Raw genomic sequence first — 252571 nt, 5'->3', positions numbered from 1 at the left:
AGTGGAGTGAGAGGTAAAAAAATAAGTGTGTGAATATCACTATCCTACCCTAACAAGTGTTTGGCCTATTGTGTGCCTACCTCAATCATTCATTCCCCTTCAACAGAGCTACGTTTTTAGGTAAATTCTCATATATAACGGAACCAGCATGAAATTGTATGAAAGCAAAACACAAGAGAGTCAATCTAATCCATTTGCACAAATTTTACCCACAAGCTCTCGCTTTGATTCCAAACCATCAAATGAGCGAGTGAGGAACAAAACGAGTCCCCTCGTAGACTTTTTTCGCAAAAATACTTTGGTTGTGGACTTTTTAAGAAAGTAGGCTTTTAGGGATATGGACCTCTTTTGGTTGATACGGATGCCAAACACGAAAGTGATGTTCCTCTGAAATTTTGAGTGGGGATGTTTTGATAGCCTCACAAATTGTCACAAGAAGGACGGCAGCATTGATTCTTTGTTATTTTATCCACGCTCATTGTTCTTCCACTAGGATTTTGGTAACACGTTCATGTTAGTGGCTGAATTCTCAATTGCAAGATTCTAAGTTCTGTGTTGGAGAATAAAAATGGTTATTTTAGTATCAATAATGTCAATTATATTAATATTATGGTTATTACTGTCTTTAGAATAATGAAAACTTTTTAGGATGGTTTAAAAAAGTAAGGGAATTTTGTTCTTGATTGGAGGACGTTACATAGTTTTGAATGGTAGGGACCAATTTATAGGTTAATATTCGTTTTCCTTTACTACTAAAGTACAATGGTTATATTCTTTCTCAGCCTCAACCAAGGGACTCTATCCATTTGACTTGTAGTTTTGTAGCATAAAAAATCATGCTTATTTTTGGACCAAGAAATAGTGGTCAGTTTGCCATATATATATATTTTTTTTAACAAACGATATCATCGACACTAAGGGAGTAGGGGTCAAGTCTCACTATAGGTCAGCCATAATAATGTTGTTCAAATTCACCTTTGGCGAGAATCGAGCCTAAAACCTCTTATTTACAAGTGAAGATAAATACTACTAGATCGTAATATTAAGTGGCATGATTTGCCGTTTTAAGTTATAGGTGTCTATCTTATCGAGAGAATTCGTGTTTAACAAATGACATATATATATGTGTGTGTGTGTGCACGCGCGTGTGTGCGTGTGTGTTTATGTTTGTGGTCATAACGAGAGATTCTAACATAAAAGTGTAATATACGAGAGTACCACTAATACGGTGATCAACTTTTGTTGTACTAAAGAATGACCTATCTGGACTTTGGGTTACATGACCTAAAATGATACAGCTAATAACATGGCAAATATTCTCTCAAACTCCTTATGCACTTGGAATATGGGGGATTATAACATGCAATGTGAGGAATACTAATACGGTGATAAATTTTCGTTTGTATTCCAAAATTATTTTTACAATTTTTATCACGTGACATAAAAAGATATAGCTTATACACAATAAATTTTCTCACTTCTTCACGTAACATAATGAAATATACCCTATGACACGGTAGATTTTCTCTTTATCTCCTAATGTCATGTAATGACTAGCTATATTAACTTGTTGAACAGTATTGATCTAAAATTTAGTTAGGAGAAGAGTAAAAGTTAAATTTTTATTAAAAAATAAAGGAGTTGACTAAGTCTCATGATAAGTTTGCGATAATATGATTAAATTCGTATTTGACGATAATTGAACTAAAACCTCTTATTTATAAGCAAACAAAAATATTATTAGACTATAATAGTAAGCATCAAATATTCAATATTATTGGAAGTGATGCTAGCTAAAATAATATATATATATATATATATATATTATTTGTCTCATAAAAATGTCATATAGGGTGAAAAGACCGGTTTTTGAACCACATTTCAGACTTTTGAGTATTGCAATTGTCTCATAATATATATATATATATATATATATTATTTGTCTCATAAAAAAGTCCTATAGGGTGACCGGTTTTTGAACCACATTTCAGACTTTTGTTTTCTTTTAGTGCAAACAAAAACACACGCACATGCTTTTGGCTTTAGGAGTTGGGTCCAAACTCCAAAGAACCTTCATATTTCTCTCTCTCTCTCTCTCTCTTTTTGTTTTTTTTGTTTTTTTTTTTTTGGGCTTTTCCCATTCAAATCATTGAGAGTTAAAAGTAAATCTCCATTTATGCACACATTTGTTTATTCTTAATTATTTTTTGTTTCATTAATTTAAAAACACCACATGAACAAGTTCACAGTTATTTTGACGTTCAGGCTGCAAATATAAGTAAATGTGAAGAGAGCATACACAATTTTATACTAGAAACCGAAAACATTATAATAAGAGCAAACACGCTTCATATAAGTTTTAGATAAATATTACTGAGAAGAAAGTGTTTGTATTTTGGTAAGGCTAGCGCTATTCATACGCTCATTTTTACTTATTACACATGTTAATTTTTATCTACTAATTTTCTTTAATTTATTAGTTACCATGGTCAAAATTTGAAAAATTATATGGAAAGTAAAAAAATAAATGAATAGATAGAACCGGTGAAAAAGGATCCACGCCGGATCTTTTTTTCTGGAAATTCTAGGAATCTCGTGATCGTGACCGTTCATCGTATATTGTGCGGTCATTTTTCGTTAAGTACTATTTATATTTAATTTTAAAATAATTTCTAATCATACGATATACGATAAATATCATAATCACAAAATTTCTAGAATCCCAGGTAAGTATCCAGCGATAATCCTTTTTCCCCGGAGAAAGCATATGCCTATGCCTATTCTTGCCTGCTGAATCAAATAGATAGATGGATGGATGGAGGGACGGATGGATGGAATGGTTGATTTGGCGTGAAAGATCAAAACTTGAAAGGGAACAAACTTTTCAACGTTCAAGACAGCAAATGATGAAGATGATGACTTATTGTAACCAGTATCTTTCAGCGTGTTCGGCGTTCAATCTAATAGAGTGTAAACTCCGCAAATGGTCACATCAGATAAACACGGATCGAGAATATGGGTCTGAAATGGGGTCTTTTTCGACCCTGAATCCTAACCATAAGGGCCCGAGCAAGGCAAAGGAAGACAAGCCCAACTATTTCTATTGCCCAACCCAACAGGTTTACACCCGCTACGGGTGCAGCTTGGGTCCGTCAACCCGAATCTGCCTAATGCTAAATGTTTCATGTAAGAGGATTTCTAATCGTGCTCTTTATTTTAAAGTCAAAATTTAACTAAAAAGGTCTATAATCTCTACTAATTAATAAAACACTCATTGTCAATCAAAATTTTATGAAATTACCAATTTAACATTCTAATTAAAACATAACATGGATAAGAAATATGGGGCAGAAATGTAATTTCATACAACCAATTTTTTTTTCTTTTCAAAACCTCACATACAAGTAATCCTAACATATATCTAATTAAAAATAAAAAATAAAAATTTCTCACTCCCACATTTTCTATCACTCTCTTCCTCTCTACTTCTATTTCAAAAACAAAAATAAAAATTTTTCTCACACACTTTGTGTGTGCTCATATGCTAATATTATTTTAACAACTCCCTATAAGATTTCCACGGAGTCTTTAAAATATGATTCAAATATTAATAATTAATGTTATGAGCTCCTTTCATATTCTCTAGATTTAGGAGCTTCTAGAGATTCGCTATCTTAGGAACATGACATGAGTGATTGGAGATGAAAATTTTTAACTTCTCCCTATTTTTTTGGCTAGGAACTCATTTAGGGAGCTCACTGGAGATGTGCCTATGTATGGGTGGATATACAGGTGTTTGAACTCGTGGGTTAATACCGTATTACCCGGCTTGATGCAAAACCATTTCACTCTTACCTTCAATTCTCAAAACAATCCGAGTTGGATCCGACTCGTGTAAAACCGAGTATATATTTTTAATGTGTAGGTAACCCAACCCAGACCGTATAAGGGTTGTCGCAACACCTGTTATTTTATTATTAGTCGACAATGAAGCCCATAATTCCATATCTATCTGACACCAAGAAGTAAAACAACAATCCTACTATTTCCTTTAGAACATTTGTTGGTATTGACTTTATTAGACGTAATTCTTTTATAACAGAAACACATAGAAATTGTTTTATATTGTTGTTTTGTTTTACGACATGATTAAAAATGAATCCGTTCAACCCATAGGAATCGGGCCGTATTAAACAGATTCAAATGTGCCTGTTCCACTAATAAAATAATATTAACTTGTGACAATTTCGTCCCCAATTCTAGCAATGCGTTGTTGGTTAGCTCGTTTTGGAATATCGTTACGATGGCATATATCTTGAGTCTAGAAAAGTATTCCCAACAATGCATGAAAGTTAAAAGTATACCTAAGGATACATGAAAGTTATCCATAAGAGCGTTGTTAATTAGGAATATCGCGAGAGTTGCATATCGATGGTAGGCAGGTCCTCACTAAGAAAGCATGAAAGTTGGAGAGGAGGATTGATCTCAAGCAAGAAACATATTAGTCGATAGCAAATTCTGGATTTCGAGTTCAAGGGCATCACCTGAATTGTCTTGGTACGGTAAAATCAATAGCAAAAACAAGAGGGTGAAATCAAAAGGAGCAAATAACACGACGCGTGATCCGAAACGAATCGGAGTTTACAAAAAAAAATCTTAAACTTCAAAAGACAAACTGTCGACTCTAGCAAACGTATACCAATTGTACAATGAAACCTAGAAAAGCTTGGACAGTTATTCCCCATTTCTAGAGTCTTTTACTGCAATAACCTCAAGAAGATGTTCTCCATTGCAGCTCGAGTTGAAGGCGTCCATTCTTCGAGTCTATCAAATGGTATTTTTCATTGATTCTTCTGTTGCTAACAACATCCGCCAAGTTTATATCCACGTATCCAAGAGTTTCCTGATTGGAAGGAAAAACGCCACAGGGTTATTTCAAAAACACAAATCTAAATAAGTTGAACGTGTTTCAGTTGTGTTACCTTGGGATGCAACAGCCCCATCCTTGTGGAGTGGCTGACCACTTCAACATGAAGCCTATCATTTTTCGGTGGCTCTTCTAAAATAAACTGAAACTCCTCATCCCATCTTGGATCCCGATTTTTCTTGACAAGCTGTGTCAGTTCCCAATGAGATTGTAAGTAAACATACAAAACATTTATAGCAAAGTAGAACTTTGAAATTCCAAAATCAAACGAAATGATCGGCATTCAATTGTTTCTTATTGTATCAGCATCATGGAGGGAAACCCATGACACTTGTATAACAGTCCGGGAACAACTTCGTCTATTCATCACAAGTTCATTGTATCCAACACATGCATCAACACCAATAAAGTGATTTCTTTTATAAATACAGGTAACAGGATATTACCATTTCTTCTCATTTTCAACTAACTTAGACTGCAAGAGTCTTCGACTAAAAAAGAAAAAAGAATGCAAGAGTCAACCTGTTAGAAGTGGGTAACCCTACAAATCAAATTTTCACATACGAATGCGACATAATGCCTCCTTTCCTTGCTATGAGTCATAACATGGAGTAACTATGATTTATAAACAATAAGTGGAAAGACAGCAAAAGGACAGGGACAACAACAAGGGACTTATGTACCTTGGTTCTTTTCTCTTCCCCTCTGAAAAGTATGCGCACTTGTGGGTTAGTGTGGTGCTTTCCTTCCACATCTTCAGCTTCGTGGACGGTAATTACAAGCACACCACCAGTTGCAGGTGTTCCTTCAGGAGCCTTCTCTATAGCATTTGGATCTTCATCATCTTTAGGCATCTCATCCTGCGTAAAGGGTTTATAGATCAATTCCACAACAAGCTGCCCACGTGATTTCTCATTTTGAGTATCATTCAGGTCCATGTTCTTCAGCACGTCAAGAGTCATAACTTTAGGCTCTTCAGGCGTAAGTTCTTTCAGTGGAATGACATTTATACCCATCTTGTCATGTTTGCCAATCTAAGAAAAATTAAACCCACATTATTATACACATAAAGAAACAAAATCACGCCAAAAAAAAAAAAAAAAGCCTATCTACTTTCTCTCACAAGTCCAAACAAAGAATCATACCTTTTCCCAATCATAAACCATAAGTTCTAATGCTTGAGTCTCCAGGTCTCTGATAACAAAATTAAACTCTTCATTCCATTCAGGGTTCAAAGTGCCATGTTTCACAGTTGTTTTCTTTGAAGGAAGCTTGTCCTCAGTGAGCTTGATCTTCACATATGGATCTGCTCCTCCTAGTAAATCTTTCTTTTTAAGCTTCATTGCTTTAATAACTTTTATATGCAAAATCCCAACAGGCTTCCTCATGGCCCTGACAGAATTAAACAAAATTATTAGGTCACAACAACCAACTTACACAATTACTCGAAACCAAACACCATGACACATACATTGTGGGATCCATGATTTGTACTTCTAGGGCTTTGGGCCATAGGTACATGTTTGCCACTTGTTCTTTGATAAGCTCCTGATGAATCAAAACAGAATAACAAAAGTAAGCAAGATGGCATTGAGAAATTCAAGTTTCAAGTAGGATATTCCATAAATAAGCAATCAATGAATCTTGTTATAACATATATGATAATCGTCCTTATACACATATATGATGTAAACACCAATCAAATCACTCTTTAACCTATGCAAAAGGTAAGAGATACTACCTGGACAAACCTATACAGGCCAGGAATAGCCATAGCATCTGCTCCAAGCAGTTTTAATCCAAAGTCAACATGTGGCTGCAAATAAGTAATAAGATAGCTGAGAAGGGAAAATAGAAAGGAAATCGAAATGAAAGTAAGGAGACAAGGAGATGTGGCACATTATAGACACTACAACAGAATCATAATTCTGGAGGTTGTCTATTGGGGGGGACGATCATGGACATCATCTAATCCCAGTATACATCTCAAATAGTCATAATTACAAAAATTGAGCCTTATTCAATTAAATTGAGGTCATCTAGGATCAACATCTGAAAATGACATAAATATAACACATTTCCGACTCTGGATTGTCAGGTACCAGAATACCAAAACAAAGTAGTTAAATAAACATATCATGTCCCTGACTACCAACTAGTTTTCTGCTGTAAGACAATGATCAAGCATGTAAGCAATAAGAAAATGGAATCAGTACCATACCTTCTCCATAAGAGAGACAAAGATTTTTGAAAAACAAGGAAAGGCTGAAACCAAAGGCTTCAGGGTGATACGTGGACAAGCAAACACCTGCAAATCAACCACCTGAAACAATCCAAAGAATCAATGCACCATTCAAATCCAGTAATAAGTCTCTTGTCGTAATTTTTATTCCAAGTATTGATTCATGTGTGTGTCTGTGCATGGGATAGCAGACGACCACGTGGGGGAGAGTGTGTGCATACGTACCCAACTTTAAAAAATACTAGTTCCTTCATGAAACATACCTGAACCGTGGCTTTCAAACCAAATGCTTTAGCCGCAACAAGGATGTTAGGATTGCCTGCCCACTTCAGTTGTAGCTCCATTATCAATTCCTTCTCACCGGTAACATACACTTTAATTCCTGCCATATACAGAAAAACAAGAAATGAGGACTCCGCACAAGTATTGCATAGCAGGGGAAAGCAGAACAAAGGTTTAAAATAAGATAAGACGGAAATTTTAAGGCGGATATCATCTTGTTTGCAGTATACTATGTCAAGAAATTAACAAAAACAAGAAAAAATAAAAAGTGATAAGTAGCATATAACCGATGGGTGGGATCATGAAAACAGAATGCAGCTGCAAAATTGTGTGCGTGTAAGAGAGGGAAAGTAAGAGGATCAATTCAACCTTGAAAAGTTGGCGGTAGGGTGCCCAAGGAAAGAGCTTCAAACTCGACGGAGTCAATTTTGTATTTCGGAATTTGCTCAGCAATAATGGGTTTTGCTATGGTCCTCGCAGTTTTGCAAATTGCCTAAAAACAAATTCACCATCAAGACTCAGTACAAAAACGAGTAAGAGAGAGTCAACCAAGCAAAACACCCCCGGAAAATATATCCGAGTACTGTTATAATAGGTATGCATTACCTTGTCGAGGTAAGGCCACATGAGCTCGATAAATTTGTTAAGCCAGTCAACCTTCACATAAACAAAAATTATGATAAGCTTCTCTTGCGCCATTAGGTTATAACACCAAAACAACATAAACAATTTGCGAAAACTAAGATTTGGAAAATTGAACATACACGATCATAGTCTGGATTTTTCACCCACATGGGTATCTCCGGAAGCAGCCTCTGCAGAGTTTTCGAATCTTGCTCCACCAATGGACGAATTGCAGGATCCTGGGTTCATTACAAATCAACAAAAATTATAATTCAACCAAATTAAAAGCAAAATTAGCAATGAAAAAGGAAGAACACAAAAGGAACCTTGACATCAGTTGGCTGGAAGTAGATGAAGAGGTAATACCCGATCACAAGCCCAATTGAAGTTCCAACTCCAAAACCCACAAAACCCAAAATCGCACTCAGAATACCCATCTCAAATCCGCCCTGGAATCTCAGACCGCCCCAAAATGCCACACTATTACACAAGAACAACACAATCAAAACCGAGTACGATCCAAAAACACCTCTCGAATTTCACTCCTTCCTTTTCCTACACACCAATACTACTACAACACAAACCCAGCAAAAAAATTAAAAAAAAAACTGTAAAAATTGGAGTAGAAGTCGGGACGACGACAATGCTTATCTGAAAGAAGGAGAAGGGAGCATTAAATGAAACGGCTGGTGGGGTTTCTCATTTCTTTCGAGTGTCGGTAACGGCTAAGCGGTTTATTGGATCTCTCTCTGTCTCTCATCTGTCCAGATTTTTACAGCGTTACGGGATTGTAGGGAAAAAAAAAATCATAAATTTGCGGAATTAAAACGGAGATAATGATTGGTTTCTATTTTGGGCTTTTGTCTTTCTCCCTCATTATTATTTTTTGACTTTTTTTTATATTTCTTCTTTTAATATTACTGTTACGGTCATGATACTTGCTTTTCTTTTATTATATTTCGAGATATTTTGTGCTCAGGAATTTTAAAATGGCTTCATGTTTGAGGATCAAGCATACTGCTCATCGTGAGCATCAAATATCTGTGAAAAAATGACATTTTTTCAATCGGCGATGCTTTAGATTTAATACGAAAGCATTTGATAAACTATAATCTTAAAAGTGTTTTTAGCAATAAAAGAGACGAGGTTAAGATTGTTAATATAAAAAGTGTATTGGTTGGTATTGTTCACCAACCTCTTATAAAAAATACCATTTTTGCAAAGTATAGATAAAACTGCTTCTACTTTTTATAGTCGTTTATCTATGATTTTGAGTAAAAACACTTTTTTTTTCATTTACCACACAATTTAACTGCTTTGACAAAATTTAAAACCAGTTGATTTGGCTTAGATTAGTAATATATTGCTTGTAATAAAAAAAATATTAACATCCCAAAATATAAGAATAAATAACAAAAAGAAAAGTAGGTATGGATCAAGCATAGTGGTTTCCGCGATTATCCACTTTTATGAATTATTATTGGTTGTATTTCCAATATTATTTTGATGAAATAATCAAAACATGATTCACTTTAAAGAGTGTTAGGTAGGCTCACAAAAAACTAGTGTGTTGGGCCGTCAAATTTACTTTAGTTGTGTGATACATCTTAGACGGGCATAATTACTTTCTATCTTAGTTAATTACATCATAGTCCAGAATAATATTACTTATGTAAGAGTCGAAATTTCTCTCGTAATATCTTGTTGAGATGGATTAGTAAACTTACAGGGTGAAAGAAATGGTTTCCAACATCTTTCCTAAATTTATGTTGTAGCTATCTTTCTGTGGTAGCGCTTGAAGATAGAGGTGAATTGTCTGCCTTTTCATTTTCATACTTTCTCCATCTCCTTCTGTTTGTGTGATCACGATTAAACCACGTTAACATTTTATATTCCTATTACATTTTGTTTTATCTTCATGCTCTCCCTTGAAGATTATGGTTGAAATGTCAAAACTTGTACTTCCGACATGTGTCTCTTGATATTTTGATGTCAAAAACAAACTTCCGATTTGTGGTCACAATTATTGTGGTTTCCAATAACCCCATGGAAAACGACTTGTCGGCCGACTACAATCGTTTCAATTTAAATCATAATTAAAAGTTTTCATAAAAAAAAATAAAATAAACAACAAAAGTTGAAATAAAGTTCCAAACGTGAAAGACAGATTTTCTTGTTGTCCCTTTTATATAACCGACATATAAATAAAAACGAAATGTTAAAAAGTCTTTCTCCTTAATCTGTTTGGATATTTAGATATTTAAGGTCACTATTAATTTGTCCCAAATGCTATCAAACTCAGTACAATTAATTATTCATATATTTGTACAAGTCGAGCATAAAACCTCTTTTAGTCAAGCATGACTTAGATAACGCTCAAGACCAATTGAAAGTGGGGGTGGTACTATGTGACTTGACAGGAATTTTATGGTAGGTTTATCCAAGTTTTTTCCACATGTCCCTTCCCCCTTTTGTGTTGAAGCTTTAGATGTTAGGGAGCGCCTTGATTTGGTGTCTTCCAAGGATTTTCATAATATTGTTCTTGAGAGTGATTCATTCCAGATCACCCAAGCTATGTACGCTTCCTCGCTGGACCTTTCCCTTATTGGTCTTATTGTCGAGGATTCCAGAGAGAATTCTTCAGGAATCATTGGAGTTTGTTTTACCCATATTAGGCGGCAAGCAAACGAAGTTGCTCACTGACTTGCTTGCTATAGTCTCTCATCCAACAGCTCTGGTCTTTGGTTTGAAGAACTACCAGACTTTATTTTAAATGTTTTATTCAAATTGTTTGTCTGAGCTCTGACTGCTCCTTTTGTTGTAATCCTCTTTCCTCTCATCAACATATCTATCGCCAATGTCTGAAAAGAAAAAAAAAAAAAAACCAATTGAAACATCAAATTGCATATTTCAAACTGTTTGTCTGAGCTCTGACTGCTCCTTTTGTTGTAATCCTCTTTCCTCTCATCAACATATCTATTGCCAATGTTTGGAAAAAAAAAAGAAAAAAAGAAAAAACCAATTGAAACATCAAATTGCATATTTCAAACTGTTTGTCTGAGCTCTGACTGCTCCTTTTGTTGTAATCCTCTTTCCTCTCATCAACATATCTATCACCTGTGTCTGAAAAAAAAATAAAAAACCAATTGAAACATCAAATTGCATATTTGGAAGGATGTCACAACTTCGAGGAACAAAAGAGGCCATCTCCATAGTGGGAAACAGTCGCACATTTGGACCCCAATGACAAGTTGTGCAATGATAAGAGTTGAGAATGGTTGGGTTTTGGTGGGCCTTCAAATTCTGGGTTAGAGCATGGAAATTTACTCAATTGAAAAATAAAAAGTGGGCTCAATGATTGGACTGGGCTCATAATATATTACCTTACCCATAAGCCTAACCCTATAGAAATTATAGCCCAACAAATTTTTTTGTAAAAGGCATTCTCACAGTCTTAATATGTGCACGACGTTAACATGATGCATTGAAAAAAATCTCATTTTTCCTCGTTTGTATTGTGAAATCAACGACTCTTAGACTTTAAAGTTTTAGCCTTGAATTGATTAATCGCATAGATTTTAATGTTTAAGTATCAAATTCTAGATGGAACTTAAGTTCCAGATCACCCAAGCTCTTTACGCTTCCTTGCTGGACCTCTCCCTTAGTGGTCTTATTGTCAAGGATTCGAGAGAGATTTCTTCAGGGGTCATTGGAGTTTGTTTTACCCATATCAGGTGCCAAGCAAACGAAGTTGCTCACCGACTAGCCTGCTACAGTATCTCGTCCAATAGCTCTGATCTTTGGTTTGAAGAACCATTGGATTTTATTTTAAATGTTTTATTCGAAGACTGTTTGTTTGAGCTCTGACTGCTCCTTTTGTTGTAATCTTTTTTCCTCTCATCAACATATCTATCGCCTATGTCTGAAAAAAATAAAAATAAAAAATAAAAGAGAATTGTTATTGGCACTCAAAAAATCTCATTCTACACTCCAAACTTTCTATATTTGGAAAGAAAAATACACTTGTGAAGAGTGTAGAATAAGATTTTTGGAGTGCCAATAACACTTCCAAATAAAAAACCAATTGAAACATCAAATTTCATATGTGGAAGGATGTGACAACTTTGAGGAACAAAAGAGGCCATCTCCGTAGTGGGAAACAGTCGCACATTTGGAACCTAATGACAAGTTGTGCAATGATAAGAGTTGAGAATGGTTGGGTTTTGGTGGGCCTTAAAATTCTGGGTCAGAGCATGGAAATTTACTCCATTGAAAAATAAAAAGTGGGCTCAATTGTATTGTGAAATCATCGACTCTTAGACTTCAAAGTTTTAGCCTTGAATTGATTAATCTCATAGATTTTAATGTTTAAGTATCAAATTCTAGATGGAACTTAAAGCCTTTAGTAAAGCTCTAAACAACAATAATATATCCGAAAACTCAACTTTTGTAAATAAACATAATTAGAGTTGGGAACAAAAAAAAAACGAGTTGAAGCCAAATTTTATGGAGTTATTAAGTCTTTAAAATACCAAAAATCGTGAACACAGAGTCTCCGTATGTTTATATGCTCATATCTCATACGCTCGTGTTATGTTAATTGTGCATAGTATCTAAAACGAAATACTGTCATTACAATCTGGATCCAATTTTTGAATGGGGTTAAAAACATATTATTATTTATTTTTAAGTGAGAAGTTTGGAGTTGACCATTCTTTTAGGGCACCGACCTTTTGATTTGTTCGTGGTATTGTAGTTGATGATGATGATGATCCTTTATGTCATGAGTCAGCAACACATATTTTACTTTTTATTTGCCCCCACTTTTGTTTACATTAATTTGATACTATCCAGGCCAAAGAGCATGTGAGCCTTACCCCCAAAAAAAGAAAGAGCATGTGAACTTTGTTATCTTCAATCATACCGGATGACATTGTTGAAACTAATAATCTTAGGCCGCCAAACTTAGGCATATATATAAAAATCCGCCTAAACTTAGATATATATAAAAATCTGGTCTATAAGAATGAGATGATTTTTACGTTGGCCTCTGAGTTTATTCATTGTAAATTATGTTTTGATCATTTAGTAAAATTTTTGTTAATATGCCTATTAAATTGTCATCTGAATAACTGTTGATCATCTTTTAAGAAAATTATTGTTAAACCAACGCCTCCCCATAAAAGAAAATATTGACAAATTTTTTATCGAACAATCAAAATAATTAATAATTAACAAATTTATGTACCAGTTATGCCAATTTTTTATTTGAAAACTAAAATGAAAAAGCTATAACAATTGATATAAAAGAACAGAAGGATCGAGTGGGTCCATCTTGCAATGGTCGGTGCATGATAACAACTCACGTCACTGCCAATATAATATCGTTAGTTATATATTAATGCGTGAGAGCATGACACGTTTCATATAATTCAGAATTAGGTTTATGTGAATAGTCGTTAGTGGAATTGGATTCTTTCCGATGCAAATCTTTGGGATCCTCTTGATCCATTAATATAAATCGTTAGATTTTAATTCAACTGCTACAATTATTATAATTTTAAAAGATTTTTTATTTGTAACCATTGAATTAAAATTCAACAATTTATGTTAATAAATTAAAAAGATCCCGAGGATTTGCCTCATAGAGAATCCAATTCCGTAAGTTACCTTTCTTTTCCCTAACCCATTAGCTTCAGACCTCCGCATGCGATCATGTGATGGGTACGATGGGATAGGGTGGATGATCGAGAAAGCACCAAATTTGCTTTTTAAAGTTGGAGATCCCATATATTTTCGATCTTATTCAAAATTACTTAATTAATAAGTACTCTGCACCCGAAACGACTATATATAAATGCGTCCATACATGCAATAAATACTAAAATATGATGGCGGATTAAATCTAACAAACAAGTTGTGTTTATTTCGTTCGCGTTGTTTTCATGTCAACTTCGTTATTTTAACAAGTTATGTCGTTATTATCGTGACACAATAATATCTTGACAAGTTAAAAATATCTAAACCTCAACCAGTCCGTTAAAATTAACAGTTTACTTAACCCGATCCTTTTGCACCCATTAAGAACGCTTTGCACTTTAATTAATAATCATATAAAATATTTCCTACAAAATTACTAAATATTAACATCTGAGTTCGTAGGTTTCTTTTTATTCAACAGTAAAACCACAATAATTTCATTAAGCACAACAAATTTACATCTACCTACCACATAAGTATTACTTTCAACACATCGTATTACTACAAAATATCAAATGCCTTTAATTTAATGGTTCAAATGCTTTTAATTTAATGCTTTCAACACATCGTTATCCTGGTGTAGACCTGAATCAACCTAGTATTAATACATTGTTCTAAAAATTCCCGTTTAGGCGTTAGGCGGTTGACTTCCGCCCTGATTAATGTCTAGGCTTTTGAAAATTAAGAAAATGCGCCTAGACCTGTTGAAGTGCCGGCCTAGACCGTCTAACCCGTCCAGACTCGCCTAGGCACCCACCTAGGTTGCGACTCACTTAGACATAAAATATATAACTTTCATTTTGCATTTTATTTTTTTTTCAATAAATTGCAAGAGATTTGTTGAATACTTAAATAAGCACACATTATATGCTTGTTCCTCATGTTTTCATTATGTTCCAATACTTCATAATATATGTGTCATTCTATTTTGTAGTTTATGATAAAATTATATATATTTTATGTCACATCCCCGCCCGAGCCCCCACCATAACCGGGTCTCAACTCCACCGTAACACGATATTGTCCACTTTGGGCCTTGACCACGCCCTCATGGTTTTGTTTATGGGAACTCACACGAGAACTTCCCAGTGGGTCACCCATCATGGGATTGCTCTCGCACGAACTCGCTTAACTTCGGAGTTCCGATGGAACCTAAAGCCAGTGAGCTCCCAAAAAACCTTGTGCTAGGTAGAGATGGGAATATACATATAAGGCTTACAAGATCCACTCCCCTGGACGATGTGGGATGTTACAATCCACCCCCTTTAGGGGCCCAAAGTCCTTGTCGACACACTTCCGGCTAGGGATTGGCTCTGATACCAAATTGCCACATCCCTGCCTGAGCCCCCACCACAACCCGGGTTTGACTCCACTGTAGCACAATATTGTCCACTTTGGGTCTTGACCACGCCCTCACGGTTTTGTTTATGGGAACTCACACGATAACTTCCCAGTAGGTCACCTATTATAGGATTGCTCTCGCGCGAACTCGCTTAACTTCAGAGTTCTGATGGAACCTGAAGCCAGTAAGCTCCCAAAAGGCCTCGTCCTAGGTAGAGATGAGAATATACATATAAGGCTTACAAGATCTACTCCCTTGGGCGATGTGGGATGTTACATTTTAAGTACAAACATACACTTATTTACATGAAATATAATGGATTTAATTAAATCCTCCCAGTTTGCTTAGGTGCCCACCTAGACTTCACCCATGCGCCTATGCACTAGGCCTCAGCTCGCCACCCAACTAGCGCTTAGCATCTTTTAGAATCTTATTAAATAAGTGTTTAACGAGTTAATTGGATAAGACACCTAACAAGTTGTTTTCGTGTCGTTTTGGATAAGGCTAATAGGTAGTGAATGAAATTGTCAAATTTTGGCTGGTTAGCCTTTTATCTCATCTACTTAGACTTAATTATGTTATTTTTAGATGGTCCAAGAAATATTCATGCGAAGTAATATTTACTGTATTTTTCATCTTACATGCTTTTGTTCAATTTTTGTTTTTCAGATTAAATAAAATTAAAGAAGAATCAAAATAAGAGTGTACATAAATTATGTCATATGTTCATTTGCGAATGAAAGTGATTACAATAATGGGGAAGGTAGGGTAAACATGTATCATGACATAGCTTATGTCCCAGTTTAGGTCAATTATGTCGGAGGTAGATTGTCTGCCCTCCTGTTTGGGTGATTTTTTCATCCCCTCTTATTTGTGAGATCACGGTTAAACCACGTCAACATTTTATATTCCTATTATTTTTTGTCTTATTATCTCTATAAAAAAATCAATATAAAATGTTGACGTGACTTAATCGTGACCGCACAAAATAGGAGGGGATGAGAAGGGTATTCAAACAAGGGGCAAACAATCTGCCTCCATATTATATCTGCTATTTTATGACAAATTTGTACCGTTGGTGCTTGTGCTAGTGCCAGTACTACTTGTTCCGGCTATTTAAAAGATTACTGTTTATACTTGTGTGCAAATTATCTCCAGATTAATGAACTAGTTACTAAAATAGTGTATCTAATGTAACAACTCTTATAATTGTTTTTGTTTATTAATAAAAAGGAACTTTAATGAAAAGCTACCTGTGCTGTTCACTTTAACGAAAAATTATATTTTTACACTAAAAAATCAATCATAGTACTATTCATTTTACTATTTATTTTATCCTTATCGTTAAAACTCAAATTTTTCTAAATCTTTTGGTTAGTTTTCTTTAATAAAAATTCTATCGTCTCTCGTTAAAAAAACAAAACTAAGCTTAAAGTAAAGATGATTTGATGCATGGAGACCACACATTTTTCCTTCTGCAAGGACACACTCATTATTTATGCGAATCAAGGGGCCAACGTCGACAGTACTATTAGTTTTCACATCTATTTTTATTTCTTGTCTAACAGATATGTGTGTTTGTGTGTATTGTCCGACAAGGATTTGGAACCTTTCATGAGTAAATGAAGAGGATTTCTTTGATTAAACATTATGGATCGTTAAATTTTCATCTAACAACTATAATTATTATAATTTTAAAAGAATCCTCATGTTTGTAACCATTGAATTTTTATCCAACGACCTACAATGCTTGGTCAATCCTCTCCATTGGTGCAGGAGAGTATCCAAATCCGTCGAATAAAGCATTCATCTAGCTAGCCTAGCGATCTAACTACTTTCGTAATAGGCTAATACCTTGTCAACAATGTGGACGTTACAAATCATATCTTGGTTTGAAAGAAACGCCCATGGATAGGAGGGATTTTTCGGTGTACCCGGCACATCAAAAAAATTTGGTGTACCCTCACTCATAATGGTGAGGGTGCACCAAAAAAATTTGGTGCACCCTCACTTTTTGTACACCAAAAAAATTCTAATGAGTGAGGGTACACCAAAAAAATTTGGTGTACCCGGTACACCTAAAAATTTTCGCATGGATAGAGACTTCACTGCCATATAAAAACGCATTCATGATTAATGTTGGGACTCAATAATGCAATATCAGCCATGAACTGAACGTATGGTCGTGCATGGCGCTTAGTATGGAAATGTAATTAATAGACATAATTAACTTTAATGCTCACGATTGAATTTGGCTTCAAATTCGTATTTGAAGTGAATCGAACTTAAAATATTTCACTTACAAATGAAGAAGAATATCACTATATCGTAATACTAAATAGTTACTTCCTCTGCCTTTAACCCTAATAATGGGAAAGAGATATGTGCTATTGAAATTTGATCCAATAGTTATAAACATGGATCCATTTTAAAAGTTATAATAACTTTAACCGTTGAATCAAATTTCAATAGTACGAATCCACTAATTTAATGAATTATGAGAAAGAGATCCGTCGCTAATTGGTGGATTATGAGAAAGGAATATGTCTCTAATAATGTACCTAAAAAACCAACATGCATTTACCCCAAAATTAAAGAATTTAAAAAATACGACAATAATATTCATGCATGTAATGTGTGATCGAACGACAGTAATATACCTAAAACCAACATGCATTTACATTTACCTCCTTGGTCATTAGATAAGATATTTTATACGGTCAGCACAGCAATTGGCTGAAGTCAGGCCACGTGTTATAGTAGCATGACCATGCGATGGAGTGCAACCAAATTCATCAACGACCACGTACCAGGTCTTATATATTGTTACCAAATTTTATATTGCGGAGAGTCTATCAACTTTTTAGCTTTCTTTCTCATCTTGAACTATTATAAAATTATCAAAATTGTGTAGTATTTTAGATTTTTAGTTCATATTATCAAAATTAACAATCATAAACTAAATTTAAAAATCTAATTAATTCAAATGATATGTTGTCTACATCAAATATTATATAAAGTGATATGAAAATATAATACAAAAACATGATACGAATAACATTATTCTTTTCAATAAGCATCTCACTCATCAATAGAAGAAAGAAAGGAAAAAAAAAGACAAAAAAAAGAAGAGAGCTGCCATCACTCACTTCTTGCTTCCCTACCTGAACGTGAGGTCACAGAGATGATTTTTCTTAAAACAGTGGTGGGCACACCTAATTGGCAACGTGTGTGGCTAGGATTCGACGAGTCCCTATCGCCCATTCGAATTACGAGGAACCCGAGGACGATAGCAACGGCCACATTTCCCCAACGGCGGGATCCAACGGTGGGACACGAACTGGCGGTTGCCGCCTACAGTTAAATATTTTAATACGTAAAAAATGTAAAATTATTAAATAAAAAAATCAATAATGTAGCCGTTGGGTTGCATTCCCCTATAAAAAGGTGAAGGGGGTAGAAAGCTGATTCAAGATTCCTCAAGGTAATGCAAAGTGTACCGAAAAACCAATCAACTCAATCCTTTGAGATATCTAATTATAATTTATATGTTAAGATAATTCCTAGCTCTAACCGAATTCGAAGTTTTCTTCATCTTTATTAGACGTCTTAATTTCTTATATTTGATCTACTTATCTCAACTTGACATGATTTCACTTTGATATTTTTATCATCTAAACTTTTTCTTGATTCAAATTTCGTGTAAATTTTTGTCACCAAATCTCTACAGAAAATCTTGCATATTAATCAAAGATTTTCTAAGCGTAATTTTTTTATTTTGTTATATTTACGCATCAAAATTCAGAAAAACTGCAATTTTCGGCTATGAAAACTGTTGTTGTAGAGCAACCAATCTCTGCCTGCAAGCAGATGAAAATGGTGAGAAGAAGCTCTGAAAATCTTGCTCCCATAAATAACAACTTCCATGGAGGTCTCCTCCAAGCTCCTCCACCTTCTCTCTCTCTCTTCAACCACTACCGCTACCAACATCTTCAACAAGCGCAGAGGCAGCAGCATCAAAATCCACCTCTCCTTCCTCTACCGGTTCCCAACAGACCTCCTCATCACCACCGGTCTCTGCCGTCCCTTCCGTCGCGCACTCGCGGCGCCTCCCGCCCTCCCGCCGCCAGGAAGACCAACAACATGATCACCAGAAGCCAATCTCTCACCCCGAAAAAGCCGAAATCTAAGCCCTCCAAGAAAGAAGAAGCTAATAAGCAGGACTTCAAAGCCATATCTGAGTGTTTGATCATCGCTTCCACCAACCGTTTAGGTCCCGATCCGAATGATCTTCCCAAAGATGTTACTAGGGTTTTATCATCGTCCATTGGTAAGAGTCTCGGTGGCGGTGGCGGTGTGGGTGATATGGAGAAGTTTTCAGGTTCCATTTTCACTCTCTCACCACCTCCGAGTAGCCTGCCCCTGCCAAGGTTTTCTCTGCAGCCAAGGCTTGGTTGCAACGCCGAGGCTGCAGCAGGGATCGACGCCGGAGCAACCGACAACCTCTGCCGTCTGTTACGTCTCCGATGAATGGTTGGGGTGGTTGTCTTAGTGGTTGGGGTGGTTGTCTTAGTAGTTGGTGATCGTGGTTTGGTTTGTAGGTGTCAGTTGTGTAAATAAAGGCAAGTGAGTGGGTTAGTTCGTGATGAAAAATTAATCATGTAATCCCTCTCCTCCCTTCTCCTTGAGGAAATTTGTGATCGCCACCTGTGTTTTTGATTGGGGTGCACAAAAAAAATACCAAAGGATGTTTTTCTTTTCTTTTCAAATTTGTTTTTCCTTTTGTTGTTGGTCTCCAAATAATAATATTATGAATGTTTTACGACTTAAAATAGAATTCCCCAGGATGTTTAAAGTGTTTTAATTGGGGAATTGGTCAAAGTGTGTTTTTTAGATCCTAATTATTGAAATTTCCCGTCTTTAAATGTTATATCACCGATATTTGAGCAATATACCATCGATATTTAAAGTTTTGATCAGTTGAGATTTGATTCCGATTGTTATAGTCATGTTCCCAAGGAGAAATACAAAACTCTAGCAGCACGTATTTTATTTCGGCACAATCGTATTCCCCTTTAAAATCTTGTAGCTGACAAATCTGTGTTGGTGAAAAAACACGTTCGGTATGACTTCAAACTTCGATCTCATAGCTGATAAATCTTAGATATATACTCAATACAAGGCATAAATGTTTAGATTTGTTAGGAACATGTCAACTATCAAGGCATACATTGTGATCCGATAATCTCTTACAATCTCCGGTATATATATCAATTCTCAGTAAACTGGTGCTGGCAATTGGTGCACACATAGAAAGTAGTTGCCCCTTCATCTGCCGATCTCATCTAGACCCGTATCAAAGAAAGAACGCAAGGCAGCATAAAAGATAATTAGACGACTCGAAAAAGAACGAAGAAAAGATACTTAGATGATCGAGCGATTCTAGCATACCTGTCGGGAGTAATATGTATGCTCATTGTGGCCGCATTTTTCACATGTTTTAGCATCTGTCTGTTTACCAGAGAAAAATATCATCAGAAAAATTGAAATCACATTCCCAAACAAATACCACTGCTTTAAATGAAAACTGAAAAGCACAGCTACCTTTTGCAATTGCACCCTCTCTTCTGGAATTATTGATATGCCTAGATCTCTTCTAATATCCTGCAACAGGAGCACACAGAGTAATAACTTGTTGCTGTGATGCGGAAAGAGATGTAAAATTTGACGCTGTTTGTGTCAACTGACTGATTTCAATTTAACACAACAATCAGATCCAACATTTTGAGTGTATTATCTTTAACTAAACTCACTGCTTAGGTATATTTTCGAATATCGTGAAAGGGGCATGAGAAAATATGAAGGGAAAAAAATTGTCCAACAACATCATAGTAAATGTGCAAACCACGACAACTCAATTTAGTGCGCACACATAAGTACGCACAGACGATGGCTAGAATGATTATCCACACATAGATTTAGACTTGTATCAATAGTCTACAATCTATATATATCAGCAAGTTAGTTTCGGCATACCTCAGCAGTGACTTTGTAAGATATTTCTCTTCCGGATATCTCTGAAGACAATTAAAATCATATTAGGTACAAAACTAAGGAAGGAAAAATATTTAAGTTAAACCTACAGGGATTTATAAACCTACAAAAATATTACGTATTTATGCCACAGAAAAATATAAAGCCCGGGACATGCCATGATTTAAGTTGATAAATTCTATAGCAGTTAGAATATAAAACACTTCCAAAGGTAAACTCTTTTCGAAATTGAGTATATACAACTAAAATACAGTATGAATTCATCCACAAAACAATTTTGAAACTAGAAAACAGATTAAAGATGCAAAAGTTAACACAAATGGCCGAAAGCTTAAGTTTGCTCTACCTTTCACATTTCGCTGTAACTTGCAGAGAGGGCATTGAGCATACTTGTTTGAATTCAAATTTAGCAAACTCCCACACAAGTCGCAGAACAAGAAATTGCGGCCTTGAGAGTATGCCATGAAATGCTTCTCCGATGCACCGTTAGATATCGTTGTTGCACCTGCAGTTGGAGCTTTACGCATTACCAAAGTCAAACCCAAAACATGTCTTGAGCTCAGTTGAGCATTTCATCAAACAGCTACCATGCAAGCTAATAATTTTGTCGAAAATATCAAACCGGTATCTTAATTCATACTAATACAAACCCAACAGCGAATTCAAGAAACAAACTAGAAGCAGCTACTGAAAAGACCGAAGCATTATATAAACAAAATTACTCAGAGGAATAAGTTAAAGAAGAAATTGAAGTTCAAATTAAGAATTTACATACGAGCAATCGTCATGAGGAGAGTTGGCGACGGAAATTCCGCAGTGATAAAACCCTAATTCCCAAATCCCAGTGTCTGCTAAATCTTAAACCCTAATTCCCAAAGCTCTATTAATTTTATGGAAATTTGGACTGAGCTGGCTTAGTTTCTATGCTGTATGGGTCTCTAGTAACTCAGTTCTGGGCTTGGAAGTAGTGAATAAAGGCCCAACACTATATTTCCGGCCCTTTTAGCTTTTTAATTTTTGCTTTGACTTTTAGGAATTTCGTCGAATATTTTTACATGTATTATTATTAGTAGAGGGAGAGAATTCGAATATATTACAAAGATTTATGGAATAGAAGAGTTCGGATTGCAGCTCTCTAATAAAGAAAAAATGTGGGAGGTTTCTGGTTCGATACTCTGAGTTGGTGAGTCTTCTTGACTGTGGGCACTGGTAAGGTGAAATTCCCTATAGCCACTCTAGATAATCGTAACTTGTTATCAGTTATTCTCATTTTTTAAAGAAAGAAAAAACAAATAAAAAGAATTTGAATCCGGAAGGCATGGATTGAAATTTATTGTGCTGAAATTCATTTATAAGAATTTAGAATTGTTATTCTACGTAACACAACTACACATTATATTGTAGGTAGAAATTTTATTTTCGTTCCATATATTTTAATTTCAAAATTTGATACGTAAGTTCTAGCTAACTTTCAGTTCCAAGCTCCGTCACATTGTACAAATAAAAATAGAGAAGGCTTGAAAATATATAGGTGGAGTTGTGAATGTCATCGTTATGGTAAATGAGTACCACATGGTATTAATGTAGTCAGATGATGTGACTAAACTGTATACATATATACGTATTTGGAAATTTTGATCACATGCATGATGGTCCATAGGTTTGAAAAATGCAGAGATTTTTCCAGGGACGTAGCTAGAAATTTCTTCTAGTGGGAGCAATCTGAAAATCAACTAAGAAAATCTTATTATAGTATGGCTTATACCTAATATGATAATAGGGATGATTTCAAATGATGATGCGTCACAATTCCAATGTTACAAAAAATTTCAGTGTAGTAGTGGAAAGTGGCAAAGTGATAAGAAAAATATTAATACATGATTACACGGGAGAGGTTTTTCAGTTTGAATGACAAAACAAGAGCACTTTTGCTCATACAATAGTTAATATGGAGTATATGCAGTATGAAAGTATGTTGGATATTAGATATATATATTTTCTTCAAAGATAACGTATGTGTATTATATAATTGTAGTCTACAATTTAACAAACGAATAACTTGAGTGGGGGCATATGCCCCCAGTGAGCATTCATTGGCTCCGTCCATAGATTTTTCAGTGTACGCGAAACACAAACATATACACTACATGTCAATAATAAAAGGACCCTTAAAAGATAATAACATTGGTTCTGGTCATAGTAAAATATCTCTTTGAAAAATGATCCACGCTTGGGCCGCAAGTAACTAATTTTCTACTTGTTGAGTTAAAAGCTACAGAAACGGCAATTATGTTTTGGGTAAAGTACAGTCAGAGGGCGGAGTTGTTGGTTGAAATGCAACTACTCAGACAGCGTCTGCATTAATTGGCGGGAAATAAACACTTCTCTCCCTCCCTTCTGTAAGAAAACGAGTTTACTTTGTCTGTGGGCATTATGGAGGAAGTAGAGCTTGCCTCCGACAAGTTTTCGGACGGAAACCCGCTTCCGGAAATGGACAAACCAACGAACTCGACCAAGCACCGCAGCGTGTCGTTCCTCGGACTATTCGCTGCTGCTGACAAGGTGGACTGTGTGTTGATGTTTTTGGGAAGTGTTGGGGCTTGTATCCATGGTGGTGTGCTTCCTGTGTTCTTTGTTTTATTCGGTCGCATGATCGATTCGTTAGGACATCTGGCGATGAATCCACAACAACAGTCTGCCCGGATTTCCGAGGTAAGATCAAACGTTTCGGAATACCTTTTCGCGATCCTTTCGTGGGATGATGTTCTGTTTCGATATATGTATGTGAGTTTTCCCTTTTTCTTTTATTTGCAGTATGCTTTGTACTTGGTATATCTTGGACTCGTTCTTTTCGCATCAGCATGGATTGGTACGTTTTGTAAATTACACTCGTCAAATTAGTTATACGAGCATTAGTATCAGCAGACCTGAACGTAGCCAAGTTGGTTAAGTATAAGTATCCTTGCTGACGCTTTAATTTTCAGGTGTAGCATTCTGGACGCGAACCGGGGAGAGGCAGACAGCTCGTTTGCGGATGAAGTATCTCCAATCAGTTCTAAACAAGGACATTAATTTTTTCGACACTGAAGCCAGAGACACCAACATTATTTTCCACATTTCAAGTGATGCAATTCTAGTGCAAGATGCAATAGGTGACAAGGTAATTCGCAACCAAAACTGCTGTGAAATCTCTCGAAGAAGGTCCTTAGAGTAACATAATTAACATTGTTCCTTGTATCTTCTGAATGCAGACTGGCCATGCTTTGCGCTACCTTTCACAGTTCCTTACTGGATTTGCGATCGGTTTTACATCAGTATGGCAGCTTACGCTTCTGACCTTGGCTGTGGTTCCTTTCATAGCTATTGCAGGTGGAGCTTATACTATAACCATGTCTACCTTATCCGAAAAGGGTGAGGCTGCTTATGCAGAAGCCGGCAAGGTTGCTGAAGAGGTAAACTACTGTCCTAGGCATTTCTCGATATCTTACGCATCTTGCCGCATATGTAGCCCATTTTCATCACACATGTTGCATACACCAGGTTATTTCGCAGATTCGTACAGTGTACTCATTCGGGGGAGAGGACAGATCCATTGAAGCATACTCAACCTCACTGAACAAGGCCCTCAAGCTGGGAAAGAAGACCGGTGTTGCAAAAGGAGTTGGTGTAGGGTTTACATACGGGCTGTTGTTCTGCGCTTGGGCATTGCTTCTCTGGTATGCCAGCATACTTGTAAGGCATCATGACACGAACGGAGGGAAAGCATTCACAACAATCATCAATGTCATCTTCAGCGGATTGTAAGTCCACTCCAAATTATGTGTGCATTTACTATTTCCAGTTTCGTGATTAAAAGCAGACCTTTTTCTTATTTAGTGCTCTTGGCCAAGCTGCTCCAAACCTTGCTGCAATTGCAAAAGGGAGAGCTGCTGCTGGTAATATCACGACGATGATTGATTCGGATTCCAAATCCTGTAAGGTCTCGGACAACGGAATAGTGTTGCCGAAAGTGTCTGGGCAGATTGACTTCTGTGAGGTTGGTTTCAACTATCCATCACGATCAAATATGGTGTTCGATAACTTGAGCTTTTCGATTGGAGCTGGCCAGACTTTTGCAGTTGTTGGCCCTAGTGGTTCAGGAAAGAGCACCGTTATATCCATGATTCAGCGATTCTACCATCCCGTTTCAGGTATTCTGGTCCTGTCTAATAACCATTTCGTTTCTTGTTTTGAGGTTTAAATCATGAACAAATTTTTGCAAGGTAAAATACTGTTGGATGGACATGAACTTGGAACTCTCCAACTGAAATGGTTGCGAGAACAGATGGGATTGGTAAGTCAAGAACCGGCATTGTTCGCAACTACCATAGCCGGCAACATTTTGTTAGGTAAAGAAGACGCAGACATGGATCAGATCATGGAAGCTGCTAAAGCTGCAAATGCACATTCTTTCATTGAAGGATTGCCTGATGGCTACAACACTCAGGCAGGAGAGGGAGGAACTCAGCTTTCCGGAGGGCAAAAGCAGCGAATAGCCATTGCAAGAGCAGTGCTGCGAAACCCGAAAATACTACTCTTAGATGAGGCCACAAGCGCTCTTGACGCAGAATCAGAACTAGTTGTTCAGCAGGCACTAGAGAAAATCATGTCGCATCGAACTACAGTCATCGTTGCTCATCGATTGTCCACTATCCAAGATGTGGACACAATCGTTGTCTTGAAGAACGGTCAGCTTGCTGAGAGTGGCAACCATTCAGACCTGATGTCCAAGAAAGGGGAGTATGCAAATCTGGTGAGCATGCAGGTACTTGAACATGGTAAAGATTCTGGCTTAGTATCTGGACATTCTTCGAGAGAATCCAGCTTTCGTGGAACCACAAATAACTATCCGCAGGAGGACAAGGCAATCAGAACAAAACAGCAGAAGCCAAGCGATCAGACCAGCTCTGCTCCTGCACCAGTATGGGAATTAGTGAAACTAAATGCGCCCGAGTGGCCTTACGCAATACTTGGGTCAGTCGGTGCAGTTCTCGCTGGCATGGAAGCTCCTCTTTTCTCCCTCGGGATAACTCATATATTGACAGTGTTTTACCTTCCTGGCGGCTCTCAAATCAAACATGTTGTTGATAGGATAGCTCTCATATTTGTTGGCTTGGCTGCCGTCACTGTCCCAATATATCTCCTGCAGCACTACTTTTATACATTGATGGGGGAGCGGCTTACAACTCGCGTTCGTTTATTAATGTTCAAAGGTTCTTCTCGACCTCAAAGATTGAACCATATTTTTATTTCTCATGTAATGCACATTACGAAATCCATCAAAACTGAGAACGGGTTCTTGTTTTTTACTGCAGCCATCCTTTCGAACGAAGTTGGTTGGTTCGATTTGGAAGAGAATGACACCGGATCACTGACATCAACTTTAGCAGCAAATGCAACGTTGGTGCGAAGCGCTCTAGCTGACCGTCTGTCAACAATCGTGCAGAATCTCTCCCTCACGGTGACTGCTTTTGTTATTGCCTTCACGTTTAGTTGGCGTATGGCAGCTGTCGTGAGTGCCTCCCTCCCCCTACTTATCGGAGCTTCCATAACTGAGGTCAGAATAAAAAATACCACCGTTCTGTTAAAAGCCGCACATTGTTTATTTTTAATTGTTGTTATCTTCAATCCAACATATGTTCGGTTTTCTTGATTTGTATCCACAGCAACTGTTTCTGAAGGGATTCGGAGGGGACTACAACCGTGCCTACTCAAGAGCAACTTCCATTGCACGTGAAGCGATTGCCAACATAGGTACTGTAGCTGCTTTTGGTTGCGAAGAACGGATATCACTCCAGTTTTCCTTGGAACTAAACAAGCCAAACAAGCAAGCAGTTCTAAGAGGCCACATATCAGGCTTCTGCTACGGTTTATCGCAGTTTTTCGCATTCTGTTCTTATGCCCTTGGCCTTTGGTATGCATCAATACTAATCAAGGATAAAGACTTGAATTTTGGAGATATCATGAAGTCCTTTATGGTCTTAATAGTCACTTCACTGTGTATAGCAGAAACCCTAGCTCTCACACCAGAAATTATGAAGGGATCGCAAGCGCTCAGCCCAATTTTCAGTATCCTAAAGCGAGAAACAGCCATACATCGTGATGATCTCAGATCAAATGTTGTTGCCAATGTCAAAGGAGATATAGAGTTCAAGAATGTGAGTTTCTGGTACCCTGCAAGGCCGGATATCACCATTTTCGACTATTTGAATTTACGGGTTTCAGCAGGAAAGAGCCTTGCTGTAGTCGGGCCAAGTGGTTCGGGGAAGAGTACAGTGATTGCACTGGTAATGAGATTTTATGACCCCATTTCTGGTACGGTTCTAATTGATGGATACGATATCAAAAGCTTGAACTTGAAATCATTGAGGAAGAGAATCAGTCTAGTTCAGCAGGAGCCGGCATTGTTCTCCACAACAATTTATGAGAACATAAAGTATGGGTACGAGGAAGCATCGGAAGTAGAGGTAGTGACAGCAGCGAAAGCGGCGAATGCACACGGTTTCATAAGTCAAATGCCTGAAGGGTACAAAACTCAGGTGGGGGAGAAAGGAGTGCAGTTATCCGGAGGGCAGAAACAGAGGGTGGCAATTGCCAGAGCAATACTGAAAGATCCATCAATTCTTCTTCTGGACGAAGCAACAAGTGCATTGGACACAGAGTCTGAGAAGCTGGTCCAGGAGGCTCTTGACAAGCTAATGGAGGGTAGAACAACGATTATGGTAGCACACCGGTTGTCAACTATTCGTGATGCAAATCGGATCGCCCTGCTACAAAATGGTAGGGTGGTCGAAATGGGAAGCCACGAGCAGCTGATTGGAAGACCCGGTAGTCTCTACAAACAATTAGTTAGTCTACAGCAACAAAAGACAGACGCGATCGATTGATTCAAAGGCGTTATATGTAAAACTTCTTATGACATAAAGGGTAACGCGTAAGAATATTTTACGGTATACTTTTCAAGGGATGTATTAATAAAGACCGCTACTGTATACTTTTCACTTTTGCGACCAAACTGTGTTATACAGACATTATCCGGAAAGAGTTGATGCAATATATGAACATTATCCGGAAAGAGTTGATGCAATATATGTGAAAGACGGAGAAGTATGTGTTAGCAAAGCTAACTGTCACTTAAATACATGAACACAAGTCTTAAACAAACCATCTAAAGCTATCACATGAATCCCTAAAATGTCAGTACATACTATACATACACCACGGTTTGCTGCTTCAGCAAAGGACTTCGAGTACAAAGGAGGTAGCGGCAAAGAAAGGTCGGCAGTCAGCAAATCATCTCATAAATCTACTCGTTACTTCACAATATGTAGCAAGCCCTTTGTCCCTTTCTCTTCTTCTTCTTTTGCTTTGGTGGCTGGAGCACCACCTTAATGGCCGCATCAAAAACAGCTTTCACATTCTGCCATTAAAATTTTCAATGAATCATGTCAACAATGAGGGGTGAAGACATATGACAAATTTGGATAGAGGGCAAGACAGAAATATGCATACCTGTTGTGTTTTCGAGCTACACTCAATGTATGCAGGCGCTCCAATCAGTTTCTTCAATTCCTCTCCCTTTAGGCCAAAACGACAATCAAAGGTCAGTAGACCAACTTAGAAAGATAATATTTAGGTTGTGGGTGAAGCAATAGTCTTACCTGATCAGTAGTAATGGGAACTGCACCAGAATGGTCTATACAAAATTGTTTATCATCCCGAAGATCTGCAATGAAAATCATAAAATTGAGCACCTCGTTCACCAAAAGAGTAAGAAAATTCAGTAGTAACTAATAAGTGATGACAATAATGCTCCAGATAATGAAAGAAATGTTGGCTCAACAACAGGAATAAAAGTGATAAATTGCTAAATGACCAAGTAACCAAAAGATCAATCTTAAAACAGAGTGGTATTGAAGACAATATCGAAACTAAGTGCTAGTATTCAATGCAGACTCAAAGAAATTTAGAAATAACTGAACCATGACACTGGTCGCTACATGGAAGAAATGGGAAGTTATACGTCCATAGTCCCAAAAATTACAGGGACCCTAAAGCATTAGATCAGACACCAGCACAAACATAGGACAATTAGCATGCACCAGAACAATATACAAATACATTACAAAGGGGTTGAGAAAAAGATCTTACCAAGCTTTGTTCCAACCAGAATTATTGGAACGCCAGGTGCATAATGGCGCAGTTCGGGAATCCACTGAAACAGAAAACAAAATATGAAACAACTCCTCCACACACCAATGAAGACATTGTATACTGAAATTATTGCAAACAGAGATACTACGTAAAACAGAAAGTAAACAGGATTGTAAAGAAGATGTGGAACCTTTTTTGCAACGTTTTCGTAGCTGGCTTTGCTTATGAGAGAGAAAGCAAGGATAAAGACGTCCGCCCCTCGATAGCTCAAGGGCCTTAATCTATTGTAATCCTCCTGCCCTGTTAGAATATGGTTATTAAAACTCCCAAAATACAGGGAAAAACAAAGGCAAAATGAAACGAATTCGCATATGTAACAGGGGACTGAGTGAGTAGTAAAATCACCAGCCGTATCCCACAGAGCTAGGTTGACAGTGCTCCCATCCACAACAACATTTGCACTGAAATTGTCGAAAACAGTCGGTACGTAGTCCTGTTTTTCGATTACAACCACAAACTTAGTAAATTATATGAAAATCCAAGTTCAACTACACGAATTAGCACGATAGTAACTTCGAAAGAAACGAATCCTACGGCTAATGAAACACCAGACAGAAATGTGGAGCAGCAGAGAGTTAACAATAATTAAGAATACTCGATAAAACTAATGTCGTTCTTCAGTTAACTAAATCAAGGTTCAAGTTTGAGCCTTAGTGAAATATAATCAATGTTTGAAGTTTGTCTACGATTATGACTGCAGCTGGACAAATAAGACAAAATCCCCGAAATTTCCGGAGGAAGAAGCAAGAACTGAAGCATACAGCTGTACTGAACTGGGAAGAAGGAAGGCGGTAAAATTACGAAAATGGGACTGACCGTGGGAAAGGTGTTGCTGGTGTAGGAAATCAGCATGCAGGTTTTGCCGACGGCGCCGTCGCCGACCGTCACGCACTTTATGAACCTGGAGGCGCTCATTTCACTTTTCAATTCTCAATTTTTTCACCCTAGAGACTGAAGCAGCAGATTTCCACCCGAAAATATCTCCTTTTCCGATGCTTCTACTTCCTTCTGAGATCAGCAGGACGCCATCTTTGCTAGCAGAACCCCCAATTAGGTGAGAGAGAGAGAGAGAGAGAGAGAGAGAGAGTAGCAGTGCAGGGGAAGAAATTGAAATTTGAAAGAGGGAGGACGACTGGACGAGGAGAGTCAAAAAGTAAAAATTCTGGTCGGAGCGCTGACTGACCTAGCCATTAGCCAAGCTAAGCTTTTGCCAGCTGGCACACCTCCCTTATCTGCTTATCTTTTTCCTCTTTGCTTATTCCTTTTTGGTTCAAATTTTTTTTTTTTTTGAAAAAATTTCTTTTTGGGTTAAATCAAAATTTCAAATTTCAATTGCTTATCTTTCAGTAAAAACTTACTTTAGAAGACGTAGCTTGGGCGATTATCCATTATTTTGACGAAAAAGATGTTCATTTAATCATAACTAGCGAGTTTGAGTAGTTTCAGGATATTTAAGATAATGCTATTCACATTTATTTTTACTTTTTACACATCCTTGTTTAAAGCAGAATATTATTCGTATAAAAGAAAAGGACTAATTGACTTCGAATTTACCAATATCATTCCCAATAAAATTAACACTTAATTTTACCAAAAAAAAGAAAACTAAATAATAAATAACAAGCTTCCCAGGACAAACAATGGCAAACCTTCAGTCCAATGATACTACTCGGTTGCCCCAGAAAAAGAGAGAACCAACGGCAAACCCAAACTTGATGTAGAATTTTAGCACGCTAGAAGTTGTTTCTCCTATAAACAAAGCAACTGCCTTGAGGGAGAGAGGAAACGAATTCGAAACTGTACAAAGTTCCTAATGTAGGATCCAGGGGCATTTTCCATAGATTACGCTCGCTCGCCGCCTCTCCACATTGTTCTTCCTCTCAACCCCAAACTCTCTTGGCCTAAAATTTTAGAATCCATGCAGACGAGTCAGACCTTGATAGACGCATATTTCTCGCCCATCACCCCACCTTTCTGTTTTTGGAAGTGTATGTACCGCAATGTGCTGGCGAAGAATGCATCTGGGGCTGGATTCGGGTTTGCAGAGTCACTTTGCATCTCATTTTTAATTAAATCCACCAATCCCTGGATTGCAGCACTTGTAATCTGGGGGTTTCCTTTCTCAAAATAGTAGAGGTACCTGTTGCATAACTCACAAATCAGCCCTAAATTATACAACACAAGCAATTTAGAGGTGACCATCTTCAAATTTGCAGTCAAAGACTACCGACTTGTTCAGTATCTCAACAAAGAGTGTGACTGGCCCGCTGCTACCCCGCGTTGCGCTGGCCATCTGTTGAGCAGCATTTGCAATTCTCAATGCGCGTTTTAAACAAAGCAAGACCCTGTAACAAAAACCACTACTTGTCATGTAACTGAAGGTTTCTTTAATCACCATAAAGTTGCTTCCATGATAAAGATAAACCAACATGCAGGGGTATTTGTGCAGCTGCAAATGAAATGCATCGACATGCATAAATCCATGGGAATATTTAAGTCCAACACTGAGTTTGGATACGCTTACCTTTCTCCATCTTTAACACCATCCTGATCATCTACCCAAAAAAGATGTGAACATGCATACACCGCTCGGCACTGATCAGGTTTCTTCAAAAGCTTTGCTGAATACTGAGAAAGGAAAAACATACATTATGGGGTTTTACATAAACAGATTGAAAACACTAAGGATCTGACGATAGGAGAGAATTATTACTCCTGTAGCCTTGTGTGTTAAAGTATCCCGATTCTCAACGCCAAATACATTCATCCTCTGAAGAGTCCCAATAATGAGATGTATTGCAGTCACCTGGGCTTTGGAATCCTAAAATTGAGGTGTACATTATGTTGTTAAATTAAACGGCTAAATGTCACACTGCAGTCTTTTACAGAAATGCTAGAACAATTGAAGAAACTTCCTTCAAATCTATTTAATAAACCACAAGATACTCTCAACCGGAAAGAAAAAAACAAATGACAAGATACTGATAGATAAATTACCGCAACTTCTTCTTCATATAATATAAATGCCTGAGTGAAGAATTCATAAGCAACAGGTTCCAGATCACAGTCATTAGCAGCCTGATTATGCATAAATCAAAACAAAGAGGTTGGAACCAAAAGTAAGTCTGCAGCTACAACGTCAGAGATTTAAAACCCTATTCTTTCTCTGTGGTACAAAAACATGCAAGATATGTTGGATTAAAACAAGCCTGCAAACCATGCTTTGACCAACCGTCGAGTGGCGTACCTCAGCACATTCCAAGTACAATCTTAAGGCCAGTTCGGGAGACGGAACTGAGGAAAGAGATTCAATGATCTGAAATAAGATAGACAGCACCATTATTGATTATATGCAGCAAGATGAAGACGTGTACATAACGACCACATAACAAAAGGTCTTCCCCAAGGATTATTGCCTAACAAACTACGAAGCAACCAAGTGCATTCATCTAAATACCTGATTTAAAGTCTGAAAAATTTTCTTCGGTGTGGCAGGCATTTCTTCTCCCACAACCTCTCCATCCTGACCTTGCAGCCGCCTAACCAACTACAAGCCACAGCCAACGTTTTGAACAATTCTTCAAAATGAGGACATTTTAATACATTCCACTACTTCGTAGTGAAAGGTGCATAAATATACAAAATGAAACAACAAATATGTGATATATGACAAGGTGGCATAGCATAGGATACCTTGAGTGCAGATAATATAAGAGGAGGAACAGTAAAAGGTAGGCGCTTTGGTCCTCCACTCATTATATGCTTCTTGACCGTACATAAGATCTGAAGATCAGTAATCATAAAACTAAGTAAGATTTCTCTGAAAGTTGAATCACAATTCACAGCCAATGATTTTTGTAGATGGAAGCAAAAACTTCAAGTAACATTAGCATCACAAGAAACTACCAAACATACAACAGATCAACAACTTACCTTAAACATTTCTTCTGGATCATCATTATAAAGCATGTGTATAAGGCGAGCAACAGAATTTTGTTCATCCGCAAAATCCTCTTCATCAAGCTAAAAGTAGACAATAGCACCAAAAGAATAAACCAAGGGCGGCCAAAAAATAAACAAAAATAAAATCAGCAAGTGTTTCAAAAGAAACTAAGTTTACATTAAAATACAAAAAAACTCATGTGGATCTATTAAGTTAAATTTTGAATTGCACCTCATCTGCAGAAGTAGAATCCAAGTCCTTGATGAGCCCTTTAATTAATTCAAACAACACCTCCACCTACAAGAAGCAATATATCACATTCTTAAGAAGAAAATACTGATAAAATAGAAGAAACAGAAGATGCATTCATACCTTATCAGCTGTGGAGATACAAGAGTTGTTCTTCATAATGCTTTGGATAATGACCATTGCCATGACTTTATTTGTTCCATTATCAAGATATTCCATAACTCGAGGATAATTAGAAAGTGTGAGGGCTGTGACAATGTCATCGTATTTCTCCAAGGGAGAACTTAACAGTGCAACAACCTGTTTTGTTGCTCTACGGTCTTCAAGCTTGGTTTCTCCGGATAGCTTCTTAACACATGCTCCCTGAAAAAATGAATTAAGATTTTAATTATCACCAGTTACCTTTGTTGTTACAAAACATGGCCCACATAATCCATATCGAAACGAAATTCAAAAGAAGATTGCATCCATGTTGCATGGCTATGTTGACGGGCTGGTACCCCATCAAAAGGCATGTAGTTTGGGAAAATTTATAGTAACTAAACATATTTTTTTGAAGACCTTACCAGTACTTGATCCACATAATCAAGGCGATCAGGATGAACACGGAGGGTAAATGTAAGAAGAGAGACATACAAAGATATGGCTCCAACAATAGGCATGTCCATCTGTGCTTCTATCACCTGAAATTTAAATATAGGTGATACATTAAATTAGCACACACTTCTAGACATCAAATAAAGAGGCTGTTGGTTGGACAACAAATTAAGTACTAACCACAAAGATAAGTATGTTTCATGCTTAACACGAAACAACAAATGGATCCTATCTAATAAAGAGGCTGTTGGTTGGACAACAAATTAAGTAGTGTACAATTTTCAATAAATCAGAAGTCACCCCCAAAAACATCTCTCCATATTGTACTCTGCCTCCGTTACTACATCCTTTTAGCAAAAAATTATCGCTTTGTCCATTCATTGTTTTCCCTTGGCATACTACATCCTTTTAGAAATTCAAAACGCTTTGGACTTTTTCTGCAACAAAATTTTAAATAAATACTACAGAAAGTGCACTGAATTGCCAATTATTACTTGCTGGATCGAAGTGTAGTTGAGGGAGTAGCCATCAATGTAAACATTTACTTCAAAGAACAAAGGAACTTACCCTCCCAATGGCACTGCTTAATTTAGCGAAGGCTTCCACTTGAAGAAATTCAGGTAATACCTTGAACGAGAATCCACAATCATCAAAATTACAACACCCAGAAAGAGAGAAAGGCCATAATAAGAATGAAAAACTGAATAAAAAATTGTGGAAGCGTGACTCAAAAGATTACTTTTAGATAACTCACATCTGTACTTGACGCAGCATAGTTTGATAACCTCTCCATTAATTGAGATAACACAGTCTTGATATCAACTGTTGGCTGCATTTGAAAATATATAACGCAGAGGGAAAATGAGTTAAAAGGTTGCTTTATTGGGCGTAATATCTCGATATGAATAAACGACAATATAAGGCTACTATGACCCACAAGTAATCGAGGCAAATGGCCAATCTGGCCTCTGTGGTTTGAGCTGTTATTTCAACTATACATATGACCAAGCAACCATTGATTAACATATGCATTTATCATTACATATGTAATCAAATAAATAAATAACCATGCATAATCATGTGAAAGTAAAAAAAAAAAAGAGAGAAAAATGACACTGCTATGCACCTGAAGCTGGGGGAAGGCAGCCAACAATGTCTCCAGTGTCTGCAAGTGGTACTCATCTGGAAAGACCTGGATTATGCAATCCATCAAATAATATTGGGCCAACTCATCTTTACAGTTGATAACCTGCGCACACCAATTTGGATAAAAGTTTGAAATATTAGAAAAGGAACATTGAAAGTATTCAAGAGTTAACAAAAAGACAATATTATTAAGAAGCGAAGCAGATTAAAGAACCTGTTCTAATACTCTAGGAAGAACAGTGGCTTTGTACATTTCAAGTTCCACGCCCTCTATCTGACTGAGAACATGGAGATTTTTCCCAACCTACCAAGACAATTCAGAAAGGTGTAATTTCTCTATTATAATGTGTTATGCAATGATTCATCTGCTGATAGGTTCAGATTTTTGATATTACAAGATCACGAAGTTCGCTTCTTTCCTTTTCGCGCTTCTCTCTCACATGACCAGGTCCCTGCAGACGAGAAAGCCCAACAGAAGGCTTCAACTCAGGATCGCCAAAGAGTATGAATGATTCACAAGCACCATAAGACCTGCATGGCCAAAAATCATGCCCTCATGGTTCATTTTTACCTCTATGGCATGCAAGTACTCTGGTGCCATGCATATTCAGACATTAAAGCAGATAAATTTCATAGATGTCGAACAAACCTGATACTGCATTCGAACCCAAAGCTTATTCATTTCTGTAAAATTCTGTAGCACAAAATCTACAGCATCCATGACAGTGTCAGCATCCCTGCAATGCAAGGAGATTAAACTATGACTCAAATCAAGCAACATGATATCCATGGATTCCATAAAAAGCCAATGTTATTAAACTCAAAGCTTACTGCTAGCCAAAACCACCCAAATCGAAGAAAATTTTTGCATTTTCGACAATAGAATTTTGCTCCAGCATAAAACGGATTCTGATTTATTTCTGGTCATAAAATCGTTCTCCATTTTATCAATGTATGAAGTAACAAATCTAACCCCTGAAACAATCTTACCCTTCATACTCAGAACCAATATCAGGCAACTTGTCTCTGCTGACTTGAGAAAGATAGCTTCTTAAAAAGAGCCCTCGAATTGGATGCTGAACGCCGCGACACATTTCGACAAGATCTTTAAGTACGTCCTTGGCCGGCGCTTCCTTAGATTTAATGTACACGGATCCTACCGTACATAGCAGATACCTGTTAAATAAGCAACATGAAATTCACATACACTGACCGAGCTGAAACAACAAGAATAAAACACTCACTGCACTAAAAGCTATTTACTTTCGAGAAACGACAACATTTCCCAGCAAGAATTTGATGCTTTCAACAATGTATGACTTACAATCTTGGTAAAATGTTGCCGGCATGCTGAACAAGTTCGTAGAGATCGATGATCGAAACGCCGTGTCTGCTCTCATCCTTGAAGAACATCTCCAGCCTCCTCAGCTCATCGAAAGCTCGCATATCTATTAGAATCAAGAATCCAAATCAAAACTCGGATCAGGTCAAAGGTTAGGAATCGGGCGAAGAACGTGAGAGCTTACAGAGATCGTAGTATTTGTGAGGCGAAAGCCGAGAGGTTCTGAGCTCCGACAGCATCAGGGCCGAGAATTTGAGGGCGTCTCTGAGATTGTTGGCGTCCTGCGAAAATTGAAATGTGAAATCGGACAAGATGGCGGAGAATTAGGGTTTTGGGAGAGGAATGTGATTGGGTGAGAAATAATAGTACCAGAGCGCGATGCATGTAAAAGGCATGGTGTTGAATGCCGGCGATGCCTTCCGCCAGCCATTTCTCTTCGTCTCCGATTACGTCCGATCTCATTTTCTCCCTCCCTCCTTTTCTCGCCGAAACGCGGCAACCAATTCGTCGGAGTAACGCTGAATTTTTGTTCTTTTATTCCTTTTTGGTTATTTGGGAACGTTGAATGTTGGATTTCTTGGTTGTTAGCAGTTGAATGTTGGGTTGCTCATGCATAATTGGGATGGGACCCCACTTGATCTTGACAGTGACAGCGTAGGCAAATTGGATTGGAAATTTTGATTTCGATAACATTGAACTTTAAAAAACTCTTATCAAATCTGAAATTCGACATCCGGATCACTATTAGGTTTGATTAGAAATTGAGTTTGGCTTCAATATTACGTAATAGCCGTGTTATATTTGTCTTAGCCGTTAGATTTGACTTTTACCATCGTTAAACTTTATTGAATAGCCTATTAAAATTTTCTTTTTCCTCTAGCATTTTAATTTATGTGTTATAGATGAATCTAGAAGTATAAAAGGCTTCTTTTAATCAAAAACAAGTTTGGACAACATATCGTTGTCATATAAGTAAAACTTATCCCTAAACCCGTCTTTGTAACAAAATGTAATACGAGCTCATAAACCATCTTAAAGACATTATATTGATATGGTTATTCTCTCCAATTTGATATCTCGAAGCTGACAAGTTAACAATTTCCTATATTTCACCCCCAAACTAAGAATCTTGCCTTCTTCATTCACGACCTACCGAAGTCTTCTTATCAAACTCCGTATTGTTGTTTCCTTTTCTCCAAACTTGGGTTGTTCGCCCCTTTACTATAACTAACCCTTCTTTATCGTTACTGCTTATTGAGTACCTTGGTTTTGTGAGCTTTCTAAAAGTTCTAGTAGTTTTCATTAAATTATTGACTTTTCATTGAGATTGAGCCAATAGAATCCTCTTCTGATCTCTTTGGTGAAGATCCGTGAATTGTGTCTGTTCATCGTACATTGTGGGGTCAGTTTTTATCAGTTACTGTTTGTGTTTAATTTTAAATTAAAATATTTAAAAATTCACGAATTCTTGGGATTCTCACAAAGAGTGACACGCCCCGATCCCGGTGTCCAAGGGACATCGCGATGGCCACGTGATGGGCGACACCTAAAGGTGACGCAAGCCATTTAATGAATGCATATGCTGAGAACGTGCAAAACATGCGTATAAATTATAGCAAAATAATAAGATGTGACTATTTGTTTCTAGGAGAAGATAGTGATATAAATAATATTCAACTGACAACAATGAATACATAATGATAATACATGACATGTTCAGAGCATACATCTAGTTCAGAATACAAGCAGAAGGTGAAATTACAATGATGTCAAAGCAGAAGAGATGGCACGATATCACTGGTAAGGGAATGCCTCATAGCACGTGTCGTAAACCTCGTTCCTATGTCATGAGGGGGTGCAAGACAAACGTGAATGGACCCCTTCTAAAATGTATGATTTAATGGTAGAAATGCATACTTGAAAAACATGATTTAATGGTTACGTTTTATGAGTAAATTGGATTTACATTATATGATTATCATGCCTTGCTTAGAATATTTTGGAATACCATATTTTCTGTCGAACTAATGTTCTTTGTAGTATAGATGGTGGATGACTTTATACTACTTACGAGCATGCTTTTGCACACTTTTTTATAGTATATATGATGGATGACTTTATACTATAAAGATGTTTTGGGATACACACACACACACCTATATTTGGAAAGTCTATGTTCAACGGTTTTTGTGCATAACTAGTGGTCACATACTGACCTTCGAGTTGGGTAATGTAGGAGCCTTCGAGCGATGACACATATATTGACCTTCGGGTTGGGTGTTGTAGGAGCCTACGGGCGATTAATAATTGTGAAGGAAATTTCTAAAGAAAGAGTTTTATATGCCTTTGGACGATACTGATACCACTAGTTAGCATACTATATATGACATATGTTTTATGAAGGTTTTATGACATGCTAGATTTTTCTAAAAACCTATTACATATTATATTATTGAGTTTTCATAAAACTTTGAAAGTTAGTATGTTGATAACTGTTTTATTATATATATAGGACATTGAAATCAAGACGTGTCAAAAAAGATCCGACGAGTATCCGGATTCGGGATTGAGAACTTAAGAAGATCTTTTACAATATTACAACGAGATGGTGGCCTGCATAGAAAGTTGAAAGTATATGATAACTATGAGTTAAAAAATTTCGTTTAGTATGCGCTGGTGTACAGTTTGCAATAATTTTTTTTTATATTATTGAATCAATGTTTGTTAAATTCTTAATTTTGAATTTTATTATCGAATCACATATCATATACGGAAACATAGTAGACTTTTTGGGAATTTAGAATAATTGCATTTGGGTGGTGAAGTGGAGAGGCAGCACGCCTGGTCAAAATCGAATGGCAGCAGATCTGACTTACCAAAGGTCAGTCACTTTAGGTGTACCAATCCTTTATTGGGCTGCACGGTTTTCAGCGTATAAGAGATGATTATAATTTTTTATTTTAATTTTTATAATTTAAAATTAATAGAAATGATGTTTGAATTGTACGCTTTTAATCATTTAGTTCTTTAAAAAAAATAAAAAAAAAGCTCTGCAAACTTGAAAAAAACCACCAATTCAAATGAAGAGGTGAATTTGACAAAAATACTCTTAATTTAACGAAAAGTTTTCATGAAATGATCAAAATACTAACGGCAAATATTTCATGGACAAAGATAAAAAGTTATGCTAATATGAAAGAGCATTTAAAAAAAAAAAAAACCTTAAAAAATAGTTTTTTGATTAGGTGGGTAAGATTTTTGCACGAAGAAAACGACTTAGCCGTCAAATATTCAAAACAAAAAGATCCGGGTCAACTTTACCCGTCTTTCATTCCATCCTCTTGTGTTTTGTTCTTCATTAACATAATTGCAACTCATGAATTTATGAGCTCACCCTGTATTTTCCTTTGGATTTTGGTAAATATTTGTTTAATTAATTCATAAAATTGTCAAATTTTTAACATGTTAAACGTTAACTTCTCAGTTAGGTATGATAAATAATTCTGTATGTATATAATATTTTCAAGGGAGCATCAGCATACATTTAAAGGAGACCGGGACTTTGACGTTTGAAAGGTTGACTGATGATCAACGAGGGGCTAACTATTCATTTTATCATCTTCATTAATCTTCCGAAAACTCAAGTTTATCGATGCACGATTCATTAGGTTCCAATTACCGAGCCAGTTGTGATGAAGCGCTTTTGAGCTCCACTTGTCCATTCAAAACAGAGATGCCAGAACGAGCTCTTGGATGGCCTCTTCAGAGACTAACTGTTAGTCCTCTGAGGCTGAGCCGGGAAGCTCGCCGAAAATCGGATAGCTTTGACATGTTTTCCGAGAGAGAGGATGATGAATCACCCTTGTCGAGGCCGGGTTGGCCTCTATTGCGGATAGCTGCTGCCTCAGCGGAAACTATGAGTACTACTCCTATGAGAGAATTCAAATCCAGAGAAAACATGTCCGTGGTACAGTGGGTGATGATGGACCTGCCTAGCCGTCGATTTCTTTCGGTAAATTCGCAGCGGCGGGAAGGTGATGAAATTTGCTCGACAGTAGCACCAACACAGCTTTCTGATGAATTGGAGTTTCTCACTGCAGAAAACTCAGAAGGTTGCAAGGTTTTCAGCTATGCGGAACTTAGTAGCGCAACTTGTCACTTCTCGACAGGTAAATTAAGTGCTCGTTTGGGCCTGTTTTTGTAAAAGGAACTTTTGCTCATAAGTGCTTTTATTAAAAACAAGTTCTTGCTCGCTAGAATTTAAACAATTGGTTTGTGAACAGAAAATCTTATCGGCGAGGGAGGGTGTAGCAGCGTGTACAGAGGGTGCCTTGGAGGCGGAGAATCAGTGGCGGTCAAGGTTCTAAAATCGTACAAGGAAGCTTGGAATGACTTTTTCTTGGAAGTCAAGTTTGTGTCTTCAATTCAGCACAAACACATCACTTGTCCAATTGGTGTATGCGTGGAAGATGGCAACCTTATTTTGGTCTATGACCTCTTTCCCAGAGGGAGCTTGGAAGGAAACTTGCACGGTGAGAAATTAGAACGAATTCGTCATCGAACGAGACTAATAATTCGATTTTTAGTCTCTGAAATTTTTAATTCTATTTCGTTTCATCTTAGTGCAGGTTGCAGTGATGGACTTATACTTCCATGGGATGTGAGATTCAATGTGGCGGTCGCAGTTGCAGAGGCTCTAACTTACCTGCACAGTGACTGCCCTCAGCCGATCATTCACCGAGACGTTAAATCCTCAAACATTCTTCTCTCCGACGACCTTCAGCCGCAGGTATATACATATATGATCTGCCTGCAGTACCTTCATATTTCACTTTCCTGCCAAATTTTACATTTTTGGGTTCAATCTCGAGTTTAATTTTTGTTTGCAGTTATCTGATTTCGGGCTTGCTACATGGGGACCGATGGATTCTGGTTGCGTGATAAGTAGTGATGTGGTGGGAACTTTTGGATACATGGCTCCGGAATATTTCATGCATGGGGTGGTGAGTGACAAGATTGATGTTTATGCCTTTGGCGTGGTTCTCCTCGAACTATTATCTGGTCGAAAGCCGGTCAATGCCGAGGCTCTGAAAGGACAAGAGAGTTTGGTCAAGTGGGTAAGCATATTTATATATATCCCGAGCTTCTACATTTAGATTTTATGCATTTCCCGCATTGCTAAACAAAGTTCTTCGTTCAGGCAAGACATTTGTTAGATATTATGGATGTTAAGACATTGCTGGATCCAAAGTTAAATGGAGACTACGATTCGGCCCAAATGCGTAGAATGGTAATGGCAGCAGGGCTTTGCATAAACCAGTCACCTCGTCTTCGACCGGGCGCGAGACAAGTACTGAAGCTACTAACGGGAGAGACGGACGCAAACAAGTGCGTCGATCTTCATGCAGTGAACTCGTGCTATCAAGATGAAGATGACAACCAATTCCTGGAAATCGGGTGTCATTCGGTTTCCGCTTTGTCTGATACAAATGATGGAAGCATCAGCAGGTCAAGTTCAACTGATACTGCGTCTAGTGTAGAGAAACCACGCCGGTACAAGTTGAAGGACTACTTGCTTATCCCTGACCAGTATTCTTTGCGTGAAATTTCTCCGATAAACATGTAATAAGTACATACATATATATGCAGAGAAATCTGCTGAAATTTTGAGTTCAGCATTGAACAATTTAATTAGAGAAAAAGAACAAAAAGGAGACCTATGTTTTTCGTATGAATTAGTCTTAAAATTCAATTGATTAACAAATACATCAATGCTCATTACACTGTACAGTTAAAAGCCGCTAGTGCTTCTAGAAAAAAAGGAAGAAAAACTAGAACGGAACCGTGTAGGACAATGCATATATGCCGGCCTCAGGCAACAATTGTGCTTTCGGCCACTGCGTGCTGCCTGTACGACATGAGACCTCACTGTCAGCTTTAGATCTTTTAGACCGGCGTCTGTTTTGTGACGCTGTCCCAAAGAGCCATTCTTCGTCATCGGCATCATGGAGGGTAAATTGGAACGGAGGTGGAATCCAATTCTCCATCACATTTGCACACTCTGTATCTTCTCTCCCAATTCTCTTTTCACCGGTCATTTTGAACCCCTCTGTTGTTGGACAAGACAACTCTTGGTCACAATTGGATGCAACTCCAACAGTTGCCTCCGAACTATGAGGTTGATTGGGTGCAGGAACAACTTCTGACCTTTCTGGAGGGAGGAAATGTGTCATTCCAGAAGAAGAGGGCGCAAGTGAGGCATCTGGTTCACTGGGCTTTCGCAATTTAAAGCGAATGATCAAAGGCCTTTTCCTCTTATTGCCACCTTGGTTGCCATCAGACAAGTAGCAATTGTTTTCAGCACAGCTTGGCAGCTCATGCTCTTCGGTAATGTCACTTTTCTCCAGCTTATTACCTTCATCTTCTCCATTTTTAACAAACCATCCATTTGCTTCCGCTTTTCCCTTCTCTTGCTGGAAGCACTTCTTGTTAACACGGTTTTTCGAGCTGGGGACAGTAACATAATTGGGTACAACATTCTCCTTCGCCTTATGGCCTTGTCCCATTGTCCCCCTCTTGTCTTTGTTCCTATGATTCTTGGCCTTCTTCTCCGTCTTTCTCTGGGGCTTTTAAGGCACCGGAATAAATTTAATAAGATTGGTAGGGAAGACCAGCGTAACATGACTAAAACACAGATGTACAGAAACCGCCGATGGTAATCGGAATTAAATCTCATTTTTTTACAAGGGCTGGTAAGAAACGAAGGATCAAGAAACAACCAACACTATAAAACATTACAATGTTATAGCTTACGACAATTGTACTGTACCGTAGTGAGATACTTGAGACAATTAGTGGTTTCAGGCAAAAGTAGACATGGTTGCAGGAAGCAACTCAATATCATTAGCCTACATCCAATTTCCATACACAATTCTCTAAAACTTGACTTGCCTAATTCTATGCTCAAAGTTTTAACATCAAATTTATCAAGTTTCGAACACCCAACAACCACAAGCCCAAAGCAAACTTGTATAAGGCTTGAACCTCCCAAAATAATTGGGAGGGTTAGGATTCCAAACACTCCCAAACAACACTCGACTCGGAAAGCAGGTAACAACTATGGGTTCAGATCCAAATCCGTTTTCACGATTGATCTCAATTTACAAAGCGAAAAACTTAATTAAAATTTAATAACAAAAGGTCATGATTTAATTAATTTACCCAAGAAAACGCAAGATCTATCTTTATTACCCAATAAGAAAACTCACAATTTTATCGTAATTACCCAAAAAGTTTCAAGATTAATCTCAATTTTCAAGATATCAATCAAAATTTGTCAAATTTTCCAAGAACACTTATATTTTACCCAAATTAACCTAATTTTTCAAACAAAAGAAACCCCCAAGATCCATCAATTAGTTTCTACAGAAAACCTATTAAACCACCCATCCAATCAAATGCGACAGATACAATACAAGAACACAATCGCAGACATAATATCACAACGATTTACATGTCGAAGAGAGATTAGGGAGAGGCCCAGAAAAATCAGAACCAAATTGCTCAAAAACCAACCTTAACCGGTTCAAACAAGTCCCCCCTACCAACTGCCTTCCTCGAATAGTCCATGCCCACGTAGTTCAACCCCCAACTCATCATCTTTCTTTCAATTACACAAAAAATCGATTCTTTCTGCAAAACCCTAGCACTCAGAGAGTTTTTTTGACGGCTATAGTTTTATTTGCAGATGCAATAACTGGCTAATAGCGTTGGTTTATATAGACTTCAGATTAACCGCCTCTGAGTCGGCACAGGTTTAATACCGATAATGCCCTCAAACTTGACCTAGTTTTATTTTGGTTCCGTCCCTTTTTGGTTTTACTTGTTTTATTCGAACTCCTTAAATAAAGAAAATTAATAAAAATGATTTGAAAAGTGTAAGTTTTAACGAGATTAAAGTAAAAATAAATAATATTAAAATTGACTTTTTAAGTATAAAAATATAATATTTTTATAAAAATAAACAATATTCGTTAAGGTATCGTTTGGTATGCAGACGGGACGGGACGGAACGGGATGGGACGAGACGGTACGGGATAGGACGGAACGGAATGGAGCGGGAGCAAAGATGCCATCGGATGGAAATAAGGAGGAAGAAGAAGGAGACGGAGAGGTTATAATTTTGTGTTCCACGGATGTGGAACGAGTCGTTCCAGGGGAGTGAGGTGGAACGAAAATTCACCCAAAACTCGTTCTGTGGAACAGCTCGTTCCACCCGTTTTAGGCGCACCAAACGTGGGACGGAACGCCTTGTCCCACTCTATTCCGTCCCGTCCCATGTACCAAACGGTACCTAAAGTTTCTTTTTTTTAATAAGACGGGCTCCACCTTTGGGTTTACAAGTTTAATACCAATTATACCCTCAAACAAAAAACGATTTTTTCGGATTTGCATGTACTTGCCGACACCAAAACCCTGATTAAACCCAAACAGGGCTCTTCCATTTCAACGAAACCCAAAAGTTCGAGACTTGCGACTTCGCGAGGAACGAGAGAGCGACTACAGTGGTCCGAGATTCGTACACCATGAGAAGGGTTAACGGAATCGCTTTCCTCACCAGAGTAGCCATTTCTATGGGCGGCGCCACCACAACCACCTCCGCAACTCAACACCGCCTGGTTCACGCAGCGATGTTGAGCACGTGCTCGAATTCGAATCCGTTGTGGTTCACACAGAGGCTCGGCGATCGCTTCGGCCTATCGAAACCCTCCTCTGTGCCTCGCTGCGCGGGAGGGCACATGTGCTTCTCGGCAAACGCCGCCGCGTCTGCGGCTCAGGAGGTGCACCCCCACGTGAAGTCCCTCCCCCAAGACGTCGTGCTCTACCAATACGAAGCTTGCCCTTTCTGCAATAAGGTTAGAGGTAAACTATCTCGAATTCATATCTGAAGATGAAATTATCCAACTTTCCTTCCTAATTTGGTTACTCCCAGTCTTTATACAAGATTTCGATCCTAGGATTCTACTTTCGCTTTCGATTTTATGCTCTTTGATTGCTTTAGCCGATGAATTTCTTCTGTATCATAGCCTTCTTGGATTACTATAACATTCCGTACAAAGTTATGGAGGTTAACCCCATCAACAAGAAAGAGATTGAATGGTCTGATTACAAGATGGTGCCGACCTTGAAAGTCGACGGCGAACAGATGGTTGATTCTTCAGGTCTTTGGACATTTTGTCACTTCCCTATAGTGTGTCTTATTTCAAGTTGATTTTGTATTTTTTTTAATTCGTTATGTTTTGTATTCACAGATATAATTGATAAGCTACACCGAAGGATCAATCCTGAAAACACCTTGAATAGCGAAGAAGAAAAGAAATGGCGTCGGTAAGTTTTTGCTTCCACTATTTTGTAAACCTTTTTTTTTTTTGCATAGATACTACAAGAGATATCTCTTGCAGTGACTAGATTTCCTTTTTAATACTTGTATTTGTTAGGTGTTGTGATCACGGGACTTTTGGCACGATAATAACTGGTTAACTGTGATGTAGGTGGGTGGATAAACGTTTAGTACATGTTTTATCACTAAACTTATATCGAACTGTTTCGGAGGCTTTCGAGTCATTTGACTACATCACCAGTCGTGGAATGGTATTGCACTACATCGTTACTGAATTATCTCTCTTTATTAACGTCCCATATCGTCAATTATAGAGAATGCTCCAAATGTATGTGGAAGCTCAATTTCTTCTCATTGTGAGTAACTAGAGTTGTCTTAAACCTTCAGTAACAGATACTCCTAAACTATCACTAGGACATAGTTAAGTTCCAACCTTAAAAATCTGTTTCAGTTTGCATTGCCTTCATTCTCAAAACAATTTTGCACCTGTGCTCCCTTGCGGTTGCAGAGGCTTTGGATGTTCCTAATTAAACCCCGCTTACCATTCTAATTTTAGGAAATACAGGCTCCTTCCCCTAGAAGTGCTGGATTTATGCTAGCATTAGTTCTTTTAAAATCTCGGACATGCAGGAAATTTCAGTTTATATGAAAGGATGGTAGCAAAGTACGCTGGAGCTGCTGCTACGTATTTTGTGTCAAAGAAACTAAAGAAGAGACACAACATTACTGATGAACGTGCAGCCTTGTATGGAGCTGCAGAAACATGGGTGGATGCTCTTAAAGGCAGACAATTTCTTGGTAATGTTTCTTGTTAAATATTGTATACTATTAAGCAAGACTTATTTTATGATCGAAACTGTGAATTTACCGGATGATCTTGTCTTTGAACAGGTGGATCAAATCCTAATTTGGCCGATCTTGCTGTATTTGGTGTTTTGAGGCCTATTCGGCACCTTAAATCTGGCAAAGATATGGTGGAGAACACGCGGATCGGTGAATGGTATACTCGAATGGAAAGTGCTGTGGGAGAGCCTGCCAGAGTCGGAGTCTGAAGGTGGAACTTATTTGTTGCTTCAGATATCATGGATAAATGACATCCCTTGAACTTTACCTAGTATGTTACTGGTAATATGCATCATGAGATATTCAGACTTCGCATCAAGTTTTTTTTTTTTAATAATTATTTTAGGATATGAGTTGTTATGGTTGATCTTGTTATTAAAATATACAAATAAAAAGAAAATCTGTCAAATTATTTCTTTCGGTGTTGTCGACCATATAATAATTGTCGTCAATATCATTTTTGTCGGATTATATTTCACATGATGAAATGTTTCTACATCTTCATTTACTTTCCACCAAGAGCTCTATTGAAAAGCATTTTGACTCAACAATTATGTAATTGAAGTGTCAATAATATCAATATAAATATGACGTTGATGATAAATGATGTGTCAATATGTTTGTTGATATTGAGTTGTTGGATGTGATATACTTGTCGATCTTGAATAATCTTATAAAACATATGATCAAGCGGCCTGATCAAAGATTATCCTATCGTGAGAGTAGTTTGGCACTTGATGTAGGTTTATTATGCAAAACCGTGAGCAGCTTAAGCATGGTTCTCGCACGAAGATTGTAGTAGCTGCGTGGCAAGCCCTGCTCACCGCCATTCAACACATGTGTCTGCTTTTAGTGCATGCAGGACTATGTCCACGCATTAACACTATTCCTCGTTAATTTCTTCGTTTTTATAGATCATATGATGATGTTATCTACATTATTTTTTTAAACACATTATTAATTTTTGTTATTTGATTTTTTTCAATTCATTTAATCTGACAGTCGAAAATTGAAGAAATATGTAACAAATAAAATGAGTGTAAATAACGGCGCTCAAAAATAAATTATGACATGTTAGTAAATTATTATTTATATTTTACAAATTATAACAATAAACAAATATTAATGCAACATGTAAAAGAAGTGTGAATTGAATTGGCAGAAATTTATAAAAATAGGAAATAGGAAAAAGATAGAAATGCTATTCTTCAGCCTTTCCCAATGACCAAACTGACAATTTCTCCAATCTCTCTGATTCTCTCAATCTCCTCCCCCTCTCCCTCTCCCTCTCCCTCTTCATAACTTCTGACCCTTTCCCGTCTCTCAATTGAGAGTGAATCTCTCTCTCTCTCTCACTTTCTTTATGAAATCTCTGACCCGATCATTCTGCGACCCTTCTGTCACCAAATCTGGATGTGTACGTCGTAGTTTCCCGCCACCCCCACTTCTCTATGCCATTAAATGCTTCCATTGGTTTTCAAGCCTTTTGGGATTTTGGGCAACAGAGAAAAAGACTCCCAAAGCTCTTAACTTTCTTTATTATTAACCTTTTTTAGTTCCTTAATTAGCATTAATTAATCACATTAAGAAAGATTTGTCCGTTTCCTCTCTCTATATATAAACCACTCATTCAGATAGACCAGAAACTCAAAGCAACAAGGAAGGCAAAGGTTATGCCAATAGAGAGAGAGAGAGAGAGAGAGAGAGAAGGGGTCATGCATGTTTTCTGATGTAACAAGAACATTAAACCCTCCAGCTTTTCCAAACCTGCCCCATTTTGTTTCGTATTAAAAAGTCCCATGAAATATGTGAAGGCAAAAGATTAAGGTTGTGCAGAGGAAAAAATATGGCAGTTCAGGCACAAAGTTTGTACTTTTCTGAAGATTGGTCGGCGGCGGCGGCGGCGGCGCTGCCCCACCCTGTTTCCGGCCTCGATGACATTTTTTCCGGCATTCCGAGCCCTCAGCCCCCTGCCGTTCCCCCTCCTCATCATCACTTTCACCTCCGTCTTCCAGCGGCTCAGAATCAGAGTCAGACTTTAAATACGACGGGCTTTGATTTCTGCAACCAGTTAGGATCTTCGGTTTCGCCTTCCACTTTCAATAGCTTTCCCCCAACACAGTTCGCGGAAAACTTAGGGGCGCAGATGGACTTGCAAAGGCACGAGCTTGACTGCATTATTCAATTGCAGGTGATTATTATTGGTGTTAATTTTCTTTAAATTTCCTTCATAGGTTTCCTTTATTTTTCACGGTGACTGTTGGGTTAATTTTATTATTGCATCACTCTCAGAATTTCAAATAAAACAAGAACAAGGATTCAATTTTTTGTTCGTTTTTCTCAAATAATCACTTAATATCATTAGACTTGAAAAAGAAAAAAAAACGCTCTTTGTAATTTTTTTTTAGTGAAAACGTTTGTAAATAACGGATATTTTTTCCTCATTTATTTATTTCTTGAAAAACAGAGTGAAAAGCTGAAGTTTGCATTGCAAGAGCAGAGGAAGCAACAGCTAGCAGCTCTATTGAGCAACCTAGAATCCAGAACGTTAAATTTACTTAGGCAGAAAGAAGACCAGTTAAGACAGGCAACCAAGAAAACGATGGAGCTCCAGGACTGCCTGAGAAAAGCGGAGATGGAAAGCGACACTTGGCAGCGGGTGGCGAAAGCGAACGAAACAATGGTGATGGGCCTAAACAACGCGCTCGAGGAGGCCAGAGAGCGACTGGTTCTGGTCAGCAGCGAAGCGGACGACGCAGAGTCCTGCTGTGAAAACAGAGTAGCAATTATGGAGGAAGACCAATTGGAAGAAGCGAAATGGAGAAAGTTGGTTTGCAAAAGCTGCCACGCGCGGAGCTCGTGCGTGCTTTTTCTGCCGTGCAGGCATCTCTGTTCGTGCAGATTCTGTGAAGGATTTCTTGGATTTTGCCCCGTTTGTGATTCCGCCAAGGAGGCAAGCATGGAGGTCTTTTTTGTCTAGCATGGAAAAGTGCCAAGCAAAAAGTGCTTCCAAAATAGCATCAATATTTAGTTGTACTCTTGTGAATCATGATGCCTTTTGCTAATTCTCCATTTTGGCTGGTCCTTTCATCATACATCGGTGTATAGCAATTCTGGGAAAAGGTTGTGGAGATTCGAAGGATGTTGTAATTGTGTTTGTTCATTGTATGTCGTATCGTTAGAAATTATTAAAAATTAAAAATTAAATATAAATAGTATCTAACGAAAATTGATCGCACGATGTACGATGAACAAATTCGATTACAAGACCTTCTGAATTCCTAGGAAATGGATTCTCGCTTGATCATTTTTTGTAAATTTGCTTTTTAGGTTGAATTTTAGATTCATTTGTCAAATTTTATAATATTTTTCAACATGTATTTGATCGTTAATTTACGCTATTAATGTTTATATATTTATGATATTTATGCGACTAGTGTACAGTATGTTTGCGTTTTCAAGTATTGAATTTCATGATCACCTTTAGGATACATCCCTAAATAAAGTAATGTATATTATACGTTTTATGTGTGTTAGAATTTTCAATCTTTGGATATGCGGTCGATTTGTACTAAAAGGAGAGGAGTTGCCTATACATTCTTTTTTTAGGTAAAAGAGAGGAGTTGCCTATATATTCAATATGCCATCGTTATATTTTTAGACCAACTAAGCATGGTTTAGGGATGTCTCTCCCAAAAGAGAGAATCTTGGCTTTATAATTATTTACCTGATTTGGGTTGGAATCTCAGAGGATATGATGCTGGGAGGAGCGTGCATGCTTTTTTTTTATTGTGTCACAAGAAAGCCAGCTCTCTCTCTCTCTCTCTCTCTCTCTGTTTATATAGGCGTAAACAGAGAGCGTACGGCTCCAAACCTACAACTGACAAAAGGGAAATATGAAAATTTTGGCGTTTGTATTTAAAAGATTACACGGACTGCAACTGTCACCACCGCCACTTTTTGGTATCATAATCTTTTGTTTTTTTTCTCTGCTTTCAATGAAGCTTGACCATTCGGAAATGACACGAGAGTCGTCGTTGAAAGAAGCAAACTTCGCAAACGCAGCAGCTCAGCTTCAGATGCTGCAAACAAAACGATGCCTTATTGTTTTCTCACAATGTCTTTTGTATAAAAAGAACTCGCATGCAATGATCAACTGTCGTGTGAGAGAATTAATGGACTTTTTCGAGAAGGGAGATCTGCTTCTTCTGCTCCTGGTTCTTGTCGTGCATGGAAAATCTCAACGCTGATTTTTTGTACTTTTTTCTTTCCCTCAGTAAAATAATTAATCTCAAAGAGCAGAAGAGTCGACAGAAGAAGATGGGCACCACTCACCCGGTCAGACAGCGACTGATCTGGCCGAGAGTCTTCCTTCCTCATTTCAACTGGCTGAGAACCGTGTTCCATTCCTCCCTGCAACATGATTCCATGAAATCCCATTCCTACTAAGCTTTTCGTGTGTTCAACGTCGTGATCACGGAGCCTTTAGTTTTAGGGAACATTGAACAAGAAGGTCTGCATATTTACTTTATTGGTTCAGCTTTAAGAGCTTGCTTTCTACTTTTGGACAAAGTAACGAATTGTGGCGTAATGTTATTAATTTAATCGTTAATGAACGAAATATATAATATCAAATTATTTTTCATAACTAATTAATAGTGATGGGAATGAGACAATTCATTATAATCTAAGCAATATTTTTTAACTTAACCAAGTAACATGAACACGTGCCATTCAGTATTACGATTTGGTAATATTCTTCTTTGTTTAGAAATGAGAGGTCTTAGGTTCGAATATCGTTGATGGCGAATTCGATACCAAATTAAGTTGCCCATTGTGTGGTTTAGTCGAACTCCCACTCTATCTAGTGTAAAAATATAGATATACTAAAAAAAAAAAAAAACAAAAAAGTAACACGAAACACCTATGACTGTTTTATTTGATGCACAAGGAAATTTGCTTCGATGATACGAAGGAAACAAACATTCCACTCAAAACCAATTGGTTATGCAAAGTGACCCTACTCCTTTCTACATTAGGGAACACGCATACAAGGTCTAAGTTCACTAAGAACAAAAGTAATTAACCCATTGTGAAACTAAGCTCACCCCTATTTCTTAATGTATATAATATCGTTTGGTAAAAAAAAAAATCCTCTCTTAAGTGGGCTCACTTTAAATCTGCTCGTAAATGAAAATGTGAAATCGGGCCCATTAGACCTCAAAACTTGAAATACGAAAAAAGTGAGATCAGCCCATTTGTATTTTCTGATTGTTTCTGGATTACATCGAAACGTCCCCTTAAACTTATTCATAACCACACGCAAGACCGTTTGTTAGTTAAGGCCTTGTTGTCGCCAAACGCAGAGAAACGCCCAGCGCAACCGCATTTTTTTATTCCGCCTCCGCCTCCGCCTTCTCTTCCTCCTCTCTCTGAAACGACCTCGTCGCGATCTGCGATCAGCGATGCAAAACGGGGATTACTCGTCCGCTCCGTATTACCAGTACCCACCTCCACATCAAAACCCTAACCCTATCCCCAACCCCGCCGATCACCACCACAACCCCTACGCCTCCGCACCGCCCTTCACCTCCTCCGATTACTCACCTTATTCCCAATCTTACCCCCCGTATTCTCTGAATCCCGATCCTGCCCCTCCCACCGCTCCTTCCTACGCCCCTCCCCCTCCAATCTCCAATCCCAATTTGCAAACCTTCAATCCCACGCCACAGCCGCCTTCTTCTTTCCCTCCGTTCGAGACCCATTCCCCCTATCAACCGCCGCCACAGCAGCAACCTTATCAACCACCGTACGAATATAACCAATCGGCTCCCAGTTACGCCACTTTGCCGCCCTCGATTCCCGCCAACCCTAACCCTAATTCCAATCCCTCCTCTCCATTTTCGTCCGTTTACCAGAGCCCGTTTTCTCAGCCTCCACCTTCGGTGCTGCCTGTATATGAAAATTCTTACGAGAATTCTCTGAAATTTGATCACGGCGGTGGTTCCGGCGGCTCCTATTTAGATGATAGGTATGGGGGATACAACCGGACCCGAACCGATTTGGGATCGGATCCATATGGGAAGCGGTATGATGCAGGTCTCGATGCGGGGTACGGCGACGGTGTTTATGCTTACGGAGGTGACAAGGTGGAGCCGTATGGAGCTCGTGGCACTGCACCCAAGTCTTCAAGCTCGACTTTGTTTGATGATTACGGAAGGTCGATCAGTGTCCCATCTGGGAAAAATACGCCGGTGAGCTCGACCAAGATCGTCCGGGCAGTACCCAAGGTCGATACTCAAGAGGATGCAAAGAGTGGTGTGCAGAAGTTTCGGGTCAAGCTGTTGGCTGAAAGTGGAGGGCAGAGCACCATGGATGTCCTTTGCCAGGTATGTACAGGGAGATACTGCGTTCTATTTAAGTCCAAGCTTAAATTTTATAGAAGCATTAATTACTTAGTTATCCTTGTGTTTACTGTGATTGGATTTTCACACTGTTAATTTTCACTTGTGATTGTGTTGGAGCGGGAACGGATTAGTTTCGTTATGTCGTTCAATATACTATGGATTTCGATGATCATCTTTTGATTTTTTAAGTAAGATTTGCCGATTCTAAATTCTTATTCAGATTGGTTTAGATGGTATCCGCATGCTTGATCCTGCTACCAGTCGGACATTGAGAATATATCCCCTCGAGACCGTTACAAGATGTGATGTAAGTTCAATTTATTTTAGCATCAAGTTCGTTAGGGAACTGTTAATTTAGGAGCTGTTAAGTTATGGACTGAGGTATAAGTGATTTGTATGTTTATTTTCCTTCTCATGCAGAAAACCGACTCATCTACTTTTGCCTTTTGGTCAAAGAGCTCTGTGGATATTGAGCCAAGGCGTATTAGATTGCAGTCAAATAGTTACACTACCAACACCCTTTTGGATACGGTGACTGCTGCAACTGTACAGGTTGGAAACTAGGGAATTTTGCCTTTCCCCTTGCCCTAAAAGAATAATGGTTCCCCTTCTTTATTGACAACGTGTGATTAGGGCCTAGGTGATGCTTTCCTTGTTTCTGCACCTGTTATTTGACATGTTGTTATGTAGTAAGTATAAACATTGATACTTGTTTTAGATGCTTGTGATGCTTTGGATCTATGTAAAAGTTTCAGAAGGTGGGTGGGATTTTTCGTTTCGTGTTTCAGTTATATATGTGTTTGTCTTGAGTAGGGTGGTAAACTACATAGATTGACTTATGTGTCTGAACTTTTAGATTCATTTTGATCAAATAGGCATGAGCAGTCTACGTACATGAGGGGTATGGTTTCATTTTGAAGTAAAGCCAGCTGATTTGTCTGTGCATAAGTGCATTGATATCAAATGTGTTCCTTCGATGCCTAGTCTCTAATGATATCTACTGGACATATTTGCAATTCCATGTACTGGTTGGTTTCAAGCGTTCATAATTGGGAAAATGAAATCTCTATCATTTAGTTTGGAACTTAGTGAATTTTGTTATCAACATCTTTTTGGCCTTCTTATACTGAAAATGGAAATATGAACTTACCGTATGTATATGTTGATATTATGATTGGATGGTTACGTCTTTATAAAATTATATGCTTTTATTGAAGATCTGAATGGTGCATAATATGGTTCATATTATGTCCTCAAGACTATGGTTAACCTTATCTTAGAGATTTTGAATGTTGATTACATTTAGTGATGTATTGTTCTTACCTCTTGTAACTCAGCTTAAGGAAATGGGTGGAAGAATAAAGCCTACGGAATCCATAAGGTCAAGTGAACAGTCTACAGAGAGAAAGAAAGGATTAACCGATTGGATGAACATTATTAAACCGGGAAATGAGGAGAAAGATCATTGGGTAATATTAACCTGCCTCCCTTCCCCTTTTGTTTTCTTCGTAGAATGATATAAATGTGGTAGTGCCACCTTTCAACACAGCATTTCTTTTAGCAAGTAATAATATAATCTTGCTCTACTCTTATTTATTTCATTACTGCTGGTTCTTAGGTCCCCGATGAAGCAGTTACAAAATGCACGGCGTGTCGGACAGATTTTGGGGCTTTTAACCGCAGGGTATGTCTAAATTTAATGCGGCATTCTTCATTGTTTGTTCATGTTCTCTTCATTTGCACTTATGGATTTCTCCCCCATTTTAGCATCACTGTCGGAACTGTGGAGACATTTTCTGCGACAAGTGTACCCATGGCAGAATTGCCTTAACTGCTGAGGAGAATGCTCCGCAGGTTCGAGTTTGTGACCGTTGCATGGTACGTCTCTAAGCTGCTTTAGGGTTTATCACTGTCAGTTGATCATATTATTCGAAATACATGAGTAGTAAGTCAGTAGAAGGGTATGGAGAGGACTGAAGATTCTGTTTTATATTTTCAGTATTTCTAATGTCCTTGTCCTTATGTTGTGGACTAGACAATACAAAATGGTTTGGTTTCTTTTTTTCTTTTATCATGTTCGTGTGCCATATAATTCTGGTGGAATCAAGATTTCATTTGGTGTCATTATCCTTTGCAGGCTGAAGTGACCCAGAGGCTCAGTAATGCTAAGGAAGCATCTAGTAAACCTGCAGGACTTCATAGTCACGAGGATCTTGCCAAGAAGCTTCAGGTGATTTCGGTGTTCGTCTTTCGCTTCTACCAGACCAATCTGCTCTTAATTGACATTATGTTTTCCACGAAAGTGGAATTTATTTTGAATATAGAAGCTGAATTTCTTTTGAAGTCTCAGTACATGCATTTTTTTATACATGCCTGTTGTGCGTGTTCACCCTTCCCTTTTTTCGTCCTAAATTCATTTTATTTATTTTGAATAGGAGGAGTTGGAAAGGAATCGCAAGGAATCTTCAGGTAATTTCTTTGCATTTTAAGATTAGCTGTTGGAAATATGAGTAGACCCTCCATTGAAAGGAATTTTTTATGTCTTTTAAATTTTTTGGACAATCTTGTGCATGTTCAATGTCTGAGTTCAGTCAGTTGGGTTAGTTTTGTAACATTTAAATATTAGCTTAGGAGCCAATAAAAAAAAAATATTAGCTTTGGAGCTAGAAGCTATATGAACGTAAACCGTTTGCATGTCCATTCCTCAGGTTCAAAGTCTGATGGATCTGGAAGGAGAATGAGAGAAGTTGCCTGTCCTACATGTACGGTCCACTTGCAGGTAATATATTATATAGAAGTTCAACTGATTTTGAAGTGAAGATTAGACCTCACCCTTATGTAGCGTTTGTGGAGTAGTAGTAGTGTGCATGTTTATATTTTTTTGTGTATGCGGTGATGGAATTACTGGAATTGTTGCAGGTTCAAGTTCCCAGCACGGGGTCGGAGACCATTGAGTGTGGGGTTTGCCAGAATCCATTTCTTGTGAGTGCTCATTGATTCGAAAACAGATTCTCACGACGGCACTCAATTGTTATTTATGAAGTTTCTCGGTTCAATTTGTTTTATTGGATTGCTTATATTTCCTAATAATTTGGAAGAGCTTTTGCGGGTGTCGGTGTTTTTCTGGATTGTTGTGTGACCAGATTGGCTGCTGCTTTCTGCTGTTTTAGAGTGTATATTAAGATTTTTCCTTGTAAGCCCCATCAAACAGACTCTTGCCTTTTTTAGGGAAATTGATGTTCATATAATTACTTATATATCAAATACTTGATGCTCCACTTGTGTATGTGTAATGGTTCATCAGTGTTCACCTTTGTTTGCGAGTCTGTTGTGACCCTGTTTCATGAGAGAATGTGTCGCGTTTGCGGTCATTTGGTTCGTGATTACGATGTATTAACAAATGTATGAATTGAATGCCAATTTCCATTTGAACAACTTTTGTTAACAAAATGATTTTCTCGTGTTGCCGTAATCCGGCGGCCGTTGGATGTTTATGTCATGTATTTGAGATTTTGATGTGGTCATTACTTTGTCAAGCTGTTTATTTCTTAGTTACAAAATTAAGTCGGGTTAATTTAATAATTGTGTTGACTACAAAAATTACAAAACCTACGTGGCGCGCAGGCCGAGTAACTAATGAGCTAACTACGTCCTTCGGTTGAATGCGGGGCGTGCCAACTCGTCGGCCGAGCTCGGCCGAGGAGTAAAATGTGATGTTGTCGCGTTGGGCGCGCTATTGACTTCTGTATCTTGCGATTGCGCCGAGGAAGGAACACTCTCGGCCTCTGGGTTCTATAGCCTGAAGACAAGGCTACTAATTCTACGGAGTTCACAAGTCGTCGGACCCTGATTCGGTCACTGTGATTATATTCGTAAGAGTATAAGCACGCCGAATCGAGACCAAACTATATGGGCACAGGTACTCGAATGTGATGTATGTCTTGATGGTAAACGTAGTTCGGCCGTCTAAATGCCGAACCCTGAAACTCACTTGCGAGTATCCAATCATAAACTCACTCGGCGTCCAATACGCCGAGCAATGCGATCCGTAACACCCAACTATGCCGAAAAGGAAAAGGCTTAGTCAGATGATCTCCACCAACAAAGGTTCGAAAACCCTTCTCGGCCGAGACTTAGATAGATAATCGGTCGACCTCGACGCAGTGCTGTTTATCCAAACTGAAGATGTTTCTCGGTCGGCTGATTCTGCGGCAGCAGTGTTGTTTATCCAAACTGAAGGTGCTCACCGGTTGCTTCCACAGTGCTGTTTATCCAAACTGAAGGTGTGTCGGCAGGAAAAGAAAAGGAAAAATCTCAAGGTGTTTGAGAGGTTTTGCGCAGGGCAATTGTGTGCTGCTGTTCTAGGGTCCCCTCTATTGCGTGATTTCTTGTATTTATAGCACCTCGCTCCTTGAATCCCAATCTGATTTGGATTGGGAATCCTTGTCCCGTTTTACCTTTAACTCGAACAATCCTCGTCCTACTGGGATTCTGAATTCTCCCCCTTTTGAGGCTTTATCCCTTGCTGGTCGAGAATCCTGGTCGCACCAGGATTTCCTTGACCTTTCCTCATTTATCTGGACTACTTAAGATAGGATCTGGCCGACCCTACCAGCTGGTCTGGGTTCCATTATTTGGCCCATAGCATGTCATTACCTTGGGCCGAGCACATCTTGCTGCTCGGCCCAATCATAATATTTTGGGCCCAAACAAATTGGTAGAGACCATTACTCATGGAAGATACGCAGAGAAGGATGAAGAAATATCGAGGAGTCCACTTTAAACGAAAAGTTGGTGGTCGCGTCGTGAAATTCGAAATGTGACAGACGAAAATTAAGAATACCTTGAAAATAAAAATAGAGAAACGTTTAAGACTCTTAAAAATGACTTTTTATGGTTTCTTTACACGGCAAATGTTATACTGTGAGGTAATAAGGAGCCTATGAAGAGTTTTGATAAAATCTCCTTAACATTTCTCAAAAATATAATAAGAAAATTAATAAAAAGGGTTTGAAAATTTTGAGTTTTAACGATAAGTACAAAATAAAGAGTAAAGTGAATAGTACAAGGATTGACTTTTTAGTGTAAAAATATGATTTTTTGTTAAAGTGTATAGTATCGGGAGTGTTTCGTTAAAGTTCCCAAAAATAAAACTTGAAGAATATTGAGAAATTCTCCTTGGTATTTCCCAAAAAAATAATAACTTGAAGAATAATGTAGTTAGTGCTAAGTGTGGGATCATGATCCTCTCCTGAGCAAAGGGTGAGGATCCTCCTGACCAAGGCCATTGGGCCGTTGAATTTGTATCCAACGGCAACAAATAGGAGGCTCCTCTAAAATTTATAATAATTGTAATCATTGGATAAAATTTCAACGGCTTGATGGGTTTGGTCAAGAGGATCCTCATCCTTTGCTCAAGAAAGGATCCTGATCCCTAAGTGTGCCATCGCTTGCTACATGGTGGGCCTAATTAATATACTTTTTGAACAAAAAAGGGTATTGTTATTCATCATTTTTTTTACCTCTCACATACTTTTGCTAATTTTTATTCACTAATCTTCTTCAATTCATTTGCTCCGAATGCTAAAAATTAATAGAGATATGTGAGAAATAAAACTGTATGTGTTGATACTTGATAATACTATCCAAGGGCTCTGCTACCTGACTTGTCAACCAACGAGTAAACAACATTAACCCCCGGCATGGACAGAGGGAGGTAAGGCCCAGTGGGGGCACATGCCCCCTCTCATCAATTTTTTTTTTTCTTTTTACAAATTATTCAATTCATTATTGTCATTTTTTTGCTTTGCAGATTATTCAATTAATCATATTAAAATAGTGAAAATCCTCTTTTAGTTTTTAAATGCCCCTCCATCTTGTATATTTTTCTCACGCACTAATGTCTAAACCTTGTTGAGTTGCATGCATTTGGTTAATTAGTACAAATGAGGGTTAGATTGTCAACAATTAAAGACAAAATTAGACAATAGAGTAATAAAATTAGGCATTTTGTAATTAATTTTTTCAGCATTTGTAAAAGAACTAGCTTTATTTGTCCAAAAAATGAGCTCAAATTTTTTAAGGTGCCCCTCTTAATTAAATTTTTGGCTTCATCCCTGACCCCCGGTTAGGAGTTGGCATTAATACTTCGATGGTGACCATACAAATATGTCCATTACTTGCAAGTTAGATCAGACCATAATTTTGCTGAGGGTGATTTTCTAGTACGCTTAAGGCATCAGAAATTTTAATCGTTTCGTGATTAAGAATCTAATAACTAAGATTTAACGAGTAAAAACTTTGGTGTATAAGATACACATGAGTCTAAGAGAATTTTGGTAGGCTAACGATTGAATAAGACACTGGCTATTTTTCTTAAAAATTTAAGAGTTAAACATCACATTAACGAGTAAAACGTTTGTAACTCAAGTGATAAAGAGAACTTATTTAGAGATTCAGTGTTTAATAAATCCTCCTCCCTCAATGTCGGTCTATTAGAAAGAGAAAAACATGACAGCTTAATGAATAGGATTATGGTTAGTAGGTAAAATGTCAATTTCATAGTTTTTTAGTTGGTGCAATCCTACTGCTTTATAGATAAATTATTATACTCGAAACGATTTATGAATCGAACCAACAACTGCCGCTTGCAATTAATTTGGCGAGTAGTACGTGGACTGCACACCACCTAAAAATACAGGCTACAGCTGGGAGCCTGGGAGTTCTTTAATTTCCCTCCTTTTTTAGTTACAGAAAAACTGAAAAGGGAAATAATTAACTAATTGAATGGTTTTATTTTGCTTGCTTTCTTCGTCCTTTTAATTTTACAATTTTGTGAAAATTTAATTAATAAATAATTATGATGTTATATTCTTGCACCACCACCATGCATGGAATACGTAGACTGAAAACTCTTTCGGTTAATTCCCGAAGCGACGAACTGTACATATGTGGTTGATTCGAGGGATTTCCTTTTAAAGAAGGTAGCCAGCACCTGTCGTCATGAGAGAGGGCGGAAAGCCCGGGAGGTTTGTTTTTTATCGCTTTGACTGAGACGAAAATACCCTAATTTGGTGTAGTTTGATGACCAAACTCTTAAGGATCTTGGTTCTTTGCACCTGCTTTGTGTGGTGCGGGAAGAGAGTAAAGCGACGTCTTGATGTGAAATTTGCTTCATCTAATCCTTTAACCATCTTCCATTTTTCCGATCTTTGTACTTGCATTCTTCTCTTTTAATAAGATAATTCGCTTTAAAAAAAAAAAAAAAAAAAAGCTACGGCAGCCGCACAAATTAAACTTGTGCTCACTGCTTCTTCACCTAAGCTGCCTAAAATATATATCTTTAATTTAAAGGTCACGTTTATGACACTGATAAGATAGGTATACAACACATAATTTGATGAATCGATGAGTATATACGACTTTCCTTTTGCCAAGTAGGTATAAGCAAGTTTTAAATCTCATCCTGCCATCCAGCACATAAGTCATATGGTACATGATATGCGTGATATGACCTGCAACCAAGAGGCCATGTGGCTGATGATGAAATTATAAATAACATTTTAAAATGTTTTAGTTGAGAAATAATGACATTAATATGGCTAACGTGTAATTGGTCTTAATTAGTTACTTAAAGAGTAAAACCATTCACTTTCCAATGTATTTGACATGCATTATTTTAAAAGAAGTGTTATTGGCACTCCAAAAATCTCATTCTACACTCATTACAAGTGTATTTTTCTTTCTAAATATAAAAAGTTTGAAGTGTAAAATGAAATTTTTAGAGTGTCAATAACAACTCCCTATTTTAAATATGAAAGTTTGTAACACCTAATTAATGGTCGAAAACACATACGCCGTGCATGAAGAAAAAATGAGTGAAAAAAGCATTTTGAAGTATAATTGGGCAAGGTTGGGTTGTCTTTAATTTGTCGTTTCTCTTTCTTATAAGTAGACAAAAATATCTCTAAATTGCAACACTAGTGAACCTCTAATCTATCTATTAAATAACTTTCATTTCCCATTAGGTTTAGGCCCATTTTGGTATTGATTTTTTTTTTCTTCAAAAAAAACGGATTCATTATTTTTTAAAAGGGTTATTACATAAAATTATCTCAACTATTGGATTAGTCACAGTTTCATATTCCATCTTTAAAAAAATTTCAATGTCATACCTCATCTACGAATTTGTTATAATTTCATACATTCCGTCAGTTTGTCTGTCAATTTTTCTGTTATGGCTTGAAACGGAGCCCACTTTCTATTAAAAAATAATTAAATATTAAAAACTAAAAAAAATAAAATTATGATTATTATTATTTTTTCATGGGGACCCACCCCTTATCCCACTCACCCTTTCTTCCCCTCCCGTCTTCCCCAAAACCAAACACCCCAAACCCAGATCTCATCCCGCTCCCGTCTTCTCTGCACCGATCACTACCGCCACTCTCCTTTCGACCTCCCCCGCCGTTTCTCCGGCTTTGCTGACCACCTTCAGCTGTCCCTCACCCACTTGGTTAATTCATACAAAAGATAGAGAGATTACGATAGAAACCAATTATCTGCAAAAAGAAGGGATCTAAATCTCCAAATATTGAAATGGGTTCGGTTCCTTCAGAACTGAGCTTGGATTTTAAACCCACTTTTGTGCCCATAACGATCAATGATTTCCTCAAGGAGATTTCAATGATCGGAAATGTGTCCGAAAAGATGTCCAAGCTTGACGATTTTGTCAAGAGATTGGAGGACGAGATGAGGAAGATCGATGCCTTTAAGCACGAGCTTCCTCTCTGCATGTTCCTATTGAATGATGGTTCGTTTTTGTTCCCCCTGAAAATGAAAAAAAATAAAATAAAATTCAAGCTTTGATTTCAAGTACATATTTTCCTGGCTTTTCACAGCTTTTTGAATTTTTTCGGGATATGGGTTTTGGATTTTTGATGATTTCGATTGATGGGTATCCATAAATTATTTAATTTAATTTGATTTCAAAAATGGGTTCTTGGTTTCGGTTGGTTTTGGATGATGGGTTTTGAGTGGCGGTAGTGATCTGTGCAGAGAAGACGAGAGCGGTGGGGGAGGTCGAAGGGATAGTGGCGGTAGTGATCGGCACAGAGAATACGGGACCGGGGTGGGATCTGGGTTTGGGGAAGACGGGAGGGGGAAGAAAGGGTGAGGAGATAAGGGGTGGGTCCCTCATGCAAAATTTTTTTTTATTTTATTTTTTTAGTTTTTAATATTTATTATTTTTTAATAGAGAGTAAGCCCGTCTCAAGCTACGTCACTATTTAACAGAAGAATTGACACACAAACTGACGGAATGTATGAAATTATAACAAATTCGTAGATAAGGTATGACATTGAAATTTTTTAAAGATGGGGTATGAAACTGTGACTGACCCAATAATTAAGGTAGTTTTATGTAATTTATTCTTTTTGAAAATGACATTAATTATCTTCCAGACAAATTTTTTTCTCATGGAGAAAAAAGTGAACATTTACTGCTACAAATCCTAATCTCTTACACCACCATTGTTGCCACCATCACCACACCATAATCGCGCCACCACCACCACTATTACAACCACCATCACAACCATACCGGCCACCACTAGCACCACAACCACAACTACCATCATTGCCGCCACCATCGACACCATACCGGCCACCACTACCACCACAACCACAACTACCATCATTGCCGCCACCACCATTACCGCAACCATAAATACAATTGTCACCAATGCCACCACAACCATAACTGCCACCATCACCATTGCCGCACCCCTGCCACTACTATTAGCTTTGCAGCCCAACCACCACACCCCTTTATTGGCACCATTACCACAGTCACCATCACAATCATTGCCCTTGCCAACATTGTCATCGCCACTGCCCGCATTACCATGTCCATTTTTGTCATCATATACAATTATGTCACTTTTACACTGAAATTTACCAAATACTTTTACACTATTTTTCATACCACAACATTATTATAAATAAGTTTTATTAAGGGTTTAATTATTTTATTTTGCAATTGATTATTCTTAAAGCACCACTTAAAAAATAGTTTTAAGGGGAAAAAAAAAAAAACATGACAATCTCAAACTAGCCCTTAGTGGCGAAGAGAACGTCTTTTACATTATTTTCAACTATTTGTTTCTTTGTATATTAGAAATGATGGCATCTTGCACTGTAAATACGCAATAAGACTTACATATATATATTTGCAAATTGTACATCTGTGAATCCATTAGAGTGTAACAAATTCAACTGAAATGACTGCAGCAAAAAACAAATCTTGGTTATTTATTGTCATTTTTTTCTGTGGTAAATTGAAGAAAACCTTGGGTATATTTTCTGAAGTCTCCTGTTAGAGCAATCAATGACTTAAAAAAAGGGGATTTTAACGAAAAACTTATAGTATTGTTCACTTTAACGAAAATTCATATTTTTATACTAAAAAATCAAACATGGTACTATTCACTTTACCCTTTATTTTGTCCTTATCGTTAAAACTCAAAGTTTTCAAGCCATTTTCATTAGTTTCCTGAAGGGCAAAGTCAAGATATTTTCACATCTTGTCTTATATATTAAGGCACTAAAAAGCACCTGGAGGAGTATTAGGGTGAGACCAAACAGTCTTCCAAATTACTGGGATCAGGATTATATTCGTCATGGAGTTTTCTTCTTCTTGTTCTTCCCAGTTGCTGTTGTCCCGGTTGATATTATGCGTTTGTGTTGTAGTTTTTGGTGTTTTCCAGTACCCTACTGCCACAGAGGGACTGGTGAAGCTGCCATCAAACCAGACCTTTCCGGCGGTGATTGTGTTTGGCGATTCGATCATGGACACCGGCAACAACAACCATCTTAAGTCACTTGTTAAGTGCAATTTCTCTCCTTATGGACGAGATTTCCAGCAGCACAAGCCTACCGGCAGGTTTGGCAATGGCAAGGTGCCTTCTGACATCATAGGTATAACAAACCTCTCTCGCACACAAACATACATTTATCCATTTATCCATTTCATTTATCCTTTCCATTTCGTTATGTTTTCCCCTTCTGTTGAGTTGCTTTTCTTAACACTTGTATCTACATTTTCAAAATTTATTCGAAAAGAATTGGACAAAAATCCATGCTTGAGAATTGCAAATGAATAACAAAAATTCATATTTTATGTCTACATTATTTTTGGTTATGATCAGCGTCACAATTGGGAATCCAAGAGTATTTGCCGGCATATTTGGATCCAAACCTACGACCGCAAGATCTCCCCGCCGGAGTTGTCTTTGCTTCAGGTGGCACCGGATATGACCCAATGACACCCCAGATAGTGGTACGTTGTTATAACACGCGCGCACATACACATATGTATACATCAATGGAATAAATTGTTGTGCTCAATGATTATAATTTCTATAACCAATCCGTAATATTTTTCACAATGTTGATGATAAAATGCAGTCAGTTATATCAATGGATGATCAGTTGAAAATGTTCAAAGAGTATATCGTGAAGCTCAAAGGCGTTGTTGGAGAAGAGAGAACTCAGTTCATTCTATCCAACGCTCTAGTTCTGGTGGTTGCCGGCAGCGATGACATCGCCAACACTTATTTTACCATTCGCATAAGAAAAGCTCAATATAGTGTTCCTGCTTACACTGACCTCATGGTCAACTCTGCATCTAGTTTCGTCAAGGTAACATATGTAATAATTAATTAAAACTTGAGAAATTTGCACAAAATATTAACTGAATTTTTTTACTTGGAACTTTTTCAGTATATTCAAGTCTATTCATGTCATTTGATTCAACTAGGGTCCATATTGCTGATGAGTTTTAAAGAAAATCGAAGGAAAGTACAAAGAAAAATGTCGTACAACACCTATTTTGGCATATGATAGAATAATTAAACAATTTCAAGTACTCTAGCTAGTCGTGATCTATGGATTGAGAACCTCTCCAATACTCTAGAGCTCGTGACCGAGCAATTTAGAACTATCAATTTAAATTATGCGGTTCTTATTAGTTTATTTTAGAGTGCTACTAACTTCATCTCATTGTCCTATTTCCTACTCACCTTTTAATAAAATAATAATAACATGTTTAATTTTCTAGAAAAAGACTTTTCAACCCCTATTCTGTTTCTCTCTCCCCCTCTTGCTTCTCTCTTTGGTTTATCTCTTATCGCCTTCTATATCGACTGCTATGGCTTCTCCACCAACCGCCTACCGCCTCTCTCTCGTCCCATGTTTACCATTTTAGTACATAAGTTATCTCTCTTTGTCCCTAATAAACGCCATGCACATGATGGCACTTTTTAGGCATCATAGAATTGTTTTTTATGGCATTTGACCAACGCCGTAAATCTCTCTCTCTTTGAATTTAGCGTTCATCCCATCTCACTCTCTTCGAATCTGGAATTTTTCTTTGGATTCATTCGCACCTGCCCTCATAAATTCCTGCTATCTTCTGCAAAGGAACTGAAATGTAGATGAATTGAAATTTTGCACTCTCTAAATTGAAATTCCTTTATTCTATGAATTTGAAATCCTAACTATGGTGGCCATTTTTTCCCCAAAATCAATTCAAATAAGCTTGAATTTACCTGATTAGGGTTTGATTACTCTGCATATTATTCTATGCAAATGATATTGTCTAATATTGGAGTACAATCACGGTGATTGCAAATTTTGGATTTGTTTGATTAGATTAGGTCCCATCCAATTTTCAAGGCATCTCATTGTAGTGCATTCGGAATTTTTCAGAAATTTTTGGAATTTGGATATAGAAAATTTTTACAAAAATTTTGTTTTATTGGGTTAAGTTCCATCCAATCATCTATTTTGTCCTCTTGGTTGTGAAAACGGAACAATGGAACTGTAGTGAAGGTTATTTTAGGAATTATGGTGGGTGGAAAAATAGGATTTCAAAATTTTAAACTTTTATAGTGGGTGAGATTATAACGTGGGTGGGGAAATAAGACAATGGGATGGGTCTATCAACACTCTTATTTTATTGGCTTATCTCACACACAATCTCTCTTCAACATTCAATTTGAACGCTCCAAATTGCCTAATTCGTGGGCTCTGGAATGTGATGATATATGACGAGAATGTTCTTAAAAATAAGGCTGCCGTGTTAATTTCGGTGCCAAGTTGCAAGACAACAGGGAGTTTGGGTGATTAATTGTAAATTTTTCTATTTCAATTTTCCCTTGATAATAATTGACCCACTGGATTAACAAGTAAATAATCCCTTATTTACTAATGATATGGTAATTAATTGGTAGGAATTGTATAAACTTGGGGCGAGAAGGATTGGCGTGTTCAGTGCACCACCAATAGGATGTGTGCCTTCACAAAGAACTTTGGGTGGAGGAATTCTGAGAATGTGTGCAGAAGAATACAACGACGCGGCAAAGTTATTCAACATCAAACTGTCCAGCTCACTCAACACCTTGAGCTCCGCCCTGCCCCACAGTAAAATCGTCTATGTGGATATTTACAATCCACTGCTCGATATAATTCTCAACCCAGCCAAAAGTGGTAATTATTCTAACTAAATAATATGCATTAGTTGAGATTAGTTTAATATTTTGCATTGGTTAATGATTTTTGGGTTAATGAATCTTAGGGTTTAAAGTTGTGGAGAAAGGTTGCTGTGGAACGGGGAACATAGAGGTAGCAGTGTTGTGCAACAAGTTCGATTCTACGTGTGAAAATCCATCCGATTATGTGTTTTGGGACAGTTATCATCCTACGGAACGAACCTACAATATAATCGTTCCTTCACTTCTTCAGAGATACATGAAAGACTTCTTTTTTTAATTAATTAATATGCTTATTAAAATCAGCATATATATAATGATATGATATTATGAATTGATTGTTTATGCACGTGGCTAATCCTCAATTCTCAAGTCAGATCATGTAATCAGCTTTCATATTTTTGGAAAAAAAAGTAATAATAAACATTATATTAATTTACTTCCCCCAGCTTTTTGTCTCTCAGTTTTGGTGTCCGCTCAAGAAAGTACTCTCGCTCTATAAAGGTAATTAAATTCAAGTAGTATTTTTAAATATCCAGTTGATTCCAAGTTATCCTTAATTAAGGAATTAAGTATGGTTGTCTTTGATTTAGTGTTTAGCAAAAAAGTAGGTCATGGTTGAATTTAGAGTGCAAAATGGCTTCTGATGAAAATGGTACTACAACTCATTAGTATTAAAATCTTGTTGTATCATGCAAGAAATCCAATAATTTTGAATTGAATAGTTTAGCACGAATGATATTTCGTTATCACGAGCCCATGCTCGTTTTAAGAACAAATACAACACGTTGCATGAGAAAACGTACTATATACACGATCGATGCCAAGTTTTAGAGAGATTTTTTCATTGTAATCGGAACACAGAGTAGTACATCATATGTCATTATATAAATAGTGAGATATGTGTGTCAAAAAGTTAATAACTTAAAAAATAAAATTTTTCACCATTTATATAAAAACATGTAGTGTATCACCTGTGTTCCGATTACAATAAAAAATTTCTCCAAGTTTTAGATGACCACTTGGCAGGCAAGCTACCACGTATATAGATATGTATGTATATATTATAATTTTGTAATAAATTCCTGGGTTGAGAATTTACCCAGAGGGCCAGAGACGCAGTTGAGAGATTAGATGCATGCATTATTACGACGCAGTTAAGTACGATGTGACTTGGAGGACAATCAATTATTTCTTAACAATCAAGTGCCACAAAAAACAAATAGCTAGTAAAGATCGATGAATTACGAGTTCGCAAGTAGTCGCTCTTCACAACGAAGCTGGAGGAATGCATGCACCAGTAGATACTCTTATTCTTCTGATACGGCCCCAATTCTATTTTATGAATTCAAGGGATATCGGAAAACCAACACAAGTATGTAGAAGGAGATCTCACATCTCCCCAACTGCTTGCATTTATCCATAATTCTATATTCAAATTATTTCAACCAATTATTAGTTATTGCACAAGACTAGCTCTACCTATATAACGCAGACGAAGCTACATAAGGCCCAGGGGAGGTATCCGCCTCCACTCAGTTTTTTGGGTGAGAGTAAAAAAATGTAATATGACAATTAAAAGTTTGAGTTTGGTTCCAAACATTCCATGTTTCCTAATCTAAACCAAACTCAATTGAAAGAGAAAGGGGGGGGGGGGATGGTTTCATACGTACATGGAATTCAAATGATCAAGTATCATAAGATTCAACTGATCAAGTATCATAATGACACAACAATTTTACTCCGCAATGTATTTATATGAATTTACTGAGGGCATTACAATTTAGAATTTAGCTTTCTAATTTAGAGATTTTTTATTGTACCTTGTTCTCAACAAGCTCAAACCCATTATTTTACTTGGTTGTGCTAGGATGCCCTCATTTAAAAAAATCTCTAGCTCTGTCCCTGTTAATATATATCTTGCACCATGTAGTACATGTTGATGTGAAGGATTTGATGAAATTGTTTGTGAAATGAATCGTACTCTATGTTTAACTCTAATTCAAAATCTAGAATCCACCATGAGTTGAGAAAACGGTGGATCATGAGTCTTGCTCGTGACTCTAATTCGGCCAAAAATGCTCACATGTCAGCACACATCATTAAGTCTTGCTCATGACACTATTCTCTTTGAAACGGTGGATCATGATCTTAATTAATAGAGTCTAAATTTGCAATGTTAATCAAGTTGCTCTTTAGTTCTTTCAGCCACCTATTCTACGTCATGAACTTCTTATGGTTAGATTAGGCGCTTAAGTAGAACATTAAAAACCTCTAAATCTGACCCCTGATTTGATGTCATGAAAGTTTCTTGTAGTTTTGCACTACTAGTAACTGTGCTCTTTGAGCTAATTAGCCTCTCCTTTCGCCCTTCTCGTTTTATGTTATGGGCAGAGACTCCAAAAACAGTAAAAGATTAGTGAACAATAATATTTATTAGGGTTTTCACATTTGACCGGTGAGATCTCATTGATTCATTTAGCCCTCGTGTCTTAGATATTGATGTTTGGTAGATGAGAAAATTTATATGCCATGTGCGACCTGTCATCAAATAAAAAAGATTTAACAATTAATTGACAAATAGAGAAAAAGGGATTCTCGTTCTTGTTCTAATTCATTCTATGATTATATATGTTGTATTCCTAAAGTTTTACTAATGTTGCGATGCTGTCTCATTTTTCCGGGAAAATTATGTCTCATTTTTCCAGGAAAATTTATACCAAAAGTAAAATTTTAATCATTATTGTTATTAGCACTTCAAAAATCTCATTCTATAATACAAAGTTTCTATATTAGGAAAGAAAAATACACTTGTGAGGAGTATAAAATGAGATTTTTGAAGTGTCAATAACACTTACCTTTTAAAATTGTATTTAGTGATGAAATTGGGTTTTATGGTAATGTTGCGATGCTGTCTCATTTTTCCGGGAAGATTATGTCTCATTTTTCTAGGAAAATTTATACCAAAAGTAAAATTTTAATCATTATTATTATTAGCACTTCAAAAATCTTATTCTATACTCCAAAGTTTCTATATTAGGAAGGAAAAATACACTTGTAAGAGGTGTAGAATGAGATATTTATTGATGAAATTAGGATTCCACCATAAAACTAATTGACAATATGAGAAGTAGCCCAAGACGATATAAGCACATAGCAAACCTTGCAAGGGCGGATTTTCAAGCCTACATGTGGACAACAACTCATTTTTCCAGGAAAATTTATACCAAAAATAAAATTTTAATCATTATTGTTATTAGCACTCCAAAAATCTCATTCTACACTCCAAAGTTTCTATATTATGAAAGAAAAATACACTTGTGAGAAGTGTAGAATGAGATATTTAGTGATGAAATTGGGATTCCATCATAAAACCAATTGACAATATGGGGAGTAACCCAAGACCATATAAGCACATAGTAAACCTTGCAGGGGTGGATTTTCAAGCCTACACGTGGACAACAACTGGATGACGTGGAGCGCGTGTGGCCGTTTGAATTCACACGAGAACAACTCGCTCTGATACCATGATGAAATTGGAATTCCACCATAAAACCAATTAGTAATATATGGAGTAACTCAATACTATTTAAGCACATAACAAACATTGTCCCTCATCGACGTAGAACAACTCTCAACATTTAGTAGTTACGTACGCTACCACCTACTATATGCATTATTGCATTTGCATTAAACAAGGCATGTCCCGTGTCTGACGATCGATCTAAATGACAGTAACAAATATAAATGCACTCGCAACCAATCAGGGCCCATAAGTTGGCTCCCTCTCTTCATCCTTTTCCGTTGTCTGGTTTAGTTTAGTCAACTAGCTAGCCCAGCCACTTAGGGAAGAACCAAACAGAGAAATTTGCAGTCGTATTCAGTGATGACCACATTATTATTGAAATTTTTTCTGTTTGTTTGTTGTGGTCTGGTGATTTTGGGAAACCAAGCGGTTGGAGGTGATGTCGTTAAGCTGCCGTCCAATGCAACGATTCCCGCTGTGTTTATGTTTGGCGATTCCATCGTCGATACAGGGAACAATAACGTCAACCTGAAGACGCCAGCTCGGTGCAATTTCCCTCCGTACGGCAGGGAGTTCGAAGGAGGAATATCTACTGGGAGATATTCCAATGGAAAGGTTCCCTCTGACCTCATAGGTTGTGCTTCTGCTTGTGCTTTTGCTGTGTTTGACTCTCACTCTCTCACTCTCACGATACATGATACTAATTAATACTACAATTAGGTTTTCTTAGTGAATAAATTAAGCTTGATTTTTTTTTTCTTTTTTCGGAAAGCATAACACTTGATATGCAGTACTAGTGTTTGACTTATTTATTGCATATGTCGGTTAGTTCAACCAATCAAGAAAGCGTGTCCGCATTTAAATTCAATATTAATTAAAGTCGTTTCAATATTGTTTATAAAATATTTAAGTAAATGGAATTGCAAATCAATCAACATTGTCGTAGATATTATTTAGAATGAATTCCACGTCAGAAAATAAGAGACATTACTTGTGCTTATAAGGGTGTTTGAGTTATTTTTTATATTGTCAATTGTTTTATCGTGGAATCTTAACCTCCTTTATGGTATCAAAGTATGTTGTCCCACATGTGAAGCTAAACGGACACATACGCCCTCTGTCCTCTGATTTGTGTTGTCTTCGTGTTAGGCTTATAAATTTGTCACACGTGAGAAGTTGTGTTGAGAATGAATCACATTGAGCAAATAAGGGATCTTTGCATAGAGTCTTTGATTCTAGACAGCAGATTGCCTCGCCCTCCTAGTGTTTCTTTCTCTGACTAATTCAAAGTTTGTGATTGTTTATGGAATGGTTAAGAGTGTTTTTTATATTATTGACAAAAAAGAGTAAGACTGATAAAATTAAAAGTGATTATGGGTCATAAAAGCACTTGCTAGACGTTTCTTTATATGCAGCTTACAAGTGGCTTTATATACGCCCAATGAACGCCCTCATAAAACGCAGCCCTTGTCCATGTAACCTTAGAAGTTAGAACTCGTATGACCGTCCAAGTGCAAATTGCAAGTTGGTTAACTTAACGACAATGTGAAACCAATGATTTGAAATTTACAAAATGGGCCTTTAGTTTTGTGAGTGTTGTGACAACTGGCAGTACAGTTTCTTCAATCTTGATCGTAATGCAAGTTAATTAACTAAACCTTCATTTGATTTGGTTTTATGCGTTGTTTATTTCAGTGGAAAAGTTAGGTATTAAAGAGCTCCTGCCAGCCTACTTGGATCCAAACCTACAGCCCAATGATCTGCTTACAGGTGTCAGCTTTGCCGTTGGTGCCACCGGATATGATCCTATGACAGCTCAGATTGTGGTATCACGACGTGCATATTTCTTGATAATATTAAGGAGGTTAAATTTGTAAATAAAATTTGAAAAATAATACATATGAAAGTTGTTGATTGGTTTATTACTTAACTGTTGATAAACGTGTTCATTCCTATTGATGACACATTATTTAGTTTATAAATTTTGTCTTTAAATTTTGTCTCCCTAGCATTACTCATTTGTTTATCAATAAAATTTTATGTGTGTTCATAACATTTGTCAAGTGATATACTATTACCCTCGTTTAGTAACATACAAATATACGTGTTATAATTTTAATAGAATAATAATATATATGGCAGTAGTTTCTCATGCTTATCAAGCTTAACACCTAATTACGTTACTAATGATTCCTTGGTGAAATTTAAATAGGCAGTTACACCACTGTCCGATCAACTGCGGCAATTTGAAGAGTACATAGGAAAGCTCAAAGGAATTGTGGGAGAAGAGAGAGCAAACTTCATCTTAGCCAACAGTCTATGTTTTGTGGTAGCAAGCAGCAACGATATTGCCAATACATACTTTGTTGCCGGCGTTAGGAAGTTAGAGTACGATGTTCCTTCTTACACTGACCTCATGCTCAATCATGCTTCTGATTTCTTTAAGGTAACTTTTAATTCAGAAATAATTAGACATAAATCCGGTTTTATGAGCAATAGCTAGTTTGGTCAACCTGCATAATCAATATATTGTTATACGTAAACTGATTATATCACGTGTTTATATTTCAATAATTTTGTTTCATTTTGTTATATGTGATCAAGTTTGTAGAGTGCTGTTTTGTAATTTGTATTTTGGATGTGTGATACTTTGTTCGTATTGAAGGGATTGTATGCATTGGGGGCACGAAGAATTGGTGTTTTCAGTGCACCACCTATTGGGTGTCTGCCATCTCAGAGGACTTTAGGAGGAGGCGTGGAAAGAGATTGTGCAGATAAACCAAACCAAGCAGCCATGCTCTTTAACTCCAAGCTCTCTGCTGAGCTGGACGACCTCAAGAATAACCTACCTAACTCGATGCTGATTTACGTTGACATCTACAACCCACTTCTGGATATGATCATCAACCCTACTAATTACGGTAAAACCTCAACCCTATCTTTTAGGAAGCGCTTGGATTTGTATTCAGAATTTCAGTGCATTTGTAATGAAAGTATTTCTAACAGAAAAATTTATGAGGACACACGTTTTTTACGAAAGCAATCTCAAAGACGACCCTTGACGACATCTCAAAGACTAACGAATTTGTGTTGAATTTGCATTAGGGTTTGAAGTTTCGAACAAAGGGTGTTGCGGGAGTGGGAAGCTGGAGGTGTCCATTCTGTGCAATCGATTCGACCCAGAGACGTGTACGGATGACTCTCATTATCTATTTTGGGACAGCTACCATCCGACTGAGGGCGCCTACAAAATCATCGTCGACGAACTCATAACAAAATATCTCCCCCGCTTGGTTTAAATTTCACCTACAATGCAATGACTATAATCTTAGTTATACATATTTATATTTTGGATTTTAAGATTCAAGTTTTTGCATTGGGTGAGAAAATTTAGGTATGTGCATTAGAGATGATTGGACTCAAATAAATAATATTTTTCTTAGTTGAATAACATTTTTCCTTGTTGGCACAAGTTTCACCTTGAACTCAAATCTCATATCTATATTTGAATTTCACTTTAGCCAAAGACATGTATGTTGGTTATTTATTTTATTTTCTTGAAGATTCAAAACTTTATTTATTATTATTTTAAATAATAAATATGAAGAGTGATATCAATTAGAGAAGTCATGTCTTTTACCAAAGGTTATATAGAGTTTTATAAATGGGGAACTCCTAAAAAATTAATAAAAGATTCAAATGTCTTCCTTCTCTCCCTACTATAGTATTCATATATAATCCTTATTATCTTCCAACTCATCTTGATCATCAATGGACAATTGATCACTACTTGGCACCCCGTCTACCGTAATCGTGCTTATGGATTAGACACTCTGTGAGATTCAAGGGTTGTATCTTGGAGTTGTAGATAGCCATTATAATTGGCCCGTAGGGAGGCGTCTACGATTTTAGGATAGTGATAAGACGCCTCTCTTGATATCATAGGCTAGATCATTCTTTACTTTTTCTTGATATCATAGGCCAGATCATTTTTACTTTTTCCTTTTTACTACTTTATTTATTGATATATGTGTTTGATGTATTTGGGTATTATCTAATTGATTGAATTTACATGTCATGTGTATTATGATCATAATCATTTATATTATCCTACAACTAAAGTCATAAAACGTATGACAATATAATTGCAAATTTACAATCCATTTCACTGTTCCATTATAGGCGTCACTGCCATTTGAGTAATTTTATTCATATCTATTTTACAATCCAGAAATCTACGCAAGGCATAGGCGTATGACAATTACCTATCAAACCCAGCCGTATAGGGTAACCTGGGTTCTTTATTCATTAATGTAGTTGCAAAGAAACAATATATAGTTAATACTGTGTATATTGCATGTTTGAATCTCTACATCTTTTCTTTCTCCGTAAATGTCATCACTACGGTCACAATTTTTGAATGAATGCGTTGTTAATTGGCAGACGCGAATGGTTTACCTATATGCATATCTACAAACGCAGAAAACGTTCTAATGGCATGGATTTGTTTAGTGTGCATTTTATAAACACCTTACTTGTTTAATTTTCCAATTTGCATTTGTATGGCTTGAATTCTATGAGGAAATAATGTATATATCTGTATAGCACAAAATAACCAATTGATGTGATTGCTTCTTCTTTCGACGATCTCCTGAAAATAGGTTTTCAATTTTAATTCTTGTTACGATTATGGGTGCTTGCAGACACTGTATGTGCACTCTCATTATTCTTCGAATAAAAACCGAATATGCATGAGTCTGCATATATAATTTTATCTTGAAACAAATTAAATGTGCATGGTTGTTTTGGGTAAAAAAAAAAAAAAAAAAAAAAATTAGAATTAGATGCCTCATTTTAGACTTTTGTAGGCTAAACATTTATGCTTTTTGAGTTTTTGATTAAGCTTTTGAAACATTTGATTAAGATACTTAGACTTGAACTACTTCACATTAATTGAAATTAATTTATATTTAAATATCTTTTAAATAATTTCAACTATATTTAAGTCTAAAAATTTAAACTTTTCAAATCTAAATGTACAACCACGACAAATGGAAACGTACCAAAATTAAATGAAAACGTATCAACGTCAAACGAAAACGTACCAACCCCGAATTAAAACATACCCAATTATAAACTATATTAAAATGAATATTCATCTTTTTGGAATGTTTAAAAATATGTTTGATTCATACACAATATTCTAGATAGTCTTGTTTTTTGGTAGATAAGTCTCTAGAACAACTTTTAGTTGATCGGAGATAAATCTTTATTATTGTAGATAATGCTAAATAATAAGAATAAATCATATAATTTTGAATTAACAAAAAGGCTATTGTCTGTTGATAAATGACTCTTTCTATAAAAAAAAAAATTAATTAATTAAAGTAATTTAAACTTTTACATTGTTAACGACTCTTTCTATAAAAAAATATATAATTAATTAAAGCAATTCCTCGTTATTAGGACAAAAAGTAACTAAATGGACCAAAAATTCAAATGTACCATTATAATCAAACGTACCGATAAAACCAAACGTACCTAAAAACGGGTTTTGTTACATTCTATTTAATTTACTAAAATAAATATTTTAATAAAAAAAAATCTTAAATCATCATAATAAGAGATGCATAAAAATAGGAGGAAAAAAGGAATACTAACATGAATAGACTCCTAATGAAATAAAATAAAATTAAATTAAAGTACCAAAATTGTAGGAAAAATGTTTAATCAAATTTGTAAAAGGAATAGATGTTTAGTTTACGACATTAAAAAATGAGGCGTCTATATCAAAACGTGTGACAACCCGTCTCTAATTTTACGTTTTTATTAATTTTAAAAGCGTGAATTTACGAAAATGCCCTAGAGACAAGGAATTTGACTTCCGTTGACTATCGGTTTGAGAGATGTGGGACTTATTCTTTTAGCGTATCCTCGTAGTACTCGTTGGTACGAATGCATAGGCGAAAGCCGTTTGCGAGTTTGAATTATAACAGTATAGTTACAGACATTTGAAATTTATTATTTAAAGTTAGTTAAATAATTTGAGCTCCCATTTTGTAGGAAGGAAGCCAATCAGTTTTTAAGGGAAGAAAAGGGACCAATCAATTAAATGAAGGGCTGACCAATCAGAAAGGAGAAAAGAAGAAAAGAAAAAAAAAAAGTGGGGAAAGCCTAGCTTTCCCTTCCGTACACCCGTGCGCCACCCAAGCTAAATTCCAGCGATTTTTGCCATTTCTTTCGTCGAATCATCACCATACAACACCTGAAACCTCTTCCACAACCTTCCCTCTTCCATCTTCACCCAAATTCGTGGGTTTTTAAGTCCAAAATCACCAAGAACAGTGCTGGAGCACCGGAGGTGTTTGAAGTCGATTTCACTATTCCGATGAGTTTCATTACCCACTATCACCCTCAATCAACTCCCCTTGGACCCAGGAACAAGACCCAACCAGTTGTAGGGGTGTTGGAACACCGAGGAATGAGAATCGAAGCTCACCCATTATAGGGTTTCAAACGGATTTAGGGGAATTTGGGGTGTTTATCGGCCAAATTGACCTTGGCCACAGGTATGAAAGTTATTCCTCTCATTGAGATCTTCATTTTTGTGAAACTTGAGAATTTTTGGAGATAGTTGAATTTTCTGGCGAATCATGGCGGCCAGCCACCACGCGCGGCGGCGAGTGTGGCGGTGCGTAGGCCGAGACCCCACTTGACCATCTTAGGATAATTTTGACAACTCGATTCCATATTTTTCATTTGCTTAGTGAAATTTTAATGTTTTAATGAAAATTCGTAGTTGATCACCTAGTTGGCCATCACGAGGTCCTTGCATGAATTGAAGATTTGACCGTTGGATCGTCATCAAACTTTAATACATTATGGTATGCAATATTTGAGGATATTAGAAACTTATGGATTGGGAATCTGACTTACGGATCTTCCTGAATTAGATTTGTAAGTTCGTAAAATAAAACGTTGACCGTCACTTGAATTGGCAATTGGCGGAGATCCAACCGTTGGATCATAATGAAACTTTAGTATGATGTTTTAGAAGCACGTTGTGGATCTTTGGAAGTTATGGATCGGAAATCTGAGATGCGAATATTTCGGATTGAGTTACGTAGGGTTGTGAACCCTACCATTGATCTTTGACCGACGGTTGACTTTTGGTCAATGGATCTCAAATCATTCTAGAATGTCCTTGAGATATGTTTTACGTGACTGAATAATTGTTCTTGGTGAGGATCGCTCGCGACGTCTTGATATTCATGCTTGGGAGTTGTAGCGCGGACCTAAGGTGAGTGGGTCTTTTCCTTTCTATCGTGTGTGTGTATATATATATATATATATATATATATATATATATATATATATAAGATTGACATCTCCACAAACGTTTATAAATTGAATATTTCATATAATTATTGTGAATGCTTTGGAGGACTATAATGAACTACAAATGGCTTGATCCCTATTTAGGGTACGTAGGCAGTCTAACGAGACGGTAGATGCATCCATATAATAATTGAGACTAAATAATTGAGACAATAACCTTGTTTGGGGAATTGAGCAATGTGAGGGACATTGGTGGAAAATGTGAGACTTAACCTTATGATTTGGTGGTTAAATGTTGGTCATAAATCAATGTGTGAAGAATCAAGAAATTAAAGTAAGGAAACGTAAGTAATGATAGTTAATTAAACTAGTGTCTAGTTGGGCTTATCACTGATAATTATTCCCGAAAATAAATAGTTTGGAAGTGGGGCGTTATAGATTATGCATTTCATGCCATGTTGTGTGTGTGTATATATATATATATATATATATATATACACATTTGGAAACATTATGTTAGGTTGAGTATTAGATTGCATCATGGCATATGTATATTATCTGCACATAATTATTGTGAATGCTTTGAAGTGCAAAGGTGAACGCAGGACACATAGGTAAGTTCAGGTGAGTTTATAGTATTAGTTGAAATGATGGAGTTATGGTATGACTACATTTATGTTTTAGGCAACTTCGACCTTGTCGTACAGGTTGCCCATGAGTCGTACATGTTATATTAGATGCATTTAGAGCTTATAAACCTGCACCCCGATGTTAGTGCTCCCGTCCGTGGCTAGGGCACAGTCCTTCACGTGATGTTCAACTCCCGCACCTTACGCTCACCTTAGATCTAAGGTAGGTGCACATTTCTGTTGTACAGACCACAATAGGTGATTTCTACTCATAGGTGACCTGCGATTATTTGCACAGTCTTCATGTGATCGTAGCATTTGAGTGTATTTATTTACACCCAGTCCTGTTGTACAGACCACTTTAGGTGGTTCCGATTCGTGTGGAGGTATACTTATTGAGCTATTGGCTAGCATGTTATTGAGCTATTGACTAGCTTTGATTGATGAGATATAGATAAGTCGTACAGGTTACTATAGGTGACTGCCGACTTATATGCTAGCTTTGATTGATGAGATGTGTGGATAAGTCGCACAGGTCACTATAGGTGACTCCCGACTTATATGCTAGCTTTGATTGATGAGATGTGGATAAGTCGTACAGGCCACTATAAGTGACTCCTGACTTATATGCTAGCATTGATTGATGAGCTATTGATTCAGCCATACAGTTCACGTGAGGTAACTCCGGCTAGTATGTTGATGAGCTATTGGTTCAGCCGTACAGGCCATAATAGGTGGATCTGGCTGACATACCATTTCATATTGATTTATTTCACCTGGGTTACTTATTCTTGTTGAGATATTTGACACGGCATAATTGCGAGACGGTTATTTTGGTTAAACTTTAGAGTTATAGTCACGCCTGTTATTTTCTGAGAAATTATATAGGTGTTACGGCGAGGGGTTACTGCCTTTGGTAATTGAAATTGGGTTGAAAAGTTTTGTTTCACTCACTCACATTTTCTATTTTTGCACCCCTCCAGGTTCTAGCAGCAGAGTTCCATATCGATGAGGATTCGTGGCACTTTTCATACAGATGTCTTCTTATGATGGTATAATCATTATCTTACCTTACTGTACTATACCTATGCTCTGTATCAAGCGTGAAATGGGTCCAGACCTGCTCATCACGCACTCGTGTACTTAAGCACTTTTAGGTTTTAATTTATTCACATTTTGTACACTATCACACTTTATGGCTTCGTCACCTTCCAGATGTCGGCCAACATAGCTCGATTTGGGGTCTTAGTGGACATTCCGGGTCGGGATGTGTCAAAATGTCCCAAAAAAATATTGTTTCATGAATCATGTATATGCATAATTACTTTATGCATGTTGTCTCGACATTGTTGAGGCAAAGGGAACGAATTTCATTGTTAAGTAGTTGTCAAAATTTTAAATGAGATTGTCGGCATATGAGTTGTTATACATTTTGTGATTTAACTTATAATTCTAGATTATTGACTTTGTGTTTGCATAAGAATTTCTTACTGGAAAACTAATGAATTATTTGATTATTTAAGATCTAGGTGTATCGATAATTCTCTCTAGAAGCCAAGCGGAATTATTCGATTTGATCTTTTCTCTTAATCAAGAAATGGTTCCATTTCTAGACTACCACATTACATTACTTGCATTTGCATATTATTTGTTTCATGTGAGTACTTGAATTATTGTATTTTCACCACTTCATACTTTTGACTTCCATTAGTCCTGATCTAATATGCATTTTGTGCTATATATATATATATATATATATATATATAATAAGTAAAGGAAGAAGAAAATAAAAAAACAAGAAGAAAAGCGAAAAAAAAAAAAAGGCCGGGAACGTATATCATTTTTAAGTAACATGAGTTTTTTTTATTTTTTATTTTGGTTTCGTCTTAGAGATTACACATGTGAAATTATTGAGATTTTTAGCATGAGACAAAATGGCGAACATGTTAAACTTTTATGTAGGTACGTGTAGTTACTTTACGGTTGATGTTCATATTTATATATATGGCTGTGAGATTTATCGTGAGATTGAATCTGTTGTCAATTATAAAATAGTTATGTGTATATACTATTCTATACTTAATGTTGAAGCATACTATGGAAATATAGATTACTGTTTGATGCTCTATTGGTTATTTAACAATATTTTCTAATTCTTTTATGTCATTGCTCACTAGAACAAACAAATAATATTGAATTTTTTTCAATGTGCGTATAATTACTTTTACTTTTGATATCTTATATGTAATGAAATTGATTTGAGATTCTCATGAAATGAATTTTCTGATATGCACCATAATGTGGAAGTATGTTTCATTGCTTGTACCCATGTTTATTCTAGTGAAGCTATGAATGATTAATTATGTCATGCTCCGATCCCGACATACATCCAGGATCGACGCACGACGGTGAACTATAAAGGGATGCCAGGAAATACAAACTGGAATACTGCACTGAAAATAACAATAGTTTCAACTGTTTAAGGAAAAGTATAGGGGTAACCTAACACTCCACACTCTCTGAACTCTGTCTGCTACCCCAAAGCTCCTCGTATCTAATAATACCTGCACAATCGCCCCTACACCATGGGAATGGTGCATCGGGCAAACAACCCGAATAATTCTTTACTTTTCTTTTTTACTGCTTTATTTATTGATATATGTGTTTGATGCATTTGGTTATTATCTAATTGATTGAATTTACATGTATATTATGATCATAATTATTTATATTATCCTACGATATATGAACACAAATATAGAATTTGATCCCAAAGCTCTTCATTGGGTTAGAATAAAATCACCCTTCAAAAAACAAGAAAGATAAAAAGAGTTTGCTTCTCCATCATAGCTCCCCAACGTCTAATTTCGATAACATAACTTAAGCATTTTTCCACATTTCGCTTCATCTCGACCATTATAATACATTAATAATCTAACGATCCTCATTTAGTTATAAGTCAACTTCCAACTGCATCACATTCACATGCAGAGCCACACCACGAAATTTACAAGCAGATGCCCTGCATGCCCCGTAATTCGTGTGTCCTTAAAGTAGAGCTTATAATTAAGTGAGACGCGCAACATTGATTGATTTGATATTTATGAATTCTGAACTGTATACGTCAATTGTATATCAAGAGCGTACGATCCCCCGTCAAACAACTTCCACATCAAGCAATTAAGAGCCGTCGTGGTGGTGGTTAAGCATCGAGCTCCCTCTATAATTGATTAGATGACAATCAACACATAAAATAGCATTAGTTTAATCACATATGCATAAATCATGCTTTATTTGAGAATTGTAATATTATTTTGGGTAAATTACATAAAACTACCTCAACTATTGGGTCATTAATGACCCAATAGTTGAGGTAGTTTTATGTAATTTACCCGAGCTTATAATTAAGAGAGATGCGCAACATTGATTGATTTGATATTTATGAATTCTCAACTGTATATGTCAACTGTATATCAAGAGGGTATGATCCCCTGCCAAACAACTTCCACATCAAGCAATTAAGAACCGCCGTGGTGGTGGTTAAGCATTGAGCTCACTCTAAAATTGATTAGGCGCCCATCAACACGTAAAATAGCATTAGTTTAATCACATATGCATAAATCATGCTTTATTTGAGAATTGTAATATTATTTTGGATAAATTACATAAAACTACTTCAACTATTAGGTCATTAACAGTTTCATACCTCGTTTTTAAAAAGTTTCAATGTCATACCTTATCTTCGAATTTGTTGCAATGTCATACCTTTCGTCAATTGTCTATCAATTCCTCTGTTAAACGCTAACGTGGCATGAGGTAGGCCCACTTTCTATTAAAAAAATTAAAAAAATTAAAAAATTAATTAAATATTAACTAAATATTAAAAATTAAAAAAAAAAAAAAAACCCAGATCCCATCACCCCACCACCCCCCCCCCCCCCAATAACCCTCGAAACCCCATCCCCTTCATCATCTTCCCCATTTGTCGTCCCCCCTACCCCCCAAAACCTTCCTTCCAAATCCAGAACCCCACCCCTATCTCCCCTGCAAGCCCCTTTTCTCCTTCCCTCTCCTCCTAACCACCTCCCTCTGCTCCACTCTCTTCACCTCCCCTCCCATTCAAAACTTAAAAAAAAAAAAAAAAAAAAACCAGCTGAGGTGGTTCAAGGAAGGAAGGGTTGGGTGGGGTGCGACGATTTGGACAATTTGGGTTCAAATTCGTTTTTGATTTTTTTTTTTTTGTTTTTGTTTTTTGTTTTTTGGACTTTGAATGTGAGGGAAGGTGAAGAAAGTGGAGGAGAAGGAGGTGGGTGGGAGGAGAGGGAGGGAAAAAGGAGGGGTTGCGGGGGAGGTAGGGGGTGGGGTTCTGGGTTTGGAAGGAAGGTTTTTTTGGGGGGGGGGGGACGACGGATGGGGTTAGTTAATATTTAATTAATAATTTATTGATTTTTTTTAAATATTTTTAATAGAAAGTGGGCTCCACCTCATGCCACGTTAGCATTTAATAGAGGAATTGATAGACAACTGACGAAAGGTATGACATTGCAACAAATTTGAAGATAAGGTATGACATTGAAACTTTTTAAAGACGAGGTAAGAAACTGTTAATGACCCAATAGTTGAGGTAGTTTTATGTAATTTACCCAAGCTTATAATTAAGAGAGACACACAACATTGATTGATTTGATATTTATGAATTCTGAACGTATACGTCAACTGTATATCAAGAGGGTACGATCCCCCGCCAAACAACTTCCACATCAAGTAATTAAGAGCCGTCGTGGTGGTGGTTAAGCATCGAGCTCCCTCCATAATTGATTAGACGACCATCAACACATAAAATAACATTAGTTTAATCACATATGCATAAATCATGCTTTATTTGAGAATTGTAATATTATTTTGGGTAAATTACATAAAACTACCTCCATTATTGGGTCGTTAAACTGTTAATGACCCAATAGTTGAGGTAGTTTTATGTAATTTACCCAAGCTTATAATTAAGAGAGACACACAACATTGATTGATTTGATATTTATGAATTCTCAACTGTAAACGTCAATTGTATATCAAGAGGGTATGATACATTGCCAAACAACTTCCACATCAAGCAATTAAGAGCCGCCGTGGTGGTGGTTAAGCATCAAGCTCACTCTATAATTGATTAGGCGCCCATCAGCACGTAAAATAGCTTTAGTTTAATCACATATGCATAAATCATGCTTTATTTAGAATTGTAATATTATTTTGGGTAAATTACATATAACTACCTCAATTATTGGGTCATTAATAGTTTCATACCTCGTCTTTAAAAAGTTTCAATATCATACCTTATCTTCGAATTTGTTGCAATGTCATACCTTTCGTCAGTTATCTATCGATTCCTCTGTTAAATGTTGACGTGGCATTAGGTGGGTCCACTTTCTATTAAAAAATTAAAAAAATTAACTAAACATTAAACATTAAAAAAAAAAAAAAAAAACCAATACCTAGATCCCATCACCCCACCTCCCCCCCCCTCAACACTCGAAACCCCATCCCCTTCATCATCTTCCCCATCTGTCGTCCTCCTTACCCCCAAAACCTTCCTTCCAAACCCAAAACCCCACCCCCCATCTCCCCCGTAACCCCCCTTTCTCCCTCCCTCTCCTCCTAACCACCTCCCTCTCCTCCACTCTCTTCACCTCCTTTCTCATTCAAAACTTAAAAAAATAAAAAAAATAAAAATAAATAAATAAAAAGAAAAAGAAAAACCAGCTGAGGTGGTCCGAGGAAGGAAGGGTTGGGTGGGGTGCGACGATCTGGACAATTTGGGTTCAAATTTGTTTATGAATATATATATATTAGACTTTGAATGGGAGGGAAGGTGAAGAGAGTGGAGGAGAGGGAGGTGGGTGGGAGGAGAGGGAAGGAAAAAGGGGGGGGGGGTTGTGGGGGAGGTGAATGTGGGGTTCTGGATATGAAGGTTTTTTGGGGGGGGGGGAGGGGGGGAAGGGACGACATATGGGGTTAGTTAATATTTAATTAATATTTTATTGATTTTTTAAATATTTTTAATAAAAAGTGGGCTCCACCTCATGCCACGTCAGCATTTAACAGAGAAATTGACAGACAACTGACGGAAGGTATAACATTGCAACAACTTCGAAGATAAGGTATGACATTGAAACTTTTTAAAGACGAGGTATGAAACTGTTAATGACCCAATAGTTGAGGTATGAAACTGTTAATGACCCAATAGTTGAGGTAGTTTTATGTAATTTACCCGAGCTTATAATTAAGAGAGACGCGCAACATTGATTGATTTGATATTTATGAATTCTCAGCTATATACGTCAACTGTATATCAAGAGGGTACGATCCCCCACCAAGCAACTTCCACATCAAGCAATTAAGAGTCGTCGTGGTGGTGGTTAAGCATCGAGCTTCGTCTATAATTGATTAGATGGCCATCAACACATAAAATAACATTAGTTTAATCACATATGCATAAATCATGCTTTATTTGAGAATTGTAATATTATTTTGGATAAATTACATAAAACTACTTCAACTATTAGGTCATTAACAGTTTCATACCTCGTCTTTAAAAAGTTTCAATGTCATACCTTATCTTCGAATTTGTTGCAATGTCATACCTTTCGTCAATTGTCTATCAATTCCTCTGTTAAACGCTAACATGGCATGAGGTAGGCCCACTTTCTATTAAAAAAATTAATTAAATATTAACTAAATATTAAAAATTAAAAAAAAAAAAAAAACCCAGATCCCATCACCCCACCCCCCCCCCCCCCCCAATAACCCTCGAAACCTCATCCCCTTCATCATCTTCCCCATTTGTCGTCCCCCCTACCCCCCAAAACCTTCATTCCAAATCCAGAACCCCACCCCTATCTCCCCTGCAAGCCTCTTTTCTCCTTCCCTCTCCTCCTAACCACCTCCCTCTGCTCCACTCTCTTCACCTCCCCTCCCATTCAAAACTTAAAAAAAAAAAGAAAAAAACCAGCTGAGCTGGTCCAAGCAAGGAAGGGTTGGGTGGGGTGCGACGATTTGGACAATTTGGGTTCAAATTTGTTTTTGATATATATATATATATTTTTTTTTTTTTTTTTTTGTTTTTTGGACTTTGAATGTGAGGGAAGGTGAAGAAAGTGGAGGAGAAGGAGGTGGGTGGGAGGAGAGGTAGGGAAAAGGGGGGGTTGCAGGGGAGGTAGGGGGTGGGGTTCTGGGTTTGGAAGGAAGGTTTTTTTGGGGGGGGGGGGGACGACGGATAGGGTTAGTTAATATTTAATTAATAATTTATTGATTTTTTTAAATATTTTTAATAGAAAGTGGGCTCCACCTCATGCCACGTTAGCATTTAACAGAGGAATTGATAGACAACTGACGGAAGGTATGACATTGCAACAAATTTGAAGATAAGGTATGACATTGAAACTTTTTAAAGACGAGGTATGAAACTGTTAATGACCCAATAGTTAAGGTAGTTTTATGTAATTTACCCAAGCTTATAATTAAGAGAGACACACAACATTGATTGATCTGATATTTATGAATTCTGAACGTATACGTCAACTGTATATCAAGAGGGTACAATCCCCCGCCAAACAACTTCCACATCAAGTAATTAAGAGCCGTCGTGGTGGTGGTTAAGCATCGAGCTCCCTCCATAAATGATTAGACGACCATCAACACATAAAATAACATTAGTTTAATCACATATGCATAAATCATGCTTTATTTGAGAATTGTAATATTATTTTGGGTAAATTAAATAAAACTACCTCAACTATTGGGTCGTTAAACTGTTAATGACCCAATAGTTGAGGTAGTTTTATGTAATTTACCCGAGCTTATAATTAAGAGAGACACACAACATTGATTGATTTGATATTTATGAATTCTCAACTGTAAACGTCAATTGTATATCAAGAGGGTATGATACATTGCCAAACAACTTCCACATCAAGCAATTAAGAGCCGTCGTGATGGTGGTTAAGCATCAAGCTCACTCTATAATTGATTAGGCGCCCATCAGCACGTAAAATAGCTTTAGTTTAATCACATATGCATAAATCATGCTTTATTTAGAATTGTAATATTATTTTGGGTAAATTACATAAAACTACCTCAATTATTGGGTCATTAATAGTTTCATACCTCGTCTTTAAAAAGTTTCAATATCATACCTTATCTTCGAATTTGTTGCAATGTCATACCTTTCGTCAGTTATCTATCGGTTCCTCTGTTAAATGTTGACGTGGCATTAGGTGGGTCCACTTTCTAGTAAAAAATTTTAAAAATTAACTAAACATTAAACATTAAAAAAAAAAAAAACCAATACCTAGATCCCATCACCCCACCTCCCCCCCCCTCAACACTCGAAACCCCATCCCCTTCATCATCTTCCCCATCTGTCGTCCTCCTTACCCCCAAAACCTTCCTTCCAAACCCAGAACCCCACCCCCCATCTCCCCCGTAACCCCCCTTTCTCCCTCCCTCTCCTCCTAACCACCTCCCTCTCCTCCACTCTCTTCACCTCCTTTCTCATTCAAAACTTAAAAAAATAAAAAAAATAAAAAATAAATAAATAAAAAGAAAAAGAAAAACCAGCTGAGGTGGTCCGAGGAAGGAAGGGTTGGGTGGGGTGCGACGATCTGGACAATTTGGGTTCAAATTTGTTTATGAATATATATATATATATATATATATATATATATATATATATATATATATATTAGACTTTGAATGGGAGGGAAGGTGAAGAGAGTGGAGGAGAGGGAGGTGGGTGGGTGGGAGGAGAGGGAAGGAAAAAAGGGGGGGGGTTGTGGGGGAGGTGAATGTGGGGTTCTGGATATGAAGGTTTTTTGGGGGGGGAGGGGGGAAGGGACGACATATGGGGTTAGTTAATATTTAATTAATATTTTATTGATTTTTTAAATATTTTTAATAAAAAGTGGGCTCCACCTCATGCCACGTCAGCATTTAACAGAGGAATTGACAGACAACTGACGGAAGGTATAACATTGCAACAACTTCGAAGATAAGGTATGACATTGAAACTTTTTAAAGACGAGGTATGAAACTGTTAATGACTCAATAGTTGAGGTATGAAACTGTTAATAACCCAATAGTTGAGGTAGTTTTATGTAATTTACCCGAGCTTATAATTAAGAGAGACGCGCAACATTGATTGATTTGATATTTATGAATTCTCAGCTATATACGTCAACTGTATATCAAGAGGGTACGATCCCCCACCAAGCAACTTCCACATCAAGCAATTAAGAGTCGTCGTCGTGGTGGTTAAGCATCGAGCTCCGTCTATAATTGATTAGATGGCCATCAACACATAAAATAGCTTTAGTTTAATCACATATGCATAAATCATGCTTTATTTGAGAATTGTAATATTATTTTGGGTAAATTACATAAAACTACTTCAACTATTGGGTTATTAACCTTTTCATACCTTGTCTTTAAAAAGTTTCAATGTCATACCTATACCTTATCTTCGAATTTGTTGCAATGTCATACCTTCTGTCAGTTGTCTGTTAATTCCTCTGTTAAATGCTGACGTGGCATAAGGCGGGCCCACTTTGTCACATCCCGGCCCTGCTCGACCACCGTAGCACGATATTGTCCGTTATCTTCGAATTTGTTGCAATGTCATACCTTCTATCAGTTGTCTGTTAATTCCTCTGTTAAATGCTGACGTGGCATAAGGGGGGCCCATTTTGTCACATCTTGGGCCCGCTCCACCACCGTAGCACGATATTGTCCGCTTTGGGCCCTGACCATGCCTTCACGGTTTTGTTTGTGGAAACTCATACGAGAACTTCCCAGTGGGTCACCCATCATGGGAGTGCTCTCGTGCGCTACTCATTTAACTTCGGAGTTCCCATAGAACCCGAAGCCAGTGAGCTCCCAAAAAGCCTCGTGCTAGGTAGGGATGTGAATATACATATAAGGATCACTCCCCTAGGCGATGTGGGATGTCACAATCCACCCTCCTTAGGGGCCCGACGTCCTCGTCGGCACACACGCGGCCAGGGTTAGGCTCTGATACCAAATTGTCACAGTCCCGGTCTAGGGTCCACCATATCCCGGGCTTGCTCCACCACCGTAGCACGATATTGTCCGTTTTGGGCCCCGACCATGCCCTCACGGTTTTGTTTCTGGGAACTCACACAAGAACTTCCCAATGGGTCACCCATCATGGGAGTCCTCTCGCACTGCTACTCGCTTAACTTCGGAGTTTCCATGGAACCCAAAGCCAGTGAGCTCCCAAAAGGCCTCGTGCTAGGTAGGGATGGAAATATACATATAAGGATCACTCCCCTGGGCGATGTGGGATGTCACACACTTTCTATTAAAAAAATTAATAAAATATTAAAAGTGGGCTCCACCGGGGGAATGGGGTGTTCTTATTATCTTGTTAGTTATATATCAGCCTGGAGGGCTTAATTAAGCCACCTAAATATTTATTGCATGTTGAAAGTTAGAACAACCAAAGAAGAGTGACGTTACACACTTACACTTACCATCTCAAGTATTGGTAATGCACATTATTGTATATTGTTATTATTTATTTTTTGAACAAACGATAGTATGTTCATTAAGGGATGAAGAGTGAGCTTAGTCTTACAATGAATTTGCCATAATAATGTGATTCAATTTTACATTTAGCGAGAATTGAACCTAATGAGTTTAAATTTTGAAATTTCTGTTTTTCCAATACACAAATGTCAAAATTTAAACTCATTCAACATTGATAAATAAGATGGTGAACAAAAATATTCTTCATTTTTTATATCACATTTGTATCACTTCTTTAATTGAGGTAGAGCTCAACAACACATCTAAGTCCCATCATTATTAAAAAAGGTGGTACAAATATAGTGTAAAAAATGTGATAAGAGTAACATTAATTGTTGACAGCTAAATATTTATTTGGGTTGTTAATAAATGAATACCATCTGACTGCTTCGCTTCAGAAAAATCTATTTCTCGAACCTTTTTTTGGTCCAGACTCGATCTTAACTATATATTGTCCAGATGCATGCAGTTGCAGGAGGACTAGGGCTATTTAGTCCTAAACTGGGCAGGCTGCAGATGCTGTCATATGTAATTTTCGTGATTTTCTTCTGCAATATTATTAGTAAGAATAATGTCATTGAGGCAGCTGTCCCGGCTGTTATTGTATTCGGAGATTCGATTGTTGATACCGGCAACAACAACGAAAACTTCAGGACATTTGCACGCTGCAATTTCCTTCCCTACGGAAAAGACCTCAAGGGAGGAATGCCAACCGGCAGATATTCCAATGGAAAGGTTCCCCCAGACTTCATAGGTTGTCATCACCATCATCATCATCATCATCATCATCATCATCATTGAACACTAATAAAAGATTACTAACTGGTATTAATTATTATGATAATTGAGTTCGGAATAAACTTTGAACCCTAGCCCTTGCTTTTTGTGAAAAATCCGAGAATATAATTTTCATGTTTAATTTTGTCCCAGAAATTCTGAATAATTATTCACATATACAATAAAATGTTCAATTAACCCTACTCTATGTTACGATTTTTTTTTCATGTACAGTGGAAGCATTGGGAATCAAGGAGCTGTTGCCGGCATATTTGGATCCAACCCTGCAGCCTAATGACCTCCTTACCGGTGTTGTCATAGCTGCCGGTGGTGCAGGTTATGATCCGTTGACAGCAAAACTTGCTGTACGACCTATATATTTAAGCTCTAATCCTTTGTTCTTTTGTTAATTTTAATTTTTTTCCTCCTCCATTAATTCTGGAATTCGATTGTGTAGGCAGTTGCATCGCTATCTGACCAATTGAAACAGTTCAAGGAGTACATAGAAAAGCTGAAAGGAATTGTTGGAGAGGAGAAAACAAACTTCATCATACAAAACAGTCTGATTCTTGTGGTAGCCGGCAGCAACGATATTTCTAATACCTATTTTCTTAGCGGTGTTAGGGAATTGGAGTATGACGTTCCTTCTTACACCGACTTCATGCTCAAATATGCCTCTGATTTTATCAAGGTGTGTATTTTCTTGATTCAGATTGCTAAAAATGAAAAATGTACATTGCCTCACAATTTAATTGATGTAGCTAGTTAGCAAAGTTATGAATTTTGTAGGACTTGTATGGATTGGGGGCACGAAGAATAGGCGTACTAAGTGCACCACCTATCGGATGTGTGCCTTCTCAACGAACGGTAAAAGGAGGCATACAAAGAGATTGTGACGAAAAACAAAACCAAGCATCACAGCTGTTCAATTCCAAGCTCTCTATGGAGATGGACCACCTTAACAAAAACCTGCCAAACTCGAGAGTGGTCTACATTGACATCTATAATCCGCTACTCGATCTCATAAAAAACCCAGCTAAATACGGTAAGATGTTTCATTTACTTTGCCCAGCTAGCTTTATTACATTTCTTATAAATTAGTAAAGATTTATATGTTTGTGTCGATCCATGCCGGCAGGGTTTGAAGTTGCGAATAAAGGGTGTTGTGGTACTGGCACCATTGAAGTAACAAAACTGTGCAACCAGCTCCAACCTGCAGGAGTCTGCATAGATGACTCTAAGTATGTTTTTTGGGACAGCTACCATCCAACCAAAAGAGCGTACAAGATCATTGTGAAGCAGATTCTCGACAATTATACCAGCCTCATCATCTGAGACAACTCATTATATCTTTACAAATGAATAAAACCCTTCAAATTCCCTGCTTGGAATAACGATTTGTAAAATTGATTTGTTCTGGACTTAGGTTGATCAAAGAGTTATGTGTTGCTTTATGATTTAAGTCGACATGGTTTTGTTATATGTGTTGCTTTATGATTTAAGTCGACATGGTTATGTGTTTTGTTATATGAAACTGTTGACCCTCAAAATTACAAAGCCTACGTGGTGCGCAGGCCGAGTAACTAATGAGCTAACTACGTCATTCGGTTGAGGTGGGGCGTCCCAACTCGTCGGCCGAGGAGTAAAATTTGCTGATGTTGCATTGAGCGCGTTGTTGACTTCTTGATCTTGCGACTGCGGCCGAGGAAGGAACAAGTCTCGGCCTTTGGATTCTCGAGCCTGAAGACAAGGTTGCTAATTCTGCGAAGTTCACGAATCATCGTTGTCGGATTCGGTCACAATGATTATATTCGTGAGAGTATAAGCACGTCGAATCGACACCAGACTATATGGACACAAATACTCAAAGATGACGTATGTCTTGATGGTAAAGGTGGTTCGGCCGTCAGAATGCCGAACTCTGAAACTCACTTGTGAGTATCCAATCATAAAATTACTCGGCGTTCAATGTGCCAAATGTCGTAACTCGTAACACCTTACTTCGCCGAGAAGGCTAATAAGATGACCTTTGCCAATAAGGATTAGGAAACCCTTATCGACCGAGACTTGAATAGGTAACCAATCGACCTCGATGTAGTGCTGTTTATCCAAACTGAATGTGTTCCTTGGTCGATTGATTCCACGGCAACTAGTGCTGTTTATCCAAACTGAAGATGTTCGCCGGTTGCCTCCATAGTGTTGTTTATCCAAACTGAAGATGTGTTGGCGGAAAAAGAACATGAAAAATCTCAAGTTTGTTTGAGAGGTTTGTGCAGGGCAATTGTGTGTTGAATTGGAGAGACTTTAATTGCGCACTCTGTTCTCTATTTATAGCAGTAAGAACAAATCCTAACCATACTTGAACTAGGACTTCTTACCCCAATCCATCTTATCTCGGCCAATCCCCCTTCTATTAGGATTTTGAATTCAACCTCTTATTAGGCCACATTCATTTCCACTTTCCGGTATCTTTATCTGGCCGAGAATCCTTACTGCATCAGGACTTAACCTCTTCATTCATCTGCTTCGCAATAGGGCCCACCACTTCCTATTCATCTGGAATATTTTTTTCCCAAATAGGACTTGACCGACTTTAGTTAGGCGGCCCATGAACCGGCCGGTTTGTAGCAATCCTCGAGCAGCGCTTCTGGGCCGAGAGCAATTCCATACTCGGCCTAGCCCAATAATTTTAAGTCCAAACAGAAACAAAGAAATCAGACATATTAACAAGATAAACAAGAATTATATATAGCTTCTTGAAATCATTCACACGTATATATTCGGAACAAAAACATGTTTAGATGCATAAATCTGTTTATCGATATGAATTAGACCAATAGAGAATTTGACACGTGGAGACCACTGAGATACAGATGGCAGCATTAAGAAACCATAATTTTGAAGTATTTTTGAAGAATCCGCGAAGCAACGTTTCCTGCACCGGCAGCTCTTTATGTCGATCGGGTGAAGTGAATACAAACATTATATAGATAAATTAGTACATGTGAACGGACTGAATTGGCTTCACAATATACCTGTTTTTATTGCTCCATTACCACAACAGCCAAATTGTGTAAGAAGCACTTTAACTACTTTTTGAGATTTCGCTTGTATTTTTACTCATAATTGGTCTAAACAACATTTTTACCAAAAGTGTTTTTAGTCACTTTAATAGCACTTCTAAACAAGCGCTACAACTTTGTAAAGTAGGTTTTTTTCTCACTTGACCTAAATTTCATGGAACTTGAAAGTTAATCACATTTGGTTTGAGACGGACTCAACTGTAGTGATTCACTACGTAAACTCTCCTAGTTCTATTATTCCTTGGTATTTGCATGTTGATTGGAGTAATTGCTTGTGGCCAGTTAGGCATATGCATGTTTATGTTTCCCATATTTTTAGCGAGGGCAACTGTGTAGCCGATGCCTTAATTAACTTTTTGTGCAGATCATGATCCATATTACTGGTGGTCTAGTCCAACGTTCTTTCATGTGTAGCGTTTGCTTATATTCATGATCTTTCTGCTTCTACCAACTATTGTTTTAGATGATTTTTATCATATATTTTCTTTGTAAGTAGAGTTCTCTTATCGTGTTACTTGCTATATATGTTATTTCCATCAACGAAGTTTAGCTTTATATCTCCCTCATTTGTATTTCACTCAAAACATAGCCTAATTAAAGCCTGCTTTCTCTTAGTTATTTTAAAATCGTATATTTTAAAATAAAATAAAATGACATTATGCATGAACTGATGCGTGAGACATTTGTCGAAACTTTCATTAAAATTGTTCTCTAATGTAGAAAATCTAAAGGGAAGAAAATAAATTTTTTATCTTATTAGTTCTGTATCAGTATGGAGAGCCTATTAAGCCACCTAAATTAATTGTTGCATGTTGAAAAAAGTTAAAACAACTAATTATTTATTTGCTTTGTTAATAAATGGACGCCATCGACTGACAGCTTGCTTGAGAAAAATCTATGACTCGATCTATACGTATATATTGTGAGGATGTGAGGGTAAAATTTCACATTAGTATGAAATTAAATCATATAAGAGATTGAACTACTCCTCATATCGTCAATTAATTTAATGATGCAACAAAACCTAATGACGACACGAAGTGCGAGACCAAACATGCAAAGACTTATAAGAGGGATGTAGCCCAACTTTCTTTGTGTAGGCAACCTCAACTGTCTTTGTGTATAAAATGGTTTATAAGAGGGATGCGGGCAACCTCAACTTTTTTTGTGTATAAATTTACAACAAACACAACAGCCAATCATATAAAATTCACCAGAAACAATGGGAAACTAATATAAATTCACAACAAACACAATAAACAATCATATATAAATTGATTAAATTCACAAGAAACAATCGAAAACTAATATAAATTCACAATCGGAAATTAAAGACCCACAAGTTTATGCTCATTTCTTTTCGATCATTTGTTTTTGTGTACCTGCAACTTGGGGATTTAATTGTCCAGAATGCATGCAGATGCAGGAGGACTAGGTCTGTTTAGTCCTAAACTGGTCAGGCTGCAGATGCAGTCGTCATATGTAATTTTCGTGATTTTCTTGTGCAATATTATTAGTATGAGTAACGTTACTGAGGCAGCTGCGACAGTCAAGCTACCGGAGAATGTGACCTATCCCGGCTGTTATTGTATTCGGAGATTCGATTGTTGATACCGGCAACAACAACGAAAACTTCGGGACATTTGCACGCTGCAATTTCTTACCCTATGGAAAAGACCTCAAGGGAGGAATGCCAACCGGCAGATTTTCCAATGGAAAGGTTCCCTCAGACTTCATAGGTTGTCATCACCATCATTATCACAATCATCGTCGTCATCATCATCACCACCATTAAACACTAATAAAAGATTACTAACTGGTAGCCACTCTGGCTTTGCTTTTTGTAGAACTTCGTAAAACAGATCAAAAACTGTGCGCTAACTCCTAGTTTTTTGTGAAAAATCCGAGAATATAATACGTTTTATCTCTAATTTTGTCCCAGATATTCCGAATAAATATTCTCTTATAGACTTATACAATAAAATGTTCAATTAACCCTCCTCTATGTTACGATTTTTTTTTTCATGTCCAGTGAAAGCATTAGGAATCAAGGAGCTGTTGCCGGCATATTTGGATCCAACCCTGCAGCCTAATGACCTCCTTACCGGTGTTGTCATAGCTACCGGTGGTGCAGGTTATGATCCATTGACAGCAAAACTCGCGGTACGACCTATATATTTAAAGCTCTAATCCTTTATTCTTTTGTTAATTTTATTTTCCCCTCCTTCATTAATTCTGGAATTCGATTGTGTAGGTAGTTGCATCGCTATCCGACCAAATGAAACAGTTCAAGGAGTACATAGAAAAGCTGAAAGGAATTGTTGGAGAGAAGAAAACAAACTTCATCATAAAAAACAGTCTGATTTTTGTGGTAGCCGGCAGCAACGATATTTCTAATACGTATTTTCTTAGCGGTCTTAGGAGATTGGAGTATGACGTTCCTTCTTACACCGACTTCATCCTCAAACATGCCTCTGATTTCGTCAAGGTGCGTATTTTCGTGATACAAATTGCTAAAAATGAAAAATGTTCATCTTTTCACAATTTAATTGATATAGCAAAGTTATGAATTTTGTAGGACTTGTATGGATTGGGGGCACGAAGAATAGGCGTACTAAGTACACCACCCATCGGATGTGTACCATCTCAACGAACGTTAAATGGAGGCATACAAAGAGATTGTGACGAAAAGCAAAACCAAGCATGCCAACTGTTCAATTCCAAGCTCTCTGTGGAGATGGATCGTCTTAACAAAAACCTGCCAAACTCGAGAGTGGTCTACATTGACATCTATAATCCGCTACTCGATATCATAAAAAACCCCGCTAAATACGGTACGATGTTTCATTTACTCTGCCTAGCTAGCTCCATTACATTTCCTATAAATTAGTAAAGATTTATATGTTTGTGTCGATCCATGTCGGCAGGGTTTGAAGTTGCAAATATAGGGTGTTGTGGAACTGGCCTTATTGAAGTAACAAAACTGTGCAATCAGCTCCAACCTGCAGGGGTCTGCACACATGACTCTAAGTACGTTTTCTGGGACAGCTACCATCCAACCGAAAGAGCATACAAGATCATTGTGAAGCAGATTCTCGACAATTATTCCAGCCGCTTCTTCTAAGCAAGTATTGATGTGATTTTAAAAAAAAAAATTTGTATATGTTGTAATGTTAAAATAAGCAGTTGTAAAATAAAACAGTTTAAAAAAAACTGCTTCTACATGAGAGTAAATAATTGTAAAATAAAGTAGTTAAATGTGTGGTAAATTGTTTATAATAATTTATGTTCATATAATAATTTATCTCTACTAATTAATAAAACACTCATTGTTAACCAAAATCCTATGAAATTACAAGTTTAACCTTCTAATTAAACAGAACATGAATAAGAAATAATATGGGGCAGAAATGTAATTTCATATAACCAAATTTTAGTGTTTTTTTTAAGTCTCACCTACATGTAATCCTAATATATTTCTACTTAAAAAAAATAAAAATAAAAATAATTTCTCACTCCCACGTTCTCTATCACTCTCCTCCTCTTTTCTTCTATTTCAAAAACAAAAATAAAAAATTTTCTCACATGCCCATATGCTCGTATTTAATTAAAATAAGACGCTCCCCTTACCTCATCTTGTCCGCCTCATCGTCGCTCCCTTCCTCATGATTTAGCGGAGTTGGTGCAATTTCATGGCTTTTCTTTCCCACTTTAAGCTTTACCAAAGACAGTCTTTAACGAACCCATCTGCAATTTCATGGCTCTTTTCCCACTTTAGGCTTTATCAAAGACACAATCTTTAACGAATCCACTTTAATTTCTTTGGTTTTTTATCTGGGTTTGGCTTGTTTGGTGATTTGGGAGTCGTTTTCTCATCTGGGTAACTGCGAAATCCCACTTGCAGGGATCCCAACGGCGATGATTGTTGAAGCTAGGAATAATGAAAGACGTAGTGGCGGGAGAAAGACAGAGGGAAGATTCCCCGACAAGCTCAACCACCCACAGTTTCTCTTCTACTTCAACTGATTCTCGCCCGGATTCACCGCTCGAGGTCTGATTCGATCGTCGTGTCAAGGTTGAAGAGGTCCGAACCTGGCCTTCTTATGAAATTGTAAATTTAGTTAATTAACTTTAATCTAGAATTTGAGGATAAATTTGAAAAGTTCAAATCTGGAAGGAGAAGGGGACCCCAGTAAGACCCACTGCATGCTGCGGTCTGTAAGATTAGGCGCCGTGATAGGTGGTCTCAAGGGCGGCGCCTGAGTATTGGAACCGGCAACAACAACGAAAAGGTTGGCAAAGATCCATATAGACTAGCTTCGCGTCTGTAAAGTTAACATTGATGCAATCAAATTCAGATGATAACTTTGAATTGAACTCTCCAATCCAAACACTCCATCAGTAACCCTCCTCCGGTTCTGCCAAATGGTGTGCATCCTAATTCTGCATCACCGAAAACACCAATTCGCCTCGCCCCGAGGCAATATATAAATCTTCAAAGTCAGTAATTAGCACTATGCGAATCTCCAAACGCGAACACTCCTTGAAATTTAAATGTTCCATTTTCTGCAGCAGGCAGCTGCGCGCTCCTCGGTGGCCGCAGCTACATAAGTCGTGGTGCAGGAACAGAAACATAATTGCAGCTGAAGTACTAACAAAGCTAAATTCTTGTAAAAAGTTACAGAAAGCATATTCACACAAAGAAGTAGTAGCACTCCTTCATATCAATTTTATTTTTAAGGTTCACTTGTATATGATTAGGACTCAATTATCATGCAGGGGAAGAACGATGAATTTTGTAGGTGCATTTTAGAGTGTTTCAATTAATATGATCAGAAAGCACGCCTTTTGCATGCGCGGTAACAGATCCCTGCAAGCAATTGATCCCGAAGTCACGCAACTGACACTCACACATATGGTGAATTCTTCTTGCGTGTTTATAATTCCATACGTAATGCGAGTCATGAGAAAACTTCATTGTTTTCTCCTGCAGTATTAGCTGCAATGACCAGTTTATTTTTCTTTTTGCTTGGTTCTCTAGACCTGATATTCTCTACTGCCCAAGCAACTGTGAAGCTACCAAAAAATGTTACAATTCCTGCTGTTTTTATGTTCGGGGATTCAATCGTTGATACAGGCAACAACAACAACCTTGTAACAATTATTAAAAGCAATTTTCCCCCGTATGGAAGAGATTTTATGGGAGGAGTGGCTACCGGAAGATTTGGCAATGGCAAGGTGCCCTCAGACATCGTTGGTGTGTAATAATCTCTTAATCATATATTATTATACATAATACAAGTCCTAATCAAATTAATTACTAATGTTATCGGGTACTAATTAATTCTTTTTTCAGTGGAGGAACTGGGAATCAAAAAACTTTTGCCGGCGTATCTTGATCCGAATCTCCAAGAGAAGGACTTTGCCACCGGAGTAAACTTTGCTTCAGGCGCTTCAGGATTCGATCCATTAACATCTGAGATGATGGTACACACATAAATAATATCTACTCATTTTTTTCTTGATTTTAGTCATATTTTGCTGAATAGTATGATAAAAAAAAATGATCATCAGTCTGTTATACCGCTATCGGAACAATTGCTACTGCTGAAAGAATACAAAGAGAAGCTGAAAAATTATGTTGGAGGAAAGAGAGCAAAGAGCATTGTAAGCAAGAGCCTACACTTTGTGGTAACAGGCAGTGACGACCTAGTGAATACCTACTTTCATACACCCGCACGCTCCTTGCAATACAATATAGATGCCTACATTGATTTTATGGTGGCCGAGGCTTCAGCCTTCGTGCGGGTATATACTTCAACTTCTCTGGCTCCAAGTACGTGAACATGTTATAAAAGCAGTACTAATTAAATATAAACTAAACTAAGGAATTATATGCATTGGGAGCACGGAGGATTGTCATTTCTGGGCTACCACCGGTTGGATGTTTGCCATCAATGAGAACTGTAGACGGAGGTTCAGAAAGAAATTGTGTTGCGAGATACAATCAAGCAGCAGAGTTGTTCAACTCCAAGCTATCCGTGGAGGTGGACCGCCTTAACAAGCAGCTATTCCATGCCAAACTGGTCGTTTTGATGGATGTCTACGGTCCATTCATGGATATCATCCTCAAGCCACAAAAATATGGTACTAATTCAATTATATCTACATTTTGCTTCATTCATTCGAGCGATTTCTAATCCAATCGAAAACACACTTGGGTACAGATGTGACACATTGTCCTAGCCAAGTTAATTACGTGAAGTCTGATGAATTTATGCATGCAGGATTTAAAGTTGAAGACAAAGGTTGTTGTGGAACAGGAAGAATAGAGGTTGTCAGATTGTGCAATCGATTGTCTCCAAACACATGCAACAATACCAGAGAGTACGTTTTCTGGGACAGTTATCATCCAACTGAAAGAGTATACAAGTTATTTGTCCCAAAGTTACTCCAAAAGTGCATTAACGACTTATTCAGCCAAAGATAAAGGGGTTATATACCTTGCTGAAGAACTTACTAATTTAGTCAAAATTAATCAGTATTTATTTATGTACTAATCATGGTATGCTTCATACTTGATGTTGATGGAGAAATAAAACAAAAGGGTATTGAATTTGAGTCATCAAAACAATGATTATAAAGGGAATATTGAGAACTTCTTCTATAGCAATTTAGTATCAGAATCTCGACAATTATAAGTTTTATATAAATACATAGAGTTTGTGTTGTTTGAGAAAAATGACCCATCAGCTAACCACTTTTCACGTTCTAATTGATTCTTAGCGAGTGATATTTATTTTGTGCTGTTTCCTTGTTGATAAGTCAACATAGTATTTTTCTGTTATGCTTAAAATTATAAGAAATTCTCCGAAATTATATATTTGAAAATCTCAGCTGCTGAACTTATTAATTTTTACTATGCTGTCGATATCTGATTTTGACTAATTCAACCATTAAGATTTGAGTTACGGTCATTTTACCTAATTTTCTTAAAATTATTAAACATAAAAAGCTAACTTTTCAACTCGGACCAAAGGAAAACCAGCGTGGCATGGACCAGGACCAGTGTTTATATTTTAAGCAAAAAGAAAAAGAAGACGAACGAAGCAAAATGAGAAAAGAAGTAAGTTCAGTGGACCAAATACTTGCCGGCTTGCTGCTCTCGCGTTGAGTCTGGATTTTGAAATTCCAGCGGTTTATGTACGTAAAAAACCCTCGGAGTTTCCGAAAAATCGCTTCCAGTAATCCTTCGTTGTCTGGGTCAGTAGGTGTTGGTAAGGTTTCTAAAATGGAACCTGTAGCTTTTGTTCAGACAAGATACGAGGTTTCACGAAATCGACCCAGGAATTGTTCGACAGCCTCGTCCATGGCCGCCCTCAGCCTTCAGCTCGCCGACATCCGGTATTTCCGAAAATGCTCCTTCCTTTTTTGTCACATGTATTTTTATGTTTTAATTTGTTTTGCTGTTTGCTTAATCAGATTTAATTATTTAATAACCAACCTTAAGCGAAGCTGATAGTAATTTGATTTAAAATACTAGAGCACCCATGGTGAGAAATTTTGGGGAATGTTCTGCTACAAGTGCTCTTATTGGAAGAAATTCAAAATTCAAGTCTGGCAGCCTGGCAGGTGCTTCTCCGGAATGCACTTATAAGTGCCTCTATAACCCAGAAGCATTTTTAGTTTTTGCTGCTAAGCACTGCTAAAAGCAGTTTGATTATATGAATTGAAAGCACTTTTGGCAATTCCAGAAGCATTCCGAAACAAGCTTTTATTCAGATTATATAGATGACAAATAAAGCACTAAGCTATTAAACACTTACATGAGGATGAGGTTGATCTCTTGGGGGCATTCTTACTTGTGCTTAATAGTGAGGATGAGGTTGATCACAGCTCTGATGCTCTTACTCGAGCCGGAATGAGAACTGAGATTGATTCGAGGTTTGTTTTTGAAACTACTGTTAGGGAGAATGATACGCTTGTTGCAGAATTCGTGGCCGGCCAAAAGCACAAGAGTAGGCTTTCTGATCTTTCAGAATGCCCACTTTCTCTAGCAAAAGCTTCCTATATGTTAGCAACTGGTTGTCTGCAATTGCAATTCCAGTGGGAGCTCAGTGCAGGGATGTTGTGGTTCTTACTAGTCCTTCTCACCAGGTATTACACGCATTGATGTCAATGGTTTCCTAGATTGTTTCCAGTATTCCTTTTCCTTTTCTTTCTGATATATGTTTGCACCAGTGGAAATTGGAATGCTTTTCAGGTGCTTATTTGATAGTATTAAGGTCATGACTCACAAAGTAATATCTACCTAACGATTGTATCTGTTTGCTTACAGAACATTTAACGCTTATATAATTTGCATATGGCTTACTCGGTGTTTATCCTCGTCCGTGATCTTTTCGGTTCTTTAAGTTTACTTTGAGAATCAGCTAGGGTCACCATATCATTGGTAAGAGTGTTTATTTTGTGGCAATCATGCCTGTAAATTTTACATATTTTGGTGTTATATCGGTCTTGTTATGGATTTTAGTAAATCAGAGATGATTTTCTTTTCTCATGACAGGGGAAGGGCCTTACTGATCGTTCATCATTTGGGCCACCTCTTCTAAATCAACACAATGGCAGTGCAATTGGCTTAATGGTGAAAAAAATCAAATGTTGTCGCTTCCTTGGCTCAGTTTGTTTCCGTACTAGCAACGCAACCGAGTTCAGGTAGAGTTGGGCGCTGCTTAAGCACCTTTGGGCAAATTGTCTATCAACTTCCTAGAGAAACAAAGCTGTCGCTTCTGGGTCTGCACCAAATACCTAAGTTATCAAGTGAATGTGGGGAGCATAGAATTGGAGCTATTACAATTCCTTTTAGCAGTTTGGTGCCTCGCAAATCCCCCGAGACAATGATTGAAGCCCTTGTTCCACCCCTAGGAACAAACTCGCAGGACAATCGGTCAACTGGATCTGTTGCTCTAATGTTGGAATCAGAACTTGATGAGTTCACAAAGCTTGGGGGTTGGATTGAGATGAAGCAGTCGAATCCCAAACATATAGAATGGGCTCTGACCGTTGCTGATGATTCGGAAGATTCAGTTGGATGGGCAATAGGTTTAAATGGGATATTTGACTTCATCTTCCGGAAATTTTACCATCCGAACATTTTGATTTGTTGAACCTTCAATTAAACATTCAATTTGTGCTAAAAACTCCCATGACAAGAACTCTATTACATGTTACGTTTAAAAATAACGCCTTCAATTAAATGTTCAATTTGTGCTAAAAACTCACATGACAAGAACTCTATTACACGTTATGTTTAAAATTAACGCCACATACGTGTTATGTATTATAGAGCTGACAACATTTTCAAATAGTCAATAATGCACATCATTTGATTTGGTTTACAGCTTGCTATTGATAAGGGTGCTTCTGATCTTCATATTGTGTGAATTGAATCACATTTACAGAGAAAAAAAAATATTGTGATGGATCAGTTGGCCAATTGAAGTTATAACATAGATATTGGTGGTCTTGTATTTGATAAGCCTCATGTTTGAATTAAATCAGCTCTCATTGATGATTCTGCCAGAGTCTCTTGGACTCGTTTCGCTGTTGTTTTGTTGTTATCTTTGGGTTGTAATCTCTATTCTTCACCCAAAAAAAAAAAAACCTAATGAAAATGACTTGAAAACTTTGAGTTTTAACGATAAGAACAAAATAAAGAGTAAAGTAAATAGTACTAGGATTGACTTTTTGTGTAAAAATATGACTTTTCGTTAAAGTAAACGAGACATGAGCTTTTCGATAAAGTTATCAAAAAAAAAAATGAGAGTGAGAATTATTTTAAGGAAAACTAATGAAAATAACTTGAAAACTTTGAGTTTTAACGATAAGGACAAAATAAAAGGTAAAGTGAATAGTACCCGGTTTAACTTTTTAATGTAAAAATATGATTTTTCGTTAAAATGAACTGCAGGTTTTTCGTTAAAACTCTCATTATTTTATCGTAAAACTATTCCGATCCCGTTGTAGGCCATCAAAACATATATGGCTTTTATAAAATTACTAAATTATTAAATTAAAATATTATTAGAATAAGAAGCTAGGTGTCGGGCTTCTTATAAAATTACTTTGTTTTGTTTGTCCTCCAAATTCTCCAATTCTCTATCAAATCCCAATATCATCTCTCTCGCTCGGGTTTTCAGGTGAAGGCAGCAATCCAAACGATGTCGTCGGAGAGGAAGATAACTCTGAAGAGCTCGGACGGGGAGACTTTTGAGGTGGACGAGGCGGTGGCTTTGGAGTCTCAGACGATAAAGCACATGGTGGAGGACGATTGTGCCGACAACGGGATCCCTCTGCCCAACGTCACCAGCAAGATCTTGGCGAAGGTCATCGAGTACTGCCGGAAGCACGTCGAGGCCGCTAAGCCCGAAGAACGCCCCGCCGTTGATGAAGACCTCAAGGCTTGGGACGCCGAATTCGTCAAGGTCGACCAGGCCACGCTTTTCGATCTCATCCTGGTCTGCTTCTTTTTTCCTCCTTTTTCGATTCTGCTGTTGCAGTTCGATTACTTTACTGCTTTATTACTTTAGGGTTTCTGATTATCTGATTTCTGATTGACGTTTTTAGAAACTTTTAGGGGAACAAATTCGTGAATTTGTTTGTCTTAGTATTAAATATTTTTTAATTATGATTCGTGCTTATATATTTACTAATCACTTGATGACCACTAGATTACAGCGGGCCAGTTTGGCAGAAAAAATTTAGAAGTGCTTCTGGGTGTGAGGAAGTGCTTCTGAAGCGCTTGGATTTTTAATAATTTTTACTTGTCTCTAGGCCCTAGCAAAAGATTTTATGAAAGCACCCAATGTATGTTTCTTTGTACTATTATGTATTTCTGTATTCTGTTGGTAGTAAAACTAATTGAGAAAACATGGTATCGAGTTGTGTTGTTTATAGGCTGCGAATTATTTGAACATAAAGAGCTTGCTGGACCTGACTTGCCAAACAGTGGCGGACATGATCAAGGGAAAAACACCTGAGGAGATTCGCAAGACGTTCAACATTAAGAACGACTTTACTCCCGAGGAAGAGGAGGAGGTTCGCAGGGAGAACCAATGGGCTTTTGAGTGAAGGGCCTGGAGATGAACTCTTTTATGAGCTGTGGTTGTGGAGTGCTGTTTCTATCTGTTATCTGAAGCGTTTTGTGACTTAGTTTCTATCTGTTATCTGAAACGTTTTGTGACTTAGTGAAGTCCTTTACGACTATTATTTACTTCCACCTCACTTCTAGCTCTTCTAGACCTGCAAACTGTGATGTTAAGTGGTTCTCTTTTGTTATGATAATATATTTAAAATGTGGTTCTTACTCTATTTTTCGTTCTTGTCTTCTGATTTGATTGATTGTTTAGGCAGAATGAATTTCCGATTTGATATGGCCTCTTTGATTTTACCCAAATCATTGCATTTTAATTTATGTGTAGAGATTGTAGTCTTTTCCAATATATTGGAAACTGGCATTGGTAAGGCCGGATTGTGATGAAACCATAGTGAGTCGGATGTGGTGATTAGGGAAGATGAATGATTGAAATAAAGATTGGCTTCTGTTGTAGGCAGGGGCTTCCCCTTCCAAATTGACTGTGGAGGTCAGCTTAAGTTTTCATTGAAATCCTTTGGAGTTATTTCATGACATGCCAATCTCTTGGTTTCTTGTGGTGTTGCATTTGATTAGCAGGTCGGGGTTTTATTTTGTGTTAGCATTTCATTTAGCAGGTGTTTGCGGGTTTTACTTTGTCCGTAGCTTCGTCGTGTTTGCTAGATTATTAGGTCAGATGTTTATTGCAGAGGCAACACAAAGCGATGATAGTTATAACTTGATTTATTGAAATACTTCCTCTCAGTTTTCAAATGTCTGTAACGAAAGGACTTCAGACTTTGTACTTTCCGTTTGTCCATGTTACAGACCCAAACATATCTTCCTTGGGAGAGAAAACCACTAGGTAACTCAACTTCTGGTTGTTCTTGGAAAATTGCAGCTTTTCAGGAATCACTTTCACAGTTAGACCGCTAGGTGCATCCACAGTAGCGCTGAAAACCGTTCGCCATCTCCTGCAACATTCGTAACCTTCCTGGTTACGTTCTTGCTCTCTTTTCCATTAAAGTTGGAAATTGCTATTGAAGGGTAGTTGACGTTGGATATGTAATCAGCATTGGAGTCCTTGGGGCAAGAAAATTCTTTGGGAACAGTTCTTGAGATGGTTTTAATTTTCGATAAGTCGTAGCCATAGTAGCACAGGTAGTTCAAGTAGTCAACGGTTTCGGTTTCGTAAACCAGCCCTGGTTGTCAGGGTCCGGTTGTCGTCACTTCCCCTGCGCCATAGTCGTACGGCGTGGCTGAAGAATTTTTCTCTGTGGTAAATGGGATTCCCAGATTGTTTGTTTGAGATGCTGCAAAGAAAGAAAGTTGCATTTAAACTTCCGAGCTCAGAAGTAAAACATGCTGTGAAATAAGAATCTCGACCTGTGGTGATGATCGCTGATCTGATCGCAGAGGGACTCCATGTTGGATTTTGAGATTTGACAGTGGCCGCTACACCCGAAACATGGGGGCATGCCATGGAAGTCCCCGAGAGGATATTGAATTGCGGCGGATCCTTTCCTTCTAGAGCGACAGACGAACTACTTTAGAAATATTCGTATTCTCTTTTCTTGGAAAATTAGGCATCGGAAATGAGAAGCCAGCTTGCTTGCCTTGAGAATGTTCCTTGTGCCGGATGCAGGTCCTCCGGCTGAAAAATTTACGACGATGGGCGCTGGTTTATACTTGGTCACCGTCACTGTTGGTAAGATGGTTGCAACTGGGTTTCTTGACAAATAAGTAATCGATTAATTTTGAGATGAAGGTCCAATTGATGAAGTTAAATTTGGCTTGGTTTTGAGTTAGGGTTACCTGGTTGAGTTGATATAGGAGAGGATTTCTTGACCGTCCTTAACACTGATGACGGTTGCCAGAAGTGCTACGTATGTACCTGCAGCTACCCCCCGGATGTTCTACTTGAAAAATGACACCTGCTCCGCCCAGACTCTTCACTGTGTCAATCTGGCCATTCCTCGAAGAATCACCGCTGGTGTCACACAGAACAACCTTCCCTTTGATCTTTTCTGCCTCCATGGAATTTACTTCGCAGTTTCTGAAAACTGTACATGAAGCAATGTGATCGGAGAATCACAGATATCCAATCAGAAATTTTAGGGATGGAGCCGGAAATCGCATTGCTACCTTGCACTAAGTTCATTAGCGTCATGTGTGCCGGCAGACAGAGCATAAACCAACGAGTACACGGGCAATTTTTCGAGTTTGGAAAAATTTATGCCTCTCCCCTTGATCACCTTGCCCCCTCCCAACACCACATCAGACTCAAAATCTCGGTCAATGGTGGTGGCGCCAACTGTCAAAATCCAAGGTGCCACGTTCACAACGGTTTCAGGGTAAGGGCCACCATTCCCGGCGGAGCAGGCCACGGCAATCCCCAGCTCCACCGCATGGAACGCTCCGATCGTAATGGGGTCATTGCTCAACTCCGGCGCAGACCAACTGGCTGAACCAAGCGAGAGGGATAGAACGTCTACCCCGTCCGCAATCACGTCGTCAAGGGCAGCTAAAATGTCGGAGCCGGGACAACCTCCATACGAGCATACCTTGTACATGGCGATCCTTGAACCCGGGGAGCCTCCTATGGCAGTCCCAGCTGCTACGCCGTAGTAGGACGCACCTGGTACAGCGGTCCCTGCTACTGTTCCTGCCACGTGGTTGCCGTGTCCCAGTGTATCCCTTGGTGAATCAATCTGTATCCCTTGGTGAATCAATCTCTGTTGTGCCATCAGATTCAGAAGTGTTAGAGCAACTCCAGCGTTGGAGCCCTCTCCTGGCAATACACTATTCAATCCACCTAATGAACAGTAATTGTCCTTAATGAACAGTAAGTAGCCCTGGCAATAGAATTTGCATCTCCTCCGTTACACTTCAATAGCCTTGGCAATAGGCAATAAAATTAGTATTTTTTTATTTATAAAATTAATACAAAATAATTTTAATTGTAATATCGGATAAGATTTTTAATCGTTCTCGTTGCGCCACGTGTCATTATCCGAAGTATTATTAAATAATACAAAATAATACAATTATTGGTGATGGATTTCTGATAAGATTATTAACCAATCACGTCGCGCCACGTGTCATAATCGGTTCACAATCTTTGAGGATAGATTTCCATCAGATTTTTAACGAATGACGGCATGCCACGTGTCATAATCTGTTCACAATCTTTGATGATAATGAGAAGGTATTTATAGAAAAGTAAAAACAATTTTTTTTACAATTTTTTTCAGATTTTTTAGATATTTTTTTGAATTTTTTACAATTTTTTTTAAATTTTTATTCAATTAATTAATCTCTGCCGTTGGATATAAAAAAATTTGAATTCCAACACTCCAGATTGTGCCACGTGTCACAACGGTAACTTTTCAGATTTTTAAAACTATTTTTTCATTTATTTTTTAATTTATAAAGCATTTTAATATCCACCGTTGATCTCAGATCGAACGGTGGATATTAAATCTGACTTTTTTTTTTTTTTTTACCGTTGAGATCTAACGGTCCACATTAAGTGACCGTTAAGATCTAACGCACCGTGGGAAGCCACGTGGCTTCCCAACCGTAACTGACGGATTCTTTTTTTTCTGATTTTTGTGTCGGCGACGCGCCCCCACGCACGGGTGGGGTGCACGCGCCTGACACAAAAAAAATTAAATAATGCGCTGACGCCACCCTGGCGTCAGCCTTGCGTCACCCCCACCTCGGGCTCAAGGGCTGGCAATCCCTCACGGGCCCTGAGCTCGGGCCTCCCCCATCCACCGGGCTCCCCCACGCTGGACCGACGCCACCGACCCTCGGGCCATTGTTTTGGACCCCGTCCCCCGAGCAAAACCCCACGCTGGGGATGCTCTTATATAAAACCTTGCTCCTATCAACTTCCTGATCGTTCATCGCAAAAATAACATATTGTTTAGTACCTATAATTTCACGAAATATATCAATTTTCGTAACACATTTAAATCATGATTAGTAAATTACCTATTACAGTTGGAGGAATTGAAATCATGGGATTTCATGCACGTTCCTTTCCACCGTGACGGAACCGGACCCGTATCTTTGTCATTGAAACTCTCCGACTCTGGCCATATACCTAGATTCAATTTTTGGTTTCGTTATTAATCACCTGCGAACCTTAAGTCAATTCATGTGTGTCATTCTTGCGCGTGGAACATGCTAATTTTCTCTGTATTGTTCCAATTTTAACGTAAGGACAATCTCAATTTTGTTACCTGTGTCCAAAATACCGATAATGGTGTCAGTTCCATCGGTGGTAACTGATGAAACTCTGTCCGTGGTTTTTGAGTTAAGATTTGAGTCGATTTTTAAAGCAGTTTGATACTTGAGGAAATCCCAGGAATGAGTAGTGTGGAGTTTCAATAAGGGATCGGGAAAAACTGATACAACTCCACGTTTTTCAGCAATGGATCGCGCCTCTTCGTTCGAGAGACGACCCGCAAACCCTGAGAAACCATGCTTGTAAGTGTACACCACTGCATTTGGTTTCCTGCACCCACAAATATAACCCTTACTAGTCAACTTTCAACTTCAAGTAATTTCCTCTTACAATAAACATATGAAATCAAAATTTTAACGAAAGAATAAAGTAGTAAAGTTTAGGAAGGGCGAACAGCTTAACTAGTTACGACTTAGTAGGATAACCTATTTAATTAGTAGATAGACAGACACGTTAATCATATTAGTTCCAACTATGTCATATCTTCATCTTCATGTTACACGTACGTGTACATGATTAAATCGACAGCCTGATTATACTTAAAAATATAAATAGAATTACCGACCGTGTTCTGACAGAGCTGAGAAGCTGAGCATGATCATCCTTTAAGGAAGAAAGATCGTCACTACTTGTTGATGAGGCTGCTGCGGAACCCATGTACACGATATAAACGCGGTCGCTCTGACTCCATCTCCCGGCATTCTGATCATCACCATCAGCTGCTTTGGTTTGTACATGAAACGAGACGATGATCAGGAGCACGAGAAAAGTACAGAAAGACGTGAAAATGGAGATGTTTTTCATGCGCATTTTGATCTCTCTCTTGTTCTTGCACTTCGCACTGCTAACCTAGCTAGCTAAGAGATTGTTTTTGTACCTGGGTAGCTAATTCACTGGTGTCACACACACACACACACACACACACATACATACATAGAAGATAACAGGTGACAGGAGGAGGATTACGTACTTAAGTGGTGAAGAGGAAAGATTCAAGTTAATAGTGGGATTAGTAGGATATATCTCTAGAACCTAGACTCTAAACCCACCCATACTAATCAAATTATTGCGCTCTTATCTTGCTTAATTTTATAATCTGATTTCCATTAATTGCCATATCGTTCATCTATATTGGATTAATTGGATATCTGGGTGGTGGAGGCCGGTACAGTGGTGATGGTATTGGTAGTAGTATTTGTAACTCTAATTTGAGAAATTTTATAGAAACCGATAATACAAGTTATGTAGTGTATTATTTCATGCATTATAATAAATATCTAATTTAATTAGAATAGTTTACAGAGCACGCCGTTGCCATTTGACTGTTGTTAGCAATCTAAGCATAAATTTTGGTAACAGGTTATGTGTAAACAACTCAACTGAACAATGATCCAATTATATATGCACATGCCCGTTGAATGGTAAGGCTAATTTCTTGCATAGTAGGATTGAAGAAATTTGGCATATATTATCTTTTTTTGGTCGAATATTTGTATCAGATTTATCAGTGGACTTGCTTAATCCAGAATCTGTGCGCTGACTCACACACGGTCACACTTTTGTAATGATATTTTGTGGGGTGCAAGGCTAAAGTATTCTTAAATGGAAAAGTGCGTTTTGAACTGATTTGAGTGCTCTATTTAGCTATGGACTCTTTCCATGTGCCTTTCGAGTCATTGGTTGACAGCCTCATTAACTATACCACCTTTAATCCGTGATTACTTTGACTATACAAGCAAGAAGGTTGAAGCAAATGCCCCTGTTACAAACCTTACGATTAAATCCCCTTTAAATTGGATGGTTTTACTGCCAACTATATTGATGCTTTTTGTAATGTCGATCTATGTAAGTGATTAAGTTGAGATAGTATCGGTGTGATTAGTAGTAACACACTAGACTATCTCTAAAATTTCAATAATGACTTAAAATATCTCAAAATAAATAACAGAATATCATGTGAAAATAAACTTATACATTATATTATACTACTGACCTAAAACGCGAAAGTAATATTGATAGGATGCATATAAATCCTTCTCTCTCAAAATTGAAAATACAAACAAAATTAGGAAGGTGGTTTGAATGCACGTTTGTGGTGCGTGCGAGATAAGCATGTATAGTGGTTGTGGTCTATACTTTATGCTATATTTACATGTTTGAGCATTGACATCAATCTGCAATCGAAATGATTACTGGTTATTTAGAGAAAACCCCATTCCCACCTTTATGAGTTATATTTACAGAATAACTGCAGCCTTCCTCAAAGCTTGTCAGTGATTACTCTCGATCTCATCAAAACTTGTCACATACTCGATGCTTCATATACTCAATAGTGCTCCACTACGTACTCCCACTACTATTTCCAATTTTCCATTTTTTTTTTGTTTCTCTAATTATACTAGTAGAACTCCCATCGTTCTAGCTATTCTTTCTTTTATTTTCTTCTTTATTTTTTAACTCCATGAACCTCAAAATTTGTACTCTTCTTAGATTAAGAATTACATGCTAATAATAATAATAATGTTTGTACCATACTTAATCAATCCCGAAACTACTGAGCACCGGTCAACAGTATACCGTCAATGACACACAAGATTTTTCCTTCAACCAGGAGGCCAATCACAACGCGACGCGTGTCGGTATCAGAGGCTAATCATAGCGCAACACGTGTAGATATCAGAGGCCAATCACAACACGACACGTGTCAATGTCAGAACAAAGTTAGAAACTTTCTTTTATAAAAGGGGATCATTCTCCCACAATAATCTCTAATGTCATTTGTACTAAACTATTCACTAGAACTCACTAAAAGAGAGCTTGAACCTATGTATTTGTGTAAACCCTTCACAACTAATAAGAACTCCTCTACTCCGTGGACGTAGTCAATCTGGGTGAACCACGTACATCTTGTGTTGTTTGCTTCCCTATCTCTATTCATTTACATACTTATCCACACTAATGCCCAGAGCAATCTAGCGAAGGTCACAAACTTGACACTTTCTGTTGTACCAAAGTCCTCGCCGATTTTGTGCATCAACAAATAATAATAATAATAATAATAATAATAATAAAATGTTTCCAAAAAGAGAGGCATGTTTAAAATTTTCTTTTAAAAATGAAAATGTATTTCTAAGTTATAATCTTATAGAAGTGTTTATTGAAGAAGCACGTGGATAGATACTTAATCATGAAGTACGTTCAAGTGTTTGTAATGAAACCACTTCCAGCATAAGTGCATAATTATGAAGCCAAGGGCCCAAAGATAAGGCAAAATGGCGTTAAGTGTTCCACTTCAAGTGGTATTATTAAGGATTTTGCAGCAGCCAAGATACGAAGTTGCGTCTCAGTGCGGCACTTTGTGCTCAACTCCAACGCCTTTGTGGTATCAATTTTAATGGAAATCGCTTTCGTTCTTGTATACACACACAATTCATCATCAACTTACCTTCTTCTCTCCGCACCCCCAATGGCTCCTGAGGAATATGAGTTTCTAAAATATTTTTTTATGTTGTGCCTAATCTCCAAATTAGTTCTATACGTTTGACCAACAATCAGAAAAGCAAACGCAATAGCTAAATAATGATGAGCCACATTAGTTAGCCTTAAATTTTGCATTAGTGGATGGAATCCCTCCATAAGGGTTAGTTTTCTCGTAATAGTGTGCAATTAACTTGCTTAAATCTTAGCAAGAATTCCATTAACGCAATTTTAATGGAAAACAACCTTGATGATCCTACATCTGACAAAAACTTTATTCTATTCACTTTCTAACAGTTCCTCGTTTGCGTGCGGTCTCCTTAAGAGCAAGCATGCCCAAGGATATACTTTGCAAACTAAATTACCTACAACACTGCAGGAAGGGCAACAATCAAAAACCAAATCAATTCGACTGTAAATTTCAAACAGAAAATAATGCCAATAAAATTTTAATTTATCCAATCCAATTAATAAAAGGAAAACTAACGAAAAGTCATTTTTAAAGGTATGGTGAATAGTATCAGAAAAAGTTATAAATGTGGTTTTTTGTTAAAAGTGAACAGTACCGGGAGTGTTTTATTTAAACTCCCATTAAAAAACCCAATTAGGTTTAGCCTTTGGACACACAGCCGAAACGAGTGAGGTCTGTTATAACTTAATAGCAAGAAAGGAAAGAATGTGATTAGTAACTTTGTCCGGAACTTGCAGCTGCCACAAACTTACTGTTGCGATCCAAATTTATAATGATTTTCTCTTCTAATTTTCTAAAAAAATTGGGTCTTCCATGTATGCACATTAAATACAAATACAGTAATTATATTTATAAACACGTATAACAAAGAGAAATTTTTAAACCAAGGAGACTAAATTTTAGCGTAGTAGAGCACAACTTACAGAACAGCATTTTCACATGTAAGCCTTTGATAACATCGCATTTGGAAAAAACCACGTCAAACTCAATACTTAAGAGAAAAGTGAAAGAGATGAATTATGACGTTTAGTTTAATAGTGATTACATTACGGGTAGGTTTTAGCAAGTTTGGATTGGCTTGGCTTCACCATGGAAGCCCACCGTTTCTTTCGTGTAGCAGAACATGAAACAAATTTAATACGTGTCAATCAATAATAGAAATCATACATAAAATAGAGGCAGAAATTTTGAGCTGACTTTTTTTTTTTTGGGTGAACATTGAACTGACTTTTTTGGGGTTTTGAATTTTGATGACAATTTAGTTATGGGTAATTTTTGCTTTATTTCAGGGTAAAGCAAGAAGAAAAACGGCTCGACTACCGCAACTGGGCGGGCCACTACCTTGCGTAGGGAGTCGGCCCAAATTGAAAACTATAGAGTCCAAAACCCTCATTGTGCGCTGAAAAGCGATCCATCTAATCCAAATGGGCCTGGTCCATGGACTTTGTGATGATGCAATCCCCACAGGTCACGATTGCCGTACATGAACTCTGACATCGACCCAGGCAGCAAATCACCATTTGGTTCAGCTCAAAAATATAAGAGGTGAATTTAATTTTTTATTAACATACTTCAAAAATTAAAAGTAAAACACATCATTTCTTCCACCCTTATCCATAATTTTTTCAAAAAGTGAAAAATCAAACCACCAGAGTCCAGACCGTTCTCTGTGCTTTTATAATTAGGGATATTGCGTTTGATAATTAATTAATTGCAATTTGGCAAGAGTGGTATGCTTATCTCTTCATCAATAATTAAGTAATTGCAATTTGCAAAAGCATTTCACCAAATTGACCTGCATCGCCCTGATCCCTCTACCACATCAAACTTAAAAATTGTATTCCCACAACCCTTCAGTCCAGAGAGTTGATTACAGAGAATATTATAATTACATGTTAGTGAAGTGTGAGTGTGAACTGTCAATGAAGCAAACAAAAATTGTTTTATAATTGAACCAACTTGGTGATTTTATTATATTAACAATTTTCTTGAGATGATAATGGATAAGCGTACTATATTTACGTTATTTTATGTCACGATATATTAATTTACATCACAAGTAAACTAATATAACAAGCGAACAATGAGTCTTTGATTAGTTATATTTGTCTTCATAAAGAGGTTTTTCAATTCTCATGGTCATGAATGACAATAACAATATATATTTATGATTAATTTGATACCTAACTATGACGTAATTTGATTAAGCATGCATTGTAAAAGAATGATAATAATGTAACAAATGCACTAGCTAGCTACAAGCTATGTCCGTTGATCTATTTAATAACACATAGTACATAGACATTTCATAATGTAACAAATGTGGGGTGTTTTACAGTATATGAACGCTCAAAAATATTGTTATATGACTCAATATTGAGTTGTGTAACACCATTTCAAAAGTTTACCGTTATTTACATCATATAATTTGTATAAATATGAAATTCTATATACCGTTTTAAGTGTCTAATGTAACCTGTAAAACCATTGATTTAGTGCGATGCATGGATTTTGCAGGACATACATAAAAATACCGAGCAAAACTCCAAAAGTTGCCATAGAAACTAGAAAAATATTTCAGTTGAAGAAGACAGAATAAGTTTGAGAGAGAGAGAGAGAGAGAAAGAGAGAGATAAGGTTAGGAAATACGATGACATTAATTATTAGCCAAACATGTCCCATCTAGTATTAACGTTAAAGGGCGACCATCCTTTTTATAGATTAACCAATGTTTGGCAAATGGCTTTCGTTTGGAAGCATGCATTTTACCTGTTCCCTACCCACTCCTCCCTCTCCCTCGATCGCACAAGAATAATGCTACAAACACAAGGCGATAAAGAAAATAATAACATATGAGAAGTTGAGCTTATTGAAACGTCTAGGAAGTTAAGGTTTCACTGTAAAATCAATTAGTAATATGAAGTAGTAGTCTAACTTACATGCAAAGTCCTTAACTTCCGACATTGGATTCGCATTTTCAATAGCACTATTTTAATTTCTTCCGATAAGGATAAGGTTAAGGTGGAGGCCAATGAAAGAGAAAAGAAAAGTATAACATTTTACATATAGGAGGGAAGGGATGGTTGTTTCATGCAGTTTGAGGTTGCCTTAACTGATCAAAATGGAGCTGTTGAAGTTCTGAACAGGGTTTGCCTTTTTGGAAGCAGCTGCTGAGCAAGGGTAGGGGCAGCCAAGTAGGACGGCAATCACAGAAAAACCAATCAGTCTGTTTATTTATTTATTTTTTATATATACGAGTGATAATCTACGCTAAAAGGAAAGCTAAAACATACTGAATTGATCTTCGTCTTTGCTTGCAGCCGTCTCTTGAGCCTGGCATTCTCCTCCCGCAGCCGTGCAATTTCAAGCTCCAACTCATTTATATAAGCCTGCATCCAAATTCCAAAAGTATGCTACATATTCACGAACCAAACAAAACAAAAGTAGTAGTGTAAGAGCACACGATCAGTAATGAAATAGATGGACAGAAAGGTTCCTGCTTTCGGGCTCTGGAGCGAGCAGCGGACTCTCGATTCTTCATCATGCGCTTATGGCGGCCGCCATTAGTGGAGTTGTGATGATCCTCGCGATTTTGATCATGATCATCTAGAGCCCTTTTCTTGCAGCAAGAAGGGAAGACTGAAGAGGGATTATTCAAAGAATTAGGCCTAGTAGTAGTAGTAACACTGGTACTAGTAGGACCAGTAATTGAATTTGGTTTCAATAGAGGAGGACCAGTGATAGTAGTACTAGTGGTTTCAAGTAAATGCTGTTGAAGATCAGATCGAGTCCCACAATTCAAGCGCAGAACAGTAGTAGCGGCAGCGGGTGGTGGTGGGTCGATGTTGGAGGAAGTAGTACTAGTAGAAGCCAAGAAATCTTGAAACATGATGCCCCGAAAAGCAGCGGCAGTGGGGTGGTGAGTGGAGGTGGTGGTGTTGTCGCTGGCGTTTCGAGAAAGAGACGCCAGGCTGATGTCTTTCCAAACATCTTCCATGGACTTTGTGCTACAGCTACTTGTGGTTGTGGAAATCATGTTTTATAGAATCACTCGTGGGGTGACGATGGATGAAGCCGGAAAATTTAGGGCAGTGGAAGGATACCTTTATATGCAGAGGAGGAAGGTAGAATACTTCAACAAAGCTCTCTCTCTCTCTCTCTCTCTCTCTCTCTCTCAGTGTCTTCTATTTGACGGCTAACTTCAATGGCATGTTGGCCCACTTTTCTTTCGTGGGGAGAACTTTTATACATGGAAGTTGTTGTCGTGACTCCAAAAAGAATCATCACGTACTTTTTCTATGGAAATTGGCTTGAATTACAATCCAAAACAGTCCTCCTTTTAAAATCTAATTATCACTAGCCCTCCTTGACGAAAATACTTCTGACTTAAATAATCTTTTTCTAGTATCGATATGCTATTGTTATATGACATCGATATTTCGTTAATTTTCCATTCATCTGCTTCTTTTGAGTTGAGGACTGAGGAGGGTTTTCAGTCTTTAAATAACATACAACGCTCCTCGAATCGAGATAGTAATGTTGGTGCCAGTCAGGTACCAAATGTTTATGCACAATTGCAAACCATGATATACAAATGCATAGATTTTGAATGCAATTGGATCCAGATGTGTTAGAAAGCCTCAGCCTTCAAGTTCATGGTGTGTTTAAAAAATTAAAAAGGAAAAGGATCCCAAAAGTTTAACCAGTAATGAGAACGCGACATGGATCCCTAACCAGGAACTGAGGAAGGACTTAAATGGAAGTGTTTCACCACTACTGTGGTTTCACGGTCCTAAAACGCAATGTCATGTGCAAGTTTCTCTTTATGTGAAATTGCATTATTCGATTAGGACGCCATATGACGATGAAACTTCCATGAAAGTTGCTCTCTAGGAAAAAGTCAATTTTCATTACCCAACATTTGTATCTCACATTTATGATTTGAGAAATCTTGAAAAAGGACCTGAAACAACATATATGATTATGAATACTCAAGTGCATATATGATAGAATCTGAAACATACTTATCTGACAAGAAATAAACTTAAAAGGAGAAGAAAAGAAATAAAGATGGGCAAAAGTTACATAAAGTGGAGTACAAAATTGTGAAAATTCAAGCAAAAGGTCTAACCATCCTTTGGTGGAAAACAAACACAGAGTGCACTGCAGCTCAAACTAAGCTCTTAGCGAGAAACATAACATCTCAAACTAAGCTCTTTTCTTGACGTGCCAAAAAATAAACCCACAAACATTCACACCAAATCCAAACTATACAAACCAATGACCTCCAGATTCTCCTTTGCTCGATTCTCTTCATCTTCTTCTCTTTCTTCTTCTCAATCGAAGAATAATTTATCATTATTTTCTTATTTGTTTCCTGTACTAGCCTCAAAAACATGCCAAAACTAAGCAAAGTAACAGATTTATAAAGAAAAGAATTTGCATGCCCTCGGTACAGGCTATACAGCTACCTCCCTTCCCCCATTACCTTAGCAAACCCTTCAAAATTGCAAGTGCACTTTGTCTCCGTGATTTTGCTTGAATCCTTTTAGTGATAAACATCTACTTCGACTTCAATGATCGGTTTGAGTAACATCCCCATTAGGAAGTTGTGATTGGCTAGTTGACTCGGTTGAACAACTCTCTGGAATAGCCACAGAGTTTGGATCTGGCTTACATGCCATACTATTTTGGCTAGGTACTTCCACAGTCATCTTTCCAAAAGAATTTGCAAGTGTGTTATCACTTAATACACTGGAGGATAGTGTGGATGGTGAACCTGACTCAGCTGGAAGCTGACCAGCAGTTGATATCCATTTGGTCCATTCATTACGCCTCCTCACCTTATCATCCTGCCACAATCATAAGTGTTAGACCAAAACAACAAACTGGCAGCACAATTGTCATAGTTTCCTTACAAAAAAATACTGGTTCCTAATGTAAGTCGTTTCATTTGGTCGGCATTATAATGAGCCAAAAGGTCATCTTTTCCTTTTAGCAACAAGGCAGAAGATAACTCATTTCACAATCTAAACATATATCAGTTTTCTTCAGTGGGATATGTTTTTAAAAATGCAATGCATGTTTAATAAAACAGCAAATATAAAAGGAATTCACCTGTACTTCAACAATACTGGAAGCTCTTAAGGAATCGAGTATTAATTGGATATTGGTTGTCAAACTCTTGACCTACAATAATAAAACATCGAGTGAGGATGAATGATACTTAAAAGGGACAAGGATAACTTTTTTTAAGAAACAAAAGTTGACTGAAGTAGCCAAAGATGACAAGGAAAGCATTAGCATCGAATAAATAAGCTCAATGGAGATACGTATGCTCCTGGGGGTTTCAAACTAAAAGTCGCATAGGCTCTAATTTTCTGTGTGTTTTCAGTTATTTTTTGTTTCTACATATTCCCCATTCATTTAGAAAGTACCAATCACCGTGTTCTCCGCCTACAGGATTCTCTCCATTCAATAAAATCATTTCCTAGCAAATATCAAATCTTCACGGGAACAAAAATACCATGAAAACAAATAATCCTAATTTATTCCTGTCATACAAATTTATAATGGCATGGATTCAGGCAGAGAATCATCTGAATGTAAACTTCACAAGATGGAAGGCAATGAACAGAAAAGCTAAAGGTTGAGACTTTAGATTAAGGAAAAACATTTTGCCATTCAAGCACCTTAAGAGAGAACTATAAATGTTATGCAACTTGTGTAATGTTTGTTATAATACCTAACTTGGTGAAGCTTTTATTCCGAAATCATGTGTAACATATCATGAACATATTACAAACAATTAATCATTGTCGCTCAATGAGAAGTCAGTTTTTAACTTTATAGACTAAAACGTCTTTTGAAAATTTAGATGTTTCATCATGTTATACATAGAGAACTATAGCGATAATATATGTCCCAAAGAGAGTAAAATGTGCTTAATCAATCATAAATAACATACCCAAGTTACCAAAAATAAAAAACATAAAGAACAACATATATAACATACCCGAGGAAAGCTTGCTATTAGAGATATAGGAATCCAACCCTGAGCATCCATGTTGGACCGTAGAAAGTCATCTTTTATTAAATTAGCATCACTGTAGTAACAAAGAAAACAACTTGGGAAGTTAATTCTCAAGATACTGAGGAATTAGTTCATACAGCTTACAAATTGTGAATCAATGAAGCATGGGAATTAATGTACCTGAAGTAATAATCTATTTGGTTGATTATCAATGAAGGTAGAGGAGATTCTGCAACAGGATAAAACATTGCAGGATGTGGTGGTTGAGAAATGAACGGTGGCATGCCTCGAATGGGCTCCAAAGGCAATGTAGGGATATACACAAACTCTGGAAAGAACAGAGACATAAGTTATACTTCCAAACATATAAAAAATAAAAAATAAAAAAAAACTGTATTAAAATAGTATACTCACCAGGAAAACCCATGGGGCTTGCAAAGGGTCTTGCAGGCTGGGGCGGGAATGCAGCATTATTTGGTGGTAATGGCCTTACAAGGCCCATTGGAGGGGCTCTATGCTGATGCATGTGAACATCCCTGGGATGCATATAGTTTCCACGATCCTGGTCACGTTTGCCTCCGTGATTATTGTGGTAGTGACCATCTCCACGTGGGCGCGGTCCAAAATTTCCCCTACGAGAATTCCGATGGTCATTTACTGGGTGTGGTTGCGGCACAAAGCCACCAACTGGTCTAGCATCCCAATTGCTGCCCCGGAATGAAGGATCTCGTGGAGAAGGATCTGGTATTGCTGGTACCAGATTGCCATACCCATTAGGTAGAATAGGGAAAACAGGGAATGGTGGTGGTGGTGGCGGGGTGACAGGGTGTCCGAAACCACTATGTGCATGCCCACCCCCATTGTTGCCACTGCCACCACGCTTAATTGATCTTTGCCGAGCTGGTGCATGATTTGATGTGGAATTCTGATTTGCACTATTAGCAGGATGTCTTTTGGAGTTGGGTGAATGTGCTATAACAGGTCCCTATCAACCACACACAAGATCAATCGTGCATAGAGAATGACTATCAGTTCTTAAAAAGTTAGAATAATCTCCCACTCAGGAAAATATGATAACTTTTACACTGGTTTGAGAGAAAATGCAGGATAATGTGTTAGTAGCTTTCTGAATCTAAAGTTATTTCGTCAATTTGGCACCTGACGAAACAAAAATCCGCACAACTGTTTGGATTAATTAGGTAAGTAATTGATTAATGGTTATCCAAATTTTAAACAATTCATTCTTTCCCTTTTCTTAATATTTTTCTGCAGCAAAACAAATAAAAAAAAGGAAAAACGAAGGTGATAGTGAACAAACCTGGGAAACAGGAACTGATTCTTGGTTGACAATTGTTTCGGAGACAGTCTTTGGAGAGGGATCAACTGGTAATTTAGGTGAAGCCCTAGCCGACTCGGATAAAGCAGGCCAAGAAGAAGCATCCATTACTGTTACAGGACTAACCTCAACTACGCTGTTGGAGGGCTTGTTCCAAGCCGGCTTCTTTGGCCGACCGGCATTGCTGTTATGGCCATTGGGGCTGTCAGCAGCTGAAAAACCATCCGGCGTATGCGGAGGCGGCGAAGAACGAGCAGCTTTGGAGGATTGGGACCCATCTGAAAAAGGGGTTTGCTCCACTGCCAAGTTGCCCAATGAGGACAACGATGAGGATAAGGACGGCGGAGATTGGACGGCCTCTAGTTCACCTCCTCGGACAACTTTCGCCCATGGAGAGGGTAAACTACTTCTCTTATCGACAACGCCGCCGCCACCATCGGTGGAAAATTCAGGGCCACGCGGAGAGTGGTGATTGACAGAAGAATCGGCAGCCATGGCCATTCCAAATTAGGGTTTGCAGCAGTAAAAACAAAACTCTGATCAATTTATAAGCACGGATATAAACTAATCAGTTTACAAGGAATCAATAAATTAATCAGACAACAAAACAAAAACAATTGATTAATTAATCAGTTCACAAAAGATGATTGGCAAAGACTCAAAAGAGAGGATTTAGGAATTGTTTTTGGGTTCAAGAAATTAGAAATTGCGGAATGCAGGATTTCGATAGACTAAAACGGATCTTGCACGTGCAAAGCACAAACAACCGTCGACACTCAGAACCAACGACGTGACTCTCCGCCGTGCTCCTCCCTCTCTCTCCCTCTCCTCTCTGCTTTCTCTCTCTCTCAGAACTCGAAGGAAACTGGTGCCTACAAAGCTAAATCTAACAGGTTTTCTTATGATACCACTCGCAATTACTGAAGACCCACTTTCGGTTTATTCTATTACGTTTTATATCCGTCCTTCTTTCTGAGTCTACAATTACTGTTTTAACCTCGGCTGTGTGATTTTGGTATTAGCGGAGGTATTTGAGTTGGATTGTGCCAACTTCTCCTAAACCTTTTAAGATGAGGAAATCCATTTTTTTTTTTTCGTAAGCTATATTTTTAGGTTAGGTGGTGAGTTATTCTCTTTTTAGGTTAGGTTATGAAAAATTTAAAAAAAAAAAAAATTATACAACAATATATTTACATTGATGATGTAAGAAAATATATTAACTATGAATTCTCTATTTACACTCATACTTAACCTACTTAAATTTGGGAGACCACTTTTTCTTCTTCTTGGTTTTTTATAGAAATAAAAAAAAATTCAAAAAGAAAATCCATCAGTACCTTTTGGTAAAAGGATAAATGGTTTGTTCCCTAATATTGCAATTTATTTTAATTTCTGTCTAATCATGTTGATTAATATTTATATTATTGGAGTTGGTTTCTCTTTCAAATTTATAATCTGTCCAGCTTGTCAATAACGACAAATACACAGACAAGAGAAAAACAAAAAATATAAATGAAAAAAGAAATAAAGAAACATTGATCTGGGATTTATTGGGCTTATTTGACATCAAAACTTTTCTAAATGTGGGCTTTAACATACTAAATTCCACCAAATGTTACGGGCTTTGATATATAATTTTACAATCTAGCTCAATAAACTTTTCAATATTCAATTTAATATCCTGACGAAGATTCACCTGCCCAGCTAGCAACTACGTAGTGTAGTGTCAGAGCGCGCATTCAACATGGCGTTTGGACTCGTGTCTTCCGGGGATCTCCAAGCCTGCTGCAAGAGATTAATAATACAAAAAGTTCTATCCTGTTGTAAATACTAAAATAAATGTGATTGTATAAGTATAAAGTATTTTACAGGATTTAGAAGATCATTTCCTTGATGATTTGTATTATTTGTAGAACAAGTAAAATTCATTATGATTAGTATAAATAAAGACATAAAGCATGAGAAGAACTTCTCAAGCCCTTCTCATTTTCTCTCTTCTCTAACCAATCATGTCCCGACTCTCTCTAAAATAGTTAATTTCATAACACATACAAAATTAAACAAAAATTACGTTTTTTAAATAAAAACACGAATGCTAAATAAATAAATAAAACACAAGCATCTTCGATGATATAAAAAACAAAACACGTCATGGTTGTGAAAAATAAGCTCAATTCACATTGAAAAGTTAGGTTTGCTCCGGACCAATAAAAAAAAAGTAAGGTTGCTCGCACTATATGATATTGTTGTCACCAACCGCATATTAATAGTCAATCTTTTTAGAGGGTGGGAAGCCGTTGAGTCAAGTCAACTCGTAGTAGGAAATGATATAGCACCTGCGGGTGTCATTTCCTAGAACTTTGTGTTATTCACAAATGATGAATTATTTACCAGTCATGCGACTCATGATCATGGGTCGCGTGGGACTGTTATATATATTGAGTTGTGCCGAGTGAGTTTCTGCATCCCAAGACCAAAGGCCAATCTGACTCTAATAGCTAGTCATGGCTCAGACGACTCCAAATCACACACAGACAGTTTCTGGGTGGGCAGCTCACGATCCCTCCGGCAAGGTTACTCCTTTCGTCTTCAAACGAAGGTACATATATACACATATGCATAATAATTACAATTATATAACCTTCATTTTCTTCTTTAATTCGATTGTTGTTCAACTAATCTTCAAAACGCTATACAAATACAGAGAAAATGGGATCAACGATGTGACCTATAAAGGTCCTGTACTGTGGGATATGCCACACTGATCTCCACTTTGCTAAGAATGACTGGGGCATGACCATGTATCCCGTAGTTCCCGGGTAACTAATAATACATATCTCTCTCAAGAGAACTATTGCGACATCAACGTTAATAGACATGTTAATGTGACACTCCGTGTATATATGGTGGTACTATATATAGGCATGAGATTACAGGGCTGATAACGAAAGTTGGGAGCAACGTGAAGGAGTTCAAGGAAGGAGACAGAGTCGGGGTTGGGTGTTTGGCGGCGACATGTTTGAAGTGTGAGTTCTGCAAATCCTCCCAAGAGAACTACTGCGACCAGCTCCAGTTTACATACAACGGCATCTTCTGGGACGGCAGTATCACCTACGGTGGCTACTCCAAGATGTTGGTCGCAGATCACAGGTAACTAACTGATGTTCTTAAAAACTCGGTAGGCATATTAATCACCAAAGTTTAATTATCTTGTCTATTTTTATCTCTATTTCCGAACCTACTACCTTCAAAAGTTGGGGTGTGCTTCACCAAGTTAGATAGAAATAAACACCCCGATCCTCTCTGTCAGAGCTTTGATGCGCTTCCTGGTTGTCGTTTTTGCAAAAGTTGTAGATCGAAAAGCTGGGCATCTGACTTTGCAATAAGGTTTTTGGGGGTGTAGGTAAAGCATAACAGAGAATCGTTATAAGTTCATGCAAAACTTCTTTAACTCATCGACACGAGACTTTAACATGTGAATAATTTTATCTGGATGATCATATGTGGCCTTTTGATTTTATTTGCGTAAACCATCTTAAATACCAGAATAAACCCTTAAACTAATTGGCAATTGCCGATGGAAAATAGCTCAAATCCTAAACTTTAACCTTATTTTTTTCAGCGTGCTTAATAATTTGGTCTCTAGCATCGCCAACTGAGCAGATCAAATTAAATTTGTTTAACTATAAGTCGTTGATTAATTAACATGTATACAAAGAGTTGGTGATGTCATTAACAATTCAGTAATGTGAACGTATTACAATAAAGGTACGTGGTACACATACCAGAGAATCTGCCGTTGGATGCAACAGCGCCGCTTTTGTGCGCGGGGGTGACGGTGTTTACCCCCATGAAAGACCACAAGCTCCACAAAACAACGGGGAAGAAGATCGGAGTGGTTGGCCTCGGAGGTCTGGGACACGTAGCAGTGAAGTTTGGGAAAGCCTTTGGTCACCATGTAACTGTCATCAGCACCTCTCCAGCCAAAGAGAAAGAGGCTAAAGAGCATTTGGGTGCCGACGACTTCCTCGTCAGCACTGATCCTCAACAACTGCAGGTTTTACGTCAATCTGTGTTGTTTTTTGTTTTTCCCAATGTAAACTTTTAGAATAAATTAATTAAGGATTAATTAAAGTTAATGATGATGACTGCAGAAAGGGAAGAGGACACTCGACTTCATATTAAATACAGTGTCCGCTAAGCACTCGCTTGGGTCCATCTTAGAACTGCTCAAAGTGAATGGAACTATGGTGGTTGTGGGTGCACCGGACCAGCCATTTGAATTGCCTTCATTTCCTCTTATATTTGGTACATACTAAACAAAACACGATTATTAATTTCCAATTTTTGTAGAAAATAATGAATATATGCATACAATGACACTGCAATTAATGAATTGATGTGCACGTAAACACAGGAAAGAGAGCAGTGAAGGGAAGTGTGATAGGAGGAATTAGTGAGACAAGGGAGATGATGAATTTATGTGGGCAACACAACATAACGTGCGACATTGAACTTACAACGCCGGACAAAATCAATGAGGCATTGGACCGTGTTGCAAAGAACGACGTTAGGTACCGATTTGTCATTGACATTGCTGCTGCTGATGCTAATGCTCGAATGCCTTCCAAACTTTAGAGCTTTTGAGTGTTGGGGTCTACTCCGACTATTGTTTCCTATTGTGCTCCCTCGTATAGTTAATCATCACTTTATTTCTTAGGTTTTATTATCCCAAGTCAATAAAGCGTTCGGAATTTTTTTTTATTTTATATAAGCCAAGTTTAGAAGTATAGGATATGAGAGTTAAATTCAAAGCCAAGTTTATGTTCTTTGAATTAGTCAATTGGTTGAGTCTTTTTTGTTTTAGAAGTTGGGTCAAGACTCAAGAAGTTGTGGAGAAACTCTCGGAGTCACGGTTGGGTCAAGGACTCATTGTATTATTATTATTATTATTATTACATGTTGGAGTAATTCCTCTGACCTTCTCCTTGTATTATTATTATTTTTTTAAATAAACGATATTATTTATACCTAAAGGAAGAAAATGAGTTTAGCCTGATAAAAAATGCCAGCTAGTAATAACGTCGTTTGAATTCGACTTTAACGAGAATCAACCTAAGATCTCTCACTTACAAGTGAAAAAGAATATTACTAGACAGTAGTACTAAATAGTCTTCTCCTTGTATTTCTTTCTTTAATTACACATTTAATTAAGAACAAGTGACTGATCTTTTCTTTTGTTGGCCGGTCTAACGTTTTGCACAAAATAGTAAGAGACTTGCTGTATAAATTTTTAAAGGCATTTATCCTTTTATTCGTCTACTTTTTACCTACCAATCCCCACTATTTTATGTATGAAATAAAAGCGGCAAACAAATACGTTAATAAGTAGACGGGAAAATATTTAACCAAAATGTTTAGTTTAAAAATATTTTAGCTCTAAAGAAAATGAAAATAACTCGCCGCATGACGCATAATCCCCTCGTTATACACTACTGATAACTAGAGTGACAAAAAGGAGGGGGTCTTTAAAGGGAGGTGGATTGTCTGCCCTTCCATTTTCATACTCTTTTCATATTTTCTTGCGATGTGTAGTCACGGTTAAACTACGTTAATATTTTATATTAATTTTTTAATAAAAATAATAAAACAAAAAGTAATAGAAATATAAAATGTTGACGTGGTTTAACCGTGACTACACAAACAAAAAGACATAAGAAGAATATAGAAATGGAAGGACAGACAATCCATAAAAAAGGACGTTGAAGATGAGTCAGTTGGACCATGGGAGGAATTTCTTGATTGGTATGGCCCATTTGAGTACAAGACTAATGTTTATCTTTTGAGCCATCAAATGCCTGTTGCTTTATTTAGTCACGTACGTGTGGTGCTAAAAATCCATTTGATCATGCTTATCATAGATTGTTGTTTGAACATTTCTGCATGGCTACACTTTTGCGACACTCAGCAACATTTTTATGACCGATCCTTACCTCCTTTTATGGCACAACGATTCTAAATCTTCAAATAAAACACGTAATATATAGTAACTAATCAATCATTTGACAATTTTTACATTAATCATTCCATTTTAAATAATTTATCAAAAGGTTTTTTTCCCTTCTTCATAGTGCTATAAATAACGATTTTTTACGATATTCATTGGCGAGATAGATGAATAAGTACATATAGGAGGATATGATGCATTTATGTGATAAAAAATTTGTCGAAAATTTAAACCCGACCAAATAGAAAAATAGTGTTTTGCACCAACTTTATAAATTATGACTATTCTCAATGACGTATAAACACAATCAATCAGGAGATTTTTTGAACCAAATCAATTCATCTTTCACTAAGACCAACTTCAATGGTGGGCTAAAAGTCAAATTACCCCCCCCAAACCCACTCCAACCCAAGGGGAAAATTTGGGTTAAATGCTAAATGCTAAACCAATGCCAAATTCCCCCCAAAATTTAGCCCAAAAATCGGAGTGGACTCCAACCAATATTAATCGGAATTTAAATTTTTTTAGATTAAAATGTTCATAAAATTAATTTACGATAGTCTACATATTTATTTTAAAAAAAAAATTAATTTAACAAAAAAAAATAGCCTAAGTTCATTCTTTAATAATCCCAGGCTAAAATTTTAGGTTAGAACGGTTGGAGTAGAAAAATTGTTTCTGGGCTAAAAGCTAAATTTTCCGGGCTCAAATATTTGACTTTTAGCCCAACCATTGAAGATGGTCTAATAGTGCTATTTTATAAAAGTTAAATCTTCAAATTCATGTTTAGTGCAAATTTAGAGCACGGTACATAAGAGAAAAATAAAGAAGTTGATAAAGGAAAAGAAGAATTAATCTTATCTTTTTAATTTATATAGCGTACATATGATCATGAAATGAGGAACTTGGAGCTAGATATTTATTTAGAAATGAAACTAACTGAGCAGTAGCAGCATGAAATTTGGCAGTCGAGTTATCTGCTGCAAACTGTTAGGAAAATGTTATGGAAGATTAAAATTTTAAATCAATTTACAAACTAAATAATGTTTCATCAATAAAAAACAAACTTGTTAATCGATACTTAAATTATAATGTAATTATTTATAAGCACATCATTATTTGATTTATTAATTTAATTTAAAAAATTTAACCTCTCTAGTATTCATATTGTTATATGTTTTGCTTGAATTTGGCAAATAATAATTGGTTTGGCTTTTCTCTATCTGATGAGACTGATCTGAATTAATAAAACATGGGACGTTCTCTCTCTAGGTTAATTATAATTGAGCTTGAAAGCCTTACACGTAGAGAGCGAGCAAAACGTGTGAGGAGTATCTGGCGTGTGACCAGAGCCACAAACCACTGGTGCTATAAGCCTATAAATGCCGACTGGGTGTCGACCACATCTCTCTCTGTCTCTCTCTCTCTCTCTCTCTCTCTCTCTCTCTATCTGTGCACATATATACACGCCAACTTTATCCATATCTTCCTTCTTTTTAAACCGCTTCGACTCTCCTGCGATTTTAGAGAGAGAACAAGTTAGCGGCCCCGTTAAACATCTTCCGTAGATTGATCATATGTACATATTATGTATTTACATGATCATGTGATTAGGAAAACCCTACGAACCACTTTGAGTCAGGTCAACTAGTCAAGTGTGATAGAACTCACATGTGAATAATTTTATCACATGTGATCTTTTAACTTCACTTGCGCAAACTATCTTGAATACTAAAATGATCTTTAAACTTAATTCGCAATAATAGAAAATATAGCTCAAACCTAAACCTTTACCTTATTTTGTTCAGCGTGCTTAATTATTTGGTCTCTAGCGTTGCCAGCTCAGCAGAGCAAATTAAATATGTTTAACTATAACGCATTGATAAATTAACATAGATAAAAAGAGTTGGTGATGTGATTAACAATTAAGTAATGTGAACATGTATTGCAATGAAGGTACGTTGTACACATACTAGAGAACCTGCCGTTAGATGCAGCAGCACCGCTATTGTATGCGGAGGTGACGGTGTTCACCCCCATGAAAGACCACAACCTACACAAACCAACGGGGAAGAAGATCGGGGTGGTTGGGCTCAAGGGTCTGGGACACGTGGCGGTGAAGTTTGGGAAAGCCTTTGGTCACCACGTAACTGTCATCAGCACCTCTCCGGCCAAAGAACATTTGGGTGCCGACGACTTCCTCGTCAGCACTGATCCTCAACAATTGCAGGTTTTATTCCAATTTGTGTTGTTATTCTCTATTTTACTTTTAGAAAAAATTAATTCAGGATTAATTAAAGTTAATGACGATGATGATGACGACGACGACTGCAGAAGGGGAAGAGGGCACTCGACTTCATATTGAACACGGTGTCTGCTAAGCACTCGCTTGGGCCCATCTTAGAACTGCTCAAAGTGAATGGAACTATGGTGGTTGTGGGTGCACCGGACCAGCCATTTGAATTGCCTTCATTTCCTCTTATATTTGGCAAGTATTAAAAAAATACGATGAATTAATTTCTAATTTTTGTAGAAAACAACGAACCTATGCATGCAATGGCGTTGTAATTGATGGATTGACGTGCATGTAGTACAGGGAAGAGAGCAGTGAAGGGGAGCATGATAGGAGGAATAAATGAGATAAAGGAGATGATGGATTTATGTGGGAAGCATAAGATTACATGCGACATTAAGCTTACAATGCCGGACAAAATCAACGAGGCGTTGGACTGCGTTGCAAAGAATGACTTTAGGTACCGATTTGTCATTGACATTGCTGCTGACCCTAATGCTAATGCTCAAATATCTCCAAATTTTAGAGCTTCCGAGTGCTGGGGTCTACTCAGACGATTGCTTTCGATTGTGCTCTTTCGTATACTTAATAATTTGGGTTTTATTATCCTAGTCACTAAAGCAATAAAAGTGTGTGCTGAAATAAATTTATTTTATATAAGCCAAGTCAATAAGTATGTGTCATGGATATGGGATTTAATCCATATTAAAGGTAAGTTTATGTTTGTTTGGACCTGATTTTACACTATCGGTACGAGTATTCAAGGCCGTTGAGTGAGTATAGCTCTCAATTGTCGGATGGAAAAGTGGAGATAATTTTGTTATTGTTAAAGGATAATATTATGGTTTTTATCATAATAATTATTTTTTAATATGAATTATCTTCAAATTTTCTTATATGGGATAAATAGGATGCAAGTTATATCTCCAACTTGGAAGCGCGTATGCAGTTCAATTTGATTTGGGATTCTCGACATTTAGACGTATGCTTGGAGTCGGTTAACCATGCATGAAGGTTATCTTTTGGTTAATGGTGATATATGATGATCACAAAAAGATAATGGTGCGGCATATTCCGAGTTGGGATGATTATTAGCACATAAATTTATGCTAATAATTAGCATATTCTTCAGGGGCAAGCACGACATGGGCTAAAGTGTTTAAATTTTGGCGATGCATGCACTTGGACACAAACATGGGCCTAACATTGCATGGTTCCTCAGGATGCTATAGAAAGAGTTTCATGTGCATGCAAATTGGTCTGATTCCATCAAATCCAATAGCCAATGAGGATGGGTCACTGTTAAACGGCTAAATGAGATGGTTATCAAGAGTTTTTATTTGTATGAAGTGCTTATCTTCGAGAGATTCAAATTGTGGCCAGCTACGGATGCTCCGCGAGAAACACATATAGAACCACGTACTCATCCTTATAAATACAAGACATTGTGCAATTTGGATAAACAACACTGTAAAGGCAACCGGCGAACATCTTCAATTTGGATAAACAGCACTGTTGCCATAGAATCAGCCGACCGCGAAGCATCTTCAGTTTGGATAAACAACACTGCGTCAAGGTCAACTGGTTATCTATCCAAGTCTCGATCGATAAGGATTTTCGAATCCTTATTGGCAGAGGTCATCTCATTAGTCTTCTTGGCGAAGTGAGGTGTTACCAGGTTACTACATTCGGCACCCTGAGAGCCGAATTTGATATTGAACTTCGCAGAACTAGCAACCTTGTCTTTAGGATCTAGAACCCGAAGGCCGAGACGTGTTCCTTCCTCGGCCACAGTCGCAAGATCAAGAAGTTAGCAACACGCTTAACGCAACATCAACAAATTTTACTCCTCAGCCGAGCTCAGCCGACGAGTTGGCGCGCCCCGCATACAATTGAAGGACGTAGTTAGCTCATTAGTTACTCGGCCTGCGCACCACGTAGGCTTTGTAATTTTTAGGGTCAACAGTGTTATTTGAATTAGTCACGGTTGGGTCAAAGACTCATTGTGCTATTGTTAAATTGCCGCGTACATGTAGGAGTAATTCCTCGGCCCTTCTTCTTGTATTTCTTTCATGACTTACACATTTAATTCAGAACAAGTGACTATTCTTTTATTTTGTTGGCCGGCATAACGTTTTGCACTACAGCTTGTTTCTCGATATAGTAAGAGACTTGCAGTTCTTAAGAACATTTAACCTTTTATTCGTCTATATTCGACTTACCAATCCCCACTACTTTATGTATAAAATAAAAATGACAAAGAAATACGTTAATAAGTAAACAGGACAAAATATTTCGTTTTAGTATATTTTAACTATTACAAAAATGAAAGTAACTTGCCACAGGAGGCATACTCCCCTCGTGTCATGTGACATAACGAGAGTGACGAAAATGAAGGGCGTATGCAATGCAAATTTTTACATTTAAGATTGTCTGTAATTAAGAATGGCGCTAAAGATGGCTCAGTTGAGCTTCCATGTAGAAAATGTGCGGAGCTCGCAGGTCCATACTTATGCAAAACGGAGAAATTCTTTATTGCAAAGGCCCATCCGAGTACAAAACTAATGCTTATCTTTTGAGCCATCAAATGCGTGTTGCTTCATTAAGTCGCGCGTGTAGTACTAAATTATCCATTTGATCGTGCTTATCAAATGCGTGTTGCTTGAACATTTCTTCATGGCAACATTATTGCGATATTCAGTAACATTTTTGTGAACGATCCTTACCTATTAGTGTTGTCCTTTTATGGCACAACGACACAAAATCTTCAAATAAAACACGTAAATTATAGCAACTAATCAAATCGTTATTGGACAATTTTCACACCAACCATTACATTTTAATAATTATATAAAAAAGTTTTTAGTACGATATTCGTTGACGAGATAGATGAATAAATACATATAAGAGAACAAAATGTATTTATATGAATAAGTTCATATTTCACACATTAGTGTAGATAATATCGTTTGTATATGTGTGTGTATATATATATAATTTAGCTTGAAAGCCTTACACGTAGAGAGAGAGCAAAACGTGTGAGGGACTCTGACATGTGACCAAAGCCACAAAGCTAGTCGGTGCTGTAAGCCTATAACTGCCAACTGGGTGTCGTCCCCATCTCTCTCTCTCTCTCTCTCTCTCTCTCTCTCTCTCTGCGTATCTATATGCGAACTTTCTCCATATCTTCTTTCTTTTTAAGCCGCTTCGACTCTCCTGCGATTTTAAAGAGAGAACAAGTAAGCAGCTTCATTTAACCTGCATCTTCCATCGATCGAAATATATATTTATATATTGTTTTATTTTGATGATCATGTCTAAGATGAGGAAAATGAGGAAAACCCTACGAACCAAGTTGAGATCTGCGTTCTTCAAGCCAAGTGAGTTCCGATTTCTATATTTCTGTGCATGCTAATTTCCTTAACTTATGATTGCTAGTTGATTATTTCACATTTCAAAAAAATTACTATGTTGTTTTTGAAGAATCAATAGATATTGCTTTAATTGATTGGTAATTTAATTTCAGGAAGAGAAAAAGACAATGTCGGCGGCAATGGCTTCTCCAGCAAGTCAAGCGTGAACGAAGAATACATGGAAGTTTTCAGAACAAAGTCGTACGTAGAAATGTGGGATAGGGTTCACGAACAGCTGCTGAGCACTAGTGCTAAGCTTCAATCTTAAAAGTGGTCATGTGCATTAAGCTTCAATCTTAAGTACATTTTAGACCAAAATCATGCAGTTTAATAACCAATGCTAATGAAGTACAACATGAATTATAGGGCATTATGATTTCGAAGAAGATTGAAATATTACACTAGCAATTCATATGTCAAGAACATAAGATTATTATTATTATTATTATTTCTTTTGTAGTAAAAAGGCAAATATTTCTACACGTTTGAAGCTGCATCTTCACGGCGCTTCTTATTCAAACGGTACAAACAGATGTTGTTTTGGGATCTAGCCCTATACTTAATTTCTGGGCATCAGAAATGACAACATATAACCACTTAATTTGATAAACCCAAAAAATGTGGCGGGCTGCCTCTTGAAAAATAATATAAGCACGCCTCTGCCGTTAATTAACCCAGAACCGTAAAAGCAGCCACTTGAATTAATTAAACCACCACCAGCTTAATTATGAGAACTGTACGTTGCTGGTGAACGTTTGGCCAAATCCCCAGTTGGCGGGAGCAATGTCGTTAAACAGTTGAGTTTCGCCGTCGGTTGTGGTTACTCTGAACGACAGAGATTGGCCGTTGAGGTAGGCGTTGGACTGCCAGTTTGCTCCCCAATTCATGGACATTGCCATCCAACCAGTTTGGGATCCTTTAATGTAAGCAGACTTGATAGATCCAGCTCCTCCAACATTGGTGATCAGCACAAGCTCAAAGTAGTTCCTCCCATTTATTGTGAATCTCACACCGCCTTTCTTCTTGCATGGTACCCTGCACATGATCCAATTCCCATAAATATATTACACTACACAAAGGGTTCAATACAGAAATTCTTTGTGCACAGACGATGAACGCGTTGAGGTTGCTGAAAATCTACGTGTCGACACGTTGATTGGTTTTGTCATAGATATTATATTGGTATGGTTTATAACATGTCGATACATAATGTAAGTTACAATGATATCAACACATTATCGATAACATATCAACTTCGGATCAGAAATTAATTATCTAAATTCAAACTAATTCAAGGTTTAAAGTTCAGTTTTCGGACTAATTAAAGTTACCTTTGGAACAGGACCGGGATGATGCCACCGCGGTAAATTCCGATCTTTTCCCAGGCAGGCTGAGCCATATCGAAGTGCTGAAGGGGTGGGTTGCACCATCCTCCATTGTCGTTTGGAAGATCAAAATTGGGAGGACAAAAGTTTGTTGCAGTAATTGTCACGGACCTTCCTTTTATGCACCATCTAGAATCTGTGTTGTAGTCGCATATGATCTTATAGCATTGTCCACATGAAGCGCCGTCGTTAAACAGGGCGGTACTTAAAGCCGCTGTCCTAGTCCCGTACCTGGTGGAATACAGGTTGCCATATCCACAAGCTCCCCCTGCAGTGCACAAAACCCCGTAACACGTTAGAATTAGGATAGGTCAAGAGTTCGGTTGATCATAACAAAAAGTTAGTGAAAGAAGCAATTTCTGCATACTTTTTCTTGCATACAATTGTTTGTTTCGGCATTTGGAATGAATATCAAACGACAGAAATAAACAAAGCTACGTACGTACCCATAGTTCCAGAGGCATCACTGCCTCCATAGAATGTGGCATGACCTTTAGTCCAGCCAGATGCTGTGAATGCAGTAACATATGTCGAGAGATTGTATACTCCCAGAAAGATTGCTAATGGAAAAAAGAGCTTCGCCATCGTTGATTAGAGAGAGAGATCGAGGAGAGAGAGATGGGAATTGGTACGTATTTGGGAGTGCATTTACACTAATCGGGCATTTTAAAGTATAAATAAGAGAACAGATCGACTCAGTGATGCATTGCCCCATGCAAGCACCTCACATGGGAACTCTGCAGCCGGATCGAACGCGTATGATTAATTTGGTGTGTTAATTAAATAATGAATTGAATAATCTCTCTCTCTCTCTCTCTCTCTCTCTCTCTCTCTCTCTCTCTCTCTCTCTGCAAAGTCTGACTTGTTCAGTCAATTATTATTCCCACGTTCACTGTTTCTCTCTCTCCCACCTCCACTTCACATGCTCTTGGCCAACAGAAGAGCCCAAAATGCAGAAATCCAATTGTTCCTTTGATTAAGGGTTTCCTTCTTCAAAATTGCAGGTTGTTGCTATTTGAAGATAAAATGTGCAAATATTTAATGTGTTTTTGAATGGTTGGAATTTATATATGTCAGGGTCGTATTACTTCACATGCTACTTCCTTGAGGCTTGACCTTATATTATACATACATTGGCATCATTTTTCTTTCTTCATGTGCATTACACATGACCCCCTTTGCACATATGCAGCTAGAAGCGGACATTCCGGACACATTGTATGGCAAGGCTGGACAATGCATTTTCCTTTTCTACACGAAACCATCGACTATATCCTCCATTTAATGAGAATTTACTCACTACGCTCAAATTTCTCTATCTCAACTTCCTTCTTCAATCCCTCATGCGCGATTATCGTTAAGATTCGCTCACCAAGCAATAAAGGCAAATGTGTTGTAAAAAATAACTTATTAACTCTCTTTGTTTTCTTTTCTTTTTTTCGTATTTGGCCTATCCAAAATAAAATTTCTGAACCCGTCAGTACAAATGGAATCACTTTATTTTTTTTATAGAGAAAACAAATGAATGTGTAATTTTGGAAAATAATTTTTGGTATGATTATATTTTAGTAATATGTTCATGACAGTTGCCATGTGATGTAGCACCGTCAAGCATTTGTGACAGAGAGAGTCCATCGACTTGTCATATAGTTTATTAAGCACCGCTACGCTAGCGAGATCTAGAGAGGGCTCTCCCATACAATATCGTTTAATAAGAATTTGACAATCATATGAAGTCGTAAACAATAAGAGTTTTTATCATTCTTTTAGACGATAAGGGTGAAGTCCCCAAAAACAAATAAAAACCCAGAGAAGGAAAAATCATAAAATTTTGTGGCGCAAATTCAGGAGTTTGTACGGAAAGCAAAGAACGTTGTATACATTAATAAATAATAAATCAAGGATGGTGCTATTCATACAACTTCTATTAATTTTTATTCTTTGTTCTTCTTCAACTATTTCAATCCAACGTTCGGAAATTAAGAGACGTGTATGGATGGGAGTTGAAAGGTCAGAAAGTCGTTTGAGTGAAATGATGGTTAGGAGTTATTAAGTTGGTGCTTAAATGATTGAAGGTCAACTGCTCAATTCTTGCACATGATAATACATTTCACAATTCAGTGTTTGAACTTATCAACTCTATAATTCTATATTCACGCTAGACGCTCTAGTGGTACAATTTTCGTACTTTAAATCATATCAATAGTAAATCAAAAGGATATATGGTTGTTTTCGAGCGCAACCGTGAGGCGGACGACGCGGGCTATTCTGCGACCTCTTTGGTGGAGGAAGCGGCCTCAATGAACAACACCGCCTCCTTCAAATCTACGGAGTAGATAAAGCCCATATTTCAGAATCAAACATGTAATTGAGGAGGAAACGAAATCCCTAGAAGTTAGAACAAATGTGAGACAGAGATTTTGAAGCTTACGCTGCAAAGTGGAAGCTGAATCGGAATGGAAAGAGGGTTGAGGTTGGGGTTGGGACTAGGATTCGTCGTCCTTCATCTGCACGTCTTGAGTACTCATCGTCCTTCTTCTTCAAAAACACCCACCAACTAGAATTTTTGCAGCAGCTGCTTTTCTTGGTTGCAGGCAGCAGTGCCAGTGTTACTCTTCTTGTACGGGTTTTCTTTCTCTTCAAGTCATATTTCAGTCTTCAATTGAGAGGAACCAAAATATTCACCAACATCAAATTTAAGAAATAAAATAGGGAAAATAAAAAAGCATACAAGCACTTGTATTGCTTTTTAGAAAACAATTCTTAACCGAATTAAACTCCATATTTTTTTTATGCTACTCTGTTATTAAGAGAGGCAAAATGTGGCTTTATCATTGTGACGAAAAACAATTATGTGTATGCACCCTAGTGCAGGTTCGATTTTAACCGATTTCCCTCTTCATAGCAACTAACAATTTAACCTACTTATGCTATTGTTTGCCAAAAGAAAATTACTAAGATAGGAATATCAGACTAAGTCACACATGTCAACAATAGGTCCATAACTAAGCACCAAACTCAACAAAAAGATTATATGTAAATGAAATGTGAATAACCCGTCATCCACTTTTGATTCTGTAGGTGCTTGAAACAATTTTGTCTTCTCCATATTACCGTATCTCTAGAGTCATTAATTTTATATGAAGAACTTCTTAACTCAATCACTTGTTGTCGTTGTTACTCTTCAATTTTCAGTTGAGGTCTATCGTGTGGAGGCACTCGAATTAAAATCCCTGAAAGTGCTGCTTGGATACCCTGGTAACCATACCGGCACCCAACAAATTTTCGCAGTTAAAAAATAGTCATCTTAAAAGAAGCACAAAAGTACATGATGCCGCTCTCGCAAAACCCAAAAATGAAGGAGATGGGGAGGGGAGACGACTCCTCTGTTGACACCAAAAATTTTGGCAACAAAAATAAAAGAATACGCTTATCAATCCAGATGGAAAATTACAACTGTTCAAACATCTCACCTAATCTACACGACAAAACAGAGGGATTCCCTCATGGAACTCTAAACTAAATCTACAGGGATCATACCTTACAGTTAATAATAAGTCTGCCATACCAGGGGTAATAATAAACGACATAGGAAAACGGAAACTTGTAAACATAGATATTTGATAAGATAAGGCGCCCATTATTAGACACTGGCCATTTTTTGTATGATGTTCCAACGACGCTCATATCGCACCTCAAGCAGCTGCCTGGATCGGCCCATTTGACCTATAGCCACGTCCCCTTCCACGATATCCTCCCCTCCCACGGCCACGACCTGCACACCAATATTGTATTGAGAAGCAATGTGTAAACAATTTCAGTTGGCTACATCACAGCTGCCTATGCAAATCAATCAAGCAAAAGAATCCGGGAACCCACACACTACTCTCGTATGGCTATATGCAAGGGGAAAAAGGAGATTTACATACCGCGGCCACCTTGAGCAGGTGCTTCTTCATAGTATCCTCCATCTTGCTGAGCATCAAACTGGGGACCATTGTACCCTCCTCTTCCACGGCCTCGCACACCACGTCCTCTCCCACGGCCCCTACCCCTAAAGTTACCCTGACTGCGGTCGTAGCCTCCATCGTCATATTCAGTTGAGACAAAGCCATTCCCTGCAATTATTAACATATTAATTATTACCTTGTCAAAACAATTTAACCATTAAAACACTTCAATAGCCTGTTTGAAATCCAAAACCAGTTCCTATTCAGGCTATAATACTGTACACCAATCACGTCACAAAAAACCATCACAACATTCTTGAGTCACAATTACTCAAACATTTTACAACGTATCTGTATACGGGACACAGGTTGAAATTGGCAAAGGAAACAATTATAGTGCCAGCAGAATTAATAGGAGAATTTATAGAAAAAGGTACGTAAAAGTGTAGAAACATTCTAACAGGCTACCTCTAAACCTTCCCCTTCCTCTGCCACGTCCACGGCCACGGCCACGACCATTTGGTGTGCCCTCTGCAGAAAACAGAAATGTTCAAGAAAATGTACAGTAATACAATGGGGGGAAAAGGAAGACAATTGCTAATTAAATGAACGTGGTAGTAAAATGGTAGTACCTCCTTCATAATCAATCTCTGTTGATGCCTTCACAAGCTCAGCAGGTAAAGGTGGCTGATACCTGATGGTAGCAGTGGTTCACAAATGTTAAAATACCTCTTAACAAAAGGAAAAGGACCAACAGGACATAATTAGAAAAAAGAATTTCATATCCTACATGAAAGCAAGAAACCATACAGTGATAATTTGTTAGCCTATTTTGTAAATAGAAGTTCTCACACAAGCTCAAACTATACAACAGATCTTAATGTGTGAATCAGCAATCCATAATGTTAATAACCAATGTAAACTGAGTATACTTATAGTAGCTACACGATTTATAAATAACAAGATTTATACTAGAACCTCCAATCTTTTGAGTAATATGGTTCCATATAGCCCGTTATTGTCAGGTAGTGATTCTACTTGCGACACAACTCTACAACCTCGGGTTCTATTGCAAATAAGAAAAAGGTAACTAGTACTCACCCGATGGAGGATTGATTTATTTCCTTCTTAGACAGTGTTATCACAATCATCGACACATGCCTTGTTGTCTCCAAACTGTGACAAAAACAGGACAACACGAGGTATAAAATCACCAATAAGAGACAAGGCCAAAAAAAAAGTACCCCTCCTCATGAGGTACTGCAACGAATCAGAGTTGTTCAAAAAAGGTTTAACTAGTCTTACGTATCAAGGCCTTCCTCAAGGGGTTCGTAGATATCAGTTATGTCTGTAGATCCAATTGTCGTGTTCTGGTGAAGACCAACAATTCTTCTCTGAAGCAACAGTAAAAAAAATATATCATCAGCCTAATCCACCAACTGAAACAAACATCTCAAAACCAACATTGAATGATTCGGAACAAGAGATATAACCTTGATTAACTCCACAATCGTTACAGTCTTGTTGATGGCTCTTCCCATAGCCTTGAACACAATTTCGTCCGATCCTTTTTCCTGAAGGGATGCAACACAAACGGATAAAGGAAAATCTAAGGTATTGTATCATTTATTAGAGGACTAACATAACCTAAATCAAATCCTAAGTCCTTCAGAAAAGCAAACCCGATTAACATAACGTAAATTAAATCCAAAATCCTAATTCAATCTTTAATAATTCGGTCACTAAGCAATCTCAACTTGCACAAGCATTATATATTACCAAACAATTGCATATGTATAGAAAATCAACAGCAGCAGAGAAATACACAAGGTTTGAATTTGTTTCATCATAATCCACAACACAATTTCATTCTATTCAATTTTTTTTCAATTCGATACATCCGAATGCGGAAATTAAACAGAAAAAATAGCAACAAACAAAAAGAGGAGAGAGAGACCTGAAGCAGGGTCAAGGCGTAGGTGATGTAGTTGCGCATCCTGCCCTGACTGGTAATCCTAATCTCGTTCTCATCGATTGGCGTCTCCACTCTCGGCTTCTCCACTCTCTGGTACCGATCCATCTCTTCCGCCCTAATTTTTTTTCAAAACACAAAATTAACCACCTCCAAAATACAAAAACCAAAAAATGAATAAAATTAAGCCATCACGCTATACAAATTCCAGGACAAACAAAACAAAACCAGGTCCCAAAAGCACAGCTCTAACACAAACAACAAAATCAAAAAAATTATCGGGAAAAAAGTTTTTCTCGGAAACCAAACTAGGCGGAACATCCAAAATCGAGAGGAGAGAGAAGGAAATGGAGGGTGGGATCTGGATGGAGAGAGGAAAGGGAACGTACCGGTGGTGGTGGTGGTGGTTCAAAAAAGGATAAGTAAGCGCTCCACACAAAAAAGAGCCCTCTTCTACGGCTTCGTTTTTCTTTTACGCCCTAATTCACACGGTGAGGATCTCTTGGCTTATATACTCCTCACGAAACTACCCTAACCACCACCTTTACTTCCTCCCCCGTCTCTGTCTCCAATCAGTTACTACTTCCCCTCCCAAAATCCACAATTTGGGCCGTCTGACTACTTATTGAAATCCTGGGCCCGAGACAGCCCCTAGGGCTAACTAGAGGCTGGCCGGCCCATACGATACTGGGCCTCTTACTCTTGCAATTTCAATGAATAAAAACACGGTCGACAATGCTGTGCTCTGCCCTTTGAACTTTTAATTTGGTTTTAAACTCTTTCGTATTATCATTTAGTTTACGGTTCAGTGGTATTCCTCGACTTATAAGTGAGAGTCTTAAGTTTGAATTCTTGCCAAAGGCGATGTTGAACTACATTGCGAGTCCATGGTGAAGCTTAGTCCATTCCACCATCTTAATGTAGATAATATCGTATGTTAAAAATAAAAAAAATTAAAAAAAAACAACCTCTTTCATATGTCCAATTCGTGAGGGCCAACCAAGTGAATGCCTCTGTGAATTTTCTCCGCCCCCAAAATGGTGGACTACCATGTCAAATCCACCAACTGGTCCCTTTTCAAAAAAAAAAAATAATAATAATAAGAATAGAAAAAAACCAAGTGAACACCAAATGCCGCAAGACCTTTTTTTTTTTTTTTTTTTTTTTTTTTTGCCTTCAAATGCCTCAACCAATTGGTTACGTGCTTTTGTCAAAGTTAATTGAAAAAAATAAAAAAAAAATTAATAATTAAAATAAAAATAAAAAAACCCCTCCGAAGCAAGGTAAATTGCAAATACTATGTCACAAGAGGTGCAAAAGTCTTGAGCAGAGTGGATCCATTTTTCACAACGGTTACAAATCATTAATTCCATGACAACAATTCACAAATAAATATATACACTGGAACCAGCTTTGTAGAGTTTATTCTTCAACCAACCAAGCACTGAAGCACATCAAGCATATAGCTCAATCAATCCTTCACAAGAAGAAGCGCATATTTTCTTGGCTCTATGGCACCCCGTTACCGACAACTAATGGATCGATGACTTTTTTCCACCCATTAAGATCTAAAGTGGATCCAGAATCTGGCAGTACAAATCCATTGACAAAGAAAGTAGGCGTTCCATACACCCCTCTTGAAGTGCTATACTGCAGGATGAAAGACATTCGACATGAAAAAAATGATTATACGAGAAATTTGAAGCACATGTGTAACAAAGAAATGATATACTACGGTACCTTGAATGAAACCCTTGTTTTGAGGTCCATTTTCCGGTCATTGAAGCCGGATTCAAGGGCGCTATGATAGGAGTTCCCAATCACTTGTGTGGCAGAGTTCACTATATCATTTACAACAGCAGCCCTGGAAATGTTGCTAGTTTGAGCATTGTAATACCTCTCCTGTTTAATTTTTTGAAACAAGTTCAGATCAAAAGAAACTTCAATGCCAACAACACACAGATATCTCGGCTAACAAACTACAGGCAGCAACCAACTCTTTGTATAAAAAAGAAGGAAAATAATAGCTTTCATCTGAGAAATATGAGCCCGAAATCCAGCGAATCAGCCTAGCAGCTGAGTAATGGATCGAATAAGTGAATTCCCGAGAGCAAGTCAAGAAATTGAATCTATATAATGCAGATTGCTGATAGACCAGTAGTATCAAATGAAAAAGTAACCAGAGCATCAGCATCAGCACCCAAAATAAAAACTAGTCAAGTGATCTTAACCTGATTCTTGAAGAACCACTCCAACAACGGGAATGTGGCAGATTTTTTCAGCTGATTTACGATGTGCAGAGCCCGAGAACTAACGAAAGCACTGTCGTGGTAACTGCAGTTTCAGAAACACTATTTTTTGAGTAATTTCATACTCAGTCAGGGTAAAGGTCGCCTCAAAGTCTGAATTTTGCAAAATTAAGCCTGGTTTATTTGTCAGTTTAATTTTCTTTAATTTAATCACTTTGAGTGATTGTTCCTCATCCATAATCTTCTGACTTCAAATTCACAACATGCAATCGATTTCTCAAATACTACGGTGGAATTCCTGCTTATCCAATTTCTGGCAGACATATAGGCAGAGAGAGAGGGGGGGACAGAGAGGAATCTGTTTACTTACGGTAAGGGTAACAGGTGAATCACCACCGAGACGCGAGGGGCGTAGTACTCGACGGCTTGTTTGAGGGGCGCCCAGGAGTCCCTGCTGTCTGGGCAGACCGGGTCGAAAAAGGCTTCGATCAGAATCGAATCCAAGTCAACTCGGTGATGTCCGTACCAAAACCCATCGTATTTCGAAGGTGGCAAGCTCTGCGCGCATCCGTTCAAAACAAGAACGAACAACAACGTTAAACCTGTTTCGAGTTTAAGGATTCTGTGCTTTGCTTCCGCCATTTTTTTTTTTTCCTCCTTTGCCTCTCTCCCTTTCTTCGAGTGGAGTTGGGTAAATCACCTGAACCGCACCAAGACAAAAACTACATATATAGCCGCCTGTGGCGTATGTATTTTCCATGGATTTTGGAAGGAAAAAAAAAAAGAGATTAAAAGGGAAAGTGTTGAAAAGTCTGATGCCTGATGGCAATGAATGTCCACACAGTATGTTAGCAAAAGTCTTCAGCATGGGCAAAAATTTTCAATGTCCATGCAAAGTGAAAGTTGAATGTGAAATTGTATAGTCAGACGAAGTGTCATAAAATTCAAGATGCATTAACTGCATCAGTTTGGAGTTGCTCTATAAATAGAGCACTCCGCATGTTTTAAATCACCTGAACCGCACCAAGACAAAAACTACATATATAGCCGCCTGTGGCGTATGTATTTTCCATGGATTTTGGAAGGAAAAAAAAAAAAGAGATTAAAAGGGAAAAAACCAATTTGTATCTTCCCCGGCTTTCGGCTAAATTGGTTGGTAAAACATCCCAATTGATTTGGTTAAAATTTGGGCCTCCTACCAGAATCAGGCAGCCCAATTGTCTACACAATAATGTCAAGGAAATATATTAGACGGCCCAAGTGTCTACACGCTTAATCATTTTTTGGGGAAGTTATTTGCCCCACTCCCTTCTATTTTTCCCAACGTTTGTTTATTTCTCACATTTAGTTAATAAATTAAAATAGAATTATGAGGCACAAATAAAGAAGAGTGAGCAGAGGAATCATATGCTGAAATTTTTTTTTCTCCGTTCAAAAATGTGATACTGTAACTTTAATTTTTAGGAAGGAGAAATCAAATTGGAGTTCAAAAAGCGGTCATACTTCTTGAGCCAATTAGCCTAATCTACATCAACATATGTTTGTACGTCGTTGCTCATACTAACCGAACCAAAATTTTGGTTGAACGATCATATTAGAATTGTCGAGAAAAAAAAAATAAGAAACATATAATAATTTGCAATTATAGGATTATCATTGTGAGGAGTTATGTGGCATGGTGGACAACTAGAGGTAAGTTGCAAGGCATCAAATTCAGGAATGTTTGATGGTGCACTCCAATTATCTATGATTCGAGCTAAGAATTTGGTCCATATTTCATGGGTCTATTCTCTCCTCAATCCCCCAACAGGCAAACAATAGAATAAGGTTTCTAATTCCTTGTGGGCCTTTCTAGTAAATTGCGGAGTGTGCCAAGGTCCACGAGGGCCCACGCTGACTTAAAAGAGTTACGAAGAGAAACATATTCTTTTCTTAGGGCCATACCGGAAAATTGAGTTTGATTTTCTTTTCTTTTTTTTGTTTTAAGAGAAGGATCACATTCATCGATGATATAGGACAATTCGTAAGGGGTGTTTTATTGAGATCTCAATAAAGTTTGTCAGAGGTTTCAACTGGGACGAAAGGAAAGAGCATTCCATGAATATGATATTTGGAATGATATTTGGAGGTCTGAAATGATATTTGGAGGTTTTTGAAATCACACACAGTTTTTGTGATGACACACAGTTTTGACATTTATGTGTCGCTGCATTCGCTGCTCTATTAACATAATACCCTTAAAGAAGTTTTTCCTGGACAGCCAATTATCACCCCGTCCCTTAGTTTTGGAACCATCACCGACTTGCCAGCGACTCCATTATAGAATCACACACCTTGCCTCTCCAATACTACGCTGGAATATTTTTGCTTACCATCCTCAAGTGACGATGGTGTCACCACCTTCATTATAACTGTTGGATAAGTTTAAATTTCGAGATTTGTATAGTAGATAACTAGCAACAAATCTCTCTTGATCTATGTCTCTCTTCGGCCACATATTAGGATCTCAACCTCGTTAATAAGACGGAGGATCATCACTAGATCCTTTTTGTGAGAATCTCGGGGATCCTCCAATCACATCCGTTCATCGTGCGGCCATTTTTTATCAAGTACGGTATCAATACAACTCAGAAAATAATAATTTCGACCCGAAACAATAATAATAAACTAATTGCTAATAACAAATTTTTTGAAAATACAGTAGCAAAAATGGTTGATGTTTCGAATCAAAAGTGATAGTTACCATGAATGCCAACGGATTCCAATGCTAATCAAGACTGATTAGCATTAATGGACAGCTAATCACCAACCCTCGGTGAAAACAAAAGCAGAGCTAGCTTTTGCTTGTTCTCTGCAATATTTTCGTTTGTTTCTTAATCAACACTGATTTTCAGATGAATCGAGAGACTGAAGAACCGGGTGGAGTTTGGCCCGACAAACCGGACAAAACGAGTGTTTCGAAAGCCAGGTATCGGCGCACAGCAGATGGAAGGCGTGGTTACAACCGGGAACCACCCGCGCCGGTTGCTCTCCCTCGATATCGTCCAGACACACCGCGCACTCCCTCCTCTCCGCCATCACCTCTTTCCCTGTAATTTTAGGCAGCTTGTCGAGTTCTGACGCCGACAATCCATTCTCGGAAATCTGCTTGACAGGTAGCCCAACGTTGGCGGCTTGGTTGTTCGTAGCGTACCATAACAGACAGACGTACACTACGAACACCACGCTCATCCCCACGCACGGCACAAACATCGCCAAAAACACCGAAACCAGCATTTCGATATTTTCTTATGGGAGTCAAACTCCGACAGTGAACCAGAAAATTTGAGTTCTATAGCAGACCTAGGGTTTTTTTAGGGTGGCTGGTGGAGAAGTTGGTCAAGTGAGGAGTGATGTTGTTGTGTACAGCAAAACGTAGCGGAAAGTACGGTTTTTCTAGAAAGACAAAACAATAAGTTTTGGAAAAATGAGAAATAAATAGCATGGCTTGGGGAGATGGAAAGTAGCAAAGTGAGGTGGTGCCTGGCTGGGTGGTTTACAGTGTGACCAGGCAACGTTAGACGTGGATCGGTTATTTGGTGCGCAGCGGTTTATATTTGGAAGGAGATTATTCATTTCATTTTCATATACAGGTTTTTCCCTTCTGTTCACGCGTTTCGTATTCCGCAAGTAAAAGCTTGGTCCAGCTATTGTTGCTTTAATAATGTGGGAGACTACTAATTTGAACCGTCTTCTCTAATCATCTCGTAACTAATTTGTACATGTCACATCAATTAATCAATTAATATTTTTCTTTGTTAATTTGTTCTTTTTAAATTAGTTCTCCAATACAACAACACTAAAGCTTTACAGTCTCTCTCTTCCTCCCACCCACAACCCCTTCCACTAATCGCATTCAGTCACCGTCGCCAGCCCAAGATTAAGAGCAAACTTTGGGTCTGAAATCGACCGCGCACCTATCCCAGCTTCTTGGGGGCGGCAGAGAGAGTGATGATGCCGTGGTGGGTCTATAGGGAGAAAGAAATTGTGAGGTGATGGTGTTGATGCATTGTGGCCCACAACTTGTGGTTAATCTCCTTCCATTTGGAAATAGAATTGGTTATCTAACGTATTCTTATACATGGGTTACAAGTTCTGGCTTGCAAGTTCATACACATCCAATCTTATTCTAAAGTTCAATCGTATCTAGCCTACTAAATTGCTCTTATAGTTATAATAAATAAAAAACACATTTACCCGCTCTAATCAATGTGACTACGTGTATTTCTATGCTGGTGAAGTTTTAAGTTAGTAACATTTAAGAAAGTGTGAACGCTTGGAAAAGCATAAATTGTGAATATGGTTTAAATGGTTCATGGTTGGGAACAAACAGGTTGGGTCACCTGGGTCGCATGATTGACTTTGACCATCTCAAACACCGAAACCCAAGTGCACGGGCTCATGAAAAGCTTGCAGTTTTAGTTTTAGGAGCCCACGGGTTTCGAATTATGTGCGTGTAAAATTTTAATTCCTTATTTCGAAGGAAAAAAACTATTGAACTTGATTCAGAGTTCCCACCTGAAAGTTGAAATTCCTTCCAAAAAATGATTTAAATTCATTGATTGCAAACCTATTCAGTGTATCGCCAGCTGTAACAATAAATCACAGGATTGCCACGTCGCATGCCTTGTATTGCAAGTGCCAAACAGAAAAGGAAAGGCGGGTAGACGGTAGAAATAAATTCTAATACAAATTTGCACCTATGAGATACCGATGGGAAATGATAAAACAACTATTTTAAAAGTGGGATTCTTCATGAATTATTGCGTCAATTCCGTATCAACATTATAAAATATTGTGTAAATAAAACATAAGGTGACAAAAAGTTCTATTAACATTTCTCTACACAATGAAAGGGGGGGATGGAGACTGTTAACCTCCGAAATCATTGGATTTACATATTAACAAGGCAAATAAACTCTTAACAAATATAAAATAAAAATATTACGCAAGGCTATTTTGTTTCTCGAAATGAAAACTGTAGCTTAAAGGAAAATTTTGCAGACGTGGTCATACCTACATTAGTAATCGTTAGGGTGAATATGTTTGTTGCAGTGCATAGTATCAATGCTCGTACCTGCAGCTTCAATTAGATTTAAATAAATAGGGCTCATACAAAGTAGGGGTGGGTTCAAAATTAAAAATAAAAAATAATGGAGTTGAACACCAAATCGAGAAAGAAAGAAAGAAAAAAAACCCAAAGAAAATCCGAACTAAAAAAATCGAATTAATTTCTGTTTGATTACAAGTTTGGCAAAAAACGGAACAGATTGAAACCCGAACACACCTCAAAGGAAAATTTGAAATTGGGCTCGGTATTTGAAGAATTTCGATCCAAACCTTAAATCGATATGGGCCTGGGTTAACCTTGAAAGTGACTGGTTGAAAATTCCAGTTTAGCCCAAGCTTTCATTTTAGACTGTACAACCTAAAGCCTAATGAAACATGAGAGTCAGCACGTGAAACACAACCAAGTCGGCACGTGAAACACAACTATGATGTGCACCAAAATTCTAACAGTCGATTGCGTGGAGTGCCGTGACAATTGTAGGTTGGGCCTAATTGATTTGTTCACACTTCACATACTCAAAGTTTTTTTCTATCTCATATTATTGTTATGATATTTTATTATAATGTTAACACAAAAATTGACGTTAATTGTGAACTGCCAAAAAGTAAAAGACCCAATTATTGTTGAAATTCTCTATAACATTTCTCATGTTAGTTATGAGTTTTTATTAATAAAAAATAAAATTAAAAGACCCAATTAAAACGTAGTATGTTTGTTGAAACGAAGATTAAGCAGATAACCAAAATTTGTGCACTTGTCAACAGCGAGCGACGACCCACGTGATTCAACCTTGGGTCGTGGGCCCCCACGCGAACAACTTTGCCAAAGTCTTCAGGAAAGGAATCCTCTTAATGCCTTCCCTAAATGATCCAATCATCTAATCTAATCAGAATCTTTAAAATTTGATTCATCGACTAAAATTATTATATCTTTTAAAGAAACATATTGTTTATAATTATTGAATTAAATTTTAAAAATCCGAATTGATTAATAGAAGAGATTCGAAGAGCATCCTTTCTAAGTTTTTAATTGAAAAACAGAAAAATAGCACAGGCGTGTGGCCGAAACACTCAACGTGTTTCTTCTATGATCGCACGATCCATGCAATCGCTGGCTTGGAGTTCACGAACTCAGATCTAGTTTAGATTAGACCATTACTTTTGGCTTTCTCTTCCTCGGACGGTACAACGACGGGTGGCCTCAATGTCCGGACGATAGCTTCCCGTGGGACCCGCTTGGATGGTTTCTAATATAACATAACTAAATGACCCAAGAATGAGAATTAATTACATAAACCGCAAAATTTTTGGTTGCAACATGGTGTGTATTTTGAGGTTATTTGTTTGCTCACGAGATGTGTTAGGTTAGAAGAGGGACAGACGTGAGGAGGGAGAGCTAATCACGAGAAACTTTAACCGAGTTGTACTTAAGTTTCTCCCCTACATGTGACCAAAACAAAAAAAAAAAAAAAAGGTTTCTTCCCTACAAGAGATGAGTTATCTCAAGAAAAAAAATCAAATCAATAATACGATATGTATGCTTTTATGGTATTTTAAATCAATAACACAATATTATTTGTATTATAACTTTATTAATATACTAGTATTTTGTGTATATATCGGTGTAAGTAAGGGTTTGTTCATTAAAGTTTGCAAATTTTTTGTTTTGTAGATATAAAAACGGGTGAAAAATGTACCCGACATATTATTTTTGTGAAAATAAACTTAGAAAACAAAAGCCGCAGAAAATAATATTTAGCCTAAGTTCTGTGGAACATCAAATTGATATTTCCTTTGTTTATCAAGAAAAAATTATCAAATAATACATCAAATAAAATCATATTTACCATCACCATCTTCACCATTGCCACCACCACGATCACCAAATTATCCACTGTTTCACCATTATCACCATCGCCTTGCACCATCACCCTCACCACCACAACCACCATCTCTAACATATCATCATTGCCACAACCCACACTACCACCACCTGGACTTCCACCATAGTCACCTTGGCCATCACCACCTCAACCATCTCATTATTATGGCTACCACCATTGCCAGCACCCCCATCACCACATTCTCCACCTCGTTACCGTCATCATGGACACTACCACCTCCACCATATTCACCACCGTCATCCCTATCACTCAACCACCATTTTCACAACCATCATATGGCACCATTGCAACAATTGTTGCTACTACCACCACCACCACCACCACCACTTCTTCACCAATTGCCTCTATCTTGCTATTTCAACTACTCATATCTCATCACTACTAACACCTCTATTGTCACCACTATTATCACCACTTCAACCACTATTACTACCAACACCACTCGTCTCAATCACCATCCCTACCTCATCACCAATTGCTTCCAAACACAAATTTATATTATTTTTTAATATTTGGTACTATCTGCATTTTCAATGTCTTCATTCTAAAAAATTATTCTTGAATTAAAATACAAGACTTTTATTCAAATCATAAAAGTGCGAAAATTCCGATATCATTTTTGTTTTACTAAACAGTTTAAATTTATTTTATAAAACGTTACTGGATGGACCCTAACTTTCTCTGTGAACTAGTAAATCAGTAAAGAAAACTAAAATAACCAACAACCGTTGATAAACTTGCTTAGTTGAATGAGAAAATAATGTAGCTCGTACGTACGAACATGAAGGAGCCAACATTTGGATTGTTTGGGTACCCTTCCCATCTATTTTTATTTGTGCGGTTATGGTTAAGTTATGTCAACCTGTTATATTCATATTATTTTTTGTCTTATTATCTTTATAAAAAAAATCAATATAAAATATTAACGTGGTTTAAATAAATAAAGATAAAAAGGACACCCAAACAAGAGGTAGAGAATCTATCTTCCCAACATTTTCCAGGAAAAAGCATGAATATTAAAGTTGATTAAAGGGGAAATGGAAAGAAGTAGCGACGGACACGTGTCTCTCTGTTGGTTTGGCTTTCATCTTTCACAAATTAAAAACCATCAATTCAAAAGTCCATTATGATTACACGGACCTGGCCTCCTTTGCCTTGTTGCCAAATGTCAAGTGCCAATCCCTTACCCGTTACCGTGATTATATATATGGACATAATTCCTAGCATAATATCCACCATCCAATGACCTAGACTTGTGTCACCTTCTGGTTGGCTAGGGTTGACCTTTCACAGTAACGACAGAATAAAAGTTGGATCTTTTGGGTGAATGAGGCGGTGATTGGAGAAGCAGTTGTTTTGCATAAGCACTTGAGAAGTAGGAAATCAGAGTCTCTAGACTAGGGGAGGGCTTGGGTTGGGTTGGGGGCAGATTTCATATGAATAGATGATGGGGGTTGGGGGGCTTAATTAGTATTGGATGTAATGATGTGGTGGGAATAAGATTCTTTGGAATGTAATTTAAGGAGTCGGAGGGTTAGTAGTGGAGGCTAATATTTTTTATTGATTTTTTTGACCCTCTGCAGTATTCTCTTTCCCTTTTGTCTTCGATTAATATTTGTGTCCTGGCACAGAAAGATATCGATATGAAGAAGGAGATGAACGTGAAGATCAGTCATGGTTATGAAGCTGCAAGCAACGGTGGTGGAAGTTGGGGTGGGGGTGGTGCTGCCGCCGACACCGTCTCGAGCTCAAGAGTTTCATCGCTTCTGGCCTCCCAAGATCGTGACTACCTTCTTACTCCGACTGGAAACCAGGTCTCTCTCTCTATCAGAGTATATTAAGGTTTCTTTTCCTTTTAATATAAAAACATCTGACTGAAAACAGTTTTCTTTCATGAGATAAAAATCCGAAGATATAGGAACTTGAAACGAATATTTTTGTCGAAATTTTGATGCAGTCCGATTTAATAATTCTGAGATGGATCTGAGATATGTACTCTCTCACAAACATAAAATATGACTAAAAACACCAGCTGCATATAGCTAGTTTAGAAGGAGAAATATTATTTCCTCTTCTAATCTCTCACTCCTTACCTCATCTCTTACTTGAACTGTTACGATTAAGGACACATGAACCTTTTCTTACAATTGTGTTGTTCTTGGAGGATATTTACAAGTCTCGTGAGGATTAGGAAATGGCAAGATTCAACAATATAAGAACGAGTTTTGAATGTTACAATTCTAAAGTTGTGTGCTTACTCTTATGATAAATTTTCTTATTTTGTTTTGAGTTCAATTTTAGATGTATTCTGAGTTCATGTGTTATGCATAGAATAATAATACACGTACGCGTGCGAGGAGTTGTTTTTGGTTAACTATGCAAGAGTGCATAAATTTCGTAAACCTTTTCTTACAATTCATGCTGAGGGAAACGAACGCGTACGTAAATGCATGCTATGCCGATGATCTATAGAACAAATAAGAGGGAAATTTTATAGTATTTGACTAATTTTATGAATTATTATGATTATTTATATGAGGACTTCTACGAGGTTCTTGGTCGTCCACTCTCCTTTTTGATAGATCAAACATTTGACATTTTATGTGCTTAATTATCAGTACTTTTGTTAAGTAGTTTTATTAACAAAGAAGATTCGAACTCCAGATCTCAAACTTACTTATATCCATCACTCTTATCTACCCTCACCATTGAAGTAACCTCAGTAATTTATTTTCTTCAATGTTTTTTTATTTTATTTTTTTAACAAAAGATATTTACACTAAGGAAATTGATGAATTTAGTCTTACAATAGATTAGTAATAATATGATTCAAATTTATCTTTGACAAGAATTAAACTAAAAATCTCATTTATAAATTAAAAGAAATATCATTAAATTGTAGTAGGTTAAAGAAACCTTTTCAGTAATGATGAATTTAACCGGAGATGGATTGTTTGCCTTCCCCATTTCATATTTTTTTATTTGAATAAATCACGTTAATATTTTATATTTTATTATTTTTATTTAAAAAAATTAATATAAAATATTAACATTGTTTAACCGTAATTATTCAAATAAAAAGAAATTAAAAGAAGGAGAGCAGGCAATCCAAATCCCATGAATTTAACCGAACCAAAGCAAAAAGGCAGAAAATTTAACTGTGATGTTACTTGTCTCGAGATGAACATGGTAAATTGGTGTCACAATCGAGATGGACCACCACCACGCATTGTTGGTTGTCTATAGAGAGCCACTCTAGAAGGGCACGTGGCACTCTAATGTCAACTTCGTCCCACAGTAACGTTATTGGTATTACACGCGGTCCATTGGCATCCATGCACCTGTATTCATTTTTGGTAAAACATCGCTTTCAAACTTTACTAGATTCGAGCCTCTAGGCTGAAATATCTGGGGAAGCTGGCGAATCTTAACTCAATCCCCACTGTTAAAGTGATGATCTGTCCCCCTTGTCGGAATTATTCAGGCGGTCCATCCCTGCTCCAATTGATGCTTCTAGTTCTTTGGCAACGAGCAGTTTGGATAAGTATTTGGGGTGGAATTATGGAAATAACAAAGAACATGTCTTTTATATGAAAAGGTCTTGATCAATATTCTTTTTCTTTCATGTAGTTTAGTATTTTAATGGATAGAGTATTTAGTTGTTATTCATGCGTTCTGAATTCGAAATTCTTCTTTTTGTGGTAAATTTACAAATAAAAAAAAAGTATATTCTTACTCTTTAGACTAGACCTGTAAACGGATCAGGTTTATTGAGTTTAGATTAGGTTTAATCCAATCCGTTAATTTAACTAATCATCCAAACTCAGATTGTTAAGCTAACGGGTCATCCGTGAACCTTTATTTTTTGTTCTTTTTTCTTTCATTGTTTCTCCTGCCTCTCTATCCAAATGCTGAATTGATTATCACGGAATATCACAACCACGTGACCCGTTTCACCTGTTAACTTTCACCTGTTAACTTTTTTTTTCTTTCGTTGTTTCTCTCGTCTCTCTCTCCAAATGCTGAATTGATTATCACGGAATATCACAACCACCCAATTTCTTCCACTCTTCCATTCCCATCAACCTTCCTTTTATTCCTTCAGTCTCTCGATTGTTTCAATGAACTGAAGTCAATCCCTTTCCCCATTCGTCTCTTTCATGGATCTGGGTTTCTGATTCCCTACTCAAAACGGTTTTCTTTCACTCAAGAGGCAGATACACAGAGACATTGCCGAGAAAATGGCAGCATCAGCGACGGGATGGCGGCAGCCGAGAAATCAAGCTCCAAAGGCCAAGCATGGTGAGTTGAATGGTCAAATTCAATTTAAAAACCTTACCTTTTTTATTTTTCTGCCGGAGACCCATTTGAAAACAATGCACCAATTCGCCAAAACTCGCTTCAAAATCTCGTCTTTGTAGGTTCTGCACCACTGGATTACCAAGCGACATTGTCGTCGAAGTCGACGACATGACCTTCCATCTTCACAAGGTCATTTCATCAAACACCTGGAGAGCACATTCTGCATTTCATCTCCTTCCCCCACCAAAAACTTCTCGGAGACAGAGTGAGCGGTTTCATTATTGACTATTGAAATTACACAAAAGCCCTCAATAATGAATGTAACGGGTTTTGCAGGTTCACCCAAAATGATCCGTTAAACCACCCGACTGTTAAACATTCACCCGAATACTCATTTTAACGGGTTGGGTTAGAATTGGCAGGTCTACTTTAGACTACTAATGCTCCGTTATGTACTTTATAGTTGATTACTTAATGAATTCCAGTTTATGAGGAAAAGGTTTAAAAATTAAAGAAAGTTAATTATAATCGATCAACAGTGTTTAATTCAGTTTGTTGTTTGTTTTGTTTTTGTTTTAATATTGCAGGTAAAAGTTTCTGATCTTGATGGGAAGATAATAGGCCTATACTTCTCAGCCAATTGGTACCCGCCATGCTGGAACTTCAACAAAGTCCTAGTTGGCATCTACGAGCAGCTGAAGAACAGTGGGACCAACTTCGAGATTGTGTACGTGTCATCGGACGAAGACTCTGACGCCTTCAACGTCTACCATGCATGCATGCCGTGGCTGGCGATTCCTTTCTCTGACTTGGACACCAAGAAAGCCTTGAACCGTAAGTTTGACGTGGAAAGTATTCCCAGCTTGGTTATTTTGCAACCTAATGATAACAAGGACGAGGCTACGTTGCATGATGGAGTTGAAATTATCTATCGCTATGGGGTCGTAGCCTTTCCTTTCACAACACAAAAGTTGGAAGAATTGCAAGATGAGGACAGAGCAAGGCATGAGAACCAAACTCTGACCAATTTACTAGCAAATCATGATAGAGATTATCTTTTGGGTCACCCCACGCCTAAACAGGTAAAATTTTAGAATCCTGCTGACACTGTTACACACGGTGTCGATATTTTTAGAATATGTCAGACGCGAGGCACAGAAAATTCCTACACTATAACGTAAACGCATACCTCTGTTTTGAATGCAGGTATCTGTTGCTTCATTAAGAGGCAAAACCATTGGACTCTACTTCTCAGCTCAATGGTGTCGTCCATGCGTTAATTTCACTCCCAAGTTGATCTCCATCTATGAAAAAATCAAGGAGAAAATGCTAGTAGATGATCACGACGGAGAAGACTTCGAGATAGTATTTGTGTCAAGTGATCGTGACCAAACGTCGTTCGACTCCTACTTCAACACCATGCCATGGTTAGCGTTGCCTTTTGGGGATCCAAACATCAAAGAACTTGTCAAGCATTTTGACGTCAAAGGTATCCCTTGTTTGGTAATTTTAGGGCCTGATGGTAAAACTGTGACCCAGCAGGGTAGAAATCTTATAAACTTATACAAAGAAAATGCGTATCCCTTCACGGATGCCAAACTGGAGTTGCTGGAGAAGAAAATGGATGAAGAGGCTAAGAACCTCCCTCGATCGGTGTACCACGGTGGGCATCGTCACGAGCTGAATTTGGTGTCGGAGGGCAATGGAGGAGGACCCTTCATATGTTGTGATTGTGATGAACAAGGATGTGGTTGGGCGTACCAGTGTCTCGAATGTGGATATGAGGTGCACCCCAAGTGTGTGACCGCTGCCACACCAATAGCAATAGCAATAGCAATAGCAATAGGTGATTCATTTGAGCTTATTAATGTTACGAATTAAACTTGTGCTGTATTATAAGTTGTGGTCTCGTTTCTTGACGACGGTTTGGGTTGAGAATATTAAATTCCCTTTTTAATCAATATGTGTAATACTGTTCTCATTTTTCAAGTAATTTGGACATCACTGTCAGTTATTATTATTAGTAGCTTATCGATCCTTAAGATTCATTGGCGATTTTGTGGTGTAAGAGATTTATGAATCCATAATTATAAATAAAATTATTAGCAATGCCCTCTGGACCAAGATCAAATCTTCTACATTCAAAATAGGTGTGATCTTTCTATGGCCCTGTTTGACACATACTAAACTTATGACAATAAAATTAAGAAAAGCTAAGATAATAAATTAGTGTCAGTCACTTAATAGGATCACATAGAGGCTGCACCTATTTTTGGTGCAAAAGATTTGGTCTTCTCTGGACCACAGGTCGACGAGGTTGTGTTTCACGTTACGTTGTTTCATCATTCTATTTTGTAATAAGTAATGTTAGATAGAATAAATATGCAAATTAAATGATGTGTCACTTATAAGAAATAAACACGTTGATTAACACTTAACTAATAATTCAATATTCAACTTTCATATAATTTAGTCTACATATTTAATCTCTCTGGCATTACTCTTTGTAATTAGTCCACCTATACTCTTATTTTGTGCCATTATTCTCTGTGGCGTTAGTTCTACCAATTACTTGTAAGTTTCAATTCTCTTTTAAATTTTCCCTAACACAATTATCACAATTTCACGTATTTACTAATTTATTATGCACGTACGATCTTCTTGACAAATATGCACCTTAATGTTACTTATGTGCATTAAACGTGAGAGGAGATCGAGGCATATTAAAAGTATCAAAGGGCTCAAAATTAAATTGAAAGTTTGGCAAATTAAAAGTATAAAGCGCTCAAAATTAAATTGAAAATTCTAGCTTAGGAGGACACACTTACCGTTTTACTTGTTATTTATTTTTCTTATTACAAGAGATATTAATACGTTAAACTAAACAAAACAAAAATGAATAAAATGCAATGAGTTGACGAAAAAGACTCTGTCTACTGACTAGACAACGAAACTGGAAAGGATCATGGGTCCTTTAGGACATCATCACGGGCCACATTTAGTATCGTCGTTGTGGGCTTGCCAATAACAACAAAAAGGGACACCTGAAATGAAATGCGTAGCAGTAACGCTACATGCCTACAACGCCGTCGTAAGAGAAACGTTGGCCATAACATTAACATCCTTCTCGTCTCTGTCTCTAATCGCCGTTGAAAAGCGTACGTGCGCAAAAAGTGAAGTGAAAGAAAGGAAGAAAGCGGAATTATATGCTCGGCAACATCCAAAGGGCAAAAGCAAAGCATAAAATAAAGCACACAGAAACAACACACACAAGCAAACATCTACTAAATATGCGCTCTGCTTTCATAACTCTTAAAACCCCTACAACCAAATACTCTCTCTCACCCTCAAACTCTCTCTCCCCCCTGTCTTCTCCTCTTTCTCTCTCTCTCTCTCTCCAGAAATGGGACTCTGTTTCACAAAATGTCAATCCCATGACATCCCTATATCTTCCTCAGACTCGCCACCTCATCCAACCCACCAAAATCCAACAGAACCCGCGGCCCGTATAAGCCCGCGCCATCAAAACCAAACCCGTATTCGCCTGCTTATGGTTCTGGCACCTCTTTCGGCAGGACCCCTTCGTCGTTTCAGATTGGACCCATTCTCGGAAAACCCTACTTCGACGTAAACTCCCTTTATACCCTCGAGAAGGAGCTGGGGCGGGGCCAGTTCGGGGTGACCTATCTCTGCACCGAGAAGGCCACCGGAAAAAAGTACGCCTGCAAGTCGATATCACGGGGGAAGATGTCGACGACCAAGGACATCGAGGACGTGAGGAGGGAGATTATGATACAGCAGCACCTGACGGGGCAGCCCAACATCGCGGAGTTCAAGGGGGCCTATGAGGACAGGCAGAATCTGCATTTGGTCATGGAGTTGTGCTCTGGCGGCGAGCTTTTCGATCGAATTATTGCCAAAGGGAGCTACTCCGAGCGGGAGGCGGCGGGGATTTTCAGGCAGATTGTGAATGTGGTGCATGTCTGTCATTTTATGGGGGTGATGCATCGGGATTTGAAGCCTGAGAATTTTTTGTTTGCGAGTAAGGATGAAGACGCGCCGCTCAAAGTCATTGATTTTGGACTCTCTGTTTTCATTGAGCAAGGTAAGTATTCGGTAATTACTCAAATTTGTGAAAATTTTGTTTGGAGATTACATAAATTTGTGTGTTTATTTCCATACAATTGTTTGTTTAATTAAAGACGAAGATAATTGTCTAGAAGATATAAGAGTTTATAATCCACTCTAACTTACAAAGAAGAAAATTCAAACGTGCATACACAATAATCTCTGCCATTATGGGTTAGAGAAGACTTAAGTCAATGAAGATGGGGACAAGTCAACCAAGTCAACAAATTTAGTGACAAATAAAATAAAAAAAAAATACGACAAGATAATAAGTGGTGCATCACATTGTGACTAGATTAAGCATTAAAAAATGTGACGCAATATACGCAGCATGTAGGTCTTATGTTGTGCAAGAAATCGACGTGCTGCATATGAAGAACGTATACAAGAGTGAACAAAAATTTACAATATACCCATCATTTTGGAAGCAGTTGAATTGATGAATAACATGCATAATTTTTATTTATTGAAATTTTGTTACTGTAGAATTTCAATTAATTTTCATGATCTACACGGAGGAATGACTTGTCAGCAATTCTCCAGGGAAAGTGTACAAGGACATAGTTGGGAGTGCCTACTATGTGGCCCCAGAAGTGTTACGGCGGAATTATGGGAAGGAGATAGATGTCTGGAGTGCCGGAATTATTTTATATATTATTCTGGCTGGAGCGCCTCCCTTTTGGGCTGGTAGGTAACTTGCATTGCACGCTACTATTTTTACTGTGTCTAAAACTTTAAACCAGATCAAGAAGAACAATTTGTGTTTCTTTCTAAATTTTGTTTTGACGTTTTGATGCGTGTGTAGAGACCGAGAATGGGATATTGGATGCAATTTTAGAAGGCAAACTCGACTTACAAAGCCCACCTTGGCCTTCAGTATCTGATGAGGCAAAGGATCTCATCAAGAAAATGTTAACCATGGAACCTAGGAGGAGAATTACAGCTTCGCAAGTTCTTGGTAAATGTTAACAGAAAACTTACTCAACAACTTAACTCCTTTATTTTAATTGTTCCCCTTGAGCAAATTTTTGTCAAAATAATTAATGTGCGTTTTAACCAGAACATCCATGGATGAGGACAGAAGCATCGGACAAACCTATTGACAGTGCTGTTCTAAGTAGAATGAAGCAGTTCAGAGCAATGAACAAGCTCAAGAAACTTGCTCTGAAGGTATGTATGATTCGTTACACCTCCATTTTAATTGTTCAAATCATATGCGCAAGGCCAGACAAGTTAGAAAACAACCGTCTGTCCAGCCTTGTGCGTATCAATATTTGTTCCTTCAAATTTGTTTTTTTACGTTATTATTCATCTCCTGTTTGTGTAAGCAACTGGAATTTGGATTGGTTAAAGGTAATAGCAGAAAACCTTTCGGAAGAAGAAATCCACGGCCTGAAGGAAATGTTCAACAACATGGACACGGATGGAAGCGGTAGCATCACACTTGAGGAACTTAAAACTGGATTGACGAGGCTGGGATCCAAGCTCACTGAAACAGAAATAAAACAGCTGATGGATGCTGTCAGTACTCGAAAAATCATTTCTTCGTGCTTGAATTTCCCTTAACATTAATAATATCTAGCTACATTAATTTGTTCTTCTTTTCTCGTTAGGCCGACATTGACAAGAACGGGACTATAGATTACACCGAATTTATAACTGCTACCATGCATCGCCATAAACTGGAGAAGGAAGAAAATTTGCACAAGGCTTTCGTGTTCTTCGACAAGGATCGGAGCGGGTTAGTTTAATCAATTTAATTAATCCGAAGTTTTCGATAAGTAAGTTATACTTGAATCCTCACTGACTGGTTTAAGCTGATCAGGTTTATATCAAGAGATGAGCTAAGACAAGCAATGACTGAATATGGGATGGGCGACGACGCTACTATTGAAGAAATCCTCAATGATGTGGACACGAATAAAGTAACATCTACACACACATGCATACACACATATGTATATATATGTGTGCGTGTGTGCATGCATGCATATGCATACATGTTATGTGTTGTGTTTCTCCAGATGACTGAATACTACTGGTTTAATTTTTGTGTAGGATGGAAATATCAATTACGAGGAGTTTGAGGCGATGATGAGAAAGGGAGCTCAAGATGCTGATGAGAAACAAAGATACTGGTTGACAGCTTTCTTACAAGAATCCATGAAGATCTAATAGTAAACAACTCCCAAAACTCAAAGCCCTGCCTCTGAAAAGTAAACCAATGTCCATAAATAAACTCAAGCTGTTATACATCATGTGTACTACATGAACAAATTAATAATAATAATCCAAATATACAAATTACAACTGTTAAGTATAAACTTGTTCAGCTAAATTGGCTTCGAAGCTTTCCATATTATGAAATATGAAATTTGAAAGTTGAAGGACACTCTAAGATGAACTAAATTGTCGTTTATACATGTTTATTGTATATTTAGTGTTTCTTGGTGCTGTTTTTAATTAAAAATTTGTAACCGATATCATTACATGTTTCCGAAGCGTTGTCAATGAGACTACAACAGTTTTTAACTCTTACAACATACACCCAAAAGTTAGAGGTCTCACTTTCAAAAAACGTTGCCAGTCTTTTCTTTTATTTTCAAATTACTATCTTCGGAGTTGTTTTATAACTATTTTTTCAAAAACTGAAAGTAGTCAATAAATAATATTTCAATTTTCAGTTTCAAAAAAAAGTGAAAACAAAAATTGAAAATGAAATTAATGAATAAAAAAAAAACTGAAACCAAAATGGTTAGAAGGCAATAAGACTACCCCGAACCGATTTTTTCTTACTCAGATTTCAGTTATAGACAAAAAAATTATTTGAAATGTTAGGTGGTAATCTGAAAAAAAAAAAAATGAAACATTGTGTCTGTTTTGTGACAGCGGGCTCGAACCTCAGGGGTTGTTCTGCAATTTGCTCGTACGTTTAAGATTAGGATGATACGACATGTCGCTCAACGTCGGACATTATATATTTTTGAGGGAACTGGTTGCAGAGGAAACCATGACAAGGCAACCTCTGAATCTGCTGCTGGAAAGTCTGCCCCAAACCATCCTCCAATTTCTGAACCCCTTCACTGCTTCTCTTTCGCAGGCGCGTCAAGCTCACGCCCAAATACTCAAGACTGGCCTCTCCAACGACACCAATGTCACCACCAAGCTGCTCTCTGTCTACGCCAACAACCTCTGCTTTCTCGAAGCAAACCTCGTCCTCGATTCGATTCCGGACCCCAACCTATTCTCCTTCTCCACCCTAATCCACGCCTTTTCGAAGCTCAATCAGTTCCGCCACGCACTATGTTTGTTCTCTCAAATGTTGTCCCGAGGCCTCGCGCCGGACGGTTTTCTCTTCCCCAGCGTCGTCAAGGCCTGCGCTGGCCCGCCAGCGGCTCCGAGAGCCGGCCGTCAGGTTCACGGCATTGCGTGTGTATCTGGGTTTTCTTTCGATTCGTTTGTGCAGTCATCTTTGGTGCACATGTATGTCAAATGTGACCGGATAAAGGATGCACGCAAGGTTTTCGATAGAGTGCCTCAACGGGATGTGGTTATTTTCAGCGCCTTGATTTCAGGGTATTCTCGGCATGGTTGCGTGGATGAGGCTGTGGGACTCTTGTATGAGATGAGGGGGATGGGTTTAGAGCCCAATGTAGTCTTGTGGAATGGGATGATTGCGGGTTTTAATCAGAGCGGGTTATATGCCGATACTGTGTCTGTTTTAAAGAAGATGCATTCCGAAGGTTTTCGACCTGACGGGTCTAGTATTTCTAGTTCTCTTCCTGCTGTCGGACAGTTGGAGGATTTGGGCATGGGGTTTCAGATTCATTGCTATGTGATCAAGCAGGGACTTGTGTCGGACAAATGTGTCGTCAGTGCGCTTATTGATCTGTATGGGAAGTGTGCCTGCGCATTTGAGATGTCACGGTTTTATGATGAAATGGATCAAACGGATGTTGGTGCTTGCAATGCTTTAGTCACGGGGCTTTCGCGAAATGGTCTTGTTGACAACGCACTGGAGATGTTCCAACAATTTAAGGGCCAAGTGGAACTGAACATTGTGTCTTGGACCTCGATAATTGCTAGTTGTTCCCAGAATGGAAAGGATATGGAGGCTTTGGAGCTATTCAGAGAGATGCAGATTGAGGGTGTGAAACCAAACTATGTGACTATCCCTTGCTTGCTTCCAGCTTGCGGTAACATTGCAGCCTTGATGCATGGGAAGGCAACTCACTGTTTCGCTCTCAGGAGGGGGATCTCTAACGATGTGTTTGTGGGTAGTGCATTGATTGACATGTACGCGAAATGTGGAAAAATCCACTTGTCTCGGCTTTGTTTTGATAAATTGCACGCCAGAAATTTGGTCTGCTGGAATGCAGTTATGAGTGGATATGCAATGCATGGAATGGCTAAGGAAACGATGGAGATATTTGATATGATGCAGAGGAGTGGTCAGAAGCCAGATTTTATCAGCTTTACCTGTATACTCTCTGCATGCAGCCAGAACGGTTTGACGGAACAGGGATGGAATTATTTTAAAAGTATGTCAAAGGAGCATGGTCTAGAAGCCAGAGTGGAGCATTATGCTTGCATGGTGACACTTCTCGGACGGGCTGGAAAACTTGAAGAGGCTTATTCCATGATTAAGAAAATGCCCTTCGAACCAGATGCTTGTGTTTGGGGAGCTTTACTAAGTTCTTGTAGAGTTCACAGTAATGTGACTTTAGGTGAGTCTGTTGCAAAGAAGCTCTTCAATATGGAACCGAAAAATCCTGGTAACTACATTCTTCTGTCAAATATTTATGCTTCCAAAGGCATGTGGACGGAAGTCGATAGAGTGAGGGATACAATGAAGAGTCTTGGTTTGAGGAAGAACCCTGGCTGCAGTTGGATTGAACTGAAGAACAAAGTGCACATGCTTCTTGCAGGAGACAAAGGGCATCCGCAAATGAACCAAATTATTGATAAGTTGGATCAGTTGAGCTCGGAGATGAAGAAATCGGGTTACTTCCCCAATACCCACTTTGTATTGCAAGATGTGGAGGAACAGGACAAGGAGCACATTCTGTGCGGACACAGTGAAAAGTTGGCAGTGGCGCTAGGACTTCTGAACACTCCTCCAGGGTCCCCCCTCAGGGTGATTAAGAACCTCAGGATATGCGGTGATTGCCATGCTGTTATAAAATTCATATCTAGCTGTGAAGGAAGAGAGATTTCGGTCAGAGATACAAATCGGTTTCATCATTTTAAAGACGGAGTTTGTTCTTGTGGGGATTATTGGTGAACTTTCACTATCAGCACATCTGACTAGGGGCTTACTCTTCAAAAGGATGAAGTTACTTCAAGCTACTAAGTCCGTCAGGTAAAGGAAATGAACTTAGCTTACATTCTTTTTTTCAATTATGCACTGCAAAGAAAGAAGTAACCCGACGCATAATTGTTCCATTTGCAGGTCCCCCCCCCCCCCCCCCCTCTTCCGTGTCAGTGCTCAACAAAACCGAGCTATTTCTACCTATCCCCGTAAAATACTACATGGATGAAGGGTTGGGAAATCCTTCCAGCGTGTACAGGGCGGAACCAGGACTCGAAGACAGCGCAATTCAAGGATGAATCTCATTTTGAGGTACTCATGATCTTGCACCTTATTTATACGAATGTGTTTTTATTGCCCTCTTTACAAGAATGACTGCGTCTCTTAAATAAATTCGACAGGAAGGAGTCTTGAGTAAATTCGGTGTCTATCGCATGTTGTAAATAAACTCGACAATAAGGCACTCTGTATTCTGCTGTATAGTTGGTTCTGTACTCAATTCATGTCCCTGCTGCAATTTTTGTTGTAAATTTTGCTCAATAAAAGGATCGAACATGCCGTCAAGGCATATAAACTAGGATTGACGCACTATGAATCTGGTTATTAAAGATAAATAATGAATAAGAATGATCCTCGTACCAGCCTACCAGTACAGTAGTACAAGAAAACTGAAGAATTTAAGTGCTAATAGTACAACAGAATGTAAGAATTGAGAAAATGTGAGCACATAGAAATAATGAGAACAGTGTAAAGGTTAAAAAGAATTTGTAATTACATAAATTCCACCCGGTAAAAAATTGTAGTTTTGGTATAACTTGCTTAAAGACATGCCCGAAATCCCTAAATTGAGTACTGGTTAGACCAGCAAATCAAGTGAACGGCGTTTCAGACCATACCATACGCATTTGTCAGTGATTGTAAATCTCCTAACTTCCATAGACGACCTGCACGGCTTAACATAAAACGACTTAGACTTTGTACTCTTGAAGATGCATCCACTTTGTACACGACCACTTGTTACCCCTTATCACAGGGCATGCACCTGTAACAACATATAATATGAATAACAATCCCAAGAAAAACAGAGAGCGGAGAGTGCAAAATAGCATACCGTGCAAACTTGACGGGTCTAGAGTAGCATCAGGAGTCATGCTCCAGAACAGTAATGCATCACCCATTTTAGGTTTCACTGCAAGTCCCTGTTTACCACATTCAGATAATTCATTCCACCATGGCACAGAGCTGATACTCCCCTTTGCAGTAGGAAACACCGTCTCACCGCCTTGTTCAACATCTGACCTGAATCAATGGCAAGAAATGGCAATTGGGAAAGGGAACATTGACAAAGAAAAAAGCAGCATACAATAAGACACGAGACAGATACATCAAAAGAGAAAAACCATATGGGAAGAGAAAAGCCGTCTTACAGATACATCAAAAGAGTTGCAACCCGTTGTCCGCCATTCTTGGTGTTGAACTCATCTGCGAAGTAATCAAAATGCGCATCGTATTTCTGCCCAACTTCATAGTGGAGAACCTGAAGTCCTTCCCCATGCTCTGTCAGAATGAAAATCAGCAGAATTAGTGTGTATCTGAACTGAGGAAAGTAAAAATCTGGATTGGAAGAAACGCAAAGGTGTAGTGTAATGTAGGTAACTACGTCTAGCAGTCACGTACCTACGGGTATGAAAGTGAAGTCTGCTATTCTCTTCTCGATATCCCTAATTATTTTATCGCGTCCTCTCCTCAGAAACATTCCGGAGCTTGTGCGCACGCTGCAGAAAAGGATTTCGAGGGTATCACGCTACTATATTTATTTTATACATGTAGGGAGGTGATCGAAATGCTTAGAAATGCATACCTACTGTCTCTGCTTTTCCCAGTCTTGCTATCAACAACAGTTGACTTTACCATATGAGGTTTAGCGAGATTAATTAAGTAGTCACATTCTTCCTTGGACTGTCCAAAATCATATCTAAGATTAACATTCTCCAACAATAACCAACACCACCGATTTCGAATAAAACAGAAAATTAAGATCAAGCCAAACAGATAGATTAATTAAAACGAGGAAAACTAACCAAGAAATTGTGATATATGAAGGCTCTGGGCTCCCAAGAAATCACTTCCGTCCACTGCTCTCCTCTATTCCCCAATCCATCACTTCTGGAAAAATATGATTACGTTTATTTTTACTTAAATCCAGGAAAAAAAAAAAATATATTAAAAGGAAAGCGAATTCATCACGACCGTGGACTTACGAGCGAAATGCGTACCTCTCGACGATCTTCCGCCTAAAGGAGCTGAGATCGTTAGGTGAAGAGCCGTCGGTGCTGACCGGAAGCGACACGATTCCAAAAGCGAGAAGCATGAGAAGCACCACCGACAGCACGAACAGCATCGACAAGACGAGCGTGAACGCCGACCATTTCTTGCTCTGCAACCGACCGTACCTCCCCTTGGCCATTTTTGAACGAGCTCCGAAATCCTAGAGCTCTGATGCGAAATTCTCATGCAAAAGCGAGCGCTGAGTGCTTAAATTCTGAGTTAAGTTTGAGTTCTTTTGAAATGCGTCGTGATTTATAGATCGGAAGGCTAACAATAAACTATTCAATGTGACGAAATTACCCTGGTGTTTATATTTTGGGCGGGGTTAATGACGGGGGTATTTTAGCGATTTGTGGATTGCGGTTTTATTTTCCCGCTTTTGCTGTGCTGTGGGCTGCACCCTGGTTATGACTCAGGATTATTTTCTTATTTTCTGCTTCCAGGTTTTGAATAATAAAATCTGATTACATTCTTTTTCTTGCGGTCTAATTAATTAATTTTCTTTATTCAGCTTATACAAAGAAACAACGTCCTACAAAAACCATCAAATTTAGTCATTCCTCTGGGTCAAGAGTGAAATTGAGTATTTTCGTCCAACACATCACACAATCACAGACACATAACCCATTCACATAAAAATGGCCTTAAAAGATTAATACACTAGCCAAGAACACAAGGATCAATCAACTAAATCATAATCGTTATACCATGTATGTATTATATACAACACATACATGCAGACATGTTCACGGATAAAGAAGCCATGAAAATTTGCACACAACCCTCTCCTCTCTGCAAAACTCAATGCTCTCCAAATTATGGGTAACTAGAACAATAAGAGTGTAATCTTTGTGAGAGCAGGGGCTTGCGGTTTTATACTAGAAGACCCGGATCGCCCTATAACAATCCCACAAGGAATACAAGACTAAATCCTTGTACAAGTTTGAGTTCTATTCTCGAATCAACAGTAGAGTTTCAATTCAAACCAAAGTTGAATTAATTCTTATAAATACATTAAAACTTCTTTATATCAATCTGAAATAACAAAGATTATTACTAAATTGTGAGAATCACACTCATACTCTAACAAGATGCACTAGCCTCTTCGATTCTATGGTGAATTATCTTCTCTTCAAACCAACCTCGAGCTCTAGTAATTGGTTATTATAATTTGTCTCAGAAAATGGAATGCAGCTAAAATATAGCTAAGCCTATTTCTGTAAATTCATTATTTAATCATTGAAAAATTATCACACAAGATAACATTACATGCCCAATCACATCTTTACAACAACAGCAGAAACTCAAAAATCCAACCGTTTAAACTGCTTAATCTCGACCCCCTCCTCGCCCCCTCTGAATCTGCTGCCACTGCTTCTCGGCGAGCTTATCTATCGCCGACTGCACCGCATCATGCCCGCCGATGAGCAATCGAGAGTCCCGCCACAGCACGCCTCGAGAGTCTCCCTCCGAGTGCTGGTGAGTCGCGGCCGATTCAGCAACTCTCCTCCTCATCGTTGAGGTGTTTCTCTTCCTTCACTACGTGTCTGTCCAGAAGAAATTGAACACGTATTTTTCACGAGGGCCGGTGTCCAATTTCCAATCAAGGGCTTGGAAAACTATGTCGTTTCGCGTGATGATGGGCTTCAGAGGGATTCGACATTTTTGTACATTCGCGGTTATCATGATGAGCTTCAGAGGAAATGAGAATTATGCCAACGAGTTAATTACCAATATGGTTAAAAGAAGAGAAATATTTTCATTAATGTATTTCCTGATTTACCAAATAATATAGCTGTATTTTCCGTCTCCGTACAAGGGAAATTGGACATGCTGATTTTCCAAGCCCTTGATTGGCTCTGCACATTATTTTTCACTCTATAACGGTGTTAATTACGAATTATTTCTTAGTTGTTCCATTCATCTTAAACAATTTAATTCCTAGTCCGTGACTGCTTTCTAAAACATATCAAACTACTCTACTCGATGGGAATAAGGATTCGAACTCGAATATAAAGGACCGGCACATTGCAGTAATTACTCGATCACACCATAAATATTTTATTCTCTAGCTTACCATCAGTTGAATCCTTATCAAATTGTAATTATGAAGGCCAGCTATAGTACACGCTGTGCCATTAATTTTGTGTCGAAATTGAAATTCAAATTAGCATATTAGCATACTAGTTAGTATTCAAGTATGACTAAACTAACGCACACAAATCATAGGAGAGGTATACTTATTGCACCACTATAAAATATAAATTGAAGCAATTTTACAGCCATTTTATTACTGCCTACTTCCTTGGATTTGAACGTTTTCAGAGTGTTGTAAATGGATCCTGCTCATCGGTCCCCGAGCTTGTCGGCACTGAAGGAATTGATTCCGTTAAAGCCGTGGAAGACACCGCCCCCTCCCTTGTCACAGAGTCCATACGGGAATTATATGAAGGTGAAAGATGGATCAAGAGTGTATTGGACGTCCAGAGAAGCAAATGATGATATTATAGACGTTGAGATTCCATATGAAGGATTGTTTGAGTTCATTGACAAGTTTGTCGTTAGGAAGGTTAGGGTTTGGATTGACCGGTTATTTGGGGAGATATTATGCTTACCAAAGTATGATGCATACCACAGTAAACGACTCTTATGAATGTTTTTGTTTGTTTAGGTTTGTGCATACTTCTCTAATCTCTCATTAGATGTAAATTATGCCATGCTAATTGTCTGACCTTAGTTTTTCAATTTTGTTTTGCCTCTTAATTAGTGGTTATGAAAAAGAAGACATGTTTGTTGTTAATGTTGATGAGAAAAAGGAGTTGCTCTATAAATAAAAGGGAAAACTAATGAAAATGACTTGAAACCTTTGAGTTTTAACGATAAAGACAAAATAAAAGGTAAAATAAATAGTACCAGAATTGACCTTTTAATATAAAAATATGATTTTTTGTTAAAATAAAAAGTACTTAGAGTTTTTTGTTAAAATTCCAGAAATAAAAATCGGTGTTCTTCATTGGATTTGTATTTTCTATGGTGACGAGTGACGACATTATCCCTATACAACTAGCACATGAAGCACAGAAATCTGCACTGACCCAGAGAAACAAAGACTCAGGCCCATTTATGCCGGGTAACCCAGGCCCATATTGTATAACATTTTGCTTGTGGGAGTGTGTACCACGACAATTAAACGACGTCGCCTTTGGCCTGAGCTTCGCGCTTCAGCCTCTGCAGTCTGCCCCCCTCTGTTCTTTCCGCCGCTCCTTTCTCTCGTCTTCGCAGGAAGCTCAGCTATGGCGTTAACCAAATCAACCCTCCATTTCCGCCGCTTTCTCTCTCCCACTCCGCTGCGAATTCTCAAGCCCTACTTTCTCTCTTCAGCTTCAGAAGCACCTCTTCAAGAGAACGACACCCCAGACGACGATTCCCAACCTGCCCCTGCCCCCTACCTGTCCGCCGGACGAAACCCTAATTGCCGACAAATTCCATTCTCTAATCAAAGATCACCACCGCAATAACCCCAACCCGAATCCCAACCCCACTCCCCCGAATCCCACCTTCACGATCCCTGCTCTCTCGCAAGACTTCTCCCAAATCTCCGCCGTCCATTCAGTATCTCCTTCCGTCGTCCGCCGCGTTATCGAAAAGTGTGGCGGCGTCCGCCACGGCATCCCTCTGGTCCAGGCAGTTGCTTTTTTCAACTGGGCCACGGCCCGCGACGGGTTCGAGCAGAAGTCGGAGCCATACAACGAGATGGTCGACCTCGCCGGAAAGGTGAGGCAGTTCGATTTGGCTTGGCACGTGATCGACCTGATGAAGGCACGGAATGTTGAAATTACGGTCGAGACCTTCTCGATTCTTGTCAGGCGGTACGTGAGGGCCGGATTGGCTGCGGAGGCGGTGCACGCGTTTAATCGTATGGAGGAGTACGGTTGCGAGCCTGATAGGATGGCATTCACGGTAGTGATTGGGATTCTGTGCAAGAAGAGAAGGGCCAGTGAAGCGCAGTCGTTTTTCGATAGCTTGAAGCATAAATTTGAAGTTGATGTTGTTCTGTACACTAGCTTGGTTAATGGCTGGTGTCGAGCTGGTAATATCTCGGAGGCTGAGAGGTGTTTCGGGACATGAAGGCAGCTGGGATCATGCCGAATGTGTATACTTACAGCATTGTGATGGATGGTTTGTGTAGGTGCGGCCAAATTACGCGCGCCCATGATGTTTTCGCGGAGATGATTGATGCCGGTTGCCAGCCAAATTCGATCACTTTCAATAATCTGATGAGGGTTCATGTGAAAGCTGGCCGGACTGAGAAGGTGTTGCAGGTTTATAATCAGATGAAGAGGCTGGGATGCAATGCGGATGCCATTACTTATAATTTTCTTATAGAGTGTCATTGTAAGGACGAGAATCTTGAAGATGCAGTTAAGGTGCTCGATCTGATGGTTAAGAAAGGCTGCACCCCGAATGCATCGAGTTTCAATCCCATATTTCGGTGCATTGCGAAGTTGAAGGATGTGAACGGTGCTCACAGAATGTATGCTAAGATGAAGGAGTTGAAGTGCGAGTTGAACACGGTGACCTACAATATATTAATGCAGATGTTTGTTGAGTCTAAATCTACTCATATGGTGCTGAAGCTGAAGAGGGAAATGGATGAGAACCAAGTCGAGCCGAACGTGAACACGTACAAGGTCTTGATCTCCATGTACTGTGGAATGGGGCATTGGAACAATGCCTACAGGTTTTGCAGGGAGATGATTGAGGAGAAATGCTTGAAACCGAGTATGCCGGTTTATGAGATGGTTCTAGAACAGTTGAGGAAAGCAGGGCAGTTGAAGAAGCATGAGGAGTTGGTGGAGAAGATGGTCGATAGGGGCTTCGTTACACGGCCGTTGGCTGTGTAGTCTGTATTAGATTAGTCGTCGGATTACCTGTTTTCGTTATGGATTGATGTTTGAGAGTTGGGATCACAATTTTGACAATTTCTTACAGAAAACTGTTACGCAGCTGAGCTTCCTGTAACCTTTTTGTTGACTGTATAATTATTGTCATAATCTTACATCAAGGTTGTTGTTATATGCTAATCAAGAAAGGCAAATCATTTCAAAATAAACATCATATGTTAACAAATGCAGCATGAGTCACCTGTTCATGTTCTAAGAGTACAAGGGGAATGTTGACATTCAGAAACTCAACAAATTAAGGAATACAACTAGTGACCTTGCATGTCGAGCATGTCGTTGAGACGTTTCAATCTCTCCAAACCTTCACTAAGCAGAAAACGAGTCCGTTGCCTGTCATTGCAGCGCCTGTTGTTCTCCAGTTCGTGTCGAATCATCGATCTTAGTTCACCTGTAAGCACATCAACAGAAACATAAACCCAAAGATGAACACTACTAATGGATGCAATGGGCAAGGAACAATGTGTCATTTGATTTAGAAATATGGTAATTATGGTGTCAAATTGAGTAAAAGATTGTCGGTGAGTAAAATTTGACCTCTGGAATCAACGGGGGCTCTTCGGGTAATCCCAAGTGCTTGCCTATAAAGCTTCAAGACTCGACCGCGGAGAAGGAAGTCCTGCAAATCAAGGGCTTTAGCCATAACCCCAACACTCACTCCTTCCCCCAAAAATACCTACAACGCAAAAACAACAACTAAATTCTCAGCTGGTTATCTTTTTTGTCAAATTATCATATCTTTATTTTCTTTTTTAATTACTTTGTCTGGCTATGAATTTCAGATCAGAGACCAATTACAGCCACAGCAAGGATTTCATAAATGGAGGCAACAAACATGAAATTTCTAATTCTACCAGAATTTTCTTTAATTTAAAGAAGAAAAATAAACAGCAGCATCTGCAGACGTTTGAGGTAAAGAGATGGGGTAGGACCGTAGGAGCAGTAGCAGTAGCGGGAGCTTGACTGTATGAGGAGTTCGCGGTCGCCTTGTGGATAGGCCAATGTTATCGGGCCTTCAATTGGTCTTAATTTGTACATCAGCCCAACTTTTGTTAGCTGGGCTTGTCTTACAGCATTTTCCCTACTCCCAACAAGTATTTACTTTAAACCGTACAACAACCAGGATGCATGCAGCATGTCGTCGTCAATTCGTCATCTTAAAAGTTGATGGATGTCGGAAATGAATGTCTTCCGGTAACGAATCTCCCTCCGCCTTCATGCTGGCGTAATTAGACGGCGCAATAAACGTTGCAGCATGCCAGCAACTGTGATGTAGACCAAGTGCTACATGTTTGACCTTATTAATGGAAAGTCAAACTAGTGCAACCCAACGCTAGTAATTAAGCTCAAGCTCCTATGAACGAAGACCAAATAATTCAACATATTGTAACTTATACTAATCAAATTTCAGTAGGGTGGAGGGCGGACCACTTCAACATTGTTTCAAAAGCAAACCAATTACACCTAATCGTATTTTAACTTACTAATTAATTATTATCATTAGGCCCACTAAACATGATCTTTTGCTACATTTCACTCTAGGGAGAAATATAATGTTCACACACTCACTCAAGGGGTGTGCACACTAGTCATCACTCACAAGAAGTCAAATAATCGACAATTAAAAAAAAATAAAAATCAGAAACTAGCGGCTGTATACTATTAACAATTGCTCTTGGCAAAGAAAGAATGAATAATATTGTTACAATTATCAAATGAACTCTTAATTACTTCACTTACAAGCTCATTGGTCCTGCATGTAAACAATTTATCGAGTCATCCATTTCTAGTAAACTTAAAATAAAGTTAATTGTGTGAATCTAAATTAAAAGTTACTAAAAGCCACTTAGTATTCATCTTCACTTATAAGTGAGAAATCTCAAGTTCGATTCTTGTTAAAGGTGAATTTGAACCGCATTATTGCTAACTCATTGTGAGGTTAAGTCCACCCCCTCACCCTGTAGATAATATTGTTTGTTCAAAAAAAAAAAAAAAGTTACTAGAAAATGCTATAATTCTATTTATCCTTTGTTATATACTACTCTTATTTTATTGGGTAAAGTACAAAAAAACTACCTCAACTATGGGTCGAACGACACTTTCATACCTCATCTTTTTAAAATGACAATGTCATACCTCATCTTACGAATTTGTGATAATGTTAGACCTCCGTCTGTTTTTCTGTTAAGTGTTGACGTGGCTAATCCAACAGGATTAAAAAATAATTAAATATATTTTTAATAATTAAATATTATAAATTAAAAATATAATTATTTTTTATATAAATTTGTGGGATCCACCCTCTCCCTCTTTCTTCATTCTCCTTCTCGCCTTTCTCTCTTCTCTCTCTCAAGACAGCCACATCCCCAAAACCCAGAAACCCTTCCCACCCGGCCCCCTCCCCAACCTTCCTCACCAACTCTCTTTCTCTCTCTCTTCTCTTCTCCCCCTTTATAAAACTCACCTTAACACTCTTAGCTTTCTCAAACCTTCTCTGCTCCCACCAACAAAATAAAATTATAAAAATAAAAACCATTTTCTCTCCAATTATTTGTCTCCGACAGGTACAGCAACCAAGATTCGACAAGTCCGATCCAAAAGCCCATCGTGATCCGTGAAGTCTAGGCCCACAATCTGGAATCCAAATTCGAGCTCATCCGAAACGTCATCGACGCCTACCCTTTCATCTCTATGGACACTGATTTTCCCGACGTCGTCTTTCGACCCCCCCCCGGTCGACCAAGTGATGGGTGACGCCAGATTGGTCGAGACGTCGCCGATCTTGTTGAAGGAGGAGGGAGTCGGAGAGAATTGCAGGTTGTAGGGGTGGGGATGGGGGAAGAGCTGTGGGTAGCCCACAGAGAGAGAGAGAGAGAGGAGAGTGAGGGTGGTGAAGGAAGGTTGGGGGGATGAGTGGGGAAGGCTGGGGGGACGAGTGAGGAAGGTTGGGGTTTTCTGTTTGAAAATGGGGAATTAGGGTTAGGGTTTAGGTTCGAAAGGGACGGGAAGAGGTAGGGGAAAGGAAGAGGTGGGGGATGGGGATAGGTCAGGGAAGGTTGGGGGCATGGGGAAGGGTTTGGTGGCTGTTGAAGAGAAAAAGAAGGTTGGTGCGGGTGGAGGAAAGGGGAGGCCCGCACCCCTAGGCCATTTTAAATTTTTTTTGTTATTTAATTATTTTTTAATTTAGTTGGATTAGCCACGTCAGCACTTAACAGAAAAATTAACAGAAAAACTGACGGAGGTCTGACATTGTCGCAAATTCATAAGATGAGGGATGACATTGTCATTTTAAAAAAATGAGGTATGAAAATGTCGTTCAACCCATAGTTAAGGTAGTTTTTTGTAATTTACCTTATTTTATTTTATTAACATATGGATTAGGTATTGTTGTGCACGAGTTAAACAAGAAAAACAAAATATTCATTTAGATTTATATATATTAAGTTTTTTCTCCCTAGTGATTTTGTTTAGGTTAATTTAGTTGATAAAAAAGTTAACCAAGCACGTAGTATCATCCTAAAATTTAATCAACTACATACACGTTTTGTTAAACTTATCTTATATTTCCTAATTTGAAAAGAAAAAAAATCTTATATTTTCCAATTTCAAATTTGTCATGATTATCTTTCAAATCCGCGTTCAATGATTGGATGAAAGGGCCCCCAGAAAGGCTAGACAAGTCAATTCCTACGCATTGCTTAGTTATTAAATTCGATTTTTGCCCGTAGATAGAAAAAAACGTTGAATCTAAATTAAATATCGTGCAGAAAAATCCGGAAAGCTGCATCAAACGCAAGCTGTATTATTTAATTCAATCGAGCAATTATGATTCGCTAGGTCACACACTCACACGCACCTCCCTTGTTTGACCAACCCCTCTCTTTTCTTGACATTGTCATATAAGTACACAAATATATCTATATATATATGTGTGTGTGTGTAGTTTTACAGATATATATATAAGTAGTGTTGCTGGATAAGCGATTCAAGACAATTTCATTATCCTCCTCAACTTCCAAGCGTGCGAAAAGATTAGGGTTTTCTTTTACAACAATGGATCATCAGAAACAAGGTAAACCAAAAAACAAGATCTTGAAGTTTCTACCAAAAGCTGCTTCCGGTGTTTATTTTCACAACCCTCCTTACAGCCCTACCGGAGACGCCGCCGCCAAGCTTAAAGCTCACGGGCGGCGAGGGTTTTCCGGCCCTTTAATGATTCCAGATCAAGTCCGAAGGAAACAGAAGAACGGAAGCTTTGACGGCCAGACACGAGAAGAAGAGCCGACATCGCCGAAGGTTTCGTGCATGGGACAGATCAAGCACAAGAAACACACTAACAAGATAAATAGCGTTGATTTGATCCCTAAAGATCGTCAAAAATCAAAGCCTCCTCCAGGCCCGTGGTCGCCACGGGAGATCAAGAAGCACGGTTTTCCGTTCCGGAGGATGTTTAGCAACATAAACCCTGGAAGAAAATCTGAATCTGATGCTAGTGATCTTGATCGTGATCGGACGGCTCCAAATCTTCCGGATAGAGCGCCTTCATTGAGTCAGATGAAGAGATTTGCAAGCGGACGTGGCCAATCTTTCGAAAACTTGGATTGGGAACGTCCTCATGATATTATGAATGATCATCTCGATTATTCTGATGAGGAGAGAGAAGAGAGAGAAGATGTGAGAATTGCATTCTCGGCGCCTCTAGGGATTGGAGGAATAAATCAATTACATCAAGTGCCTTTGCAGCCAAGGAAAGAAATTAATCTATGGAAGAGAAGAACAATGGCTCCTCCTAGTCCTCTAGAACTGAAACCCATGGTCAGAGCAAATTAATTAATTTAAATTGTTCGTAATTGTTGCGGTTTATCATAAATTAATTCTTTTTTAGACTAGTGTTGCCCTCCTCTTTTTAATTAGATTTGTTCCCAAATATGTAAATTAGGGTGTAAGAATTTGTGAAGAAGTTTGAATTGTTCCCTGCTTTGATGGGTAATTATGTTAATACAGACACGTGTATGAGACAAAAGTTAGGATCCACAAGGTCCTTCTGGTCACATGGTTTAGTTTTCTTGCGTTCAACTATGCTTTTGATTGTGTTAATACAGACACATGTATGAGACAAAAGTTCGGATCCACAAGGTCTTTTTGGTCACATTGAAGAGAAGAAGAATTTGCGGTATGCTTTTTTTTCTTCGTTCGAGTTGAAATACCTGGCAAGACTTTTATCAAGACCCATAAACCACCATATCCTCAATTTATACGTGTAGAACTTTAATAATTATTGTACTTTTTTTATATAAAAAATAAATTAAAAAAATCTTTTGATGATGTTTAATTTACTTATTTGGATGTGGTGCAAGATGTTTAAGTTAGGGGAGTTTTAATAAAAAAGCTCGTAGTAGCTATTCAATTTAACGAAAAATCATATTTTTACACTAAAATGTCAAACCTGATACTATTCACTTTACCATTTATTTTGTCTTTATTGTTAAAACTCAAAGTTTTCAAACCATTTTCATTAGTTTTTCTTTGATTTATACTTCTTTTTCTAATTGATGGAAATTGACCACGTATAAAAATAATTAGGTCAAATTTGGGTAATACATATCAGGGAGGTAGCTGCCACAACTGAACAAGGTTAACTAATTGACTGGTGGTTCCCTGTCAATTCCAAATTATTGTAAGATTAATTGGGGATGCTACAATCTGTCTTAGCCAGAACAGATGACACGTATATATATATCATAATTGAGATTAATTATTGTACTAAAATAATGCCATCACACTGTTTACTTACACCTAACAGCTTTTTGGAACGACCCTATGCTGATTTCACGTATGATTTCATGCAAAAGATTCACATTTGGACCGCAGCATGACAATTTTATAGAGCTATTTCTAGTATGACATGTCTCACGCCCTGTGAAATTAGATTGAGGTCATATATCCAAATAAGTAGTTTATTTATTTTCTTTTTATGAAATGTGCTTTATTGATTATGTAATCTGATACCTCTGTTCGAGTTTCATCCAAAACGCTCCGACACAAAATCTTATTAACTAGAGTGAAATTTTTCCCCTCTTTATTTGGGAAATTGTGATTGTCATAATTATTTTATGGTAAAATTGGGGTTCGAACTTAGTAATAAGGTGGTGATACTCCCACACCTATTTTTACTTGAATGAAGGGCTACCAGCTAGTAATATTGATACCTGAATGAAGGGCTAGAATGCATTTAACCAAGATTTGCAACTTTATAACACCAATTTCAGGTTCAATTCTCAGAAACAAGGTGACAAGTAAAGGTCAATTGGTGCCCTCCGTGTTTGGATACTGTGAGACTCGGTGACCCTTGCAATCAGTAATATACTCCGTAGCATACCTGCATATCCATTATTTTTCTCAATAATAATACATAGTTGCCACTTATTACTACAGTCCAGTGATATTCCTCTTTACTTGTAAATGAGAAATCTTAGGTTCGATTCTCGTATCTCTTCTCAGATAATATTGTTTGTTAAAATAATAATAATAATACACAGCTGACCAACTTCGACTGGCTCCGATCTTTGTAAACGACTAGGCAACTTCTTCTGAATCTGTGACATGCCCACTCACACAAACGGGTGGTAAGTTTGGGGTTTTGGCCCAATGATTTTTCTGGCAATGAACAAACTGTTGCGAACCTTAATCCATAGTGATAGTATTGACACTATAGAATGAAATCATGAAATAAATGCAGAAGGCGTAATGAAGAAGTTTTACCAAGAAGAAAGCTATAGAGCTCTGTATTTGCTATATCTGAATTCTTACAAAGTTAGTTATTACAAGAGAGAGAACGATCCTTAATATTATCCACTTTTAAGATAAACCGACAAACCCTTTGCACTAAGCAATTGCTGATGTGTCAAATGCCTAGGTGTCATATACATCCAATACCCCCCAAATCTTTACTGGGAATTCCTAGTTTAAGATTGTGACAGTGTTTAAGAAAATCAGGTCCATGAAGACCTTTGGTAAGAACATCAGCCTCTTGATCTTGAGTAGGGACATATAAGACTTCCAAATCACCTTTCTGCACTCTTTCACGAACAAAATGGAAATCAGTTTCCAAATGTTTAATCCTTGAATGTTGTATGGGATTCAAACTTAAGGCAATTGCGGACTGATTATCATAGTATAATTGAGGTGGATTGGGCAAGATTGCACTGACAAGTCTGATCCATGCTATGTCTGCAACAGCATGGGCAAGAGCTTTATATTCAGCTTCAGTAGAGCTTCTGGAGTCTCTCATAGGCGCCTATAGCCTTGCCTCTGGCTTTGCCCCCTTATCTACTACGGGTGAATCTTTTCGATCCGGATACATAATTTCTCTCTACTGGAAGGCCGAATCATCTCTCATACAAAGCATGAGAAATTCTTTTTATTCTAGTATCTGACTTTATGTGAGCGTTGCTCATACAAGACAATCATATAAAAGTTTATCTCATTCAAGAGTATTATAGACTAGGTTCATAATTAAGGTTGAAGCTAAATACTCTTTTCTTGGGCTAAAACATATTAACCTTAATAACAAAAAATAACCCATTTCATTCAAAAATTAGTTCAAATCTGAAGTCTAATTCAACTTCATGTATACTGGTCACATAAATAAATAAAGTACAAATTTTGTAAAATTAAATTTCAATTTTTTCTAATTTGTTGATAATTATCCTAATAAGTCACACGGACTCCTTGGTATCTTAGAATTTCACCAATAAGCTCACCTTTCCCAGAACCCACATACCTTCCACAAATCTCGCCGTCTCTAATGAACAGGAAAGTAGGCACCTCCACCACCTCCATGTCCTTGAGGAACTGCAGGCAGCTGTCGTTCTCATCGCCGTTCATCCTCGCAAACACCACCGTGTCCGACATTCGCTTCGACAGCTTCACCACCGTCGGATATACCTTGACACATGGCCCACAGTGCTTGAGCCCCACGTCAAGCACAATCAGCTTGCTGTCCGCCTTATGCTCCTCGATCAGCTTCTCCACGTCCTCCCTCTGATGCAGCTGTACCACCTCAGAGTGGTTGTCTCCGTAGTACAATACGTCCCCCCTCAGCCGATCACCATCGATTCCTTCCTCCTCGTGAATCTTCTCCATGCTCTTGTAGAAGCTGAAGTGGGGGACTTTGTCGATGTTCTCTCTCCTGCAGAGCTCTCGGGTGTCTTCCGACTCGTCGCCCATGACCAATAAAAACTCGACATCGTTACATGTGCGGCTGAGGTCGACCATAAAAGGGTACATTTTTCTGCTCTCGGCGCTGTCGCTGGCGGCAAACTCGACGACAACAAGCTTATTTTTTGCCAACCCAAGGGCCTCATCGAATTCCTGGATGCTGTGCACTTGCTGAACTCTCTCGTCACCTTCGACCTTATTAGTGCCGGCGGCGGCTGTGGCCTTGATGGCGAAGTTGCGGAATTGATTTTTTTTCGTTTCAAGTTTTGTTGCTAAAGGTTTAAGCTTCGTCACCAAACTTAAACCTTTAGCAACAAAACAACTTGTTCTTGGGATTGAAGATTGAGATGACGAAGCTGGTTTGACTATGAAATTTGTGATGGTCGCCATTGAAGACAGGGTCGGAAGATTTGGTTTGCGTTGCTTTGCTTATTCAAACCTATGAGAGTCGTAGGAGACTCTGGTGTGGAATTATCTTGAAATCTCAGTGGCCACTGCTTTTTGTGATTGGTATTATCCACCGACGGAATATATGGGTGATTTTTTTTGAAAATATCTTCTTTTGTGGTTTTCAATTTCTCTTGATATGAAGCGGGCCCATAATATCAGATTAAGGTTGTAATAGTAGGCTAAAATCATTGATCCACAAAATATGGGCTTGTAAGACTACAGTACTACTACTTCTTCATTTCAAATGGGTTTGAGTAACAACAAATTGTTGAACAACGGACATCCACCTTCAAATTATACTTTAACTGGTCCGTTTGGAAGTGTTCTTATAATAAGAGACGTTTTGGAAAATGAATTCTTGCTGTTAAATTCAAACCAAGAGATGAGGTTAAAACAAGAGTTGTATACAAAAGGTCAAACAACATTGGATTAGAGAGGGACCATGAAGATCGTCCTGGTGGTGGCTAAGAAAATCAAGTTGCGATGTTTTCAATGGTAGTTGCAATGAAAGTGGACACGATGAAGAAAGGAAAGACCGGCAAATGAGATCTGAGAAGTTACAATTGATATTGGGTAGACATTGTTGATAGTGACGTCTTTAATTTGTATCAATACGTCAACATAACGATCTATTAACATCGTAATGACGTTTGTATCGCTTCATGTACTATAGTGTGTTAGCTTGTACCATACACCTAGTTTTAACTTGCACTATCTAATTTCAATCAAAAGGTGCCAAGAACTCCACAAATCAACCCCATCATAATAGGAACTCATAAAAACTTGTGCTCGTAAGCGTTTATGCCGCAAATAGTTTTATAAAAACTCTAGTACTTTAGGGACTTCGACCCAAAAAAATTACTTCAGCGAAAAAGCTTGGACAGAAGTGTAGTGAGGAGAAAGATTCTCATATCAGTTATGATGCACCGCTAAAATAATCAAATAGAAATTAGAAGTATTGGATTTGGAAGTTTAGAGCCACTTGGAATCTGGATATAACACTAACATATATCACTGGATATTTTTGGGTAGGAACAATGTTTGCTAGATTCACGCAATCAGGTAGAACCACAACTTTGAGTTTTGACAAATCAAACATGAATAATGAACCTTCAATTCCACAGACCCAAAAAATATCCAGGCTTAGTGAGAAGACCCATCTTTTTCGTGCCTACAAATTAAGGGCCTTGGGGGATGGCTTAGTCAAAAGAACACCAATCGCCTTTCACAAAGTTTTTCTTCCAAATTTGTAATTGAATTGTGCCCCCTTCAAAATATCAAGTGGTTTTTCAGGTAATTGGAATGCAACCGTAACAATATTCTTATTCATGCATACATGTATTGTTATGCAAAAAAAAACTAAAACGCATCATTCGTAGCTTGAGAAAACGCATCATTCGTAACAATATTCTTAAAAGGCATTGTTGTATATGATTTTCCAACAACACCAAAAAGATATCTCGTGCTCATCAACTATCCCCAAAAAAAAGGAAAATATGATAGCAATTGTATTTTTGCTCACCATCTTCAAGTGGTGGTAATGTTCATTACCTTATATATTATTATTGGATGAGTTAAAATTTAGATATTTCTATTTATCTATAACATAAATCTCGAAAATTAAACTCATTTAACGGTGGTAAATAAAGTGGTGAGTATCACCATCACTTGGAAGTAGTGAGCAAAAATATTCCCATATGGCAATTGGCAAAGCATTTCAAGTGCCACTTCAATCAATTTAATAAGTGAGAAAAACTTATTAATTAACACATTTACTCATATTTATGACTCAAGACAGACAATAAGGAAAATTATTGCATGTTACGTGATATAAAATGTTACGAGCATTGAATAATTATTTAGATTATGACTTTAATTATGGTCTCGTGAATTCAAACTATTCAATACTCATAATATTTATTGGTACGTAGCACCAAAGTAGAACGTAGATAACAAGGCAAGATAATACTCATATACAAATTATTCAATACACGTACAAAAGAGAAATACCAATAAAACTTTCTCAATGTGAGACTCTACCACATTGATATAATTATGTGCCATTAATAATACAATTATAACTTAGGGAAAAGAATAAGCCATTAATAATAAGATTATTATGTGCCAACAAATACAGGGTGGCGAGTCACGTGCCGAAAATTATAAAGAAAATGAAAAGACTGGTGGCAGCGGCAGGCAAAGTAGCATGGAAAACAAAGAAAACAATCGGGGTGGGATGAGATGAGAGAGATCCAAACCCAAACCAACCCAACCAACTAAGTCTAAACTAAACCAAACCAAACCCGGGTGGGTGTGGGCCCAGATATGTCGGCATGTTGGCAGGCGTAGCTAAACACCAAGAGCAACGTGACACAGAGCCAAACAAACTGCCAAGTGCCAACACAGATTTGGCGCCACTGTGACTGACACACTCAGTTTCTGAAATCTGAACTCACTCCGCTGCGCTACTCCAACGGCCAACAGCACACGAGTCAAGGGCTCCCCCCGACTTTCCACGCTGCTTGCCAATTGTACCATACACCATACATTAACATGGCTGGTTGATTTCACCAGTTCGCACTGCCACCCTTTCATCCCTCTTGAAGAAAATGAGAGAATGACTTACACTTATTGGATACGTTGATGTCTAGTTCAATAACACAATCATATGTAACCAAAAATTAATACTCAAATTATGTAAATTGAACTAGTAGTTAATGCATCAGTATTCATGAACGCGTTCACTTCATTTCTCATCGCTAAATCACAAACACTCAATAACCCTTTGATCATGTTGTCACGTTACATGACAAAAGTCCTAGTGTTCATCAATGTATTGTATACATCGCAATTAACAGCTCAACATTGTCCTTATGTGGCACAAATTCATTATTAACTTAAGAATTTTGAAACGTTAAATTCAAAAGACAATGCACACAAGAAATTAGGCACATAATTTAAGGCAATGCTGAAATAAAAAAATATCAAAGAAATTAAACAAAACGGAGCAAAGATCCGATCTATCCAACCACGAACTTAAATAATTCCAAAACAAAATTACAAGAGAATGATAATAAATTAGCAGGTCAAGTAAACGAAGAAAAAAAAAAAAGGAAAACAAACCTAGATTAGAAAGATTATTAAAACAAGATAACACAAAAATAAAATACAACAAAAAGGGGCTAAAGGGACGCGGGGGTGCACCGGCGATACGGGAAATTAAGATGATTTGGCTGTCTCGGGCTTCCGGCAGAGAATCATGTGCATCGGACTGAAGATTCCGGTTTCGCCGCCCCTGGTCAAAAAGTCGGCGGTTTTGAACAGCATCTCGTGCACATCCACGGTTCCTTTCGGTGCAATTCCGACGGCGGCGAGCACCGTCACCAGAATGTGGTTGCGCCAGTATGCGATCCTCCCCATCTTCAATCGATTCCACCAGGGTTGCGCCGGCGGCTTGGCCAGATCTTTCTCCTTCACCACCTCGAACCCGACCTTCCTCGCCGTCTCCGCAATATCCGTATAGCTCCTGAGTCCCGGCAGGGCGTCTCCTCTCTCGATCCCCTGAATGACATCCACGTGTTCGGCGTCGTCACCCTTGTACTTGTCCGTCGTCACCCACTCGTACGACACGTACAGAGCCCCCGGCTTCAGAACCTTGAAGATCTCGGCGTACACCTCCTCCAGCTTCGGCGCGTGGCATGTCGCCTCGATTGAGTACGCGCCGTCAAAGCTGTTCTCCGGGAACGGCATCTCGAGGAAGTTCCCGCAGATGACCTCGCAGAGCGAGTCGAGGCCGGCCTTCTTATTGTGCTGACGCGCCCGTTTAACCTGGTACTCGTTGATCGTGATCCCCGTGACGTTGGCACGCGAGTGGGCCGCGATGGCACGCATAGGCCCACCTACGCCGCATCCGACGTCGAGAATTCTGTCTCCGGGTTTGACGTGGATGAGATCGACGGCCATCTCCTCGTGGAGGCGCGTGGCGTCCTTATGGGACTTGCCGGGGACGTGCGGGGAGAAGTGAAAGGACTGGCCCCAACCCCACTCGTAAATATCGGTGACTAAGTTGTAAAAGGTGTCCACAAAGTCGGGGACTTTCTCGGCCGTTTCGATCTCTTTTGGGCGGCGGAAAAAGGACCAATATTTGTCGTAGCTATCTTGAACTTTCTCGGCGGAGATGGAGCCACCGGAGAGATCCATGGCACGTTTGCCTTTTCGCTCGGCAGGGCCAAGAATGCAGACAAACCAATAGATCCCGCCGGCGAGGAGAGCGCCCGTACAAAAGAGAGTGAGAGAGTCCATTGGAAAAGGAGAGGAATGGCGAAGACGGAAAGGACTGCAAGACTGGGAGAAATTTTTGAGTCGCTCCCTTTAATCGTGTTTGGCAACGTAGGAGTATTTAACTTTTATTATTGCATTCAATATTGCTAGTTGCACGCGCGTAGCTTCTTGCGTGGATCCGGGTATCTGTTTTTTAACACGTGGAATTAGAAGGCGACAAAAGAAAAAGAGAGTTTTCAATATGATCAGTAGACGGGTTGGTGCATCACGTGATGTACAACTTGTGTGTCGCTACTAAAAATTTCTCGACAAAAGGGTGTTCGTTCGGAATAGAGTTCCAACTCTTTGAGGTGTTTTTCCGATTACCTCCTGCGACTGTAATTTAAATAAATCTAGGGGACTTTCTGTAAATTACTTTTATCTTTTTCTGATAATGGTCATTTGGAATTGTCTCCTTTTTTTCAACGAAGTTCTTTTCAACCAAAAGTAATGCTGGTATTGCCCGATTAAAATTATTGTAAGTTGATTTTATCACAAACTACAAATTGAAATTAATAAGGAAATAATTCTAGTATAAATGATATCCTGTGTCAATTCCCGAGCTGTGTTTATGTTGGTGAAGGATAATTTATGAAGAACGTTACAAAAGTAATTTAAAACGCGTCTGTCATATTTAGAAACAAAAGCAAAAAAACGATGGTTAGAAGAATTAGGAAATAAAAAACATATATATGGAAAACAATCCTTTCAATATGGAATTCATTGAAGGTGGAAAGGCTTTGTAGATTATGAAAATCATGGTCCATTGAATGTAGGATTACAAACTTTATAAAAGTATGAACAAGAATATCTTTTTATATTATATTTTATAAACCATTTTTTTAAACGATATTTTATTAATTATATGATGTGGCTGTTGATGGTTGAATTTTATTTTTAATGATTAAAAAAAATTCAGTCATCAACCATCTCCTCATATAACCTACAAAACATGATTTATAAAGATGATCTATGTAGCATGATCCTAACAGTATTGGTATTTGGTTACGATTTTGGTGAAGTCTTAGTTCTCATGAATCCCAATTTTAAGTTTAGAAGGAATTAATATATACCTCATGTAATGAAAACCACATTTTAAAGCAGTCGCAATTTATCACAGCACAACTAGCTTTCATTACTAGTAGAAGAAATTGTAACAATTAGTGGATAGGAAACACCGGATAGTGCGATCCACACACTAATTTTTATTTTTTACATACTATTTTAATTTTTAATTGTTGGATTAAATAAATTGAAGAACATCAATGACAAAAAATTAATAAGGATATGCGGAAATTAAAAATGTGTATGTTAATAGCATTATCCTAGTAGGTATTTTGATTAAACGTATGGTATACAAAAGAGTGAGTATAGAAAGTTCCTTGTTTTTAAAACAATGTACAAACACTTTAAAAAAAAAAAAAAAAATGCTAAGGAGGTTCTCAAAAGTTAGACTATCTGTCAATTCATGTGTTTTGTATAATGTTTCAAAATGTTGGCACAAGAATTAAATTTAACGGGTGAGATAGCAGATAGTTCATAGAAAATTACACTTTAAGAAAGTCTCCTTATCATTTCTTAAAAAAAAAAAAATGTAGAAGAAGAGAGGGAAAGGGAGAATATTGCTAGGTAAACCCACTACCCAGTCATGTTTTACAGTAAATGCATCCCATCCGTACACAACATATGGATATTTGAAGGAAATAAGTAAAGCTATAAATAGGACTTGTGTAACACCTAATTTTCTAAATCCTAAATGAACGACTTAATTAATTAAGAGAACTGTAATAGACACTTTAAAATTTATATTTTGCATGCCTTACAATTGTATTTTTCTTTTTGAATATAAAAATTTTGAAGTGTATAATAAAAAATTTAAAGTGGTTTAGAGAATTGTTATCGGCACTTAAAAAAATCTCATTTTGCACTCCAAGCTTTCTATAATTAGAAAAAAAAAATATATATATATATTTGTGAGGAATGTAGAATGAGAGTTTTTGAGTGCTAATAACAGTTTCATTCTTTTAATTAATCTTGATAATTAAGAAATGATAAAATGGTAGAGGGACCACTAGATTTGTTGGCCGGCTTGAATCTATTGCCGTGCAATTGTAGCCGTTGACGATGTTAATTTCGGAAAGACAGAGGCTGTGTGTGTGACTGTGTCTCTTTGTGTGTGGGTCTGTAATGTATCACTTTATATATGCATGTGCATGCATGCACATGCATCCCTCAATCCTCATCTCATAAACTCATACATTTTCCAACTATGTTTATTAAGTATTTCTCAATTCTCATGACACATGCCCAGATATATATATATACATATATATATATATATATATATATATGACAGAGTAGTAGAGTAAAGAATCTTGTGTTATTTTTCATTTATTTTCTTAAAGTGCTGCAGCGTGACATGTTATTGTTGTTGTTGTTGTTTCCTTTCATTTTAATAAACAAATAAATATATTTTGCTCCTCTGGAGTCTGGAGTTTCGAGTGTGGATCCAGATTTCAGACTTGAGTTGACTGAGGACCAGAGATTGCTAGGCTCGATCGGCTCACCGTTGGAAAAGGAAAAGAAAATACAAATATGGTAACAACTGGTGTGCAAGTGCGTGCAATTCCAGTACCCTCATGAGTTCATACTCATGAGAGAGATAAAATTCCCTTACCCTTGTTCCGCTATATCACAGGGCCCAGTGGTCCCAAGACCCTCTGTCAATCATGCCCTTCATTTTTAAAAGCAGATTCAACGATTCACTATTAATTAATATTAAAATTATTATTTATCAAAACTAAAAACAAGTATATTGTTCATATTGGAAGTACTTACACACACACACACACACACACACTCAACTGAAGGAGTGAAGGGCGTATATTGTTCATATTCATCAAAACCACCAATACAATAGTACTGGGCGGCCAGATCGCAACTCCACGTGATATACGATCTCACTTGTAAGCTTTTGGGGGGCAATTTTGGTCACTCATGACTCATGAGAGAAACCAACTTAGCTTTAAATATTTTATTTCTTGCCTACTCAAGTTGGCTGAAAGGGAGATTCTGGATCCCTAGGATAAGAGCGCCAGCTCCCTTTTTTTTTTCTAATTTTTTTTTTGTAAAAAACACAAATATTGCAATAGACACATACATACATCTCTTATCTCTTATATATAAAGCTAGAGCTCCATCTTGGTGTCACTGGCTTCGACAAAATTGATAGGACGAAAATGCCCCTCGGCCAAAAAAAATCAAGACGGTTCTATCCTAAGGCTGGACTTTGATCTTTCAGTTTTGTCGTAGGCGGCGGACCACATGGTAACGAGCCAATCACGTGGAACCTTCTTTATCAAACAGCGACTCCACGGACTTTGCTGATTTTCCTACTTCTTCTTTTTCTTTGGTTATATTTTTCCTGAGTCCAGAAAAAAGAAATCAAAAAGTTGCTTTTGGGTCTCTAAGTATTTGCCCGTCTTTTCTTTTTCTTGTTTAAGTAATTAAGAATATTCCAACGAGTCTTCCTTTTTCCAATCTCCGCTCATTTTGTGCAACTGGATGTGGTTTCCTCATTTCCATTATACAGTAATTGCAGTGCTTAATTAATTTGTTTTTCTCGTTTCCTCATCTAATCATTCATCATTTTTGTTTCATTTTGATTTCACGTGCAACGTTAAGCTCAATATGTGCGCTAATTTATCCTGATATCATGAGCTTCTATCTTTAAACTAATTGACAATGAAAAAAATGACTCAACTTATAAAATTCGCTTGGAGTTCACGTTCTTGAATATGTTTTAGTTTGCTTAGACAAAGTTCGTATAATTGTACGATAAGCTCCAAAGAACTGACCGCGCAAATTAGTTGGTCTTTTTTCATACATGGTTCGGACTGGATTCAAACTGGGCCAATGCCTGGTCGCATGTATGTTTGGGTATCTCAAACTAGGCCTTGTTGCGTTCAGTAAAAACCCAACTAGGGAAAGGGAATGGCACAGTCCACAAGCCCTCTAATGCTTAATGTGAACTAGCAAGTGTCTAAACTGGCATTTTTCATTCCTTGGGCCCTCGAATGGGCCGAATATTTCAGTCCAACATGGATACAACGCATGTAGCAAGTGCTTCCTTATAAAGTGTTTATATGACCGATAAACATGCTTAACTTTTTATGACAAATGCAATCATAAACGTTATTTTGTTAGAGCACATTTAATCTTCCCATAAACAATCTAAAGCATGCAACAGTTCTTTATTCGTATTACTTTTTTCAAACTTTGTCGTCAAAGTAACATGAAAATGGGTGCTACTATCCAGGTGTGGATGTTCACGTGCTTGGAGTCATAAATCGAAATAATACTTGGTTGTTCAAGTATGAGAGATAAACTACCAGTTTTAGGCGATTTCTTAAATAATTATTCAAGTAATTGATTCCTTATGTTGAACACACTAACAGAAATGCATGATAACGTCATGAATCAGAACGATAGAGTAAGTATTGTCATAAAAAGCCAAAAAATAAAGTAGAAAGGTATCCGCGTTTAAGGTGGTTTTTCCTCAATAGATTTTAAAGTTCAAAATTCACCCCAAATTTTACCTACAAAACTCATTTTATTTCAGAAATGGAAACAAATGGACAGCAGCACGTAGAAAGGTGACAGAGAGGAGAGGAGAGGAGGGAGATAGTAGATGAGACTTGGAAGCATCAAAACGTAATTACGTTCTACACGCTTAGGAAATGGGACCTATATTACGTATATATTTGAGGCGATTAACTTACAAGCTACGCATCCTTCCTTTGCTTCACCTTCCCACTTTGTTGCTTTTCGGCAATTAATTTCCTTTAAACATTCTACTTGCACAGTTAAGTATTCCCCTCCCGGCTCCCGATCTCTGTATATAGCAAATATTTCAAGACAAAAAGTGTACGGCACACACTGCACGCATTTCTTTAATCTTTTAAATATAACTCCTTTTTTCCTGGTTATTTACTAATAGTAGCTAAGCCAGTTCGGTCAGGGAAGCAGTGGGCGGCGTCCTTCGTTTGAGCTGTCGATCCTTTTTCCTCACTTCTCAATTTAGTTACTCAGCAATTGAAGAGTGGTGTGATCGCAAGATGGAAAGGCTTTCGGCAGGGTTGAGCCACCTCTTCATGACAGTCTTTCTGCACAACTTCGCCACGTTCATGGTGATCCCGGCCATCACCGACGTTACCATGTCTGCCCTTTGTCCTGGAAGAGATGAGTGCTCCATTGCTATCTACCTCACCGGATTTCAACAAGCGGTACGTGCAAATTTCTGACTTAGATACTATAACCCAAATGATCAACTTAATTGTCGACGTCTAATCAAATACGTATCATTTTGAACATTCATAATCGTTTGATTATTCCCGCAAGAAGCAAATTGATATCATACCATCTAGCTCTAGGCTTCTAGGCCTTACAGATATGTTCTCTTTTGAACCCAGTACTGCATCAAACCAAATGTCCATGAAAGGATTTGATCCGCTAAACTAACTCCAGTGATGGTAACTGAAGCGACAGAAGTTTGTTTTTGTTTAAAAGAAACTTCCATTTCCTTTGCGTGGGCTATAATCAACTTTCAGATTCAATAATATTGGTCTTTCAATTCAACGAAGTGGAGCAAAATTTCAAAATCATGGCCCCACACCCACACTTTTACTAGTTCACTCCAGTCCCTTCTCTGTTCTGCTTTCACCGCTTTCGTATCTCACTGAAATGCGGTCCACCACACCCCCTACTTCATATGTAACTATTCACACGCACATATATATAAATATTATCTCACCTTCTTTGTTATGAGTAATGCTAGAGAGATTAAATTTGTAAATAAAATTTACAAATTAAATGATATGTCATCAATAGGAAATAAGCACGTTTATCAACGATTAAGTAATAATCTTATCATAAATCTCCATGTTATTTAATTTACAAAATTTTATTTACAAATTTAGTCTTCTTAACATTAATCTCTTGTTATTATCCACATAACTTGGGATTTTTTGGGTCATACATTTAAATTATCTCCACATACTTTACTGTGAGACTGTAAAGTGTAAACCTTCTCGTCGTTGTGAGCCATTAGGGAAGATCAATTTGTTTCGTATATATTGTGAAGAAAAATATTTTGCATTAAAATTTAATTTTATGATGAAATTTCAACTTCTTTCATACGTAACTGAGCAAAAAAAATTCTTAGCGAACTAGCTAGGTAGAGTTAGCATTGGAATATTGGAAATAAGTATGCCAAATGCAAGAATCTCAAAATATTAATGTAGAGAAAAAAGTTTGACATGCATGCAGTACTCTCTGCCCATCAGAAATTTCTCTTTGGTTTTCCACATGGGAAATGCATTTTGGCATTTTTCAATTATATTACCTCGTGGACAAACTTGCAAATTTTAATATTGCTTGTAATAAAAATTAGTATCCGATTCCTATTTACTAATGTTTATTGACTGAGACCTTATTAGTTTTTGAATTTTGATTGAAGTCCCTAACATTGATGTGATAATGAATTTACATGTTTATTACATATTTTTTAAAATAAACATTAGTAATTGATTTAGGGTTTTAATATTCACACCTCTATTAAATCATAATTAATTTCAATTCAAACATTTCCAAAATAAAAAAATAAAAAAAAAATAGAATAAGTTTGTACCCATTAGTTTTTTTATAAAAAGATTCTCAATTTTTTAATCTTAAATGTACCCATTCATATAATTATCAATTTTTTTTAATCTTAAATGTACCCATTCTTAAATATACCAATTTGTTATATGTAATATATACCATTTTTTAATATAAAATGTACAATTTTTTTTATATAAAATGTACCCAATTTTTTAATATAAAATCCATTCAAAAATTTTTCATCCATTTTTTAACTTATATGGATCCATTCTTTTTTTCGTTGATTTGAGAATGTATCTATGTCAAGTTTAATCGAAGAAATTTACAAATGTTATTAAGCCTAATATCTTCTCTTTTTTTTTCTCTGTGTTTTGAAGAATGTACCCACACACACACGCGCACAAAATATAATAGAGAGTATATTTATATTTTATTATTTTTAATCACACAAATTATGGGTTATATTTAAAATCTCATTAATATAAACAAATACAATTTTTAATTTTTAAATTTTAATTTAAAAATATATATTAACTTACACTATTATATTAATGTCAGAGACTTCGATCAAAAACTAAAAACAGATAAGGTTTTAGTCAAAGAATATTGATACGTCCAAAGTGTCCCTACAAAATGTCATAAAACCTCAATTTCTTAGCCCCCGACCAAAATAAAAGTGCAAAAATAAAAAGAAAAGCCTAAACAAAGGGGTTTACAGCTTATCTTTACAAACATCTCCACATTTGAAAAATGTAAACTGAAATCTGCACTTTTTTTTTCTTTTTGTTTTCCTAAATCATGTGTTTATTTTTGTTCATAAATTCACTTTTGATTTATTCAATCTAAATGTTAAAAATAAACGAATGCATGCATGCGGAAAAAATAACGTTGGAAAATCACTTTCCTTCGGAAAATTTGATTAGGAATGGATGGAGGATTTTAACTGAATAAAAAAAAGAAAGTGGGTAGAACTTAACAATTAGCCTATCCCTTGTCTATGATCTTTGGTTGAAAATACATTGATTTGTGCATGATTGATGCAGATCGTAGGGCTGGGAACACTGGTGATGATGCCATTGGTAGGTAACCTCTCAGACAAGTGTGGGAGAAAAGCTTTGCTTACACTGCCAATGATCCTCAGAATTATCCCTTTGGGTAATCTTTCAACTCTTTGGATCCAAACCAACCACTAACAAAGATAAAGTGACACATGATATTTAGAGAACTTTAATGACAATACTTTGGCTTTATTTATTTTATTTTCTTTTTGCTTAACATCAAGCTCTCATTCTAATTTTTTATTTCTAGATAATCTGACGTAGTTATTATTGACACTTCAAATTAGTTACTGCATATTTTTTCTTAATTCAAAAAATGAAAAGTAACGAGTTCGATATAACTATTTTAGACTACTAATAACAATTCTGAAAAGTAACCAATAAACGATTGATCAAGAAATGGGGTAATTGAACGCTTACAGGGATATTGGGGTACAGCAGGAGTAAGAGTTTCTTCTACGTCTACTTCGTGGTCAAAACTCTGACCGAGATGGTTTGTGAAGGCAGCGTTCAGTGCCTCGCCCTTGCCTATGTGGTAACTTTCTAATCTTTCTGTCGTATTTGGGCTTACTAAGGATATCAGGCCCATTAGTCACCGACTATTAGGCCGTACATCGGCCTCGGTGTGTTCAATGACTCGACTAGGTCCATTTTATTCTTAAATAAAAACCAAAAACAAAAAAACAAAAAACAAAACGCTCCATGTTCATATTGTTCGTTGTTTGATTTGAAATTTTGATGGAGGTGTGAAATATCAATGATTTTCAGGCAGATAATGTGGCAGAAGGGCGGCGAGCCTCGACGTTCGGAGTCCTATCGGGGATTAGTTCCTCTGCATTTGTCTGCGGAACCTTATTCACTCGTTTCGTCTCCACTTCCTCCACTTTTCAGGTCCATTAATCTCTCTCCAGGACTCTTTCCTCTCTGTTAATATGCATAATTGTGATATGATTGCATTATTTTTATAATTATTAACATTATTATTATTAGGTTGCGACGGTGGTGGCGGTTGTGGCAGTTATGTACATGAGGGTTTTCCTACCGGATTCCAACATAGACAAGAACCTTTCCGCTCCGTTACTGTCGGATGAAAAGATCAAAATTAAGGATTCAGCTGAAAATTCAAGTGCTCAGATATTGCAGCCAGCCAAAACATTGCCTTCCTTAAGTGATTTTATCTCCTTGTTGAAAACCAGGTCAGTCACTTTCCTGCTAAGTGTTGCTCTTATTTAATTTGCAGACTTGTAGTTCAAGTAAGTGCTTACACTTTAACTAATTGCAGCACGACGTTTTCGCAAGCTGCAATTGTTGCGTTTTTCAGTAATCTAGCGGATGTTGGCCTTCATGCTTCAATGATGGTACGTCTCTCATCCTACGAATTAGTAACTACTTTAATTTCCATTTTTTGCACTCTTTTATTGTTCGTTTGTTTTCAGTTTTTTACAATGTGGACATTAGTGTGATTAGTTCACAAAAAAATCGTTGTTTGTGGATGATTTGCATCTAATTATGTAGCGGTAAGCTCTATCGAACATAAGAAATGCTGAGATCAAAAATCATTGTTTGTTGAGTAGTACTATCTAAAGGCGCAATTTCACTTCAACAAGGATCAGTTTGCTGACCTGATGGTTATTTCCGGGGTAGCAGGCACTGTTTCACAGGTACTGCATTTATTTTACTGTCTTTTGATCCTCCGCATGCCTCCTTTTTCCGCAGTTTTGGTTTTATTTTCCATGGTACTGAAAATAAAACTTGATGCAGCTGGTTCTAATGCCCTTGCTGGCTCCAGCTTTAGGAGAGGAGAGGCTACTTTCGATAGGCCTCATTTTTAGCTGTGCACATGTAATATCTAGCCGTCCTTTATTTACTCACCGAAAGTAAAACTAAAATTTTTGACATGTCCATTTTAGCTAATCATTTACTAATCGAGTGCAGATGTTTCTTTATGGCATTGCGTGGTCCTTCTGGGTGCCATATGCTGCTGCCATGTTTTCCATCTTTTATGTGTTCGCACAACCATGCGTAAGTTTCGTCAAACTTTGCGAGTTAAACATTACTCAAATGTTGTATTTAAAGTGATTCCGTTCAAACTTCACAGATGCGAAGCATTGTATCGAAACAAGTTGGTCCGTCTGAGCAGGTAAATTTCTATATGCATTTCCGATGTTGCTTCCCTAGCCCTGCCTTTTGGGCTCCAATTGTTTTGGCAATGTATGACTTTCTTGTACATTGTTTTCAGGGGAAGGCTCAAGGGTGCATTTCAGGCATATGTTCACTTGCAAATGTTATATCTCCGATTGCTTTCTCTCCTCTCACAGGTGATTTGAAATTCCAATACTAGTTTTTCCGGCCAAAAGTTAATTCGAACTGAGAAATTCAAGTTGTTCTTGCAGCTTTGTTCCTGTCCGAAAAGGCACCATTTAATTTCCCTGGATTTAGTCTCATTTGCGTTGGATTTGCTGCGGTAAGAACCTACCAAGTTATTTGTATCTGTTATACATATGTTCTGCATTGACTTATTATTTCATCTTTGTATTTGGCAATTGGCATTAATTTGTAGATGATAGCCTTTATACAAAGCGTGATGATTAGGGCTGCTCCTTCCCTTTCGAGCCAAAGGAACAGCGGCAATTGCAATCACACGGAGCCCTAGTTTTCGTAATTTGGAAAGTTGGAACGAAAATAGTTCCTGGTCTAGTTCCCGGCTGACCCTGGCACATCAACTACTGTAAAGCTCAAGGGTCCTGTTGTGCTGCTGGCTTAAGACTTTGCTGCCAATTTATAGACAACGTAATTTTGGTTCATGTTTTGGAAGGGTGACATGCTGGGGTCTGGTTTTCTTGTACTCAAGTCGCCTTCGGCACTGGCAGTAAACATGACGCTGAGAATCCCAATCCTTGAAATTCTCCGATCATATGAAGAGAAGAGATTCAGAAACATGCTCTGGTTTGTAACAGAGTGAAATTATACATTTCATGCCTCTTTATTGTTTTTTGTTTTGGTAGGGGTGGGGTTCTTTATATAATTGAATTGATGGAACTTTGATGAAGCTTAGTGAATATTAAACTATAAAACTGTTATCTATGAATATTAAGCATCTATTTTGTCCACACACAAGATAAGAGAAAAACTTTAGATGCTTGATATTACTAATCAAGTTTAGTCCCCTGCTTAAAGTAAGTACTCGCATAATTAAAGTTAACAAATACAATCTCATGTTTGTTTTTGTAAAAAATGTCTTACGAATGATATGGTTAAACGCCTTTACTCAAGTTTTTTGGTAATGAAGCCGTGCATAAACTTAAGCAAAAGAAAGCAAAGCAAAGAGGGGAATCTCGTTTCCTTTCCTCGTACAATAAGCTTAAAACATACATATAGGGTGCTTGGAATTGGCTTTTTTTCTAATTGATTTTTTTATTTTTGTTGGCTGTTTCGCTGACTGTATTTTGGCGAGGCATGTGTAATGTTTACGGGAGAGGCACATGCAAGGTTTATGAGATATATTTTTTAAGATTGTTGGAAGACGATTTAGTACATCATCAGTTATAGTATAAGTGATTCCAAATTTATTTTTTTAAACATTGAAAACTCTCTAGATTTAGGAAGCTTTAATGAAAAATCATATTTTTACTCTAAAAAATCAATTATAGTATTATTCACTTACAATATTTTTTTTTTATTTTTTATTAAAACTCAAAATTTTAAAATATTTTAATTAGTTTTCCTCTATATTTATGGGAGCAACGGTAATGGGTTCCCATGTCCCATCACATTAACATCTCTCTCTGCTCTCTATTTTCTTTTTGGGTAGTATGTATCAGAGTATGGTCTCAAATCTCAAGTCAACATATGATCAAGGTTCCCCCCAAAAAAAGGGAGCATGTTAAATTAGAGTTAGACAACTCATTTTCTATGATCTAGATGACACCAATTCAAACCTAATTAATATTACAATTTCACTACCACAATGTTACCGAGACGGCAACACCAAAACGTGGCGGACAATTGCGTGGGATTAAGAACAAGTTAACAATAAAATAAAAAAAGAGAAACCATTTTGCTTTAGATTAAAAAAAGACAACTTTCTTTACATCGTGGAGGTATATCCTGAACAAGGGCAAAAGTGGCAGTCAAAACACATGTAATATTCTTGTTCATAAGAACAGACCAAAAGTGCTAATTACAATAATGTCTTGATTAATTTCAAGGTCATCTTGCCCTCCTTCCCTAATCTTCCTTTTTAAAAAGAAAAAAAATCCCTTCGATATTGTAATTAATTTGCTCTAAATATCTAGATTTAAAAGGCATGGATAATCCTTATTTAGTACTAAGGTTTAGTAATATTTATCTTCACTTGTAAGTGAGAAGTTTTAGGTTAGTCCAATTTGTTTGTTCCTTTTATTACAAGGAAAATGATATTCATACCATGTTTTTGTAACACATTTTCATACCACCTTACGTGATATTTGATGTGGACAGTCACATCACTTGAATTAATCAGATTTTTAAATTTAGTTCATTATTTAATAAACTAATTATTAAGAAAAATTAGTTAATTAAATGATGATTATGGTATACAAGGAGTCTTTTTCTTTCATTTCTTTTGGTTTTTGCAAATTTTTTAAATGATGTGACTGTCCATATCAGATGACACTAAAATGGTATAGAAATATAGTATAAAAACATAGTATGAATAACATCACTCTTATTATAAACGATATTAGTTCAACTCTTTAAAAAGCAACTTTTCAGTTTTCTACCTAATTTTGAAAATGATTGTTGCATCAAATATAACGATCACACAATAAAACAGAAAAATGCCACCAAGGTGCCAACCCACAAAATCCCTTAATTAAGCTACTAATTTTCTAAAAATGGTCAAATCTCAAAACCTTCTCTTCTTAGTCCTCGAGTACGTCGCCCTCCACGTGTCCCATACAAATTTTTACCTATATACCGCGACACACCACCACTCACGTTTTCCCTCGTAGGAAGATCGCAACCTCCCCCACATATTTCCTGCCTTTTACCGCCACCGGTTTTCACCGTTGGCTTCGTCGGAGGATCCGAAGCCTAAACGAGACAACACTTTCCACCTTCTGACGGTTCCACAAAGTCAACGTCGGCCAATTCCTAAAACTCTCCAACTCCTGGTTCCTCCGGCAACAGCCAACGGCAGCTCTCACATTCATCCCTCTTAGTACTGGCATTGTATAACTAATGGCGGCAGAAGAAGACAAATCTCAGACGAAGGTTGTCTACCTCCATGGCGACCTTGATTTGAAAATTCTCGAGGCTCGATGTTTGCCCAACATGGATATGGTCTCGGAGCGCCTCCGCCGCTTCTTCTCGGCCTGCAGCAAACCTTTCACACGCCCGGCGGCCCACCACTCCCACGGCAAAATCATCACCAGCGACCCATACGTCACCGTCTGCCTCGCCGGTGCTACAGTAGCTCGCACCCGCGTCATTTCCAACTCCCAGAACCCCGTCTGGAAAGAGCATTTCAAGATCCCCCTGGCTCACCCTGTCTCGCAGGTCGAATTCTACATCAAAGACAACGACATGTTTGGCGCAGATTTAATCGGCGTCGCGTCCGTCTCGGCGGTTAGAATCCTTTCCGGCGAAACGATCAGCGATTGGTTCCCTATCATCGGGCCGTTGGGCAAGCCGCCGAAGCCGGACGCGGCCGTTAAGCTCGAGATGCGGTTCACGAAATGCGAGGACAATCCCATGTACCGGCACGGTATTTCAAATGATCCAGACCACTTCGGGATCCGAAACTGTTATTTTCCGGTTCGGCAGGGAGGGCACGTGACGCTGTACCAGGACGCGCACGTGCCGGAGGCGATGCTGGAGGAGATTGAACTGGACGACGGCGTTACTTTTCAGCACGGGAGGTGCTGGGAGGATATCTGCCACGCGATATTGGAGGCGCATCATTTGGTATATATTGTGGGATGGTCAATATATCATCAGGTGAAGCTGGTGCGGGAACCGACGAAGCCTCTGCCGAGTGGCGGGAATTTGAACTTGGGGGAGCTGCTTAAGTACAAGTCCGAAGAAGGCTTGCGAGTTCTTCTGCTCGTTTGGGATGACAAGACTTCTCACAGCAAATTCTTCATCAATACGGTACCGTTTCGGTTTCAATTTCAATTTTTTTGACGTTTAGTTTTTATTGATTTTTTTTTTTTTCGTTTTCTTGTTGAATGGCGTTCTTGCAATGAGTCACAAAACAAAGTTTTGAGTTTAACAACCATTGCATGAAAATGGAGCAATTAATTCAGCTGAATGAAGGTACAAACATTTGGTAGAAAAAAAAATTAAAAATGGTTTCGTGTTTGTCAAATGCAGCGAAAGCATAAAAACCTGAGTTTCTTTTACCAAACTGGCACAAAAGCGTTTTCAATTTTTGTGTCAAATGCATTTATAAATACTTAAACCAAAAGCCATCTACCCATATTTGGTAGAAAAGCTTAAAATGCATGTAGATCATAGAAGTAGTCTAGAAAACATACCATTTGAACTCGCGTTGAGTAAAAATTGAATCTTTCTAATTAAAATCACTTGTGAGTGGTAGTGCTTCCTACATAAACAATCCAAACGAGCATGTTATAATTGATCGAATATATTTACCATTTTAAGTTGATACTACGTCTTGCAAAAATTGATTTTGATTTGGAATACTGAGTTCTGTTACTTGTGTATGCAGAATGGAGTGATGCAAACTCATGACGAAGAGACCCGCAAGTTCTTTAAGCACTCTTCGGTTTCATGCGTGCTTGCACCTCGATATGCCAGCAGTAAGCTTAGCATTTTCAAGCAACAGGCATGCCTTACACCATGGTTCACTCACTGTTTAGCTTTTCATTTATCTATTGATCCACATATTTGAACAGAGTTTAAGTATGAATAATAATTTATGGACGATATTTACCTATAATACGTTCTCACACATGATCTTCTTCTGTGTAGGTTGTTGGAACCCTGTTTACACATCACCAGAAATGTGTGATTGTGGATACACAAGCATCTGGAAATAACCGAAAGATAACCGCCTTCATAGGAGGTCTAGACCTCTGTGATGGCCGCTATGACACTCCCGAGCATCGCCTCTTTCGAGACCTCGACAGTGTTTTCCAGGATGATTATCATAATCCCACATTTTCTGTGAGTAAAAAAATTGCATTTTCCGTTTTGAAATCTAATAACTATAAATGAAATAGTTATTAAACGAACCCTTTAGCTAAATGAGATTGTATGTCATGTATGTAGGGAGGAACAAAGGGTCCAAGGCAACCGTGGCATGATTTGCATTGCAAGATAGAAGGGCCGGCTGCCTATGATGTGCTTACCAATTTTGAGCAGCGTTGGAGAAAATCCACAAAATGGTCGGAGTTGGGCCAACGATTCAAAAGAGTATCTCGCTGGCATGACGATGCTTTGATAAAATTGGAGCGCATCTCATGGATACTTAGTCCCTCCCCATCAACTGCCAAGGATGATCCCGCCTTACGGGTTTCAGATGAAAATGACCCTCAAAACTGGCATGTTCAGGTACCACTATCTAACTGCATTTCCTGCAGCCACATGGCTTACATATAAATACTAATCAAATATCCTTACCATACTAGGCCTTAATTAGCAGTTGTTTGATGATTCGATTGGTAAATTGACAGGTTTTTCGATCCATAGATTCTGGATCTCTGAAGGGATTTCCCAAGGATGTTTATAAAGCAGAGGCTCAGGTCGGCTATTCTTTCAGACGGCATGATCTTACTTCACAACATAGTTATTTTTACTGCAGAAATTAATCAGTGAATTTTTTGGTGTTCTGTTTTACTGCAGAATCTTGTTTGTGCCAAGAATTTGGTAGTAGACAAGAGCATACAAACAGCATACATTGATGCAATCCGATCTGCACAACACTTCATATACATTGAGAATCAGTATTTTGTCGGATCGTCGTATGGATGGCCAGCTTACAAAGAAGCAGGTTCATATACTATTACTATATATGAATTCCAATTAAGTAGTAACAAGCGGTGTTCCAATAAATTAAATTTCTTAACAAATACGTTTTGACTCAGGTGCTGACAATTTAATCCCGATGGAATTGGCGTTAAAGATTGCGAGCAAGATAAGAGCAGACGAGAGATTCGCAGTTTATATCGTCATACCAATGTGGCCAGAGGGTGTTCCCTCCTCTGCTTCTGTGCAAGAAATTCTCTATTGGCAGGTAATTAAAGACTGAAGTCTTTTAGTTTCATACAAAGTCGGCTTAATTAATTCTCACTGCCTTGTAATTGATGGTTTACAGGGACAGACAATGCAAATGATGTATGAAGTCGTAGCAAAAGAGCTGAAAGCCATGAAAGTGGAGAATGCTCATCCGCAGGACTACCTAAACTTCTACTGTCTTGGAAATCGGGAGAAGGTGCCGGACACGCTATCCTGTCACGTGAATCAAGCTAACAGAAACGGAGAATCTCACACGGTAATTATACATTTGCAACATAACTTCATAAAAGTTGAATTAAGTTAGGCCCTTTGCATACCAAACTGTGCAAGTGCTTTCAGGTTTCGGCGTCCCAAAAGTTTCAACGGTTTATGATTTACGTACATGCCAAGGGAATGGTGGTAGACGATGAGTATGTGATCATAGGTTCCGCAAATATCAACCAACGATCTATGGCGGGTTCTAGAGACACCGAGATAGCCATGGGCGCATACCAGCCCCACCACACTTGGGGTAAGAAGAAGCGTCATCCTCGTGGCCAGGTGTATGGGTATAGAATGTCACTTTGGGCAGAACACTTGGGGATGGTGGACAAATGCTTCAAGGAGGCTGAAACGTTGGATTGTGTGAAGCGTGTGAACGCTATCGCTGGAGATAACTGGACGAGGTTTGTGGCGGATGACTTTGCACCATTACAAGGGCATTTGATGAAATACCCGGCTGCGGTGGATGTCAATGGGAAGGTAAGTGCAATTCCTGGACGAGAGAGTTTCCCTGACGTCGGTGGTAAGATCCTCGGAGGCCGAACTACCCTTCCTGATGCACTCACTACATAACTTTAAACATTAGGCAGGCTGCAGACTCCTTCAATTTTTTCTCCCATGTTTATATTTTCATCACCATTCGATACGAAAATGCTGACCTGATTGAAAGAAGGGGTTCCATACTATACAAAAGGTGTGGGAGCGTACAAGTATTAGTGACAAATCGATCGCAAGCACCCTATTACTGGAATGAATTTAGGGTACATAGCTCTTGTAATTTATCACCTCAATAGTGTATACCCTATTGAAATTAATTCAATTTATTTCTTCTTTTTTTTTTCTTTTTGTTTACCGTCAGAATGTAGACCCAATACATTTTTTTCTTTCTTTCTTTTTTAAGTTAATATTCTAACCTACCCTAAATAAAGAAGGGGACAGAACTAGAATGCAACACTGCGTACATATTATCTTAATGAATAGTGCAGTTCACATACTTATTTTTGTCTCTCACACACCGTCGTTAATTTTTTGTCATTGATCTTCTTCAATTCATTTAATCCGACACCGAAATTTAGAGGAGTGTGTGAGAAGTAAAAATCAGTGCAGATAGCAGTACCCTATCCTAACTAACTGGCACAATTTGCGATTGTACAGACATAACAGTTTAGTCACTACACTTATAACCTGTTTTAAGGTCTGTTTGAGACTGCTTCTAAGGGGTTAATAGTTTTTTACTACGTTTAATAATAAAATTAGAAGAGTGCTCCGATTTATAAAAGCACTTTATGAGAAAGCATTTTTTGGTAGTGTTTATAACAAAAAGCACTTGTAATAGAGGGAAAGTGATTAAGAAGTTAGCAAGCTCGAACAACCCATAAGTAACGAAATGAAATCAAAGCTAGCACACAAAATGAACAACTTTAAACAAAGAAGAATGATGAAAAAACAGGAAGGCGCTCAATATATAAATGGTTTCACCTCGCACATTGTCTCTCGTGGCAATATAATCTGATGAGTACAGAAGCCCTACTTTACCTCCCAAAAAAGGAAGCATAAATACAATTCATCAGACACAACTGAATTAGTTAACGGTAACTTTACCGACCATGCCAGCTCCCTGGTGAGGAGAGCAGTAGAAAGAGTATGAACCTTTTTCGGTCAAGGTGACGGCGTAGGTCTCCCCGGGGGCATTCAGGAGGTCCTCCTCGCTCATCGAGATCTTTCCGGCATCCACACCGCTGGGAACCTCGTCCTCGTCGAAGACAATGTTGTGTGGGAATCCAGCATTGTTCTTGAACACAATCTTCTCGCCGGGGGCGATGGAGAAGCTGTTGGGGACGAAGGCCAAGCCACCGTCATCGCTGCCGAGCAAGACCTCAATGGCCATGGCATTACTGGCGAGGATAGCGCTGGCTGCGGTGGCGGCGACGGCCACACCGACATCCTTGAGGGATGACTTGACGACGCACATCTGCCTTGGGGAGGCTGAGACCTTAACGGCAGCGCCAACCTTGGCTGCGCCGGAGGACTTGAGTCCGGTGAATGATGGGATAGTGACGGCGGCGGGGGTGACGGAGGCCATTGTGTGTAGTTGAGTGAATGTGTTCTAGGGAGCGGTCGCCTCAAGTTTTAAAAGGGATGATCAAAATGGGAAGATAGGAAAGGTGAGTTTTAATAGGGTGGGAGGGGATTGGTTATGTGTGGTGGAGGAATTGATGATTGGATATAGTGAACGAGTGGCATTGGGGGTGAGGTGGAGGCAGGGTTATCCGGTGAGGATGGGTCTGATTGGCTGGGGGAGATGCTATCCGATGACGTGGCAATGGATTTAGTGATGGGAGGTGGAGAGTGAGAGCTTGCAAGTATGTCAAACTAGTGGAAGTGGATATATGGGGACAAACAATCTATGATCTACATACTATATGAATGAGTGGCTAGGCTTATAGTTTGGGCTTAATTTGGCTCATGTGTGAGAATATGGACGTTCCAAGATATCATATGGAACTAAATTAGTTTAGTTTCTTGGTGCAAAAGGAACCAAATATATGATTAAAATTATCTACTAGACCTTGTGGTTGGTTGTGTCAAATTTTAGTTACCACAAGTGATGGATTTACGTTATTTTTCTTAGTGAATTTTTTTTTTCATTTTCCATGTTTTATTTTTTTCTGAAATTAGTGGTTTTTTCACCAACTTGCAAATTGTTAACAAATATCCTTACACATTTCCTAATACAAGTCGAATGGGGCAACGGAAATTCAAAGCCTGCATCATCAAGTTAAATAATTGGATGAAATGAAATTATAATACAAATTTCGTTAACTACGGGTTTTAGAAAAGTCATCATACACTTTAAATACATTAATAAAAGTGTTGAATGACTTTTTTGAAGTGTCTTTAACAGCTCACTTAGCAAAATAACAAACAAATATGATCTGAATACTTTCTTTTCCCTTCAATGCTAAAATTGCTTCCGATTTGCTAGAGGAAAATTAATAGCAGCTAGTCGACCGACAGTCCGTACTTACGTGGCAATTACATTGGCCAACGCCGCCCCTGCTGCATTTACACTTCTAACCATTTCTTCTCCTTCTTTCTTCTCACTCCCAGCATTAACAATTTTTTCCAATATTCCATGTAACTACTCATGCTATGAAGCGACATGTATACCGTGAAAATACGTTAGTTACAATTGGACGGACAACCAAGTAGGCAGCAACGTCCAATCAGTAACTGACTCACACGATAACATTGGCAATCCAATAAAGCATATTTCTGGCTACTGCTGTCTGTTCATTACATTAACGAAGATGGTCGCCGGTCGAAGCAAAACCGGAGAGTGAAGTATATTAGGATTCTGTTCTATCACATCGGCTGAGCAAGTGTAATAAGCAAAAAAAAAAATAATACATAGGTATTCAATTGATTCAATTGTGAGTTATTTATGCACTCACTTTCTAATTTGGCCCAATAAAAAGCCACTGCTTCTTATTTTCTAATGACCAAAAAAATTAATAATATGTCAATTATTTTTTAAAACAATAAAACATGCGATAGCATATTATGGATAAAATCAAAAGGGAGTACCGAAATTAAGAACAAAATTGAAATACTAACTAGATCGATGTCGAGCAAGCAAGGAAGGAGGGCAGAGGCAGCCGACGTGAGAGGATGAAAGAGCACTGGGATATTGGCGCGGCTCAATCAGATTCAGGAGACCAACCACAAGATACGTTCCTACGTACATGCAGATGCAGCAGTAAGCAGTCTTCTTCTCTGAGTGAAACCAGGCCAAAATCACAATAACTATTTCAATAAGGTGATTATATATACGCAAAACACTATATTTTTCCTACATGTTGCATCAACTATATATAGAATTATTTAGCAAATGAAGAAAACAAAGAAGTTGAAGAGGATTGACTGCTGAGGAGGATATATATATTGATAATGACGATGGTGAAACTGAGGGCAGAGGGTGTGGTGAAAGCAATGAGAAGAAAATTGGGGATGTCATGGATCAACATTTGAGGAAGGAAGAGAGAGAGAGAGAGAGACAGGGAGTGAGAGAAGCATACTGCAGTTGCAGGGTGCTAGGTGGTGCATTAAAAACCCGCAGCTACCGAATTAAAATCCTAATGCCAAAGGACCATAGCAGCATTCAATACCATGCCAACGTCCCATCTGCCCAGCCCATAATATTCTTCTCTCTCTGTGATCCATACTTCTACAGAAGCTAGTGAAGCGCATAAACAACAAGGTTGGAGTTGCAGGGCCTCCACATTAATAGCGGAATCTCGCGCTCTGTTGGTTGCAGAATTATTTTTATTTTACTCTTCTTCTTATTACTAACAGAACATGCAGACCCACAGGCACACACCAAGCTATCTAATATGATAACATCTATCTAGCTCTGTAAGGGCTGCAGCACCAGCAAAAACACAAACACGTTAATCAAAATTAAAAATTAAATAAAAGTAAAAGGAAGGAATATCAAATGAATTGTCAAAGTAACGCCCCCACCATGCACCTCCCACAACGACCATGCAAAATGCTTGCTTTTAATTAGTATCCTCCCTCTTTAATGAACCAACTACTTGATCCATCTTAATTACTAGTTGTGGAATCTCGTCAGTATTCACAGTTGCGATGCCATTTTTATCCCTTGTTTTCTGTTTACTAGTTAATAACCGCGAGATATGGAGACTGGAAGAGGGAGAGAGACTGACTTCAGTTGAGTTAGCCAAGCCTTGTAATTAATTAATTAACTCTTTAGTTGAGGAACATCTAATACATTTTCCGGTCAAAAAATTTAGGAGAATAGGTAGGTGATGATGTTTAAGAACATTGAACTCTTTACATATGTAAAAATATTGTTTAGCTCCTTAAGACCAAACCCAACCTTAGGCTAAATACTATTTTTTAGGTTTTATTCCCCCCCCCACCCCAAACCAAACCCAACCCAACCCAACCCATGCTAAATGTGTGGGCTAAAAGCTAAAAGCCAAATTCTCCCCAGGATTTAGCCCAGAAAATGGTGTGGGCACCACTAGCGAGACCTCATCCTATATGGGCATGTCTCCCAAGATTTATTGAATCCAACAGTTGAAATCGAATATAATCAAATCTAATGGTAAAAAAAAAAATAAAATCTAACAGGCCCAAATTTAAATCCAACGGCTAAAATAATTAAAAAAATTATTTAACTCAAAATTCACCCAAATTTAGTGAATTTTCAATATTTATCGGAATTTAAATATTTTTAGGTTAAAATGTTCATAAAATTAAATTATGATAGTGTACATAATTTTTTTTTTAAAATTACTTTGAAAGAAAAAATTAGCCTAAATTTATTCTTTAATAATCTCAGGCTAAAAAATTTAGGCTAGAAGGGTTGGAGCATAAAAGTTGTTTCTAGGCTAAAAATTTTAGCTTTTAGCCCAAGGGTTGGAGATGGTCTAAAGACTGTTTGATGACTATATTGTTTTCAATTCTTAGTTTAATAACCAATTTTACATCGCCACTTAGTATTACGGTTTAGTGATATTCCTCGTCATTTGTAAGTTAGAGGTCTTAGGTTCAATTCTTGTCAAATGTGAATTTGAACCACATTATTGATAGTCCATTATGAAACTTAACCCACTTCCTCATCCTTTTAGTATAGATAATATCATTTGCTCACAAAAAGAAAAAGCCAATTTTGCATCACAAAACATGTATTGACCTAATCTCCAAACTCAATATAGGTTTATAACTTTGACCTGGCCACTTGAGTTTTGTCACTTGCGGACGTAACCCGAACTCCAGGACCCTGAAAACAGCCTCAAGGCGAAGCCAGCCCAACCTTAATTTGTGGGCCTACTTAATTTAAAATTTAAAGAAGAAGCTAGCCCAACCTTTTTTATGAGGTAACAGACCCAATCTCTATGGAAAGTAGTGGGTCATGAATCTCCATCATCTCCTCTGGATTGGTCATGCCTGTACTGAGCCCGATAATGTATCTAATGGCCGATTATAATTGGCTGAAACCCCCATTACTTGATTAATATGCTCAAACAACACAATTAACTATTATTATTATTTTATTTTCTTTGAGGACTAAAATGTGAATAACTGCCACCTCAGTGGCCATCATCATATTCAGATTGGATAAGTGGTAGCAGTAGTAGTAGTTCGTTGGAGCCTGGTGCGTGTCTGCCAAGTGCCCAAGTGTTAACACCATGTTTGCCAGTGTCAGACACGTGGGCCCGATACTCTCATCCACAACCATGCTGCACGTTTCATACCACTATTTACTATTTAGAATCTTAGATTAGATTAATCAATCATCTTTCTTATCCAATAAAATAGTAAAGCTTTGGTTTCTTCATGAAATAGCACCCACTGTACCACAATTGACTTGCATGAATGCCTATGAAAATTGCAAAGGATGTAAGGAGTAATTAGCACCGGTGCACGTATGCTGATGAAAATTGTTACTTGCATCCAAATAAAATAAATATCTCCTGCAAATAAGTAGTAAATCCAGAAGAAACTATGGTATGCATCGCAGAGGATTCTAAGCACATATAGTTTAGTATCGAACTTATGTGATTTGATCAGAGTTCACAAAACTTAAGTGATAGATTAAAACAAAAGTTTATATGAAACCTCACTCTCGTCTTCAATAGGGTCTGCTCTTTTTTTATTTTTTTTGGAAGAAGCCCAAAGAATAACAAAGAAATGTCTTAGCGTTTGTCGATTACTTTCATTATGCAAATTTATTAGAGTAATGTTATTTTTACCATATTTTATACCACATTTTTAACCATTTTAGGCGACAGATTAGTTGAACAAGCTACATCATTTAATTTCAATTTTACATAACTCGTAGCTCAAACATGACGAGGACAATATATCATTTTTATTAAAATCCTTTTCTTATACAGCGGAGTATGAAATAGGTATGCTTAGATAAACCTCCACCAATTAAAAAGAAAAAAAATTTGAAGTTGACAGACCAATAAACAAAGACCTATATTTTACCAAACGCGTAAGGTTGCGTGGAAATGAGACACTCCGGCAAAGCTGATTGGCTTTGAGTGGAGGCGGGGCCCCGTGGTGATGGTATCAACGAACGAAGCCAACTTGTAAAGGTCCTAATCCAATAGAAAATAAATATAATCTTAATTGATGAAGGATTATCGTTAAGTAGTATTTTAATGGAGGATGAATCCAATAACGATAAGAGCAGGCGGTGTTTCGGTGAGTGGTGGATGATATAAGCAAAGCAAAGAGAAGAATAAGGCAATTGTGAAGAATCCACGTCAACATCAATTGACACGAACTTCGCGGGGGGTGCGCATTGCGCTTCTATGGACTATTAATTAACCTTCTTCTTAAAAAATCCGACTACCAAAGGGGCAGACACACACACAAAAACCGAAACCAAATTAAACCACGGGCTCAAAATCGGTAGCCATTCCTGTTTCTTTCCGTACAAGCAAAGACACTAGAAAATCCGCTGTCGTTTTGTTCCTGTACAACTAGCACTATCCAGGTCCAGGAGGCAGAGGGAGGGACCGACCGAGGGGCTTTTGCTTACGCGGACTCGGAACGCTGCGTTTGGAGTTTAGAGGGGCTTCAGGTAGGTGCGGCCGTGGATGGTGATCGCGAAGAATAATCATGGAAGACACGGAGAGTTTCTGTAACAGGCCCGCTGACTTTTCGCCCGCTCCGACCCGAAAGCAGAAGCTGCAAGTATGCATTTACAATGAAGTTCTTGGTCGGCTCCAGGACTCCGATGTCGGAGAGGCCAAGGTTCCTGGTTTCGAAAATGAACTGTGGGCCCATTTCAGTCGGCTCCCCACTAGGTAACCTTCGGAACCCTAGCGCGCGCTCTCTCTCTCTCTCTCTCTAAATTGTAATCGGTGGAACTGCATATTCCTTGTTGATTCTGGTTTGATCAGAATCTTTGATGATTCTTTTTGGGTTCTGTTTGGAAAAATAGATGGATTAAAAAAGATGTCACTGTCGCGTGACTGATTAAATTTAATAAATCCTTGAATTTTGAGTGTAAATTCGTCACGTTTCGTTGAAATTGTGCGGTTGATGCTGAATAGGGAAGGATTTAAAGTGGCCATAATTTGATTGCTGAGAAAACCAAAGCTTTTTTTTTACTTTTTTGGTTGGAAGAAAGAAAGGCAAGGCTTAAAGCTTTTTAAGTCAAAAAGTTGTGAAGGATACTTTTTTTTTTTTTTTTTTTTAATTTAATTTTATTAGACTTTTATTATTTGGCTGTGTATATATTATAAATTCATCACCCTCCCACCTGCCTTAAAAAAAAAAAAAAAAAAAAGAAAAAAAGAAAGAAAACATATGACCCGCCGACTCAAATACATATACGTGTCCGTTCGAGTATTTTGTTGGTGTCAAAATTTGAGAAAATAATATAAATGTTTTTTTTCTTTTTCAGTCGGCCACGCACTTGTTTCCCATTTCACAAATTTTGTTGTCTTACGTAATGAATTAATTTTTGTTGGTATACGTATGAGTGCTAGTATATTAATTTTTGTAAGCTTCGGTCGGAACGTTTGCTTGCACGATTGCATTTTTGATGTGATTTTTTTGTTGAAGATATGCGTTGGATGTGAATGTGGAGAGGGCACAAGATGTTCTGATGCATAAGAGATTACTGCATATGGCGCATGACCCGGCCACTAGACCTGCAGTCCAAGTTCGTCTTGTGCAGGTAAAGTTCGTCTTGGACTCGGAATTATTGGCATTGGAAGTTGTTTGCTTAGCCAATTTTTTATGCAGGTTCGTTCTGCTTCCGGCTCAAATTCATCGAGGAAAGCGAATGCTCAATGTTCTGCTGCTGCCAGCAATGAGAGGCACGGTTATATGAATATTTATTCGGAGTTGGCTTTCTCTATTGAAATTTGAATACATTGATCTTTAATCTCTCATATGACACGTTCTTTCCATATCTTATGCTTTCAGTCATCCACCGCCAGCTTTTGGTTTGTCACCAGATCTTCAACTTGCTCTTGAAGCTGAGCAGTTACACGTTGACCAGGGTGATAACTCTGTGTATGCCAGTCAACTTTTTACAAGGTATGTAGGTCTGAAATACGTTCTTTATGATTGTCATCATTTTCACACGATGGTGTACACGAAAGAAGATACTTCTCCATTTTGCAGTACAATGGTATCTGTTCCCGACTTACATTATCCGCACTGCCTTCTATAGCTATCATTTCTATATGTATCTAGGAATGTCTCCTATGATTTCACTGTGTATGAGAAGATCTTTGACAGGAAGGAATTACGGCAGATAAATGATTGCTATAGTTTTACATTGTTCTTATCTGATTAACTTTGCTATACTTCAAATTTACAGGTCGATGCATGAAATTACTATTTCCACGAATGACAAGCCCAAACTCCTCAGTGAGGTAGATTTGTTGTGGCCCTTTTAATATATCCTTAAAATTGCTGTTCTGCAATGTCAATCAATATATTGCGGTTTTCAATTTACATCATCTTTGTTGATATTTCTCGATGATGTATTGTTAACATGTTAAGCATTTCTTAGGATTTTTATAATCGCTTTCAAGATACGTTCTGCATAGTATGTGACGTGATTCACTTAAAGTTCCGAATCTTCTAACATATATAAGGTGTTTATTGTTTAACTTCATATTTGATATTCTTACTTCATATTAAATTCCGACAAATAGTGAGGATGGCATGCACTTGTTTTAGGAAATTCTAGTGGGCCCTGGTCCCCTCCCTCCACCCAATGTTGTTATGCTTAAAGATTACTTCCTCAAAGTGTATCGTCACCCTAATGCTCACTCTGATTCTTGACCTTTTCAGAGGGTCTGAAAGGCTTGTGACTATCTCGAATCCCTTGGCACTCTGTGTTAAACCCACTCAGGTTATCAATAAGAGGTAGCCTGTTTAGTCAGTCATGGTGGGTGATTTGTTGAGATTCAAGTAAATCGTTATCAGTAGAATTCACTATCAAAGTCAAGGTTGATCTATACTGTATTTTATTTGTCCTGCCATATCTTGTGCCGTAAATTGTCCCAAGGGAATCTCGTCTTTATATTTTTGCAGATAAAATTGACAAAATTGATGTTTATGTGTAGAACATTTCAGTTAATTCTGTTTGGAAATATTTTGCTGTAATATTTTTGTGGTTGTTCCTCATAGAAAAATGATAGTTTGTGTATTCAAACAATGTTTCTAATTCACTGTTCAAAATTTTATGTTTTGCATCAGTTGACATCCTTATTATCTGACATTGGACTGAACATTCAAGAAGCACATGCATATTCCACAACAGATGGCTACTCTTTGGATGTCTTTGTTGTTGATGGTTGGCCATGTGAGGTATTGGCTTGCCGTGTTCATATTCTGCTATAAAACAATGATAAACTGCTTGACATACATGTTTAATGTAAATTTGTAGGAAACTGAGAGGCTTAGGCATGCACTGGCAAAACAAATACCAGTGGAATGAGGTAGGTCCTTTAGTGCAAACTTAACTTTTTTATAGATTCCGATTACTGATAACAATTTTCATTCTCTAATTATTGTCGATTAAGCATGATATTGGTATTGCAGAAGAATCCTTCATTGGACTGTAACATCATTTCTCCTGCTCCGGATCAAGAGACTGCAATGAAGTTTATTAATGATCATGTAAGCACACTCAATGAGGAAAAGGATGTCTGGGAAATTGATGCAAGCATGTTGAGATATGAGAAGAAAATTGCATCTGGATCGATTGGTGATTTGTAAGTTCTGTCAACACTAAACATACTAGGTCATGTTTAATTGGTAAATGAGTACTTGTTAAATAGCTAGGTTAATTGACACAGGTATCAAGGTAGTTACTGTGGTCAAGATGTGGCTATTAAAGTTATTAGCACTGAGCGCCTGAATGAAACTATGAAGGAGTTTACTCAAGAAGTCTATATTATGAGGTCGGTCATGTCACAGCACATCCTTACTCCAGGCTCTGAGTTCCCTTGTATTTTCTTTGTTGTTGTTTTTTAAGCACTCTCATTGTGTATCTTAATGCTTTCATTAATAAGGTAAATGCTCAAGAGGGAGAAAGGCCACTCTCAAAATCGTGTTTCATGCATTTAATCTTGCACTTCTCAAAATTGTATTGTCTTGGCAGAAAAGTTCGGCACAAGAATGTCGTTCGATTTATTGGGGCATGCACTAAACCTCCTAAGCTTTGCATCGTTACTGGTAATTTTGGATGAATTATGTGCACATTGAGTACCATGCTTTTGTAATTTATGTATTTATATTTGTTTATGCCCACACATGGTTTTCTGTTCAATTTGAGTTATGCCCTTTTATATTTCTTTTTCGTTCTCAGAATTTCTGTCTGGTGGAAGTATGTATGACTTTCTGCATAAGCAAAGGGGTGTTTTATCACTTCTGTCCTTGCTCAGAGTCGCAATTGATGTTTCCAGGGGAATGAACTACTTGCACCAAAACAATATAATCCATAGGGACTTGAAAGCTGCTAATCTTTTGATGGACGGAACTGGAGTAATAGATTCTTTGTGTCTCTTAAATATGTTGCATTTATACGTACTTTTATTTATCATACTTTTCTCAAAACTAAAAGGAGGCATGGGCAGGACGCGTGCGTTCTTGTCCTGTTACATCTCTTTCTTGACAGGAGCTTATCAGGTTATTCTAAAGTGTGTGTAGATTTAACATGGTGATCAAATTTAATTAATTTGATTTTCTTAAAGTTTGAAATTATTGTTGACAGGCAGTGAAAGTAGCTGATTTCGGCATCGCTAGAGTACAGGCACAGTCTGGTGGTATGACTGCAGAAACTGGCACTTACCGTTGGATGGCTCCCGAGGTCTGTTTTCCCTAGATATTTATCCTTTGTTGTTAAGTATTAAACCATTTATTTGCTTCATTGGAATTAAGCATATGGATATCACACTAGTGTCTGACACACATGATTGCTTTCTGTTGATTACGGAAGGTTATAGAACATAGGCCATACAATCATACAGCTGATGTTTTTAGCTTTGGGGTTGTTCTCTGGGAGCTGCTTACAGGGAAGGTAATCTCTTTTATACCATGAAAAACTATTCCAGTTAATGCTTTTGTTTATCTTTAAACTAGTTCATGGTTGCACAGACTTCACACCATCCTCTCTCTGTGTTTTGTGACTGAAATGTCAGCTTCCCTACGAGAACTTAACTCCGTTACAAGCAGCAGTTGGCGTAGTCCAGAAGGTACTACTTTTACTTTTTCCACAATTAAGCCTTTCTTTTATCTATGTCTTTCTTGTTTGGAATGGATTGATGTAAGTTCCCAATGAGTGGAAATAAGTTTCCTTTTCCTGATGAGAAGTTGTTCTATTTAGTAGCTGGTAGCCTTGTAAAAGTTGTGCCAGGAATTATAGCTGCGTAAAATAGGGTATCTTCTAATGATCCGACTGATTTATTAATTCCTAGCCGGCGAGCTGGGCAGGCATAGCTTTTGTTTTGATAATGAATAAGCTCAAAACTAAAAAAGAAGTCCATTTAATTGAGTATTCTTGGTGCGTGAATTACACAGGGTCTGAGGCCTACAATTCCGAGGCACACGAATCCTGTGCTGATGGAACTGATGGAGAGATGCTGGCAGCAAGACCCATCATTGAGACCGGAATTCTCAGAAATTGTAAATATGTTGCAGCACTTGGCCAGGAAGGTACGGGGAAAAAGATCCAACACTCGTCTTTATGCTTCCTTATCCTTTCCATTCCTAATGAGCAATTCTAATATATCTTGGCACACTACAGGTTGCAAAGGGAAGTGAGGATAGACGAAAGGGAAAATCAGCTAAAGTAGTACCTACTTTCAAGCAAGGCGGTGATGGTAGTGCCAAATGAGGAGAAATTCTTAGGCAGACGAGTGATGTGACGCGGCTGATCGTACCAAGGACTTGAGAGAGGATTTTGTTTCTAATACGTGTGTAAATGAGCTCTTCACAAGTCATTCCTTTCCCTCCAATCTATTTATATATGCTCCGTTGGAAAACTGGACGAGTCTAGTCAAGCTGGCAAAAGAACGTGTCTCATCTACTAGATTCAAGTTTGAATTCATGTCTCCTGGTTTGGATTTGAATGCATCAAATTAGATTACCCAATCAACGAAAATTCGTTCAAAACACCAACCTACTATGTAATATCTCACCATCCCAACTAAAATCCTTCTTTTTCACAACCAAGAAGCCACCAACCTAATTTCCCCGTATCCTTATCCTACAAAAATTCAAAATTGCACAACGATTTTACCGAGGAAAACAAAAGTAAATTGAAACAAAATTGCAACACAGAAACCGTAAATAAAAACCCATCCAAAAGTAAATAGAAACAAAATTGCATCAGAAACCAAATTAGAACCAACAAAGTGATTCCGTAAATTCAAAATCAAAACTGAATTAAAAATAACACTGCAATAGAAACCAATCATAACATAGAAATACATACCTTTCAACTTGTGGCCACTCACTACTATGGTTTGGTGGCATTCATTTTCACTTAGAAGTTAGAGGTCTTAGATTTGAATCTCGTGGATGACGAATTCGATACCTAATTAGGCTGCTTATTATGTAGCTTAGCCAAACTCTCCCTTCTACTAATGTAAAAATAGCGATGTACTCCAAAAAAAATAAAAAAACTTAAAGTACTTGAGAATTCGAAAGTAGGGTTTTGACTTGGCAATAGGAAACATAATAAGCGGCAAATATTCTAACTTTTATTGCACTGCAGTTCCTTAATTGGAAGTTTGAAAAGAAAATCTTCAACTACAACTACTAGAGCAGCAGCAGCAATCGTATCAACAAGAAGAAGAGGACTATCAAATGCCAAGTTTAACCTCCGACAAACTTCCTTCAAATTGGACAACCTTGCTCCGACGCCAGCAAGTTAATAAACTTCATGTACGCCATCGCCACTTTCAAACTAAGACCTGCAGCACGGTAATGACGGATGAGGGTTCTTTGGAACACATGATTGATGAGAAATAACAAAAGATGGTTGTAGTTTCAGACTAATGTAGCTTTAACATCATCTATTTAATTTCTTTCGGTAGGTTACTGCCGAAAAATAGTGATAGTTCGGTCGAACGTCCCCGAACAATATTTGAAAAAATAAATAAACAGTACAAAGACCCAGTAACATAAGATCCACAACTCCCAACACCTAAAAAGCTCCTGTTTTATTGGGCTTTTGGCCCATCTGCCAAAACACTTTTCATCTCTCCATCGTCGCCCTCTGTCTCTCTCTCGTCTCAGAATCCTTCTCAATCATTCGTCAACAGACAACAGAGTCGAAAAGAATGGATGAGAAGGATGCGAATGAATTAACAGCAAGCCCTAAGACGACGCAAGAGCTAGCAATGGAAGGCCAGAAGCATTTGGAAGAAACTATCGAGGCAGCTTTCCAGATCCTCTCCTCCATGAACGACGAGCTCTGCAACCCCACCTTGTGGTCCACCACCGGCACCGCCTCCTCTAACACTGCAAGTGGCCCTTCTTTCCACTCAAACGGCGTCAATAACGGCGATTCGTCTTCTTCTGAAAACACTTCTTCCCATCAGCATGGAGACTTAGTTGGCGCTGGTGGTCCTGGCACCGGAGGAGCTCTTGAGGAGGCTCGATTTCGGTATAAGAACTCTGTGGGCTTGCTTCGTGCCGTTCTCGCTGCAATTCCCAACTCTCAGAAGGTGATTTCAGACACCCTTTGCTTTAATTTGGTTAATTTTCCATACTTGTCAAATTAAATAGTGAAATTGCCTGCATAATCACGTTTATGTATTCATATTTAACCAATGCCAATGATTCTATAAGGTGTGATTTCTTCAAGTGTTATTTGTGTGATGGAGGATCCAGTGCAGTGTTTTTTATTTACAAAAATCAAGAAATAAATTAAGTTCTTGATTGATTGAACCACTGTGTTGAACTGGATGAGTAGAGATTTCTGTTGATTTTGTGTATGAAAGTGACGAGCTTTAACCACTGAATTGAACGAAATGTTTGCTCCGTTTACCCGTAATCCCAAACTGCGTGAAATGCAGCAAATGCTTCAGTGCAAAACTTGGAATGTTATAAGAGTCAATACTTGAGGTATATTGTGATCGTGAATAGTTGTTTGTCTTGAGTTTATGTGTGTGTATGCATCTAATTGGAATGATTTTATTTCACATTGAGATGTCATAGTTTGTGAACCTTATAGTTAGCTAACGTACAGTTGTAAATTTTAAAATAGGCAACATCCAAAACCAGTTCAACTGCTGTCGGTGCAGAATCAACGGCAGATCAAGCTGAAATTGACAAGTTGGATGAGCGAGCCTCCAATTTGAGAAAGGTAAGCTTGATGATTTCTCATATACCATGTCTAGAAATAGATTCGCTAGTGGAGGGGTTGAACTTTGTTTGGAATTTTTAATCTTTGAAGGGCGCTACATTTCTTGCTCCAATATTTCTGTAAAAGTTCGTACTGACATTGTTTTTCTTTGTAGGAGCTTACGAACAAGAATGTGTACATCAAATTTCTTATAGATCAACTACGGGATCTTATCACTGACATATCAACGTGGCAAAGTCCTTGTTCCGTCTGATTTCAGAAACAATCTTCCTGCAGGTGATGCTGCTTTTGTATTAAGTTTGCACAATCAGTGAAACCTTAATATCCTTTGATTGTGTACGTTTTCCAATCAGTTCAGCGAGGGGTTTATTATGTTTCAATGTCTGATTTGAAAGATGTATGGAGAAACATCAGTTTTCCAAGTCTTCGTTTCTCGTCCTGTTGGTGCTGGGTGAAATTGTTTATGTGCATGATTCACTGCTGTGCATCATTTTTATGGGTGAGCGGTTGAGATTTAACTACATCTTATTCGTTCTTTACTGTCTTTTGATGCTTAGGAGAACAAAGCTCTTTTTAATGCTAGGGTGATTAGGGTTACTGGGCCGAGCCCTGTTACATTAACCCAATTCATCTATTCTCGTTTCCTTATTTTCTTTAAGCTCAGAAAGGCCTTTAAAATTGTTTACTTTGTAAAATTCTAAAGCTACTTATAAACCAAATTCTCTTTGATAATTGAAAGAAGTTAAATGACCAAATTAACCCTGTTTACAAAACAAACAAAAAATAAATAAAGTTAAAGTTATGGGCAATATAGTAAATTAAACATAAAAATAATTTTACTTTTTTTTTTTTTTTTCTTTCAAAGTCTTACCCAAATAAGCATTTCAGTTGCTCCTATTTCTTATTCCACGTTTTCCTCCCAAACAAAATAAACATGAACCAAAAACGAGCTTCCTAACTCCTAAAGGCAGCTAATTTATTGTCGATCATACGCTTAGGACTCATTCATTCACTGAAAGAGTAGAAGAAGGATACACTTATTTCCCATCATAGGGCTTTCTATCTATAGATTAAGCCATTACCAAGGAGCTACTTCGTTCATCACTCAGTTGACTGAGGGGTAGATCGTGTCGATTAACTTGGTCCAGCAGCTATTCAATTGAAGATATGAAGAGCCTCTTCAACGAAGACAAATCATTTAAAAGTCGTCACCAAAAAGCTTTAGCGAGCATTTTTTTTTTCTCTCCGTTAATTATTAGCATGTGAGTCGCACATTTGAGAGTAATTTTATCTTTTTAGCCTCACATGTAAGACTCACGTGCTAACAATAAATAGAGTTGACAGAACTTATCCTAACAAACTTTACCACATAATTTTAAAGCCCAATTTTTGTATTACAAAAACTATCTTCTAACTATCATGTCACTGCTACGACTTTTAATCCATTAAGCCTTAAGAAAAAGGTAAAAGTAGACTAAATTTGCAAACTAAATGATGTGTCACTAATAAAAAATTAACAAGTTAATTAATACTTAAATAATAATCTAATAATTAACTTTTATATCATTTAGGTTACAAAATTTAACTTACAAATTTAGTTTCCTACCCTTACTCATAAAAATACTCGTAGGCTTTATCTTTGTAAGTTTAAAGGGCTTCTTTTGTTAGTTAAGCTAGGTGGTGGGCCCCATCAAACCCACCATTTTGGAAGAGCATCTTACGTGGATTTAACCGTACATCATGCAGTCAATTTTTATTAGATACTATTTGTGTTTAATTTTAAATAAAAAATCAAATAATTTCTAACTGCACGATAAATAATTAAGGGCTAAGATATGAGGATCCTAAGATTTGGATGGGATCCAATTCCCACCATTTTAGCAAGGGATAAAGTAGAGCAGCTCGTTGTCCTTTAGTATGGTGTAAAACAGGACACGAAGTCAACTAGAAACTCCAAATTTCCCATATAATTTATCCAGAAAGAGATAAAAACCCATCCAATCTCAAAGCCTAAGTGCAAATCAAATGGCGACTCGGGTGAAGGTGTACGGACCACCGTTGTCGACGGCGGTGTCAAGAGTATTGGCCTGTCTCCTTGAGAAAGGGGTGGACTATCAGCTCATTTCCGTGAACATGGCCAAAGGCGAGCACAAGAAGCCCGACTATCTCAAGATTCAGGTATCGTTTCCTACATAATATAGCGCATGTATAATATATAATATGTATGTATTATACATTCTCTAACTCACAGACTCACGTTTAAGCCATTTGGACAAGTACCCGCTTTCGAAGACGAACATATCTCCCTCTTCGGTATATATCCTAATTTCATTGTTTTACTAATTCGGCAGCGCATTCCTAATTATGGATAATTTCATTGGGAGCTTGCATTTTAATATATAAATTTTTATACAATTTCCATTTAGAATCCAGAGCCATATGCCGGTACATATGTGACAAGTATGCAGATCAGGGAAACAAGGGTTTGTACGGAATGAATGCATTGGCAAAAGCGTCAATAGATCAGTGGCTGGAGGCTGAAGGGCAGAGCTTCAGCCCTCCGAGCTCAACGCTGGTGTTTCAGCTTGCATTCGCGCCGAGGATGAAGGCGAATGCAAGCTGAAGCATGACGAGGGAGTGATAAGGCAGAATGAAGAGAAGCTTGCCAAGGTGCTGGATGTGTACGAAAAGAGGCTGGGTGAGAGCCGGCTCTTGGCGAGAGATGAATTCTCGCTGGCTGACCTGTCTCACTTGCCCAACACGCAGTACCTGATTAATGCCACCGACAGGGGAGAGCTGATTACTTCGAGAGAGAATGTGGGAAGGTGGTGGTCTGAGATATCGAGACGGGAGTCGTGGCAGAAGGTGGTTGAGATGCAAAAGCCTACCTAATTAAATTTGATCAGCGTTGCAGTTAGTTCACCTAATCGCAGACTTTGAATAAATTAAGTGTTGGTGTTCTTCAACCAGAAACCTTGTTAGGTTTTGATGAGTTTGGAGACTGTTTTGGTAAAGAGTTTGCACTCTCTGGTTTTGCCTTACGAAATTATGTTTGGCAGAATTCTTTTGCATGTCCTGATTAGTTGTACTATGTATAATGGTTTTTCTAAATAAATTCTATAAGGTTCTCACTACTGCTGGATATGTAACGATTTCTTGTTAAATTTGTCAACCGTTTACCTTCACAAATCAATTTTCTAATTGTCTTGCTAAATTTGTGAATTTATTTCTTTAATAAAATGTTCTAAATTACTCTAATTTATGAAGAGAATAACTTAAACCAGGTACATCGTTTTAAATGATGTAAAGTACATGTTGCCGTTGGATTTCATCAACGAACTAATCTATCCTAATTCTTTAAAGTAAATAGAGGTTTACACAAATGTTAGTTGGTAATTAACAATAGAAAGTAACTCAATTCTTTTATAAGCTTATGCGAGGTTTTTAACCTTTCGATGCGAATAAGTCTTCTTATTTTCGAATGCTCCCTAACTCAAATACATGGACAATAAATACCAGGTGGCATAAAAGGTATGCGACCGTTGAACTTCACTCGATCTTAACTACTTAATTTACTCCTAATTAGGGTAAGTATTCTGGTGCAAGTGGAAATGAAACACCCTCCTCCCCACGTGGCTTGAATGCACCTAGCAAAGAAAACCAAAAAAGAAAGATCCCGCGAAAAGCCATTGGCAGTGGGCCAGTGGCTTCTTTTCTTTCTCCTCTGCTGATTTTCCTAGAGACCAATCGCCGATGGAGTCAGATGCGAAGGGGAAGGGGGAGATAAGCGTGGAAGGATACAAGGAAAGCAACATAAAGAAAGCCAGGTTGCAGTCGACGCTTGCTGCCCTTGTCAGTGATCCTATACTTTCCGACGTTCCCAAAAAACCAACCTTATCCGATGTTGACACTCTCATCAGCCTCGAATTGGGCAGCGCCATGCGCATCTCCGTCCTAAAGCTCGGCGGCACTTCCTTCGGTCGGTACTATTCACCTTGGCATTTTCTCGAACACTTCATCTGCCAACTTTTCATTTTTTTTCTTTCTGTATTTATTAATGTATACTAAAGAAAGAAACTGATGCATTTGATTTGGGTTGACTGTGAAGATGTGGCAGTGATGAATTCTTCTACGATGAAGGATCTTAAGCTTGCAATCAGGAAGAAAATCAATGAGATGGAACAATCTAAGATGGGTCACCGCCACATTTCATGGTAAGTTCAATATTATTCTGTTTGTGTTTGAAAATGAATATGGTTATCTTGTCATCGTCTGCGGGTTGCTGATATAGCTGGGTCGCTTGCCCTTGTGACATTTTAATGTAGTTTTTCCTTCTTTCCGGCTTTACGCCCCTTTGTCAACCAAAAAGATGGATATGATAATTACATTTTGATTTTGATTTGATGTGTTTGCAATCAGGAAGCACGTTTGGAGGAATTTTTGCCTCTCATACGACAATGAGAAGCTACTAGATGACAGTGCTCCAGTTCAGCATTTTGGCATACACAACCATTCTCAGGTTTCCCCTCCTATTTGGAATGCTATCCATTCGAATTGTATATCTATATTCTGTAAGATTGTTACTTAATTTAGGCAGGCTTATAGCAATGGTCGTTGAACTATATCTGGATTTGCATGTTGGGTTCTTAAGTTCAAAGTCTTCCAGTTTCACCCGGAGTTGCGTCCTTGGTATTTTCCGTCATTCCTGTCTATTTAATTTCTGCTATCCATGTTCTCAGATGCCTTTTGTTCCTTATATTGCGCCCAAGGATTCTCGTAAGCATTCGAAGAGGAGGAGACACCGCTTCTTTCACGGCCTCAGCAAGCTTTCTTGATGCTTCATAGTATTAGCTTGGTATATCTGCTTTTTCCTTTGCTTAATCTTTCTTGCAGCACAGTGATGCGCAGCTTATGGTTCTTTATTTTTGTAAATACACAACATTCTGTTTTCCCCCTTGTTTCTAATGGATTAAACACATTTTGCAATAAAATGAGATATCAATGGAGCTTCATTTCATACAAAAACTGAAAACCACCCTCAGAGCAAAATACAATAAAAAAGATCGAAACAAGGAAGGAGTTGCTAAGTGCATAGTGCATTGAAAGTTTGAAACTAAAGATTGAGATTTAGATCATTTCTCAGAGTAAAATGGTTGCAAAAACTTTCTGTTTGGAAACCACAGACTACTACATTATTCTCTCGACAAACTTTCGAAAAGCTAACTCAAACTGGAATCGACCTAGTTAATTTCCATGGCCAGCCTGAATCCTGAGCTGCAAACTTTCCTTGTACTCTTTCAACTCTCTCTTGTATCTTTCTTTGTCTTGCAACCCAATGTTCTGGTAAACCTGATAGTTGACAGAAGAATGCGATAATTATGTATATGAAAGAAGGAAATTACGCAACTACGTATATATATAGGAGCAGCTAAGTTGGGATCCCATTCTACTGTAGCAAAAAGGGGATGGTGAAAGGACTATTGTAGGGGGCCTATAGACCATGTATTCACCGTAAGGATCTCGTATATATTTCACTAATTTCCCTTTTTGCTTCAGAATACAAGGATCCTATACGGTAAATACATAGTTCCTACGGGGCCTATGTCCCCTTTTTTGAAATAGTATAACAGACGCCTGCTACAAGTATATAGGTTATCCGTTTGTAGTTACCAGCCTCTCTTCTGCAGGGAGTTTGTTCCAAGACTCGCCAATCATCTTGGTAAATTCCCTCTCTCTGTTTGGGTAGAGGGACTTGAGCTTGAAATGCGTTTCAGCAAAGAAGAAATTGTAGCCGCTCCGGTTGGGTTTTGGGTAGTTGGGATCTGTCCTCCTCCTTGATCTCCTCCTCCTCCTCGAACCCGCAACACGAACAGATCTTTGTGGGGTGTAGGGTACAATGGCATTGACAGGTTCGGGGGATGAAGTTGGATTAGGAGAACCGGCTAGAGTCTGCTGGTTAGGGTGGTAGAGTACTCCACTGAGAGTCTCCGAACCGAATTTCACCGTTACGAGATAGCCGCAATCGAATTTCCCATCAATTGTTCCACTACCTGAAAAAAAAATTCACCATGGGCATGTTATTATGCTAATTAACCTTAATTAAGTTCAAAATAGATAGATCACAGGTCTAGATCTTAGTTACATGCTCCAAACAAAAACCTCATTTGTGAATGATACGAGGCAACATAATTATTCGTCAAAAACGTGGGATTAAAATGGTCTCACTCCCATATCTGTCATGTCATATGCGTGGGGTGATATCGATCCATCAATGCATATTGTGAAATACAAAATGTCTGCCAAAAAGTTAAAATTTTATATGGAGCCTGCATTGCTAGGAGCCGCATATTTGTTACATAAGATAGGAGTGGGGCCCTGGAAAATAAAACTCAAATCCACTCAGCTTTCTACATGCACATAATTTTAAATAAATAAATAATTAAAAAGCAACAAAAATGTCGTAACAACAACAACAAAACTTAAATTCTTATGTTTATAGCCTTATTCTTCCCTTGATAATGATGTTGCATTATATTATTATCGAAACATTATAATTGAAACTATTTGATTGAGAATTGTTATCGACACTCTAAAAATCTCATTCTACACTCCAAACTTTCTATATTCAGAAAGAAAAATACACTTGTGACTCCAAAAATCTCATTCTACAATCCAATCTTTCTATATTAGGAAAGAAAAATACACTTGTAAGGAGTGTAAATTGAGATTTTTGAAGTGCTAATAACACTTCCCATTCGATTTTGTAATATTCTTAAAAGGTCGTCTTTAAAAACTTTATTTAATTTGAAGATTGTTTAGTCATCCATATATGTTAAATAAATTGACAGCTATGGTAACATGTAACATCCTTATGATGAATCGTCAACTTTTTTAATTCATATGGTGACCAAAACCGTCTTTAAATCGAAAATGCAACATCCTCATGATAAAGCTTGCTAAATATTCCTTTTAAATAAACAAGAGTATTAAAAAAATACGAAAATGTTGGGGGGCAGAAAAACCATATCAAACATTTGTGGTGAATGGTTGTGTGATTGAAATCACCTTATCCGATATCATTTTGTATCGAACAAAATGAACCCTATAATATACCTTCATCAGTGACCAAAAGCGGACAACCATTTATCGGTTTGCTCCCTTTGGCCCCTTTGCCTTTGGGGGAATATTCCACCAGCGCCAGTTCTGGTTTCTCTGCATACTCAGAACGGTTACTAATAAAATGGAAGATGCTGAAACAAAAACTAAAAATATAAAGGCAAAAGCCGGTAGAGCAAAAAGATACCGGAAAAAGGAAGCACTTATGAGCAAAAAGGTCATGATATCCGCAGTCCAGATACAAAAAGCAGAAGCCAATTGCTTCAGTAGAAAAAAGAGGGTAAAAAACCAGAGCAGTAAGAAGTAAATGAATACCTGAGGGTGTTGGGGTAGATAAAGGACCCTGTGTCCTAAAATAGTGAACCTGTTCGTAATGGTAGAGAAGGGTTGAGTAGTGTTTCCTCAGCACAAACGATGCGCTCGTTGTTGTGGGGGAGAACATGAAAACACCTCCCACTTCCCTCCATTTCTTCTCTGCAACTACCTACATATATAATTAACACATTTGAATTTCTTTTATCTTTTTTTTTAATTGAAAACAATAATAATTCAACGTAGTGAAATGATGAAATCTGGATAAATAGCCAAACCTTCTCAAAGCCACCCCTCCTTGTTACCTCCACATATAATATGTGCAAATCTAGCTCCTTCCCTCCGATCACAGGAACCCTTGAGGAAAAAAAGGCAAAAGATACAAATATTAGAAAGATGGGACAAAAAGCCACGTTATATAAATTAATTTCTGATCATACTCAAATCCCCAACAATAAATTAATTTTGCGGAGCATAAAATTAAAAAAAATAAAAAAAAATAGGAGAAGGAGAAGAAGGGTAGGGTTACATAAACTTGGAGGTATTGATCATGAAATGGAAGCGCCGGAGAGTGTCCCAAAAAACAACAGCGTTTTTCACGACCTCCTCATGAGTGGCAAGTGGTGCTGGATAATGCACACCCTGCAGCTGCGACCCCCCATTCCACGACTTCCGTCTCCCCGCCACCGGCGACATCTCCTCCTCCTCCTCTTCTCCGCCACACCCTCGCCGGAAAACCACCAACAAGGATAAAAGTAAAGAAAACAATAATGAGATAGAACAATTTTAAGTAAAGAGTGAAGAGTGTATGAAGGGTGAAGAACGCGATGATTTCCGGAACAAGCTTAAGGTGTAATTAAGCAATACAGTAAATACTCTGACCAAAGCTGTTTTTCAATAAATTAAAAAAAAAAAGAAAAGAAAAAGAAATTGGGACGCGTGAGATGTAATGTAACGCTTGTGCCAAACTGGTTTTTTCTGTCATTTCGAAACCTCCTCTTACGCTAATTAATTAATTGCTCTTTGTCTCTCTCTCTACTCTCTCTCCCCTCCGGGTAATGTTTGAGTTGTTCGAAGACTGACATCTCTGCAGCTGTACGTAACTAGCTTGCTCTCTCCGTGTAATATCTCTCTGAGTACAGAGGAGAGAGAGAGAGAGAGAGTGATGGAAAGAGAGGAGGAACGAGAAACCTCACTTCTCTCTCTTGTCTTTGTGCGAAGTCCGAGAGAGGAGGTTTGACATGCACCCTCAAGGGGAGAGAGAGTAGAGGGGTTTCTGTTGTGCCTATGAAACTGTTGACTGAAACAAAATCTTGGCGTACATCTGCTGGTAGATATCTGACCACCCTTCTCTGATTGTTTCCAGTGCATTCAACCCCATCGGGAGCTTATCCATGCACGTTATCTGGACCGTCGATTAAGTTTGACTATTTGACTCCGGTCCATACGCTGTTTGGGGCCCGGATTTATCCATTGGCAAATACCAGATAGTACATGTTTGGTGGTTTATGTGCATCACTGCATGGTGGTTGAAGATTGCCGTGCGCGAAAACCCTTTTCATCATTTATGCTGATCGGTCTCATTTTATCTCTCCACTACTTATCAATTATCATTAATAATCCTGTGGGAGTAACATTTGCCCCCTAATGTTTGAAGAGTAATTTTATTCTGGTAGACAAATCATAATGTGATATGTTTAAGATATAGTTTGTGTGATTTTAATGAGGTAGTTTTAAAATTCAAAAGGCTCAACCCCCAGCACCGCAGTACATATTGTCTAACCAGAGCTATGGTAAATATTGTTTAACTAATGTTGACTTCAATGATGATAACAATTCCAGCACTCGGGCGCTTCTGATGAACAATGGTTCTCCGTTTACTATATTTAGAATAGTAGTTGACCTCTTGGGGTAGGTCAACTGTATGTCCTCTATTTCTTAAAGCGATTCTGGGTTGTGATGATGTCTATTTCAGACCAGTAATGATTTACAGTTAAGTTAAATAATGGGATACAATTGTAATTATGGTATTTAAAAGTTTTTTGCCAAAAAAACCGCAATTTTATATCATAATTGTTATGTTTGAAATTAAGAAATTTTAAAGGGTTAGTTTTATGTACGCATCATATAGTGATTTATAGTTACAAAGAAACGAAGTAAAAAATTCCCCTATAATGGGATGCAATAGGAAATTATTGCCTTTAAAAGTCATAAGGATGAAGTAAATCCAATTTTTTGTCATTTAGTACTGTAGGGTAATGATATTCTTATTTACTTATAAATGTAAAATCTTAGATTAGACTCACATGAATGTCAATTTTAATACCAATTTATTATATAACTTTATTTAAATCCCCCACTCTCCCCACTTAATGCAACTATGTAAGGGGGTGGATGCAATCATGTCATCTTCTTCTGCCCTTCATGGGCTTAAAACTGAGCCGAAATCGATAGCCCAAAACATATAGTTTGGTCAATTTTCCCTGTTTAGTACTATTCCATATGTGGTCTCTGATAATCGATAGTAATCCAGGGCTTAATATCCAGTGCTCGAAATGCCTCGTAACATTTTGGAAGCAACTCCAACTTCTTGCACTCATTAGATGAAGGCTTAGCACAGCATGTTTTGTTCTGTTTTGTTTTGTTCCCCAACTTATAATACCTTGAATATTAAAGTTCAAAAGTTAATGAAGTATCGATGAGGGCATTTGGTCTAGTGGTATGATTCTCGCTTTGGGTGCGAGAGGTCCCGAGTTCAATTCTCGGAATGCCCCTATCCTTTCATGTTTTCCTATATTCTTCAACTTCTTCAACCTCTTTTTTTATCCATGTAATACATCACATATGTCTTCTTCAAACGCTTATATAGATTAGAAGAATGGATTTCAGATATTCATTTGATAGAGACCTCTATCATCGTTTACTTGATAATTAATTAAATATTAATATTTGCTGCGTAGCTCCATCTCCATGGCGTAATTCCAAAACTAGCTCCATACGACACAAGCATGGTGGAAGTGGGACTCTTATCCCACCAAATGAATGATGAGTCCTGTTTCTGTTCCTCATTCCTCCCAATTGGATAATGGATCCAACTCCAACCATCCAACAGCCCTTTCCTTTGTTTTGTTTAAGGGGAGGGCGAGCTCTTATATACATATAATTAAATAACAAACTTGATTAACCATCCGGCCACATTGTCAAGATGTTGTCATGGACCTTTCAAACGATGCATGCTACACCTTGTTGTATATATCGTTTAGCTAGGTACCTAATGTATATACATTAGATTATAGCCTGTTGATCAATCGAGATTCAACGAGTAGTAGTGGGTCTCTTTCATTGCCAAAACATTATGGCTTGCTTTATCTGTTTCATTTTTCAACCATACACACTTGTTTTATATGGACATATCTATCAACTAATATCGATTTGAAGAGCATGGTCTAGTTGGGTTAACATCCCTTATTTAGAGATTTGTTTCCTTAATCCTATTGCAAAGATTGAAAGTTAATTTATCTTGGACGCGTAAATTTCACAAATTTAAATGTTGATAAGTGGAAGCATCTAGCATTTCATATGTAAGATCAATCCATTTCTAAGTATACAAGGTTATGGAATTGTAATTTTTTTTTCTTTTCAAAGTAATGGAATTGTAATTTGTTCTTACTATTTATCATAAGTACAACTATGAACGTAGACGATTACAAGTAGATCAAATATCAACCATCCATTGAATCCAATATCCATACGAATTACGATCCAAGAGACCAAATATGGGAGGGCACTCCACATCCACTGGCACTTTGCAAACTTGGCAAAGTAACTGCACCGAGTTACACCATGCATTCAGAGTTAGCCAGACTCGATCGGCTCAATATCCATTCGGAAGATTCTTAAGAATATACCCTCCTCATTGTCCTCAGTGCCCTCCCTCATCATTACCATCCATCTTCCATCACGCTCGTTTGATTGGGCCCCATTAACCATACCCTAATCTGCAACTCCTTCTCCTCACTATATAATTCAGACAAACAGAAACCCTGCATGCTTTGCACTTTGCCGCAACACTTTATCATCTTTTCCCTCCCAAAACTCAAAAGCAAAAGCAATCCTTATCCCTCCCTCTTACTTTTTCACACTTTTGGTTTTCCGTTTCCAGAAATTATTCTGGTTACTTTTTCACACTCTCTAGAGTCTATCGGGAAAGTTCAGAATTGTAAAAATGAACCATTCTTCTCCTCCTTGTATACCAACAATCTCAATATCGGACCAGCAACACCTCCTTGAGAAACTTCAAGTCTTTAAGATCCAAGGCCGGGACAAACATGGTCGAAAGGTTCTTCGCATCGTCGGAAAGTTCTTTCCAGGTAATTATTCTCTAGAATCCGTACCTTTTTATTTTAGTGCTCTCCTTAGTTATAAGCCGACGCTACCAAACTCAGACAAATATTTGTTACTTAATTAGGACTTTACTAATTGGGTACTCTGAATTTACTATGGTTATGTTAAATGTTCATGACCAGCTCGAAGCGTGAGCAACGAGGCTGTGAACAAGTACTTGGAGGAGAAAATATTCCCAAAGTTAGGTGACAAAGCCTTCTTCACGGTGGTGTACGTTCACACAGATGTGAATCGCGGCGATAACTTTCCCGGAATTTCAACCCTGAGATCCATCTACGAGGCAATTCCGACCGCCATCAAGGATCGCCTCCAAGCCGTTTACTTTCTTCACCCAGGATTGCAGGCCAAGCTCTTCCTTGCCACCTTTGGTCGTCTCCTTTTCACCGGAGGGTACGTTACGTACGTAAAACTAATTTAAAAACATCAATGCATATTTAATTAGGATGATAATTAATACGACAAATATTAATTAACAATTTTATCAAACGTTGACCCACGGGCCACGGCGCATGTTAGTGAATGGTAGTGGTGATGCGTGGCTTGTGGTTTTTATTGGTGGAGCTGCAGGTTGTACAAGAAGCTAAAGTATGTGACAAGGCTGGAGTTTCTGTGGGTTCAGGTGCGGAGGAATGAGGTGGAAGTTCCGGATTTCGTGTACGATTACGATGAGCAGCTGGAGTACCGTCCGATGATGGACTATGGATTAGAGAGTGATCACCCCAGAGTCTACGGGCCTTCCTCTTTGGCGTCTTCTACGACATCGTCCATGCTGGATTCGTCTGCTGTGTCTATGTACTCCATGCGTTGTATTGCCTAGCTAGGTTGCACCTATATTGGAGGATACCAGTTTGCGTTAGGTTGTTCACAGTAACTTCAAATTGTACAAAAAATTCAAGTTTGAAAAGAACCGGTTTGTTTTCTGTTTCGTACTCAGTGCCTCAGTTAAAATGTCTGCGCTATAATCGCATTAGACTCTCTACTCTAGAATCGGTTGCAAGAAACCCTTGTGCTCTGATGCGTTTTTGTTACAAGTGTTTTTACTAAAAAATTGTACCAAGCCCTTCTTGACGCAGGTGCGAATCCAGAAAACGATTCAATGAGCCAACCAAAGTTAAGTTTTTCAGTCAAACAAAATCAAAATCGCTTTTGCCCTCCCTATATATCTGTTTGGACCCAAATTTACATCATCGGTCCGTGCAATCAAGGCCGTTGAATGAGCATAGCTTCCAATTGTCGGATAGAAAAGTGAAGATAATTTTGTTATTGTTAAAGGATAATATTATGATTTTTATCATGATAATTATGTTTGAATGTGAATTATCTTGGCTTCTTCTTAAACTAGATAAACGTGATGCAAATAATATCTCTAACCTACAGTTCAAATTAATTAGAGATATTCGGCATACGGCAATGCATCTAGACCTGGCATTTTGGACTCGGCCCGTTAACCCGATCCGACCCGTTAATATTAATATTTAGGTGGATGCTTAACGGGTCGGGTCGGATCGTTAACAGGTGAACCTGTTAAATAACGGGTCACTTTGGGTCAACCGTTAACACCCGTTAGTTGATGATGTTTTAGTAATTTTAGTAAAGTCTTAACAACAAAAAATAAACTATGCAAAAAAAAAAATAATAATTGTTATCGGGTGACCCGTTAGTTTAACGGGTCAGATTTAGATGACCCGTAGCTTAACGGGTGGTTCAGATGACCCATTAACTTAACGGGTCGAATTGAACCCGACCCGTTTACAAGTCTAAATGCATCTACTACTGGATTAATTTCATGCAATTAATCTATGCATGAGATGAAGGTGAAATTGCGAGATAGTGATGTGATGTGCTTGGGATGATTATATAGATAAACAAAGGAGTAGGCTTCAACCGATGGACATGATGTGAAGGACAAATTAGCAGAAGATAATGGCGTGGTAGTTTTTTGACCATTGATCATGTGATAATGGATAAAGCCATTATTATTTGGTCAAATGTGATGTATTTAAATATTAAAGACTTGTGGCGTAAGGAGACTCAGAGATTACTCTTTGGTAGTCGTGATATATCAGAAGACTAAGGGATTATTTTCTAGTAATCGTGACACATCACGAGATTCATAAATTTACGGCTTGGACTATCAGCGAGAGTAGCGTTATAAATACAGAGGCAATGGCAACAGAAAAAGGTCTCTCCAATTCAACACACAAACTGCCCTGCGCAAACTTTCGCTCTACGCGAAACCTCTCAATAACCTTGAGATTTTTATTTTTTTTTTCCCGCCGACACATCTTTAGTTTAGATAAACAGTACTGTGAAGGCAACCGGCGATATCTTCAGTTTGGATAAATAGCACTAGAGCCGAAGAATCAGCCAATCAATGAGCATCTTTAGTTTGGATAAACAGCATTGTTTCTCGATCGACTGATTACCTATCCAAGTCTCGGTCAACAAGGATTTTCGAGTCCTTGTTGGTAGAGGTCATCTCATCAGCCTTTTTGACGAAGTGAGGTGTTACCAGGTTACTACATTCGACACATTGAAAGCCGAATTTGATATTGAACTTCGCAGAACTAGCAGCCTTGTCTTCAGGATCTAGAACCCGAAGGCTGAGACGTATTCCTTCCTCGGCCGCAGTCCCAAGATCAAGAAGTCAGTAGTGCGCTTCAACACAACATCAACACATTTTACTCCCCAGCCGAGGTCGGCCGACGAGTTAGCACGCCCCGCACACAACCGAAGGACGTAGTTAACTTATTAATTACTCGACCTGCGAGCTTGGTAATTTTTAGAGTCAACAATATCACATAATATACAAAAAGGTTTTGTCCTGGTTAACTAACAAGCACCAAACTGGGACAAAGATACCGGCCCCAAAAGGCCACTTCTGATAGCTAAAGGACAAAATATGAAACCTGTCGTCCGGCCAAGCACGTGAAGTAAATAGGTAACGTGCAAATCACCACAGCTCTTTGGTGCTCAATTCCAATTATGAAATAATTTCAGCACAAACGGAGAATCCCTCTACCAATATTCCCAGTTCCCTACCAGAGGTCCAGAACTTTATTCTGCAAAACGAAAACTAATCACCACCATAATGTTATTGTACATCACAGTCGCTTTGAGACGAGCGAATCTGCCATGTAACCGGATCATATCCTCTTTTGTACTCAGAGATACACATCCGGTGACGTATCAGAGTTTAAATCATGTAAACATCACTAAAGTTACCAGGGAGTTGATACACAACGGTGGTATCTCCGTTATTAAACATTGACATATACCGGATTACTGTAGAGAGTCAACTGTTACATGGAATTCTAAGAGCGGCTGTACACACATCATAAACAAATATATGAAACAGAAAATATATCATATACAAACCGTTGTTTAACATTATGATTAACACCTGATAACTGCGATTACTTACCATTCAATTGAAATGATGATCCTGCCTTCACTGCATCAGCATGGATTTGGAGTTACCCAAAGAGGTAGAGAGCCGGCAGGCCAATGCACCTCATAATTCGAATTCCTTGGATAAGGGGGCAACTCTTGAATTGTTTCATCCCATAATTTGAAAATTCCCGAATCATATCCCCCAACTCCGCTCTCATTGTTTGATTCCGAATAATCGTCTGTGAAATAAACGCAATTTCCAAGACTTCCCGGAAAATCAGACGCCGACAATGAAAACGATGAGTTTTCGCCAATAAACACCATCCTATCACCCAAGTTCTCAACCTTGTCCCACCTCTCCCCCGCCCAATTCATCCTAAAAACGTCAAATTTTGCTGTCCTGTAATTTACATTTATACTGTCCACCAGAAAACCGTAATCAATCTCCAAATACCGACTCACCAATAACAAATCATCCCCTGAACTCACCAAATATCGCATGTCGGCCTCCTCTAGTCTCGGCGTTCGGATAATCCCAACCCTAGACGGAGACGGACCATTAACATCACACACCACCACGGTTCCCTTCTTGTCGACGGCGTAAAACAAGCCGTTGACAGATATGACATCCTCGGAATACGACCGTGCGCCGTCGATCAAAGTCCAAGACAGGTCTCCTTCCCTGCAAAACACCAAGTCGCCGGTTTGATTGACAATCGCTACGGCTGTGAAAGTGAAACCGTTGGCTTCCAGAGAACTAGATGAAAGGACGACCTTTTTCAGAAACGAATCGCGCATTTGCGTCAGGCTGCGCGTGTAGACGTCACCAGACGGGGATCGGAGGGCGTATTCTCGGCCAACTTCGGAGTAATCAAATCGAACAACGTTGGGGAAGGTGGAGAGCGGAGGGAGGTGGCGCTTGGCGCGCGTGAGGGGATTAATAAGGAGGACGGAAGGTGTTTCGTCGAGGATGACGAGCCATCCGTGGGAGGAGCCGCAGCGGCGCTTGCGGTGAGAAGCTTCTGGAAGGTGGAGGAAGTGGACTCTGCTGTTGGAGAGGTTGAAGAAGGCGCGGTGGGATTGGTTGGGCTGGGATTGGGGGAGCATCAGCCAGGGGAGCTGGGGAGGGAGGTGGTGCGGGGTTTTGGGGACGGAGGCTCGCCAGCTGTGACACACAACTCGGAATCGGAGGTAGTCGGCGTAGATTGTGAGCTTTTTGGAGATTGATTCGGCGAGTTCTGGTGGTAGTTGGGTCCAATCCACCCCCATTTTCGCGGGTAGACACGAAGGATCCCCACCAATCCACCCCCTGTTCTTCTAACTTTAACAATTATTTATCTATTCACGAGAATCACGACACCTGAGTTGACATTGGACCATTGGGAAAGTCGCTCGATTTGGAATTCGGAAATGAAACTGGGCCGTTAAACCAAGGCCCATAATGTAACTCTTCTCAATCAATTCTCTGTGAACTTCTGTTCTGTCAAAGTTAACGGACATCTGTGTACAGTGAGTTTCCCCATTTACTCTTCTAAAAAAGGCTCACGTACGGTTCACGTGCTTCGTTTTGATGAAAATTTTCACTTGAAAGACCAACGTCCCTTATTTTTCCAAATTCAAATATTGATGCTAACGGAATGTAAGTTCAGAAGCCAAAGATACAACTTGGCCGTAGTTTAAGGGTCAATGTCCCAATTTTCTCCTAAAAAATATATGCACGTCCATCGGCTATGGATATGACGAACCACGGGAAAAAAAAAAAATTAGGAGAGAAAGGAACCTGCGAGACAAATCAACTTTCATAAAACCCTTCTGTAATCATAAATTTCTCTCTAAGAAGAATTGCACAGCAAGTAACCTAAATCATGAATGAAACTGGCCCACATCTTTTGTTTTCCCTAAAAGACATAAGAGCTAGATGCTGTATTCATTGAAGAAATAAAAGGCATACATTGCAGAAATCGGATTCCCTGTGGAAAAAAAACTTACTCGGCAACGACATTACCCGTATCAGCACTTATTCCGCTGCTGGTATTTCCATTGTTCTCAGAAGGACCTAAATCCGGATAGTTACGGTGGTTGAGGGAGTGCAACCAGAGACCCACAACACCTTCTTTATGCTCAGTGGATGCTATGTGAGTGTATATATGCTTCATCTTGAAGTCTTCTGCCTCTTGTTCATAGCCTTTCATTGACAGCTCTTCATGACTGTCTCCCCATTTCTGGTTATATGACGAAAAGAAGCACTCATCCAAGTACAATCCCACCTCAGGAGCTGTCGGCACATTGATGTTAACATCCCTGAATTTTTGTGCGTTAAACATACATGCTTTCTGAAAGTCAAAAAAACAAAAAGCATACACAAACATACTATGATCATCCAAATACTTACTTTTGCAATGCTCTTTCGAGCAATGACTCTGGAGCACATCCCCTGAAGATTGCCACCGCAAGCCCGATCATCTTCCTAATCTGATGAAGCATGAAGCTCTGCCCTACAACTTCACACTTAATGAATTCCATAGCCTCAACTGTAACCGTGGCGTTTGCATTGAACGAAATGATGTAGCGCTGAGCAGCGGGGTCTACAGCTTTAGTTCTGGTGGTGAAGTTGTGGAAGTTATGAGTCCCCTCATAACTATTCAAAATTTTGTTGAACCTTTCCCTCTCCTTCTCACCATAACAAAACCCATTTCCTTTTCCACTTCCTTCCTCTGTCTTCTCTTCTTCATTAGCCTTCTCTTCACCAAAACTAAAATTCGTATCATTCAGTGACTCGGAATTCAAATCAGCAGTCTCTGCCTCATTGGGGACCACTCGATTATTCTCAACCTCAATTTCAGAAACCTCATTCTTATTAATACTAATGCTAATTTCAGCTTTGAGTTCAGAATTCGAATTATCAACCCCAGCATTCTGCGTAAGAACACTAAGGCTAACTTCATTTCTAGGCTGAGAAATCAAATTATCACCGCCAGCATTTCCGGGAAGAACCCTAAATTTTTCACCAATTTCAGATTCAACCATAGACTCATTGGTGTTCGACAAAATGCTTACCTCAAAATTCGTACCTCTCAATTCATACGTGCGCTTACCCATCAAGCCCCCGACTTTACGCCCTCTCTCGGAGCACTCCAAGCACTTAACAAACTCCTGATCAGACCCAAGACTAGCCAACACGCTCCCTCTATCGCGATGAGCAGAAGGATCAAGGGCAAATACGGGAATCAGATACACATACCTTCTCCGATCACAGAACTTCTTCGCGTTAAACGACGCCGTGACGCGTTTGTAGCCGAAAATCCGAATCTGAGGAGAAAGGTTCGAATTTAGGCGGTCGATGAATCCCGGCGGATCGACATAGAAGCGGCCCGAGACAACCTGGCCGACGGCGCTGACCCCCTTATCGGTGCGGGCGGAGCGGGCCCAATCGTAGCGCTTAGGGCTGTTGCGGTCCTGCTCGGGGACGGATTTGGAAAGGTAGAGAGCTTCTTCGAGGTCCCCCTCGATGGTTTTGGCGCCTGGATTCTTTTGCATTCCTTGGTATCCGACGCCTAAATAAGCGAAGAAAATTGAAACCTTTCGGCGCTTGTACCGTGGCGTTTTAGCGGCGTTGGTGGTGGCGGCGGTAGCTTCTTCGTCGTCGCTGGTGGTGGTGGTGGACATTTTGAGCTTCTTGGGGTCTGGCTCTTGTGGCTGCGGCGACGGCGGTGACCTAGTGGGTTTCGTATCTGGATTGTCAGTGATGTGAGTGGGGCTTGTTAACGTTGGTGGAGGACACTCCATTTCAATTAACAGGAAGTAGACATTTTGCAAACTTGCAGTTGTCTCTGTACCCCGATAAAACCCTAGAAGGAGACCGTATTTTGCTTCCTATTTTGTTTTGGCTTAATTGCTGGTGTGCTCGTGAAAGTGGCCTTGAATTTGCTGTGCGAATCATGCGAGTGAACTTGGGGAGTTCGAAGTCAGTCTCGCAGGCCCACGCGCATTAGTGGGTCCTTCTGTTTTGGTTGGGCCGAAAGATAGGCCTAGATTAGAAAGGGAAATGCTAAGGCCCAAGGCCTTCTAGAATGCCACGTTTCAATGTATCCATACCTCGTTTCTACGGTTCATGTTGCAGCACGAAAGCCACCTTTTGGAGTATGAACATTCCCTCCAATCCTCGTCTCCCCTTTCCCCTTTCCCCTTTCCCCTTCCCCACCAAATGGCAAGACAAACATCCGATCACCCCAACCCATTCCCAACGCACCTTCCCTTCCCTCCATCGCGTTTCGCAATCGAATCCTTTTTCTTCCTTTTACAGCACAGCTTTCAATATTCTCTTTTCACCTTTTCAAATTGTGTCGTTCGTCGGCGTGATTCGAATTCGGTGGTCTCCCTCGAATTTTCAGCTTTTTGTTTGTGCTATTTATGTTGCCCAACGGCGCAACCACAAACCCACAACCGCAATCGCAGCCAGCCGTAGAGCCTTCGGTACGTCTCTATTTTCTCCCCTTTGAAATTCGTTATTAAGAATTTAAGAATCCGTAAAAGGTCCGAAGCCCTGCATTTTTTCACATTTCAAGCTCATGGAATCATCTTCTAGTTGTAGACTTGCAGTTGAGCAAGTTAAATATACTTGTGCTTACATTCGTGTTTGGTTTTATTAATTTTAACCTGTATGACTTTGTTCTCGCGAAATATCGTCTATTTTTTGTACTAGTCAACTGGGATTTTATAGCTTTATGGTCATCTGGCCAATGTTTTGGTGCACTCATGTTGTTCATCCATGTAGGATAACTGTTGGTGCCTTATTTGCAATCTGGTGCCGAGTTGGGAAATTACATCGAGAGTCGAATGGATTACCTACGCAGCAATGTATGCACGCCTTCTCAATCTCTCTCACTCATTCGCGCACACACACACAAGATTAGAGGACTTCTTTTCTCTAATTTTCTCTTTTCATAAAATGCAGGATTCACGAGAAAACGCGCAGCAGACTGATATTGGTATGCTTTTGCCTTTGCCCGGCGATGCTTTCCATTAATTCTCTGTGATTAAAGGGGATAAGGGATTCAAATAGGCCGTATGAAAAGGCAGATTTTACTTTCTCTTGTGAATTTGGAAATTTCAATCACCAACATTAAGAATTATAACTGCACATGTTGAATAGGCATAGATTAGGCTCTCTAGTTATCTTGTGTTCGTATAAATGTGGTACTTTTCTGACATTAGAATGCTTGGTTCATGGAGGACATTTTACGTATCTTCCTTTTCTTGACACTAAAGTACACTTTCGGATTCATTTGCAGGTGCAGCAGTGCGCAATGGAAGAGAAATCCTTTTTCAGGTAAATTTGACAGTTTCCATATAATACTAAGATATGTTCAACAACTTGTTGGAGCCATTTTATACATAAAATATATAGTTGAAGTGATTAAACTGTGGTGTTCTGTATTGTATAAGTAAAATGTTTCAAACTTTTTTTTTTTTAACTTAAAACTGTAATGATGGTAAATTGTTTTGGTTGCATTAAAGCTATTATAGCTCTCAGCTTAATCAAGAATATGGTTTGACTGAACTATATCTACAGGCCTTCAATTGGGAGTCTCGTAAACATGATTGGTGGAGAAATTTAGAAACAAAAGTTCCGGATATAGGAAGTTCTGGTTTTACGTCAGCATGGTTGCCACCAGCAACTCAATCCTTTGCACCAGAAGGTTGGATGCACAAATTTTCTAGGCTGGTTTCTTATTCTTTCTGCATATAGATGATTAGACCATCAAGTTTGTTTTCTTTTTCTCTTATTGTAGGTTACCTTCCGCAGGACTTATATTCCCTCAATTCTAAATATGGATCTGAGAACTTGTTAAAATCTTTACTTCAAAAAATGAAGCAACATAAAGTTAGAGCAATGGCTGACATAGTTATCAATCATCGTGTTGGGACTACCCGAGGGCATGGTGGAATGTACAACCGCTATGATGGAATTTCATTGTCATGGGATGAACATGCTGTCACATCTTGTACCGGTGGACTGGTAATGAAATCTGTCACTGCTTGAATGACTCTGCATGATTCATGATGCAATGTCTGTTAAGCTCATTGTATTTCTCTGTATTTTATATATCAGGGTAATCAAAGCACTGGTGACAATTTCCATGGGGTTCCGAATATTGATCATAGCCAACTTTTTGTTCGAAAAGATATTAGAGGATGGCTGCAGTGGCTACTTAATAATGTTGGTTTTCAGGATTTCCGATTTGATTTTGCAAGGGGGTAAGACATATACATGCATAAAATTGAGTTTCATTTCATTTTTAACTGGGTTTATTCACTGCTTACTCTTTTTTCCTTGTCTTTGATTTAATTGGCCATTACATGTTTTCAATGTTACAATAGTTATTCAGCAAAATATGTGAAAGAATACATTGAAGGAGCAAAACCCATTTTTTCTGTTGGGGAGTATTGGGATTCTTGCAACTACAACGATCATGGCCTGGATTACAACCAAGGTATTGGATTATATGGTTTTGAGATGTGCAGGGTATTGGTCTTTAAGAACCTAACAAGGTTGACACTGCATATTACCGTATAAAGGGTAGCTTATCCTTGTTGATAGCATTCCTTTTTGCCCTTCCATTTGACCTGTATTGTGATTTGCAGTCGTAAATGGGTTCAGGGATCAAATCTCTTTCTACTAAGGATTTAGCATTGAGCTGACTGTTTGATCTTTATCATGATTGGTAATGTTACGCAGATAGCCACAGACAGCGGATAGTAAATTGGATTAATGGCACTGGACAGCTATCAACTGCGTTTGACTTCACAACCAAGGGAATTCTTCAGGTATCTTCCATTTGCAAACAGACTGGCATATCCAACCACAGCCCATCCCTTAACACAACATACATAACAGTTTGTTAAGAATGGACGTCTGCAATCACGAATAAGGAGTCCTGGTGAACCTTTTATATATAAGAAAACATGTACTGGTGAACCTTTTTATTATATATCAGAAAAGAAAACATGTAGCAATCTTCATCAAAATCTCTCTTCACCTATGATTCTATGAATACTAGTACCCCTTCCAAGTATGTTCAGTCTGCTGTATCCGTAGTACTGGCTACCTTTTTTCTAGATTGTAATAACGTCCATACTCATCAAAATATCTCTTCATCAAAGAATACCATTTCCCTTTCCTTTTTCTTCCGGTTGCCACCACCCCTTCCTATTTTCTTGTTTGGTGTTTGGACATTTATCCATGCATTCATTGCAGGAAGCTGTTAAAGGACAATTGTGGCGCCTGCGTGACCCCCAAGGGAAGCCACCAGGTTTAATTGGATGGTGGCCTTCAAGAGCTGTCACATTCCTAGATAACCATGATACAGGCTCAACGCAGGTACGATTGCTATTCTGTTCTGCTGAAGTAAATATCATTGAGAAGTGAGAACTTAGACTTACAATCTTTTGGGCTGAACAAGTCAAGTTTGGGCCTAATCAACCCTGATTAATACTCTCTGCATACAACTACATTTTCACTGCATACAAAAGTATCTCGTTTATGTTACTGTAGTACCTATCTTTTCAGAAAGTGACCGTTTGGCTCCATAGTGAAAGTAGAAAATCTACTCACATTATAATCATTTTATCTTGCAGGCTCATTGGCCCTTCCCTTCAAATCATATTATGGAGGTACGAAAACTTGTTTATTAAGTTCAAATGCTTTGCATTTAGATGGGAAATCCAGATGCATGGTAGTGATGTCATAGTATTCTTGTCATTGTTGTTATTGCTGGCAGCTGCTATATTCTAATTAATATGGGAATAATTCTTTAAACCTACCTAAAAATTGGAGTGCAAGTTCGCTAACTTCCAAGTCCATGCTTTCCGCAGGGTTACGCATACATACTCATGCACCCAGGAATACCAACAGTTTTCTACGATCATTTCTATGATTGGGGTGACTCCATTCATGATCAGATTGTGAAACTGGTATGCAGTATACGGCCATAGGCAGTTCCCTGTTCGGACTTGATGTCTTTTGAACACACGTTTCTCATTTGTTAGCATTGGCACTTGTCTGCAGATTGACATCAGGAAGCGTCAAGACATTCACAGCCGATCATCTATTACGATCCTGGAGGCCCAGCCGAACCTCTACTCTGCTATAATAGGGGAGAAAGTGTGCATGAAAATTGGGGATAGTTCATGGTGCCCGGCCAGTAGGGAGTGGACACTGGCAGCCAGCGGCCACAGATATGCTGTTTGGAACAAGTAACTTAGAAAGATTAATTATAGATGTAGGATGTAGCTTCTACTTATAAGACGAAACACTATTTATTCTACGCACTGGGAACTGACTGGCGGCTCAATGCTATATACTTAGATAAGGAGGATGTACATGAAACGAAGACGCTGGAAGGAAGAGCTGAGACCTTCTTGTATCGTTAGCCCGTAGCTACTGCCCCAAAATAAAGCAGTGTGTTATTGAGCATTGTCATATTGAGCGGTCCTCTATGCAAAGTTTGTGTGTTGCGACCATATCTCCAATAGCGATGCGCATCAAACAAAAATGATAAGAGTAAAACAGTAACTTGAAGCACGTCCAGTTGACTAAAGTGCGACTGATTATCATAAAGGCGGGAAAAAGGTGTGTTGTGTTCCAGGTGACTTGTATTATCACCTCTGAATAGCACGACCCATAAAAGCAATCGTCCAATTTTATAGTAAAAAGAAGAGAAAGTTAACTTGGTCCCGTGAGAGAATATATGATGCCAACCCCACCCCCATATGGACACAAATATGTGATGCAATCATACAATTCTTTGGTAAAAAGAGCACAATTCTTTTAGTAAAAAGAGTACCACCAAATATAATAATATTAGTAGTGTCAATGTGCAACACCGATATCACAATTATAATTCACAATGACAAATACTAGATGCACATGATAATAATATGGGAAAACTAATGGAAAAAATGTTTGAAAACTTTGAGTTTTAACGAAAATGACAAAATAAAGGGTAAAGTGAATAGTACTAGGATTGATTTTTTAGTGTAAAAATATGGTTTTTCATTAAAATAAAAAGTACCGAGAACTTTTCATTAAAGTTCTCTAATAATATTGGCATATCATATGACGTGACAAGTGATGTGTACTTGTCACATAAATTAATGAATTTATCTTATTGAATGTTGTTTGTACTGAGTCACTTGACACATGAAGTGGTACACTAGTATAGTCTCTCTTTGGTTAAATTAATTGGGTTACCTACTTGATTTTACTTATTTTCATTTTTATTTTGTATTTAGACAACTATATAGTTATTTTTTAGAACAACGACCCTTGAACGGTGATCTAATATATGGACCCGGCTTCTCTGCCCTCCTAGTTTCCATACATTATCATCCTCTCCTATTTTGTACGGTTACGGTTAAACTATGTCAACATTTTATATTAATTTTTTTATAAAGATAGTAAGACAAAAAGCAATAGTGATATAAAATATTAACGTGACTTAACCGTAACTATGTAAATAGGAGGGAATGGAAATATATGGAAACTGGGAGGGTAGAGAAGCCAGGTCCTAATATATAACCATTGAGTGCACTTGTTTTGCGCATTTTATTGTACAAGACTGATATATGTAAACCTATCACTTTTTTTGGATTACAATTACTGACTTGTTTGTATTTAATGGGTTTACAGAGATGTGGGAAATCATCATGTCTAAACTAAAGATAGATTTCAACATCATTTGTCTCTGTGGGCAGTACTTATATAGGTTCATGAGGAGTTTTAATCTATTAATTAAAAACCTTTCTTCTTTTCAAAACTTTATTGTAAACTATGGCAATAGTGATGGTGGTGGTTCTCGTTCCAATGCTTTTCCTTGAACAGATGAAGGGATTAAACGTGCTTTCATCAATCATGAAGACGAAGAATAATATCTTAGGTGAGTGAAGTGAAAGTGAAACTGCAGATTTCCTTTTCATCACTTGCAGCCTTGCAGAACATGGTAATTTTCCTTATTTTTTCACATTGTCCTCTACCACAGTTGCCCTGGGATTAAGGTCAACGGAGGAAAGATTACTCTTTGAATAAAAACAAGGAATATTGACTGAGCTCGTGATGTAACCCGCATGTGAGTGGCAAGCAGGTAAGGCGTTGAGGGGCATATAGCCAACGAAGGATTGTGACCACCGGCCCACCACAGCGGAAAGCGATCCCGCTCCACTCCAGAAAACACTAATTATTCTATTTTGCATGGCGTTTATTCAAAATTAATTAGGCATGTAGGAGGCTCGCATTAATCATTTCTTCTCCTTTTCCGTTTTTGCCTTCAACCAGTTGAACCATTTGTTTATAATGACGTTATAGAGACGCTCCAAAAGAAGTCGAAGAAATGCAAGTGGTGATAACTATCACCCATCACCCAAGTTGTATGGTAATTAACCGTCAATCACGAACGAGCCAAAAGAGGGGTGTGTGGGGTGATGTTTCTTCTCTGCGTTGCTATGTAGGTATTATGGCAATAGGTACAGGCCGTGGGGGAGAAGAGTGGAAGATATCAGACGGTAGAAACGCATTCTCCTTCTTCTCGACTTGAGTAAGTGGTAGGGCTGCAATGGCCTCATCAGTCGTGACATTAAAAGACGTTGGTCCACCAGAAAACCATAATTAAAACACAAATCACTGACACTAAACACAACTGTGGCAGGCATGCATGCATGCCATGATCACTAATATACCCCTTTGTATTGGTATTGATTTAATCTTGTAATCAGCATCATTACACATCAGAAAAGAAAAGAAAAGAAACAGGAATCACTGCTAATAAAGATAACATTAATGTCAAAGATAACAACACTTGAGGAAGCCTTAGCCATCACTTTTGGTCTGACAGCGTTCTAATGATATTTCTTGTCCATCATCAAATGCTACCTTTGTTTAGAGTCCTTGACCTCCCTCGTCTTGCTTCCTTCGCGTCCCCCGATATGATCTCTTAGGAGTTGATGACCCTAGCTATAGGTTAATTGATTTGGTTACGTTGTTTGGGCCCCCTCTGTCCCGCTCCCTTGTAAAAAAAACAAAGAACAAACAGAAATAGGCTCAGAAAACCCTAACTATAGATAGATCGGATTAATACTACCAAATATTTGTAGAGTAAAATTGATCCCCTCATTGATGAGGTAAGAAACTAAAGATTTCAGAAATTGGGTATATATCTACACAAGTAAGCAAAACACAATCGGAAACTAGGGTTCCATTAGCTAGCTACTTCCCAATCATCAGCAGTCGCGGCACCAATCAATTATTAAAAAGAAAATTAGCCAAAATGAAGTGTAATTGGTCAAACAGAAACAAATTTCAAGAGTACACTGGTGATGGTTGCGCTGTTCAAGAGTGCTCAACAGGCAACATAATTCTTGGACCCTGCTAATTAACAGACCAATCAATTATGGGATGAAAAAAAAAAACATCTGATTTGTACAAAATAGGAAAATGTAATGAACTGGGGAATCAGGATTAGCAGCACCACCAGAAACTGATGCCGTTGCAGATGAATAGTTCTTACCCTTGTGTCTCGAGGAAGATCGAGTACTGCGCAACGATACATATATACATATACCCTCACGAGGGTTTTACAAAGAGAAGCCAACAGAACTCTGTTGGCAGCATGCCCACCTCCATCCATTAAACCACATACATACACAGCAAGTGAGGGAGAAAGAGATCGAAGAAAGAGGAGGTGGACAGAATGCCAAAGAACTCTGTAAGAAACGCTTTGCGAAACCCACGTGATCATCCACGTTTACAGAGCTCGCCACGAGACCCACGCATACAATTCTTCTAACACAGAAAGAGATGGAGATGGACAGCGATAACGTACGTATATATTGGAGAGGAGTGAAGGCTGATTAGGGTTAGGAGGGGCAGATGGTTCTATTTATTTTATTACGTGCTCACAATAAATGGGATGGGAGGTTGTGGGTGTAATTAATTTATTGAGAGCTAGGTTTCAGTACTCTTTTCAGAGAGAGAGAGAGAGAGAGAGAGAGAGAGAGAAGGGTAAGTTAGGTTAAAAAGAAAATGAGAAGAGAAGACGGCAGAGAAGAAATCTGAACAGAATCGACTGATGGTTGGAATCCTACTCGTAGAGGGAAGGCTACAGGAGGCATATTTTACAAAGGATGGATATCAAACCCGATCATGTATCATCATCATACTTATTCCTCTCCCCACTTTTCCCCCTCCCTCGGTTCTGATGAAACCCTCCCCTTCACTCTTTTCTTGCCTGCCTTCCTGTCCACGCTCACCCCCAATTAAATGGAGGGGCAGATTATCTGGGGATGTCCTTCTCATCCTTTTTTATTTATATAGTTATGATTAAGTCACGTTAACATTTTATATTTTTATTGTTTTTTGTCTTATTATTTTTATAAAAAATTAATATAAAATGTTAACATGGTTTAATCGGGACCGCACAAAATATGAGGGGATGGAAATGACACCAATCAAGAGGACAGACAATCTGCCTCCCAATTAAATCCCCTTTTCACTTAGAGATTTTTCAGTGTGTCAAAATACATTCAGGTAAACTAAGTCTTATAATTCAAAAGGAAAACTAACGATAAGGACAAAATAAAAGGTAAAATGAATAGTATCATGATTGACTTTTTAATATAAAAATGTAATTTTTCGTTAAAGTGAACAGTACCGGATGCTTTTCGTTAAAGTTCTCTAATTCAAATGATTAGATACTTCAAAAATAAAGAAATTTCATGACTGTATACTTGATAAAATCTTTTTAACCACTTATATAATAACATTTAATGTGCTAGCCAAACACACTAAAAAATTTCTTATTCTTGTCTCATCCCATACAGGAGCATTTTTTCTCACCATCATTTAGTGTAGTGTATGCTCACCCCCTATTTATTACCATTAGATGAGTTTGAATTTTTAGATTCATGTAGTGGATAAGTACAAATCTCAAAATTTAAACTCATCTAACGATGATAAATAAAGTGATTAGCATACACTACACTAAATATTGGTTAGCAAAAATGCACTCATCCCATACCACCTCTCTTCCCATCCCTCCCTCATTTCTGATGCCCAACACTACAAATCCAATAAGATACATCACCTCTCCCTCTCTCTCTCTCTCTCGTCTTTTCTGAGGGTGTTTAAGGAAGGAAAATCACTAAAATGAGAAGGAAACAAAACACCTTTTACTCTGTGTTTTTCGAAAATCTTCCGTTACTTTACGAGAGAATGTAGAGAGAGAGAGAGAGAGAGAGAGGGAGAAATGGGATGATACGACGGTTACGTGGTAAAATTTATTTGCTACTGTAGATTAGAATTAATATTTAAAATTTCTTTAATATGATTGAAAAGTTAAATAGAGGGTAAAATCTGAACTGCACTTCATTTTATATGGGAGAAATGTTTGAGCTTAGACTAAAATTAACAGATATTTTTTGGCACATTTGTTAAATATCGAATAGACTTTTATATTTCGTTCAAATTAGTGTTTTGCAATTTCTAAAGTTTCATTTTAAATTTCTTTCATTTCTGTTGAGGCTAAAACCAATATCGATATTCGATATATCTAACAATAATTTCAAAAATTTAAATATCAATGTTTTTACTAATACTGATATTATAAACACCGTTGAATAACTATTGCTCTTTTTATCTTAAGGTATACAATCACCTAGTTCCCGTTTATCTTGAAGGATAATATCGATTATCCTTTTTGAAAGGATGGGGAGGGGTTATTGGACTTACGTATTTAGAAGAGCAGATGCTGAATAGATTAACTTATAAGTGGTAGAATAATTACTAATGTTATCGAGGTTTTGTATTATAAAACTTTGCACCAATTAATAGGCCGTCGTGTGGCCTTTTGTTAGGACCTGCTACTTTACGCCATCTCTAACCGAAGGGTCCAGATGACCAAAAATAGCCCGAAAACGGTCTCCAACCGATGATCAGGGCAGAGGCATTGTGGGCCTCACTAGACAAAAAAGGGCCAACGGGGCGGCCCAAATGAGCTAGTCAGCCGACCTCGAGCCGGGCCAGATTTCAAAAACCCAATGGCTAGCTGCTGACGTCAGCTAGCCGTTATTTTCAATTTTTTTTTTTTTACAAAATTTGTTTAAATAAGGTCATCTCCAACTGAGGGCTGGCCAAATAGCTCGTTTTAACCCCCTAGCCCTCCAAGATATTAATATTTTAATGAACATTACATGGCCATATTTGCCTCCATATCGCCATATGGCTCGTTTTAGTCCTGTCACAAAAAACCTCCAACCGATGGTCAAAGGGCCATATGGCTCATTTTAGCACTATCACAAAAAATTGTCTCCAACCGAGGGTCAAAGGGCCATAGGGCCAAACATAATTTATTATTTAAATTTAAAAACTACAACAACTTAAATTTAAAAACTACAAGTTATATTTAAAAACTTCTACTTAAATTTAAAAACGACAAATTAAATTTAGAAACTACAAATTAAATTTAAAAACAACATTAACTTAAATTTAAACACTACAACAACTTAAATTTAATATCCATAATCAATATCATCTTCATCATCCGTCATTGTAGGAGTATAGTAAGAGGTAAACAACTGCCACTGAGTCATAATTTCTTTGTTTTTTTTTTTTCCTATCAAAATAAGCTTTACTCATTGGAGTGTAATTTGAAGTGTTCCTTTCCATATTCTTATCATCCATCTCTTCTTGTATTTGTTTGGCCTGTTCTTCATGCCTACACTTCCTTTCTTCCGCCTCAAGGGCATTTTGCTCTGCCATTAATCGCAATGAGGCCACCACTTTATGTTGAGCGGCGTAATCATCATTTGCCTTACCCTTTTCCTTCAAACTTCGCACCTTGTTTCGTCCCATGGCCCTAGGTATGGAACCTTCACCCGAAGACGGATTTTCTACCCTTGTTTGTTGAATGGTAGGAGATCCATCTTCATCCATATCTAAAGCTGAGGATGCAGTTCCAAACATCGACGTAGGAGCTCTATGTTGAGGTAGATCTTCAAATAACACCCACCATTCACAAATTTCCCAACAACTGTGAAACTGAAGAGGTTTCCAGCTGCTCTCCATATACAATTCCTTCAATTGGCGTACTTAGAAAATATAATTACAAAAATTAAAGGAAATTAATTTATGAAATTAAATGTAATATAATTAAATATTTAAAATAAATTGTAAAAACACTTACTTCGTCGTAGTAATTAGCACCGCTTTCATGTCTACATGCAGTTGCTAACAATGTTTGATGTCATTTGTTCAAACTTGGCTGAAGATGTTTCTTCCATCTTGAAGAACAACTCTCGTGGTTTTGGATATTCAGTGGAGTAGTGCCTTCATAGAATTCTAAGTATTTTTGGACACAGAAGTCCAAACACCGTCATTTGTTTGACAATTCCCCCTCACACTATCTTCCGACACCCATCTATAAGCCTTGCAATGAGTTTCATCTTCTTTTCAAATCTAAGCCCTACCTTTCATTGCAGACGGGGCCATTTGAAAATTATTGAAAAAATTGAAAGATGGATTTTTGAAAGAGGAAAGAAAATATGAGAATTGAAATGGTGAATGGATGGTTTAGGTATTTATAGAAAAAAAAATTAGAATTTTTAAGAATTAAAAACAAAAAAAAATTCCAAAAATTTGAATCCAACGGTAACTAGCTTCAGTTAGCATTTGGATTCAAATTTTTGTTTAAGCATTTTTGTCGAATATAACCGATAGGAATATATTTAATATAAATATATTCTTGTCGATTATATCCGATAGGATTGCTGGAATTTCTGGCCAGCCTCGGGCTGGCTGCATGCGATCAGCCCTTTGGCCATTTGGCCCTTTCAAATTATGTGAGGCCCACGAGCCCTCTGGTTTAGCCTTCGGTTGAAGACGGTTTTCAAGCTATTTTCGGCCCTCTGGACCATTTGGTTGGAGATGGCCTAATTTTAAAAATTATTTTTTTACCCTATAGCTTCCTAAACCATTAAACATTACATAACATTAAGTAACATGAAACAACATTAAACAATTTTAGACAATATTAAACAACATTAAATAACATTAAATAACATTAAGCAACATAAAAATTATACAACATAAAAAAAAATTATTTAACAACATGAAACTTAAACAACATTTTTAAAAACATTTAACAACATAAAACTTAAATTCCTACTCCATGCTATTTTTGGCCCAAGGATGTGCAACAAGATCCTGTTGTAGGTACTTGTTTATGGCACAGGAACGTATCATTCTATAGCGTCTCATGTACTCATTTATAGAGATATTACCAGTTCTTGGATTGAAAGGAAAATTAGGCCCATCATATATTTTTGCACAAGCCCTTCTTGACCTATTTGGATCATCTTGGTTGTCGTCGAACTCTCCATCAATATACCCATCTTGCTCATCCTCCACAATTATATTGTGTAATATGATGCAAAACATCATGATGGAGTCCAAATTTTCTCGACTCTACCCTTTTGTCGGTTTCGCTGATGATCTTCCACCGTGCTTGTAGAATACCAAAAGCTCTCTCAACATCTTTCTGGTATGCCTCTTAATGTAAGGTAAACAACTTTTCGGCGTCATTCCAAAGGTTTGGAATTGCTTGGAAAAGTGTCCCCCACTTTGGGTAGATGTCATTTGCCAAGTAATACCTCATATTGCACCGACGGTCGTTGATGTAGTAGTCAAGTTAAGGTGTTTTACCTTCCGTCAGGGTATTGAATAGAGGTGAACACCCAAGAACCGTAATGTCATTTTGGGATCCGGTTGCCTCGAATGACACATGGATTTGGCATGCTTTCTTGCCATCCGGTGGGACGGTTCTTCCAATCCCAATGCATGCAGTATAATGACCCTATCATGCTCGGAAATCGAAGGTCTTCAGCTTTGTGAATGAGTCGATCCAGATATTCTTGATTTGGCTCGCGGAGGCACTCGTCTTTGTAAAGCTGAACAATTGTGTCACATAATTCAGCAATAGTATCAAGGCATGCAAACTCAGACATACCATGGGTTTCATCCATCGAATCAATTGGGGAGCCATAGGTCATCATTCAGAGTGCAACAATAACCTTCTGATGAGGTGAGAAATCAAGTCAGCTTGCTTTGTTCTTCTTCTGTCGAAAGTATGGATTGACCTGCTGGACATTATGAAGTAAACACTCGAAGACATGACTCCTCATCTGGAAGCGACGTCTGAAATCTTCTTCTATGTATACTAAGTTAAGGTTGAAAATAGTTATTCATCAGACTGGCATGCATCATCGCTTTGTTTCGTGGTTTATAAGAACGACTAGCAATAGAGCCAACCTATTCAGGTTGTTCCTCAGTTGGCTGACACACCATGGCCACAACCATGGCTGCTGCTCTGTTTTGTTTGTTGCGCCATACTTCAGCTTCTTCATCAGACTCCTTATCTTCTCGTCTCATTTGCGCCCATTTTTCTTCCAATTTGGATTTGGATGAAGACCCCTAATTGGAATCCGAAGAGGATCTAAAGTTGGAATTCATTGCAAACTTGAATTGAAAGAGATTGAATTGAAATAGGTTGAATTCAAAGTTTTTTGAATTATAGCCCAATATCCACCCTATTTATAGCAAAAAAAAAATTCAAATCCAATGGCTAGCTGAAGTCACTTAGCCGTTGGATTTGAATTTAACTTATAGTTTTTAAATAATAAATTATGTTTGGCCCTCGGTTGGAGACGGTTTTTTTGTGACAGGGCTAAAACGAGCCCTATGACCATTTGGCCATTGGTTGGAGATGGAGGCAAATATGGTCATGTACTATTCATTAAAATATTAATATCTTGAAGGGCCAGAGGGTTAAAACGAGCCCTATGGCCAGCTTTCGGTTAGAGATGACCTTATCCTTCTCTTTTTTTTTTTTTTTTTGACATCTCTACATCATCACATGGAAGGGACACCAAACTTAAAAACGAAGATCATATCAACTTGTTTTGACATAGGATGGTTAAATTGAGTTATAATGTTGGTCGTAGAGTAAATTATTTTTAGACATGTCTCTAGCTTGATTTACTAGGTTTAAATTTGCTTTCTTCATTTGAATTTTTAAAATGATGCGCTAACTTCAGCTTAAGAATAGTAGTAAATGAATGACTAGGCATTCAGAAATATGTTGGTTGTAGTATATGAATAATGCTCGAGATTTCGAAAAAAAAAAGTGTAAGCTCCAACATATTAATGAACAGTTTGTAATGTGGAAATAGGTTTTCTATTGGACTATGTGGGAGTCTTGCATTTTAGAGGACCGTATCAAGATATAACAAAATTGAATATAGTAAGCGAGGATCTGCAACAAGGTCCCATGGTACGTGAGCCAACCTGTTAGTTTGTAGAAGTACTTAGGGGTATATTGTGGGCCGTAGTGTCATGTGTCAATGAAATGATATCATGACATGTGTAGGTTTTATATATTTCTACATGATTTTGTATACTTAGTATGAAATATTACAACGACAACAACATATAATCAATACCATTTATATTACTCTCCCCAGCCAAAAAGCTAGCTTAATTTTGTTAAATTTTATCACTCCATTGATTGAATGATGCTATAAAGAACTTCACAGGATTTGTATTTGACTATTTGTGAATATAAATTGAGCAGTTAAAAAGATCTAAGCATTTAAACTAAAGCTTAATGGACAAGCTCAGTGATAAGCTTAATGGACAACCTTGTTCAGTTGATGAAGGGGTCCAACAAAACCACTAAGTTTGGAATCCTAGGAACCCCATGATCATCTCCCTCCTACAAAAAATATTCATTTTGACCTATATATAACGCACAATATACTATATTTGACGATGTAACTCAAAGGTAAAGTTTAGGTCAATCCTCTCCAATTATTACACCATACAGTAAATAGTCATTTGTGCTTCCTTTCCATAATTCCACTGTGTGTATGCTATGCATCATATGCAGCGCTTGCTTTTTAAATTTGTATAGCATCGAGTAGTCTCTGAGAGGTTAATTTCAGACAACAAATCTTTCCCTTTGTCGATTGATACGTCCTACTCATGACACCCACAAACCAACCCATATGCTCTCATCAAAATCACTTCCCAGGCCATCATCTTCTTCCTCAGTTTATTACTTCCCTGCTAGATCATAATATGTGCTTATTTTATATATTAATTTCTAAGAGCAAACTTCCACAAACTAAATCTCCCTAGCAATTAGCAATCCGCATGCATTTACTATGGACCAACCCAACGTCTATACTATTTATTGATTCAAACTACCCTCCAACTATACGGTCCATGCCCAATAAATATTTTCACAGTTTCAAAGTTTTCACAGGAAGGAAGGAACTGTACAGAAGTACCAGAAGAGTCGAAATTAGGATCCCACTCCCACGTAGAATAAATGTTCATCGACTGAAAATTGACATTATTTTGTTCTCATCTGACCTGTCAACGTCCCATTAGTCGCTCTCTTTCTCTCTGCGTCCATACCAGTTGTCATGGCTGAGTTTCTGTCAGAAGTGGCCATGATTGAATCATTGGGACAAGGAAATTACTTTTTTTTTTTTTTGGTAAAAACAAAGAAATTACTTAATCACACTTCACGCTTGTTTTGCCATTTTCCAGAAGAAATTGTCAGTGATTTTAAAGTTTAAACTTTAGACAGAGCTAATATTAATTTTAATAATTAATCAACTGATCATCTGGAAAAGAGAGTGGACGATCGATCCCCCAACATTAGTTTTTCTCAAAACCCTAGCTAGGGTTTCCAATGCAACCTTCAACAAGCTCTTCTCTTATCCATCTTCCCTTGCGTACGTATGAAGACTAAAGGGTCGTGTAACTTGTAGGTGTAACCAAAAACCAAAAGATGTTGAAGTAATTAGGAATATTGATTAATTTTGTATTTAGGAATATTTATTAATTGAACTACCAAACTTACTTACCGAGGATAAATTTTTTAGTGTATGTGGAACACAAAGGTCAGTACACCACGTGTTATATTACAAATGGAATGACACTTGAGAAATAACTTATCTTCACTTATATTATGCAACAAAAAACTTCTCTTCAAATTAACTAAAGTTATTTCCCATAGAATACTCCTCTCTAGCTGGTGCCATAGAGAATTACATGAGTCATATATGATACAAGTTACACACAAAATATATTGATTAATAATATGGCTTAACTTTTAAAGGGCAAATTAAGCATACAAAACTTTGTACACTGTACTGTATCTGTTTCTGTTGGACGTGAGAAATCAAAATAAATTTTAAGGTCAAGAATCGAAGGAAATAAACAGATGGAGTAAACTTTTCGGTCCTTTTAGTTTTCTGCCTCCTACTCCTAATTAGTCGATCTAATCAGCCTTGAAAAAAGTTCATTCGCTTTGTTTCCTCTACTCTTTCTCTGTGTGTGCAACTTAACGTGTCAACTTTTATCCCTACTTTTCTTCTTCTGTTTCCTTTTCAAAAGAGTGTATTTATATTAGGATCAATGGTGGCAATGGAATTAGTATTTATATTAGGATCGAAGGTGGCAATGGAATTATGGGTTGGTGGGCACGAATATTTCGATTTGCAATTGCAGCATATATAAATTTGTTCACGAAAACAGAAGTTAAATATTTACGTTTACCAAAGGTCAAATGATCAATTAAATGTAGCACTGTTTTCAAATGTGGTTGACTAGTCGTTCAATTTTGAAAAGCGGAGGACTCAAAAGAGAGCTAGAAGAAGATATATCGCAGAACTCGATGCATGGAACTGGAATAATCCACCTTTTTTTATGATTGTGCGTGAGCTGTGGATGTTTCTTTTCTAGTGGATCCCCTCCCTCTCTCGCATACTCTTAGCGTTTCCTCACATATTAGAGCATCTAAAAAAAAGTTGTAAAACTGCTTTAAATAGTTAATTTAAAAAGGAAAATTTTAACAAAAAATTATCGGTACGGTTTATTTTAACAAAAAACCACATTTTTACATTAAAAAATTAATATTGATACTATTTATTTTACTTTTTATTTTGTTTTTATCGTTAAAACTCAAAGTTTTCAAGCCATTTTCATTAGTTTTTATTTTAAAAATTCATCGCCTACCCACTCTATAATGAATTCTATATAATAAATAAAGTACAGTTTTTTTTTTAATTTATAGTCATTAATCATGAATTTGGATCCCATTCAGATTCAAATTGTGAGGATCCCAGGTCTCTCACATTTTAGCTATTCATCGTGCATCGTGTGGTCATAAGTCATTTAATTTTTATTTAAAATTAAACACAAATAATAGCTGATAAAAACTGGCCACGTACAATGAACGACTAGAATGTGAGAATCCCTAGGATCCTCACAAAGTGGATCCGAATAGGATCTTCTTCCATTAATCATATGCTCAATGTTAAAAAATTAATAAAACTCAATGATGATGAAAGTTTAACTGAGTGGCTAAAATAAACTTTTAACACCGTTTACTTACTAATTTAATAAAAAATTAAAGGTTTTTTTGGAAGATGCTCTTAGACATTTCGCATTTAATTAAATTTTGAAAATTTTGCAAAAGAGAAACGAAGAGAGGCTGGTTTGCTTGTAGGGTTTGGTCCTTGTTTTTTGGATTTGAATCCCATTTGGATTCAAATTGTGAGGATCTTAAGGATCTTCATATCTCAATCATATACCTGATGAAAATTAATGACACGATAAACAATTAAAATATAAGTATCCTCTTTCCATGTTTTTATATCACTTATACTAGAGATGGGAACTATTTGTAAAAATCTAAAAGTTTTTGCGGGGTTGTCGTTTGGTTGTAGGTTTGGGAGCTATAATATTTGTGTTTGAGTTTTCAACCCAAGAATGATGGGGATATGGCGATCTTACGTTGATGGTGATGTTGGCGAATTACTGCATGCCATGTAATCTCTCTCTCTTTCTCTCCACATGGATGATGGAACAGTATATTCTCTTTCTTTAAGAAATGGTAATATTTTAGTGTTTGCATGCAAGTGGTTATTTCTTGATGTGACAACATCATTTTATCATGTAAATATTATCATTTAAACCAGTTATTCTATTTATCATCACTTTAAAATTATTTTTAAAAATTTATTTAATTTAATAATCGTTTAATTTTTTATACATGTCAAATAACTAAACAATTATAGTAAATTAATATTATGTGGTTGTGTAAAGAGGAATGTCTTTCATGCATTTTATGCATAATGCACGCTAGTAAGGGATATTTGTTAAGAGTTTGAAATAGATAATTATTATTAGCATTTTAAAAAATTCATATAATATTTCAAACTTTCTGTAATTAGAAAGAAAAATAAACTTGTGAGAAGCGTAAAATGAAAATTTTAAAATGCTAATAACAATTCTTTTAAAATATTAAAGATTTGGATGCTATTTATGATCTTTTGAAAGAATATATTTTGTAATATCTACTTTACTCTTTTCTTTACAAAAGTTTAAGTAACATTGGTAAAAGGCTTCATTATTATTAAGTTCCATAACATGTTATACCAGAATACCATTTTCCTAACTCAGTCAAATTCAGATTCCTGGTTTTGTTAAATGTTATCATTGTCAAACCATTATTTATTTTAATAAATCCTACTAATTTTTTAGATGAGATACTTTGGATGCGATCCCTAGTTCTTAATACTCTTTGACTAAAACTTGAATGGTATTCAAAGTTTGATCAAAGTTCCTTGACATTGTACACCTCATTATATTACTATTAATATTAATATTTTTTATAGTTTTGACATTAATTGTTTGATACTTTGTGAGATTTATAATCCTATAAATTTAAAATCCCTCATTAAAATAGTATTAGAAACGGTTACAATAAAAAAATTCAAACATTTTGATTGAATAAATGGATAAAAACTATGTAACAGTAAGAAATAATAAATGGCAAAAGAATATATCCATAGTGTTAAAAAATTGGTACGCTTTACAAAAAAAATTGGTACATTTCACATATAACAAAGTGGTAAATTAATAAAGAAAAATGGGTACATTATAAATAAATTAGGGTCCAAATAAAAGATTAAAAAATTATGAGTATGAATGAAATTTTAAAATATATGGGCGCAAAAAGAAATTAATACATGGGTACAAATAAAAACTAAAAAGAAAATACTACAAATTAAAAAAAAAGGTTGCAAATTAAAAGTTGGTACAAACTAAAAATATAAATATATGATACAAAGTTTAGCCATAAAACGTAAATATACCATATGTAATTTTTTTATCATTGATTAATTATACAATGTCACG

The 252571-nt window shown here is 37.8% G+C and overlaps 44 protein-coding genes, 2 long non-coding RNA genes, 2 other non-coding genes and 3 pseudogenes across 67 annotated transcripts; 28 read left to right on the top strand and 23 right to left on the bottom strand.

Moving 5' to 3' along the window:
• Window positions 1-4589: 4589 nt before the first annotated feature.
• Window positions 4590-8773, bottom strand: LOC103927659 (synaptotagmin-2). The gene is made up of 12 exons (XM_009336604.3): window positions 8402-8773; window positions 8216-8314; window positions 8058-8108; window positions 7821-7944; window positions 7433-7551; window positions 7149-7250; window positions 6669-6743; window positions 6399-6475; window positions 6073-6319; window positions 5611-5961; window positions 4983-5114; window positions 4590-4903 (listed from the first exon to the last, which is right to left on the bottom strand). Exons 1-12 carry the CDS (start codon window positions 8510-8512, stop codon window positions 4772-4774), a joined length of 1620 nt encoding a protein of 539 aa, XP_009334879.1. The 5' UTR covers window positions 8513-8773; the 3' UTR covers window positions 4590-4771.
• Window positions 8774-20303: 11530 nt separating this feature from the next.
• On the bottom strand, window positions 20304-22150 carry LOC103927634 (DNA-directed RNA polymerase I subunit RPA12). 2 transcript variants are annotated; one of them, XM_009336580.3, is made up of 6 exons: window positions 22007-22150; window positions 21578-21748; window positions 21214-21254; window positions 20782-20841; window positions 20629-20688; window positions 20304-20522 (listed from the first exon to the last, which is right to left on the bottom strand). In XM_009336580.3, the coding sequence occupies exons 1-6, from the start codon at window positions 22017-22019 to the stop codon at window positions 20448-20450; spliced, it is 420 nt and encodes a 139-aa protein (XP_009334855.1). In that variant the 5' UTR covers window positions 22020-22150; the 3' UTR covers window positions 20304-20447. The 2 variants fall into 2 exon arrangements, with proteins under 2 accessions (XP_009334855.1, XP_018498178.1); XM_018642662.2 differs by having other exon boundaries at window positions 21578-21736.
• Window positions 22151-23611: 1461 nt separating this feature from the next.
• On the top strand, window positions 23612-28271 carry LOC103927625 (ABC transporter B family member 13). Its single transcript, XM_048577302.1, has 9 exons — window positions 23612-23943; window positions 24046-24100; window positions 24216-24391; window positions 24483-24683; window positions 24772-25031; window positions 25108-25421; window positions 25494-26483; window positions 26586-26827; window positions 26937-28271. Exons 1-9 carry the CDS (start codon window positions 23665-23667, stop codon window positions 28155-28157), a joined length of 3738 nt encoding a protein of 1245 aa, XP_048433259.1. The 5' UTR covers window positions 23612-23664; the 3' UTR covers window positions 28158-28271.
• Window positions 28272-28334: 63 nt separating this feature from the next.
• LOC103927545 (rac-like GTP-binding protein RAC1) lies at window positions 28335-30536 on the bottom strand. Its single transcript, XM_009336485.3, has 7 exons — window positions 30301-30536; window positions 29830-29917; window positions 29615-29724; window positions 29422-29485; window positions 28932-28996; window positions 28783-28848; window positions 28335-28690 (listed from the first exon to the last, which is right to left on the bottom strand). Exons 1-7 carry the CDS (start codon window positions 30397-30399, stop codon window positions 28589-28591), a joined length of 594 nt encoding a protein of 197 aa, XP_009334760.1. The 5' UTR covers window positions 30400-30536; the 3' UTR covers window positions 28335-28588.
• Window positions 30537-31005: 469 nt separating this feature from the next.
• Window positions 31006-37359, bottom strand: LOC103927555 (vacuolar protein sorting-associated protein 35B). Its single transcript, XM_009336497.3, has 22 exons — window positions 37131-37359; window positions 36946-37042; window positions 36744-36867; window positions 36410-36595; window positions 36069-36156; window positions 35815-35871; window positions 35634-35723; window positions 35400-35522; window positions 35028-35102; window positions 34841-34900; window positions 34243-34359; window positions 33800-34039; window positions 33659-33724; window positions 33418-33507; window positions 33178-33267; window positions 32942-33031; window positions 32732-32800; window positions 32482-32562; window positions 32198-32305; window positions 32009-32112; window positions 31716-31829; window positions 31006-31624 (listed from the first exon to the last, which is right to left on the bottom strand). Exons 1-22 carry the CDS (start codon window positions 37221-37223, stop codon window positions 31414-31416), a joined length of 2373 nt encoding a protein of 790 aa, XP_009334772.1. The 5' UTR covers window positions 37224-37359; the 3' UTR covers window positions 31006-31413.
• A 2775-nt stretch (window positions 37360-40134) lies between these two features.
• Window positions 40135-42492, top strand: LOC103927572 (protein kinase STUNTED). The gene is made up of 5 exons (XM_009336514.3): window positions 40135-40930; window positions 41045-41293; window positions 41390-41550; window positions 41651-41878; window positions 41962-42492. Exons 1-5 carry the CDS (start codon window positions 40414-40416, stop codon window positions 42385-42387), a joined length of 1581 nt encoding a protein of 526 aa, XP_009334789.1. The 5' UTR covers window positions 40135-40413; the 3' UTR covers window positions 42388-42492.
• A 100-nt stretch (window positions 42493-42592) lies between these two features.
• On the bottom strand, window positions 42593-44514 carry LOC103927582. The gene is made up of 2 exons (XM_009336525.3): window positions 44337-44514; window positions 42593-43387 (listed from the first exon to the last, which is right to left on the bottom strand). The coding sequence occupies exons 1-2, from the start codon at window positions 44418-44420 to the stop codon at window positions 42593-42595; spliced, it is 879 nt and encodes a 292-aa protein (XP_009334800.1). The 5' UTR covers window positions 44421-44514.
• Window positions 44515-45240: 726 nt separating this feature from the next.
• LOC103927599 (prostaglandin E synthase 2-like) lies at window positions 45241-47420 on the top strand. 2 transcript variants are annotated; one of them, XM_009336539.3, is made up of 6 exons: window positions 45241-45683; window positions 45848-45982; window positions 46073-46148; window positions 46313-46407; window positions 46792-46959; window positions 47053-47420. In XM_009336539.3, exons 1-6 carry the CDS (start codon window positions 45347-45349, stop codon window positions 47211-47213), a joined length of 972 nt encoding a protein of 323 aa, XP_009334814.2. In that variant the 5' UTR covers window positions 45241-45346; the 3' UTR covers window positions 47214-47420. The 2 variants fall into 2 exon arrangements, with proteins under 2 accessions (XP_009334814.2, XP_048433243.1); XM_048577286.1 differs by lacking the exon at window positions 46313-46407 and having other exon boundaries at window positions 46802-46959.
• A 664-nt stretch (window positions 47421-48084) lies between these two features.
• On the top strand, window positions 48085-50297 carry LOC103927608 (probable BOI-related E3 ubiquitin-protein ligase 2). Its single transcript, XM_009336548.3, has 2 exons — window positions 48085-49195; window positions 49472-50297. Exons 1-2 carry the CDS (start codon window positions 48851-48853, stop codon window positions 49982-49984), a joined length of 858 nt encoding a protein of 285 aa, XP_009334823.2. The 5' UTR covers window positions 48085-48850; the 3' UTR covers window positions 49985-50297.
• A 2024-nt stretch (window positions 50298-52321) lies between these two features.
• Window positions 52322-56689, top strand: LOC103927616 (protein FREE1). Its single transcript, XM_009336560.3, has 10 exons — window positions 52322-53393; window positions 53632-53718; window positions 53832-53963; window positions 54749-54880; window positions 55030-55095; window positions 55179-55289; window positions 55549-55641; window positions 55847-55880; window positions 56120-56190; window positions 56331-56689. The coding sequence occupies exons 1-10, from the start codon at window positions 52470-52472 to the stop codon at window positions 56406-56408; spliced, it is 1728 nt and encodes a 575-aa protein (XP_009334835.1). The 5' UTR covers window positions 52322-52469; the 3' UTR covers window positions 56409-56689.
• A 7331-nt stretch (window positions 56690-64020) lies between these two features.
• LOC103927529 (GDSL esterase/lipase EXL3) lies at window positions 64021-67400 on the top strand. The gene is made up of 5 exons (XM_009336471.3): window positions 64021-64388; window positions 64619-64749; window positions 64878-65111; window positions 66704-66959; window positions 67048-67400. Exons 1-5 carry the CDS (start codon window positions 64091-64093, stop codon window positions 67239-67241), a joined length of 1113 nt encoding a protein of 370 aa, XP_009334746.1. The 5' UTR covers window positions 64021-64090; the 3' UTR covers window positions 67242-67400.
• Window positions 67401-70736: 3336 nt separating this feature from the next.
• On the top strand, window positions 70737-73940 carry LOC103927538 (GDSL esterase/lipase EXL3). Of its 2 annotated transcripts, none has more exons than XM_048577278.1 (5): window positions 70737-71121; window positions 72183-72313; window positions 72700-72933; window positions 73153-73408; window positions 73602-73940. In XM_048577278.1, exons 1-5 carry the CDS (start codon window positions 70848-70850, stop codon window positions 73784-73786), a joined length of 1080 nt encoding a protein of 359 aa, XP_048433235.1. In that variant the 5' UTR covers window positions 70737-70847; the 3' UTR covers window positions 73787-73940. The 2 variants fall into 2 exon arrangements, with proteins under 2 accessions (XP_048433235.1, XP_009334750.2); XM_009336475.3 differs by having other exon boundaries at window positions 70739-71121; window positions 73593-73940.
• Window positions 73941-81212: 7272 nt separating this feature from the next.
• On the bottom strand, window positions 81213-82378 carry LOC125477170. Its single transcript, XR_007258346.1, has 2 exons — window positions 81909-82378; window positions 81213-81674 (listed from the first exon to the last, which is right to left on the bottom strand). It is a non-coding gene; the product is annotated as an uncharacterized LOC125477170 (long non-coding RNA).
• A 7052-nt stretch (window positions 82379-89430) lies between these two features.
• On the top strand, window positions 89431-96213 carry LOC103929236. The gene is given in 12 exon segments (XM_048574704.1): window positions 89431-89807; window positions 90065-90195; window positions 90288-90521; window positions 90605-90875; window positions 90969-91159; window positions 94248-94319; window positions 94321-94485; window positions 94487-94652; window positions 94946-95076; window positions 95168-95401; window positions 95492-95747; window positions 95841-96213. Coding segments are annotated over 12 exon segments (2343 nt in total). The 5' UTR covers window positions 89431-89512; the 3' UTR covers window positions 96038-96213.
• A 1492-nt stretch (window positions 96214-97705) lies between these two features.
• Window positions 97706-99410, top strand: LOC103929230 (GDSL esterase/lipase EXL1-like). Its single transcript, XM_009338385.2, has 5 exons — window positions 97706-98170; window positions 98270-98400; window positions 98488-98721; window positions 98802-99060; window positions 99201-99410. The coding sequence occupies exons 1-5, from the start codon at window positions 97918-97920 to the stop codon at window positions 99401-99403; spliced, it is 1080 nt and encodes a 359-aa protein (XP_009336660.2). The 5' UTR covers window positions 97706-97917; the 3' UTR covers window positions 99404-99410.
• Window positions 99411-99991: 581 nt separating this feature from the next.
• Window positions 99992-102321, top strand: LOC103929219. 2 transcript variants are annotated; one of them, XR_007258336.1, is made up of 3 exons: window positions 99992-100317; window positions 100457-101070; window positions 101480-102321. XR_007258336.1 is itself a non-coding variant. In XM_048584083.1 (3 exons), exons 1-3 carry the CDS (start codon window positions 100115-100117, stop codon window positions 101523-101525), a joined length of 438 nt encoding a protein of 145 aa, XP_048440040.1. In that variant the 5' UTR covers window positions 99997-100114; the 3' UTR covers window positions 101526-102321. The 2 variants fall into 2 exon arrangements, 1 of the variants encoding a protein (XP_048440040.1); XM_048584083.1 differs by having other exon boundaries at window positions 99997-100317; window positions 100882-101070.
• A 770-nt stretch (window positions 102322-103091) lies between these two features.
• On the top strand, window positions 103092-104283 carry LOC103927489 (SKP1-like protein 1B). The gene is made up of 2 exons (XM_009336419.3): window positions 103092-103430; window positions 103870-104283. Exons 1-2 carry the CDS (start codon window positions 103134-103136, stop codon window positions 104041-104043), a joined length of 471 nt encoding a protein of 156 aa, XP_009334694.1. The 5' UTR covers window positions 103092-103133; the 3' UTR covers window positions 104044-104283.
• Window positions 104091-106847, bottom strand: LOC125473876 (annotated as a pseudogene).
• Window positions 106848-108182: 1335 nt separating this feature from the next.
• LOC125480215 lies at window positions 108183-108295 on the bottom strand (annotated as a pseudogene).
• A 6344-nt stretch (window positions 108296-114639) lies between these two features.
• On the bottom strand, window positions 114640-115803 carry LOC125477093 (bZIP transcription factor 27-like). Of its 3 annotated transcripts, none has more exons than XM_048583969.1 (3): window positions 115483-115803; window positions 115244-115386; window positions 114640-115136 (listed from the first exon to the last, which is right to left on the bottom strand). In XM_048583969.1, exons 1-3 carry the CDS (start codon window positions 115781-115783, stop codon window positions 114993-114995), a joined length of 588 nt encoding a protein of 195 aa, XP_048439926.1. In that variant the 5' UTR covers window positions 115784-115803; the 3' UTR covers window positions 114640-114992. The 3 variants fall into 3 exon arrangements, with proteins under 3 accessions (XP_048439926.1, XP_048439978.1, XP_048439897.1); XM_048584021.1 differs by having other exon boundaries at window positions 115498-115803; XM_048583940.1 differs by having other exon boundaries at window positions 115244-115803.
• A 988-nt stretch (window positions 115804-116791) lies between these two features.
• Window positions 116792-121054, bottom strand: LOC103927511 (la-related protein 1C). Its single transcript, XM_009336441.3, has 6 exons — window positions 120099-121054; window positions 119195-119765; window positions 118961-119108; window positions 118763-118853; window positions 117865-117936; window positions 116792-117599 (listed from the first exon to the last, which is right to left on the bottom strand). The coding sequence occupies exons 1-6, from the start codon at window positions 120615-120617 to the stop codon at window positions 117321-117323; spliced, it is 1680 nt and encodes a 559-aa protein (XP_009334716.2). The 5' UTR covers window positions 120618-121054; the 3' UTR covers window positions 116792-117320.
• Window positions 121055-122552: 1498 nt separating this feature from the next.
• Window positions 122553-125062, top strand: LOC103927518 (probable cinnamyl alcohol dehydrogenase 6). The gene is given in 7 exon segments (XM_009336454.3): window positions 122553-122715; window positions 122821-122845; window positions 122847-122935; window positions 123039-123266; window positions 123885-124173; window positions 124271-124424; window positions 124534-125062. Coding segments are annotated over 7 exon segments (1101 nt in total). The 5' UTR covers window positions 122553-122620; the 3' UTR covers window positions 124755-125062.
• A 2313-nt stretch (window positions 125063-127375) lies between these two features.
• Window positions 127376-129138, top strand: LOC108865680 (probable cinnamyl alcohol dehydrogenase 6). The gene is made up of 3 exons (XM_048574657.1): window positions 127376-127461; window positions 128080-128353; window positions 128458-129138. Exons 1-3 carry the CDS (start codon window positions 127376-127378, stop codon window positions 128620-128622), a joined length of 525 nt encoding a protein of 174 aa, XP_048430614.1. The 3' UTR covers window positions 128623-129138.
• A 2229-nt stretch (window positions 129139-131367) lies between these two features.
• LOC103927481 lies at window positions 131368-132208 on the top strand. Its single transcript, XR_007255659.1, has 2 exons — window positions 131368-131796; window positions 131943-132208. It is a non-coding gene; the product is annotated as an uncharacterized LOC103927481 (transcript).
• Window positions 132209-132243: 35 nt separating this feature from the next.
• LOC125473866 (expansin-A11-like) lies at window positions 132244-133849 on the bottom strand. The gene is made up of 3 exons (XM_048577232.1): window positions 133661-133849; window positions 133161-133482; window positions 132244-132864 (listed from the first exon to the last, which is right to left on the bottom strand). Exons 1-3 carry the CDS (start codon window positions 133797-133799, stop codon window positions 132555-132557), a joined length of 771 nt encoding a protein of 256 aa, XP_048433189.1. The 5' UTR covers window positions 133800-133849; the 3' UTR covers window positions 132244-132554.
• Window positions 133850-136631: 2782 nt separating this feature from the next.
• LOC103927432 (ribonuclease P protein subunit p25-like protein) lies at window positions 136632-139687 on the bottom strand. 2 transcript variants are annotated; one of them, XM_009336355.2, is made up of 9 exons: window positions 139526-139687; window positions 139122-139254; window positions 138658-138738; window positions 138470-138558; window positions 138266-138340; window positions 137797-137858; window positions 137633-137695; window positions 137144-137332; window positions 136632-136989 (listed from the first exon to the last, which is right to left on the bottom strand). In XM_009336355.2, exons 2-9 carry the CDS (start codon window positions 139242-139244, stop codon window positions 136910-136912), a joined length of 762 nt encoding a protein of 253 aa, XP_009334630.2. In that variant the 5' UTR covers window positions 139245-139254; window positions 139526-139687; the 3' UTR covers window positions 136632-136909. The 2 variants fall into 2 exon arrangements, with proteins under 2 accessions (XP_009334630.2, XP_048433194.1); XM_048577237.1 differs by having other exon boundaries at window positions 139122-139286; window positions 139526-139678.
• A 761-nt stretch (window positions 139688-140448) lies between these two features.
• LOC103927440 lies at window positions 140449-142105 on the bottom strand. Its single transcript, XM_009336367.3, has 4 exons — window positions 141756-142105; window positions 141368-141470; window positions 140877-141038; window positions 140449-140786 (listed from the first exon to the last, which is right to left on the bottom strand). The coding sequence occupies exons 1-4, from the start codon at window positions 142025-142027 to the stop codon at window positions 140646-140648; spliced, it is 678 nt and encodes a 225-aa protein (XP_009334642.2). The 5' UTR covers window positions 142028-142105; the 3' UTR covers window positions 140449-140645.
• A 1915-nt stretch (window positions 142106-144020) lies between these two features.
• Window positions 144021-144965, bottom strand: LOC103927449 (E3 ubiquitin-protein ligase ATL23). The gene has a single exon (XM_048583853.1). It carries the CDS (start codon window positions 144659-144661, stop codon window positions 144263-144265), a length of 399 nt encoding a protein of 132 aa, XP_048439810.1. The 5' UTR covers window positions 144662-144965; the 3' UTR covers window positions 144021-144262.
• A 4769-nt stretch (window positions 144966-149734) lies between these two features.
• Window positions 149735-154720, top strand: LOC103927464 (probable nucleoredoxin 2). Of its 2 annotated transcripts, none has more exons than XM_009336400.3 (4): window positions 149735-149931; window positions 150030-150212; window positions 153288-153782; window positions 153907-154720. In XM_009336400.3, the coding sequence occupies exons 2-4, from the start codon at window positions 150042-150044 to the stop codon at window positions 154579-154581; spliced, it is 1341 nt and encodes a 446-aa protein (XP_009334675.2). In that variant the 5' UTR covers window positions 149735-149931; window positions 150030-150041; the 3' UTR covers window positions 154582-154720. The 2 variants fall into 2 exon arrangements, with proteins under 2 accessions (XP_009334675.2, XP_048433172.1); XM_048577215.1 differs by lacking the exons at window positions 149735-149931; window positions 150030-150212 and adding exons at window positions 152544-152562; window positions 152648-152700.
• Window positions 154721-155960: 1240 nt separating this feature from the next.
• On the top strand, window positions 155961-159273 carry LOC103927423 (calcium-dependent protein kinase 29). Its single transcript, XM_009336348.3, is given in 9 exon segments — window positions 155961-156176; window positions 156179-156805; window positions 157372-157515; window positions 157634-157786; window positions 157889-157998; window positions 158182-158349; window positions 158442-158569; window positions 158654-158753; window positions 158887-159273. Coding segments are annotated over 9 exon segments (1620 nt in total). The 5' UTR covers window positions 155961-156103; the 3' UTR covers window positions 159004-159273.
• Window positions 159274-159468: 195 nt separating this feature from the next.
• Window positions 159469-162669, top strand: LOC103927414 (pentatricopeptide repeat-containing protein At1g20230). Its single transcript, XM_018642593.2, has 2 exons — window positions 159469-162192; window positions 162287-162669. The coding sequence occupies exon 1, from the start codon at window positions 159782-159784 to the stop codon at window positions 162110-162112; it is 2331 nt and encodes a 776-aa protein (XP_018498109.2). The 5' UTR covers window positions 159469-159781; the 3' UTR covers window positions 162113-162192; window positions 162287-162669.
• Window positions 162670-162736: 67 nt separating this feature from the next.
• Window positions 162737-164710, bottom strand: LOC103927403 (probable prolyl 4-hydroxylase 3). 4 transcript variants are annotated; one of them, XM_018642597.2, is made up of 7 exons: window positions 164401-164710; window positions 164221-164305; window positions 164001-164098; window positions 163817-163914; window positions 163567-163696; window positions 163251-163438; window positions 162737-163181 (listed from the first exon to the last, which is right to left on the bottom strand). In XM_018642597.2, exons 1-7 carry the CDS (start codon window positions 164604-164606, stop codon window positions 163108-163110), a joined length of 879 nt encoding a protein of 292 aa, XP_018498113.1. In that variant the 5' UTR covers window positions 164607-164710; the 3' UTR covers window positions 162737-163107. The 4 variants fall into 4 exon arrangements, with proteins under 4 accessions (XP_018498113.1, XP_018498114.1, XP_018498116.1 ...); XM_018642598.2 differs by having other exon boundaries at window positions 164221-164302; XM_018642600.2 differs by having other exon boundaries at window positions 164221-164302; window positions 164416-164710.
• Window positions 164711-167629: 2919 nt separating this feature from the next.
• On the top strand, window positions 167630-169543 carry LOC103927394 (pentatricopeptide repeat-containing protein At1g20300, mitochondrial). The gene is given in 3 exon segments (XM_009336315.3): window positions 167630-167925; window positions 167927-168578; window positions 168581-169543. Coding segments are annotated over 3 exon segments (1608 nt in total). The 5' UTR covers window positions 167630-167760; the 3' UTR covers window positions 169372-169543.
• Window positions 169544-169568: 25 nt separating this feature from the next.
• On the bottom strand, window positions 169569-170605 carry LOC103927386. 4 transcript variants are annotated; one of them, XM_048577189.1, is made up of 3 exons: window positions 170361-170605; window positions 169966-170104; window positions 169569-169819 (listed from the first exon to the last, which is right to left on the bottom strand). In XM_048577189.1, the coding sequence occupies exons 2-3, from the start codon at window positions 170069-170071 to the stop codon at window positions 169680-169682; spliced, it is 246 nt and encodes an 81-aa protein (XP_048433146.1). In that variant the 5' UTR covers window positions 170072-170104; window positions 170361-170605; the 3' UTR covers window positions 169569-169679. The 4 variants fall into 4 exon arrangements, with proteins under 4 accessions (XP_048433146.1, XP_048433138.1, XP_048433125.1 ...); XM_048577181.1 differs by having other exon boundaries at window positions 170283-170603; XM_048577168.1 differs by lacking the exon at window positions 170361-170605 and adding an exon at window positions 170189-170354.
• Window positions 170606-173346: 2741 nt separating this feature from the next.
• On the top strand, window positions 173347-174504 carry LOC103927378 (uncharacterized protein At1g76070). The gene has a single exon (XM_009336295.3). It carries the CDS (start codon window positions 173482-173484, stop codon window positions 174256-174258), a length of 777 nt encoding a protein of 258 aa, XP_009334570.2. The 5' UTR covers window positions 173347-173481; the 3' UTR covers window positions 174259-174504.
• A 2487-nt stretch (window positions 174505-176991) lies between these two features.
• On the bottom strand, window positions 176992-178071 carry LOC125473825 (thioredoxin-like protein CDSP32, chloroplastic). The gene has a single exon (XM_048577150.1). The coding sequence runs from the start codon at window positions 178036-178038 to the stop codon at window positions 177139-177141; it is 900 nt and encodes a 299-aa protein (XP_048433107.1). The 5' UTR covers window positions 178039-178071; the 3' UTR covers window positions 176992-177138.
• A 3048-nt stretch (window positions 178072-181119) lies between these two features.
• LOC103927358 (24-methylenesterol C-methyltransferase 2) lies at window positions 181120-182469 on the bottom strand. The gene has a single exon (XM_009336279.3). The coding sequence runs from the start codon at window positions 182398-182400 to the stop codon at window positions 181318-181320; it is 1083 nt and encodes a 360-aa protein (XP_009334554.2). The 5' UTR covers window positions 182401-182469; the 3' UTR covers window positions 181120-181317.
• Window positions 182470-187158: 4689 nt separating this feature from the next.
• On the top strand, window positions 187159-193210 carry LOC103927348. 3 transcript variants are annotated; one of them, XM_048577127.1, is made up of 14 exons: window positions 187159-187282; window positions 187418-187703; window positions 190122-190233; window positions 190559-190671; window positions 190905-191027; window positions 191127-191332; window positions 191419-191494; window positions 191711-191797; window positions 191898-191978; window positions 192072-192158; window positions 192235-192276; window positions 192376-192454; window positions 192530-192600; window positions 192697-193210. In XM_048577127.1, the coding sequence occupies exons 2-14, from the start codon at window positions 187536-187538 to the stop codon at window positions 192787-192789; spliced, it is 1338 nt and encodes a 445-aa protein (XP_048433084.1). In that variant the 5' UTR covers window positions 187159-187282; window positions 187418-187535; the 3' UTR covers window positions 192790-193210. The 3 variants fall into 3 exon arrangements, with proteins under 3 accessions (XP_048433084.1, XP_048433089.1, XP_048433081.1); XM_048577132.1 differs by having other exon boundaries at window positions 187271-187344; window positions 187430-187703; XM_048577124.1 differs by lacking the exon at window positions 187159-187282 and having other exon boundaries at window positions 187289-187703.
• A 1806-nt stretch (window positions 193211-195016) lies between these two features.
• On the top strand, window positions 195017-199474 carry LOC103927338 (phospholipase D delta). Its single transcript, XM_048577111.1, has 9 exons — window positions 195017-196268; window positions 196849-196965; window positions 197112-197306; window positions 197412-197693; window positions 197816-197884; window positions 197985-198132; window positions 198227-198375; window positions 198457-198633; window positions 198717-199474. The coding sequence occupies exons 1-9, from the start codon at window positions 195357-195359 to the stop codon at window positions 199209-199211; spliced, it is 2544 nt and encodes an 847-aa protein (XP_048433068.1). The 5' UTR covers window positions 195017-195356; the 3' UTR covers window positions 199212-199474.
• Window positions 199475-200074: 600 nt separating this feature from the next.
• Window positions 200075-200779, bottom strand: LOC103927331 (plastocyanin). Its single transcript, XM_009336248.3, has one exon. The coding sequence runs from the start codon at window positions 200719-200721 to the stop codon at window positions 200221-200223; it is 501 nt and encodes a 166-aa protein (XP_009334523.1). The 5' UTR covers window positions 200722-200779; the 3' UTR covers window positions 200075-200220.
• A 5078-nt stretch (window positions 200780-205857) lies between these two features.
• On the top strand, window positions 205858-211805 carry LOC103927283 (serine/threonine-protein kinase STY46). The gene is given in 17 exon segments (XM_009336184.2): window positions 205858-206491; window positions 207255-207369; window positions 207438-207511; window positions 207621-207734; window positions 208021-208075; window positions 208908-209018; window positions 209098-209139; window positions 209141-209149; window positions 209253-209425; window positions 209510-209614; window positions 209815-209888; window positions 210022-210197; window positions 210427-210522; window positions 210652-210732; window positions 210854-210907; window positions 211233-211367; window positions 211459-211805. Coding segments are annotated over 17 exon segments (1692 nt in total). The 5' UTR covers window positions 205858-206303; the 3' UTR covers window positions 211549-211805.
• Window positions 211806-212903: 1098 nt separating this feature from the next.
• LOC125473785 (mediator of RNA polymerase II transcription subunit 30-like) lies at window positions 212904-214448 on the top strand. The gene is made up of 3 exons (XM_048577093.1): window positions 212904-213385; window positions 213928-214026; window positions 214181-214448. The coding sequence occupies exons 1-3, from the start codon at window positions 212999-213001 to the stop codon at window positions 214277-214279; spliced, it is 585 nt and encodes a 194-aa protein (XP_048433050.1). The 5' UTR covers window positions 212904-212998; the 3' UTR covers window positions 214280-214448.
• A 439-nt stretch (window positions 214449-214887) lies between these two features.
• Window positions 214888-217141, top strand: LOC125473752 (annotated as a pseudogene).
• A 439-nt stretch (window positions 217142-217580) lies between these two features.
• On the top strand, window positions 217581-219032 carry LOC125473684 (U11/U12 small nuclear ribonucleoprotein 25 kDa protein-like). Of its 2 annotated transcripts, none has more exons than XM_048576926.1 (4): window positions 217581-218005; window positions 218144-218240; window positions 218446-218545; window positions 218766-219032. In XM_048576926.1, exons 1-4 carry the CDS (start codon window positions 217780-217782, stop codon window positions 218859-218861), a joined length of 519 nt encoding a protein of 172 aa, XP_048432883.1. In that variant the 5' UTR covers window positions 217581-217779; the 3' UTR covers window positions 218862-219032. The 2 variants fall into 2 exon arrangements, with proteins under 2 accessions (XP_048432883.1, XP_048432850.1); XM_048576893.1 differs by having other exon boundaries at window positions 217597-218005; window positions 218135-218240.
• Window positions 219005-222780, bottom strand: LOC103927301 (high mobility group B protein 9). Of its 3 annotated transcripts, XM_009336212.3 has the most exons (7): window positions 221984-222779; window positions 221733-221811; window positions 221458-221626; window positions 221330-221344; window positions 221140-221238; window positions 219697-220076; window positions 219005-219375 (listed from the first exon to the last, which is right to left on the bottom strand). In XM_009336212.3, exons 1-7 carry the CDS (start codon window positions 222148-222150, stop codon window positions 219271-219273), a joined length of 1014 nt encoding a protein of 337 aa, XP_009334487.2. In that variant the 5' UTR covers window positions 222151-222779; the 3' UTR covers window positions 219005-219270. The 3 variants fall into 3 exon arrangements, with proteins under 3 accessions (XP_009334487.2, XP_009334494.2, XP_048432728.1); XM_009336219.3 differs by lacking the exon at window positions 221330-221344 and having other exon boundaries at window positions 221984-222778; XM_048576771.1 differs by having other exon boundaries at window positions 221140-221626; window positions 221984-222780.
• Window positions 222781-224156: 1376 nt separating this feature from the next.
• Window positions 224157-224228, top strand: TRNAP-UGG. The gene has a single exon. It is a non-coding gene; the product is annotated as a tRNA-Pro (tRNA).
• A 1273-nt stretch (window positions 224229-225501) lies between these two features.
• On the top strand, window positions 225502-226783 carry LOC103927325 (ganglioside-induced differentiation-associated protein 2). The gene is made up of 3 exons (XM_009336237.3): window positions 225502-225824; window positions 225981-226248; window positions 226426-226783. The coding sequence occupies exons 1-3, from the start codon at window positions 225680-225682 to the stop codon at window positions 226673-226675; spliced, it is 663 nt and encodes a 220-aa protein (XP_009334512.2). The 5' UTR covers window positions 225502-225679; the 3' UTR covers window positions 226676-226783.
• Window positions 226784-228584: 1801 nt separating this feature from the next.
• On the bottom strand, window positions 228585-230535 carry LOC125473612 (F-box protein SKIP23-like). Its single transcript, XM_048576718.1, has 2 exons — window positions 229283-230535; window positions 228585-228920 (listed from the first exon to the last, which is right to left on the bottom strand). The coding sequence occupies exon 1, from the start codon at window positions 230518-230520 to the stop codon at window positions 229318-229320; it is 1203 nt and encodes a 400-aa protein (XP_048432675.1). The 5' UTR covers window positions 230521-230535; the 3' UTR covers window positions 228585-228920; window positions 229283-229317.
• A 497-nt stretch (window positions 230536-231032) lies between these two features.
• Window positions 231033-233153, bottom strand: LOC103927267 (pseudouridylate synthase 1 homolog). The gene is made up of 2 exons (XM_009336168.3): window positions 231644-233153; window positions 231033-231552 (listed from the first exon to the last, which is right to left on the bottom strand). The coding sequence occupies exons 1-2, from the start codon at window positions 233035-233037 to the stop codon at window positions 231237-231239; spliced, it is 1710 nt and encodes a 569-aa protein (XP_009334443.2). The 5' UTR covers window positions 233038-233153; the 3' UTR covers window positions 231033-231236.
• A 233-nt stretch (window positions 233154-233386) lies between these two features.
• LOC103927258 (probable alpha-amylase 2) lies at window positions 233387-237733 on the top strand. Its single transcript, XM_009336158.3, has 13 exons — window positions 233387-233724; window positions 234026-234108; window positions 234206-234239; window positions 234543-234580; window positions 234824-234950; window positions 235044-235270; window positions 235364-235509; window positions 235633-235745; window positions 235991-236079; window positions 236510-236632; window positions 236890-236925; window positions 237127-237225; window positions 237320-237733. Exons 2-13 carry the CDS (start codon window positions 234088-234090, stop codon window positions 237509-237511), a joined length of 1245 nt encoding a protein of 414 aa, XP_009334433.2. The 5' UTR covers window positions 233387-233724; window positions 234026-234087; the 3' UTR covers window positions 237512-237733.
• A 2240-nt stretch (window positions 237734-239973) lies between these two features.
• Window positions 239974-241564, bottom strand: LOC125476978. The gene is made up of 2 exons (XR_007258261.1): window positions 240813-241564; window positions 239974-240311 (listed from the first exon to the last, which is right to left on the bottom strand). It is a non-coding gene; the product is annotated as an uncharacterized LOC125476978 (long non-coding RNA).
• Window positions 241565-252571: the final 11007 nt, after the last annotated feature.

This window comes from the organism of the source record quoted next, unplaced genomic scaffold (genome assembly GCF_019419815.1).
Source record: "Pyrus x bretschneideri cultivar Hongxiangsu unplaced genomic scaffold, Pyrus_bretschneideri_v1 Contig1, whole genome shotgun sequence".
In the NCBI taxonomy this organism is placed as follows: domain Eukaryota; kingdom Viridiplantae; phylum Streptophyta; class Magnoliopsida; order Rosales; family Rosaceae; genus Pyrus; species Pyrus x bretschneideri.
The sequence above is the reverse complement of the archived record's forward strand: the minus strand, read 5'-3'. Positions and strand labels throughout refer to the sequence as shown.

Excerpts from the sequence above, each read along its gene's own strand:
- LOC103927325 (XM_009336237.3), top strand. The coding sequence starts at position 225,680 with ATGAACCATTCTTCTCCTCCTTGTATACCAACAATCTCAATATCGGAC. Across the intron at positions 225,825-225,980 it reads CGTCGGAAAGTTCTTTCCAG|CTCGAAGCGTGAGCAACGAG; the intron begins GTAATTATTCTC and ends GTTCATGACCAG. Across the intron at positions 226,249-226,425 it reads CGTCTCCTTTTCACCGGAGG|GTTGTACAAGAAGCTAAAGT; the intron begins GTACGTTACGTA and ends GTGGAGCTGCAG.
- LOC103927414 (XM_018642593.2), top strand. The coding sequence starts at position 159,782 with ATGTCGCTCAACGTCGGACATTATATATTTTTGAGGGAACTGGTTGCA.
- LOC125477093 (XM_048583940.1), bottom strand. The coding sequence starts at position 115,783 with ATGATTTCCACAACCACAAGTAGCTGTAGCACAAAGTCCATGGAAGAT. Across the intron at positions 115,137-115,243 it reads GCTCCAGAGCCCGAAAGCAG|GCTTATATAAATGAGTTGGA; the intron begins GAACCTTTCTGT and ends ATTTGGATGCAG.
- LOC103927625 (XM_048577302.1), top strand. The coding sequence starts at position 23,665 with ATGGAGGAAGTAGAGCTTGCCTCCGACAAGTTTTCGGACGGAAACCCG. Across the intron at positions 25,422-25,493 it reads ATTCTACCATCCCGTTTCAG|GTAAAATACTGTTGGATGGA; the intron begins GTATTCTGGTCC and ends AATTTTTGCAAG. Across the intron at positions 26,828-26,936 it reads TCGGAGCTTCCATAACTGAG|CAACTGTTTCTGAAGGGATT; the intron begins GTCAGAATAAAA and ends TTGTATCCACAG.
- LOC125473866 (XM_048577232.1), bottom strand. The coding sequence starts at position 133,799 with ATGGCGAAGCTCTTTTTTCCATTAGCAATCTTTCTGGGAGTATACAAT. Across the intron at positions 133,483-133,660 it reads TGATGCCTCTGGAACTATGG|GGGGAGCTTGTGGATATGGC; the intron begins GTACGTACGTAG and ends TGTGCACTGCAG. Across the intron at positions 132,865-133,160 it reads ATCCCGGTCCTGTTCCAAAG|GGTACCATGCAAGAAGAAAG; the intron begins GTAACTTTAATT and ends GATCATGTGCAG.
- LOC103927338 (XM_048577111.1), top strand. The coding sequence starts at position 195,357 with ATGGCGGCAGAAGAAGACAAATCTCAGACGAAGGTTGTCTACCTCCAT. Across the intron at positions 197,694-197,815 it reads CTCAAAACTGGCATGTTCAG|GTTTTTCGATCCATAGATTC; the intron begins GTACCACTATCT and ends GTAAATTGACAG. Across the intron at positions 198,133-198,226 it reads GCCAGCTTACAAAGAAGCAG|GTGCTGACAATTTAATCCCG; the intron begins GTTCATATACTA and ends GTTTTGACTCAG.
- LOC103927555 (XM_009336497.3), bottom strand. The coding sequence starts at position 37,223 with ATGAGATCGGACGTAATCGGAGACGAAGAGAAATGGCTGGCGGAAGGC. Across the intron at positions 36,868-36,945 it reads TCACAAATACTACGATCTCT|ATATGCGAGCTTTCGATGAG; the intron begins GTAAGCTCTCAC and ends TGATTCTAATAG. Across the intron at positions 31,625-31,715 it reads TTTGTTGAGATACTGAACAA|GTACCTCTACTATTTTGAGA; the intron begins GTCGGTAGTCTT and ends GTTATGCAACAG.
- LOC125473684 (XM_048576893.1), top strand. The coding sequence starts at position 217,780 with ATGGAGTCAGATGCGAAGGGGAAGGGGGAGATAAGCGTGGAAGGATAC. Across the intron at positions 218,241-218,445 it reads GGTCACCGCCACATTTCATG|GAAGCACGTTTGGAGGAATT; the intron begins GTAAGTTCAATA and ends GTTTGCAATCAG. Across the intron at positions 218,546-218,765 it reads GCATACACAACCATTCTCAG|ATGCCTTTTGTTCCTTATAT; the intron begins GTTTCCCCTCCT and ends CCATGTTCTCAG.
- LOC125473825 (XM_048577150.1), bottom strand. The coding sequence starts at position 178,038 with ATGGCGACCATCACAAATTTCATAGTCAAACCAGCTTCGTCATCTCAA.
- LOC103927449 (XM_048583853.1), bottom strand. The coding sequence starts at position 144,661 with ATGCTGGTTTCGGTGTTTTTGGCGATGTTTGTGCCGTGCGTGGGGATG.
- LOC103927529 (XM_009336471.3), top strand. The coding sequence starts at position 64,091 with ATGGAGTTTTCTTCTTCTTGTTCTTCCCAGTTGCTGTTGTCCCGGTTG. Across the intron at positions 64,389-64,618 it reads GGTGCCTTCTGACATCATAG|CGTCACAATTGGGAATCCAA; the intron begins GTATAACAAACC and ends GGTTATGATCAG. Across the intron at positions 64,750-64,877 it reads CAATGACACCCCAGATAGTG|TCAGTTATATCAATGGATGA; the intron begins GTACGTTGTTAT and ends GATAAAATGCAG.
- LOC103927659 (XM_009336604.3), bottom strand. The coding sequence starts at position 8,512 with ATGGGTATTCTGAGTGCGATTTTGGGTTTTGTGGGTTTTGGAGTTGGA. Across the intron at positions 7,945-8,057 it reads TGTGGCCTTACCTCGACAAG|GCAATTTGCAAAACTGCGAG; the intron begins GTAATGCATACC and ends ATTTGTTTTTAG. Across the intron at positions 7,552-7,820 it reads CCTACCGCCAACTTTTCAAG|GAATTAAAGTGTATGTTACC; the intron begins GTTGAATTGATC and ends TGTATATGGCAG.
- LOC103927331 (XM_009336248.3), bottom strand. The coding sequence starts at position 200,721 with ATGGCCTCCGTCACCCCCGCCGCCGTCACTATCCCATCATTCACCGGA.
- LOC103927386 (XM_048577189.1), bottom strand. The coding sequence starts at position 170,071 with ATGGCTAAAGCCCTTGATTTGCAGGACTTCCTTCTCCGCGGTCGAGTC. Across the intron at positions 169,820-169,965 it reads AGCCCCCGTTGATTCCAGAG|GTGAACTAAGATCGATGATT; the intron begins GTCAAATTTTAC and ends ATGTGCTTACAG.
- LOC103927582 (XM_009336525.3), bottom strand. The coding sequence starts at position 44,420 with ATGATGAGTTGGGGGTTGAACTACGTGGGCATGGACTATTCGAGGAAG. Across the intron at positions 43,388-44,336 it reads ACTTGTTTGAACCGGTTAAG|CCCCAGAGAAAGACGGAGAA; the intron begins GTTGGTTTTTGA and ends GTGCCTTAAAAG.
- LOC103927545 (XM_009336485.3), bottom strand. The coding sequence starts at position 30,399 with ATGAGCGCCTCCAGGTTCATAAAGTGCGTGACGGTCGGCGACGGCGCC. Across the intron at positions 29,918-30,300 it reads CCAGCAACACCTTTCCCACG|GACTACGTACCGACTGTTTT; the intron begins GTCAGTCCCATT and ends ATCGAAAAACAG. Across the intron at positions 29,486-29,614 it reads ACGAAAACGTTGCAAAAAAG|TGGATTCCCGAACTGCGCCA; the intron begins GTTCCACATCTT and ends TTTCTGTTTCAG.
- LOC103927634 (XM_009336580.3), bottom strand. Across the intron at positions 21,255-21,577 it reads GTTACAGCGAAATGTGAAAG|AGATATCCGGAAGAGAAATA; the intron begins GTAGAGCAAACT and ends AATTGTCTTCAG. Across the intron at positions 20,523-20,628 it reads ATACATATTACTCCCGACAG|ATGAGATCGGCAGATGAAGG; the intron begins GTATGCTAGAAT and ends ATACGGGTCTAG.
- LOC103927432 (XM_009336355.2), bottom strand. The coding sequence starts at position 139,244 with ATGGATCGGTACCAGAGAGTGGAGAAGCCGAGAGTGGAGACGCCAATC. Across the intron at positions 137,859-138,265 it reads ATAAATCAATCCTCCATCGG|GTATCAGCCACCTTTACCTG; the intron begins GTGAGTACTAGT and ends TGCTACCATCAG. Across the intron at positions 137,333-137,632 it reads AGGAAGGGGAAGGTTTAGAG|GGAATGGCTTTGTCTCAACT; the intron begins GTAGCCTGTTAG and ends TAATAATTGCAG.
- LOC103927572 (XM_009336514.3), top strand. The coding sequence starts at position 40,414 with ATGCACGATTCATTAGGTTCCAATTACCGAGCCAGTTGTGATGAAGCG. Across the intron at positions 40,931-41,044 it reads AACTTGTCACTTCTCGACAG|AAAATCTTATCGGCGAGGGA; the intron begins GTAAATTAAGTG and ends GTTTGTGAACAG. Across the intron at positions 41,551-41,650 it reads CCGACGACCTTCAGCCGCAG|TTATCTGATTTCGGGCTTGC; the intron begins GTATATACATAT and ends TTTTGTTTGCAG.
- LOC103927348 (XM_048577127.1), top strand. The coding sequence starts at position 187,536 with ATGGAAAGGCTTTCGGCAGGGTTGAGCCACCTCTTCATGACAGTCTTT. Across the intron at positions 191,028-191,126 it reads CCACTTCCTCCACTTTTCAG|GTTGCGACGGTGGTGGCGGT; the intron begins GTCCATTAATCT and ends TATTATTATTAG. Across the intron at positions 191,979-192,071 it reads TCATTTTTAGCTGTGCACAT|ATGTTTCTTTATGGCATTGC; the intron begins GTAATATCTAGC and ends AATCGAGTGCAG.
- LOC103927608 (XM_009336548.3), top strand. The coding sequence starts at position 48,851 with ATGGCAGTTCAGGCACAAAGTTTGTACTTTTCTGAAGATTGGTCGGCG. Across the intron at positions 49,196-49,471 it reads ACTGCATTATTCAATTGCAG|AGTGAAAAGCTGAAGTTTGC; the intron begins GTGATTATTATT and ends CTTGAAAAACAG.
- LOC103927511 (XM_009336441.3), bottom strand. The coding sequence starts at position 120,617 with ATGGCCATGGCTGCCGATTCTTCTGTCAATCACCACTCTCCGCGTGGC. Across the intron at positions 117,937-118,762 it reads TAATAGCAAGCTTTCCTCGG|GTCAAGAGTTTGACAACCAA; the intron begins GTATGTTATATA and ends TTATTATTGTAG. Across the intron at positions 117,600-117,864 it reads CCAGTATTGTTGAAGTACAG|GATGATAAGGTGAGGAGGCG; the intron begins GTGAATTCCTTT and ends TGATTGTGGCAG.
- LOC103927403 (XM_018642597.2), bottom strand. The coding sequence starts at position 164,606 with ATGGCCAAGGGGAGGTACGGTCGGTTGCAGAGCAAGAAATGGTCGGCG. Across the intron at positions 164,306-164,400 it reads GAGAGGTACGCATTTCGCTC|AAGTGATGGATTGGGGAATA; the intron begins GTAAGTCCACGG and ends ATATTTTTCCAG. Across the intron at positions 163,182-163,250 it reads AGACCCGTCAAGTTTGCACG|GTGCATGCCCTGTGATAAGG; the intron begins GTATGCTATTTT and ends ATGTTGTTACAG.
- LOC103927358 (XM_009336279.3), bottom strand. The coding sequence starts at position 182,400 with ATGGACTCTCTCACTCTCTTTTGTACGGGCGCTCTCCTCGCCGGCGGG.
- LOC103927489 (XM_009336419.3), top strand. The coding sequence starts at position 103,134 with ATGTCGTCGGAGAGGAAGATAACTCTGAAGAGCTCGGACGGGGAGACT. Across the intron at positions 103,431-103,869 it reads CGCTTTTCGATCTCATCCTG|GCTGCGAATTATTTGAACAT; the intron begins GTCTGCTTCTTT and ends TGTTGTTTATAG.
- LOC125473785 (XM_048577093.1), top strand. The coding sequence starts at position 212,999 with ATGGATGAGAAGGATGCGAATGAATTAACAGCAAGCCCTAAGACGACG. Across the intron at positions 213,386-213,927 it reads CAATTCCCAACTCTCAGAAG|GCAACATCCAAAACCAGTTC; the intron begins GTGATTTCAGAC and ends ATTTTAAAATAG. Across the intron at positions 214,027-214,180 it reads GAGCCTCCAATTTGAGAAAG|GAGCTTACGAACAAGAATGT; the intron begins GTAAGCTTGATG and ends TTTTCTTTGTAG.
- LOC103929219 (XM_048584083.1), top strand. The coding sequence starts at position 100,115 with ATGTACGTAAAAAACCCTCGGAGTTTCCGAAAAATCGCTTCCAGTAAT. Across the intron at positions 100,318-100,881 it reads CTTCAGCTCGCCGACATCCG|GGAGAATGATACGCTTGTTG; the intron begins GTATTTCCGAAA and ends AACTACTGTTAG. Across the intron at positions 101,071-101,479 it reads TTACTAGTCCTTCTCACCAG|GGGAAGGGCCTTACTGATCG; the intron begins GTATTACACGCA and ends TTCTCATGACAG.
- LOC103927464 (XM_009336400.3), top strand. The coding sequence starts at position 150,042 with ATGAAGAAGGAGATGAACGTGAAGATCAGTCATGGTTATGAAGCTGCA. Across the intron at positions 150,213-153,287 it reads TTACTCCGACTGGAAACCAG|GTAAAAGTTTCTGATCTTGA; the intron begins GTCTCTCTCTCT and ends TTAATATTGCAG. Across the intron at positions 153,783-153,906 it reads GTCACCCCACGCCTAAACAG|GTATCTGTTGCTTCATTAAG; the intron begins GTAAAATTTTAG and ends TTTTGAATGCAG.
- LOC103927267 (XM_009336168.3), bottom strand. The coding sequence starts at position 233,037 with ATGGAGTGTCCTCCACCAACGTTAACAAGCCCCACTCACATCACTGAC. Across the intron at positions 231,553-231,643 it reads CTCGAAAGAGCATTGCAAAA|GGATGTTAACATCAATGTGC; the intron begins GTAAGTATTTGG and ends ACAAAAATTCAG.
- LOC103927378 (XM_009336295.3), top strand. The coding sequence starts at position 173,482 with ATGGATCATCAGAAACAAGGTAAACCAAAAAACAAGATCTTGAAGTTT.
- LOC103927538 (XM_009336475.3), top strand. The coding sequence starts at position 70,848 with ATGACCACATTATTATTGAAATTTTTTCTGTTTGTTTGTTGTGGTCTG. Across the intron at positions 71,122-72,182 it reads GGTTCCCTCTGACCTCATAG|TGGAAAAGTTAGGTATTAAA; the intron begins GTTGTGCTTCTG and ends TGTTTATTTCAG. Across the intron at positions 72,934-73,152 it reads ATGCTTCTGATTTCTTTAAG|GGATTGTATGCATTGGGGGC; the intron begins GTAACTTTTAAT and ends TTCGTATTGAAG.
- LOC103927616 (XM_009336560.3), top strand. The coding sequence starts at position 52,470 with ATGCAAAACGGGGATTACTCGTCCGCTCCGTATTACCAGTACCCACCT. Across the intron at positions 55,881-56,119 it reads GAATCGCAAGGAATCTTCAG|GTTCAAAGTCTGATGGATCT; the intron begins GTAATTTCTTTG and ends TCCATTCCTCAG. Across the intron at positions 56,191-56,330 it reads CATGTACGGTCCACTTGCAG|GTTCAAGTTCCCAGCACGGG; the intron begins GTAATATATTAT and ends GAATTGTTGCAG.
- LOC103927258 (XM_009336158.3), top strand. The coding sequence starts at position 234,088 with ATGGATTACCTACGCAGCAAT. Across the intron at positions 236,633-236,889 it reads ATGATACAGGCTCAACGCAG|GCTCATTGGCCCTTCCCTTC; the intron begins GTACGATTGCTA and ends TTTATCTTGCAG. Across the intron at positions 236,926-237,126 it reads CTTCAAATCATATTATGGAG|GGTTACGCATACATACTCAT; the intron begins GTACGAAAACTT and ends TGCTTTCCGCAG.
- LOC125473612 (XM_048576718.1), bottom strand. The coding sequence starts at position 230,520 with ATGGGGGTGGATTGGACCCAACTACCACCAGAACTCGCCGAATCAATC.
- LOC103927599 (XM_009336539.3), top strand. The coding sequence starts at position 45,347 with ATGAGAAGGGTTAACGGAATCGCTTTCCTCACCAGAGTAGCCATTTCT. Across the intron at positions 45,684-45,847 it reads TTTCTGCAATAAGGTTAGAG|CCTTCTTGGATTACTATAAC; the intron begins GTAAACTATCTC and ends TCTGTATCATAG. Across the intron at positions 46,408-46,791 it reads TGACTACATCACCAGTCGTG|GAAATTTCAGTTTATATGAA; the intron begins GAATGGTATTGC and ends TCGGACATGCAG.
- LOC108865680 (XM_048574657.1), top strand. The coding sequence starts at position 127,376 with ATGGGACGTTCTCTCTCTAGGTTAATTATAATTGAGCTTGAAAGCCTT. Across the intron at positions 127,462-128,079 it reads AAACGTGTGAGGAGTATCTG|GTACGTTGTACACATACTAG; the intron begins GCGTGTGACCAG and ends ATTGCAATGAAG. Across the intron at positions 128,354-128,457 it reads CTGATCCTCAACAATTGCAG|AAGGGGAAGAGGGCACTCGA; the intron begins GTTTTATTCCAA and ends CGACGACTGCAG.
- LOC103927440 (XM_009336367.3), bottom strand. The coding sequence starts at position 142,027 with ATGGCGGAAGCAAAGCACAGAATCCTTAAACTCGAAACAGGTTTAACG. Across the intron at positions 141,471-141,755 it reads ATTCACCTGTTACCCTTACC|TTACCACGACAGTGCTTTCG; the intron begins GTAAGTAAACAG and ends CTGAAACTGCAG. Across the intron at positions 141,039-141,367 it reads AGTGGTTCTTCAAGAATCAG|GAGAGGTATTACAATGCTCA; the intron begins GTTAAGATCACT and ends AAAATTAAACAG.
- LOC103929230 (XM_009338385.2), top strand. The coding sequence starts at position 97,918 with ATGACCAGTTTATTTTTCTTTTTGCTTGGTTCTCTAGACCTGATATTC. Across the intron at positions 98,171-98,269 it reads GGTGCCCTCAGACATCGTTG|TGGAGGAACTGGGAATCAAA; the intron begins GTGTGTAATAAT and ends TTCTTTTTTCAG. Across the intron at positions 98,401-98,487 it reads CATTAACATCTGAGATGATG|TCTGTTATACCGCTATCGGA; the intron begins GTACACACATAA and ends AATGATCATCAG.
- LOC103927301 (XM_048576771.1), bottom strand. The coding sequence starts at position 222,150 with ATGTCGCCGGTGGCGGGGAGACGGAAGTCGTGGAATGGGGGGTCGCAG. Across the intron at positions 221,627-221,732 it reads GGAGGGGTGGCTTTGAGAAG|GTAGTTGCAGAGAAGAAATG; the intron begins GTTTGGCTATTT and ends TTATATATGTAG. Across the intron at positions 219,376-219,696 it reads TCCCTGCAGAAGAGAGGCTG|GTTTACCAGAACATTGGGTT; the intron begins GTAACTACAAAC and ends GTCAACTATCAG.